At 45.7% G+C, this 281,129-nt stretch overlaps 4 protein-coding genes across 9 annotated transcripts; 2 read left to right on the forward strand and 2 right to left on the reverse strand.

The window, feature by feature from the left end:
- The first annotated feature begins 7,856 nt into the window (after window positions 1-7,856).
- On the forward strand, window positions 7,857-25,511 carry PPAT (phosphoribosyl pyrophosphate amidotransferase). The gene is made up of 11 exons (XM_073645438.1): window positions 7,857-8,222; window positions 12,437-12,503; window positions 12,927-13,133; window positions 16,997-17,109; window positions 17,794-17,936; window positions 20,109-20,181; window positions 20,609-20,763; window positions 21,505-21,632; window positions 21,711-21,932; window positions 24,386-24,506; window positions 24,912-25,511. Exons 1-11 carry the CDS (start codon window positions 8,095-8,097, stop codon window positions 25,085-25,087), a joined length of 1,533 nt encoding a protein of 510 aa, XP_073501539.1. The 5' UTR covers window positions 7,857-8,094; the 3' UTR covers window positions 25,088-25,511.
- A 26,754-nt stretch (window positions 25,512-52,265) lies between these two features.
- Window positions 52,266-66,080, reverse strand: PAICS (phosphoribosylaminoimidazole carboxylase and phosphoribosylaminoimidazolesuccinocarboxamide synthase). Its single transcript, XM_073656751.1, has 10 exons — window positions 65,954-66,080; window positions 65,714-65,745; window positions 60,755-60,952; window positions 57,524-57,702; window positions 57,229-57,408; window positions 57,032-57,145; window positions 56,865-56,948; window positions 56,485-56,665; window positions 52,641-52,799; window positions 52,266-52,564 (listed from the first exon to the last, which is right to left on the reverse strand). The coding sequence occupies exons 2-10, from the start codon at window positions 65,727-65,729 to the stop codon at window positions 52,398-52,400; spliced, it is 1,278 nt and encodes a 425-aa protein (XP_073512852.1). The 5' UTR covers window positions 65,730-65,745; window positions 65,954-66,080; the 3' UTR covers window positions 52,266-52,397.
- Window positions 66,081-114,169: 48,089 nt separating this feature from the next.
- Window positions 114,170-186,173, reverse strand: LOC141159266 (bifunctional phosphoribosylaminoimidazole carboxylase/phosphoribosylaminoimidazole succinocarboxamide synthetase-like). Of its 2 annotated transcripts, none has more exons than XM_073645445.1 (15): window positions 185,959-186,172; window positions 183,756-183,827; window positions 177,412-177,552; window positions 174,937-175,014; window positions 173,583-173,764; window positions 170,942-171,241; window positions 170,100-170,237; window positions 168,910-168,946; window positions 166,443-166,634; window positions 165,421-165,596; window positions 156,143-156,322; window positions 151,344-151,457; window positions 150,828-151,008; window positions 150,058-150,216; window positions 114,170-114,398 (listed from the first exon to the last, which is right to left on the reverse strand). In XM_073645445.1, exons 2-15 carry the CDS (start codon window positions 183,787-183,789, stop codon window positions 114,388-114,390), a joined length of 1,923 nt encoding a protein of 640 aa, XP_073501546.1. In that variant the 5' UTR covers window positions 183,790-183,827; window positions 185,959-186,172; the 3' UTR covers window positions 114,170-114,387. The 2 variants fall into 2 exon arrangements, with proteins under 2 accessions (XP_073501546.1, XP_073501545.1); XM_073645444.1 differs by lacking the exon at window positions 114,170-114,398 and adding an exon at window positions 128,221-128,523 and having other exon boundaries at window positions 185,959-186,173.
- AASDH (aminoadipate-semialdehyde dehydrogenase) lies at window positions 186,171-242,152 on the forward strand. Of its 5 annotated transcripts, none has more exons than XM_073645440.1 (15): window positions 186,171-186,290; window positions 187,617-187,864; window positions 194,544-194,664; window positions 196,617-196,903; window positions 197,529-197,721; window positions 210,888-211,129; window positions 212,434-212,540; window positions 213,863-214,035; window positions 223,494-223,686; window positions 224,362-224,480; window positions 224,558-225,284; window positions 227,602-227,765; window positions 228,360-228,485; window positions 239,713-239,844; window positions 241,024-242,152. In XM_073645440.1, exons 2-15 carry the CDS (start codon window positions 187,632-187,634, stop codon window positions 241,408-241,410), a joined length of 3,204 nt encoding a protein of 1,067 aa, XP_073501541.1. In that variant the 5' UTR covers window positions 186,171-186,290; window positions 187,617-187,631; the 3' UTR covers window positions 241,411-242,152. The 5 variants fall into 5 exon arrangements, with proteins under 5 accessions (XP_073501541.1, XP_073501540.1, XP_073501542.1 ...); XM_073645439.1 differs by lacking the exon at window positions 186,171-186,290 and adding an exon at window positions 186,305-186,543; XM_073645441.1 differs by lacking the exon at window positions 186,171-186,290 and adding an exon at window positions 186,305-186,463.
- The last annotated feature ends 38,977 nt before the right edge of the window (window positions 242,153-281,129 follow it).

Below are 281,129 nucleotides of genomic sequence, written 5' to 3' on the forward strand. Positions count from 1 at the left end.
CTAAAGCCCTGATGGGCTATTGAATCACCATTTATTTTTTTAAAGAGGAGTGCTGTCTTCATTTTTTATTCTATATTCAGTATTGGTATATGCCTGGAAGACTTGGCATCCTTGTCTTAGCTTACTACTTCCTAGTGCTGCCTTTTGTCTCTTTTTTGTAGATAGATAGATGTGATTGAGATATATTGTATAATTAGTGCAGTGCATGTGTAGTTTACTGTGCATGTATTTAGCCAAACACAAAAAAAACCCTTAAAAAAATACCTTTAATAAATCCTTTTTAAAAATTGTACTCAACTCTGGAACAGAGTTTACACACAAAAGGAGATATATATTTTGATATATTTAAATAATCCTATAAGGGGAGGGATGTATAAACACAATCCAAAATTTGCCCTAGGTTAACCCTAGTAGCAGATAATATCCTACCTAATAGCCGAGTATTTATTCACCCTAGGGGTTCAAGTGGTGTCCCCGCTAATCGGTGGGTATAACTAACCTCTCCCTATATCTCCATAGACAGACAAGTGATAAATATACAAATAGAAAAATGAATTGCCTTAATATAAAATTACAAAACGTCAGATCAAGTAGCAAGATGCCAATCACATACAATATCAGAAATGGACTCAATTATAAATGGCCCGTTTGTTTGAGGCATCAGCTAGTACTTATTGGCAATACTCCTTATGGGATCATAAAAGAGAGAATCATTTATAGTCAAATGCTAGAAAAATTCAAGGCATAAAATACTGATTAGGATATTAAAGATAAATTTAGATAAACATACATCTATTTTTTGTCATCTTATTATGGCCCCATAGGAAGTAATACTGATGAGTATCGGTGGATATCTGTAACGGGTCTGGGAGGTGGAACCTCTGAGCAACTATACAAGGGGGCAGTCCTTGTAAGGAAGCAGGTGGCTCCCAGGGAAGGCGGGCCGGTAGTCACGGCTAGTGACGGGGTCAGTCTCTGGGTAGAAGGGCAAGAGGACACGGCAGGTGACGGGGACAGTCTCTGGGTAGAGGGGCAGGAGGTCACGGCAAGTGACGGGGACAGTCTCTGGGTAGAAGGGCAGGGGGTCATGGCAAGTGACGGGGACAGTCTCTTGACAGGCGGGTGGTCACGGCAAGTGACAGCAGAGCCTCCAGGTAGGCTAGCAGGCAGGTAGCAGGTGGACGCTCCCAGGTGAGCGGGCAAGAGTCTCTGGACAGGCAGGTGGTCACGGCACGTGACGGCAGAGCCTCCAGGTAGGCTAGCTTAAAGAAAAAAATGGCGTTAGGGTCCCCTTAATTTTCTTAACCAGCTGAGGTAAAGCGGACAGCTGGGGACTGATGTTTATAGTCTGGGAAGGGGATAATAAACATATAGCTTCCCAGGCTATTATCAGCTCAGAGGTGTCTACTTAGCCTTTACTGGTTATTAACAAGGGGTGACCCTGCAAAAAAAAGGCGTGGGGTCCCCCTATTTATATTAACCAGCAAAGGCAAGGTGGACAGCTGTGGTCTGATATTAATAGACTAGAAAGAAGCCATGAATATTGACCCCCTCCCAGACGAAGAATATCAGCTCTCAGCCGCCCCAGAAATGGCACATTCATCATATGCGCCACTTCTGGCGCTTAGCCTCCGCTTTTCCCACTTACTGTGTTGCGGTGGTAAGTGGGGTAATAGTTGTGGGGTTGATATCAGCTGTTTTATGGCCGCTGACATCAAGCCCATGGGTTAGTAATGGAGAAGCATCTATAAGACACCCCCATTACAAACCCCATAGTCAAATGTAATAAAGACACAGACAGAATATAGTCGTTTAATTGAAATAAACACACTGACTCCTTTATTTGAAATAAACACTCCCCACCCTCTTTTTCCCATTTATTACCATAAATCACCATATTCCTCACCTGTCCGACGACAATCTATTTGTCCCACGAAGAAGAGCCCAACTCAACTACATCTGGATGCATAGCTGAACAGTGGCATGATGCAACCATTTAGCCATGCATCCAGGAGACACTGATCTGCGCGTGAGAGCGCAGCTTCAGTGACGCGCGCTTATGTCAGAAAGGTGACTGAAGTTCATAGCCGATAAACTCCGGTCACCTCGCTGACGTCATCACTTGCGTGAGAAATTCTCAAGCAGCGAGCAGTGACGTCAGGATAAGGTGATTGGAGTTCATCGGCTATGAACTTCAGTCACCTTGCTGACGTCAGCGCGCGACACTGAAGCTGAACCACATTATTTTAGTTTTGTTATTTTTAGTTTCCCTCTCAAAATGATTTTACTAAGTTTCTCAATTGATTTGTACAGATTATTTGCAACATTAAAGGTGGAAAAAGTTCAGAGTTAGGGAGCATGCGCGAGACAGGACCGTGGCCGACCCTTCAAAATTAAAAATATTTTAATGTAAAATCGTTATCAGTGAAGGGCATTGATGTAGTACATGGGGGCATTAGAGGAGGTAACCTTAAAAAGATGTTAGCCCAGAAAAAAACACATTGGATTTCCATTTTGGGGACTGTGGCTCCCCATGGATTAAACAAAACTGTTAGTTTCACACCATTCCTGTAGACATCCACCGCTCGTCCCTGTCATCATCGTTCCCTTCCCCTTCTATATAATTGAGATTTCCCTTTTTTTAAAATAAGTATTTTTTTATCTTTGTTTCTGTGATTGTGTTTACTAAATATTGTTTCTTTTTTGATTGGTTTCTTCCTTACTTGACAGTTACCTTGTTGTGACGACAAGAGAAATTACCATCTACTTTCAGGGACTGCGTGGGATACGAGTGTTGTGTTGAAAACTCTATGACTGCAAGTCACAATGCCTAATGCGACTCGTACAAAGGATGTATTCAGAATGTAAGATCAATAATCTTTTATTACTGGATTGTATGCTATGAGTAGGAATATGGGCTTTGTATTGCCCCAGGTTTACTTTCATTGGTATGATTCTTGCATATAATCACTATACCTGTGCAGCCCCGGTCTTTCACTGTTTGACCCCTGTCTCGCATTACTATGCCCGTGGGTCTGATGTGCGCATGCGCCCTCCCATCGTCCAGTGTCCTCCTTCTCCATGGAGTCGCAGTGGTGTGGAGGGCATGTTTACACTTATGCAACCACATTATTGTAGTTTTGTTATTTTTCCCTCAAAATGATTTTACTTAGTTTCTTAATTTATTTGTACAGATTATATGCAACATTAAAGGTGGAAAAAGTTCTGAAATGATTCTATGTTCCATTACCATCAGTGTCACCACTATTTTTCATAGTTGGATAAAGAAATAAATGACCCAGCTTCTCCCATACTTTGCATTGTTAAACACGGACATGACACGGATGGCCCACCGACTGTACACTGATGGCATCCATGTGCTGTACGTGTTTTCCACTGATCCATAGACTTATATTGTCCCTTTTCATTTGTGCTGCTGGAAAAAATCAGACATGTGAATAGCACCATAGATTATAATGGGTACCTGTTATATTTGTTAAAAAAACGAATACCATACGCAGGGCTGCCACAAGGAATTTCGGGGCCCCATACTGGCAAAATTTCCGGGCCCCCTTGAGACTCCACCCAGGCTCCACCCCAGCTCCACCTCCATCCCTCAAACATTCCACAGTCCCACTGCTCACTCTTGGAAAAACTCTACTTTCAGCACCACGTCCTCACCAATCACACATTAACAGTTCCCATCGAACACCAGATCACATACATACCAGCAGCTTTTGTATTGGCCAAAAGATTTTTTCTTATAATATACAATACTCTTTTTAGGTATATTTTTCTTTATTTTTCTTTAAGGGAATGTGTCACATACATTTTTTAAAATGACCAATAATATCACATACAAGGGACAAATACCATCACACCATGACCGACCACATATTACCACCACATAGTGACCGAATAATACCATATACAAGGAACAAATACCACCAAACCATGACAAGACTACATATTACTACCACAAAGTGACCGAATAATACCATATACAAGGAACAAATACCGCCAAACCATGACAAGACTACATATTACCACCACATAGTGACCGAATAATACCATATACAAGGAACAAATACCACCAAACCATGACAAGACTACATATTACCATCACAAAGTGATCGAATAATACCACCACAAAGTGACCGAATAATACCATATACAAGGAACAAATACTGCCACACCGTGACCAGATCATATATTACCACCACATAGTGATCGAATAATACCACATAAAAGGGACAAATACTGCCACACCATGACCAGATTACATATTACCACCACATAGTGACCAATAATACCACATACAAGTTACAAATACCGCCACACCGTGACCAGATCACATATTACCACCACATAGCGACCGAATAATACCACATACATGGAACAAATACCACCACACAATGACCAAACCACATATTACCACCACATAGTGACCGAATACTACAATACCGATCATTAATAAAAAAAACACAATACTAATATTACCATAAGTGCCATTATACACAGGAGCACTGTGCATAGTATGCAGTGTATAGTGTCAGTGTACAGGTAATACAGTGATCACCAGTGACATTATACACAGGAGCTCTGTACATAGTGTCAGTGTACAGGTAATACAGGGATCACCAGTGACATTATACACAGGAGCTCTGTACATAGTGTCAGTGTACAGGTAATACAGTGATCACCAGTGACATTATACACAGGAGCTCTGTACATAGTGTCAGTGTACAGGTAATACAGGGATCACCAGTGACATTATACACAGGAGCTCTGTACATAGTGTCAGTGTACAGGTAATACAGGGATCACCAGTGACATTATACACAGGAGCTCTGTATATAGTGTCAGTGTACAGGTAATTCAGTGATCACCAGTGACATTATACACAGGAGCTCTGTACATAGTGTCAGTGTACAGGTAATACAGTAACTCACTGGTGATATCTCTAGTTGAAGTCCTTCATCTTTGCTTTTCCTCTTCATCCACCGCAGACCGCCATCACTTTTTCCAGCCAGGACTCATCTCTGCAGAAAAAAACACAGCTTGATCAGCTTACAGAGCACATGCCCCACTTTTTCCCCATATAGGCAGAACACCGCTATAGGTATTATGCCCCTATAGACAGTACACCCCCTCCTCCATCACCAGCCTCACTCACAGCCCCGCCCCCTCCTCCATCACTGGCCGCACTCACAGCCCCGCCCCCGCCTCCATCATTGGCTGCACTCACAGCCCCGCCCCCTCCTCCATCACTGGCCGCACTCACAGCCCCGCCCCCTCCTCCATCACTGGCCGCACTCACAGCCCCGCCCCCTCCTCCATCACTGGCCGCACTCACAGCCCCGCCCCCTCCTCCATCACTGGCCGCACTCACAGCCCCGCCCCCTCCTCCATCACTGGCCGCACTCACAGCCCCGCCCCCTCCTCCATCACTGGCCGCACTCACAGCCCCGCCCCCTCCTCCATCACTGGCCGCACTCACAGCCCCGCCCCCTCCTCCATCACTGGCCGCACTCACAGTCCCGCTCCCTCCTCCATCACTGGCCGCACTCACAGCCCCGCCCCCTCCTCCATCACTGGCCGCACTCACAGCCCCGCCCCCTCCTCCATCACTGGCCGCACTCACAGCCCCGCCCCCTCCTCCATCACTGGCCGCACTCACAGCCCCGCCCCCTCCTCCATCACTGGCCGCACTCACAGCCCCGCTCCCTCCTTCATCACTGGCCGCACTCACAGCCCCGCCCCCTCCTCCATCACTGGCCGCACTCACAGCCCCGCCCCCTCCTCCATCACTGGCCGCACTCACAGCCCCGCCCCCTCCTCCATCACTGGCCGCACTCACAGTCCCGCCCCCTCCTCCATCACTGGCCGCACTCACAGCCCCGCCCCCTCCTCCATCACTGGCCGCACTCACAGCCCCGCCCCCTCCTCCATCACTGGCCGCACTCACAGTCCCGCTCCCTCCTCCATCACTGGCCGCACTCACAGCCCCGCTCCCTCCTCCATCACTGGCCGCACTCACAGTCCCGCCCCCTCCTCCATCACTGGCCGCACTCACAGCCCCGCTCCCTCCTCCATCACTGGCCGCACTCACAGCCCCGCTCCCTCCTCCATCACTGGCCGCACTCACAGCCCCGCCCCCTCCTCCATCACTGGCCGCACTCACAGCCCCGCCCCCTCCTCCATCACTGGCCGCACTCACAGCCCCGCCCCCTCCTCCATCACTGGCCGCACTCACAGCCCCGCCCCCTCCTCCATCGCTGGCCGCACTCACAGCCCCGCCCCCTCCTTCATCACTGGCCGCACTCACAGCCCCGCCCCCTCCTCCATCACTGGCCGCACTCACAGCCCCGCCCCCTCCTCCATCACTGGCCGCACTCAGCCCCGCCCCCTCCTCCATCACTGGCCGCACTCACAGTCCCGCCCCCTCCTCCATCACTGGCCGCACTCACAGCCCCGCCCCCTCCTCCATCACTGGCCGCACTCAGCCCCGCCCCCTCCTCCATCACTGGCCGCACTCACAGTCCCGCCCCCTCCTCCATCGCTGGCCGCACTCACAGCCCCGCCCCCTCCTCCATCGCTGGCCGCACTCACAGCCCCGCCCCCTCCTCCATCACTGGCCGCACTCACAGCCCCGCCCCCTCCTCCATCACTGGCCGCACTCACAGCCCCGCCCCCTCCTCCATCACTGGCCGCACTCACAGCCCCGCCCCCTCCTCTATCACTGGCCGCACTCACAGCCCCGCCCCCTCCATCACTGGCCGCACTCACAGCCCCGCCCCCTCCTCCATCACTGGCCGCACTCACAGCCCCGCCCCCTCCTCCATCGCTGGCCGCACTCACAGCCCCGCCCCCTCCTCCATCACTGGCCGCACTCACAGCCCCGCCCCCTCCTCCATCACTGGCCGCACTCACAGCCCCGCCCCCTCCTCCATCGCTGGCCGCACTCACAGCCCCGCCCCCTCCTCCATCACTGGCCGCACTCACAGCCCCGCCCCCTCCTCCATCGCTGGCCGCACTCAGCCCCGCCCCCTCCTCCATCACTGGCCGCACTCAGCCCCGCCCCCTCCTCCATCGCTGGCCGCACTCACAGCCCCGCTCCCTCCTCCATCACTGGCCGCACTCACAGTCCCGCCCCCTCCTCCATCACTGGCCGCACTCACAGTCCCGCCCCCTCCTCCATCACTGGCCGCACTCACAGCCCCGCCCCCTCCTCCATCACTGGCCGCACTCACAGCCCCGCCCCCTCCTCCATCACTGGCCGCACTCACAGCCCCGCTCCCTCCTCCATCGCTGGCCGCACTCAGCCCCGCCCCCTCCTCCATCGCTGGCCGCACTCAGCCCCGCCCCCTCCTCCATCGCTGGCCGCACTCACAGCCCCGCTCCCTCCTCCATCACTGGCCGCACTCACAGTCCCGCTCCCTCCTCCATCACTGGCCGCACTCACAGCCCCGCTCCCTCCTCCATCGCTGGCCGCACTCACAGCCCCGCCCCCTCCTCCATCACTGGCCGCACTCACAGTCCCGCTCCCTCCTCCATCGCTGGCCGCACTCAGCCCCGCCCCCTCCTCCATCGCTGGCCGCACTCAGCCCCGCCCCCTCCTCCATCACTGGCCGCACTCACAGTCCCGCCCCCTCCTCCATCGCTGGCCGCACTCACAGCCCCGCCCCCTCCTCCATCACTGGCCGCACTCACAGCCCCGCCCCCTCCTCCATCACTGGCCGCACTCACAGCCCCGCCCCCTCCTCCATCACTGGCCGCACTCACAGCCCCGCCCCCTCCTCCATCACTGGCCGCACTCACAGCCCCGCCCCCTCCTCCATCACTGGCCGCACTCACAGCCCCGCCCTTGTCCCTCCTACTCCTGATAGCCCCGCCCCTCCTCCCACATGGCCTCCGTGCACTGTACACTGCTGCCGTGAGCGCTCCCGGTGTGGCCGCGGTTCTCTGTCTCCCCCCTAGTCCCGCAGCCCCGGGGTGCAGTCCGCCGCGCTCCGTACATCTCCACCGGTCCGCCCCCCTTATCACCTCGCCCAGGAAGTGTTTGCTGCTGCGCGGACTCCACGTGTGCTCACCATGGAGCTGGAGGAGCTGGGGATCCGGGAGGAGTGCGGGGTGTTCGGCTGCCTCGCCGCCGGGGACTGGCCCACACAGCTGGACGTGCCGCATGTCATCACGCTGGGGCTAGTGGGCTTGCAGCATAGGTAATTGGGGGATGTGGGGGGCGCAGGGTGGTCGGGCGGGCGTGCGGCTCTGGAGCACGTGATGCCGGTGCTGCTTCTGCAGAGGAGCCGGTGCTGTGTGTCCGTGCCCCCCGATCACTGACTGTACCTTGTTGGAAGCGTTTTCTCCTGTTTTTGGGGAGTGTGTGTGTGTGGGGGGTGTTTATGGGGTCCTAAGGGCTCCTTGTGATTATACTGTGATAGATCCGCTTTCTGCAGTAGTTTCCACCATCAGTAATCCGGTGTATTTCCAGCTGGGTTAGCTGGACCATGGGGGGCATCAGTTGGGCGCCCCCCATTGTTAGTGATGCCTGATGGTGGGGACAAGCTCTGCCCCAATAATTGGCTTTGCATTGTCCTTTATGGGACTTTTTCTCTGCTACTTTAGTGGTGATGAAAGTGTTAACATTTGCCCTACAGATCTGTTATCATGCAAGTTATGAAATAATGGAGAGAACTTTATACAACTGTCAGCGGCTCGTCCTAAAACGTTAGGACTTTTCCGTTCTCTGCAGGACTGGTCGTGACCTTTGACCCTCACCCTTTGACAGCCAATAAAACCCCCAAATTCTGCAGGTTGCACAATGTTTCTGATGGAAAAGGCTTTCTAGTTTGACCTTCAGTTACCCATCCTGATTATTTATGACCATTGAGCAGAGCAGGAGTCCTGGCTAGAACCCCCAACGCATCCATTGCCTCTTCTTGGTCCTGTAGAGACAATGGCCCCAGGGTCGGTCAGTCCTCACTGCACAGAACTGGTCGTGGTGCCAGGAAAATTTCCGAGTCCTAACGGTGGCCAGCGCTGGCCCGGCCGTGTCTGCGGCCATACTGCGGACTGTGTGCCTTCCTCATCTGATGGTCTTATACCTGCAGGGGCCATTTGTACTTATTTTGGAGGTATCAGGTTACAGTGCTCCCTTCCAATATGTTGACCACCTACTGTGACAAACAAGGAGCTGACTGGGCCAGTCACATGGTCTCCCAGAATTAGAAGGAGCCTTGGTCAGAATTTCAGAGAAGGTATAAATGAGGGCAGAAGACAGGACCACTGGGGGGAGGGGGCTCCATCTATTTACAAACTGGTGTTTTACCCCTTTATCTGCTGGTCTGCTAAACTTTGTAAATACTTTTATAGGGCTAGGTCATGTTCACATGAAGCATTTTTGCCACTTTTTTTTTGCAGTTAAACAGTGTTTAAAATGTAGGTTTTGGTGCCGGTTACGATTTACCTACAGTAATAGTTTATTCAACAAAAAATGTGTTTGCTGCGTTTTTACACTCGCTACTTTCTATGGGTGGAAAAATGCGCGTGAGATTTCTGAAAACTCATAGCTTTTGCTGGAACTGTAAAACGCAGCTTGTTTGCATAAGAAAATGCTGCATGTGAACAAAGCCTTATTTGTCAATCTGGCGCACGAATAAATCCGTATGATCTTTGGGGCAGAGGAGGAATCCTGCAGGTAGAAAAGAACAGATCTCCACAGTGTAATGTGACCTTACTATGGAGTAATAAGTTGGCGTTTATGAAGTTAGCAGAAGTTGTGCCGTAATCTAGTACTAGTAAAACCAGAAATGTCGGCAGTAGACATCAGTGGTGGCTCAGTGGTTAGCACAGGTAGCCAGCAGCACTGTATGGAGTTTCCATGTTCTCTCTTTGTGAATACTGGCAGGTAAAATGGCTTCCCATGAATTAGCCCCTAATGTCCCTGTGTTTTAGATGGGGAAATTAGATTGTGAGCGCCGCATGCGAGGGAGACTGGTGGTAAAGAGATTGTCTTGTTATGGAAATCCTTTATTTTAGGGGAGTCCTCTGCTCGGGATCATCATTTCTTAGTCAGAAGGGTTAGTGGTTGTAAAGACCTCCTTTTGATTTATGAAAATAAGTCATAGTGAGCTTTACGGTCTAATGTATATGGTCTCAAAACGTGACAAATTTATGAAAGTGGTTGATTCTGTATGCTACATTTGTCTAGTTTAAGTTGGTTTACTTTGTGCTAAAATTTTGGTGCTTCTTTGTGCCCTGTAGCCCTTATTCACTGTGTTTTTTGTGGTTTTGTTTTTTTTGTCACCTTTTTTAATTTCTATTTTCTGTACCAAATTCCTCCAAATAGTGCTGATGGGTTAATGAATTTTGTGTAAAATCAGAGATCAGAGTTGCTTTTTTTTTTTTTACACTAAAAAGTCGCGTGATCTTGTAAAATGTGTCTAACTGCATAAAAATAAAACTAGACACATATATTATACTCCAGTCAGGTTCTAGAATACAACTGTACAAATATTTTGCAACGTTTTTGAAAAGTCACAATTAGTTGGGATAAAACATCTGAATGAGGAAAACTATACCCAGAAGGCTAAAAAAAATGAAACAAAGTAAAATAGAAAAAAGTAAGGATGTAAATGGGATGGAGTACCTAATGCTTCATTTGTATGACTAGAGCATCTTGCATTTCCCTGAAATAAAGCAATGGTCGTCAAATAGAAAGGTAACTGCATTTATCTTTGCATTCCCTACATGATCATATAAACAGTTATGGGTTGAGGTGGGATAAAACTTTCTGACAGGTTCCCTTTAAACTTACGTTCCCTGTAGACTGAATTCTGCCTCAATTGGTCAAGAGTCCTGTATACCATTGCATGTAAGCATAGGTGGCAGTGAGCAGGAGGTCTCTTTTGAAGGCTATGGAAGTTGTTTCAAGAGGTCCTGGAAATTCAGGTTTTGAAGAAAGATTTGAGGAATGGAGTCATTGGGCCCTTGGCCCTTTGAAAAATGTAGGTCCCTACCTCTTTGGTTGCCGTAGGTGACCCTTCTTTCCTTTTTGGCCCATTATTGATGCCTCTCCCTCATTGTGAGCTGGAGGACTTCTTACTATACAGTAATTGAACTGGTTCTAGATGAGCCATGGTATGTGGCTATAAATCACTGACTGCTGGGCTTGATCAATGTGAATTCCTGGTACACTGAGAGTCCATGATAAGTCGCTGGCCTTGAGGACTTCTTCAGACTTGGTGACCTGCAGCGTGTGGGCTAGGAGGGCATGTTAGGACATATTATTTTTCACTTGTTCGAGAGGTCATACCAGTTCATATTTCTTCCCCCTCCATCTGCTCCATACCTGGTAGGCTTCTATGAATACAGCAGACATTACTGCACAACTAATATTAACTAGTGTCAACATATGGCTTCTTGGGATAGGTCGCTCCTTCAATGGGATTATAGATTATACTGACTTAAATGGAAACTTTCAGCTAACTCGTCCTGCCCGAACCACAGGCAGCATGAATCAAGACACTAGTTGTGTTTTTGCAGCCTGATATGCTGCGGCATTTCAGAGAAAGCGTATTTATATGAGCTGTACTTCTCACATGGAAAGTCCCCGGCAGCTTGTCCCCGCCCTGTTACCCCATGATTGACAGGTCTCTCCCTATGTGTTTTGTATACATTTGTGTGTCAGTTCTATGGGATCAGGGTGGGGAGAAGCTGCCAGGGATCTACATCCCAGACCAGTCACCTGAGACGCGTAGTCATCGGCTGGCTTTTGCAACATGTATGTCTGCAATAATGTAGCCAGACGGATTCATGCTGCCTGTGGTTGGGGCAGCACACGTTGGCTAACAGGGTTCCCTTTAAACTCAAAAGTAAATAACAACCAGGTGAATGCTAAAATAATTTTGCTATTAACTAAAATGTATTTATTAGAATAGTAAATCTGAATTAAACCCATAAACTCATGAAAAATAATAACAAAGCTCAACAAAAGTATTAGAAAATTCACAAGCAATTTTACCTTTGGTCTAACAATGGGCCATGATGAAAAACATAAATAGGAGGGACGCTCTGCGATGATCTGCAGACGGCTATGCTGCACAATGTTCCCCATCATATTGCTCTTTATGCCCCAGCCAGGACACTTGGTAAAGCCTTGATCTGACCATTACTGGGGTTAGGTGAACACTCCCTTTACAAGCTAATATCTCTGAGCCCAAAGCTACAGCGATGCTTGCTGGTGAGACGACCTGCCATTGCTGGCTGTGTGTATCCTATGAGATGGTGAATGTAGACTGAACTTAAGAAGAATGTTACTCCTGTATAACGGGAAATACATGTGATTGCAGTATCATTGGCCTCGAGATAGATACAGATTATGTTGTAACACAAGTTGTGGATGAGGCCTAAGACCAATTTTAATTTCCACCAGGGGACAAGAAAGTGCTGGCATTGTGACTAGTGACGGAGGCGCTGTGCCGACTTATAAAGCACACAAGGTAAGATTTGCCAGATTTCATTGATCTGATATTTTTGACTTCTACTTATGATAGGCCATTAAAGGAGTCGCTTGGTCCCAATAAAATAAAGAAGCTTATACTGTCCTCCCGTGCCGGCGCCGCTCCAGTGGTGTCAGCACTCGCGGGGCTCTCGTGCAGTAGTTATGACACATGGTGCCCGGCCCCCAATCAGCGCTGGTGTCATAGTCCCCGCCTTCATTAGGACAGCGGCTGTACGAGCTGAACGTGTGCTGTCAATGTTCCTGCTTGCGGCACTTGCCAGGACATTTCCCAACCTTTGTAGGACCATTAGTCCCATTTCTCATGGTCCAGCTGATTAATAAGCCACACTTCACACTAAACTTTTGGGAATACTTGTGGGTGACTAATCCTGAGTAAAATTCTTTATTCTCCTCCCTTCAGGGCATGGGTCTTGTCAACCATGTGTTCAGTGAGGAGAGCCTGAAGAAGCTGAACATGAGCAATTTGGGGATTGGCCACACAAGATATTCTACGTCTGGAAATTCAGCTCTAGAAAACTGCCAGCCATTTGTGGTTGAGACGCTACATGGAAAGATCGCAGTAGCCCATAACGGGGAGCTAGTAAATGCTGGCCGGCTCAAGAGAAAGGTAAGATGGTAAAGGTTTAAAGAGGTTGTCCACTACTTTTACATTGATAGCCTATCCTTGGGATAGGTCATTAATGTCGGATTGGTCGGGGTCCGACACCTGGCACCCCCACCCATTAGCTGGTGTCTGCAGCCGCTGGCCGGAAGTGCTCACTTGCCGAGCTGCTCCTTCTACTTGTAGTGGCCGAGGCTTGATGCTGCATATCCGCCTCCTATTCAGATCAATAGTAGGCATTGTGCAGTACCCTGCGGCTGCCACTATAAATAGATGGAGCAGCTCAGCAAGTGAGCACTTCCGGCCAGCGGCAGCCACTGATCAGAGCTGATCGGCCTTTGCCAGGTGTCGGACCCCGGCCAATCAGACATTGATGACCTATCCTAAGGATAGGTCATAAATGTAAAAGTAGTGAACAACCTCTTTAAGGTAATGTGAGCCCCCATACATGTATAATGCTTGCACGGCACCTATAAAGTGTCTGTCAGCACAATCACAGGGTGCCAATGGGTTGCTATGGTAACCAGAGACCTGACATAGGCTTCTGTGCACAGCAGGCCTGAAGGCCAATTAAAGAGGCACTCCTCCTCCTCCCATCAAAGCTTTAATCCTCTTAATATATTGCAGTCATCATATTATATGGTACTGTGTACTTACAAGTGCTCATTTTGCCTTTCTACCCAGCTAATTCTTCTATTTTCTCTGCTCTATGTAGAAACAGGAAGTCTCTTGTCCCTGCATTTATCATTCCCCTATTCAACTCCTGACCCAGCTGCTCCCTCCTCCACCCTGCTATGGACTTTTGCAGTGACTTAGAACTCATGCAAGGAAATTTGACCTCCTGTTTCTACATAGAGCTTAGAAGGATTCAGCTAGTCAATTTTTAAATACATAATGTCATAGACCTAATGGAAAAGAGAAGAATTATCTGGGTAGAAAGGCAAAATGAGCAATTGTAAGTACACAGTGCTGTATAATATGATGGTCGCAATGTATTAAGAGGATACAAATGTTGATGGGAGGAGGAGGAGGAGTGCTCTGTGGGTCTAATATTCTGCCTGCCTGTAAAGTACTGATAGATGCAATACACTGAACTACATTAGTAGTGCATTATGCAAAGGATCACAAATTTGTGTCCCCTCTCAGGACCAGCATCTGCTGTAAAAACATTTTTGTAGGTTCATTCCCACCTCCCACTATAAAGATTAAGATGTTGTATGCTCACTAAAATGATACAAATAAAATCTTCAGCTTATGCGGAAAAAAGTCCTCTTAAAGAAAAATGGTTACATGAAAGAAACATTTAAGAAAAATGTATCTTGGAACATTAATTGTCAAAAAATAGGGATGTGGGGAGGAACAAAAAAATTAAAGTTGTCATATCTTCAGACTGCTTAATTTATCAGTGACCATTTTCATAGATTTGGCATGTCCTACCACATTTTTGTGCATAGGGCAACACGGTGGCTCAGTGGTTAGCACTGCAGGCTTGCAGCGCAGGGGTTCTGGGTTCAAATCCCACCAAGGACAACATCTGCAAGGAGTTTGTATGTTCTCCCCATGTTTGGGTATTCCAGTTTCTTTCCACACTCCAAAGACATATCGATGGGGAGAGCGACGAACATATCTGTAAAGTGATGTGCAGTTAATGGCACTATATAAGTAAGCATAGTAAATATAGTTTAGCATTTGATGCACACGTCTCTAGGCAGGTCCAAATACAATATCTGTCTCAAACGATTAGCACCAGATTCATCCTTATGTTGAATGTCCATAGAGTTATTTCCTTATCACATAATTCTTAACGATCTGCCATAAACCATGGAGAAAGTCTTGGTAGACCTTGAAAATAACGTGTCTTATCTAACAACTTCGATAAACTCCAATACAGATGTAATTAATTTCTCGGAATACACTAACGTGTAGTCTAAGTTGCTTCTGGTAAAGGACAATGCTTCAGGAAATGCTTGAGGTCTTTCTTTTAACTCTGTTTAAAGGGGTCCTCTAGGTCTCTGACAATGATCTCGGGGTAAAGAGGTGTAAGTTAGCTTATTATAGGGGCTGCGAGCATTACATACCCTTCAGTACTTGCACAGTCTTGTCAATAGTGGTGGCTTTTCCTGGTTCTGTAGCTCAGTCATTCATGGGTGCTGATCAGCAGGGGTCACAGTGCTAAGACAACTACATATCAAACATTGATGGTCTAACCTTAAAGGGGTTCTCTCTCCAGCACTGGAGATCTGCCATCCTTTTTTTTTTTTTAAGAGGTGGGTTTCTCCCTTTAGGCTGGGTCTACATGAAGACCATTGCTATGACTCAAATCGTGTTGCCAAAGATCGCTATTTTCGCTACTACACGTTAGCAGAAGGCAAGTTATGAAGTTTCATTGTGCCCTGAAAAGTTACGACAATGAACAAGTTGAAACCAGTTACATTTTTTTGTGACGTTCTTTTACTTTGCTGCTACTACATAATGCGGGTGCACAAACGACAATCTGACTGCACAACCTGTAGAAACCAAAGTGGCTGTGTAGCCCCAACCTTATCACAGCCCACTCCCCTATACGAATGATACCATTGTTTAATATGTTATGTCAACTTTGGAAACGTCATTAAGAATGATCTGATCCGTGGACACAATGTGACTTCCAGATGAGCGATTTGAGTGTGGCTGGACGAATACTTGTTACTTTTGATCAGTCCGTTAGGTCTTCCTGTACTGCAGCGTTACGGATGTGGGGGGTTGTCACTTCTGTCCGGTGGTGATATATTCTGGTGCAGAACTAATGGCTGATTAAGATTCTTCATGACGACCATGGTGATTAACCTTGGCGGCCACGTGTTTTGCATATATGAAATGAAAAATGCTTTTTCAGAAAAAAGGCATATGAGGGCATTTAGTGTGGATTCATGACCGCTCTGTAGCTGATAAAAATGCATGTGAGGCGGGCAGACCCCCATACACATATGATGGGGAGGGTGTTGAGAACTTTCCTCGTGTCTGTACGGGCTTCCTGACCTACAGGCAGTGCAAGACAAGTCACATTGACGTGTAGAACACACAACTGCAGGAGCAGACTGTACTCAGGGTGGTTTGTGGTCTGTACCTATGTAGATCTAAAACCATACTTAAAGGGGTATTCCCATCTCCAAGATCCTATCCCAATATATTGTAGGTGTAATAATAATAGCAAATATCTCCAATTAAAAATGTAATATAGTATTTTTGATTCACTATCTCTCATCTCATGTGCAGGTATCGCAGGACCTTAGGTATCCATGGTTACGACCACTAGCAACTAGCTAACTGTGACTATCAGTGGACGTAACCATGGATACCCAAGGTCCTGCGATGCCTGCACATGAGGAAAGAGATAGCAAATCAGAAAAAATACACTACATTTCTAATTGGAGATATTTGCTAATATTACTCCTACTACATATTGGGATAGGATCTTGGAGATGGGAATACCCCTTTAAGTTTGTGATCAATTAAAAATGACTTTATTCTTTTTTTTTTTTTTTTTTTCTTCCCCCATGTATATGTTTTTCAGTGGCAAGAATGATTCCCAGCAATGTGACAGCTAGTCGCTGTAAGGATGTACTTTTACTGAGCCGTAAACCTGGTGATCTGTCTGTTATCTCTGTTCTTCTGAAACACCGACGTCTATAAATGTTGTGTAGACTTGTATATAACAATCCTCTGTACTGCTGTTGGTTTTATAATTATGTTGTGCTGTGAGCCGGACCTATTGCTTTATTTCAGGGTTTCTAGTATGTAAGTAATTGTCCCCATATTCTCTTTAAAACCAAGATGAGTGCTGTGTATTACACGGATATAGCATGATGTGACTTTGTGCTTCTCCACAGTTGATGCGGCACGGCATAGGTCTGTCCACCAGCTCGGACAGTGAACTGATCACACAGCTCCTGGCCTTCACGCCGCCTATGGAAGAAGATCACTCCGCTGATTGGGTGGCACGGTAAAGTAGTGCTTTGCAGTCTGGGTCTGTAGTTCCTCATAACTACTCCTAATGGACAACATTTATATAATATATTGCGTTGTTAGAAGGAGGCATCGTTTTGGAGCGGTTGAGAATGTGAGCTTGCCTGTCTCACCTCCTGACTTGCTTAGGAGGGCTGATCCTGCTGATCGATTGCCTTTAAATACAGAATCCCAATTGCATAAAAGTAAATGTTGCACCAAAAATGTAACAATCTGAGCATATTAATATTGCTTATTATGGTACAGACTCTTGCAGAGAATGTGTGGGGGGGTAAACTGCAGCCGCGTGGGGGCAGGAATCCTCTTTGCATGTGGGAACATGGCCTAATAATGCCGAACGCAAATCTGTGTAGGAAATTCTATGTAGACATTTGGACCGCGGCTCTGGCACCTATTACTGATACTAATTCTGGATCAGCATATAAAAAGTAATGCAACGTATTTATAAAGTCTTTATGTAATAATGTGGGACATGCATACATGGTTTATTCCGATGTCTATAATTCACCCCTAGGAAGTCTCCTACATAATGTTTTTTATCCAACAGAATATGAGATATTTCCATCATGTGCTTTCCCCTGGACTGTGAAGAATGTAAGACGCATACGACATTACTGGCAACCAATGTGACCGCTCCACTAACTCTTTATTTCTCCTATAGAATAAGAAACTTGATGAATGAGACTCCGACTTCGTACTCCCTGCTCATCATGCACAATGGGGATATCTATGCTGTACGTGATCCGTACGGCAATCGTCCCCTTTGCATTGGACGGCTCATCCCTGTGACCAGTGAAGATAGAGGTACTTCTAGTGTAGCCACTGCTATCACCTGGAATCTATCCTTAGGTAGAAAAGCAATCCCTGTTAATTTGGATGAAAAATTTGAGACTTATGGCATCAAAGTGAAGTCTGTAGGAAAGAAGCGGAGGCAGTTCTGGGGGGCGAAGCAGTCATGTATGTGTGTGCGTATTACATGGCTGCCTAATCCGCTTATGTGTAGTAGACTTAGGAAGTTGAATATCAGCACCCATATTACTCCAGCAAGACAAGGTTTATAGAACCCTATAGGGAGTTTGGCTCTATAGCTCATCTTGTGCAGAAGCAGGTTTCTCGGAAACTTTTGAGATGGGACATTAGAGATTTTCCACCAAAAAAAAATTGTACAACTCCAACCCCCCCCCCATCGCGCCCCACCATACCTCAGCCCGAATAGTAAACTACCCATCTACTATCCTCGTGCCAGATGTCCAGCTACTCCCTGTTCTTCGTCCCTCTGCTTCCGGATACGGAGTCAGGTAATGTGTGCTTGGCTATTCTTTTTTGGAATCTGTCGGCATTGGGGTGTTTTTTTTGTTTTTTTTTGCGTCAGTGCCTTCAGAGACTTTCCTGCTCATCCAGAAGATCTTCTCTTTTTCTGGAGTTTCCTAGCGAGTTGGCACATATGCTGAAGAAGCATGTAGGCAGTGGCCACATTTGTGCCAAAATTTTGACAAATCGGCGCAGCCCAGGTTAAGGCCCTGTCACACTTAGCGACGCTGCAACGATCCCGACAACGATACGACCTGTCAGGGATCGTTGCTGCGTCGCTATGTGATCGCTGGTGAGATGTCAAACAGGCAGGCTCACCAACGATCAGGGGAGCAGCAACATCGTGGAAAGAATCTTTCCACGATGTCCTGCTCCTGGTTACCAGCCTGCTGAAGCAGGAGCAGGCTGGTAACCATGATAAACATCGGGTTACTAGGGGCACACGTGCTCCTAGTAACCCGCTGTTTATCATGGTTACCACTCTGCTACGGTGAGCGGGAGGTTACCGCTCACTTTAGCAGGCTCGTAACCATGATAAACAGCGGGTTACTAAGTGCGCGTGTGCCCCTAGTAACCCGATGTTTATCATGGTTACCAGCCTGATCGCTGCTCCCGCTGGTCACACACAGCGTTGTGTGCTGACCAGCGGGAGAGCAACGACCAAAAAATGGTCCAGGACACTTTGCAGCGATCAGCGACCTCACAGCAGGGGCCTGATCGCTGAAAAGTGTCACACATAGCGACATTGCTGGTGAGGTCGCTGGTGAGTCACCAAAACCGTGACACAGCAGCGATCTCGCTAGCGATCTCGCTATGTGAGACGGGGGCTTTACAGAAACTTTCTTTATTGTATTGCCTACATTTTTGCTCAGATGTATGTTTTATTTTATTTATTTTTTTTATAACCTTTTCCACAATGTATTCACAATGAGTCAGCAGAGAAGATAAGATAGTAAATCCCTAAAACAAACCCCTTCTACCAATAGCAAAGTGCATTGTGCAACTCTGACCATGAAAATATCTCCCTGTTCTGCTCATGTCATAATATACTGCAGCGTTTGAGGTACATGAACAAGTGTTTTTACATTCTTAGTTTAAATGTCGTCTCCCCCCCTCCCCTCCTCTTCCTTCTCATATTGCCAACTATAGTTCTAAAATGGTTAAAGTGGCTGTCATCATCATCACATAGGTGGGGGTCCGACACCCAGCACCTACACTGATCAGCTGTTATTTGCTCTTGCGGCTTCTGGATGGAAACCGAGAGCGCGGCTCCATTCAGTGTGTAGCACCCGCTGCCGGATACTGCTTAATGGCTGCTACCTTTTTGAATAGGATCCGTTCTGCAATATCCAGTAGGGGGTGACACACATGGAATGAAGCCGCGCTTTGCTGCTTTATTTAAGGTATTTGGGTTTGGCCAGCTCAAATAACATCTGATCAGTGAGGGTGTCGGACCGACATGTATCCTGTGGGTAAGTCATCAATCGGTCCTAGTACAAAAAAATTTCAGAATTTATCAGATGTGAGAGAAATCAGTCTTTGAAGCCATGTAAATTAGCCTGGTTGTGCTTTGAGGCGTGTGTATGTATTTGTAGTGTATTGACACATCCCCAATGAACTTCTGGACAAGTAATTCATTTTTGTAATATTTTTTGTTTTATGTAGAGAAGAACCGATCAGAGACGGAGGGATGGGTGGTGTCTTCTGAATCCTGCAGCTTTCTCTCCATTGGTGCTGAGTAAGTATTGGTGTGTATGCAGTGCTGACTGCTAACCTTGCTTTTAAAGGGGTATGTTCAACACAGACGTTTATGGCTTATCCTACAGAAATCCTATAAGCCAGTTGTAGGTTTTAAAGGAGGGACTTTCCTTGTGGGGCATTCACTGTACCGATGAGCTGCTTTCATTTCAATGGAAGTTACGAAGACCGCCACGTGTCAGCTGGATATGACTGTGAGACTAGGGGCTCGCTTTCCACTTGGGTTGGACCTGCATGTTATTGGACAGGATATGCCATAACTGCTTTATTTTGGGAATGCCCTTTTAATGCCGCACTTGCTGTAATTTCATCCTGTCTGAACTGTTTTATAACTTTACGCAAGGTCTGTTTTGTTGGTATATGTAGGCTTTTGTGATATGTATGTTTCTCTCCTTGTGCATTTGTAGATACTACCGTGAAGTCCTACCCGGGGAAATAGTGAAAATCTCTCGTGCCGGAGTACAGACTTTGGATATAGTACACAGATATCGTGAGAGAGATCCATCTGCCTTCTGTATTTTTGAGTATGTTTACTTTGCGCGGCCAGACTCCATCTTTGAAGGTATTTTTTTTTTTTTTTTTTTTGCTTTGCCCTTGGTATAAATACCCAGCAAAGTGGTTTCATGCATGATCTATTTTACCATTATTCATACTATGATGTAATCCAATCTTGTATTTAATCCACAAGTTTCTGTTCATTAAATCAAATCATTTTTGTTGAGCGTATCCTAAAAGTAATACTGAAAGGACCCAAAATGCAAAAAGACGTTTCTGATCTTTGAATTAAGGATGGTCCTCACTTAGGTGGTGGAACCTGCTAGGTGACTTCATTTCATGGTTGTCAACTCCGGCGCCTTTTCAGCAGTGTCGGGACTGGCTCTCCCGGTGATCGTGTGACATTATGTCAGACAGTCACTGTGGCCAATCACCTCTGGCTTCACTCTTCCGTCCTTTGGACAAATCAAGACATCCGGAAGAAGTGAGAGCAGCCACGCAGCTCTCAATTCCTCCGGATGTCAGTTATGTCCGTAGGAGAGGAGATTGAAGCCAACGTTGATTAGCCGCAGGGAGCTCGTGACATGACTGTTAGGCGATTCCTGGGAGAGTCGGTGCTGACAATCCTGGAATGATACTAGAAAGGGGGTGTTATTTTACAGAGTCAAAACATAGGGATTCAAAAGAGGTTGTCCGTGTAGTGGACAACCTCTTTAAAGCCAAAATAGGCAGTGGATTAAATTTGCACAGAAGTGTTTAATCTTCAGCTGCCAAGTTCTAGACCTTAATGGGTCCTTTTTCTTCAAAGGACAAATGGTGTATTCGGTCAGAAGACGATGTGGTCAACAGTTGGCTCTTGAAGCCCCAGTAGAGGCAGATTTGGTCAGCACCGTGCCAGAATCTGCAACCCCCGCAGCCCTGGGCTATGCAGAGAAGGTAAGCTCTCATTCAAAACTTCAATTATTGTCCATAAGTTTCATACTTATAGCTAATATTCTTCTTGTCCCTTTTTAGTGCGGTATTCAGTATGTGGAAGTGCTCTGCAAAAATCGTTATGTCGGTCGAACCTTTATTCAGCCCAATATGAGGTTACGGCAGCTTGGCGTGGCCAAAAAGTTTGGAGTCCTGTCTGACAACTTTATTGGCAAAAGAATAGTGCTGATTGATGACTCCATTGTGCGAGGAAACACCATTTCTCCAATTATTAAGCTGCTGAAGGATTCTGGTGCTAAGGAGGTTTGTGAGATAGCATGGCTGATTTTATACTTTCTATGAAGCTTTTCCGCTTTGTGCCACCTGTCATTTATCTCCAGTGTGTTTTTGTGCTTAGAATATGTTGTAAGATGAGCTCTCTATAGTAAAGATACTTTGTCTGCAATCTAATTGAATAGATATACTCTACACCAGGGGTCTCAAACTCAGCTGGGCATATGGGCCGCACATGGAAAAACATTTAATTTGGGGGGCCGCATTATTTGCATGACAAAGTGACATTTTTAGTGATACCATTTTATTTTCTGTACACCTTTTGAACTGGTCCTCATCTTGCAGACATGGTCTCCCCTCCGGGTCGCCCATCTTGCAGACATGGTCTCCCCTCCGGGTCGCCCATCTTGCAGACATGGTCCCCCCTCCGGGTCGCCCATCTTGCAGACATGGTCCCCCCTCCGGGTCGCCCATCTTGCAGACATGGTCTCCCCTCCGGGTCGCCCATCTTGCAGACATGGTCTCCCCTCCGGGTCGCCCTCCCCTCAATACTGCGCACAGGGTCCCCCTCCCCCAGTGCTGTATTTCACATGACAGAGAAAAAATAAAAAAATTCTCACCTGTCCTCCGTTCCCTCGGCGTCCTTTCTGCACCTGTGGACCGTAGGCACAGACCCCGTAACAATCGCGGCTCTCTCCAGCGCTGTAATGCAGTGTATTGTTGCGCAGAGACCGGCTCTGCACAGCAATACCAGTGCCAGCCGCTGGCCTATCAGAGGCCAGCAGCTGACATCTGCGCATGGCAGTGACGTCATACGCCGCTGCGCTGGGACGCTGACGTCAGCTGCTGGCCTCTGATAGGCCGGCGGCTGACACTGGTATTGCTGTGCGGAGAGCCGGTCTCTGCGCGGCAATACACTGCATTACAGCGCTGATGGCGGCTGCTGGAGAGAGCTGCGATCGTTAAGGGGTCTGTGCCTGCGGGCCGCAAGAAGGAGCCGGAGGGGCAGCATGCGGCCCATGGGCCGCGTGTTTGAGGCCCCTGCTCTACACCATGCTCTTTTTCTGGACAATTACATAAATAATATGGACTTCAGTGGGGCTTTTTAAAAAAAAAAAAAAAAAAAACACAAATTTTTATGCCTGTAATTTGCTAGACCACTGTAAATGTCTTCTGTAAGTTCAATCATATACTTGCTGATTGCCATCTTCCCAGGTTTTTCGCGTCTCTGGTCCTCTACTGAGTCGTATGACAACTATTCCAACTTAACTTCCTAATGAATGTGGAGTAATTAAAGCCACCATTTAGAATAGATTGAGTAAATTTATTCAATGAAAAAGTTATACAATACAAACATATTAAAATCCGCTAAGGGTGAAGACAAAAGTATAAATATCAGGTACACATTAGACACATAATATATAGAGGGGCAGCGTGATTAGAATAGGAGATGATAAAACCTACATCCCAAAGTAGTTCAAACATATGAATGGCATGATGTGAGTGAGAGTACATACAGTATGGATCAATGTCAAGTGAGTAGACCAAGTGTTCCATAAATGCCATGTGCCCAACAAGAGGAAGGCAGATGGCTAACTGTGTGGGAAAGTAACAAGCAATAGATCCAAAGCAAATCACTGCTTACCCATTGCTCTAGATGTGCACCTGCAACCCCCACTGACTACTCCGACTTGCCTGTTCACACTGGGGTTTGTGCGAGAGCCGATTAGACTTTACAGTGTAATCCTATGATGCCTGGTTCTGATGCTCTATAGACCGACATTGTAAAAGCCACTTCCTTCTCACATACAAACCCCAGTGATCTGTGATTACAAACTGTACCATTGGACTAGGCGACTGACATTTCATTGTTTATCCCATCTACAGTCTATGACCTGTGACGATTGATGAGCACAAGTGCTCGTTACTCGAGTTTGCCGAGGGTATCGCAGGTGCTTGATTTATATGTTAGAGTGCCTGCGGCCACATGTTTTGCTGCTGTTACAGCCACAGAACATGTAGGGATTGCCCATGTTTGTCAGGCAATTCCCGTATGTTTTGTGGCTAACAGCTGCAAAACGTGGGCGTGGGGACTCTAACATGTCAATCAAGCACCTGCAATAATCGGTGCGTACCCGAGCACCCTCGGCAAACTCGAGTAACGAGCCCTTACTCATCACTAAGTGTGATACATTGAGACTATAGAAGCCAAACAGTCCCAAGATTAAAAAAAATAATGATTTTTGACTAAAATTGAACTTTTTAAATCCAAATTTAAGTACAAAAATTCCCCAAGAGGTTTACAGATCCTCACGAAAGGGGACAGAACAATAAACAACCACCGAACAAGGGAGGTCCAACATGTAAAGTAGCAATGTCGTGCAGCTAAACTTGTATATTTGAGCCAAAGACATGTAAAAACTATGGCACCTTGTCGCTTAAGTCCTAAAATGATTGATGCGGTGTTTTCTTGCCCTCTCCAGGTCCACATAAGAGTGGCATCTCCACCAATAAGACATCCCTGTTATATGGGAATTAATATTCCCACAAAAGAAGAACTGATTGCCAACCGCCCGGAGTTCAATGACCTGGCAGGGTATATTGGTAAGCACGTTTTATACTAGCCTTAGATTGCGGTAATGTGAACAATTCTTGATGTTTAAAGGGGTTTTCTGCTGTATTTGTAAATTGTTAGCGTGACGCTATTCTTCATAGGGGGTCAAGGAGCATACGTGCCATAATTTTCTGCCTTCCCACCCTCTGTGGTTGGTCGGCACCGAGGACTGTTATAGCCACCACTGACCTGGCTGCAGGGTCTGGTGACAGATGGTCGGAACAGATTGCTTCTGGTCCAGTGCGGAGCACATAGTACTCTATACCAGTGGATGGATTATGATCGGTATATACTTTTCTTTTTTTCTCCCTTGCCATTTTACAGCAGGGTAGCTTCTTACCCCTTTTTAATTTAACCTTTATTTTAAATGCTAATTATAATGCCTTATATTTTAGGTGCGAACAGTGTGGTTTACCTGTCCGTGGACGGCCTCACATCTGCGGTGCGTGAAGGCATTAAACATTTCAAGGACCAGCAGAGCGGAATAAATGGCACAGACGCATTCCCCGCTTCTCATAGCCACTGCACGGCGTGCCTCACTGGGGAGTACCCGGTGGAGCTGGAGTGGTGACCGGTCATCTTTACTCCTCATAGCTGGACGATAGGGTTCACATGGATAAGAAAATTGGGACTGTTACCTATAGCAACCACTTAAATGTCATTTTTTTTGTAATGCAGAATACCATTTACTCTTCTCCCTGTACTGGTCATTGTGGGCCACCACCCCGTGTCTTGTATGGGCCGGCTTCTTTTATTTATTTGTAGCAGAACCGCTGCTACCAGAAGAATCTGTGCCGTTCTCAGTGCTGGAACGTGGACCCAATATTCACTGACACTTTCTAATTCTGTAAATTACCTTTTTGTTGGACTTCTGTTCTTATTGTACGGTACGTTGTCACTAAACGTATCTGATTTTTGTTTTTTTTCTATTCAGTGCGTTGTGGTCCGCTTCTTTATTCTGCTGAAGGACTGGAAATAAAGCCCTTTTTTATGTTGCTGCGGATTAATTCTAACATGAATCTGCATTTAGTGGGGAAGAAGGAAAATCCTCAGGGTTTATCCGGAACTAAAACCGGTTTGGGAAGTCTGTGCTCAAACATGTTCACATGATCTATGCATTTATATAGAGATAACCGTCCTCTTATTAGACAGCATTTCTATTGTGCATCCCATGAAGGGTATGTGCAATTAGAAAATGACCTATTATTTTAAATGAAGTTTGTGTTAAATACATTTTTTGGGGGAAATTTTTATGTTCCGATATTACAATTGATATTAAAATTGAAATCTTGCAATTATTCATACTGGCCACTGGGATTTTTTTTTAGGCTCCAACTTCCTGTTATTTAAGGGAATCCACATGTACATTTGCCACATTGAACAGACTTTGACACTATCTGTTGAAATGCAGCATTTAAGTGCAAAGGTTAGAGCCGTGACATCGACCATTGTGATGGCTGTATTGGGTTATCAGTGGCATATACAGGTGTTGCCCACCATTATAACCCTGTTTTGTGTATAAAAAAAAAAACACCCTAGTGGCCTGTGTGAAAATTCATAAATTAAATAAAAGCCAAACAAATTTGCAAAAAACATGTACCACATACATGAACCTCATTCTTAGCAATAGATTCTTTTTTTTTACATAGTCTCCCCTATAAGTTTGCTGCAGTTGAAATGTTACAGTAAACGGTCTATTCGCCTTTTTAATTTTAGAATAAATATTTCAGAATGATGAAACCTGTCATATCCCCAAATGCTATTAACCTGCAGATATAGGGTTAGTGGCATTACAAAGCTGCCTGGCTGTAGTACTGATATTGCGGCTACTGGAAGCCTTCAGTAAGGCGGACAGTATTGTAGTGCCATTAACCTGCAGATTAGTAGCGTCTTGGTATATGACCTTTTTTTCTATAAATGTCCAGGAGGCCATAGCTAATGTCGTTTCTCCTTGATCCCAAGTTTTTCTCCGTCACATAACCACATCATAGCCCGATTTACTTGTTCGTATTGACCCCCTGATCTTGTGACCAGGACTAACCACATCAGATATGCCTGTAATGCTGTTAATTCAGGTCATAAGATGTGTTCGGACCAGGAACTGCAGCCTCAATTTGGTCACGTTAATAAGCCCCTGTCCATTTTGTTGCAAGATCTGTAATGTGCTATGTATACATGACTGACCATACAGTCTCCCAATGAGGCCATAAAGAGAAAATGTAAACTGTTAAATATAAAGGTGACGGGGGGGGGGGTCCTCAATAACCATGTTTTTAAATGCCATTTAGTGCCCACGATGCAGAAATGCTGCATATTTTATCCCCTTCTCCCTGGCAGGAAAAACGCATGCGGACTTTACATGCGTTTTTCCTGCCAGGGACAAGCGGAAGTGAAGCGTTCTTCACATGCATTTCTGCATGCGGGTTGTCAAGTGCTTTTCCAAGCGATTTTAGCATCACTTGGAAAGTGCTTGACAACTTGGTCACACTATATAAATCCATGCAGCTGGCATGGATTTATAGTAGTGTGACCAAGTTAGTTAAAAAAAAAAAAAGAATAAAAATGGTAAAAAATAAAGATTATGCTTGCCTTCCGATGGCCCCCAGTATTTTCTCCGCTCCGTCTGGTCTGATGGGTCGCGGTGGTGTGAAGGACCTGTGATGACGTCATTGAGTCATGTGACAGGTCACACGACCGCCGACGTCAGTGGTCGAGTGACCTGTCACATGACTCAATGACGTCATGGTAGGTCCTCACACCACCGCAACCCATACAACAGACCGGACGCATCGCTGAGGAGACCGGGGGCCATCGGAAGGTAAGTATAATCTTTATTTTTTATTTTAAATTCTTTTTTTTTTACAGGTACTATAGTACCCAGCTCTGGAGGATGGCACATTGAACCGTATGATATCCGCATGGGCACATGTGCTCACACGGATAATATGCGGTTTAATGCAAGTCAATGGCGGCAATTTTGCTGCGTGTCCGCAAAATTAATGGACATGCTGCGTATTTTTCCACAATGATAATCCGCAGCGGAAATTTCCACAGCATGTGCACAGCACATGCGGATTATCATTGGGGACCATGGGGCACGTATTACCAAGCGTTTTTTAAGCGTTTTCGCTGCAGAAATTCCGCTGCAAAAACGTTTGAAAAACGCATAGTGGGCACGCAGCCTTAGTAAGAAATGTAGATCTGTGTTGAATACTTTGACACACTTTTACATTAATTATATCTGTTGTATTGTGCTTTCTGTTCTTGGAACAAATTTAGATAATTTGAACATCCATGAAAATAACAGAAATGTTAAAGCAAAATGTTGTAAGCAAAAAAAAATTCTCTGCTTCTTAGGGACAAATTTGTTGGGTGATTTAAAGTTGTTCTCTGTTACTGGATAATCCTGTCTCTAAGTGCCCCCTTTATAAAGTAAGGAGTGGGGTAGGGGGATGAAAAACACCTTACCTTCTGTACAGGCCTATCCTGCCAATGTCTGCACTGGTTCTCTGGGGGAGAGGTCAGCGTGGCTCTCCAGTAGCAGACAAGTCTTTTTTAGGGGTTTCTGTGCTACCAACTCTGAGAACATAAGTCCATGACTGAGGCCAAGCATGGATAAAGAAGTAGTGGGAAATCTAAAAGCATTTGGTCTCCTAGCCACTCAATCCATTTGATTATGACTCAAAAAAAATAAAATAAACACAAACTTCATGTGTGCTTCCAGCTTTTAGGGTTTGTTCAGATCAGGGACTGCTGCATAGAAATACATGCTGTCACACTCAGATCAGGAGAGCAGACGGCCAGTCCGAGGATTGTGATGCGATCCTCGCCCAAGTAACTCAGCAGTCTAGTCTGACTGAATCAGTGACTCTGGCTGGGAGGGATGGGTGGGTGGGATAATGGGCATGTGAAGGGGTAAATATTCATTTAAGTATTTACATGAATGCAAGCTAGCCAAGCGCATGCAAATGCTTAATGAATAATCACCCCTCCCGGCCAGCATCACTGATTCAGTCAGACTGCTGTTCTTGGGCGAGGATCACATCACAATGCTCGGACTGGCCATCTGCTCTCCTGATCTGAGTGTGACAGCATGTGTTTCAGTGCACCAGTCACTCTCAGACCAGGAGAGCAGACGCCAGTCAGAATTGCGATGTGATCCTCGCCCAGGTACCACAGCAGTCTGACTGCCCCCAATCATTTATGCTCTCCAGGAGGGGTGGGTGGGAATATAGGTTGTGAAAGGGTGAACATGCATTAATATCTGGTTGACTTAATGGCGCTCGACAATGAATTTGTCCGGTGCTTAGAGCAATACAAGGGGGGCAGTGTACAGTAATAAGTTACATATCCTGTAAGGGCTGCCCGAGTTCTTTTTCAGGATTTATTAGTGTACTATATGGAGCCTAATGCTGCCCATGACTGTTAATCTGTTAAATACCACTGTCAAACTCTGACAGCATGAAGAGCACTCCAGCATGTGGAGCTTGTCATTCTGAGCCCATCGGCGTGCCCATGACTATGCAGTATTACTGTATGGAGAACGTGCAAGCATCTGATCACTTGCACACGTCCCCTAAGGGGACTAATAAGTACAGTGAAAATTAGTTGTAAAACAAAAACTTCAAATGACCTCCTTTTCCTCCTGCGCCCCACTTCCCCATTAAAAATGAAGATAAAAAAAAAAGTACCCACGGGATATAATTTTTTTCACTTCTATAGTGCCAACATATTCTGCATATTTCAGCACTTTACATTTTAATATTGGCACATCCAGAAAAGTCTGATCTATCAAAATATAAAAGTTACTCAATTGATGGACATCATAAACAAAAACCAAATTCCAAATGACAAAATTTGTGAGTATTTTGGTTGCTTCAATACTGCAAAAAAATGCTGTAAAAAGCTATTATGTTACTTTTATTCACTCCATTTTGGGATAAATATATTAACCTGTCCTGCAAAAAAAAGCCCTCTCAATTCTCTGTCCACTGAATAATGAAAACACTATGGGTCTTGGAAAATGGCGACGCAATAAAACAAAAAAAAAAAACTGGGTTCGGGGCGCCATAATCCTACTGATCAGGAGAATCAAATTGTTAGGTCTCTTACCACACCTTGTTTTTTGAGATTTGTTGTTACAGCATACAATGTCAGAATTTTTGGCATTTTGTTGCAATCTCACCGCTCTTTGGAGATTTTTTTTTTTCCTGTTTTCCAGTACATTTTGCACAAATTTTGCAACTTTTCAAAGCAATTTATTCTGAAATTCTGACAAAATTGCTTTGAGGCTCCATAAAATTAAAACTTTCTGTAGAATTCTCTCCTGATTGTGAAAGTCCCTGCCCTATGAAACTAACCTGATGACATTCTTTAGTTGTCTGTGATTTTCATGGAACCAGTGCTGTGTATGGACAATTTTTGTACAAAGATACATTCTGCACAAAACCATTGATGTGTGAATAGCTTCATAGACTATAATGAGGTACATGTTGTATTTGTGAAAACCACAGAGCACATACATGAAAAACAGAAAAAGAAAAAAACCTTAGTGTTTATTTTATTTGCTGCTCAGCTCTGTTGAGGTGGTGTGACTTTCGATTTCATGCTGGTTAGCATCTGGCTTTCTGACGTTTGATAACCGGCTCCCTGCGGCCTATCTGCATGAAGTCTGCAGTCACGCCCCATCAACAGAGCAGCCCGAAAGGGCAAGAGCTGCACTGTTGACATGAGCAACAATAACCGGTAGGAGCATTCCTTGCCCGCTCTGAGTTGGCCCTGGGTAGGTCAAGCAGGCAGGTAGTTAGCAACCACCTGCATGTTAGTTCTTAGACCCTTCATGAAACATATAAAATAGTCGTGGAAAACCCCTTTAACACTTTTTGGATTGAAACATGAGGTTTTATTCTCATGATCTGAGCCACATGCAAACTTTTTATTCACCTTATGTAACCTTGACTTCTAAGACAGTCATTGTCCTATTTTATCTGGCATACAGGACTGTGAAATCAGGAACAAAAATTGCCCTATTTTCTACATTTCCGCCTAATGAGCATTATGCACGCTTTTTTTGATAGCAGTAGTTATACGTTAACTTGCAGTGTAGTTGGGTCATAAGAAATGTTTTTCCTGGATGTCCTATGGCTGCAGAAAATGGGTTAATTAGTTAGCGACCTCCTTAGGAGCAATAAAAGGAGATGAGCAGAATGCATACACCGTATTTTTGTTCCTTCTTGCCAGACCATATGTTTTATTTACCATATTTGTTTTTTTTAAAAAAGCAAGTTTGAAACAATTAGTTTGATCGCCATCATCCAACAAGGTGACTTAATGGCTGCTATAGATTTCCAAGATGCCTACCTGCATGTCTCAATTCTTCTGTCACACTGGAAGCTTCTCAAGGTGGCCATTCTGATGAATTCTCTGCAGTATCTCTTCCAAATTGCATGTTTCCCTTTTGAAATTTCAGTCGCGTCTTGTGTCTTCGCTAAAGTTTCAGTGGTCCTGAAACAGACCACAGACTCCAGGGTCTCAATGTTGTTCCCTATCTGGACGACAGGCTCTTCTATAGGAAGATCTTTGTCTGTATATTCAGATCAGCTTGAAAGTCCTCTCCAGTCACGGGTTTTGAATCAACAAAAATAAATTCCAGTTCTATCCCTGCAGTGGTTTTGTGATCAACTCTCAAGACATTATAAGAAGACAGAATTGACAAATTCCTGACATGTCATGGATCTCAAGCAATCTAGTGTCTGTAAGAACTGCTATGAGAGTTCTGGGCTCCTTGACCTAATTGCAGAAAGTCATACCAAGGGCAAGGGTCTACATCAGAACCCATCAGTCAAATATCCTTCTTCCTGGACCAAATAATGAAGATCTTGCAACAAAACACAAGCTAAAGTGGTGGCTATCATCAGTCTGTCTTCAGAATTGCAAGTCTCTGAGGTCCCCACATGCTTCAGTCCTTATAATGGATGCATCAAGCTTGGGTTTGGGTGCCCTTGTAGAGAACGTCTGGGTCCATGGGAAATGGTCTCCTCAGGAGAAATGACTTTCAGCTTGAGAGAACCGAGAGCTGGCAGACTAGTCCTTCACTTTCAACATTGCTTATCATTAAAAGACATTATAGTCCAAACCGAAAATCTAGCAGAGAATGTAACTTGCTATTTTTGTTGGAATAACTACACTACTCAAAAAAATAAAGGGAACACTTAAACAACAGAATATAACTCCAAGTAAATCAGACTTCTGTAAAATCAAACTGTCCACTTAGGAAGCAACACTGATTGACAATTTCACATGCTGTCGTGCCAATGGAATAGACAATAGATGGAAATTATTGGCAATTATCAAGACACCCTCAATAAAGGAGTGGTTCTGCAGGTGGGGACCACAGACCACATCTCAGTACCAATGCTTTCTGGCTCATGTTTTGGTCACTTTTGAATGTTGGTTGTGCTTTCATACTCGTGGTAACATGAGACGGACTCTACAACCCACAGAAGTTGCTCAGGTAGTGCAGCTCATCCAGGATGGCACATCAATGTGAGCTGTGGCAAGAAGGTTTGCTGTGTCTGTCAGCGTAGTGTCCAGAGGCTGGAGGCGCTACCAGGAGACAGGCCAGTACACAAGGAGACGTGGAGGGGGCCATAGGAGGGCAACAACCCAGCAGCAGGACCGCTACCTCCGCCTTTGTGCAAAGAGGAACATGAGTAGCACTGCCAGAGCCCTGCAAAATGACCTCCAGCAGGCCACAAATGTGCATGTGTCTGCACAAACGGTTAGAAACCGGCTCCATGAGGGTGGTATGAGGACCCGACGTCCACAGATTGGGGTTGTGCTCACAGCCCAGCACCGTGCAGGACGCTTGGCATTTGCCACAGAACACCAGGATTGGCAAAGTCGCCACTGGCGCCCTGTGCTCTTCACAGATGAAAGCAGGTTCACACTGAGCACATGTGACAGACGTGTCAGAGTCTGGAGACGCCATGGAAACCGATCTGCTGCCTGCAACATCCTTCAGCATGACCGGTTTGGCAGTGGGTCAGTAATGGTGTGGGGTGGCATTTCTTTGGAGGGCCGCACAGTCCTCCATATGCTCGCCAGAGGTAGCCTGACTGCCATTAGGTACCGAGATGAGATCCTCAGACCCCTTGTGAGACCATATGCTGGTTCGGATGGCCCTGGGTTCCTCCTAATGCAGGACAATGCCAGACCTCATGTGGCTGGAGTGTGTCTGTTAGAACCCTCCTGTTTTTTTTTTCCATCTTGTGTTTTACGGACACGTGACCATCTGCCTTTATATTCCAGCTCCGCCCTTCTGGCTATGCTGGACTTCAGTGTTTGACTGTTTCACTAGCCTGGTGCTTCGGTGCCTTTCTCTGTCAGTTCGCTTGGTCCTTCTGGGACCTCTAGTACCTTTTTTGTCAGTTTGTCTTTTTGTGTTCTGCAACAACTTCTCTGTTTAGGAGGTGTCCCATTTTTGTCCCAGTCCTTAGTTCTTTTAGGGACCCCTTCCTTAATACTACAGGTCTTCGTTCAGACTAGCCGAGGACTAAGGCGGGTCTGTTCGCTAGGAACAGGCTGCCCGCTGCATCGTAGGGATTCAGCTTAGTCTTATTGTAGGGACAGCTTTCCCCTCTCTTTCCTTAGTACATGTTGCAGATCATAACAGTGTCAGCAGTTCCTGCAAGATGAAGGCTATGGACTGGCCCGCCCGTTCCCCAGACCTGAATCTGATTGAGCACATCTGGGACATCATGTCTCGCTCCATCCACCAACGTCACGTTGCACCACAGACTGTCCAGGAGTTGGCGGATGCTTTAGTCCAGGTCTGGGAGGAGATCCCACAGGAGACCATCCGCAACCTCATCAGCAGCATGCCCAGGCGTTGTAGGGAGGTCATACAGGCACGTGGAGGCCACACACAATACTGAGCCTCATTTTGACTTGTTTTAAGGACATTACATCAAAGTTGGATCAGCCTGTAGTGTGTTTTTCCACTTTAATTTTGGGGGTGACTCCAAATCCAGGCCTCCATTGGTTAATAAATTTGATTTCCATTGATGATTTTTGTGTGATTTTGTTGTCAGCACATTCAACTTTGTACAGAACAAAGTATTCAATGAGAATATTTCATTCATTCAGATCTAGGATGTGTTATTTGAGTGTTCCCTTTATTTTTATGAGCAGTGTATATCTTGAGAACATCTAAGCAGTCTATGTACAGTCATATGAAAAAGTTTGGGCACCCCTATTAATCTTAAGCTTAATGTTTTATAAAAATTGGTGTTTTTGCAACAGCTATTTCAGTTTGATATATGTAATAACTGTTGGACACAGTAAAGTTTCTGCCTTGAAATGAGGTTTATTGTACTAACAGAAAATGTGCAATCTGCATTCAAACAAAATTTGACAGGTGCATAAGTATGGGCACCCTTATCATTTTCTTGTTTTAAATACTCCTACCTACTTTTTACTGACTTACTAAAGCACTTTTTTTGGTTTTGTAACCTCATGGAGCTTTGAACTTTATAGCCAGGTGTATGCAATCATGAGAAAAGCTACTTAAAGTGGCCACTTGCAAGTTGTTCTCCTGTTTGAATCTCCTCTGAAGAGTGGCATCATGTGCTCCTCAAAACAACTGTCAAATGATCTGAAAACAAAGATTATTCAACATAGTTGTTCAGGGGAAGCATACAAAAAGCTGTCTCAGAGATTTAACCTGTCAGTTTCCACTGTGAGGAACATAGTAAGGAAATGGAAGAACACAGGGACAGTTCTTGTTAAGGCCAGAAGTGGCAGGCCAAGAAAAACATCAGAAAGGCAGAGAAGAAGAATGGTGAGATCAGTCAAGGACAATCCTCAGACCACCTCCAGAGAGCTGCAGCATCAACTTGCTGCAGATGGTGTCACTGTGCATCGGTCAACTATACAAGGCACTTTGCACAAGGAGAAGCTGTATGGGAGAGTGATGCGAAAGAAGCCGTTTCTGCAAGCACGCCACAAACAGAGTCGGCTGAGGTATGCAAAAGCACATTTGGAGAAGCCAATTTCTTTTTGGAAGAAGGTCCTGTGGACTGATGAAATCAAGATTGAGTTATTTGGTCATACAAAAAGGCGTTATGCATGGTGGCAAAAAAACACAGCATTCCAAGAAAAACACTTGCTACCCACAGTAAAATTTGGTGGAGGTTCCATCATGCTTTGGGGCTGTGTGGTCAATGCTGGCACTGGGAATCTTGTTAAAGTTGAGGGACGCATGGATTCCACTCAGTATCAGCAGATTCTTGACAATAGTGTTCAAGAATCAGTGATAAATATGAAGTTACAAAGTGGATGGATCTTTCAGCAAGACAATGATCCAAAACACCGCTCCAAATCTACTCAGGCATTCATGCAGAGGAACAACTACAATGTTCTGGAATGGCCATCCCAGTCCCCAGACCTGAATATCATTGAACATCTGTGGGATCATTTGAAGAGGGCTGTCCATGCTCGGCGACCATCAAACTTAACTGAACTGGAATTGTTTTGTAAAGAGGAATGGTCAAAAATACCTTCATCCAGGAACTCATTAAAAGCTACAGGAAGCGACTAGAGGCTGTTATTTTTGCAAAAGGAGGATCTACTAACTATTAATGTCACTTTTCTGGTGAGGTGCCCATACTTATGCACCTGTCAAATTTTGTTTGAATGCAGATTGCACATTTTCTGTTAGTACAATGAACCTCATTTCAAGGCAGAAACATTACTGTATCCAACAGTTATTACATATATCAAACTGAAATAGCTGTTGCAAAAACACCAATTTTTATAGAACATTAAGCTTAAGATTAATAGGGGTGCCCAAACTTTTTCATATGACTGTATATCCAGGTCTGCCTCAATATCAGAGCAGACTGGTTGAAACGAAGTGTTGTACTTAAGAATGGAGTCTGAATCAAAAAATCTTTAATTTGAAGACCTCTGTATCAGGTTTGGGACCTAAAATTGATGCGATGGCGCGATTGCTATATGTGGCACGCAAACTAATAGCACGAAAATGGACAGATTCGGAACCCCCCACTAGGAGGGAATTTATTGCTCAGACACGTACGGTAATGCATTTAGAGGAAAGCATTTACAGGCGGAGGCATGGAGAGAGAACTTTTGGGAAAATATGGTCCGCATGGATGGCGGTAATATGATTGTCAATGTTCCCAGGTATGCCCGGCATAAGGAGTATTGGCGGGAGGGGGGAGGGGGGAGAGGGTTTTGACTGTATTACTACACGTTATGTGAATTGTTATATGTATATTGATAACTGTTTGCTGTAAATTTTTGAAACCTAAATAAAAATAATTGGTTTTAAAAAAAAAAATTGATGCGATGGCCACCAGGCAGAATGCGAAAATCCACAAGTACTATTCACTCCAGAACATAGATCAACCCTGGTCTTTTCTCCTTTAGTGATTCCGAAGGTGCTCAAAAAGATCAGAGAAAATTAAGCAGAAGCCATCAAAGTGAATTCATTTTGACTTTTCAGGGCATGGTATCCGCTCAAGTTGTGTCCATACAAGTGCTTCTCACTAAATTAGAATATCATTAAAAAGTTTATGTATTTCAGTTCTTCAATACAAAAAGTGAAACTCATATATTATATAGAGTCATTTATTTCTGCTAATGTTGAGGATTATGGCTTACAGCCAATGAAAACACAGAAGTCATTATCTCAGTAAATTAGAATACTTTATAACAACAGCTTGAAAAATGTTTTTAAAATCCGAAATGTTGGCCTACTGAAATGTATGTTCAGTAAATGCACTCAATACTTAGTTGGGGCTCCTTTTGCATCAATTACTGCATCAATGCTGCGTGGCATGGAGGTGATCAGCCCATGGGCGTACCCACCGTGGGGCAGGGGGGGGGGCAGCTGCCCCCCCCCCCTAGAAGCAGGGACGCACGCCGCACACCAGGGCCGGCGTCAGCACCCGGGCAAATGCCGGGGCCCTGAGCAGGCGGGGGGGGGGGGGGCCCTCACCGTCAGCGCCCGCTCCCCCCCGCTTGCTCAGGGCCCCGGCACCCGGCACAATACTTACCTCTCCCCGTGCCTCCGCAGCTGCTCCTGCATCCTCCGCGGCTGCTGCACTGTGACGTCTCAGGTCAGAGGGCGCGGTGACGTCTTTACACCGTGCTCTCTCCTGAGCAGTCACAGCGCAGAGCGGGATGAGGCCGGCGACGCTGAAGTCCGGAGCAGCGCCAGCAGGTGAGACGTGAGGTGAGTACTTGATTTTTTTTTTTTTTTTTTTTTTTTTTTTATTGTATGGAGGCATGGGGCAGTATAAGGGAGGGGGGTGAGGTGGGGGTGTGTGACATCCTGCATGGGGCATTATAAGGCGGGGGGAGTGACATCCTGCATGCGGCATTATAAGGGAGGGGGTGTGTGTGACATCCTGCATGGGGCATTATAAGGGAGGGGGTGTGTGTGTGACATCTTGCATGGGGCATTATAGGGAGGGGGGGTGACATCCTGCATGGGGCATTATAAGGGGGGTGTGTGTGACATCCTGCATGGGGCATTATAGGGAGGGGGGTGTGACATCCTGCATGGGGCATTATAAGGGAGGGGGGTTGTGTGACATCCTGCATGGGGCATTATAAGGGAGGGGGTGTGTGTGACATCCTGCATGTGGCATTATAAGGGGGGGGTGACATCATGCATGGGACATTATAAGGGAGGGGGTGTGTGTGACATCCTGCATGGGGCATTATAAGGGGGGGTGACATCCTGCATGGGGCATTATAAGGGGGGTGACATCCTGCATGGGGCATTATAAGGGGGGTGACATCCTGCATGGGGCATTATAAGGGGGGTGACATCCTGCATGGGGCATTATAAGGGAGGGGGGTTGTGTGACATCCTGCATGGAGCATTATAAGGGAGGGGGCGTGTGTGACATCCTGCATTGGGCATTTCCGGTGACTACCCCTTGAAGCTCATCAAGAGAATGCCAAGAGTGTGCAAAGCAGTCATCAAAGCAAAAGGTGGCTACTTTGAAGAACCTAGAATATAAGACATATTTTCAGTTGTTTCACACTTTTTTGTTAAGTATATAATTCCACATGTGTTAATTCATAGTTTTGATGCCTTCAGTGTGAATGTACAATTTTCATAGTCATGAAAATACAGAAAAATCTTTAAATGAGAAGGTGTGTCCAAACTTTTGGTCTGTACTGTACATATTGCTCAAAAGTTTGAATGAGATGAACAAGATTATAATGATCCTTACTTTGACCTTACATCTGAAAAAAAACAAAAAAACATTGAAACAGTAAACAAACATACACTAAAGAATAAGTAAACCGCCTCCCCACATTTCCGGAGGATCCTGTTGAAATAAAAGTCTGGTTCAACTCCATTGGGGACGAGAGTCCTGGTAAACCAACATCCGAGCCTTGTGTTGGAGTTGGAGAAATTTTTAATCAACACTTCTAAAGGAGATTTGTAATCCACAACGAGATCGATTGAGATAGTTCGAGTTAGATCATGTAGTACCTATATTCAAATCATCCAGTATTTTTAGTCCTTCTTCTGGACTCATAATCAGAGAAATTGTCCCTTGATGCATGAGCAGGATTTTGGTGGGGAATCCCCAACGGTAGGATATGTTCTTTAGTCTAAGAATTTGCATAATTTTCCTTTTGTTTAATGTCTCTTTTGAGAGATCTGTGTACACTTTGAGAGTTTGATATGGAGCTGGAAGAGTTTTTTTTTTTTTTTTTTTTTTTTTTTTTTTTTTTGAAAAAATTAATTAGATCTTTTGTTTGAAAGAAATGGATCTTTAGTATCACGTCCCTTGGTATATCAGCAGGCAGGAACTTCGGTTTTGGCAAGCGATGTGCCCGATCAACGATAAGGTCCAGTCCAGTAAGCGATGGAATTGCTTTTTCAAATATATTCTTTATGTGAGATTGTAGATCTTCGTTCTGGACAGTTTCTGGTATGCCTTGGATTTTCAAGTTTTTGCGCCGGTTACGGTCTTTTAAGTCGGCTATCTTTGCTTTCAGAGTTTGGATATCATATTTCATGTGCTTTTGGTCCTTTGAGATTATTTTTGTGTTTTTTAGCAAGGTCTGAAACTTCCGCTTCAGTACATTCTACCCTGTAAACTAAAGATTCAAATGAAGACTTTGTTTCGTTCAATTGTTGTTTAAAATCTGCATTAATTGAGCCCCTAAACACAGTTAATATGTCTTTGAAGAAGTCTTGAGTTATAGGTTGGTTAGTAGTGTGAAAACTTAATAATGGGTCAGGTGTTGGTTCCAAACCTTTATTATCTCGCCTAGGTCTCTGTTTATCCGGACTAGCGTTGGTTGAGGAATCAGGAGTCGAATCTGAGTCAAAGGTTAAAGCTGTGGTTCCTCTGCCTTGTTGTTTGCTAGACTCAGGTTCCTTGCTTTTTTGTTTAGGAATAACAACAGGAATAGGCCCAAAAGAATCCTCATACATCTCTGATTGTTGTGACTTATCTATTTTGCTAATCAGAGTCACTATTTTTGTTTCACTATTTCCATGTAATGTCAGGTTTTTCTTATAAACTAAAGGAATTTTACTAGGGGTAGTTAAGCCTGCCTGGAGCAGTTCCTTGTTGGCCAATTTATCTCTCTGTTTTTGAGAAGCCATCCTGAGATAGTATATTCTCCAAACTTTAAAATCTTAAATGTATATGTCAGACACTAATATCTGTGAGTTCAGTTGTATCTACTGTATATGAGACTAGGAAATTAAGGATGTGAATATATTTGACCCAGTTTAAAAGACTGTTGCTATTTCCTCTTAACACGCTGCAGATTCCCTGTCGCCAATAGAAATTCTGTGCTTTGTATAAGTTCTGACAAAGGTTTAGTAAATGATGCAGCTAAGTCCAGTATACGCCAATAATATCCTTTAGGATGATTAGGGCCGCCATCAGGGCATTACTGCCCTTACTACTGTATGGGGCCCGGTGACCAGAAGCAAAAAGGGGGGGCCCAGGCAGCCTGGCCGGCGGCCCGCCTGCCCGGGCCCTCCCTCTCTCTGCTTCTACTCACAGGGTCCCCGGTACGCACACAGTTCTAAGCATTACATGCGGCATGAGGTATGCCCCCCCCCTCCGCACCCAGCGGCCAGAAATGTGAACTATACCTTTAAACCGCCACCGGGTGCGGGGTGCATCATGGTCCTGATGCAGTGACGCTACCAGTCACGTGATATGCACACATGCTGCGCGCTCACTTTCATTTCGGAGCACGGCAGCGTGCATGCAACACGTGCACGGACGTCGCTGCATCTGGTGGAGTGGGGCCCAGGGACCAGGAGGTGGGACAGCCGGCGGGATCACCGGTGGCATCAGGCAGCGTTTGCAGTGACGGGGCTGCCTGCGGCTGTGCGGGGCTGTGAGGACCCTGTGTAAGGGCCCTGTGTGAGGGCCCTGTGTGAGGAGGCTGTCAGGGCCCTGTGCTGGGGCTGTGGGAGCCCTGTGAGGGGGCTGTGGGGGTGCTGTGAGGGGGCTGAGGGCCCTGTGAGCGGGCTGCAAGGTCCTGTGGACAAGGACAACCCAGAACAGTCGACGATTGCGTGTCAAGAAGGTGACAACCAGGAGGTATGAACATGAATGGCTGACAAATAGGGGAAAAGTACTTTTGAACGACACCATTGGTTTTAGCATATAGTGTACTGGAAAACGGGAAAAAAATTCCAAGTGGGGTGAAATTGCAAAAAAAGTGCAATTTTACAGTTGTATCTTTGTTTTTTTGTTTGTTTTTTTTACCACATTCACTAAATGCTAAAGCTAAGCTGCCATCATTATTCTCCAGGTCATTATGAGTTCGGAGTTAAAAAAAATAACTTATACATGTTTGGTAAGTGGTGAAAAAAAAATCCAAAGTTGGGTAAAAAAAAAACAAAGCGCCATTTTCCGAGACCCGCAGTGTCTACATTTTTTGTGATCTGGGGCCGGGTGACGGCTTATTTTTTGTGTGCCGAGCTGACGTTTTTATCGATACCATTTTGGGGTAAATACAATGTTTTGATCGACCGTTATTGCAACGTTGGGCCAACCAAAAAAATGTACTTCTAGCGTGTAGTATCTTTTTTTCGTTACGCCGTTTACCAATCTAATTAATTATTTCTTTATATTGATAGATCGGGCAATTCTGATCGCGGCGATACCAAATATGTGTATTTGGGGGATTTTATTTTATTTTGAATGGGGCGAAAGGGGGGTGACTTAAATGGGAGATTAGAAGCTGCACTTATCAGATCTAGTCTTCTACACAAAAATGATTAGCAGATTTGCTCACTTGCTGAGCGCTGTTGCAAAACCAAATGGCCAATCACAACATCTGTGAGCAGCGCTCAGAATCATCCGGTAGCTTATAAATTTTGGTTGGGAGAGGGGAGGGAATGATTGATATAGGTGTGTGTGTATATATGATTGCTAAACATCTTTATCATTACTCTATGACAGTGTAATTATTGGAAGGGGAAAGCAGTCTGCGCTCTGCCTACAGTGCAAGGACTGGGCGCCGATCTCCTGACCCACATCCTCATACACGCTGTGAGGCTGCTGAGTTCAGGTCAGGAGACCCACAGCCAGTCCATGCACTGCGATCCAAATGCAGACCAATATTCACCGATGGCTGAATGAGCCTTAACGGGGTTGTCTGATTTAAATCCACAAGCCTGCAGTCCCTCTGCGTCACTGACTGCAGACTTGTGAATCCTCGCATCGTATGCACTGTGAGGATTCGCCATAATCAGAGCTGAGAACAGCGGTCACGTAGCTGCAAACTCCTTGCCAGAATCCAACTATATGGGAGCAGACTCACTCAATACACTTGCATTGAGTGCGGCCATGCTCCTCTAGTCGGATTCTGGCTGGGAGTCTGCATTTCACATCCTTGCAGCCACGCGACCGCTGTTCCCGGCTTTGATATTGGGGAATCCTCACAGTGTGTACAAGGTGAGGATTCATAAGTCTGCAGTCAGTGACACAGAGGGACTGCAGGCTTGTGGATTTAGACCGGACAACCCCTTTATGGCTTATTCAGCAGTGATTTACTCCCTGTGATCCCAGAGCTCCACGCTGGATGCTGCAGGATCACGATTCTCAGCCACACAGCAGCGACCAGTCCTGGAGCTCCAGAGCAGTCAGTAATCACTGCTTGTAATCTGTGACAGGGCAGCCTCCTGTCATTACGGTCTGGTTATGCTGAGCTTGTGTACTATAGAGCAAATGGGTGCAATATATATTATATTACATAAGAGTAAACTTTATATACGCACATACTGTACAGCCAGTTGTGCATTATATACAGGTATGTATTGTATTTGTATATACATTATTTGTGTGCTTTTATATAGCTATATACTAATAATTTTGGTCTAGGCAACAAAATCACTTTTGCCTTGAACTGGTTTTGAAAAATTCAACCAGTGTGTAAAACATTGGGGCATTGTAGCCAGTTTCAAGCACCACTCCAGCGGAGAAGAAGGGGGGTGGATAACCACTGGAGTGGTGCTTTAAAGAAACTCTGGCAGCACAGAATGTTCAAACAAAGTCCAGGTGCTTGGCCCCACCATTATCCACCGATCATTTAAATACTCCTTCCCACCTGCTTGGTTTTGGTTTCCCTCTCGGCCCTTTTCTGGCCCTATGAAGCCAGAGCTGTCAATCAAAGAAGGAGGGTGGAGATAGGGGAAGGCAAATTTAAAATGATTGGTCCCTCCATGAAGCACCCAGTGGCAGGACTTTGTTTGAACAGTCATTCTGTGCTGACAGTCACTTTAAACCCAAGTCCCGTCATACTCACCTACCGGCATCTTCATCAATTTTCAGCACCGCTCCGGGATGGAGGTGGAGCTGGGGTGGAGGCTGGGAGGAGTCTCAAGGGGTCCCCAAATTTTAGCAGTATGGGGCCCCGAAATTCCTAGTGGCAGCCCTGAGGATGATTATATACATGCTTAATTCTATATCCGTAAAGTAAAGATGGTATAAATCCAATAGAACTTAGTTGATGGTATTAAATAGCCTCACTTACTAAGGTTTATAAACTGGTAAACCAGTAAAATCCTTTACAACTTAGTGAGACCAATTAAGAGTAAGTATCCTTTTTTAATAGAGACATTCAATCTGTGCTGCCTTGTTCAAGATGACAATGTCTCACTTCTCAACATAATAGGTTCCTCTTCAGCAGACTTAAAAGTGATATCAATATAAGTTTGAAATGAATAGGAATCAAGTCCAAAGAATAACATCCCTTGTAATGCACACTCACTTGTTAATTCACCACAATCTATTAGTAATTGTGTCAGTATAAACCTTTTATACTCCTTACCAAGCTTAATGCAGCACTATTAATGATGTTGCTGATAAGAGTTCCTTCAGTGTTCCAGTAATCCAGCCAGGTGTGAATCCCTCCAATAACCAGATGATCACTCCTGAATCAGTGATCTGTCAAACCAGCAGGAAGATGTCCACACTGTGTCTAACAGGAGTTCCTGCACTGCTCTGAGAGTCAGATGAAAGAGAATTCTCACAGGGCTCACATTCATCAATTACTCACCATTCTGTAGTGATGTGCACTGGCAACATCCAGCCCTTGATACACTCAATCCACCAGTGCAATCCACCACTGCAGTCCCCAGCAAGACAGGCAGAAGTCTCCGTGACACTGGGAAACCACACAGCAGGAAAGGGGGAAAAAAAAAACCTCTCCCTGCATAGATCCTGAACTGAAAGAAGACACTTAGGCTATGTGCCCACGATGCAGAAATGAAGCAGAAAATTTCTGCAGCGTTTCTGCATCTCCCTTGCCAGAAAAACGCATGCAGATTGTACATGCGTTTTTCCTGCAGAATACATGCGGATTCACATGCGTACCCACATGCGTTAACGCATGTGTTTCCGCATGCGGACTGACAAGCACTTTCCAGGCGATAGCATCACTTGGAAAGTGCTTGACAACTAGGTCACACTGTATAAATCCATGCAAACGGCATGGATTTATATAGTGTGACCGTAAAAATAAAAAAATAAAGCTATACTTACCTCCGATGCCCCGACGTGTGCTGCAGCGCTCGTCCTGGCTTCTTCCTGGTTGCCGGCATCTCGCGAGACAGCCTGCGATCACATGACCACTACGTCATCTCAGGTCATGGAAGATGAGCGCTGCCGGCAAGCAGAGAGAAGCCGCCGGACAGGTGAATATAAACTTTATTTATTATTTTATTCTTTTTTTTACAGGTACAATGGTACCCAGGTCTGGATGAGAGTCTTCTCTACTCCAGAACTGGGTACCATCCGCACATAGAGACGCATAAAATCCGCTTGTACAAATGTACAGACACGGATTCTATGCGTCTCAATGCAAGTCAATGGCGGCAGTTCCGCTGCGCTTCCGCAAAATTAATGAACATGCTGCGGGTTTATGAGCGCTGCAGAAACGCTGCGGAAAAATCCGCAGCATGGGCATTGACATTGCGGGATGCCATTGGGGACCATGGGGTGCGGATTACCATGCGTTTTTGATGCGTTTCCTCTGCGGAAATTCCGCAACGGAAAAGCATGAAAAATGCATCGTGGGCATGCAGCCTTAGAGGGAATCTGTCACCCCCTGGGAGATATCAGACCTCTAATATGGGCATACAGGTTATAGAAAAGTAAATCTATACTTACCTGTATGGCCCATAGTAGAGGTTTGATTGCAGAGAAATGTAGTTTTATCCACTTGGTTTTGCACAGTCTTGGCATCCGAGGACACCAAAAAACCCCCGCCTCTCTGTTTATTAATCCCTGCCTATATGCTTAATTATCATTCCCCCTACTCCCTTCCCAGCACGTCACAGGGCCCCGTGACGTGCACTTTTCTCCCTCACCTCCCGCGCAAGCAGCGACTCACATAGAGTGAGCTGTGTTTCCTCCCAACCCCATTTGTGTGTGCACTTCTATTGCGCAGGCGCCGGAGAGTCACTGTGACTTCCACTCCAGTGACCTCCCGGCGCATAACAGGAAGGTTTGGTGCGTGCGTGTGCGTATACATACAGTGGTGGCCAAAAGTATTGGCACCCCTGCAATTCTTTCAAATAATACTCAGTTTCTGCCTGAAAATGATTGCAATCACAAATTCTTTGGTATTATTCTCTTCATTTAATTTGCTTGCAAGGAAAAAACACAAAAGAGAATGAAGCAAAAATCAAATCATTGATCATTTCACACAAAACTCCAAAAAAGGGCCGGACAAAAGTATTGGCACCCTCAGCCTAATACTTGGTTGCACAACCTTTAGCCAAAATAACTGCGAACAACCGCTTCCGGTAACTATCAATGAGTTTCTTACAATGCTCTGCTGGAATTGTAGACCATTCTTCTTCCGCAAACTGCTCCAGGTCCCTGATATTTGAAGGGTGCCTTCTCCAAACTGCCATTTGAGATCTCTCCACAGGTGTTCTATGGGATTCAGGTCTGGACTCATTGCTGGCCACCTTAGAAGTCTCCAGTGCTTTCTCTAAAACCATTTTATAGTGCTTTTGGAAGTGTGTTTTGGGTCATTGTCCTGCTGGAAGACCCATGACCTCTGAGGGAGACCCAGCTTTCTCACACTGGGCCCTACATTATGCTGCAAAATTTGTTGGTAGTCTTCAGACTTCATAATGCCATGCACAAGGTCAAGCAGTCCAGTGCCAGAGGCAGCAAAGCAACCCCAAAACATCAGGGAACCTCCGCCATGTTTGACTGTAGGGACCGTGTTCTTTTCTTTGAGTGCATCTTTGTTTTTCCTGTACACTCTATGTTGATGCTTTTTCCCGAAAAGCTCTACTTTTGTCTCATCTGACCAGAGAACATTCTTCTAAAACGTTTTAGCCTTTCTCAGGTAAGTTTTGGCAAACTCTAGCCTGGCTTTTTTATGTCTCTGGGTAAGAAGTGGGGTCTTCCTGGGTATCCTACCATACAGTCCCTTTTCATTCAGACGTCGATGGATAGTACGTGTTGACACTGTTGTACCCTCGGACTACAGGGCAGCTTGAACTCGTTTGGATGTTAGTCGAGGTTCTTTATCCACAATCTTGCGTTGAAATCTCTTGTCAATTTTTCTTTTCCGTCCACATCTAGGGAGGTTAGCCACAGTGCCATGGGCTTTAAACTTCTTGATGACACTGCGCACGGAAGACACAGGAACATTCAGGTCTTTGGAGATGGACTTGTAGCCTTGAGATTGCTCATGCTTACTCACTATTTGGTTTCTCAACTCCTTAGACAGTTCTTTGGTCTTCTTTCTTTTCTCCATGCTCAATGTGGTACACACAAGGACACAGGACAGACGTTGAGTCAACTTTAATCAATGTTAACTGGCTGCAAGTGTGATTTAGTTATTGCCAACACCTGTTAGGTGCCACAGGTAAGTTACAGGTGCTGTTAATTACACGAATTAGAGAAGCATCACATGATTTTTCAAAAGGTGCCAATACTTTTGTCCACCCCCTTTTTTAGGTTTGGTGTGGAATTATATCCAATTTGGCTTTAGGACAATTCTTTTTGTGTTTTTTTTTCATTGAAGACAAATTAAATGAAGAGAATAATACCAAAGGATTTGTGATTGCAATCATTTTCAGGAAGAAACTGAGTATTATCTGACCGAATTGCAGGGGTGCCAATACTTTTGGCCACCACTGTACATACATACATACCTGGTCAAAGGTCAAAATTGTTGGTACGCCTCGTTTAATGAAAGAAAAACTCATAATGGTCACAGAAATACCTTGAATCTGACAAATGTAATAAATTAAAAATCTATGAAAATGAGCAAATGAAAGTCAGACATTGCTTTTCAACCCTGCTTCCACAGAATTTTTACAAAAATTAAACTCATGTAATAGGTCTGGACAGAAATGATGGTACCCCTGAAAATAATGTGACAAAAGGAACATGTTAAATAAAGTTGTGTCCACAATCTTGTATTCAATCAGTGGCCCTATATATAGGGCTACAGATACTCACTGTGCTGTTTGGTGACTTGATGTTCCTGTGACTACAGTAGCACATATTATTCAGAAATTTAAGATCCATGGGACTGTAGCCAACCTCCCTGGATGTGGCCGCAGGAGGAAAATTGATGACAAATCAAAGAGACAGATAATACGAATGGTAACAAAAGAGCCCAGGATAACTTCTAAAGAGATTAAAGTTGAACTTCAAGCTCAAGGAACATCAGTGTCAGATTGCACCATCCATCATTGTTTGATCCAAAGTGGACTTCATGGGAGACGACCAAGGAGAACACAATTGTTGAAAAAAAAAGTCAGACTAGAAGTTGCCAAACTACATGTTGACAAGCCACAAAGCTTCTGGGAGAATGTCCTATGGACAGATGAGACAAAAATGGAAGTTTTTGGGAAGGCACATCAGCTCTATGTTCACAGTTTGAAAAATGAAGCATATCAAGAAAAGAACACTAACCCTACTGTGAAACATGGAGGAGGCTCTGTTATGTTCTGGGGCTGCTTTGCTGCATCTGGCACAGGGTGTCTTGAATCTGTGCAGGATACAATGAGATCTCAAGACTATCAAGGGATTCTAGAGAGAAATGTGCTGCCCAGTGTCAGAAAGCTTGGTCTCAGTCGCAGGTCATGGGTCTTGCAACAGGATAATGACCAAAAACACACAGCTAAAACACCCAAGAATGGCTAAGAGGAAAACATTGGACTATTCTGAAGTGGCCTTCTATGATCCCTGACCTAAATCCTATTGAGCATCTTTGGAAAGAGCTGAAACATGCAGTCTGTAAAAGGCAACCTTCAAACACGAGACAACAGGAGCAGTTTGCTCATGAGGAGTGGGCCAAAATACCTGTCGAGAGGTGCAGAAGTCTCATTGACAGTTACAGGAATTGTTTGATTGCAGTGATTGCCTCAAAAGGTTGTTCAACAAAATATTAAGTTAAGAGTACCATAATTTCTGTCCAGACCTATTTCATCAGTTTCATTTTTTTTTTTTAATTCTGTGGAGCCAGGGTTGAAAAGCAATGTCTGACTTTCATTTGTTCATTTTCATAGATTTTTAATTTATTATTACTTTTGTCAGATTCAAGTTATTTCTGTGACCATTGTGGGTTTTTCTTTCAATAAACGAGGGGTACCAACAATTTTGAGCAAGAGAAAATGGAGACCAAAACCTTCCTGGCCCGGACGCCAAGCCTGTGCAAAGCCAAATGGATAAAACTACATTTCTTTGCAACCAGACCTCTACTATGGGCCATACAGGTATGTATAGATTTACTTTTCTATCACCTGTATGCCCATAGTAGTGGTCTGATATCCCCCAGGGGGTGACAGATTCCCTTTAAGTCCAGGGATCCTGATAATTCACAATCTTGCTGTTCAAAGGGATCTTTGGTTATGAAAACGCCACTCACTCTTCACAGTGCATGAGGCCCTGCTTCATGGTTTAGTGCAGAGAGCTGGGAAATTCCCTTCCTCCACACTTACTTCAGTGCTGCTGCACTTTTGTTTTTAGTTATGAGTAGTGTTGAGCATTCCGATACTGAAATATCACCGCTACAGGGCAGTGGGAAGAGCGAGGCTAAGTGCCAGAATTGGCACATCCTATGGATGCACCATTTCTGGGGCGGCTGACGGCTGGTGTTTCTAGCCTGGGAGGGGGCCAATATTCAAGCTGTCTGCCTAGTCTTTGCTAGCTATTAAATTAGGGGGTACCCCACATCATTTTTTGGGGGGTTCCCCCTTTTAATAGCTAGTAAAGGCTAGGTATTCAGATGGGGGCTGATATTAGTAGCCTGGGAAGCTCCGTGGGTATTACCCCCTTCCAGGCTTCAAACATCTGCCCCAGCCGTCTGCTTAACCTCCGCTAGAGACTAAAATTACGGGGAACCCCACGCCAATTTTTTTTAAATAAATCCTTTATTTTAACACTAAATGACAAGTACAGTAATCAACACTGTCACTGTACTTCATATATATGTGACTGACATGTTTCTATCTATCTAATCTATGTGTGATGCTCTATTTTTTCTGTTGTAAATTGTCGGGTACCGCTGCTGAATTGCCGGCCGGCTTTTTTAAAGAGACGGTGCATGAAAACACTTACTTTTTTTAATAAATACTTTAACACTAAATGACAAGTACAGTAAGCAACACTGTCACTGTACTTACATATGTGACTGACATGTTTCTATCTAATCTATGTGTGAGGCTCTATTCTTTCTGTTCTAAATTGTCGGGTACCGGTGTATGCCGCTGATGACTTGCTGGCTTTTCATGTTTCACTGTGAGCACTGTTCCCATCGATTTGGCAATCACTGTAATGCCACAACCACCATGGCTGTGGCATTAACGTCTCTACATTATTCTTAGTTGTTTTCCTTCATGCAGAATTAACCTACAAGAAAAGAAAGGGTTTATTTTCATTCCAATATTTGTGTCCCATTGACTTGCATTGGTTTCCGGTATCGGAATCTGCGATATCCGATATTTTTTGGGTATCGGCCCGATCCAATCCAATCTTTCCCGATATCAGAAGGTATCGCTCAACACTAGTTATGAGTCCTAGGAAAGTGGACCAGGAAGGACCCAAACATTCCAAAATCAATCCCAAGATGGTCCAGGGTAGTTCATGTGCTTCTTTGGAGATTTTGGTGCCAGTAGGTACCAAAACTCCGTCGCTTTTAAGGCTCTTCAGTGGGAGCTCAGACAAACATGTCTAGCATGTCGGAGATCTCAACCACGCCCCCATTTTTGTTAATGTTGATGATTATGGCTTACTGCCAATGAAAACATGTCATTATCTCAATAAACTAGAATAATTAACAAAAACACCTACAAAGTCTTCCTAAGTGTTTAAAAAGGTCCATTAGTCTGTTTCAGTAGGCTCCACAATCATGGGGAAGACTGCTGACTTGACAGATGTCCAGAAGGCAGTCATTGACATACTCCACAAGGTCCCAGAGTTCCAATTTTCATTTGGAAATCAAGGTCCCAGAGTCTGGAGGAAGAGTGGAGAGGCCACAATCCAAGCTGCTTGAGGTCTAGAGTGAAGTTTCCACAAATCAGTGATGGTTTGAGGAGCCATGTCATCTGCTGGTGTAGGTCCACTGTGTTTTATCAAGACCAAAGTCAGCGCAGCCCTCTACTAGGAAATTTTAGAGCTCGACATGCTTCCCTCTGCCGACAAGCTTTTTGGAGATGGAAATTTTATTCTCCAGCAGGACTTGGCACCTGTCCACACTGCCAAAAGTACCAATACCTGGTTTAAAAACAGTATCACTGCTTGATTGGCCAGCAAACTCGCCTAACCTTAACCTTGTCAAGAGGAAGAGGAGAGTCACCAGACCCAACAATGCAGACGAGCTGAAGGCTGCCATCAAAGCAACTTGGGCTTCCATAACACCTCAGCAGTGCCACAGGCTGATCGCCTCCATGCCACGCCGCATTGATGCAAAAAGAGCCCCGACCAAGTATTGAGGGCATTTACTGAACATACATTTCAGTAGGTCAACATTTTGGATTTTAAAATCATTTTTCAAGCTGTTGTTATAAAGTATTCTAATTTACTGAGATAATGACTTGTGTTTTCATTGGCTGTAAGCCATAATCAACATTAACAGAAATAAACACTTGAAATAGATCACTGTTTGTAGTGACTCTATACGAGTTTCACTTTTTGTATTGAAGAACTGAAATTAACTTTTTGATGATATTCTAATTTTGTGAGATGCACTTGTATGTGGTATTATTTGGTCCCTATGTGGTGGTGATGTGGTCTGGTCATGGTGTGACGGTATTTGTCCCTTGTATGTGGTATTATTGGTCATAAAAAAAAAGTAAAAAAAAAAATGTATGTGACAGATTCTCTTAAAGAAAAAAAATATATATATATATACCTAAAAAGAGTATTGGATATTTTAAAGAAATGTTTAATAGATTACAGTAACGTAGGGCCCAGCCAAATGTCTTCCTTGTTGTGGTGGCAAGCTTAGAATTTTTTTTGTCAAAACAAAAGCTGATGGCTATGTATGTGGTGGGAACTGTTAATGTGTCATTGGTGACAACGTGGTGCATTAATGGAGTTTTTCCATGAGTGGACAGTGGCAGATATGAGGGGTGGAGGCAGAGCTGGGTTTGTAGTCAAGTGGGCCAAAATTTTTTTTACCAGTATGGGGGCCCTGAAATTCCTGGTGTCAGCCCTGAACAGATGCAGCGACATCTGGCTGCTGCCATTACTGAGCAAGCACTGTATTGGAGCTGAACCCTCTAAGACAGCCCTGGCTGAACTTTCTTGGGTACCTGGAAGCCTTGTTCACAACAGCTAAAACTTTGTAGCTCTTGATTTAATAAATGGTTGTTTTAAGAGCAATATTACAAGCAGCCGTTTCCTTGTTTTCACAGCCCTTTAGATGGAAAGCAATGATGACTGCACGCATTTCTTTGGAGGTAACCATGGTTAACTGAAGGCTTTCAAGCACCAGCCCACTCATAATTAATCGGCATGATATGCGATAATCAGCTACCTTGCCCTCATTAACACTCGAGACAGAAATTATTTCTCTCTTCTGATATGAACTGTGAAAATGTAAAAAAAAAAAAAAAATTTTTTTATAAACTTCTAGGAAGCAGCTTTGAGTTCAAAGTGCTCACCACACATCTAGATGCATTCCCTTAGGGATCTAATTTCTAAAATTGGGTCACTTGTAGGAACATCAGGGGCTCTAAACACGACATGGCATCCGCTAATGATTCCCACAAATTTTGCATTCAGAGTCAAATTGCACTCCTTACCTTTCGAGCCATGTCATGCGCCAAAACAATAGTTTTCCTCCACATATGGGGTATCGGCGTACTCAGGAAAAATTGCATGGTCCATTTTGTCATTTCCAAATCATACCCTAACGTATTACCATCCCAAACCTAACCCTTTTTCATACTTTACTTCTCTTCAGGCTTAGATTTCTCTCCCTCTCACTTTTACAGTAGAGCCAATAATTTCCCTTCCTTTTCTCAATACTTTAATCTCCAACTCTGCACCTCAGCAGTCCCGTAGGGTTTGCAAGGGTGGTTTTAAAGTACTATAGTCCCCTTCATGTGTTTGCTTGGGAATAAGTTAAGCAAATGGCTATCATTCCTCCTCCGAGAGAAAATACAATGATTTGCTGGGATGTTCCCTCATTACCACTTGTTTAGTCTCAATTTTTCTGTATTAAAAACATTCTAAGCTTGCCAAACTAAATTACTGTAGATGACACTGTAGAAAGTAGGAGAAATCATGCAGGTAAAAATAAAATACACACTGACCCCTCCAGAAAAAAAAAAAAAAAAAAAAAAAAGTAAAAAAAAGGTTACCCCTTTCTGCACATCTTGACCTAATAGTAAATGAAGGTCTGTTGGAGATTGGCATATCGTGACAAACTCATACATTAAACGGACATGGACACCACCACTGTGCCAGTCAATTAACCAAGTCGTTAACCTTACTCTGTGCAGTAATGAACCCTAATCGTGTCATTGCAAAGACTCTCCTTCACATTTTTTTAACCATCATTGCTGGCATCTGTATGGAGATGCCATGGGGACCATTTAGTCCCAGGTTTTTCATTTACATAGGCCTGTTGGCATATCCCTTTAAGAGTTCAAGCAAATATACAAGTATTAAGAGGGAGAAGAAAAAAAAAAGAAAGAAAATACAAGTTTTTTTTTTAAAGTTTATTACAAAACCTTTATACCAATATAACCCATGTTTGGTATTCCTATAACAGTCACAACAGGTGCTCTAAATATATACCTATTGTAGGCCAGAAATGACTGAAATATTCTGACATTTAGGAGAGATTAGGTGTTATGATGAGCATAGTTACATGCTACACTGTCTCAGCTTTGCATCCGCTTGCTTGAGGGAAATCCACGTATTCAGAGTACAGGAGCGCAGCTTAGACCAAACCAGGTGGTTGTTCAGGCCAAATACCTGCGCGGCAAACTGAGCGGCCGCCTCTGGAGATAATACTGTAGAGCATCCCAACCCTGTGAGGAGACAAGAGAAGGTGTTCACTTCTCAGACATTTACAATGATATGCCATTTTCCTGAGGATTTCCTTACCACTGGGCATTCGCAGAGAAGACCAGACATCCTGAGCCCCCCAGTCAGCAGTGAGTGGTGGGCAGTTAATAACAGGATATGGTGTATTTCCAGAGAGGACCGGACCCAAACCATTGCTTCTACCAGCAACCGCGACAAAGACTGTAGGAATGCCATCTCCTAGGAGAAATACAAGATTACGCAATGTGGAAGTGTCATACCGGGACACATGACTGGGTACTTGGGCAACAGGCAACATCTAAAAAGGTGTTGTCCAGTACTTTAGATTACAAAAATCCTTAGGCGCCCCGGGGGGGGGGGGGATAATTAGCTTATGTTGCAGATAGCACCGCTCACAGGCATCACGTGACCCCCGGCTGCAGCCGGCTCTGACATCCACTGACGTCACGACAAGCCGGGGGATCTGTCTTCCGCGTTCCATGGTTACCCCGCACGTTACACTCCGCATCCACCGTGCGCTCTGCCTCTCCCTACTCATTGGGAAAGAACGCGGTGGATGCTGGGTGTGACATGGGGGGTTGTAACCCCACCCACAACCCAGCAGCCACCGCGGGGACCCCAGTGCTGAGTCACGACGTCCGTGCGGGGGTCACTTGATGCCTGTGAGCGGCCAAGGATAGCGCCGCTCACAGGCAGTATATGCAACGTAAGCTAATTACAAAAATCCTTAGGGGCCCCGAAGGGGAGAGGTGTAATCTAAAGTGCTAGACAACTTCTTTTAAGTTTTATTCATAACCGGTGTAAGATTTAGTTAACATTAGAAATGGCCAGCAGGACATTATAGGTTAAGAATTAAGACTGGTTCTGGCTGAAAGGGAATCTGTCACCCCCTGGCACTTTTCTGACCTCTAATATGAGGCATACAGGCGATTATAGATTTACAGTTTTATCACCTGTATGCCTCATATTAGAGGTCTTGTTGCTGTGAAATGTCTTTATTCATACAATTTGATGTGCTCCCATCCCAGAAGCAATCCCAACTCCTGTGTGAATTACAATGTTTCCCCACTCCCCTGCACGTCACAGTGCCCAAATCCCACACACTTCACCTTTCACACAAGGCGCACTTCTTCCTGCTGTCTATGTGCATTGTAAAGCAGGGATCTTGTGCACAGGCGAGTCACTGACTTCCCTGCTCCTGCACACAAGATCCCTGCAATACAATTAACAGAAGGCAGGAAGAAGTGAGCAGGATTTTGTCGCCGCAACTGCATGTCATAGGGCACTGACGTGGAGGGGGGGAAACATTGTAATTAAATCAGTAGGCGTGGATTTCTTCCAGGCCCCAGGCCTGCAAGCATCAGAAACTTGTATGAAAAGACAATTTCACAACAGAAAGATTCCTAATGTGAGGCATACAGGTAGGTATAGATTTACATTTCTATCACCTGTATGCCCTTATTACAAGTCAGATAAGTACCAGGGGGGTGACAGATTCCCTTTAAATAAAAAAGGTCCAGTATGCTTCTAGAGGAGCAATTGATTTAAGGGGAAAAACAAAAACAAACAAAAAAAAACATTACACAATGGAGCATGACAGACTTCCTGTTAGTTCTTGAAAAGATTCTGCAAATAGTTTATAAAGTAATCAAATTAGTTTATTTTTTTTAACTCTAAAAATAGTGGAATCTAGCCTAGCAAAATAAGAACAGATTTTTGCAAAATTCCTTTGGGCCAGGAGTCTGCCATGGATTCCCACCTCACTCCAATCTTCTCTTCACAGGGACTTTGGGCAGGACAGTCTCAAAAACATGTTATGACTTTCATTAAGCCATGTAGTTACAAGTGGAAGAGCGAAAATGAGGAGGATGGCAGCAGAGGCAGGCAAGGTGTTTTTTTTTTTTTTTTTCTTCTTCTTTAAATCCCTTACTTGCCCATTTACAGTTATATGAAAAAGTTTGGGCACTCCTATTAATCTTAAGCTTAATGTTTTATAAAAATTGGTGTTTTTGCAACAGCTATTTCAGTTTGATATATGTAATAACTGTTGGACACAGTAATGTTTCTGCCTTGAAATGAGTTTTTTTGCACTAACAGAAAATGTGCAATCTACATTCAAACAAAATTTGACAGGTGCATAAGTATGGGCACCCTTATCATTTTCTTGTTTTAAATACTCCTACCTACTTTTTACTGACTTACTAAAGCACTTTTTTTGGTTTTGTAACTTCATTGAGCTTTGAACTTCATAGCCAGGTGTATGCAATCATGAGAAAAGCTACTTAAAGTGGCCACTTGCAAGTTGTTCTCCTGTTTGAATCTCCTCTGAAGAGTGGCATCATGGGCTCCTCAAAACAACTGTCAAATGATCTGAAAACAAAGATTATTCAACATAGTTGTTCAGGGGAATGATACAAAAAGCTGTCAGAGATTTAACCTGTCAGTTTCCACTGTGAGGAACATAGTAAGGAAATGGAAGAACACAGGGACAGTTCTTGTTAAGGCCAGAAGTGGCAGGCCAAGAAAAACATCAGAAAGGCAGAGAAGAAGAATGGTGAGATCAGTCAAGGACAATCCTCAGACCACCTCCAGAGAGCTGCAGCATCAACTTGCTGCAGATGGTGTCACTGTGCATCGGTCGACTATACAACGCTCTTTGCACAAGGAGAAGCTGTATGGAAGAGTGATGCGAAAGAAGCCATTTCTGCAAGCACGCCACAAACAGTCGGCTGAGGTATGCAAAAGCACATTTGGAAAAGCCAATTTATTTTTGGAAGAAGGTCCTGTGGACTGATGAAACCAAGATTAAGCAGTTTGGTCATACAAAAAGGCGTTATGCATGGCGGCAAAAAAAACACAGCATTCCAAGAAAAACACTTGCTACCCATAGTAAAATTTGGTGGAGGTTCCATCATGCTTTGGGGCTATGTGGCCAATGCCGGCACCGGAAATCTTGTTAAAGTTGAGGGACGCATGGATTCCACTCAATATCAGCAGATTTTTGACAATAATGTTCAAGAATCAGTGACAAAGTTGAAGTTACGCAGGGGATGGATCTTTCAGCAAGACAATGATCCAAAACACCGCTCCAAATCTACTCAGGCATTCATGCAGAGGAACAATTACAATGTTCTGGAATGGCCATCCCAGTCCCCAGACCTGAATATCATTGAACATCTGTGGGATCATTTGAAGAGGGCTGTCCATGCTCGGCGACCATCAAACTTAACTGAACTGGAATTGTTTTGTAAAGAGGAATGGTCAAAAATACCTTCATCCAGGATCCAGGAAATTAAAAGCTACAGGAAGCCACTAGAGGCTGTTATTTTTGCAAAAGGAGGATCTACTAAATATTAATGTCACTTTTCTGGTGAGGTGCCCATACTTATGCACCTGACAAATTTTGTTTGAATGCAGATTGCACATTTTCTGTTAGTACAATAAACCTCATTTCAAGGCAGAAACATTACTGTGTCCAACAGTTATTACATATATCAAACTGAAATAGCTATTGCAAAAACACCAATTTTTATAAAACATTAAGCTTAAGATTAATAGGGGTGCCCAAACTTTTCATATAACTGTATATATTATGCTTTGGGGTTCAGACACCTTAGCATAATAAGAAATATAATTCTCATACAATAAATTCTAAGAAATAATTTTAGTAAAATTTGAGCTCTGGATAGGAAAAGGGGCTTTCAGGCAGTATTGGTATACATCATATGAAAGATCAGCAAAGTTTGATGAGCCTTAAATTAGTCAGCTGCTTCCAATAGCCCCAGTCAAAACTTTTTTTTTTTTTGTGTGTGAAGATAATACGCTACAATTTACTATTGTCAGTCAGACCACCACAGCAGACCTTTTCATATGAAGAGTTGGTGCAGACCACTTAAGATCTTACCTTCATACTCCGCCTTTATTCTCAGAGTTTCATCAGGTCCTTTGTGAGCAGATGTCACCCTCAGTTCACACGGGATGCCATAATTTGCACAGGATTTCTTAATCTTTTCACAGTGGACCAGGTCAGAAATTGATCCCATCAACACAACAACCCGTCCTTGGCTATCACTAGTCAGCAGCAGCTGAGGAAATAAGATAGTGAGGTTTTTTTTTTTTGGGTATATAAAAGGTGAAAAAAGGGACATAAAAATAGTTACCCCCAGGAAAAACAACTTTGTCCGCAAATCAAACACAAAGTACTAGTTCTCAATGCAAGCACTACACAGCAACACCAGCAGCAGTTTACAGGGGAGATATAAAAAAGAAAAACCACAGCATTACCTCCACTTTGTCTGCAACCCACTCAAAGTTTCTTTTGACCATCTGCATTGCCTCTGGAGTAATCTCCTTCAGATCCCGGTAAGTCTGGAGGAAACAGGAGACAAGTTAGTTATTAACTTTCCTTCTGCCAAGTCTTGACATAATGAATGTTGAGATTGGATGAATACCTGTTTATCCTTCTGCTGGGTCTTGTCACCTGAGGGCCATAGACGCCAAGAGTCGTTATCAATCACATCAGCGAGGACAATTTCTTTTTTGGTCACATCCACGCCAAACTCAATCTAAGTTTTTGAAAATTCAAACAATAAAAATGCTGGCAAAGTTATTAAAAAGCTAACCGCTATACCCAAACCAAACATGTAACCTTCATGTCCACTAAGGTGCAGTCTTGTGTGGACCATGTTTTTTCCAGAATTTCAAAGATAGCTGCTGTTGAATGGTTCATGATGTCCACCTCCGCCTGGCCAATCACAAGGCCAGCACAATTTAGTTTGGTCGCAATCAGCTGCTCTTCAGACCATTGAGGGTCATTATTGGCATCATCCTAAAATATATAAAAATTAATAATTTTGAATTATATAGGCAATGCAGAGATATTGGGTCTATGCAGTTTCTGAAAACAAAACGAAATACAAGAGGAAACCACCTCACAAACAAACCTTGAAAAACATCTCCACTTTAGGGGGATAAAATTTGTATCCTTCCGGTACCCCAGGATTTCTCTTCAGGAAGGAGCCGGTGGCTATTCTCCTGCACACCCACTCTATAGGGATCATCGCACAGTGAGTGGCAATGAAGCCAGTCGCACTGCACTTCTTCACAAAGGCCGTCTTGATACCTGAGGAAAAAAAAAAAAAAAAGTAAAAAAGATGTATATGCCTCCATCACAATATTGGTTAGATGCAAAAAAAACATTGAAGATACAAACTCCACCAGGAGATACCAGCTGCCTATGTGCCAGCTACACCCACATATCATGTAAGGTTAATGCTAGGTTTCTGACAATAGGCAAGGTTCATTTACAGTGTCCTCAGGCTTACAGTGTGTAGTGATCCCTGTAACGGCTGTTCGTCTATTAAACCACCCAGTCATACAGGCAGTGATTGGAGGACAATGCCCATGCAGAAATGGCTGACAATTCTGTATCAGCAGCTTACAATACGTGGAGAGAGAACACGTCCAAAGGCAGCTCTACATAGTGCAAATATAGCGAAGTTTGGGGTGCAGACACTAAATTCAACCAGGTGCTAGTAAGACAGGAGTGGGTTCCCAAAATACTATAGAAATATTCACTGTACACCCATGGCATGCAGAAGCGTAGAATTTATTCCAGTGGTACCCAACATTGAAAATCTATACAGTGCTTCTTGGTGGTGACATTTTGATACATATTCAGTTTAAAAAAAGATGTACATATATGTACCTACCAACACTATATGGAGTAAATGGAAACACAATACACATACATGAATGAAAAATAGAGTATACAAACAAGTTATATATAACTTGATCTCACGGAAGGATTACAAGAACTTTCAAACAAGGTTTTGAGAAAGTTGTGTTCGCACATGTCTAAGGCTGGAATCACAAGCATAGAACATCGGATGTGATATGCCAATGACACTCGGCTCATGCTCGCTACAGAGCTGGAGCAGAGTGTCAGTGCTTTGATGTTCTCGCACGAGAGAATCGCAGCACAGCTGCGGAGGAAACAGCAAAAGTAATTTCTCTATCTCCTCCATTGCTTGTATCTGCAGTAATTTTGCTTTTCCAGAGACTTTGCACTACCAGTAATGTGGAAGCCCCCTATATTTCCATTAACACTTAACAGACCTGAGTGGGGGCTTTAATTGGGAACATTTTAGATCACATTTATCCTGCGCTCTGCGCTGAGCACTTACCTTGGGGTTTTCATCTAAATCTCCGAATGTTGTGATTCAGATGAAACCCCTGAGGGATCCATTCACTATAATGAGATGAGGCAGCAGCGTTACTCTGGACTCAGTCTGGCCTCTGTTCAGTGTTGTCCTTTTCAGAGGTTCACAAAACTGTGGCTGACCACGCTTTTATCTACACCTAAAAAGATGGACACCGCCGAATCATAGGTCAGACGACATCCACAGTGCCTCCATCGGCTTCATTACAGGAAATCTTCCACGGGGGGTTGGAGGGATTCCGTCTGAATCACATATTTCAGAGATTTACACGGAAACCCCGGTGTAAGTGCTCTGCGCAGGATAAATGTGAGCCGAGCCTTACTGCGATCTTAGGGAGGCAGAATGGGAGAGAAGAGAGGAAAAAAAAAAAAAAAAAAAAAAAAAAAAAAAAAAAAAAAAAAAAAAAAAAAAAAAACACGCAGCAGGTGAAGAGTTGGTTTTATTTATTTTTTATGCCGTTCCCCATGCGGTATAAGTGATTAGGCAACTTTATTCTTCGGGTCAGTGCGATTACAGATTTATATCGGGTTTTTATGGTTGACAGCTGTCACACACTAAAAGACGCTTTTTTTTGCAAAAACTAATGTTTGCATCGCCATATTTTTCCATATTTCAGCCAGCAGAGTCATGTAAGGGCTTGTTTTTTGCGGGACGGCTTGATGTTTTTATTGGTACCATTTTCAGGCATGTGACATTTTTTGATCGCTTTCTATTGCGATTTTTGAGAGGCAGAATAAACAAAAACCAACAATTCTGGAATGGTTTGTTTTTTTTGTATACTGTTTCGCATGTGGTGAAATTGATAAGGCAGCTTTATTCTTTGGGTCAGTACGATTATAGCGATACCTCATTTATGTAATTTTTTTTACATTTTTTTGTGTTTTTACATAATTTTTTCTATAAAAGTTTTTATCTGTGCATTGCTTTATTCTGAGAGCTATAACTTTATTTTTCTGCTGACAGCTTCTTTTTTTTGCGGGACAAGATGACGTTTTCAGTGGTAAAAATTTTTATTTACATCCGTCTTTATGATCACGTTTTATTCCACTTTTTTTTTTTTTTTTTAACGCTGTTCCCTGAAGGGGTTAACTAGTGTGACATTTATAGATCGGGTCGTTGCGGACGTGGCGATAAAAAAAAAAGTGCACATATTTGGTAACATAAAAATCTGTGTTTATTAGTAGTTTTTTTTGTTTGTTTTTTTAGGTTTTTACAATTTTTTACTTAATCCTTTTATGGGACTTTCACTTTTTTCACAGGTATAATGTATTGCAATGCACTAGCATTGCAGTACATTATACCTGTGGAGAATTCTTGTGAGACCATGCTGTGAGCATTTTCTCAGAAGCTTTCCGTAGCTTGGTGACCTGGGGTAGTCATGACGACCCCAGGTCACCATGACACTGGTTGGGTCCCCGCGATGATGTCGTGGGGCTGCCTATCTGAAGGCAGAGGGAGCTCACTTCCCTCTGCCTTCTTCCTGAACGCTGCGATCGCAGCATTTAGGGGGTTAACAGCCAGGGGCGGCGCTGACACGGCTCCTGGCTGTTAGTGAAAGAGCTCAGCCACTGATCGGGCAGGAGACGCTGATATTTCAGCTTCTCCTGCGCGATCGGTCAGTCAGGTTGACTGACCGATCACAGCGATCTGGGTGCAGGGACTGCCGGCATGGGTCCCTGCACCTCTTCCCCTGCCCCTCAGCTGTCGGCACTGAATGGTCACTGCATGCTTACACGCAGTGACAGTTCAAAGTCATGACGGGGATAACCCGTCATGGTGTGTGAACTAGCATCCTGCCATGACGGGTTATCCCCGTCAGGGGGCATTAAGGGGTTAAATATGAGGGAAGGGGGGGGGAGAAATAGAGCTTATTTTGGGGGGTACATGAGGGAGGAAAAAAATAAAATAAATGCACACACACACACACCAGCATAAATCTATACGAGATCTTACCAGCTTCTTGCAGCAGTTTGAATATGCAGCTGGTGGTCTTGTTGGAGATGGACGCTTTCCCCTCCATGTGGTCCTTCCTGGCTGCATTGCCCGCTGTGATCTGGTCCTTGGACTGCATGAGGACACAGCCGGGGTGATCCAGGAGCTCATACACCTCTTTAGTTTTACCTTCATTCAGCTTCTTGCCGAGTCTCAACTCTTAATGGGAGAGAAAGTGACAGGAAATCACTTCATGTTAGTAATGGATTGTGATTATAGGCGAGATCACACTAGAGGGATCTATAGCAAGTACATACAGTTATATGAAAAAGTTTGGGCACCCCTATTAATCTTAAGCTTAATGTTTTATAAAAATTGGTGTTTTTGCAACAGCTATTTCAGTTTGATATATGTAATAACTGTTGGACACAGTAATGTTTCTGCCTTGAAATGAGGTTTATTGTACTAACAGAAAATGTGTAATCTGCATTCAAACAAAATTTGACAGGTGCATAAGTATGGGCACCTCACCAGAAAAGTGACATTAATATTTAGTAGATCCTCCTTTTGCAAAAATAACAGCCTCTAGTCGCTTCCTGTAGCTTTTAATGAGTTCCTGGATCCTGGATGAAGGTATTTTTGACCATTCCTCTTTACAAAACAATTCCAGTTCAGTTAAGTTTGATGGTCGCCGAGCATGGACAGCCCTCTTCAAATGATCCCACAGATGTTCAATGATATTCAGGTCTGGGGACTGGGATGGCCATTCCAGAACATTGTAATTGTTCCTCTGCATGAATGCCTGAGTAGATTTGGAGCAGTGTTTTGGATCATTGTCTTGCTGAAAGATCCATCCCCTGCGTATCTTCAACTTTGTCACTGATTCTTGAACATTATTGTCAAGAATCTGCTGATACTTAGTGGAATCCATGCGTCCCTCAACTTTAACAAGATTCCCGGTGCCGGCATTGGCCACACAGCCCCAAAGCATGATGGAACCTCCACCAAATTTTACTGTGGGTAGCAAGTGTTTTTCTTGGAATGCTGTGTTTTTTTGTCGCCATGCATAACGCCTTTTTGTATGACTAAACAACTCAATCTTGCTTTCATCAGTCCACACGACCTTCTTCCAAAAAGAAATTGGCTTCTCCAAATGTGCTTTTGCATACCTCAGCCGACTCTGTTTGTGGCGTGCTTGCAGAAACGGCTTCTTTTGCATCACTCTCCCATACAGCTTCTCCTTGTGCAAAGTGTGTTGTATAGTTGACCGATGCACAGTGACACCATCTGCAGCAAGTTGATGCTGCAGCTCTCTGGAGGTGGTCTGAGGATTGTCCTTGACTGATCTCACCATTCTTCTTCTCTGCCTTTCTGATGTTTTTCTTGGCCTGCCACTTCTGGCCTTAACAAGAACTGTCCCTGTGTTCTTCCATTTCCTTACTATGTTCCTCACAGTGGAAACTGACAGGTTAAATCTCTGAGGCAGCTTTTTGTATCCTTCCCCTGAACAACTATGTTGAATAATCTTTGTTTTCAGATCATTTGACAGTTGTTTGAGGAGCCCATGATGCCATTCTTCAGAGGAGATTCAAACAGGAGAACAACTTGCAAGTGGCCACTTTAAGTAGCTTTTCTCATGATTGCATACACCTGGCTATGAAGTTCAAAGCTCAATGAGGTTACAAAACCAAAAAAAGTGCTTTAGTAAGTCAGTAAAAAGTAGGTAGGAGTATTTAAAACAAGAAAAGGATAAGGGTGCCCATACTTATGCACCTGTCAAATTTTGTTTGAATGCAGATTGCACATTTTCTGTTAGTACAATAAACCTCATTTCAAGGCAGAAACATTACTGTGTCCAACAGTTATTACATATATCAAACTGAAATAGCTGTTGCAAAAACACCAATTTTTATAAAACATTAAGCTTAAGATTAATAGGGGTGCCCAAACTTTTTCATATAACTGTATATCTATCTGACAACATCTAATCGGGTCATGTGAGGAGTCCTCGATAAGTAAAGGATCGTTTAGATGAGCCAATAATTGGGAAACAAGTGTAGGAATGCTTGTGTTCACCTACTGCCCGACTAAACAGGATTGCTCGTTTGGAGAGATTGTTAAGTAGGCTTAAAAATATTTATATCATTGATATTGGGGAGCACATACACCTGTGTAATCAGGGAATGCGCGGCTGATACAGTACTGTGTGCACAGAACGATCTTAAGGCTTAGTGCCCACGATGCAGAAATGAAGCAGAAAATTTTCCTGAGCATTTCTGCATCTCCTTGGCAGAAAAAATCATGCGGTTTTTGACGCGTATTTGCATGCGTTTTTCCAATGCATTGTATAGGCAAATACGCATGCAGAAACGCACAAGAATTGGTCATGTCCGTATTTTTTCTGCGAGTAAAATCTGCGCAGAAAAAATATGGACCATGTGCACAGAACTTGCAGAATGTCATAGGAAGTCATGGGATAAGGTATGCAATGCGTTTCTGGAGCGTTTACGCGCTGCAAATACGCACCAAAAACGCATCGTGGGTACACAGCCTTATCCTGTGTAAACACACTAGTAAATGTCCGCTGATCAGCTTGTATCTAGCCAAACAGCATGGATCCGACTCATGCAAGCGAGACACTGAGGGGAACAGACTGCTGCATTTCATGGTCAGCATATGGACAGCTGGGGTCAGATGACTGCTGCATTTCATGGTCAGCATATGGACAGCTGGGGTCAGATGACTGCTGCATTTCATGGTCAGCATATGGACAGCTGGGGTCAGATGACTGCTGCATTTCATGGTCAGCATATGGACAGCTGGGGTCAGATGACTGCTGCATTTCATGGTCAGCTGGGGTCAGATGACTGCTGCATTTCATGGTCAGCATATGGACAGCTGGGGTCAGATGACTGCTGCATTTCATGGTCAGTATATGGACAGCAATAATCTGATCCCAGCCAAAGACTACATTCACACATCCGTGTGCTATCCGACACTCCCCACCCCTCCCCCTCACACAGCACACTGACCCATAGCATTTTATAGACCCATACACACATCAGATTTAAAATACAGGCCCATGAGACACAGAGCAGGTCCTATTCTTATTGGTTGTGTGCATCAGACTGTTGTAAAAGGCTATGGGAATCCGTGTAAGCCAGCCGACACACTGAAGACCTACTTTGGCCCCGAGTGATGAGAGGGAGAGCTGGAGTCAGAGGAGCATGCCTCAACAAACCCACGGTGTGCCATGAAGGACTGGCATAAGATTTGTCTTAAGGAACGTCACAGCTTGTCATGAAATACATGAGATGTGGCTTCCAGAGCCAGCTGCGACCATTTTAGCAGAGCTCAGCAAAAGTGGTGTGAAAACTCCAAAAGACAACTTCAAGCTGCACAAAAACTTTGTATTTTTTTTTTTTTTTTTAAAGCTGATTCATAGCCAAGAGTGAGGCTGTGCGCCCACGTTGCGGACCTGAAGCATATTTTTTACGCTTCTCCCTGGCGGGAAAATCGCATGCGGATATTACATGCGGTTTTCCCGCCAGGTAGAAGCGTTTGTGAGGCGTCTTTGCATGCATTTCCGCATGCGGGTTTTCAAGCACTTCTCCAAGCATCACTTGGAAAAGTGCTTGACAACTTGTTCAGAATGGTAAAAATTAAAAAAATAAACTTTATACTCACCTTCCGATGCATTCTCTGCCCCGTCCGGAGTCTTGAGCGGCTCACGCTGTTGTGTGCAGGACCTGCGGTGACGTCATTGAGTCATGTGGTGGGTCACATGACTCAATGACGTGGCAGGTCCTTCAGACAACAGCGCGACGGAGGGAAAACATCAGAAGATAAGTATAAACTTTATTTTATTCTTTTTTTTACAGGTTGTTTGGTACCCAGGTCTGGAGGAGAGTCTCCTCTCCTCCAGACCTGGGTACCATCCGCACATTGATTCCGCTGCGCTTCCGCAAAATTAATGAACATGCTGCGGATTTTTGACCGCAGCATATACGCTGCGGAAAAATCCGCAGCATGGGCATTGACATTGCGGAATGCCATTGGGGACCATGGGGTGCGGATATACATGCGTTTTTCAAGCGTTTACGCTGCGGAAATTCCGCAGCATATACGCTTGAAAAACGCTACGTGGGCACGCAGCCTCACACCACAAACAAGCACACATCTGTATGAGTGTGGGCCAGAGCTGTATATTTATACATGTGGATGATGCTTCCACTGCAGTGACCAGAACACCACGGCCCCTGTAAGAACAGCACATCAATGGACATGTCAAACTCTGGCCCGCAGGGTGGTTACAATTGGCCCAGGACACCAGAACCACCATTCCTATGTGGGGCCCCACTATACTGTACGGCGGACTATGTGGGGCCCCACTATACTGTACGGCGGACTATGTGGGGCCCCACTATACTGTACGGAGGACTATGTGGGGCCACTATACTGTACGGAGGACTATGTGGGGCCACTATACTGTACGGAGGACTATGTGGGGCCACTATTCTGTACGGAGGACTATGTGGGGCCATTATACTGTGTACTGGCTGGCCCACACCTTTGTCCAAGTTTTTCATTTTGGCTCTCTGTGTGTTTGAGTTTCACATCCCTGGTTTAGGGGCTTGGTGAATATTTATGACGCCCCCACAACACGACTGGATTTTTGCAGTGAATGTAGATGTGACTCTTGCACTGTAGATGGGGAGATCCGCAGACACCCCCGCATTGGTGCACTCATTTAAAAGACCCAAAATCTCCAGCTTTCAGTCCAGTCTGACAGAGGTCCCAAAAAGCAGCCTTTAACCTCTTGTATGCCTGTGCCCTGGCTGCTCACAGCTGACACTGCAGGATCCGGAGCCATCCCACCCGCAGGGGAGGCCAGTGCCCACTACTCCGCACCCCACGCCACATGGCCCTGGTCACATGACAAGCAGGGACCCCACGTGTACTCGCCATCCCGGCACTCACCTCCGCTGGATTCCATCTTCCTGATTTTATGCCTAAATACAAAAAGACACAATAATTACACCGGAGTCAGTAACGCGACACGGCAGCAGGGGCAGAGCAGGGCATGCTGGGGCTTGTAGTTCTTTGCGCTGTAAGGCTCGCCACGTCTCTGGACAGGCCCAGCGCTCAGGATTGCTGGCCGGGAAGCGGCGGCGGCCATGCGGGAGGAGAAGCACATGGCGGTGTGAGTGTTCCCATTACCTCGCAGAGAGGAGAAACAGCGCCAGGGACAGAGCACAGGAGAGGACAGCGCCGCTGCACACACTGACAGAGGCAGCCGGAGAACGCGCCAATAAGGACGCCTGTCCCGCCCACTTGCACCGGCCAATCACACACTGTGTCAAAACACTGATTTGCATATCACCGGAGAGTGTTCCCACTGTCACCACTAGGGGCGGAGTCATATGTTTCTGGGGAATCCATGAGGTCAGTGGAGGACGCGGGATGTGCGGCCGCAGGAATAATGAGGAGGAGGAGGAGGAGCGGTGATGATTAGCGAATAACTAGTTACTTCATTCACTGACTACAGGAATGCTAGATGTACTTGCAGCCAGAAAAGGGCAAAATGGTTAATACATACAGAGCAAAATGTCAGAGCGCCACAATATACAGCTCTGGCAAAAATTCCGAGACCACTGCAAAATGTTCATTTTCTCTGATTTTTCTCTTTATAGGTATATTTTTGAGTAAAATGTACATTATTGTTTTATTCTATTAACTACTGACAACATGTCTCCGAAATTCAAAGCTAAAAATTTTGTATTTATTTGCAGCAAATGAGAAATCGTCAAAATAATAAAAAAGAAACAGGGGACCTCAAATAATGCAAAGAAAACAAGTTCTTATTCATTTAGAAACAACAATACTCATGTTTTAACTCAGGATGAGTTCAGAAATCAATATTTGGTGGAATAACCATGATTATTAAAAATTTAACCAGTTCTTCTTTGTTTGATGGCTTGTGGCTATCCATCTTCCTCTTGATTACATTCCAGGGGTTTTCAATGGGGTTCAGGTCTGGAGATTGGGCTGGCCATGACAGGGTCTTGATGTGGTGCTCCTTCATCCACACATTGATTGACCTAGCTGTGTGGCATGGGGCATTGTCCTGCTGGAAAAAAACAGTCCTCGGAGTTGGGGAACATTGCCTGAGCAGAAGGAAGCAAGTGTTTTTCAAGGATAACCTTGTATGCGGCTTGATTCATACGTCCTTCGCAAAGATTAACCTGCCCAATTCCAGCCTTGCTGAAGCATCCCCAGATCATCACCGATCCTCCACCAAATTTCACAGTGGGTGCAAGACACTGTGGCTTGTATGCCTTCTCCAGGTCTCCGTCTAACCATTAGACGAACAGGTGTTGGGCAAAGCTGAAAATTAGACTCATCGGAGAAGATTACCTTACTCCAGTCCTCTATGGTCCAATCCTTATGGTCTTTGGCAAACTTCAGCCTGGCTCTCCTTTGCCTCTCATTGATGAAAGGCTTTTTTCTAGCTTCACATGACTTGAGGCCTCTAGGAGCCTGTTACAAACTGTTCTTGCCGTGCACTTCACCCCAGCTGCCATTTGCCAGTCCTTTTGTAGGTCACTTGATGTCATCCTGCGGTTTCTGAGTGACATTTGAATAAGATGACGGTCATCCCGGTCAGTGGAGAGTCGCTTTCGCCCTCTGCCGGTCTGTAGCTTTGTTGTCCCGGCTGCTTGACCTTGTTGTAATGGACTGCCGTCTTCGAAATTTTAAGGATGAAGGCAACATGACGCTCACTGTATCCCTCTGCTAGTAAAGCCAGAATTGAGCCCTTCTTTTCCTCACTCAAGACTTTTCTTTTCAACTCCTTTGGCATGGTTACAAGTTATTTGTTCATTCAAATTACTTTTGGGCTATTCCTAGCACTTGTTTTGCCATCCAGCTTGTGCTATTGCAAGAGGATTGTGAAGACCACAGCAGTGTTGTTTATACTTTACCTCGTTACATAAGATTTGGTTCAGGTGATCACCTAATCAGAAGCACAGTAAGTATAATGAGGTGGACGGTGGTTGGAATTCAACTGACACTGGAATGGAATGGCTGTCAGACATGTAGAGAAAACTGTGCAGTGGTCTCTTAATTTTTGCCAGAGCTGTACATGTGTATTCTCCTTACACCAAAAACCTATAACGCACAAGACATATGCCTCACTGTTCCATGTTTTCGCCACTTGTGGATAATGGTTCTCACTGTGGTTCACTGGAGTCCCAAAGCTTTATTAATGGCTTTATAACCTTTTTCAGACTGATAGATCTCAATTACTTTGTTTCTCATTTGTTTCTGAATTTCTTTGGATCGGAGTATGATGTTTAGCTTTTGAGGATCTTTTGGTCTACTTCACTTTGTCAGGCAGGTCCTATTTAAAGGGAATCTGTCACCCCCCCTGGGAGATATCAGACCTCTACTACGGGCATACAGGGTATAGAAAAGTAAATCTATACATACCTGTATGGCCCATGGTAGAGGTCTGATTGCAGAGAAAAGTGTTTTTATAAACTCCGTTGTGCACAGGCTTGGCGTCCCCCGGACACCAAGAAATCCCCACCTATCTTCTTAGTAACCCCTGAAATCCCAGCCTAACTGTTAATTATTCCCTGAAATCCCCGCCTATCTGCTTATTTACCATATTCCTCCCCCCTCCCCTGCACGTCACAGGGCCTCACACAAAGCGCGCTTTGCTTCCTCTCGGCCCCGTCTCTCCGTGCACTGCGCTGCAGGGTTCTATTGCGTAGGCGCCGGGAAGTGACAGTGACTCCCTGGCGCCTGCGCAATAGAACCCTGCGGCGCAGTGCACAGCCAGATGGGGCCGAGATGAAGCAAAGAGCGCTCTATGTGAACGGCGCTTTGCGCATGCCTGGGAAGTCAGGGAGCACAGTGCACGTCACAGGGCGCTGTGACGTGCAAGGGAGGGGGGAATATGGTAAATAAACACATAGGCGGGGATTTCAGGGAATAATAAACAGTTAGGCGGGGATTTCGTGGCGTCCGGGGGACGCCAAGCCTATGCACAACGGAGTTTATAAAAACACTTTTCTCTGCAATCAGACCTCTACTATGGGCCATACAGGTATGTATAGATTTACTTTTCTATCACCTGTATGCCCATAGTAGAGGTCTGATATTGCCCAGGGGGTGACAGATTCCCTTTAAGTGATTTCTTGATTGAGAACAGGTGTGGCAGTAATCAGGCCTGTGTGTGGTAAGGGAAATTAAACTCTGCTTCCCAAAGATGTGATAAACCACAGATAATTTATGTTTTAAGGGGGGGGGAGTGGGCAATTACTTTTTCACACAGGGCCCTGTAGGTTTGGATTTCTTTTTCCCTTAATAATAAAGACCTCCATTTAAAAACTGCATTTTGCATTTACTTGTGTTATCTTTGTCTAATATTTAAATTTGTTTTGTGATCTGAAACATTTAAGTGTGACAAACATGCACAAGAAGAAGAAATCAGGAAGGGGGCAAACACTTTTTTACACCACTGTATGATTGTACAGGTCAGTGCAATTACAGCACTTCCAAACTCCCCCTCCCCCCTGACTGACTGGGAACACTTACAGAGAGTGCTAGCGATGGGGGGCACTTAATCAGTTGAACATGATCTGCTTATATCACCTCTAATTGCCTGAGGGCCCACTCCCCCCATTGGGCCCTCCCCCCACTGTTACCCCTATTTGCATTAGGGCCCCCTCCTTCACTGTCACCCCTTTTTGCCTGAGGGCCCCCTCCTCCACTGTCACCCTTTTTTGCCTGAGGGCTCCCTTCTCCACTGTCACCCCTTTTTGCCTGAGGGCCCCCTCCTCCACTGTCACCCCTTTTTGCCTGAAGGCCCCCTCCTCCACTGTCAACCCTATTTGCCTGAGGGACCCCTCCCCCAACAGCCTGAGACACTTAATGACAGTGCTGGGTCTGGAGAACCAGTGGTTTAAACACAAATTTTACTCACACACACTCCAGTGAAAGAAACAGCAGGAAGCCTTCTTTCTCTCTGCTCCTCCATCAGCATGTCAGACTACAGACTACAGTGCTGGCAGACTACAGGCTCCTTGGCTGAGCTGTGCCAGCGAGATCACACAAACAAAACTAACCTTCATTGGCTGCACTGCAACCAACCAGTGTTAGGCTAAAGGCATGAGCACCGCTCTGCAGGGTTGTTAAACCCAGGGAAGAGCAGCTGTGACTGTGAATCCAGACACAGTGAGTAACCACAACATCTGATCCTAAGGAACAACAGCCTCCCGATCAGCCCACACAGTCAACTGTGGAAGGAAGCGCACACCATTCTGTGAGGAGCCGTGCATGCGATGACAATCAGTACAGAAGCTTTCAGGCCATGTGAAAGAGCATTGCTTGTGCTGATAACCAGTGAAGCTGGTAGTAGAATTATAGTGTGCACCGCTGTCTGAGGATCAGTGCGCGCAAACATGATACAAAAGCGAACACTTGCAGTGAACGTGTAGGAGCTGCGCTTCCACCAAGAAGCAATGCGGTGCTTGGGCAGGGCCCACCGGAGGATTCTCCGGTTATCTGGTGGGCCAGTCCGACCTAAGGGTTTGGGTATTTTGTAACAGCCATGTGCCGTTTAGGTAACAGGTCTCCACGTGATCCCATGGACAATCATTACATGTGATGTCATACTGACAAGTCACAACCTTCATGTTGCGCGACAAATGTTGTGTACACCTAGCCATGTACGGACCCTCACATGCAGCTGTGGACACCTATGTATCGTATGGCCCTGTATTAGGGATCAGTATAACATAGATCTACACAGATTGTCTAAAAATTTAGCAAAATTATGACAAGTAGATTTGCTATATTTGCTGGAGTATGGAGTCAAGCAATCGCAACAATCACAAAATGTGAAATTAAGTTCACAAGTGTCTGTGTAACGGGTCTGGGAGGCGGAACCTCAGAGCTACTATACAAGGAGGCGGTCCTTGTAAGGGAGCGGGTGGCGACCAGGGAAGACGGGCTGGAAGTCTCAGCAGGTGAACGGGACAGTCTCTGAGTGAACGGGACAGTCTCTGAGTGAACGGGACAGTCTCTGAGTGAACGGGCTGGAGGTCACGGCAAGTGACCGGGGCAGTCTCTAGGTATAGGGTTGGTACGACCTGTGGCGGCTGAAGATAGACGTGAGCTCCCAGGTGAGCAGGCGAGAGTCTCTGGATGAACGGGTGGTCACAGCAAGTGACGGCGGAGCCTCCAGGAAGACTAGCGGACAGGCGACAGATGAGCGCTCCCAGGTGAGCGGGCAGAAGTCTCTGGACAGGCGGGTGGTCACAGCACGTGACGGCAGAGCCTCCGGGTAGGCAAACAGACAGGTAGCAGAAGAGCGCTCCCAGGTGAGCGGGCAGGAGTCACTGGACAGGCAGGTGGTCACAGCACGTGACGGCGGAGCCTCCAGGTAGGCTAGCAGGCAGATAGCAGATGTGCGCTCCCAGGTGAGCGGGCAAGCTGGTCCATAGACAGACTGACAGGAGTTGGAAGGCAGACCGTCGGACCTCAGGCAGGCAGGCAGGTAGCTGATGTGAGCTCCCAGGTGAGCGGGCAGGCTGGTCCTTAGACAGACTGACAGGATTAGTAAGGCAGACCGTCGGACCTCAGACTAGCAGGCAGGTAGCAAGTAATCAGGCAGGAATCTGGCAGGTAACTGGCAACGGGACCTGAGGGCTGAAGCACAGGTGAGACACAGGTGCAAACAACATTGCTCGGGCACCTCCATTTTGGAGGAGGTGCCTTATATACGGTAAAGTCCTCCGGCCATTGGCCGGGGACTCCTTAGGACGGCGCGCGCGGCCCCTTTAAGAGGGAGGGAGGGCGCGCGCGCGCGCCCTAAGCACAGTGGCCGGGAAGGAGCGCGCGCTGCCAGCAGAGCGGGAGAGGGACGCCGGGCACGGAGCAGAGCGGTGAGGGGAACAGCGTCCCTGCCTAGCAGAGGGCAGGGACGCCGGCACTACAGTACCCCCCCCTTTAGGCCCCCCCTTTTTTAGGCCAGATAGAAATTTATCAAGGATGAGAGGGGCATGGATGTTCTCCCGGGGCTCCCACGTTCTCTCCTCAGGACCAAACCCCTTCCAATCTACCAGAAAAAAGGTCTTTCCTCTTACCCTTTTGGTGGCAAGAATGTTCTCTACCTCAAACTCGTCCTCAGCAGAAACCGGAGCAGGAGGCGTACCTGTAGACTTGGAAAAAGAGTTAAGCACCACGGGTTTGAGGAGAGATACATGGAAGGAGTTGGGGATCCGTAAGTTGGCCGGGAGTTTCAATTTATAGGCCACCGGGTTGATCTGACTGATGACCTCCAGAGGACCGATGAACCGAGGCCCTAACTTGTAAGAAGGTATCTTGAGTCGAACATATTTAGATGAGAGCCAGACTTTATCTCCTGGACGAAATTGTGGAGGATCCAGGCGTTTTTTGTCAGCGTGTCTTTTCATACGCTCGGATGACAGAAGGAGTGCGGACCGGGTACTCTCCCATATGGAGGAAAATTTGCTAACGAGAGATTCCGCAGCCGGGTTGTCCACAGAGGTGGAGACAGGAAAAGGAATCCGAGGATGCTGACCAAAGACTACAAAAAACGGGGATTTGGAGGAGGATTCGCTCTCGTGATTATTATAAGAGAACTCGGCCCATGGTAGGAGATCCACCCAGTCAGAATGGTGGGCATTAACGAAGTGCCGGAGGTAACTGGTCAGGTTCTGATTGATCCGCTCCACTTGACCATTGGACTGTGGGTGGTAAGCGGAAGAGAAGTCCAGGGTGACGTCTAGTAGTTTACAAGTGGCTCTCCAGAAACGTGAGGTGAACTGTACCCCACGATCCGACACGATGTGGAGGGGCAGGCCATGAAGACGGAAGATGTGGCGGATAAAGTCTTTAGCCAGCTCGGGTGCAGACGGAAGGCCTGGCAGGGGAATAAAGTGAGCCATCTTGGAAAAGCGGTCAGCGACCACCCAAATGACCGTACAACCGGCAGAGACGGGGAGATCAGTTATAAAGTCCATTGCTATATGCTGCCAGGGGGCAGCAGGTACAGGAAGCGGAAGGAGGCGTCCGGCTGGCAGACGTCTTGGGACTTTGTTGCGGGCGCAGGACACACAGGCAGAAACAAAGTCTATTATGTCCTTGTGCAGGGTAGGCCACCAATAGTGCCGGGCAATAAGCTGGAGGGTCTTTTTCTGACCGGCGTGGCCAGCTAGTTTAGACGAATGACCCCAGTGTAGGATCTTCTCCCGATCAGGTACTGAAACAAACGTCTTACCGGGAGGGAGACGATTTAGACTCACGGGAGCCACCTGCATTACTCTGGCGGGATCGATGATATGTTTAGGTTCTTCCTCGAGATCGGACACCAGAAAGGATCGGGTCAAGGCGTCTGCTTTGACGTTTTTGTCAGCCGGGCGAAAATGAAGAACAAAATCAAAACGAGAAAAAAACAAGGACCACCGGGCTTGGCGCGGGTTAAGTCTCTGGGCATGCTGGAGGTAAGCCAAGTTCTTGTGGTCAGTGTAAATTATTACCGGATGAAGAGCCCCCTCGAGTAGGTAACGCCACTCCTCCAAGGCCAGTTTGATGGCCAATAACTCTCGGTCTCCTATGGAATAGTTGCGCTCAGAAGAGGAGAAGAGTTTGGAGAAGAAGCCACAAGTTACCATTCTCCCGGAAGATGATTTTTGAGTAAGTACCGCTCCGGCTCCAGAGGAGGAGGCGTCAACTTCCAGGAAGAACTGCTTGTTGCCGTCCGGGCGATGCAGCACCGGGGCGGAAGAGAAGGCCTGTTTTAGGGAAAGAAAGGCCTCCTCTGCTTCGGGCGGCCACTCTTTGGGATTAGTACCCTTACGGGTGAGTGCGGAAATTGGGGCAGTCCGGGAAGAGAAGTGCGGGATGAAGAGGCGGTAATAGTTGGCGAAGCCCAGGAACCGTTGAATAGCCTTCAACCCCTCTGGTCGGGGCCATTTCTCGATGGCAGACAGTTTCTCAGGATCCATTTGTAGGCCGGTCTGAGAGATAATGTAGCCCAGAAACGGAAGCGAGGTCTGCTCAAAGAGGCACTTCTCATATTTAGCGTAGAGATGGTTCTGCCTGAGCCTGAGCAGGACCTGACGAACGTCCCTCCGGTGAGTCTGGAGATCCGGAGAGAAGACCAAGATGTCGTCCAGGTACACCACTACGCAGGAGTAGAGAAGGTCCCGGAAGATGTCATTGACCAACTCTTGAAAGACGGCAGGAGCGTTACAGAGACCAAAGGGCATTACCAGATATTCATAGTGGCCGTCCCGGGTGTTGAATGCCGTCTTCCATTCATCCCCCTGACGGATACGAACCAGGTTGTACGCCCCACGGAGGTCCAGTTTGGTGAAGATTCTAGCCCCCCTCAGACGATCAAATAACTCCGGAATGAGCGGAAGGGGGTACTTATTCTTCACCGTGATCTGGTTAAGGCCTCTATAGTCTATACAGGGACGGAGAGAGCCGTCCTTCTTTTTGACGAAAAAGAAGCCTGCTCCCGCCGGGGAGGTAGATTTACGAATGAATCCCCTGGCCAGATTTTCCTCAATATATTCGGACATCGACCGGGTCTCAGCAGCGGATAATGGATAAATACACCCACGGGGAGGAGAAGTACCAGGTAACAGGTCGATAGGACAGTCGTATGGTCTATGAGGGGGTAGTGTCTCTGCCTCCTTTTTATTAAAGACATCAGCATAAGACCAATAAGGAATCGGAAGTCCAGGTAGATTAGCTGGGGTAGGAGAAGGACGGACGGGATGAACGGGAACCAGACAGGTCTTATGGCAGCCCTGTCCCCAGCGAAGGACTTCTCCGGTCTGCCAGTCAAGAACGGGTGCATGTTTCTGGAGCCAAGGTAGGCCTAGCAAGAGGGCGTGAGAGAGTCCAGGCAGAACATGGAAGGAGATACTTTCAGAATGCAGCATTCCCACCTGCAGAGTAATGGATTCGGTGATGAGTTGGATGGGGCGTGGTAAGAGCCCCCCATCCACGGCAGCAACAGACAAGGGTACAGCCAGAGGTTTGGTGGGGATGCGGTATTTCTCTACCAGGGACTGTGAAATAAGATTCCCGGCTGCTCCAGAGTCCAGTTGGGCTAGTTCGAAATAACGGTTCTCCCCGTAGACGATTGAAACTGACAACAGCAGGGATGGAGAGGATTTATTCTTGTCTAGGTGGACCTCTCTGAGCGAACCTAGACACAGGCGTTTCCCGATCTCTCCGGGCAGGCACGGATCCGGTGCTCCTTACTGCCACAGTAGAAGCAGGTCCCCTCGGCACGACGTAAGTCCTGACGGGTCTTGACCATCTTGGTCTGGTCGACCTGCATAGGCTCAGGAGGGTGTACCTGGTTAGAGACAGAAGGAGTGACGGGTTTCTGAAAAGTAGGAGCTAGACGTGGTAACCTCCTCTCACGGGTGACCTCTCTGGCACGCTCCTGGAACCGTAGGTCAATCCGGGTGGCAAGAGTTATTAAGTCATCGAGAGTGGTAGGAATGTCCCGACCGGCAAGTTCATCTTTAATACGGCCGGACAGACCCTCCCAGAAGACGGAAACCAGAGCGTCGTTATCCCAGGCCAGCTCCGAGGCAAGGGTACGGAACCGTATGGCATATTGGCCCACGGTGAGACTTTCCTGACGGAGGCGTAGCAACGATGATGCGGATGAGGTCTTCCGTCCGGGTTCGTCGAAGACTTTCCGGAAAGCCGTGAGAAAAGCAGGCAAGTTGGACACCAGGGGGTCTCCTCTCTCCCATAGAGGATTTAGCCAGGCCAGGGCCTCCCCGGTGAGATGGGACATGATGAATGCAATTTTGGCTCGGTCGGAGTTAAACTGGTGGGACAAAAGTTCAAAGTGCAGGGTGCACCGATTTATGAAGCCCCGAGCCTGAGCGGAGTCGCCTCCGAAGCGAGGAGGTGCAGAAAGCCGGGGTCCAGGGTAGGATACCATGGTATTAGTGGGCAGCGGATTGCGAGACATGGCACTGGCGGAGGTTGCTGGTGGAGCAGTCAGAGTGTCCAGGCGAGTATTGACATTCCGCAGGTGACCCAGGATGGACTCCTGTTGGGACCTTTGACGGGACAGTTCATGACACAGGTCCGAGAGCGAGGGAGCTTGGGTGCCACCGGGTTCCATGGCCCGAGCAAACTGTAACGGGTCTGGGAGGCGGAACCTCAGAGCTACTATACAAGGAGGCGGTCCTTGTAAGGGAGCGGGTGGCGACCAGGGAAGACGGGCTGGAAGTCTCAGCAGGTGAACGGGACAGTCTCTGAGTGAACGGGACAGTCTCTGATTGAACGGGACAGTCTCTGAGTGAACGGGCTGGAGGTCACGGCAAGTGACCGGGGCAGTCTCTAGGTATAGGGTTGGTACGACCTGTGGCGGCTGAAGATAGACGTGAGCTCCCAGGTGAGCAGGCGAGAGTCTCTGGATGAACGGGTGGTCACAGCAAGTGACGGCGGAGCCTCCAGGAAGACCAGCGGACAGGCGACAGATGAGCGCTCCCAGGTGAGCGGGCAGAAGTCTCTGGACAGGCGGGTGGTCACAGCACGTGACGGCAGAGCCTCCGGGTAGGCAAACAGACAGGTAGCAGAAGAGCGCTCCCAGGTGAGCGGGCAGGAGTCACTGGACAGGCAGGTGGTCACAGCACGTGACGGCGGAGCCTCCAGGTAGGCTAGCAGGCAGATAGCAGATGTGCGCTCCCAGGTGAGCGGGCAAGCTGGTCCATAGACAGACTGACAGGAGTTGGAAGGCAGACCGTCGGACCTCAGGCAGGTAGGCAGGTAGCTGATGTGCGCTCCCAGGTGAGCGGGCAGGCTGGTCCTTAGACAGACTGACAGGATTAGTAAGGCAGACCGTCGGACCTCAGACTAGCAGGCAGGTAGCAAGTAATCAGGCAGGAATCTGGCAGGTAACTGGCAGGTAACTGGCAACGGGACCTGAGGGCTGAAGCACAGGTGAGACACAGGTGCAAACAACATTGCTCGGGCACCTCCATTTTGGAGGAGGTGCCTTATATACGGTAAAGTCCTCCGGCCATTGGCCGGGGACTCCTTAGGACGGCGCGCGCGGCCCCTTTAAGAGGGAGGGAGGGCGCGCGCGCGCGCCCTAAGCACAGTGGCCGGGAAGGAGCGCGCGCTGCCAGCAGAGCGGGAGAGGGACGCCGGGCACGGAGCAGAGCGGTGAGGGGAACAGCGTCCCTGCCTAGCAGAGGGCAGGGACGCCGGCACTACAGTCTGCATTGTTGTGGATTTGTAAAGGTTTCAACACAATTTTCTGAAAATCTGCATGTGACACAGGCAGCCGTGATTTGTGACTTTACCCCTGTAGCTGAATCAGAGCTACAAAGATCATCAATATGCCAAGAAAACAACCCCAGCTGGGTGCCATATAGAATCCATAGGTTAGGGTCTATTGTACTCTCCTGACCACCGAGCAACAAGTTAGGTAAGTGACACATATTGGGTTCACTGGACCACCAGGAACAATATAAATATGGCCAATCCGGCCAGTTTTATAAGTAATGGCTCTAGCCTCATAGTTCAAGGGTCAAATTCTATTTTCTGCTGTGTGATTTCAATCCATACAATAAATGGTTTTGGGAACTGAAGAAAAAAAATTGCAAAACTTTCTCCTATCCATTGCAGTGCGAGGCTATGTGCCCACAACGCAGAAATGAAGCAGAAAATTTCTGCAGCATTTCTGCATCTCCCTGGCAGAAAAAACGCATGTAGATTGTGCATGCGTTTTTCCTGCAGAATACATGCGAATTCACATGCGGACCCACATGCGTTAACGCATGTGTTTCCGCATGCGGACTGACAAGCACTTTCCAAGCGATAGCATCACTTGGAAAGTGCTTGACAACTAGGTCACACTGTATAAATCCATGCAAAAGGCATGGATTTATACAGTGTGACCGTAAAAATAAAAAAATAAAGCTATACTTACCCCCGATCCCCTGCCGCGTGTGCTGTCGCGCTCGTCCTGGCTTCTTCCTGGTTGCCGGGCTCTCGCGAGACAGCCTGCGGTCACATGACCGCGACGTCATCTCAGGTCATGGAAGGAGAAGCGCTGCAGGGGCCGCCGGACAGGTGAATATAAACTTTATTTATTATTTTATTCTTTTTTTTACAGGTACAATGGTACCCAGGTCTGGATGAGAGTCTTCTCTCCTCCAGAACTGGGTACCATCCGCACATAGAGACGCATAAAATCCGCTTGTACAAATGTACAGACACGCATTCTATGCGTCCTAATGCAAGTCAATGGCGGCGCTTCCGCTGCGCTTCCGCAAAATTAATGAACATGCTGCGGATTTATTTGCGCTGCAGAAACGCTGCGGAAAAATCCGCAGCATGTGCATTGACATTGTGGAATGCCATTGGGGACCATGGGGTGCGGATTACCATGCGTTTTTGATGCGTTTCCGCTGCGGAAATTCCGCAGCATAAACGCATGAAAAACGCATCGTGTGCACGCAGCCTTAAAAACACACAGCACGCAGATGCCATCCATGTCATGGGAAAAGCAGCACTGTCTGATTGCATCTGTAACATCGCATAAATATAAGGCTCATTTGACTGTGTTTGATCAGTGCCACCAATTCATGTCTATGGGTGCGCAAAAAAATTGGACAGCAAACAGATGCCATCCGTGTGCTGTCTGTTTTTCACAGACTGTTTGTTACGCCACGTTCACACGGCAATTTTTTTGGACAATAATTTATCTTAGTATTAGTAAGCCAAAACCAGGAGTTGGTGATAAATACAGAAGTGGTGACGTGTTTCTATTATACTTTTCCTCTGATTGTTCCACTCCTGGTTTTAGCTTACAAAGGCTAATGTGAAATACTGACCAAAATACTGAACGTGTGAACTTGGTCTTAGGAAAGTTGAAGAAATCTCTTTCAGTTTTTTCTTTCATCCAAGAAAAATTTATGAAATTCTGACCAACCTCTGATGGCAAAAACTGACCCTGACCAAACTCTGATGACACTGATCAAAAACAGAGTTTTCATGTATGAGAGTTATTCATGTTTTTCACAGATAGCACTCGTACCTATGATTGTTTATGGGGTTGTTCACGTGTAACATTTTTTCCTCGGACTGAATGGTTTGTGCAAAATCTCGGAGACATGTCCAATGTTGATCTGAATGTCAGATCAAGCCCACTGGTGAAACTTAGACCAATTTTCCCATACATATAAATAAATGAAGTCTGTAGAGGTCTTAGGCTGAGTTCACATTTCTGTACATTCTGTTTGTTCCATTTAGAGGAAGATAGAAAAATTGCCTGAAAGTATCCATTTGCATCAGTTTTTGCAGATGTAAGAAGAGGGACCCCATTGATTATTTCAGTTTTGGTTTTTGACAGTTTTTAGAGGAGAAGAAAAAGTTCTGCATGCACATACAGTATATAAAAGCAGGGAAGAAGGTTCCTAGGGACAAAGGACAAAGGGGGTCAAAGGACGTAGCTTCAGAACAGCAATAGTGCAGGGTGCGAATAGGGAGATACTTTTCCCCAGGTCAGTGGGGCAGTTAGGAGTAAAGTTTGGCTATATTCACACATCATGTTTTTTTTTTTCATCACAAATCTGCTGCAAAACATGATCTTCAAGGGCATTTTATTCAGGATTTCTCTTGCAGTTTTGGTGCTTTTTTGATGCATTTTTCAGTGTTTTTTTTCACTGTCCTTCTGTGTCTTTTTACGCATGTACATAAAGTTCTGTGAAAAAAAGAACCCCATTCTATTTTGGCATCAAAAATGCTGATACAAATTTTGATGCATTTTTGATGCGTTTTTTCACCACCTATTACTTTCTATGGGTGAAAAAGCGCTCAAAGAAGTGACATGCTCTATTTTCCAAAAAAACATGAAAGGCACAAAATCCTGAACAAAAAAAAAACCTTGACGTGTGAACTAAGAATTATGGAATCTCATAGACTTTGCTCGTAGCTAAACATTTGCATAAAAAACTGCAGCACAAAACGCTGAAAAAAACATGATATGTGAACATAGCTTTATATGGCAACTTCCTTGTGTGTTTCTTCCTCCTGACTAGAGCAGGTCAGGGAAAGGAAAGGGGGAAAACAATCAAATATTGTTGTTGTACTGTCTATTCCTAGTTGAGCCTATAGACTGGCCCCGAACCGTTGGCATATAGACCACATCTACACATACAAGGCCATTCAAAAAGATTGATAAGTAAAAGGGTAAAAAAAGAGAGAGAACTGTCAGCAACAGGTACCATTCGGAAGAAAAAACAACAAAAAAGACACAAGGACATGGCTGGGCAAGTTGTAGACAAGACACAGGCTTCCTTCCTGAATATCATATGCACTGGCCTAAGGCATTCTCAAGTTTTTCTGCTAGATGAGGTATCTGCACCCTCATGTTTAAGGCGTTAATAAGCATGATTGCACAGAAGATCCAGTCATCACACATATGTGGAATTTATACTGTAGCTACTCCTACTTTGATAGTGGAGCTGGAGTTTTACTTTATGTAATTGTTTGAAAGTCAAAAACAAAATGAGAGAGAGATACAGGTGCATTTCACTAAATTAGAATATCATCAAAAAGTTAATTTATTTCAGTTCTTCAATACAAAAAGTGAAACTCATATATTATATAGAGTCATTACAAACAGAGTGATCTATTTCAAGTGTTTATTTCTGTTAATGTTGATGATTATGGCTTACAGCCAATGAAAACACAGAAGTCATTATCACAGTAAATTAGAATACTTTATAACACCAGCTTGAAAAACATTTTCAGAGACATCTTTGTTCTTGAATGTTCCCTCTAGCTGTCAGGAGATCCTGACATATGACCACATGTCCAGTAAAGACCTAACTTCATGTTCGCTCCACTTTCTGTCACCACCTGTCTCTTTTACAGTCCATTGTGCACAGTCCAATGTGCATACTACTGCCGGCCAGTCTACAGTCCAATGTGCATACTACTCCATTTATCTGTTGCTAAAAAACGTATCAGACAAGAGGAGTGTCAAAACACAAGTGTGAACGTAGCCTTATGTACATGGATTCTGCGTTTTCTTTATGTTATCAGAGAAAAGTCCTGTCCTGGAGATTAAAGTTGAAAATGACCTCAAAGAGAGCAGTAAAAGAGTCAGGTGGTGACAGAAAGTGGAGCGAACATGAAGTTAGGTCTTTACTGGACATGTGGTCATATGTCAGGATCTGCGGGCCAGTCTACAGTCCAATGTGCATACTACTGCCGGCCAGTCCCAGTCCAATGTGCATACTACTGCCGGCCAGTCTACAGTCCAATGTGCATATTACTGCCGGCCAGTCTACAGTCCAATGTGCATGCTACTGCTGGCCAGTCTACAGTCTAGTGTGCATGCTACCACCGGCCAGTCTACAGTCTAGTGCTCATGCTGCTGCTAGCCAGTCTACAATCCAATGTGCATGCTGTCACCGGCCAGTCTACAGTATAGTGCTCATGCTGATACCAGCCAGTCTACAATCCAGTGTGCATGCAGTTGCCAGCCAGTCTAGAGTCTGATGATCATGCTGCCGCCAGTCAGTCTAGAATCCAGTGTGCATGCTGTCGCCAGCCAGTCCACAGTCTAGTGTACATGCTCTCGTCAGCTAGTCTACATTCTAGTGTACACGCTGCCGCCAGCCAGTCTACAGTCTAGTGTACATGCTCTTGACGCGCCCCTGGGCCTACTTGGTGTAGCGTTGCGCACGCGGGGACTACCCGGAGCCGGGCCTGTTGGGGGTAGTAGTCTCGTGGCGGTGACCCGGTCCGTGCCCAGGGAGTCAAACTGTGTGGCTGAGTATTAGCAGTAGATGTTGGACGACTACGCCACCCGTTGAATGCAGCTATGGAGCTGCCGCTGCAGGGCAGACCGCTGAGGCCGGTGGTACGATTGTGCAGCGTAGATGGTATAACCCCCAACGGGAGGGGTATGGCCTCAGGGCAGCCGACGTGGATGATGGGGGTAGCAGGAACCACTCAGAGACGATGCGGTGTAGTTCAGGGTCTTTACTGGTGATAAAGATAGACCCTCCCGGAGTACTGGCTAGCGATCGGGGTCTGGTCAGTCTTTGAGCAGATGGGATTTCCCCTGGCCAGGCGGAGTTGTAGGCCTCCCCAACTAATTGTACTCTTCTGGCTACCTTGCTAGAGGCGGGTAAAAGTAGCCCACGTCCCTGAGTGCACCGTGTGGTGCTCACCCGTATGGCCGGTGACTCGGGGCCTTCTAGTGGCTTCCGCTCCACGACGGCGGTGCTGGTCCCACGCGTGTGACCGTGCCTTCGGGTTTCTTGGCCAGAGGACCTGCAATCCCCTGCCGGTCGGTTTCTGCTGTTGGATAGGAGATAGTCCCCACAGCCTCGGACTCCGGGTCCGGTGATAACTTCTCAGTCAGGGCGAGCTCTGCAGCTGCCAGCCCCTGACTCCTTGTAGCACTGCTCCCACAGAGCTCCTGATGTTCTTTTCCTATATCTGCTTCTCTGTCTCTACTTCTTCTCTACTCACTAACCCTGCCTCAGCCCCAGGTTTATATAGGGGAAGTTCTTCCCCTCCCAGGACTGGGCAGGAGGTGTGGCATGCATAGGATTCCTGACCAAGAGACCTCCCACCTGCTCTCAGACATAACATTGCTGTTACTGTGGAAACCAGACCCCTGGGGTGCCACACTCTCGTCGGCTAGTCTACAGTCTAGTGTACATGCTGTGACCAGTCAGTCTACACTCTAGTGTGCATGCTACCGTCAGACAGTCTAGAATCCACTGTGCATGCTGCCACCGGCCAGTCTACAGTCTAGTGTACATGCTGTCGCTGACAAGTCTACAGTCTAGTGTACATGTTACCATCAGCCAGTCTACAGTCTAGTGTACGTGCTACCGTCAGCCAGTCTACAGTTTAGTGTACATGCTACCATCAGCCAGTCTACAGTCTAGTGTACATGCTGTCGCTGGCCAGTCTACAGTCTAATGTACATGCTGCTGTCTGCCAGTCTACAGTTTAGTGTACATACTGCCACCGGCCAGGCTACAGTCTACTGTACATGCTGCTGACAGTCTACATTTTAGTGTACATACTTTTTTTTACATGTAATAATGATTTTTTTTTTAATTTGGCGACCAATAAATATCATTTGGTTTTTAAAATTTGACACATACACAGACACCCATGTTTTTTAGCCTGGAGCCCTGCTTCTGATTACATCTAAAAACTATTTAGCACTAATCATTTTTTAACCATATCATGTGGTAATAAAGCCAACTGGTATAAGTCTCATGCTGTCATAGAAATTACCAATAACATCAATGACTATATTATAACACTTCTGTTCTTCATGAAGCATATCTCCCAGTATCGTTTTCTGCAATGTCTGTAAAGAATTCAACATCCCTGTGGTCTAATGTGTACACATTCAAGGCTATTACTGATTCGAGGCCAAATAGGAAAAGGAGAAAAAATAAGTATGTTCACTAATTTTTCATTTTCCTATTTCTTTGTGCTTTTTTAGAAAAATATGTGTTATCGCTCACCTCTTGAGGTGGATTCGCTAAGCCGTAGGTCTGGATAAACAACTTGGACTGGAGTCATTGGTGCAGAAAGATACTGGAGAGCTGGATAGTTTGTGCAACAGTAAAGATGGATTAGCAGGTTAACACATTGAGTAGCGTGGAATCTTGGACCTAGATTTGTTGAAGCTGGATATGCAGTCAGGTACCTTTATACAGCTGAGCCGAGTCTGTGGAGTGGCACTTTGGCACAGCAGAGGGAGATATACAGACAGACACCTTGACACAACAGACCTGAGAGTGCAGATAGCACCTTGCAATAGCAGAGCATTCAGACAGGCACCTTAATATAGTAGAATTGAATGTGTGAACAGCACCTTGGAGCAGCAGACCTGGGTATGCAGACAGGTAACTCTATATACAGTGGTGGCCAAAAGTATTGGCACCCCTGCAATTCTGTCAGATAATACTCAGTTTATTCCTGAAAATGATTGCAATCACAAATTCTTTGGTATTATTATCTTCATTTAATTGGTCTTCAGTGAAAAAACACAAAAAGAATTGTCCTAAAGCCAAATTGGATAAAATTCCACACCAAACCTAAAAAAGGGGGTGGACAAAAGTATTGGCACTGTTTGAAAAATCATGTGATGCTTCTCTAATTCGTGTAATTAACAGCACCTGTAACTTACCTGTGGCACCTAACAGGTGTTGGCAATAACTAAATCACACTTGCAGCCAGTTAACATGGATTAAAGTTGACTCAACCTCTGTCCTGTGTCCTTGTGTGTACCACATTGAGCATGGAGAAAAGAAAGAAGACCAAAGAACTGTCTGAGGACTTGAGAAAGCAAATTGTGAGGAAGCATGAGCAATCTCAAGGCTACAAGTCCATCTCCAAAGACCTGAATGTTCCTGTGTCTTCCGTGCGCAGTGTCATCAAGAAGTTTAAAGCCCATGGCACTGTGGCTAACCTCCCTAGATGTGGACGGAAAAGAAAAATTGACGAGAGATTTCAACGCAAGATTGTGCGGATGGTGGATAAAGAACCTCGACTAACATCCAAACAAGTTCAAGCTGCCCTGCAGTCCGAGGGTACAACAGTGTCAACCTGTACTATCCGTCGGCGTCTGAATGAAAAGGGACTGTATGGTAGGATACCCAGGAAGACCCCACTTCTTACCCCGAGACATAAAAAAGCCAGGCTGGAGTTTGCCAAAACTTACCTGAGAAAGCCTAAAACGTTTTGGAAGAATGTTCTCTGGTCAGATGAGACAAAAGTCGAGCTTTTTGGGAACAAGCATCAACATAGAGTGTACAGGAAAAAAAAAAGAGGCATTCAAAGAAAAGAACACGGTCCCTACAGTCAAACATGGCGGAGGTTCCCTGATGTTTTGGGGTTGCTTTGCTGCCTCTGGCACTGGACTGCTTGACCGTGTGCATGGCATTATGAAGTCTGAAGACTACCAACAAATTTTGCAGCATAATGTAGGGCCCAGTGTGAGAAAGCTGGGTCTCCCTCAGAGGTCATGGGTCTTCCAGCAGGACAATGACCCAAACACACTTCCAAAAGCACTATAAAATGGTTTGAGAGAAAGCACTGGAGACTTCTAAGGTGGCCAGCAATGAGTCCAGACCAGAATCCCATAGAACACCTGTGGAGAGATCTCAAAATGGCAGTTTGGAGAAGGCACCCTTCAAATATCAGGGACCTGGAGCAGTTTGCCAAAGAAGAATGGTCTAAAATTCCAGCAGAGCATTGAAAGAAACTCATTGAGGGTTACCGGAAGCGGTTGTTCGCAGTTATTTTGGCTAAAGGTTGTGCAACCAAGTATTAGGCTGAGGGTGCCAATACTTTTGTCTGGCCCATTTTTTGAGTTTTGTGTGAAATGATCAATGATTTGATTTTTGCTTCATTCTCTTTTGTGTTTTTTCCTTGCAAGCAAATTAAATGAAGAATTTGTGATTGCAATCATTTTCAGGAAGAAACTGAGTATTATCTGACAGAATTGCAGGGGTGCCAATACTTTTGGCCACCACTGTAGCAAAGCTGGTAATGCGAACAGTACTTTTTAACAGTAAAGGTAGATATGCCTGCAAACGATTCTAGCAAAATTCGTGCTCCAAAAGCCAAATAATGCTCCTTCCTGCACAGCCCTGACGTGTGGCCAAACAGTAGTTTCTGAGGGCATCAACGCGTTTGGTAGAAATTGTGCAATAAATTGTGGATCCACTTGCACCTATTAACCCTTCTGTAACTGACATTTTGCATCTACTAAAAAAAAATTACATTTTTACCACTAAAATGTTTTATTTCCCCTTCCCAATGTTATAAAATTCTGTAAGCCACCTTTGGTCTAAATACTCACTACACCCTTAGATGAATTCCTTAAGCAGTGAAGTTTCCAATATGGAGTCACCTGGGGGGTTTCTGATGATCTGGCACCTCAGGGGCTCAGCTAATGGAGCCTACAATCTATTCAAGTGGAATCTGCATTCTAAATGCCAAGAAGCGCTCCTTCCCATCTGAACCATGCCGTTTTCTCAAACAGTAGTGTACAACCACATATGGGTTACTTCCACATTTGGTAAAAATTGCATAACAAATTGTCTCCTATTACCCCTTATGTAAATTAAAACTTTGAGGCTGAAGTAAAATTTTAGTGGAAAACCCCTAACTTTTTTGTTTTCATGGCCCAATCTTATAAAATTCCAAGATGTAGTTTGTAGATTAAAGATGGTCACCACACTCTTAAATTAATTCCTGTTAGAACCCTCCTGTTTGTTTTTTCCATCTTGTGTTTTGCGGTCACGTGACCATCTGCCTTTATATTCCAGCTCCGCCCTTTTGGCTGTGCTGGACTTCAGTGTTTGACTGTTTCTCTAGCCAGGTTCTTCTGTGCCTTTCTCTGTCGTTTGGTCCTTCTGGGACCTCTAGTACTTTTTTGTCTGTTTGTCTTTTTGTGTTCTGCAACAACTTCTCTGTTTAGGAGGTGTCCCATTTTTGTCCCAGTCCTTAGTTCTTTTAGGGACCCCTCCCCTTATGCTATAGGTCTTCGTTCAGACTAGCCGAGGACAAAGGCGGGTCTGTTCACTAGGAACAGGCTGCCCGCTACATCATAGGGATTCAGCCTAGTTTTACTGTAGGGACAGTTTTCCCTTATCTTTCCTTAGTACATGTTGCAGATCATAACAGTAAGTCCAGCCCAAAAAAAAACTAAAAGGAAAGAAATTCGGGGATCAGTATGGTTTCCATCCAGGATTTGGCTCAACGCCTGCAGGGATTGTCTCTGGAGGTGGCCGAGCTCCAGCAACACGTGAGTAGCTGTTCTGAAGCGCATTTTGTGGAACCCAAGGTAGGACTGCCTGATGTTTTTTATGGTAAACAGCAAGATTTTTTTTCCTATAAAAATGCTTGTTTGTTATATTTTCGTTTGAGACCAAGGTCCTCTGGGAATGGATCACAGCGCATTGGTTTTATTATGTCACTTTTGCGCAAAGAACTAAAGGGGTGGGCCTTTTCTCTCCAACCTAATGATCCATGTTTAAGGTCTGTAGAAGAATTTTTTTCTGCTATGGGGCTATTATATGACGATCCTGATCGAATCTCATCTGCTGAGGCAGAACTCAGGCGTTTGAATCAGGGGTCAGGTGATGTTGAGAATTATTGCACACACTTCAGAAGATGGGCCTCAGAAGTTAAATGGAATGATCCAGCTCTGAAATGTCTATTTCTTGCTGGTCTGAGTGAAAGGGTTAAGGATTTGCTAATTGCATTCCCTGCACCTGAGACTCTGCAGGATGCCATGCAATTAGCTGTTCGCGTGGATAGGAGACTGAGATTTAGACAGAATGAGGTAAAGATTCCTGTAATGCCAGGTCCTAGTCCCCAGAAAATCTGCTCTGACGGCGGAGAACCGATGGAGGTTGGGGCAAAGTCGCTCCCCTTTCAGGAAAGAGACCGGAGGTTCGCCGAGGGATTGTGTCTTTATTGTGGTAAAGCTGACCATTTGATTAAGTATTGTGAGCGTCATTTAAGTAAAGGAAAAAAAAAGGCCAGTTACGCCCGTATAGCTTGTTTACGCTCTGCAGGAGTATTTCTTTCTGGGAGTACTACTTTGCAGGGAGATTTGATTGAATTTCAGGTATTTGTGGATTGTGGTTCAACACTTAATGTGTTTGATAAAGGGTTTTTGGAAAACCTTAAATTGAAATCCAAACCTTTGTCATCACCTATTTCTGTGATTGCAATTGATAACACTCCCTTGAAATGTATTACTCACAAGACTGCTGCATTTCCCCTCACTATCAATGGAGTTCACCAAGAAATTTTGGACTTGGTTGTTTTAGATAATTTACCCTCTCCGGTTGTTCTAGGATTGCCTTGGTTAAAACTGTACAATCCTTTATTGGACTGGTCTACTAATGTGATTAAGTCTTGGAGTCCGAAGTGCTATGATAAACGTTGTAATGGTCACATTGCGGCTGTGGAAAAAGGGGAATTACCTGTACCTATTCAAGATTTTTGGAGGGTTTTTTCGGAGGAGGAGTCACAAGTTTTACCTCCTCATAGGGATTATGATTGCGCCATTGAGTTTGTTCCAGGAGCTACTCTTCCCAAGAGTCGCTTGTTTAATCTGACGATCCCTGAAAGAAAGGCCTTGGAGGAATACATACAGACTAGCCTGGCTGCTGGTCACATTAGACCTTCTAAGTCGCCTGTGGCAGTTGGATTTTTCTTTGTTAAAAAAAAGGACGGGGGTTTACGTCCATGTCTGGATTTTCGTGAAATTAATAAGATTACCGTACGCAATTCCTACCCATTGCCATTAATTCCTGACTTGTTTAACCAGTTAGTGGGGGCCAAGATGTTTTCCAAAATTGATCTCCAGGGGGCATACAATTTGTTACGAGTGAAGGAGGGTGATGAATGGAAAACTGCTTTTAACACTCCGGTAGGTCATTTTGAGAATCTGGTGATGCCTTTTGGTCTTACCAATGCACCTGCATTTTTTCAGAACCTTATTAATGACATCCTGAGACCTTTGATTGGTAAGAATGTGGTTGTGTATTTGGATGACATTTTGATTCACTCACCAGATCTAGAGTCCCATTGGCAGAGTGTACGTGAAGTTTTGCAGTTATTGAGTGATAATTCACTCTTTGCTAAGCTGGAGAAATGTGAGTTCGCTGTGCAGAAAATTAGTTTTTTGGGCTACATTGTCTCCAGCGAGGGCTTTGAGATGGACCCTGTGAAGGTTCAGGCTGTGCAGGAATGGCCTAGGCCTATTGGTTTTAAATCTATACAGAGATTTTTGGGTTTTGCCAATTATTACAGGAAATTCATTAAGAATTTTTCTGTAACTGTTAAACCTCTAACCGATCTCACCAGGAAAGGTGCGAATATGGCCCAGTGGACTACTGAGGCCATTGAAGCGTTTGAGTATCTCAAAGAGAGGTTCAGTTCTGCCCCTATACTTATGCAGCCTGATGAGACCAAGCCTTTTTTGTTCGAGGTCGATGCTTCATCGTTGGGGGGTCGGAGCAGTTTTGTCTCAGGAGAACAAGGGTGGAGTACATCCTTGTGCCTTCTTTTCGAAAATTTTTTCGGAAAACCGAACTGAATTATGATGTTGGAAATTGGGAGTTGCTGGCTATTAAACTTTCGTTTGAACATTGGCTTCATTTTCTGGAAGGCGCTAGATTTCCTATTCAGGTTTTCACAGATCATAAGAATTTGATCTATCTGGATGCTGCCAAGCGCTTGAATGCCCGTCAAGCTAAGTTGGCACTTTTTTTTTCTCGGTTTCATTTTTCTGTTACCTATATCCCTGGTACTAAGAATGTTAAAGCCGATGCTTTATCTCGCAGCTTCTCTCCTACGGTCGGTGCCGAGGAGGAGGAGAGCATTTTACAGAAAGGAGTTGTGGTGGCGGCATTGGACTCCGTTTTGGAGAATGGGATTCTGAAAACTCAAAATGATGCTCCATCTAACACTCCCCATGGGAGGTTGTTCATGCCTAGAGCCTTTAGGAGAGATTTGTTTGTGGAGTGTCATGAGTCTCGGTTGGCAGGTCATCCAGGAATTTCGGAGACTAAGAGACTTATCAGTCGCAGTTTTTGGTGGCCTGAATGGCAGAAGGAAGTCATCAAGTGGGTGCCTCAGTGTACTGTGTGTGCTAGGTTAAAGGCTTCACATACTCCTGCTGCGGGGTTGCTTTGCCATCTGGAGGTTCCTAGTGCGTTTTGGACGCATTTCACAATGGATTTTATTACTGATCTTCCTGTGTCCGAGGGTTTTACTGTCATCTGGGTGGTCGTGGACCGTTTTAGTAAGATGTGTCATTTGGTTCCATTCATTAAGTTGCCCTGCGCCAAGACACTCGCTAAGGCATTTGTTAAGGAGATTGTCAAGCTCTATGGCGTTCCCACGGATATTGTTTCTGATAGAGGACTTCAATTTGTGGCTCGCTTTTGGTGTGCTTTTTGTGACAGGTTGGGAGTCCATTTGTCATTTTCGTCTGGTTATCATCCTGAGTCTAATGGACAGACTGAAAGAAAGAACCAGGATGTAGAACAGTTTTTGCATTGTTTTGTGACGGACAATCAAGAGGTGTGGTCTGAGTTTCTGCCTCTCGCAAAATTTGCTCTTAATAATCATACATCCTCCTCTGCTTGGTGTTCTCCTTTTTTTGTTGTACTGGGAGACATCCGTCTTTTGGTTCGTTCTCCAAATTGGGGTCGGCGTTGCCGGAGGAGGAGAATTTTTCGGGTGATTTGGAGAGAGTTTGGACTAATGTACGTTGCAACCTTCAAGAGGCTAACAAGAAGTCCAAGAAGTATTTTGACAGGAAACGTAAGGAGGTTTTGTTTACTGTGGGTGACATGGTTTGGTTGTCCTCGAAGAACCTGCGGTTGAGAATTCCCTCTAAAAAACTGGGTCCTAAGTTTGTGGGTCCATTTAAAGTGCTTCAGGTTGTTAACCCGTCTGCTGTTAGGTTGGATGTCCCTACTTCCTGGAAGATTAATCCTGTGTTTCATGTTTCCTTGTTGAAAAAGGCTGATGAATCTGATAGGGACTCCACTGTCACAGTTCCTCCTATGGTGGAAGACGGTGAATATGAAATTTCTCGTATCTTGAATTCTAGATGGCATAGAGGGAGATTACAGTATCTTGTCTCCTGGAAGGGTTTCGGTCCCGAAGACAATTCCTGGGTAAGGACGAATTATGTCTCTGCTCCTAGGCTTGTTAAAGCTTTCCACAGGAGGTCTCCGGATAGGCCTGGGCCTGGAGGATCCGGAGGATCCTCATAAAAGAGGGGATACTGTTAGAATCCACCTGTTTGTTTTTTCCATCTTGTGTTTTGCAGTCACGTGACCATCTGCCTTTATATTCCAGCTCCGCCCATATGGCTGTGCTGGACTTCAGTGTTTGACTGTTTCTCTAGCCAGGTGCTTTGGTGCCTTTCTCTGTCAGTTCGCTTGATCCTCCTGGGACTTTAGGTACCTTTTGTCAGTTTGTCTTTTGGTGTTCTGCAACAACTTCTCTGTTTAGGAGGTGTCCCATTTTTTGTACCAGTCCTTAGTTCTTTTAGGGACCCCTCCCTTAATGCTATAGGTCTTCGTTCAGACTAGCCGAGGACTAAGGCAGGTCTGTTCACTAGGAACAGGCAGCCCGCTACATAGTAGGGATTCAGCTTAGTCTTACTGTAGGGACAGCTTTCCAATATCTTTCCTTAGTACATGTTGCAGATCATAACAGTTAGCATGCCACCGGAACACAACTTTATTCGTTACCATGCCCCCGAACACACCTTTTGCCGTTAGCATGCCATCAGAGCACACCATTGGCTTTTGGCTTGCCACCGGAGCACACCTTTAACCATTAGCATGCCACCGGAGCACACCTTTAACCGTTAGCATGCCACTGAAGCACACCTTTAACCGTCACATGCCACTGAAGCACACCTTTATCCGTTAGCTTGCCACCAAAGCACACATTTAACAGATAGTGTGCCAACTGAGCACACCTTTATCCGTTAGCATGCCCCCAACACACTTTTGCCGTTAGCATGCCACCGGAGCACACCTTTAACCGTTAGCATGCCACCGAAGCACACCTTTAGCCATTAGCATGTCACTGAAGCACACCTTTAACCGTTAGCGTGCCACCAGGGCACACCTTTTGCCGTTAGCATGCCCCCGAACACACTTTTTGCCGTTAGCATGCCACCGGAGCACACCTTTGGCTGTTGGCTTGCCACCGGGGCACACCTTTAACCGTTAGCATGCCACCAAAGCACACCTTTAACCATTAGCATGCCACCGAAGTACACTTTTATCCGTTAGTATGCCACCGAAGCACACCTTTAACCGTTAGTATGCCACTGAAGCACACCTTTAACCGTTAGCATGCCCCAAACACACTTTTGCCATTAGCATGCCACCGAAGCACACCTTTATCCGTTAGTATGCCCCCGAACACACTTTTCCTATTAGCATGCCACCGGAGCACACCTTCAACCGTTAGGATGCCACCGAAGCACACCTTTAGCCGTTAGTATGCCACCGAAGCACACCTTTAACCATTAGTGTGCCACCGGAGCACACCTTTATCATTTAGCATGCCACCAGGGTACACCTTTTGCTATTAGCATGCCCCCTAACACACCTTTTGCCATTAGCATGCCACCGGAGCACAACTTTATCTGTTAGCATGCCCCCAACCACACCTTTTGTCGTTAGCATGCTACCGGAGCACACCTTTAACCGTTAGCATGCTACCGAAGAACACCTTTAACCGATAGAATGCCACCGAAGCACACCTTTATCCATTAGCATGCCACCGAAGCACACCTTTATCCATTAGCATGCCACCGAAGCACACCTTTAACCGTTAGTGTGCCACCGGAGCACACCTTTATCCGTTAGCATGCCCCCGAACACACTTTTGCCGTTGGCATGCCCCTAGTGCACACCTTTAGCTTTAGCATGCCACCGAAGCACACTTTTAACCAGTAGCGTTCCACCGGAGCACACCTTTATCACGTAGTATGCCACCAGGGCACACCATTTGCTGTTGGCTTGCCACCGGAGTACACCTTTAACCGTTAGCATGCCAATGAAGAACACCTTTGTCCGTTAGTATGCCACCGAAGCACACCTTTAACCATTACATGCCCCCGTACACACTTTTTCCATTAGCATGCCACCAAAACACACCTTTATCCATTAGCATGCCCCTGAACACACTTTTGAAGTTAGCATGCCACCGGAGCACACCTTTAGCCGTTAGCGTGCCACCGGAGCACACCTTTATGATTTAAAAAGCCACCAGGGCACACCTTTTGCCGTTAGCATGCCACTGGACCACACCTTTTGCATCTGACATGCCAGAGGAGTACACCCTTTGCCGTTGGCATACCAGTGCAGCACACCCTTTCCTTTGGCATGCCACTGGAGCACACCTTTTGCCGCTAGCATGCCACCAGATGACATTCTTTACCATTGTAGTGCCACCGAAGCAAACCTTCAACCGTTAGCATGCCACCGAAGCACACCTTTGTCCATTAGCATGCCACCGAAGCACACCTTTAACCGTTAGCATGCCACAGGAGCACATCTTTAACCGTTAGCATGCCATCAGAGCACACCTTTTGCAGCATGCCACCGGAGCACACCTTTAACCGTTAGTATGCCTCCGGAGCACACCTTTAACTGTTAGCGTGCCACCGGAGCACACCTTTGGCTCTTGGCTTGCCACCGAAGCACACCTTTAACTGTTAGCATGCCACCGGAGCACACCTTTATCCGTTAGCGTGCCATCGGAGCACACCTTTATCTTTTAGCATGCCCCTAAACACACCTTTAACTGTTAGCATGCCACCAGAGCACACCTTTATCCGTTAGTGTGTCATCGGAGCACACCTTTATCTGTTAGCATGCCCCCAAACACACGTTTAACCTTGAGCATGCCACCGAAGCCCACCTTTAACAGTTAGCATGCCACTGAAGCACACCTTTAACCGTTAGCATGCCACCGAAGCACGCCTTTAATCGTTAGCATGCCACTGATGCACACCTTTAACTGTTAGTGTGCCACCGCAGCACACCTTTATCCATTAGCATGCCACTGAACACACTTTTGCCGTTAACATGCCGCCGGAGCACACCTTTAACCGTTAGCATACCACCAGAGCACACCTTTAGCCGTTAGCATGCCATCGAAGCACACCTTTAACCGTTAGCGTGCCACCGGAGCACACCTTTATCATTTAGTATGCCACCACGGCACACCTTTTGCCGCTAGCATGCCACTGGAGCACACCTTTTGCGTCTGGCATGCCAAAGGAGTACACCCTTTGCCGTTGACATACCAGCGCAGCACACCCTTTCCTTTGGCATGCCACCAGAGCACACCTTTTGCCGCTGGCATGCCACCGTAGCATAATAATAATAATTTTTAGATAGCGCCAACATATTCCGCAGCTCTTTACATACATTATCATCGCTGTCCCCATTGGGGTTCACAATCTAAATTCCCCATCAGTATGTGTTTGGAGTGTGGGAGGAAACTGGAGTAAACCCACGCAAACACGGGGAGAACGTACAAAGTCCTTGTAGATTTTGTCCTTGGTGGGACCCAGGACCCCTGCGCTGCAATGTGGCAGTGCTAACCACTGTGCCACCGTGATGCACCGTGCTGCATAACCCTCCATTTAACATAAGGGGTGCCATATAGCTTTTCATATATTATAATGTCCCCCATATAGCTCTCATTATAGTATACCATGCCCCACATAGCCTTCCATGTAGTATAATGGGCCACACTTAGCATTCAATTAAATTAAATGGGCCCCACATAGCTTTTCATTTAATATAATGGGCCACACATAGCTTAATATATTAGACCCCATATAGCCTTCCATTTTATATATTAGGCCTCACATGGCTTTTTATTTCATATATTAGGCACAAGATAGCCTTTAATTTAATATAATGGGGCCAACATAGCACTTATATAGAAAACTTTGTGGCATCCATTTTATTAAATAAAGGGCTATGTTGGCCCCATTATATTAAATGGAAGACCATTTGGGGCCCATTTATATTCAAGGGAAAGCTATGTGTGGCCCATTATATTAAGTGCCACCGTAGTACCCCATTTGCCGTTAGCATGCCACTGAAGCACACCTTTTCCTGTTAGCATGCCCCCAAACACACCTTTTGCCGTTGGCTTGCCACTAGAGCACACCTTTAACCGTTAGCATACCACCCAAACACACCTTTTCCCGTTAGTATGCCACCAGAGCGCACCTTTTCTGTTAGCATGCTACCGAAGCACACCTTTAACAGTTAGCATGCCCCTGAACACACTTTTGCCATTAGCATGCCACCGAAGCACACCTTTATGCATTAGCATGCCCCTGAACACAGATTTGCCATTAGCATGGCACCAGAGCACACCTTTAACCATTAGCATGCTACCGAAGCACACCTTTAGCAGTCAGCGTGCCACCGGAGCACAGCTTTATCATTTAGTATGCCACCAGGGCTGTTGGCATACCAGCGCAGCACACCCTTTCCTTTGGCATGCCACCGGATCACACCTTTTGCCGCTAGCATGCCACCAGATGACACCCTTTACCATTGTAGTGCCACCGAAGCACACCTTTGTCCATTAGCATGCCACCGAAGCACACCTTTAACCGTTAGCATGCCACAGGAGCACATCTTTAACCGTTAGCATGCCATCAGAGCACAACTTTTGCCGTTAGCATGCCACCAGAGCACACCTTTGGCCGTTGGCTTGCCAACAGAGCACACCTTTAACAGCATGCCACCGGAGTACACCTTTAACCGTTAGTATGCCTCCGGAGCACACCTTTAACCGTTAGCGTGCCACCGGAGCACACCTTTGGCTCTTGCCTTGCCACCGAAGCACACCTTTAACTGTTAGCATGCCACCGGAGCACACCTTTATCCGTTAGCGTGCCATCGGAGCACACCTTTATCTTTTAGCATGCCCCTAAACACACCTTTTGCCGTTAGCATGCCACCAGAGCACACTTTAATCCGTTAGTGTGTCATCGGAGCACACCTTTATCTGTTAGCATGCCCCCAAACACACGTTTAACCTTGAGCATGCCACCGAAGCCCACCTTTAACAGTTAGCATGCCACTGAAGCCTCACCTTTAACCGTTAGCATGCCACCGAAGCACACCTTTAATCGTTAGCATGCCACTGATGCACACCTTTAACTGTTAGTGTGCCACCGCAGCACACCTTTATGCATTAGCATGCCACTGAACACACTTTTGCCGTTAACATGCCGCCGGAGCACACCTTTAACCATTAGCATACCACCAAAGCACACCTTTAGCCGTTAGCATGCCATCGAAGCACACCTTTAACTGTTAGCGTGCCACCGGAGCACACCTTTATCATTTAGCATGCCACCACGGCACACCTTTTGCCGTTAGCATGCCACTGGAGCACACCTTTTGCATCTGGCATGCCAAAGGAGTACACCCTTTGCCGTTGACATACCAGCGCAGCACACCCTTTCCTTTGGCATGCCACCAGAGCACACCTTTTGCCGCTGGCATGCCACCGTAGCATAATAATAATAATTTTTATATAGTGCCAACATATTCTGCAGCTCTTTACATACATTATCATCGCTGTCCCCATTGGGGTTCACAATCTAAATTCCCCATCAGTATGTGTTTGGAGTGTGGGAGGAAACTGGAGTAAACCCACGCAAACACAGGGAGAACATACAAAGTCCTTGTAGATGTTGTCCTTGGTGGGATTTAAACCCAAGACCCCTGCGCTGCAATGTGGCAGTGCTAACCACTGAGCCACCGTGCTGCACCGTGCTGCATAACCCTCCATTTAACATAAGGGGTGCCATATAGCTTTTCATATATTATAATGTCCCCCATATAGCTCTCATTATAGTATACCATGCCCCACATAGCCTTCCATGTAGTATAATGGGCCACACTTAGCATTCAATTAAACTAAATGGGCCCCACATAGCTTTTCATTTAATATAATGGGCCACACATAGCTTAATAAATTAGATCCCATATAGCCTTCCATTTAATATATTAGGCCTCACATGGCTTTTTATTTCATATATTAGACACAAGATAGCCTTTAATTTAATATAATGGGGCCAACATAGTACTTATATACAAAACTTTGTGGCATCCATTTTATTAAATAAAGGGCTATGTTAACCGTTAGCATACCACCCAAACACACCTTTTCCCGTTAGTATGCCAACAAAGCACACCTTTTCCCGTTAGCATGCCACCGAAGCACACCTTTAACCGTTAGCGTGCCACCGGAGCACACCTTTATCTGTTAGCATGCCCCTGAAGACACTTTTTGCCGTTAGCGTGCCACCAGAACACACCTTTTGCCGTTGGCTTGCCACCGGAGCACACCCTTAACCGTTAGCATACCACCGAAGCACACCTTTTCCCGTTAGCATGCCACCGAAACACACCTTTAACCATTAACGTGCCACTGGAGCACACTTTTATCCGTTAGCATGCCACCGGAGCACGCCTTTAACCGTTAGCGTGCCACCAGAGCACACCTTTAATTGTTAGCATGCCACCGGAGCACATCTTTAACTGTTAGCGTGCCACCGGAGCACACCTTTAACCGTTAGCATGCCCCCGAACACACCATTTGCCGTTAGCATGCCCCCGAACACACCTTTTGCCATTAGCATGCCACCAGAATACATCTTTAACCATTAGTTTGCCACTGGAGCACACCTTTAACTGTTAGCGTGCCAATTGAGGACACCTTTATCTGTTAGCATGCCACTGGGGCACATCTTTTCCCGTTAGCATCCCACCGGATCACACCATTTGCCGTTAGCGTGCCACCGGAGCACAACTTTTCCCGTTAGCATGCCATCGGAGCACACCTTTTGCTTTTAGCATGCCATCAGAGCACACCTTTTGCCATTATCATGCCACCAGATGACACCCTTTACCGTTGTAGTGCCACCAGAGCACATCCTTTGCCGTTGGCGTGCCACCGGAGCACATCGTTTGTCGTTGGCGTGCCACCGGAGCACATCTTCTGCCGTTGGCGTGCCACCGGAGCATAACCGTCCATTTAACATAATGGGCCCCATATAGGTTCCATTACATTAAATTAAAGGCTGTGTGTGGCCCATTATATTATATGGAAAGCTTTGTCGCACCCATTTTATTAAATAGAGGGCTATGTTGGTCCCATTATATTAAATGGAAGACCATGTGGGGCCTATTCAATTAAATGGAAGGCTATATGGGGCCCTTTATATTATATGGAAAGCTTTGTCGCACCCATTTTATTAAATAGAGGGCTATGTTCGTCCCATTATATTAAATGGAAGACCATGTGGGGCCTATTCAATTAAATGGAAGGCTATATGGGGCCCATTATATTCAATGGAAAGCTATGTGAGGCCAATTATATTAAGTGCCACCGTAGTACCCCATTTGTCATTAGCATGCCACTGGAGCACACCTTCAATTGTTAGCATGCCACTGGAGCACACCTTTATCCTTTCGTATGCCCCCGAACACACCTTTTGCTGTTAGCGTGCCACCGGAACACAACTTTTACTGTTAGTATGCCACCGGAACACACCTTTTGCTGTTGGCTTGCCACAGAAGCACACCTTTAACCGTTAGCATTCCACCGAAACACACCTTTAACCGTTAGCATGCCACCGGAGCACACCTTTAGCCGTTAGTATGCCACTGGGGCACACCTTTTCCCATTAGCATCCCATTGGAACACAACTTTTCCCGTTAGCTTGCCACCGGAGCACACTTTTTGCCATTGGCTTGCCACCGGAGCACACCTTTTGCCATTAGCATGCCACCGAAGCACACCTTTAACTGTTAGCATGCCACCGGAGCACATTTTTTGCCGTTAGCATGCCACTGGAGCACAACTTTTGCATCTGGCATGCCAGAGGAGCACACTTTTTGCCGCTGGCATGCCAACAGATGACACCCTTTACCATTGTAGTGTCACCAGGGCACATCCTTTGCTGTTGGCGTGCCACCAGAGCATAACCCTCCATTTAACATAATGGACCCCATATAGCTTGCATTATATTAAATTAAAGGCTATGTGTGGCCCATTAATTTAAATGGAAGGCTATGTGTGGCCCATTATATTATATGAAAAGCTTTGTGGGGCCTATTATATTATCTGGAAAGCTTTGTGGAACTCATTTTATTAAATAGAGGGCTATGTTGGTCCCATTATATTAAATGGAAGACCATGTGGGGCCCATTAAATTAAATAGAAGGCTATGTGGGGCCCATTATATTAAGTGCCGCAATTGTACCCAATTTGCCGTTAGCATGCCACCGATGCACACCTTTATCCGTTAGCATGCCACCGAAGCACACCTTTAATCGTTAGCGTGCCACCGGTGCACACCTTTAACCGTTAGCATGCCACCGAAGCACATCTTTAACCGTTAGCGTGCCACCGATGCACACCTTTATCCGTTAGCATGCCACCGAAGCACACCTTTAACCGTTAGCATGCCACCGAAGCACACCTTTAACCGTTAGCATGCCACCGGAGCAAACCTTTAGCCGTTAGCATGCCACCGAAGCACATCTTTAACCGTTAGCGTGCCACCGATGCACACCTTTATCCGTTAGCATGCCACCGAAGCACACCTTTAACCGTTAGCATGCCACCGGAGCACACCTTTAGCCGTTAGCATGCCACCGGAGCACACCTTTAACCGTTAGCGTGCCACCGGAGCACGCCTTTATCCGTTAGCATGCCACCGGGGCACACCTTTTCCCATTAGCATCCCATCGGAACACAACTTTTCCCGTTAGCATGCCACCGGAGCACACTTTTTGCCATTGACTTGCCACCGGAGCACACCTTTTGCGTTAGCATGCCACCGAAGTACACCTTTTGCAGTTATTATGCCACCGGAGCACACCTTTTGCGTCTGGCATGTCACCAGATGACACCCTTTACCATTGTAGTGTCACCAGAGCACATCCTTTGCCGTTGCGTGCCACCAGTGCATAACCCTCCATTTAACATAATGGGCCCCATATAGCTTCCAGTATATTAAATTAAAGGCTATGTGTGGCCCATTAATTTAAATGGAAGGCTATGTGCCGCCCATTATATTATATGGAAAGCTTTGTGGGGCCTATTATATTATATGGAAAGCTTTGTGGAACTCATTTTATTAAATAGAGGGCTATGTTGGCCCCATTATATTAAATGGAAGACCATGTGGGGCCCATTAAATTAAATAGAAGGCTATGTGGGGCCCATTATATTAGTGCCGCCGTTGTACCCCATTTGCCCTTAGCATGCCACAGAAGCACACCTTTTCCCGTTAGCATGCCACCAAAGCACACCTTTAATTGCTAGCGTGCCACTGGAGCACACCTATATCTGTTAGCATGCTACCGGAACACAACTTTTACCGTTAGTATGCCACCGGAGCACACCTTTTGCTGTTTGTTTGCCACCGAAGCACACCTTTAACCATTAGCATTCCATCGAAACACACCTTTAACCATTAGCATACCACAGGAGCACACCTTTATCCATTAGCATGCCACCGGGGCACACCTTTTCCCATTAGCATGCCATCAGAACACAAATTTTCCCGTTAGCATGCCACCGGAGCACACTTTTTGCCATTGGCTTGCCACCGGAGCACACCTTTTGCCGTTAGCATGCCACCGAAGCACATCTTTTACTGTTAGCATGCCACCGGAGCACATTTTTTGCCATTAGCATGCCACTGGAGCATAACTTTTGCATCTGGCATGCCAGAGGAGCACACTTTTTGCCGCTGGTATGCCACCAGATGACACCCTTTACCACTGTAGTGTCACCAGGGCACATCCTTTGCTGTTGACGTGCCACCAGAGCATAACCCTCCATTTAACATAATGGAATGCCAACGGAGCACACCTTTAACCGTTCGGGTGCCACCGGAGCATACCTTTATCCGTTAGTATGCCCCCAAACACACCTTTTCCCATTAGCATGCCCCCGAACACAACTTTTACCATTAGCATGCCACCGGAGCACAACTTTAAACGTTAGCATGCCACTGGGGCACACCTTTATCCATTAGCATGCCCCCGAACACACCTTTTGCCGTTAGCATGCCACCGAAGCACACCTTTAACTGTTAGTGTGCCACCGGAGCACACCTTTATCCGTTAGCATGCCCCCAAACACACCTTTTCCCATTAGCATGCCCCCGAACACAACTTTTACCATTAGCATGCCACCGGAGCACAACTTTAAACGTTAGCATGCCACTGGGGCACACCTTTATCCATTAGTATGCCCCCGAACACACCTTTTGCCGTTAGCATGCCACCGGAACAAAATAATGGGCCCCACATAGCTCTCCCTTTATTATGATGAGCCCCACATAGCCCTCCTTATATTTTAATGTATATACACATGTGGTCAAAATTCTTGGTACCCTTCATTTAATGAAAGAAAAAATCACAATGGTTACAGACATAACTTGAATCTGACAATAGAAATAATAAATTAAAAATCTATGAAAATGAACAAATGAAAGTCAGCCATTGCTTTTCAACCCTGCCTCCACAGAATTTTTTAAAAAAAATTAAACTTACGAAATAGGCCTGGACAGAAATGATCGTACTCTTAACTTAATATTTTGTTTAACAACCTTTTGAGGCAATCACTGCAATCAAACGATTCCTGTAACTGTCAATGAGACTTCATCACCTCTCGACAGGTATTTTGGCCCACTCCTCATGAGCAAACTGCTCCAGTTGTCTCGTGTTTGAAAGTTGCCTTTTACAGACGGCATATTTCAGCTCTTTCCAAAGATGCTCAATAGGATTTAGGTCAGGGCTCATAGAAGGCCACTTCAGAATAGTCCAATGTTTTCCTCTTAGCCATTCTTGGGTGTTTTAGCTGTGTGTTTTGGGTCATTATCCTGTTGCAAGACCCATGACCTGCGACTGAGACCAAGCTTTCTGACACTGGGCAGCACATTTCTCTCTAGAATCCCTTGATATTCTTGAGATTTCATTGTACCCTGCACAGATTTAAGCCACCCTGTGCCAGATGCAGCAAATCAGCCCCAGAACATAACAGAGTCTCCTCCATGTTTCACAGTAGGGACAGTGTTATTTTCTTGATATGCCTCATTTTTCCATCTGTGAACATAGAGCTGATGTGCCTTGCTAAAAACTTCCATTTTTGTCTCATCTGTCCATAGGACATTCTCCCAGAAGCTTTGTGGCTTGTCAACATGTAGTTTGGCAAATTCCAGTCTGGCTTTTTTATGATTTTTTTTCAACAAAGCTGTTCTCCTTGGTCGTCTCCCATGAAGTCCACTTTGGATTAAACAACGACGGATGGTGCGATCTGACACTGATGTTCCTTGAGCTTGAAGTTCATATTTAATCTCTTTAGAAGTTATCCTGGGCTTTTTTGTTACCATTCGTATTATCCGTCTCTTTGATTTGTCATCAATTTTCCTCCTGCGGCCACGTCCAGGGAGGTTGGCTACAGTCCCATGGATCTTAAATTTCTGAATAATATGTGCAACTGTAGTCACAGGAACATCAAGCTGCTTGGAGATGGTCTTATCACCTTTACCTTTAACATGCTTGTCTATAATTTTCTTTCAAATCACCTGAGACAACTCTTTCCTTTGCTTCCTCTGGTCCATGTTGCGTGTGGTACACACCATGTCACCAAACAGCACAGTGAGTATCTGTAGCCCTATATACAGGCCCACTGACTGATTACAAGTTTGTAGACACCTGTGATGCTAATTATTGGACACAACTTGATTTAACATGTCCCCTTTGTCACATTATTTTCAGGGGTACCATCATTTCTGTCCAGGCCTATTTCATGAGTTTATTTTTTTTTTTAAATCTGTGGAAGCAGGGTTGAAAAACAATGTCTGACTTTCATTTGTTCATTTTCATAGATTTTTAATTTATTATTACTTTGGTCAGATTCAAGCTATTTCTGTGACCATGTGTGTTTTTCTTTCATTAAACGAGGGGTACCAACAATTTTGACCACGTGTGTATGTACAGTACAGACCAAAAGTTTGGACACACCTTCTCATTTAAAGATTTTTCTGTATTTTCTTGACTATGAAAATTGTACATTTCACACTGAAGGCATCAAAACTATGAATTAACACATGTGGAATTATATACTTAACAAAAAAGTGAGAAACAACTGAAAATATGTCTTATATTCTAGGTTCTTCAAAGTAGCCACCTTTTGCTTTGATGACTGCTTTGCACACTCTTGGCATTCTCTTGATGAGCTTCAAGAGGTAGTCACCGGAAATGGTCTTCCAACAATCTTGAAGGAGTTCCCAGAGATGCTTAGCACTTGTTGGCCCTTTTGCCTTCACTCTGCGGTCCAGCTCACCTCACACCATCTCGATTGGGTTCAGGTCTGGTGACTGTGAAGGCCAGGTCATCTGGCATACACCCCATCACTCTCCTTCTTGGTCAAATAGCCCTTACACAGCCTGGAGGTGTGTTTGGGGTCATTGTCCTGTTGAAAAATAAATGATGGTCCAACTAAACGCAAACCGGATGGAATAGCATGCCGCTGCAAGATGCTGTGGTAGCCATGCTGGTTCAGTATGCCTTCAATTTTGAATAAATCCCCAACATTGTCACCAGCAAAGCACCCCCACACCATCACACCTCCTCCTCCATGCTTCACGGTGGGAACCAGGCATGTAGAGTCCATCAGTTCACCTTTTCTGCATCGCACAAAGACACGGTGGTTGGAACCAAAGATCTCAAATTTGGACTCATCAGACCAAAGCACAGATTTCCACTGGTCTAATGTCCATTCCTTGTGTTCTTTAGCCCAAACAAGTCTCTTCTGCTTGTTGAATGACCTTAGCAGTGGTTTCCTAGCAGCTATTTTACCATGAAGGCCTGCTGCACAAAGTCTCTTAACAGTTGTTGTAGAGATGTGTCTGCTGCTAGAACTATGTGTGGCATTGACCTAGTCTCTAATCTGAGCTGCTGTTAACCTGCGATTTCTGAGGCTGGTGACTCGGATAAACTTATCCTCAGAAGCAGAGGTGACTCTTGGTCTTCCTTTCCTGGGGAGGTCCTCATGTGAGCCACTTTCTTTGTAGCACTTGATGGTTTTTGCAACTGCACTTGGGGACACTTTCAAAGTTTGCCCAATTTTTCGGACTGACTGACCTTCATTTCTTAAAGTAATGATGGCCACTCGTTTTTCTTTACTTAGCTGCTTTTTTCTTGCCATAATACAAATTCTAACAGTCTATTCAGTAGGACTATCAGCTGTGTATCCACCTGACTTCTGCACAACATAACTGATGGTCTCAACCCCATTTATAAGGCAAGAAATCCCACTTATTAAACCTGACAGGGCACACCTGTGAAGTGAAAACCATTTCCGGTGACTACCTCTTGAAGCTCATCAAGAGAATGCCAAGAGTGTGCAAAGGTGTCATCAAAGCAAAATGTGGCTACTTTGAAGAACCTAGAATATAAGACATATTTTCAGTTGTTTCACACTCTTTTGTTAAGTATATAATTCCACATGTGTTAATTCATAGTTTTGATGCCTTCAGTGTGAATGTACAATTTTCATAGTCATGAAAATACAGAAAAATCTTTAAATGAGAAGGTGTGTCCAAACTTTTGGTCTGTACTGTATATATCTATAATATAACGCTACAAGCATCCCTCTGTCTGAAGCCTCTATAGACTGCGCAAGCGCGACACGCCTGCGCAGTCTAGCTTCAGACAGAAGAGCGCATGGAGCCGTTACAGGTAAGAGGAGTGTATAGCGCCGGGGATGGTGCTATGCGTAGACAATGAACGTATTCCGCGATCTCCGGCGCCATACTTACTTGACTGGGAGGAGCATTGCCGCGGCGCCTCTCTTCTCACCGGAGACCGGGGCAGGAGTGAAAGCGTCGGAATTGGCGCATGCGTATAGCGATATACGGCGCCATTTTACTGAAGACACATTTGCAGTGTGTCTTCAGCAAAATGGCGCTGGACAGCGCGGTATGGGCACGCGCGTACTCTGGCGTCACACTCCTCCCCTGGCCTCCGGCAGAACAGGACACAGCAGCGCTGGAGCGCAGGGAAGAAAGGTGAGTATAAGTGTTTATTTTTTTGTATGTGTGCAGCGTGAAAGGGATAAGGGGGCCACACATACCAGGATTGGGGGATGAGGGGGCCACACATATCAGGATTGGGTGGTGAGGGGGCCACACATACCAGAATTGAGGGGTGAGGGGTACCATTCATACCAGGATTGGGGGATGAGGGGGCCACATACTAGGATTGAGGGGTGAGGGGTACCATGCATACCAGGATTGGGGGGTGAGGGGACCATGCATACCAGGATTGGGGGTGAGGGGACCATGCATACCAGGATTGGGAGATGAGGGGTACCATGCATACCAGGATTGGGGGATGAAGGGTACCATGCATACCAGGATTGGGGGTTTAGGGAACCATGCATATAAGGATTGGGAGGTGAGGGGGGCCATGCATACCAGGATTGGGGATGAGGGGTGCCATGCATACCAGGATAAGGGATTAGGTACCATACATACCAGGATTGGGGGATGAGGGGTGCCATACATACCAGGATTGGGATGACGGTGCCATGTATATCAAATTTGGGATAAGGAGGCCATGCATACCAGGATGAGAGATGGGGTACCATGCATACCAGGATTGAGATGAGGGGTGCCATATATACCAGGATTGGGGATGAGGGGTGCCATGCAAACCAGGATTGGGGATGAGGGGTGCCATGCATACCAGGATTGGGGATGAGGGGTGCCATGCATACCAGGATAGGGATGAGGGGTGCCATGCATACCAGGATAGGGATGAGGGGTACCATGCATACCAGGATGAGGGATGGAGTGCCATGCATACCAGGATAGGTATGAGGGGTACCATGCATACCAGGATGAGGGGTACCAACCCTTTGCCGTTGGTGTGCCATCGAAGCACACCATTTCCTGTTGATCTGCCACCGGAGCACACCATTGGATGCTGGGGTGCCACCAGAGCACACCCTTTACTGTTGTAGTGCCACCAGAGCACACCTTTTGCCACTGGAGCACACCTTTTGCATCTGGCATGCAACCGGGGCACACCCTTTACCATTGGAGTACCATTGGACTACAACCATTTCCCGTAGGCCTACCAGAGGGGCCCAATATGTGACCTTTTTGCTTACCACCGGGGAACCCATCTTGGGCTTTTAGCATGCCACCGGGGTAGAATCTTTGGCCTTTTTGCTTACCACCCTTCTTGGGCTTTTTAACTGCCTACCAGGGTGCACTTTCTGACCATTTTGCTTACCACCATGGCACCCATCTTGGGCTTTTTACCTGCCACCAGGGTGCACTCTCTGACCATTTTGCTTACCACCGGAGCACCCATCTTGGGCTTTTTAACTGCTACCGGGGTGCACTCTCTAACCATTTTGCTTACCACCATGGCACCCATCTTGGGCTTTGTAGCTGCCACCAGGGTGCAGTCTCTGACCATTTTGCTTACCACCGGGGCACCCATCTTGGGCTTTTTAGCTGCCACCAGGGTGCACTCTCTGACCATTTTGCTTACCACCGGAGCACCCATCTTGGGCTTTTTAGATGCCACCGGAATGCACTCTTTGACCATTTTACTTACCACCGGGGCACTCATCTTGGCCTTTTTAACTGCCACCGGGGTGCACTCGCTGACCATTTTGCTTACCACGGGGGCACCCATCTTGGGCTTTTTAGCTGCCACCGCGATGCACTCTTTGGCCTTTTCACTTACCACCGGGGCACCCATCTTGGGCTTTTTAGCTGCCACCGGGATGCACTCTTTGGCCTTTTCACTTACTACCGGGGCACCCATCTTGAGCTTTTTAGCTGCCACTGGGGTGCACTCTCTGACCATTTTGCTTACCACCGGAGAACCCATCTTGGGCTTTTTAGCTTCCACTGGGGTGCACTCTTTGACCATGTTGCTTACCACCGGGGCACCCATGTTGGGCTTTTTAGCTGATACCGGGGTGCACTCTTTGGCTTTTTGGCTTACCACCGGGGAACCCATCTTGGTCTTTTTAGCTTCCACCGGGGAGCTTTCTCTGACCATTTTGCTTACCACTGAGGCACTCATCTTGGGCTTTTTAGCCTGCCACCGGGGTGCAGTCTTTGGCCTTATTGCTTACCACTGGGGCGCACTCTAACTCTGATTAGCCTGCCACCAGGGTGCACTCTTTGGCTTTTTTGCCATTGGTGTGCCACCGGAACACACGCTTTACCGTTGGTGTGCCACTGGAGCACACCTTTTTTCCGTTGGGTTGCCACTGGAGCACCCTCTTTGCCGTTAGTCTGCCACTGGAGCACAACGTTACCCGTTGGTCTGCCACCGAAGCACACCCTATGACGTTGGCGTGCCACCGGAGCACACCCTTTACCATTAGGGTGCCACCAGAGCAAAACCCTTAGCCGTTGGTCTGCCATCGGAGCACACCCTTGGCCATTTGGGTGCCACCGGAGAACACCCTTTACCGTTGGGGTGCCATTGGAGCACACAATTTATCATTGGCAAAAGTATGATGGGCCCCCACATAGAATACCATAAAGTATAATGGCCCCGACATAGCCCTCTATATAGTATAATGAGCTGCATATTGCCTTGCATGTAGAATAATTTAATTTACTGGGCTCCATATAGCCTTCCATTTAATTGAATGGGCCTCACATGGCTCTCAATTTATTATAATGAGCCCCACAAACCCCTCTTATAATAGCCTCAAATAACCCTCCATTTAATATAGAGGGCCCCACAAAGCCCTTCCATTTAATATAGAGGGCCCCACAAAACCTTCCAGATAACATAATGGGTGTAGTGCCGGCGTCCCTGCCCTCTGCTAGGCAGGGACGCTGCTCCTCTCACCGCTCTGCTCCGTGCCCGGCTTCCTTCCCCCGCTCTGCTGTCAGCGCGCGCTCCGTCCCGGCGTCCTCCTCCTGCTCTGCTCTCAGCGCGCGCTCCTTCCCGGCCCCTGTGCTTAGGGCGCGCGCGCGCGCGCTCCCCTCCTCTTAAAGGGGCCGCGCGCGCCGCCCTAAAGAGTCCCCGGCCAATGGCCGGAGGACTTCATCATATATTAGGCACCTCCTCCAAAATGGAGGTGCCCGAGCAATGTTGTTTGCACCTGTGTCTCACCTGTGCTTCAGCCCTCAGGTCCCGTTGCCAGTTACCTGCCAGTTTCCTGCTAGTTACCTGCCAGTACCTGCCAGTTACCTGCCTGATTCCTGCCTGAATACTTGTTACCTGTCTGCCAGTCTGAGGTCCGACGGTCTGCCTTACTTCTCCTGTCAGTCTGTCGAAGGACCAGCCTGCCCGCTCACCTGGGAGCGCATGTCAGCTACCTGCCTGCTTGCCTGAGGTCCGACGGTCTGCCTTACTACTCCGGTCAGTCTGTCTATGGACCAGCTTGCCCGCTCACCTGGGAGCGCTTCTCCGTTATCTGCCTGCTTGCCTGCCCGGAGGCTCCGTTGTCACGTGCTGTGACCACCAGCTATCTCAGAGACTCTTGCCCGCTCACCTGGGAGCGCATCCCCGTTACCTGCCTGCTTGCCAGCCCGGAGGTCCCGTTGTCACGTGCGGTGACCATCAGCTATTCCAGAGACTCTTGCCCGCTCACCTGGGAGCGCATCTCCGTTACCTGCCTGCTTGCCAGCCCGGAGGTCCCGTTGTCACGTGCGGTGACCATCAGCTATTCCAGAGACTCTCGCTTGCTCACCTGGGAGCACACATCTACCACCTGCCTGCTAGCCTACCCGGAGGCTCTGCCATCACAGGTCGTACCTACCCCTTACCCAGAGACTGCCCTGATCACTTGCCGTAACTCCCTGTCCGTTCACCCAGAGACTGCCACCCGCTCCCTTACAAGGGCCGCCCCCTTGTATAGTAGCTCAGAGGTTCCGCCTCCCGGACCCGTTACAGTCCGCCTCCCGGACCCGTTACAGTTTGCTCGGGCCATGGAACCCGGTGGCACCCAAGCTCCCTCGCTCTCGGACCTCGCTCTTGAACTGTCCCGTCAGAGGTCCCAACAGGAGGCCATCCTGGGTCACCTGCGGAATGTTAATACTCGCCTGAACACTCTGTCTGATCCACCAACAACCTCCGCTAGTGCCATATCTTGCAATCCGGCGGCTCCGCTGCTCACTAATACTATGGTATCCTACCCCGGACCCCGGCTTTCTGCACCTCCTCGCTTCGGAGGCGACCCCGTCCAGGCTCGGGGCTTCTTGAATCAGTGCACCCTGCATTTTGAACTTTTGTCCTACCAGTTTAACTCCGACCGGGCCAAAATTGCCTTCATCATGTCCCATCTCACCGGGGAGGCCCTGGCCTGGCTGAATCCTCTATGGGAGAGAGGAGACCCCCTGGTGTCCAACTTGCCTGCTTTTCTCACGGCTTTCCGGAAAGTCTTCGACGAACCCGGACGGAAGACCTCATCTGCATCATCGTTGCTACGCCTCCGTCAGGGGAGTCTCACCGTGGGCCAATATGCCATACGGTTCCGTACCCTTGCCTCGGAGCTGGCCTGGGATAACGACGCTCTGGTTTCCGTCTTCTGGGAGGGTCTGTCCGGCCGTATTAAAGATGAACTTGCCGGTCGGGACATTCCTACCACTCTCGATGACTTAATAACTCTTGCCACCCGAATTGACCTACGGTTTCTGGAGCGTGCCAAAGAGGTCACCCGTGAGAGAAGGATTCCACGTTTAGCTCCTACTTTCCAGAAACCCGTCATTCCCTCCATCTCTTCCCAGGTACACTCTCCTGAGCCTATGCAGGTCGACCAGACCAAGATGGTCAAAACCCGTCAGGACTCACGCCGTGCCGAGGGGAGCTGCTTCTACTGTGGCAGTAAGGAGCACCGGATCCGTGCCTGCCCGGAGAGGTCGGGAAACGCCTGTGTCTAGGTTCGCTCAGAGAGGTCCACCTAGTCAAGAATAAATCCTCTCCATCCCTGCTGTTGTCAGTTTCGATCATCTACGGGGAGAACCGTTATTTCGAACTAGCCCAACTTGACTCTGGAGCAGCCGGGAACCTTATTTCACAGTCCCTGGTTGAGAAATACCGCATCCCCACCAAACCTCTGGCTGTACCCTTGTCTGTCGCTGCCGTGGATGGGGGCCTCTTACCTCGCCCCATTCAACTCATCACCGAATCCATTACCCTGCAGGTGGGAATGCTGCATTCTGAAAGTATCTCCTTTCATGTTCTGCCTGGACTCTCTCACGCCCTCTTGCTAGGTCTGCCCTGGCTCCAGAGACATGCACCCGTGCTAGACTGGCAAACCGGAGAGGTCCTTCGCTGGGGACAAGACTGTCATAAGACCTGCCTGGTTCCCGTCCATCCCGTTCGTCCCTCTCCTACCCCAGCTAATCTACCTGGACTTCCGATTCCTTATTGGTCTTATGCAGATGTCTTTAATAAAAAGGAGGCAGAGACATTACCACCACATAGACCATACGACTGTCCCATCGATCTGCTACCCGGTACTACTCCTCCCCGTGGGCGTATCTATCCTTTATCCGCTGCTGAGACCCGGTCAATGTCCGAATATATTGAGGAGAATCTGGCCAGAGGATTCATCCGGAAATCTACCTCCCCGGCGGGAGCAGGCTTCTTTTTCGTCAAAAAGAAGGACGGCTCTCTCCGTCCCTGTATAGACTATAGAGGCCTAAACCTGATCACGGTGAAGAATAAGTACCCCCTTCCGCTCATTCCAGAATTATTTGATCGTCTGAGGGGGGCTAGGATCTTCACCAAACTGGACCTTCGTGGGGCGTACAACCTGGTTCGTATTCGTCAGGGGGATGAATGGAAGACGGCATTCAACACCCGGGACGGCCACTATGAATACCTGGTAATGCCCTTTGGTCTCTGTAACGCTCCTGCCGTCTTTCAAGAGTTGGTCAATGACATCTTCCGGGACCTTCTCTACTCCTGCGTAGTGGTGTACCTGGACGACATCTTGGTCTTCTCTCCGGATCTCCAGACTCACCGGAGGGACGTTCGTCAGGTCCTGCTCAGGCTAAGGCAGAACCATCTCTACGCTAAATTTGAGAAGTGCCTCTTTGAGCAGACCTCGCTTCCGTTTCTGGGCTACATTATCTCTCAGACCGGCCTTCAAATGGATCCTGAGAAACTGTCTGCCATCGAGAAATGGCCCCGACCGGAGGGGTTGAAGGCCATTCAGCGTTTCCTGGGCTTCGCCAACTACTACCGCCTCTTCATACCACACTTCTCTTCCCGGACGGCCCCAATTTCTGCGCTCACCCGTAAAGGTACTAATCCCAAAGAGTGGCCACCCGAAGCAGAGGAGGCCTTTCTTTCCCTTAAACAGGCCTTCTCTTCCGCCCCGGTGCTGCATCGCCCAGATGGCAACAAGCAGTTCTTCCTGGAAGTTGACGCCTCCTCCTCTGGAGCCGGAGCGGTACTTACTCAAAAATCATCTTCCGGGAGGATGGTAACTTGTGGCTTCTTCTCTAAACTCTTCTCCTCCTCTGAGCGCAACTATTCCATAGGAGACCGAGAGTTATTGGCCATCAAACTGGCATTGGAGGAGTGGCGTTACCTGCTCGAGGGGGCTCTTCACCCGGTAATAATTTACACTGACCACAAGAACTTGGCTTACCTCCAGCATGCCCAGAGACTTAACCCGCGCCAAGCCCGGTGGTCCTTGTTTTTTGCTCGTTTTGATTTTGTCCTTCATTTTCGCCCGGCTGACAAAAACGTCAAGGCGGATGCCTTGTCTCGATCCTTTCTGGTGTCTGATCTCGAGGAGGATCCGAAACATATCATCGATCCCGCCAGAGTAATGCAGGTGGCTCCCGTGAGTCTAAATCGTCTTCCTCCTGGTAAGACGTTCGTACCAGTACCTGATCGGGAGAAGATTCTACACTGGGGTCATTCGTCTAAATTAGCTGGCCACGCCGGTCAGAAAAAGACCCTCCAGCTTATTACCCGGCACTACTGGTGGCCTAACCTGCACAAGGATGTAATAGACTTTGTTTCTGCCTGTGTGTCCTGCGCCCGCAACAAAGTTCCGAGACACCTGCCGGCCGGCCGCCTCCTACCTCTGCCAGTACCTGCTGCCCCTTGGCAGCATATAGCGATGGACTTCATTACTGATCTGCCTGTCTCTGCCGGTTGTACGGTCATTTGGGTGGTCGCTGACCGCTTCTCCAAGATGGCTCACTTCATTCCACTGCCAGGTCTTCCGTCTGCACCCGAGCTGGCTAAAGACTTTATCCGCCACATCTTCCGTCTTCATGGCCTGCCCCGTCACATCGTGTCGGATCGTGGGGTACAGTTCACTTCCCGTTTCTGGAGAGCCACTTGTAAATTGCTGGACGTCACCCTGGACTTCTCCTCCGCTTACCACCCACAGTCTAATGGTCAAGTGGAGCGGATCAATCAGAACCTGACCAGTTACCTTCGGCACTTCGTTAATGCCCACCATTCTGACTGGGTGGATCTCCTGCCATGGGCCGAATTCTCGTACAACAATCACGAGAGCGAGTCTTCCTCCAAATCCCCGTTTTTTGTAGTCTACGGTCAGCATCCTCGGATCCCGTTTCCCGTCTCCACCTCGGCGGACAATCCGGCTGCGGAATCTCTTGTTAACAAATTTTCCTCCATATGGGAGAGTACCCGGTCCGCACTTCTTCTGTCATCCGAGCGTATGAAAAGACACGCTGACAAAAAACGTCTGGACCCTCCTCAATTCCGCCCTGGGGATAAAGTCTGGCTCTCGTCCAAATATGTCCGGCTCAAGATCCCTTCCTATAAGTTAGGGCCTCGGTTCATCGGCCCACTGGAGGTCATCAGTCAGATCAACCCGGTGGCCTATAAATTGAAACTCCCGGCCAACTTACGGATCCCTAACTCCTTCCATGTGTCTCTCCTCAAACCTGTGGTACTTAACTCTTTTTCCAAGTCTACAGGTATGCCTCCTGCTCCGGTTTCTGCTGAGGACGAGTTTGAGGTAGAGAACATTCTTGCCACCAAAAGGGTAAGAGGAAAGACCTTTTTCCTGGTAGATTGGAAGGGGTTTGGTCCTGAGGAGAGTACGTGGGAGCCCCGGGAGAACATCCATGCCCCTCTCATCCTAGCTAAATTTCTGTCTGGCCTAAAAATGGGGGGGCCTAAAGGGGGGGGTACTGTAGTGCCGGCGTCCCTGCCCTCTGCTAGGCAGGGACGCTGCTCCTCTCACCGCTCTGCTCCGTGCCCGGCTTCCTTCCCCCGCTCTGCTGTCAGCGCGCGCTCCGTCCCGGCGTCCTCCTCCTGCTCTGCTCTCAGCGCGCGCTCCTTCCCGGCCCCTGTGCTTAGGGCGCGCGCGCGCGCGCTCCCCTCCTCTTAAAGGGGCCGCGCGCGCCGCCCTAAAGAGTCCCCGGCCAATGGCCGGAGGACTTCATCATATATTAGGCACCTCCTCCAAAATGGAGGTGCCCGAGCAATGTTGTTTGCACCTGTGTCTCACCTGTGCTTCAGCCCTCAGGTCCCGTTGCCAGTTACCTGCCAGTTTCCTGCTAGTTACCTGCCAGTACCTGCCAGTTACCTGCCTGATTCCTGCCTGAATACTTGTTACCTGTCTGCCAGTCTGAGGTCCGACGGTCTGCCTTACTTCTCCTGTCAGTCTGTCGAAGGACCAGCCTGCCCGCTCACCTGGGAGCGCATGTCAGCTACCTGCCTGCTTGCCTGAGGTCCGACGGTCTGCCTTACTACTCCGGTCAGTCTGTCTATGGACCAGCTTGCCCGCTCACCTGGGAGCGCTTCTCCGTTATCTGCCTGCTTGCCTGCCCGGAGGCTCCGTTGTCACGTGCTGTGACCACCAGCTATCTCAGAGACTCTTGCCCGCTCACCTGGGAGCGCATCCCCGTTACCTGCCTGCTTGCCAGCCCGGAGGTCCCGTTGTCACGTGCGGTGACCATCAGCTATTCCAGAGACTCTTGCCCGCTCACCTGGGAGCGCATCTCCGTTACCTGCCTGCTTGCCAGCCCGGAGGTCCCGTTGTCACGTGCGGTGACCATCAGCTATTCCAGAGACTCTCGCTTGCTCACCTGGGAGCACACATCTACCACCTGCCTGCTAGCCTACCCGGAGGCTCTGCCATCACAGGTCGTACCTACCCCTTACCCAGAGACTGCCCTGATCACTTGCCGTAACTCCCTGTCCGTTCACCCAGAGACTGCCACCCGCTCCCTTACAAGGGCCGCCCCCTTGTATAGTAGCTCAGAGGTTCCGCCTCCCGGACCCGTTACAGTCCGCCTCCCGGACCCGTTACAATGGGCCCCAATATAGCCTTCTTTATAATGTATTGGTCCCCACAAAGCCCTCTATCTAATATAATGGGCTCCACATAGAATTTATTATAATTAAATGGGCTCACATAGCCATCCATTAAATATAATAGGCCACACATAGCTTTCCCTTTAGTATAATGAACCCCACATTGGCATCCATTTAAGATAATGGGCCCTACTTAGCTTTCCCTTTAATATAATGAACCCCACATAGCTCTCTCCATAATATAATGAACCCCACATAGCAGTCTCTTTAATATAATAGGCCCCACATAGCCATTCCTTTAATATAATGGGCCCCACATAGCCCTGCCTTTAATATATTGGGCCCCACATAGCTTTCACTTTAATATATTGGGCCCCACATAGCTTTCACTTTAATATATTGGGCCCCACATAGCTTTCCCTTTAATATAATGGGCCCCACATAGCTTTCCCTTTTATATAATGGGCCCCACATAGCTTTCCCTTTAATATAATGGGCCCCACATAGGTCTCCAGTTTATACACTGCAGTCGCTCTCTTTCTTCTCTTCTTTACCTAGTCCAGTCTTTCGTGACGACTTCCCGCCATGACCCCTCTTTGCAGAGTTTGCCGTCCAGGTTTCTGCTGCTCCGCACTTTTCAGCATATCACCGCACTCCTGAAAAACAAAAATGTTACATATATAAGCGACTTAAATAAATAATGCCCCCACCCCCCGGGACACCGAATGCAAATATGCGCCACACTGTGCCCATGAGTATATCATTCACCGCAGTGTATCCTGCTCCACTGAGAATATAAATCAGACACCAGCCTGTGCCCCCATTATAAATCTACATTCATGGGTCACTGATCCAGATGGATATAGCAGCGCTGCTGCAGGAATCCATCCTCGGCTCGCTGCCCGGCGCCTGCTGTGTGACGCAGGTGGGATGATGATGTCATTGTTGTGCCGTCTGCGTCCTTCAGCATGAGCTTAACCCCTTAAGGACAGAGCCAAATTTTCAATTCTGACCACTGTCACTTTATGAGGTAATTACTCTGGAACGCTTTAACGGATCCCACTAATTCCGAGACTGTTTTTTCATGACATATTGTACTTTATGATCGTGGTAAAATTTATTTGATATGACTTGCATTTATTTGTGAAAAAAAAAAGAAATTTTGCAAAAATTTTGCAATTTTCAAACTTTGAATTTTTATGCCCTTAAATCAGAGCGATATGTCACACAAAATAGTTAATAAATAACATTTCCCACATGTCTACTTTACATCAGCACAATTTTGTAACCAACATTTTTTTATTGTTAGGAAGTTATAAGGGTTAAAAGTTGACCAGCGATTTCTCATTTTTCCAACAAAATTTACAAAACCATTTTTTTAGGGACCACATCACAATTGAAGTGACTTTGAGGGGTCTACATGACAGAATATACCCAAAAGTGACACCATTCTAAAAAATGCAACCCTCAAGGTGCTCAAAACCACATTCAAGAAGTTTATTAACCCTTCATGTGCTTCACAGGAACTGAAGCAACGTGAAAGGAAAAAATGAACTTTTAACTTTTTTTCACCCAAATTTTACTTCAGGCCCCAAATTTTTAATTTTCTCAAGGGTAACAAGAGAAAATGGGCCACAAAATTTGTGGTGAAATTTCTCCTGAGTAAACCGATACCCCATATGTGGGGGGAAAACCACTGTTTGGGCACACGGCAGGATTCGTAAGGAAAGTAGCACCATTTGACTTTTTGAATATAAAATTTGCTTGAATAATTAGCGGACGCCATGATGCATTTGGTGAACCCCTGATGTGCCTAAACAGTGGAAACCCCCCACAAGTGACACCATTTTGGAAACTAGACCCCTCAGGGAACTTATCTAGATGTGTGGTGAGCACTTTGAACCCCCAGGTGCTTCACAGAAGTTTATAACATTGAGCCGTAAAAATAAAGTTTTCACATTTTTCCCACAAAAATGTTTTTCAGCCCCCAATTTTGTATTTTGTGTTTTCATAAGGGTAACAGGAGAAATTGCACCATAAAAATTTGTTGTGCAATTTCTCCTGAGTAAGCCGATACACCATATGTGGGGTAAAACCACTGTTTGGTCGCACAGCAGAGCTCGGAAGGGAAAGAGCACCATTTTACTTTTTGAATGTAAAATTTGCTTGAATAATTAGCGGACGCCATATTGCGTTTGGAGAGCCCCTGATGTGCCTAAACAGTGGAAACCACCCACAAGTGAAACCATTTTTGGAAACCCTCAGGGATTTTATCAAGGGGTATAGTGAACATTTTGAACCCAGAGATACGACACAGAATTTGATAACATTATGTCGTCATATTGAATAAGTTGTCACTAGTCTTGAGCGCAAGTGCTCGCTACTTGAGTTAGCATCGGGTACTCAGGTATGCAACATGTATCGCGGGTGCTCGAGTGATGTGCTCGAGTCTCAACCCCACATGTTTCACGGTTGTTAGACACCCAAAAAATACATATAGGGATCGCTCGTGTATGGCAGGCAATCCCCGCGTGTTTGTTTAGCTGTCTAACAACCGCGAAACATGCAGGGCAAGGAGTCGAGCATGTCACTTGAACACCCGCGATACTCGGTGCATAACCGAGCACCTGATGCAAACTCAAGTAGCGAGCACTTGCGCTCAACACTAGTCGCCATATAATCATTTTTTTTCTTTACTTTTGAAAAAATCCTAACCCTAACCCTAGCCCTAATCCTAACCGTAACCCTAACCCTGGGCTAACCCTAAGCCTGCGCTAACCCTATCTCTGGGCTAACCCTAAACCTGGGCTAACTGTAACCCTAACCCTGGGCTATCCCTAACCCTAACCCTGGGCTAACCCTAACCCTAATCCTGGGCTGGCCCTAACTCTAACCCTGGGCTAACCCTAACTCTAACCCTGGGCTAACCATAATTCTAACCCTGGGCTAACTCTAACCCTGGGCTAACCTTAACCCTGGGCTAACCTTAACCCTGGGCTAACCCTAACCCTGGGCTAACCCTAACCCTAACCCTGGGCTAGCCCTAACCCTGGGCTAACCCTAATCCTGGACTAACCCTAACCATAGCCCTGGGCTAACCCTAACCCTGGGCTAACCCTAACCATAGCCCTGGGCTAACCCTAACTCTGGGCTAACCCTAGCCCTGGGCTAACCCTAACCCTGGGCTAAAGCTAACCCTAACCTTGGGCTAACCCTAACCCTGGGCTAACCCGAACCCTAACACAGAGCTAACCCAAACCCTGGGCTAACCCTTACCCTAACCCTGCCCTAACCCTGGGCTAACCCTAACCCTAACCCTGGACTAACCCTAACCATAGCCCTGGGCTAACCCTAACCCTGGGATAATGCTAACCCTGAGCTAACCCTAACCCTGGGCTAACCCTTACCCTAACCCTGGGCTAACCCTAACCCTGACAAAAAATATATATTTTTTATTTATTTTATAATATTTATTTACCTAAGGGGGGTACAAGAGGGGGTTTGATTTATTTATTTTTTTATTTTGATCACTGTGATATGGTTTATCACAGTGATCAAAATGAACCAAATAGGGAAAATTCCCTATTGTTGCCAGGCAGATCTCAGCGGGCGCACTGCGCATGCGCCCGCAATTTTTTTTTTTTACCAGAAGATGCCGGAGAGCCGGGGGACCCTCAGGGGGAGATCGGAAGACGGCGGAGGCACCAGGGGGCTCGGGGGGCTTCCGTGGGCGCACTTTTTTTTTTGTGATCGCCGCTATTTGGTGACAAGCGGCGATCACGTGACAGGGGACCGGAAAAACCGGCCCTGATCATATTCTCCAGGGTACCCATGGTAGCTGAGACCCTGGAGAATTTCCAACTCTGGGGGGCGCTACAGCATTATTCCTCAGCGTCGCATTTTCACGGCGCTGAGGAATAAGGACCCTTAACTGCCACCGTGAAAATGCATTACGGCGGTCGTTAAGGGTTTAAGTGGAAAAAGGGAAAGCAGCAATTGGAAGCCGCATGGAAGAGTCAAGAGGATATTGATTTTATTATTTTATTGCTTTACTATGCACAGTGGTTCATTAATTTTCACAGTGACCCTCTATCCTGGGACTAAAAAGTGTCCGTACATTTGTCACCGCGCCTGGTGTCCTTTGTCTGACTCCCATAGTCTCCTCCGCGCAGATTGGTGTTAACATGGCCACCACAATGGCATGGGGAGCGCAGCGGTGAGTCCAAAGCATAGCTCCGCGCTCAAAAATGCCCATCAGAAAGAAGAGCTCAGACATTTATTCTCTATTAGCGCTATACTGAACAATCCTATTTAGCAAGCTTTGGCGCTACAAAAATCCATCCTGGGCTGTGCTGGGATCTCTGAACGTGGGCCCACGGGAAGATCGAGCCCCTCATGGTGGAGCAGATCATACTCACTATAATCCACCACTGAGCATAATACTACTCAGACAACACAGGGTGAGGGTAAAACAGTGAGGCAATACTTTATTGAACTACCAAACAGACAATAAACATATTGAACAGTCCCAGCAAATACCCAAGATGGTGCAAATTACAGAGTTTCACCCTTCCACTGCCTCGCTGGGATTAAATCAGCTGCCACTCTTAGGGGCTTCCAGGGCCAACTGCCCCCACCCCATTTTGGTGGGCACCCACAGAGAGATTAAAACAAGCCTAGAAAGCTGACAGTCCATTGAGGTACGTGGCCAGGAGACCTAAGAGTCCCAACCTGGCTTACCCGAACATATCCGTGGGACTAGGTGACGGTGGGTCCCAACCTGGCTACCTCACATACCTGCATGGGACCAAGTGACTGGAGGGTCCCAACCTGGTTTCCCCAAACATCTCCATGGGACCAGGTGACCGGTGGGTCCCAACCTGGTTTCCCCAAATGTATCCATGTGTTCCGTGATAGTCAATGGAGCAGATTTGTATTTCTCCAGCCAAGCCCATGGTTCCTTAAGCTGGCATCCTATAGAATCCAAATCTGTGTCCTTCTTGATGGAGCCATGGTGTTCTGCAGAGCTGTCACATAGAGTGTTCCTGGCAGTGATTTTGTAAAAAGAGTCTTTTATATAGTTCACAACTGTCCTTCTTCAAGACTTCATCCACAGGTCAAGAGAAATGGGTGGTGATACTAATTTGCATTGGTCGAGCATCCACAGTTCATCCACCAATGTTGACTTGCAAACATTGAAGGATAAACTATAAATACCCAAACAATGAAAGTCAACAAACTGCATGGACTCATACAATGGTGAGCAACATATTTAGCAAACATCCATTGTTCAAAGACCCTGTGTCGCTGTTTTGCAAAGGTAACAGTACAATAAATTGTAGGAGATGATACAAGAGATAAATAATAGCCATTCATCAATTAACAAATATCAACTCAACCTACAAGATGAGTCAACATTCAGACTCATGACAAAAGTCCATGTGTCTTGACCAACCGATTTAATTAAAAGAAACCCCCAAAAAACAACAAGAACAAAAAAAATAAACTTGATTGACATCGCAGAGACAAACAACCCAAACTGAAAAACGATCACATGATTTATCCGGCACAAAAAACAGCATCTAGAATAAAATAGTAATAATTATTGAGGAAATTCTAGTTTTTGTTAATTTTGTCTCCTACATAACAGAAAGCAATATCTATACTACACGATTAACGCTGTAAAGAAAAAATACATAAAAACAATTCCTGTTTTTTTTTGGAAAAAATAAAAATCAACTGCAGAATTGTTGTTTTTTATTAATCCCACAAACAAGAAAATGGAATAAATATGATAAAAACGTTGCCTGTACCCCAAAATATTACCAATGAAAACTACAGCTCCTCCTGGAAACAATAAGCTCTCATATCACAGTGTCACCAGAAAGATAAAAAGACATCAAAACACCGCATGCACCCAAACTGGTACCATTAAAAACTCCTGCATGCCCCGTGTGTATATATATATATATATATATATATATATATATATATATATATATATACACTCCTCTATACTACATACATGGCAGAGCTCACACTCCACAACACGCTCCGCTGCGGCTCCACAGCAGAGCAGACCTGGCTGCACACACACCTGCTCCTGTCACTCCTGTGAGAGCTCATATTGCTGCTGGCTCCGCCCCTCATATCATTGCTGGCTCCACCCCTCAGCCGCTCACAGTCCTCAGCAATATGGAGACATTCGCACTGATCAGAATCCACAGGGGCGTGGCCCTTTAACTGTAGTTGTCAAGGGTTGTCATGGAGATCTCAAGGGAAGCCAGATGGGCGGGGCCTAGAACAGGAAGTAGAAGCCATGCAGTGTGATTGGCTCCTTACCTTCTGCCAGTAGTGGAGCAGATACATGGCTCCTATAGGATGGAGGGGGTTCGGGAGGGGTCCCGACCCAAAAGATCAGGGAATAAATAATACCAGATGATTAGGATTTCTTACCCCGTTTCCTAAGACATGAACGAGGCAGGAGGACATTATTCTATATTGTAAGAAAACTGATTTCTTCTTTCCTCACAGGTTTTTCCTGACATGAAATGAGGCCACATGTATTGTGCGATAATCTGTGAATATGGGGGGATCTGCTCCTCACATCCCCATCAATCCCCCACATCTGAGCTCTCCCTTACAGGGGCTTCTGCTCTGCACGTTGATGCAGCATCCATGGAGATGACATCATGGCCGGTACAAGTTGATCTCCCCGATGGGACCCTCATGTATCTGAAGGACGAGGCGCTGCTGCTCCTCGTGCAGAGGGGGCACAATTCCTGTACACCTGATACAGGGGCTTCTGCCATCTCTGGGCTGAGAATAATGCTGGCAGTGCTCAGTCTACATGATGTGAGGATTACAAGTCTGCAGTCACAGAGAGTCACACAGATGACTGCAGACCTTCAGCTGTTATATTTAGGTCGATATTATTTGCTAACTTTGAAATTTTATGCCCTTAAAACAAATAGTCATCCCAGACAAAATAGGAAACAAACATTTAGCATATATCTACTATACCTCGGCATCGATTGTGAAATAGCAGTTTTTGTTAGAATCTTAGAAGGGTTAAAATTTTAGCAGCAATTTTTCAAAGAAATTGATAAAACTTTTATTTTTTAGGACTACTTGACTTTTGAAAGGACTTTGATGGGTCTACATGTCAAAAAGCTCCCAAATAAAATATTTTTGGGAGCCCTTCACTACCAGGCGATTTTTCAGTTTTTTCTCTTTTCATTTTCGCTTTTTCCTCCCCTTCTTCCAAAAGCCATTTTTGTACTGTTGAATGACAACATTCATTTTGACATATATTGCACTAGAAAAAGGGAAAACATTTCAAATGTGTAGAGATTGCCAAAAAAGTGCAATTCCACAACAGTTTTTTGGGGTATTTTATTTACCATATTCACTATATGACCCCTGATGAAGCTGTGGTGAAACACGTGTCGGGTCTCTAGATGGGGGAGCTGACCACATTTAGGTATTATTGTTTGTGTGAATACCATTTGCAACTCTTCCCCTTTTTTTCTTGTACAGTTATATGAAAAAGTTTGGGCACCCCTATTAATCTTAAGCTTAATGTTTTCTTAAAATTGGTGTTTTTGCAACAGCTATTTCAGTTTGATATATGTAATAACTGTTGGACACAGTAATGTTTCTGCCTTGAAATGAGGTTTATTGTACTAACAGAAAATGTGCAATCTGCATTCAAACAAAATTTGACAGGTGCATAAGTATGGGCACCCTTATCATTTTCTTGTTTTAAATACTCCTACTTTTTACTGACTTACTAAAGCACTTTTTTTGGTTTTGTAACCTCATTGAGCTTTGAACTTCATAGCCAGGTGTATGCAATCATGAGAAAAGCTACTTAAAGTGGCCACTTGCAAGTTGTTCTCCTGTTTGAATCTCCTCTGAAGAGTGGCATCATGGGCTCCTCAAAACAACTGTCAAATGATCTGAAAACAAAGATTATTCAACATAGTTGTTCAGGGGAAGGATACAAAAAGCTGTCTCAGAGATTTAACCTGTCAGTTTCCACTGTGAGGAACATAGTAAGGAAATGGAAGAACACAGGGACAGTTCTTGTTAAGGCCAGAAGTGGCAGGCCAAGAAAAACATCAGAAAGGCAGAGAAGAAGAATGGTGAGATCAGTCAAGGACAATCCTCAGACCACCTCCAGAGAGCTGCAGCATCAACTTGCTGCAGATGGTGTCACTGTGCATCGGTCAACTATACAACGCACTTTGCACAAGGAGAAGCTGTATGGGAGAGTGATGCGAAAGAAGCCGTTTCTGCAATCACGCCACAAACAGAGTCGGCTGAGGTATGCAAAAGCACATTTGGAGAAGCCAATTTCTTTTTGGAAGAAGGTCCTGTGGACTGATGAAACCAAGATTGAGTTGTTTGGTCATACAAAAAGGCGTTATGCATGGCATCAAAAAAACACAGCATTCCAAGAAAAACACTTGCTACCCACAGTAAAATTTGGTGGAGGTTCCATCATGCTTTGGGGCTGTGTGGCCAATGCTGGCACCGGGAATCTTGTTAAAGTTGAGGGACGCATGGATTCCACTCAGTATCAGCAGATTCTTGACAATAATGTTCAAGAATCAGTGATAAAGTTGAAGTTACGCAGGGTATGGCTCTTTCAGCAAGACAATGATCCAAAACACCGATCCAAATCTACTCAGGCATTCATGCAGAGGAACAATTACAATGTTCTGGAATGGCCATCCCAGTCCCCAGACCTGAATATCATTGAACATCTGTGGGATCATTTGAAGAGGGCTGTCCATGCTCGGCGACCATCAAACTTAACTGAACTGGAATTGTTTTGTAAAGAGGAATGGTCAAAAATACCTTCATCCAGGATCCAGGAACTCATTAAAAGCTACAGGAAGCGACTAGAGGCTGTTATTTTTGCAAAAGGAGGATCTACTAAATATTAATGTCACTTTTCTGGTGGGGTGCCCATACTTATGCACCTGTCAAATTTTGTTTGAATGCAGATTGCACATTTTCTGTTAGTACAATAAACCTCATTTCAAGGCAGAAACATTACTGTGTCCAACAGTTATTACATATATCAAACTGAAATAGCTGTTGCAAAAACACCAATTTTAAGAAAACATTAAGCTTAAGATTAATAGGGGTGCCCAAACTTTTTCATAGAACTGTATTTATTCTCTATTATAAATTATACATATTATTCCTCTTAAAGGGGATTCACCTGTAATTGTGATATATTACTTACAGCTGCCATACGTAAGGCCCTCTATATAGGCTTTAGCAGTCTAGGTGAACCAACATGTGTTCTCTTATGTTCTCATGGTGATTTCCTTCTGATATACCCATGTACTTACTCAATTTTCAATGTGATTAGCTCACTCACCAACATTCTTCTTCACCTGTGTCTACATTGTGTCTGTTTTTTGCTTTTACTGTATTGCATATATGATATATATATATATATATATATATATATATATATACTGTATATGTAAATCATTTTCTTTGACTAACTCAATAAAATGTATGTTTTTATTAAAACATTGTTGTACGTTGTTCCTGGTACACCCCCTTTTTCTCTCTTTGGTTACATGTTCACTATATGGCAAAACTGACCTGCCATTATGATTCTCCAGCTCAATACAAGTACGCAAGTAGCAAACATGTATATTTTTTTTATTTCGGTGTTGAAAAAAAATCTAAAATTGATAAAAAAAAAGTTTGCTTTTATCGCCATTTTCCGAGACCCTTAACTTTTTATTTTCCGTGATCTGGGGCTGGGTGAGGGCTTAGTAGTTTTTGTGCACTGAGCTGATGTTTTTATTGATACAGTTTTAGGGTAGATATGATGTTAGTGGACTTTATTGCAATGTTGCGGCAGCCAAAAAACACAATTCTGGCATTTTGATTCTTATTTTTCTCATTACGCCATTTACTGATCCGATTCAGAGATTTCTGAACACAGCAATACCAAACGTTTTTTTTTGTTTGTTTGTTTGTTTGTTGCTTCTTTTTTTTTAATGGGGAAAAAATAGGATTTTTTTTTATTTTTCATGTTTTTTTAAAAAAAAATTTTTTTTACTTTTTGCTAAATCTAAGGATTTTTGAATATACATAGCAGTGCTTATTTATATAGCACCATCGTAGTCTGTGGTGCTTTACAGACATCATCATCACTATCCCCATTGGGACTCACAAACTAGATTCCCTATCAGTATGTCTTTGGAGTGTTAGAGGAAACCCAAGCAAACACAGGGAGAACATGCAAACTCCTTGCAGATGTGTCCAGAAAATCCTACCAGGCACAACAAGTTCTACAAAGTATTAGTGTAATAGAGGAACTGCCCGGTTCAGATGTTGTGCAAATTTTCCCAAGTTGGACCAATATGTGGTCGGAAATTACTATTTGGAAACATGGCAGAGCTCAGGAGGAAGCAGCGCTATTTGACTGTTGGAGAGCAGATTTTCCTGGAATCATTATAGCCGCCATTTACAAAGCCCGAGATGCCAGAACAGCAGAATCTCTATACACCCCTTTGGGAATTCATCCCTGCGCTCAGAAGTGAAGGAGCGCTATTCTCTTTTGCGCCGCAATTTTGTCTGACAGATTACAGATGTCATGTTGCATTTGACTAACCCTCCGGGGTGCTATTATAACATCGGGAAACTAAAATAATAATTTTTTTTTTTTGGGGGGTTCCGCAGAAATGTTACTTTTGCCCCAAATTTTTCATTTTCACACAGGTAACAGGAGAAATTGCACAACAAACTTTGGGTCCATTTTCTCCCGAGTATGTCAATACTCAATTTATGGTCAAAAACTACTGTTTAGGAATACAGCAGGGCTATGAAGAAAGGAGCAATATTTGACTTTTGGAACGCTGATTTTCCTGGAGTAGTTTGCGGATGTTATTTGCAAAGCCCCTAAATGGTCAAAAAAAAGCAGGGACCCCCAACATCACAAGTGACTTGATTTTAGAAATGGCACCCCTCTGGGAATTCATCTACAGGTGTAGAGATGATACTAACTCCACAGACGTTTTCTAAAAATAAGCACAAAGTGGATGTTGCAGAGTGAAAATTGAAAATACACTGCTCAAAAAAATAAAGGGAACACTCAAATAACACATCCTAGATCTGAATGAATGAAATATTCTCATTGAATATTTTGTTCTGTACAAAGCTGAATGTGCTGACAACAAAATCACACAAAAATCATCAATGGAAATCAAATTTATTAACCAATGGAGGCCTGGATTTGGAGTTACCCCCAAAATTAAAGTGGAAAAACACATTACAGGCTGATCCAACTTTGATGTAATGTCCTTAAAACAAGTCAAAATGAGGTTCAGTATTGTGTGTGGCCTCCACGTGCCTGTATGACCTCCCTACAATGCCTGGGCATGCTCCTGATGAGGTTGCGGATGGTCTGCTATGGGATCTCCTCCCAGACCTGGACTAAAGCATCCGCCAACTCCTGGACAGTCTGTGGTGCAACGTGACGTTGGTGGAAGGAGCGAGACATGATGTCCCAGATGTGCTCAGGATTCAAGTCTGGGGAACGGGCGGGCCAGTCCATAGCTTCAATGCCTTCATCTTGCAGGAACTGCTGACACACTCCAGCCACATGACGTCTGGCATTGTCCTGTATTAGGAGGAACCCAGGGCCAACCACACCAGCATATGGTCTCACAAGGGGTCTGAGGATCTCATCTCGGTACCTAATGGCATTCAGGCTACCTCTGGCGAGCACATGGAGGGCTGTGCGGCCCTCCAAAGAAATGCCACCCCACACCATTACTGACCTACTGCCCAACCGGTCATGCTGAAGGATGTTGCAGGCTGCAGATCGCTCTCCACGGCGTCTCCAGACTCTGACACGTCTGTCACATGTGCTCAGTGTGACTCTGCTTTCGTCTGTGAAGAGCACAGGGCGCCAGTGGTGATTTTGCCAATCCTGGTGTGCTGTGGCAAATGCCAAGCGTCCTGCACGGTGTTGGGCTGTGAGCACAACCCCTATCTGTGGACGTTGGACCCTCATGGAGTCGGTTTCCAACCATTTGTGCAGGCACATGCACATTTGTGGCCTGCTGGAGGTCATTTTGCAGAGCTCTGGCAGTGCTCCTCCTGTTTCTCCTTGCACAAAGGCGGAGTTAGCGGTCCTGCTGTTGGGTTGTTGGCCCCCTCCACGTCTCCTGGGGTACTGGCCTGTCTCCTGGTAGCGCCTCGAGCCTCTGGACACTACGCTGACAGACACAGCAAACCTTCTTGCCACAGCTCGAATTGATGTGCCATCCTGGATGAGCTGCACTACCTGAGCAACTCCTGTGGGTTGTAGAGTCTGTCTCATGCTACCACGAGTGTGAAAGCACAACCAACATTCAAAAGTGACCAAAACATCAGCCAGAAAGCATTGGTACTGAGATGTGGTCTGTGGTCCCCACCTGCAGAACAACTCCTTTATTGAGGGTGTCTTGATAATTGCCAATAATTTCCATCTATTGTCTATTCCATTTGCACAACAGCATGTGAAATTGATGGTCAATCAGTGTTGCTTCCTAAGTGGACCGTTTGATTTCACAGAAGTTTGATTTATTTGGAGTTAAACAACAGAATATAAGTGTTCCCTTTATTTTTTTGAGCAGTGTATGTTAGTTTAGTGCCCACACATTGTGCTCTGCCTGTGCATCGTGAGACACACATCCCATAAATTGCCAAGTGCACACTCCCTGCTACAGTAATGCCGGACATGTGAAAGCAGACTGCAGTTTGGGCGCATTGCAAAGCTTAGAAGGGAGGAGGGCATTTAGGAGCGTAGATTTTGATACATTTTCTTTTGGTGTCCAAAGACGCCAAGTAGTTAAGAGAAGTGATTTGACCATTCGTAAAGGGGTTGTCCACTACTAGGACAACCCCTTCGTGATCAAAATAAAATAATAAAGCTTATACTCCCCTCCCGTGCTGGCGCCGTTCACGCGGTGTCAGCACTCGCGGTCCCGGAGCTGTGCTGCTGTTGTGACACGTGACCCAGGGGGCCAATCAGCGCTGGCGTCACTGTCCCCGCCTCCTGTTGAATTGAGCATGAAGAGGAAGTCCGGGATCAGCGGCAGCCCTGACTTCCTCTTCATCTTCAATTTGATTGGGCACTGGCATCACGTCACAACAGCACGGCGGTCCGGGGACCGCGAGTGCTGACACCACGGGAACGGCGCCAGCACGGGAGGCGACTATAATCTTTATTATTTTATGGGGGCCAAGCGAGGGGCATGAACAGGGGGTTGTCCAAGTAGTGGAAAACTTCTTTAAAGGCGGCTATCATTTGGAAGCAGTCACTTTTTTATATACATGTAAAAAAAAAGAAAAAAAAAGAAAAGCAGAGTTGGAGATAAATTAGCTGAAAAGACGTCAAAAATAACACATTGGTAACAACAAGGCCGGAATTTTTAGCATACCCTCAATCTGTGAAATACAGAATTCAGACCGGACCGCCAACAAAACCAGTCACTATAATGTGGCAGGCAGTTACTCTGGACTCAATCTGACTCTGTTCCAGCAGCGTATGTCTTCAAGAGGTGCTCCAAAGCGTAGTCCACTGCTCTTTTGTGCATGCCCAAAAACACAAGACATCTTCAGAAAAGAGGTCAGACAGATCCCCCTCCCTCTCACAAACATCTACAGTGGATACAAAAAAAGTCTACACACTCTTAAAATGACAGTTTTGTTGTTTTTTTTTTTTTTTTTATATACCATGAAGAATCATTTCAGTAATTTTTCCACCTTTAATGTCACCCATAATCTATACAATTCAATGGAAAAACAGAAATCTTTTCAGGTTGAAAAAAAACACAAAAATAACGTGGTTGCATAATTATACACACCTTTAAACTAATACTTTTTTGAAGTACTCTTTGAACTTATGACAATGTTCAGTCTTTTTGGGCAGGAGTCTATCAGCGTGGCACATCTAGTATTGGCAATCTTTGCCCATTCTTTCCTGAAGTAGCTCCACATCTGTCAGGTTATGAGGGCATCTCCGGTGTACAGCGCCCTCTTCACGTCCCCCACAGATTTTTAATTGGATTCAGGTCTGGGCTATTCCAGAACGGATCTTTTTCTGGAGAAGCCGTTTTCTGGCTCAGCGTCGTTTTTCTGAACTTTTTATATCCACTGTAGATGCTGTGGTTGCTTTTAACTGCTGCATCTAGAAGGTTAAAACAGCCAAGGAAGGTGTTGGCATCGGCTCTGACTTTTGCATCAGGAGCTCGGCTGTTTGTTAAGTCGAGGTCCAGACAATGATCGGGCGGGCAAAGCTCCTGAGCCCACATGATCACCATGACCTGCCTGTACGTCATAGTGCAGGGACAACTATCCCAGTATGGCATACATGTACGTTAAACATTGGGCAGGGGTTAAATCACCAACAGATCTTACATTTTCAGCATTTAAACTTCATGACACACTCCCTTTAACTATAGTAATTTTATTTATATAGCTCCAACATATTCAATTTAGTCTAACAGACTAATATACAAAAAGCACAGCATACAACTGTACGGACTGCAGATAATGACTGAGCTTTACAGTAAAAGGGCAGGCGAGATTATATGCTGCAGTCCCTCAGCTTCTTGTCCTCTTGTTTCACAGAGATCCACTTATTCAGAGTGCAGGAGCGCAGCTTGGACCACAGCTGGCAGTTACTTAGACCCAAGATATGAGCCGAAAACCGAGCTGCCGCCTTAGGAGAAAGCACCGTGCTAAATCCAAGATCTAGGGGGGTAAATAAAAGGAGGATTAAATGCAGGCAGAGAAAAGCATCACAATGTAGGAAAGAAACTTTTAATCAAAATACATGTGTGTTGTCTTTTCCTTTGGCTGGGCATCTGAGTGTTTTTCAAATAGGTTTTATGGGGGCTCCGCTGGGACTGTGGGGCCGTGTCCTTGACCTTGGATGTTTTATGAGGATGTGTTCTTGTCCCCGACTTTATTTTATTGGGTAGCACTACAGGGCCGTCCATATGGTGCTGAGATTTTTATTGGCACAGCGTCTATTATGGACTTACCTTGTGATTTCTACTGGTTCTTACTAGCTCACTCATTTTTGTGTACTATTATTCTGATTGGTAATTTGAGAGAAAGTTTGGGTCGGCACATTATTATTGTGTGGAGACTCATGTCTAGTGTTGAGCCACCCCCGTAGTGTTCGAGTTCGGTTCGGTTCGTCGAACACCCGTGTGTTCGCCGAACTGTTCGTCGAACACCTTCGAACACCGTTAAAACCAATGGCAGCCAAACAAAAACACATAGAAAACACCTTCAAAAGGTGTCCAAAAGCTGACAAACTGCTCAGAAGACACAACTAACACATGGAAAAGTGACAAGTACATATAGTCATGCGAAAAGAAAAGAGGTGGAGGAGTAAAAGGAGGGGGAGACACAGATATAGGCATGTCATGCCCTTCTAAAATCCAAAAAGTGAGAAGCCGACACGTTCAGTCCGCTCCTGCCCGTGCCACCTCCGTGTCGCCGGGTTTGTGCCAGAGCCGCGGTGAACCCTGACGGCCAGCCCCCCTCTCCCAATACTGGTGCCTGTCCGCTGGTGGGTCGAGCGAGCCCCCCTGTGGTGGAGGCAGGTCTAAGCTTTTTAATTTAAATTGTCTCTCTAATTTGAATGAATACACTTTAAATCCATTTACAAGGATCTATTGGAGGGCAAGTCTCATGCCAGCAGCGTCCACTAAAGCTGCTGCAGTTAAAAAGCTTTTATAAGGATCGAGCTCGGCTGTCCACCGCAAGGCGTCCTACCGCCAGTCCCAGCCCCTATGCCTTGGGGTGCCTCCTGATGCTCTTCACTGAGTATCCCGTGGTCCCGAAGCATTTCCTTTGAAAAAATTAAGTGTCCAAACTACAGGTGGTGTAGCTTGCTTAACAGCCGGGATAATCCGCTGACTAGCAGACACTGCTACTAGGCACAAAGTATTTCCTGGGCTAGATGCAGTTAAAAATTTGTAATTAGATACTCTCGTTGGATGCTGAGAAAGCATTCCATAGAGTCTCCTGGCACGCCATATATGATTCTCTTAAAAAGCTTGGGGTAGGGGTCTAGGGGACCCTTTTATAGCCAAAATCACGGCCCTGTATCACAATACGTCACCTAGGCTGAAGATAAATGGAACTGTAGCACCCTGAGGGCTCGGTTGCTACAGAGGTATTGCACCTCACCCAGAGGTGTGATATCTCACTCTCAGGTAAGGATGGAGTGTGGATCAGGACCCGACACCTGCATGCATTACACCACATTGCCGTGGGGGCAGGGCGACCAATATGCCTCTGAGATGGGCACGACAGTCCCTGTCCCTGGCTGGAGTGGGGGGAGGGAACACTGAGGAAGGGGAACCCTGTAGTGCAGGAGCAGGGAGGAAGCAGTTCCTGGGTGCATTAAGAAAGGAGCATAAAAGGTGGGCACCATCTTAGTTCAGTGCAGAGATGTCTGAGCAGAAGTGGCAGGGAGCAGGGGCTCTGCATGAGCTCTGCTCCGGAGGCGGGCCTAGTAACAGAGGCCCAGGCCTGGAAGAGGGAGAAGGAAGGAAGAGGAGCGGAGAAGGCTCCAGGAACGAGGAATGAAGGGATCCCAGGGGTGCGGACGGGCGAGTCGCCACCGCACGCCCGAATCCACCTGCGTGGAGGGGTCAGGCCAAAGGGGGAGACCGGTCCCCAAAACTAGTGGAGGCAGGAAACGACCCTCAGCTAGAAACCGGAGGCTGTGACATTTTATGTGGCGCAGCCCCTCGCTACACCCGCTAGGAAGGCACCACATAGGGTCAGGGAAACTGGCGCCAAGTTTACCAAGAGGAGGCCCGAGGCAGCCGGACAGAAGGGTTGGTAAGAAAGGCCAGACAAAGGACACACAAAGGGGGTCCTGTGAAGCGCTCCAAAGTTATCTGGGAGTTGTCTGAGCCCCTCACCTGGTGAGCACAGTACGACGTGGGCAGCCGTTACCTGCAGACGTGGTCTGGATAATAAGAACTGTGAGTAAAGGCCCTGGACTGCATCACTGACTCCGTGTCGTTACTGCTGCTGCCCTGCACCATCACCCCCATCCTCCGCATACACTGCCCTGAGGCTATACTCCTCCCGTGGGGAGTTATGCTATGCTCTGCTGCACCCACAACACCAGCCTCAGCGGTCTGCCCTGCAGCGGCGGTTCACTCTGACCGCAATCCACGGGTGGCGTAGTCGGACATTTAAACATCAAAACCACATAAATAGTTCCGCCACTGGTTTGACCACCCTGAGCCACGGAACCGGGTCGCCGCCACGAAGACTACAACCACCAGCATCCACCAAAAAGGGTCCGGCTCCGGGTGTCCCAAGGCCCAGGGGGTGCATCAGAACATTTTCATCACCTTTCACAATCACCAATGGGACAAGGCAGGGATGTCCTCTGTCCCCTCTCTTATACATCCTAGTGACGGAGCACCTGCTCTCATCAATTCGCCATAACCCCAATATTAGGTGGATTGAGGTGGGAGGCACCGAGTACAAGTGCTCTCTATTTGCTGATGATGTCCTAGTATATATCACTCAATCACATATATCCATCCATGCTGTTATGGCTGAAATAGATCACTTTGTTACATGGTCAAATTTTAAAGTGAATGCAGCGAAGTCTGAGGCCCTCGATGTCTCCCTCCCCAAATCCATATAGGATTCCATCCAGTCCAACTTTCCCTTTGCCTGGCCCTCACAGGGTATCAAATACTTAGGAATTCCTATTCATAGAGACCTCTCCCATCTATGTTATCTTAATTTTGGGCCCTTTATTGAACAACTCCATACAGACCACGGTTGACAAGTTAGAACTGTAAGATTCACTACGTGAACCACTGGTGGTTTTGTGGAAAAGCACATGTACACTGTGTTCCAAATTATTATGCAAAAAGTGTTTAGGAGTGATAAGGGAAGAATTTGTTTGTTTGTCAGTTAAACTCATTGATGGTGATGTGTGTCAGGGCTCTTTATATCACTGTAAGCAATTGCAGACACCTGTGCTAATTAGTTTGGCAGGTGTGTCCAATGAAAGGCAAGACTACTTAAGAAGGCTGTCTCACATTATTAAGCAGCCTACATTTTCTGCCAAAATGGGAAAGAAAAAGGATGTGTCGGCTGCTGAGAAGCAACAAATTGTGGAGTGTTTAGGTCAAGGCATGACTACAATCAACATTGTGCGATGATCAGGATGAAGTGTCTTGGCAATCAAGAAGTATGTAGCTGATTCACAGTACACACGTGTGCATGCTGATAAGGGCAAATTGAGGACTCTTTCCTACAGGCAATTACGTCAGGTTAAAAGAGCAGCGGCAAAAAAGCCTTGTCATAGCAGCAGACAAGTTTTTGAAGCTGCTGGTGCCTCCAACGTCCCCCGAACAACAAGATGCAGGGTCCTTCAGAGGTTTGCAGCTGTGCATACGCCATCCTGTCGACCGCCTCTATCCACTTCACACAAGCAGAAACGGCTCCAGTGAGCCAAACATTACATGAAGACTGATTTCAAAACTGTTTTGTTCACGGATGAGTGCCGTGCAGCGCTCGATGGTCCAGATGGATGGAGTGGAGGATGGCTGGTTGATGGACACCCCACGCAAACACGGCTACAGCGCTAACAAGGAGGAGGTGGAGTAATGTTTTGGGCTGGAATCATGGGGAGAGAGATTGTCGGCCCCTTTAGGATCCCTGAAGGCGCTAAAGATGAACTCCATAATGTATGTGGATTTTCTCAAACAGCACTTCCTGCCATGGTTCAAGAAGAAGAACCGTGTATTTCACAGCAAGATCATTTTTTTGCATGATAATGCACCATCTCATGCTGCACATAAAACATCTGCATCTCTGGCTGATATGGGCATAAAAGGGGACAAACTTAATGGTGTGACCCCCATGCTCCCCTGACCTCTACCCCATTCAGAACCTTTGGAGCATCATTAAAAGGAGTGTCTATGATGGCGGGAGGCAGTTCACATCTAAGCAACAGCTCTGGGAGGGTATTCTGTCCTCATGCAAAACAATTGAAGCAGAAACCATCCAAAACCTGACAAATTCAATGGACGAGAGAGTTCAGAAGCTCCTTTCGAACAAGGGGTCCTATGTGAAAATGTAACATCACCTAGAATAAACTTTTGAGTTGAAAACTGTTTGATTTCAGTTTCTAATAACCTGCTAATGCTTATAATTTCAAAAATGACCATTTTTTTGGTCTTTATTAAAATGAAAAGGTTGATCGAAAAGTTTGGGGGATCTAAGAGTGTGGCAACCCAGTAGTCATGATTACTTTGAATTCTGACAATCTGAGGGTCATGTTGCAGGTAGTGCAGCAAGAAGGCACTTATGTGTCTTGCGCATCTGGGAGCCCCAAAATTATTTTCCGGGCTAGATGCAGCTAAAAATTATTATTAATTTTAAATCTGGTGGAGCTTAGTATAGATGGCCTAATAGGATCAGTGCTGCACACTGCTACAAAGCCCAAATTATTTTCCAGCCAAGGTACAGATAAACATGATTAGTAATTTGAAAGCTTAAAACGGTTGGTAGGGTGATTTTAACCAATCATCAAGCTTTTACTCTCCCCAGGATGACACAGGGGTAGAATAGTCGTTTCGGATCCATGATTTGTTCATCTTTATGAACGCAAGTCTGTCTACATTATCAGTGGAGAGCCGAATGCGCTTATCTGTCAGCACACCACCAGCAGCGCTGAACACACGTTCAGACAGAACGCTGGCTGCGGGGCATGACAAGATCTCCAAGGCGTAAGTGGCTAGCTCCGGCCATTTATCCAGATTGGAAGCCCAAAAAGAGCAAGGGTCCAGTGACACAGTCGTGGCTTCAATGTTTACTTGGAGATACTCCTGTACCATCGTCTCTAGGCGTTGACTATGTGTCAGACTTCTTGTCTCCTGTGGCCTTGCAAAGGATGGGCTAAAAAAGTGGTGAAATGATTCCGCAAAATTGATGTTACCAGCAGATACTGTGGTTCTGTTACGGTTTGAGTGCTGAACACTTGACGGTCCCACGGTTGGCAAGTTGGAACTGTGAGATTCACTACGTGCACCACTGGTGTTTTGTGGAAAAGCACATGTAAGATTCTGCAACAGTCTCTGCTGATACTCCTGCATGCGTGCATCCCTTTCTATGGCAGGAATAATTTCTGCAAATTTACTTTTGTACCGGGGATCTAACAGTGTGGCAACCCAGTAGTCAGGATTATTTCTAATTCTCACAATTCGAGGGTCATGTTGCAGGTAGTGCAGCAAGAAGGCACTCATGTGTGTTGCGCATCCAGGAGCACCAAGTCCCTGTTGTGTTGGTGGCGAGGTAACAATCATGCTTCCTTCCTCTGTCCTATCCCCCCAACCTCGCACAACAGAAATGTGATCAAGGTCTCCCTCATCTGATGAGTCTTCCATCAGTTCGTCCTCCATTTCTTCCTGGGCTCCTGCACCTTCCTCACTAGTTTGGCTGCTACCATGCGCCCTGGTAAAACCATCTCCCCCACCCTCACATGCCTGCCGCCTTGGTGCTGCCGACCGTCTGGACCTTGCAGATGTTAGCCCTTCCGCATACAACTCCTCCTCCTCTACTTCCTCCACCTCCTCTTGTGCCACCACCTGACTCCGAATTCTGTTTAACATGTGCTCCAGCATGTAAATCACCGGAATAGTCATGCTGATAATGGCATAGTCAGCACTAAACATCTTCGTCGCCATTTCAAAACTGTGCAGAAGGGTGCATAGGTCCCTGATCTGAGACCACTCCTCCAGCGTGATTTGCCCCACCTCTGGATCTCGTTGGCCCAGGCTATACGTCAGAACGTATTGCACCAGGGCTTGTCGGTGCTGCCACAGTCGCTGCAACATGTGCAGAGTTGAATTCCACCGGGTAGGCACATCGCATTTTAGCCGGTGAAGTGGCAGGCCCAACGACTTCTGTAGAGATGTAAGTCGCTGAGCTGCGGGATGCGAACGGCGGAAGTGAGCACACAGCGACCGTGCCCTCTGCAGAAGGCCATCTAGTCTGGGATAGTGGGCTAAAAATTGCTGGACAACCAGGTTCAACACGTGAGCCATACAAGGCACGTGTGTGACATTGCCCCGGCGAAGGGCCGCACCCAGGTTTGCAGCATTGTCGCACACGGCCTTCCCTGGTTTCAGGTCCAGTGGAGACAACCATTCATGAAATTGGTTCTCCAGAGCTGACCACAACTCCTCAGCTGTGTGACTCACATTTCCCAGACATTTCAAAGTAAAAACCGCCTGATGACGTTGAGCCCTACTGCCAGCATAGTAAGGAGGTGTGCAGGATCCCTTCTGCGCAGTTAGAAAGCTTGTGGCATGACCAGACAGGCTTTGGGTGCAGGTGGAAGACCGAGAGGAGGTTGAGGAGGCAGAAGCAGTGGAGGAACTTTGACATAAAGAGGATTGACGCACAACTCGTGGGGACGGCAAGACTTGGACAGCAGCCCCTTGTCCTGCTGTCACCATAGTTACCCAGTGCCCAGTCAGCGACATGTAACGCCCCTGTCCATGCCTATTCGTCCAAGTGTCTGTGGTGAAATGCACCCTGTCACACACAGAGTTTCTCAAAGAAGCGGTGATGTTGTGTGCGACATGCTGGTGGAGCGCAGGCACACCTTTCTTTGAGAAGTAGTGCCAACTGGGCATCTGGTACTGGGGCACTGCGACGGACATAAGGTCTCGAAAATCCTCTGTGTCCACCAGGCGGAAAGGCAGCATTTCTGTAGCCAAGAGCTTGCAGATGGTGAAATTCAACCTCAGCTTTCTCATGGCTAGGAGGAAATGGTCTTTTACTTGTCCACATCTGAGGGACCGAGGGCTGGCTATTGTGCTTAGACAGGGTTGATAAGGGTGTCCCCGGCAAACTGCCGGTCTGTGAGGAAGATGCAGGCGGACATGTTAGGTTGCCTTGATCCAAAGGTGGTGCTATCGATGTCGGACAGCGCTCAACACCAGCTGGTGTTACCACCTCCAAAGAAAATGATGACCTGCCAATCACGCTGGCTGTTGCGGGTAAAGAGGTGGCAGGCCTGCGCCCCAAAACAGGTGTGACTGCTGTCCCCCCAGTCACAGAGGATGAAGAGGCCGCGGATGCACAAGATATGGCAGACGGTGGTTGGCCCGGCCGGCTAGGCCGCATTGTAGCACACTGAGCTTCCCACTGCAACTTATGCTTCATGTCCATGTGCCGGTTCATGCATGAAGTACTCAAACTATGTATTTTTTGGCCTCTACTTAGCTTTTGCTGACAAATGTTACAGATAACACGAGTTGGGTCATCTTTATCGATCTGAAAAAATGCCCAGGCTATGCAAGGCTTAGCACCCATGCGACCTGAAGAGCCACCACGACTTGTGGTGAGAGGCAGAGTTGTGTTTGAGGATGCAGTTGTTGACGTGCTTCCAGTACTACGTCTCTGTCCAGGAAGGCGCAACCTGACCTCGTCGTCACTAGCATCTTCCTCCACCTCCTCTGCTGACCTCATCTCTTGGCTGACTGTGGGTTGACAGTAAGTGGGATCTCCAACCTCATCATCATCACCCTGTGCGTTATCACACCCGTCGTCCTCAGAGCCAACCTGTTCCTGCCCTGACAAAAAACTAAAGTTGTCGCTCCAATCAGGTATTTGAGTCTCATCATCGTCTTCCTCATTGTCTCCACCAACAGGAGTTACAGTTTGGGAATGAGGGTCTACATTATGGTCAGAACCTTCTGCGTCTGGTCCTGGATCCGACTCATAAAGATTCTGGGCATCAGTGCAGATCATTTCCTCGTCTGGATTCACAGAAGCGCTGGAGTCGACCTCTGATTCCCAGGCTATAGTATGAGTAAACAGCTCTGCAGACTCAACCATCTGTTCTACCTCATACTCAGACGGGCAGCTGGAGATTTGGGAGCTGTGAGGAAGCAAGTGCGATTGGGGTGACACCTTTGAGGACTGGAGTATTTGTGATGTTGAAGTTGATGTGGAGGAGAGCCCACTTAAAGGAGCACTTGATATCCGTTGAAGCACCTGCTGTTTTTGTGCCTCATCTGGAATTTGTAGCGATTGGCGTGGCCGTAAGAAAGGGATCTTATCACATTGTCCGCTAAAAGAAGTAGACATTTTAGTTTGGCTGGAAGATGGTCTTTCTTCTGCAGATGTTACTGTTGCTTTAACACCTACCCCACGGACACAACCTTTTTTCCCCTTCCCAACACGCCTATTCCCCTTTCCACCAGCAGCAGGCCTTTTTCCACTCATTTTGGTGGTTAACTAATTCACAACTCTGGAGTTGTTTGCACAAAAAAACAATGGATGGTAACCGAGCAGAGCTGAGTGGCCAAACTGTGGTATTAGGCCAAAACTATTGGCTGGGGTAGATGCAGAAAAAAATTATATTCAATTTGCAACCTGATGGAGGTCTGTATAGATGGACTAATAGAACAAGTCCCACACACAGCTAGAAGCCCAAATATTTTTTCAGAGGTAGAGGCAGATAAAAATTATTTTTAACCACTTCGCGCCAGAGCCTGTTTTTGCCTTCGTGACCAGGCCAATTTTTTCAATTCTGACCACTGTCACTTTATGAGGTAATTACTCTGGAACGCTTCAACGGATCCCCCTGATTCTGAGATTGTTTTTTTGTGACATATTGTGCTTCATGATAGTGGTAAAATTTCTTCGATATCACTTGCGTTTATTTGTGAAAAAATTGGAAATTTGGCGAAAATTTTGAAAATTTTGCAATTTTCAAACTTTGAATTTTCATGCCCTTTAATCAGAGAGATATATCACACAAAATAGTTAATGAATAACATTTCCCACATGTCTACTTCACATCAGCACAATTTTGGAACCAAAATTTTTTTCTGTTAGGAAGCTATAAGGGTTAAAAGTTGACCAGCGATTTCTCATTTTTACAACAAAATTTACAAAACCATTTTTTTAGGGACCACATCTTATTTGAAGTCACTTTGAGGGGCCTTTATGACAGAAAATACCCAAAAGTGATACCATTCTAAAAACTGCACCCCTCAAGGTGCTCAAAACCACATTCAAGAAGTTTATTAACCCTTCAGGTGCTTCACAGGAATTTTTGGAAGAAAACAATGAACATTTAACTTTTTTTCACAAAACTGCTACTTTAGCCTCAAATTTTTAATTTTCACAAGGGCAGCCAGAAAAAAATGGACCCCAAAATGTGTTGTGCAATTTCTCCTGAGCACGCTGATACCCCATATGTGGTGCAAAGCCACTGTTTGGGCGCACGGCCTGGCTCGGAAGGTAAGGAGCGCCATTTGACTTTTGGAATGGAAATTTGACTGGAATCGATAGCGGACGCCATGTTGCATTTGGAGAGCCCCTGGGGTGCCTAAACAGAGGAAACCCCCAACAAGTCACCCCATTTTGGAAACTAGACCCCTCAAGGAACTTATCTAGATGTGTGGTGAGCACCTTGAACCCCCAGGGGCTTCACACAATTTTATAATGTTGAAGGGTGAAAATAAAAAAACACATTTTTAAACACAAAACTGCTACTTTAGCCTCAAATTTTTAATTTTCACAAGGGCAGCCAGAAAAAATGGACCCCAAAATGTGTTGTGCAATTTCTCCTGAGCACGCTGATACCCCATATGTGGTGCAAAGCCACTGTTTGGGCGCACGGCATGGCTCGGAAGGTAAGGAGCGCCATTTGACTTTTGGAATGGAAATTTGACTGGAATGGATAGCGGACGCCATGTTGCATTTGGAGAGCCCCTGAGGTGCCTAAACAGAGGAAACCCACAACAAGTGACCGAATTTTACAATCTACTCCTCTGTATAAATTAATCTAGTGGTGGGAAAATAAGTAGGTAAATGGTCACTAAACCCATAGATGAATTCCCACAGAGGTGTCATTTCCATAATGGGGTCACTTCAGGGGGGATTATGCTGTTCTGGCACTTTTCAGAGTACCAGAGCTAAAGAATCCCCCCTGAAGTGACCCCATTTTGGAAATGACACCCCTCTGGGAATTCATCTATGGGTTTAGTGACCATTTTAACTCAATGGATGATTTCCAGAAACAAGCACGCAATGGAAGGTTTAGATTCTGGAGAACCCCCCCTGGAAATTAAGTGAGCTCTACTCGAATATGTCATTCACTAAATTAACCAAATGTTTGAATGACAAATTGGGATACATTTTTACAGTTTAAAAACATGGTTCTGTGTGGTAGATTTTAAAGCAGTCAGTGACGCATAAGGCTGGCAATGATGGGCATTGTGGGCAATAGTAGCGGGTATCACGCCTCATTCCTCTCTTAGTACATACACGACATCTTTTCTGGGGGTTCCTTCTCATTTCCGTTGCTGGAATAAGTGCAATAAAATGTCGCTCAGTGAGTCTTTTCACATCCTCAGATTCTAATGGATGAGCGGGGCTAACACTTTGAAAGACAAGATTTTCAATTACCTTTTCTTGATAATCAAGAAAAGGATCTGAATTTCCTGCTTTTTTGTACAACACAAAAGAATTGTATGTGGCCACCTGAAACAAATAAATAACCAACTTTTTATACCAGGTATAGGACTTTCTTGATACCTGGTATGGCTGTAGAACCTGGTCTGCAAGGTCCACACCCCCCATGTGTTTGTTGTAGTCAATGACTGACACAGGTTTTTGCTTCGGAGTGGTGGATCCTAGTTCTACAGTGGCCCTTGTGGCATCTGTGTGGATCGAGCTGAGGACAAAAATATCCCTCTTATCCCTATATTTCAGGGCAAGCAGCTCTCCGTTGCGTACAGCCCCTGACTGCCCCTTTTGGAACTTTTGGTTGACCAATGGTTGTGGAAACCCCGGACGGTTTTTACGGATGGTCCCACAAGCCCCGATGTTGTGTTCAACCAGACTTTTAAATAGGGGTATGCTGGTGTAATAATTGTCCACATATAGATTGTAGCCTTTTTGAAAAAATGGACTTATCAGCTCCCAAACAATTTTTGCAGATGTCCCCAGATAAGTGGGGCATCCTGGTGGGTTTAGTTGGCTATCTTTCCCCTCATATATGTGAAAAGCGGATGTGTATCCAGTTGAACTTTCGCACATTTTATAGATCTTTATTCCAAACCTTGCCCTTTTAGATGGGATAAATTGCTTGAGGTGCAGTCTTCCTTTGAATTTTACAAGGGACTCATCTATAGAAATATTTTGTGTTGGGGTGTAGAGGCTTAAGAATTTTTCTGACAAATTTTCAATGATGGGTCTAATTTTATATAACCTGTCATGTTCTGGGGCATTTCTGGGCAGGCATTGACTATTGTCGTTAAAATGCCAAAACCGCATGAGCATTTCATAACGGGTCCTAGGCAGAATGACTGAAAACATAGGGGTGGCTTGAACAGGGTGGTTGGACCAGTAGGATCGAATGCTCGGTTTTTTAACAAGCCCCATGGCAAATGTAAGTCCTAAAAATTTTTTTATTTCCGGGACATTAGTTGGTGTCCATAAATTTGCCCTAGCATAGTAAGATCGGGGATTCTGGCTTATGAATTGGGACGCGTATAAATTTGTTTGCACGACAATATGCTCTAGCAAGCTGTCTGTAAAAAAACAAATTAAAAAAATGAATTGGTCCAAAATCTTCCACCTCCACATTTATACCAGGAATGGCGTTGAAATCAGGGCTGAATGGAGCAGCCGAATCCGAAGCCTCCCATCTGGGAAATGCTAGATCATGTGGCAACGCCCCTTGTACACTGGCGTGCGCCAATTCACTAGTAGCAGGGACAGCGCTTGTACTGGGCAGTGTTCCCTGATTTGGAGATGTTTCTCCAGTAGCGCTATTTGCCCCTATTGCTGTACTGGTCCTTGGGCTTGAGGATGGAACAGAATCACTGCTCATTTCTGAGCTCTCAGTGTCGCCGCTACTAAAGCCCTCAAAATCCATATCTCCATCTGAGATTGCACTGTCATCACTATCAGAACACAGCAGGGCATACACCTCCTCTGCGGTATAAGTCTGACGGGCCATTTTATTTTTAGATTTTTTGACTGGACTGAACGGACCGGACTGATCTGACAGGACTGACTGGACTGAACGGACCGGACTGATCTGACAGGACTGACTGGACTGAACGGACCGGACTGATCTGACAGGACTGACTGGACTGAACGGACCGGACTGATCTGACAGGACTGACTGGACTGAACGGACTGAACGGACCGGACTGATCTGACAGGACTGACTGGACTGAACGGACTGAACGGACTGAACGGACCGAACTGATCTGACAGGACTGACTGGACTGAACGGACTGAACGGACCGAACTGATCTGACAGGACTGACTGGACTGAACGGACTGAACGGACCGAACTGATCTGACAGGACTGACTGGACTGAACGGACTGAACGGACCGAACTGATCTGACAGGACTGACTGGACTGAACGGACTGAACGGACCGAACTGATCTGACAGGACTGACTGGACTGAACGGACTGAACGGACCGAACTGATCTGACAGGACTGACTGGACTGAACGGACTGAACGGACCGAACTGATCTGACAGGACTGACTGGACTGAACGGACTGAACGGACCGAACTGATCTGACAGGACCGAACTGATCTGACAGGACCGGACTGATCTGACAGGACCGACTGATCTGACCGGACCGACTGATCTGACCGGACCGACTGATCTGACCGGACCGACTGATCTGACCGGACCGACTGATCTGACCGGACCGACTGATCTGACCGGACCGACTGATCTGACCGGACCGACTGATCTGACAGGACCGACTGATCTGACAGGACCGACTGATCTGACAGGACCGACTGATCTGACAGGACCGACTGATCTGACAGGACCGACTGATCTGACAGGACCGACTGATCTGACAGGACCGACTGATCTGACAGGACCGACTGATCTGACAGGACCGACTGATCTGACAGGACCGACTGATCTGACAGGACCGACTGATCTGACAGGACCGACTGATCTGACAGGACCGACTGATCTGACAGGACCGACTGATCTGACAGGACCGACTGATCTGACAGGACCGACTGATCTGACAGGACCGACTGATCTGACAGGACCGACTGATCTGACAGGACCGACTGATCTGACAGGACCGACTGATCTGACAGGACCGACTGATCTGACAGGACCGACTGATCTGACAGGACCGACTGATCTGACAGGACCGACTGATCTGACAGGACCGACTGATCTGACAGGACCGACTGATCTGACAGGACCGACTGATCTGACAGGACCGACTGATCTGACAGGACCGACTGATCTGACAGGACCGACTGATCTGACAGGACCGACTGATCTGACAGGACCGACTGATCTGACAGGACCGACTGATCTGACAGGACCGACTGATCTGACAGGACCGACTGATCTGACAGGACCGACTGATCTGACAGGACCGACTGATCTGACAGGACCGACTGATCTGACAGGACCGACTGATCTGACAGGACCGACTGATCTGACAGGACCGACTGATCTGACAGGACCGACTGATCTGACAGGACCGACTGATCTGACAGGACCGACTGATCTGACAGGACCGACTGATCTGACAGGACCGACTGATCTGACAGGACCGACTGATCTGACAGGACCGACTGATCTGACAGGACCGACTGATCTGACAGGACCGACTGATCTGACAGGACCGACTGATCTGACAGGACCGACTGATCTGACAGGACCGACTGATCTGACAGGACCGACTGATCTGACAGGACCGACTGGACTGAACGGACTGAACGGACCGAACTGATCTGACAGGACTGACTGGACTGAACGGACTGAACGGACCGAACTGATCTGACAGGACTGACTGGACTGAACGGACTGAACGGACCGAACTGATCTGACAGGACTGACTGGACTGAACGGACCGAACTGATCTGACAGGACTGACTGGACTGAACGGACTGAACGGACCGAACTGATCTGACAGGACTGACTGGACTGAACGGACTGAACGGACCGAACTGATCTGACAGGACTGACTGGACTGAACGGACCGAACTGATCTGACCGGACCGAACTGATCTGACAGGACCGACTGATCTGACAGGACCGACTGATCTGACAGGACCGACTGATCTGACAGGACCGACTGATCTGACAGGACCGACTGATCTGACAGGACCGACTGATCTGACAGGACCGACTGATCTGACAGGACCGACTGGACTGAACGGACCGACTGGACTGAACGGACTGACCGGACCGAACTGATCTGACAGGACCGAACTGATCTGACAGGACCGAACTGATCTGACCGGACCGAACTGATCTGACCGGACCGAACTGATCTGACCGGACCGAACTGATCTGACCGGACCGAACTGATCTGACCGGACCGAACTGATCTGACCGGACCGAACTGATCTGACCGGACCGAACTGATCTGACCGGACCGAACTGATCTGACCGGACCGAACTGATCTGACCGGACCGAACTGATCTGACCGGACCGAACTGATCTGACCGGACCGACTGATCTGACAGGACCGACTGATCTGACAGGACCGACTGATCTGACAGGACCGACTGATCTGACAGGACCGACTGATCTGACAGGACCGACTGATCTGACAGGACCGACTGATCTGACAGGACCGACTGATCTGACAGGACCGACTGATCTGACAGGACCGACTGATCTGACAGGACCGACTGATCTGACAGGACCGACTGATCTGACAGGACCGACTGATCTGACAGGACCGACTGACCTGACAGGACCGACTGACCTGACAGGACCGACTGACCTGACAGGACCGACTGACCTGACAGGACCGACTGATCTGACAGGACCGACTGACCTGACAGGACCGACTGACCGACTGATCTGACAGGACCGACTGACCGATAGATCTGACAGGACCGACTGACCGATAGATCTGACAGGACCGACTGACTGATAGATCTGACAGGACCGACTGACTGATAGATCTGACAGGACCGACTGACTGATAGATCTGACAGGACCGACTGACTGATAGATCTGACAGGACCGACTGACTGATAGATCTGACAGGACCGACTGACTGATAGATCTGACAGGACCGACTGACTGATAGATCTGACAGGACCGACTGACTGATAGATCTGACAGGACCGACTGACTGATAGATCTGACAGGACCGACTGACTGATAGATCTGACAGGACCGACTGACTGATAGATCTGACAGGACCGACTGACTGATAGATCTGACAGGACCGACTGACTGATAGATCTGACAGGACCGACTGACTGATAGATCTGACAGGACCGACTGACTGATAGATCTGACAGGACCGACTGACTGATAGATCTGACAGGACTGATCTGACAGGACTGACTGATCTGACAGACTCACTAACCCTAACTCTTACTTTCTTTTTTATTTTATTTTTTTTACTTTCACAGTGGCAAGGCTGACACAGCTCTTGTCACACTGTTTCTCCTCTGCTCTCTCACTGAGATCGGAGGAGAAACAGTGTATTTATCAGGCAGATCGCCCGGGAAAGTTTGTTGCTAAAACAAACTTCCCTGGTGATCTCTCTGATTGGCTGGTGTGACGCTGACATCATCGAGACCTGAGCCAATCAGGTCTCAATGATGTCAGAGGTCACAGCACCGGGATCCCCGCCGCTCCTGAGGTATGTGGGGGGTCCCGATCGCCGACCACCAGCTGTTACTATCTTTTAAATGCCGCGATCGCTATGGATCGCGGCATCTAGAAGATAGGAACAGGTTAACATCATGGGGACCTGATCCATTCAGGTCCCCATGATGCCACATGTCAGAGCTATCGCTCTGAACCGGTACCGCAGCGCTAGCAGGACCCTGGGGGTCCTGAGCGCTGCGGGACCACCCACCGTTTTTAAACGTCGGGGCTGCACAGAGCCCGGGCAGCGCCGACGTTTATGTACAGTGGGCGGTCCTGAACCGGTTAATTTGCAACCTGATGGAGGTCAGTATAGATGGACTAATAGAACAAGTCCCACACACTGCTAGAAGGCCAAATATTTTTTCAGAGCTAGATGCAGACAAAAATTATATTCAGTTTGCAACCTGATGGAGGTCAGTATAGATGGACTAATAGAACAAGTCCCACACACTGCTAGAAGCCCAAATATTTTTTCAGAGCTAGATGCAGAAAAAAATTATATTCAATTTGCAACCTGATGGAGGTCTGTATAGATGGACTAATAGAATGATGCTATGCCCAAAAGATTTTACTTCACTAGGTGCAGTAAAAAAATTGGTATTCTATACACAGGTGGTATATCTTGCAGCACAGATAGGCTACTCCACTGACTAACACACTCTGCAATAGGCCAAAAAGGATTAGCTTTGCTAGATTCAGCCAAATGCTGTGAAAAAAACTTGCACAGCACTGGCACAGACCTGCCTGGCAAAAACTGATAGGAACTGATGTAACCTAGCCCTGAAAAGGACTGCAATTACAATTAGTCTTTACTCCCACAACCTATCTATTTAAGAGCACAGACCTGCCTGATAAAAGTCGTAGGAAATGCTGTAACCTAGTCCTTAAAAGGACTGCAATCACAACTATTCCCTACTCCCAAGCTATCTGTAGATTTGTGCGAAAATTGGCTTGAAATTAACAAGGTATAGCGCACACAGCAACAGCGGTGCCGTCTAACACGCAGCTGCAGCAGTGAGAAAATGGTGGCGACGGGGAAAATGGCTTGGTCTTATAGGGCAAGGACATGTGACATACACTGCCAATGACACATGCCCTTGCTTGTGTGAAAAAAAGCACTTCGCTCCGTGTGTGCGCTGCTGATAGGCTGACAGATTGCACCTCCCCACTGTAAATGCGGGAAAGAGAAAAAAAAATGGAGATCTTCATTGTTCCTGCAGAGATCCATCCCCTGCCCCTCCCCCCACCCCGCTGTACACTCAAACTGCGTATTAACATTAATTTTCATCATTACTGAGAAAAAATCCAGTTATGATTTTGGTGCATGAACAGTTATCGAACATAACCTCGAACAGCCGAATTTTTCTGAAATCGTTCGTGTTCGCCGAACGGCTCGAACACCGCCCAAAACAGCTCGAATTTGAGATTGGCGAACAGTTCGAGTCGAACAACGCTCATCTCTACTCATGTCTTGATGGCGCCCTCAGTTACATTATTTAATTGTTTTTGTTTTTAAATGTGTTATGTTCACTCTTCTATTCAAATATGATCCAATATATAGTTTTGTATTTTTTTATATTTTTCAGCTACCTTATTTGTAGGATTAGGATGCCTAATGCCTTATTTCACACCATCTTACCCCAACTATTCTGTTGCCTTTCAACACTTTCTAGGTTTCCACAAATTACAGTTGATTTCTAAGTCTCCCAGGGGTATGACGCCTTGTGATTAGCTGTATAACGATTTACACAAGTTTAACTCGATCTCCACCCACCTAGTAGACTGACAGTTGCTCAATGTCCCTTCTCTGCCGCTGCGGAGATCTCACACTGCTCAGTACAAGCTACAGTTGTCAGTCAGGCTGGGTAGATGAAACTTCGACTCATGAACTATTTCACTCTTACAGGAAATGTGTTGCGATTTTTATTTCCTTGTTAATTATTGGTTATATAATAATTTATTTTTAAAAACAAAATTACATTTGTTGTTAATTTTTTTCTGCAGCTGCTGGGAGCTGCCATTAGTATTTGCAGGAGTCTGCTTTTGAGCAAATACGGCAGGAGAAGTCCATATGAGACTGAAGTCAGTGTCTGACTACATCTACTACACTGTGGCTGCCCCAGTTGTGAATTGGGTATACCCCCTGGGCTGTTCTGTTCACAACTTTACGTGAAGCCAAGCACCATTTTTTTGTAGCGGAGAGTTGTGCGCTGAGCTATAATTTCCTCATCACTGCTTATGTAGTGTTCAGTGGTGAGCGGTGACAGAAGGTCTGGGCAGCAGCGGCGAGAAGATCACCAGGGTATCAGCGGTGACAGGAGGCAGCCTGATATTGTACTACTACTACCAGGCTACCAAGCTGTTCTCTGGAAGAAGTTACAGAGCAGGAAGAGCAGGGCTCCGGCGGCGACTTCTTCCAGTTGAGGACAACAGGTCGGTAGCCTGGTATTAGTAGGACAACGTCAGGTTGCCTGACCTGTTCTCACTGCTTCAGTCAACACAGTATTCAGAGCACAATAGTGCAATCATCACGCCTCTGTACTCTGAATATTGACTCTTGACAAAGCTCTGCTATGTCAACATAAAGCCCCATTCAGATGTCCATGATGTAGGGACATCTGAATGAGGCTTTACTATGGTATATGTAATACAGTAAAGTGCAGGCACAATCATACAGTTCGCTGTCCCATGTATGTAATCCTAACATGTGTGCTACAGTCCACTGAGCTATGTATCTAATCTCGCGTGATACAGTCCACATATCTAATCCGATCACGTGGATACAGTCTGATGAGCCATGAATACAATCCTATTATGTGTGATACAGTGAACAGCGCAGCACCAACTAACAGAATCATCACTGCCAGTCATCCTCAGTGACATTATCTACATCTCAGTATCACATTGCAGTCACAAAAACGGTTTCTGCACTGTGTTCCTAAACTTTATGTTTCCTTATCCTTTTGCAAATATTCAGAAGAGGAGGGGAGGAGACATCACGCAGATCCCGCCCACATTTACTGCAGCTGTAATGCGAGCTAGCACTACACTAGGTTTTCTTGTCAAATTTCAGCAGCGGCTCCCCCTAATGTTTAAAAGATAAAGATATCAAAACCTTTTTTAAAAAAAATGGTCATATTTGATACCGTTAAAAAAATATTTAATAAAAATTAACACATTAATAGTTTACTTTTTTTTTTTTCAATTGTTGAAAAACCTACTTGGACAACCCCTTCCGTATCCCTATATTTTCTCCCAGTAAAATAATAACACATACTCACCTCTGGTGCTGGCGTTGTTCCTGCGGTGTCACCACTGGCTCGCCTGGGGTTCGCATGACATGGTTACGTCACGTGATCCTTGCGGTCAGTTAGCGCTGTCTTCACGCTCCCCTCATCGGACAAAAAAAAAAAGACATCCAGAGGACATGAGAGATGTGAATTTCGTCCGTAGGAGGGGACAGTGAAGCCAGTCCTGATTGGCCGCAGATATCACATGACATATCCAGGAAAGCCAAAGCTAACACTGCTGGAATGGCATCGTCACCGGAGGCGAGTAGAAGTGTTATTATTTTACTGGCAGAAAACATAGGGAATCAGAAGGGGTTGTTACAGCAGTGGACAACCCCTTTAAGCTGGACTAATGAAATGAACGTCTCAATATCAGGGTTTTAAAACTATTCCAACATGGATTTTCAAAGTAATTACATCAGTCATATTTAAAGAATAGAGAAAAATAAAAATCGATTTAAAAAGGGAATAGGTCAACTCAAACTGACAGTATGAACTAAGCACATAGTCTTACAGGGGATATCGTCCTCACACAACACTACAGATGCAATATTTATATGGGCTATATACCTTATATGGCTATGTGCTTAGTTTGTACTGACTGATTCCCTATAATAATGTATGCAGTTTGTACTGTGAAATCCTGTGACAGATCCACTTTCAGATGGAGATCTTAAAGAAGCACTCCTCCTCCCGTCAAAAAGTTTATCCTATTAATATATAGCAATCATATTATGTAGCAAGGCGTACTAACAATAGCTAATTTTCCATTCTACCCAGTTAATTCCTCTGTTTTCCATTAGGTGTATGACATCACGTGATTAAAAACAGAGCTTAGAAGGATTCAGCTAGTCAATGTACAAACAGGAGGTCAAATTTCCCTGCATGAGTCATAAGTCACTGCAAAAGTCCTTAACAGTGGAGGGGGGGGGGGGTACAGAGCAGCAACGTCAGGCGTTGAAGAGGGAAATGATAAATGCAGGGACAAGAGACTTACGATTTCTAAATAGAGTAGAGGAAATAGAAGAATTAACTGGGTAGAAAGGCAAAATTACCAATTGTAAGTACACAGTGCTATATTGATTGCAATATATTAGGATAAATACTTAACTGAAAGTCCAGTGTGCAGGCACAATTAAAATAGATTCACACAGTTTCGACTGCTGATACTGTTCTAGACCAATGGCAAATCCTAGACAAAGTCTGTTAAATGCAGAACTGCCACAGATTTTGCATAAAATGACATGCTGCAGATAGAACCGTGTGCATTGCAGGTCAATTTCAGGCATAGATGTTTCCTGCAGTATGTGGACAAGAATTGGTAAAATCTCATTTACTTTGCTGCTGATTTTCCACCCACAAATCTGCATGGAAAATCTGCAGCATTTCTTCCCTACAAGAACAGTCCCTTATATTGCCCTTTCATGATCTAACGGTACTTTTGGCTTCATAACACCATGAATTAAATGGGTGGTCTGACATACAACGTAATTTTCCTCCTAAATCCCAATCTATTTAGTGCCATAATAGAAACTATTTTCTAATCTATTTGAATCAAAGATCTTTCCCACACTAACTGCTTCCCCCCCCCCCCCCATTTCCTTTTTGATGTGGTTTCGTTTGAGTATTCCAGCATGCACTGGGATTTTCAAACAAAGCGTCATCAGACGGCAGAGGCTGCGCTCAGTGCCACAGCCCCTGCCCCCTCACTGAAGTGAAGAGTTATCAGTGACGCTCGTTTCAGGGACTGGGCTAGTCCCAGTGAGATGTGCACATCATACAGTGCACAATAACAGCGCACTCTCTGTTGCCTGCTCAGAGCAGCAGTAACGATTCGACAACAGAGCGCCCCCGCAAGTGACGTCATTGGTCTTTGCACACCAGGTATTGTAACAAGGCGCTCGGTTGCAGACTCATTACTGTTGATCTGAGCCGGCAACAGAGAGTGCGCTGTCATTGTGCACATGGCACAGAGCATATCGTGCAGTGACCATAGCCTCTGTCACCTGATAACGCTTGGATTCTCAAATGAAGCACCATCAAAAAGTGGTTAAAAAAAAAAAAAAAAAAAAAGAAAAAAGAGAAGCGGTTGGACAATGTAGTTAGGGAAGGATAGGGAATTTTTAATTCAAGATTAGAAAATAGATTAGATTATGGCACTAAAAAGATTGGGATTTAGGAGGCAAGTTACTTTGCACTTCGGAACACCGCTTTAAGACTCTGACTTCAGTATTTTCTGTTGCTATAATATTTTTTGAATCAAGGTGACGTGAGACACATACTCTCTGGAACATTAAGGGCAGAACAGACATCCTGAGCGCTCCAATCTGCAGTGACCGCGGGGCAATGAATCACAGGATAGGCCGTGTTTGCAGAAAGTAGAGATGCCAACCCATTGCTTCTTCCAGTTACAGCAATAAATACTGTAGGAGTGCCATCTCCTGGGGAAAAGATACCAGCATCAGCCACACAATTTTTTCTACGTTTTGTAACACGTTAAAAAAAAACAAAAAAAAAAAAAAAACTAAATAATCACTGATTAAAGGAACCCCAATATAGTAACAACCAGATATACCCCAAAAAGAAGTTAAAGTGCTAAGAATGGATCACAGAAGAAGAATGCACAGATAAAGAGCTAATAGACAAAAAAGGAATGACAAGTTCATAATGAAAAAACACAAAACCAAAAAAAACATGAAATAAAGTGATCCAATATTAGTTATATTGTTAATCTCATCCTGAAATACCAAAGATTTTCTAATAGTCTGGAAAAGTAAAAGACGAGTTAATATTAGCCTGGTCTGGTTATTATAGAGGATGACCATCCCTAAACTGCAGCTTCCCGAGGACAATGACATGTGGGACTCATCCGCTTGACTGGTCATTATTATCAATTCATGGATTTTATTTTTAGGCAGTTTTACCCTTTGTTATTATGGAATGAATTTAACAATATATTAACTCATACTGGGTATGACATTAGTATTATCGTTATTGTATTTATTTCGTTTTCACAAGCTGAGGATGCTTGGGACATACAGAAGTAATGTACCTTCATACTGTGACTTTATATCCAGGGTCTCCATAGGTCCGGTGTATGCGGAGGACACCCGTAGCTCACATGGGATACTGTACTTTGCACACGATGTCTTTATTTTTTCACAAAGCACGAAGTATGAGACGGATTCCATCAGGACAACGACTCTGCCTTGGCCTCTAGGACTCAACCAATTCTGAAGAATAAAAGGACATATAATAATAATAGAAGGCCAAAAATAAATCACAATTTTCATTTCAGATTGATGCTGCAAACATTAGAAGGTCATCTCATCTGTATGTTATCATTGTATCCAGCTGCAATGGCGGAGAAGCTTGAAATTCTTTCCATCCCAGGTTCAAGTAGGATTTCACTTCTGGAACAGACTTACAAACCTGTAAAAGCTCATTTACCTAAAGTGCTGATTATATACAAAATATTATAGCAGTGGGGTCCTCAGGATTCCTACAAAGATGTTCATAGTACATCCCCTTTCTACTCCATGAACATTATTGATAAATGGGCTCTTACTTGCTCGTCTTGCTGTTGACTTAGATCTTCTAATTGACTCTGGTGCCAGCAATTGTAGTCAATGATATCTGCGAGAACGATTTCTTTACTGTCAATGTCTACACCAAACTGAACCTGAGCATGGAAACATGGAACAGAGATTTAAAAACAAGAAACAACTTTACAAAATGACAACAGTAGAATGTACGAAACATGTTAGACAAACCTTTAGGACACACATGTCAAACTCTGGCCCGTGGGCCAAATCTGGCCCGCAGGGTGATTATATTTGACCCGTGACACCAAAACCACTACCCCTATCCCCTATGTAGGGCCATTATTCTGTATGGAGAACTATGTGGGGCCCATTATTCCGTATGGAGGACTATGTGAGGCCCATTATTCTGTATGGAGGACTATGTGAGAAATAAGTATTTGATCCCCTACAAACCATTGAGTTCTGGCTCCTACTGACCAGTTAGACGCTCCTAATCAACTCGTTACCTGCATTAAAGACAGCTGTCTTACATAGTCACCTGTATAAAAGACTCCTGTCCACAAACTCAATTAATCAATCAGTCAGACTCGAAACTCTACAACATGAGCAAGACCAAAGACTTGCACAAAGCTGGAATGGGCTACAAAATCATAAGTAAGACGCTGGGTGAGAAGGAGACAACTGTTGGTGCAATAGTAAGAAAATGGAAGAAATACAAAATGACTGTCGATCGACATTAATCTGGGGCACCAACGAAAATCTCACCTCATGGGGTATCCTTGATCAAGAGGAAGGTGAGAGATCAGCCTAAAACTACACGGGGGGACCTTATTAATGATCTCAAGGCAGCTGGGACCACAGTCACCAATAAAACCATTGGTAACACATTACGCCTTAAAGGTTTAAAATCCTGCAGTGACCGGAAGGTCCCCCTGCTCAAGAAGGTACATGTGCAGGCCCGTCTGAAGTTTGCAATGAACAACTGGATGATTCTGTGAGTTATTGGGAGAAGGTGCTGTGGTCAGATGAGACAAAAATTGAGCTCTTTGGCATTAACTCTTCTTGGAGGTAGAAGGATGAGTACAACCCTAAGAACATCGTCCCAACCGTGAAGCATGGTGGGGGAAATATTATACTTTGGGGTTGCTTTTCTGCAAAGGGGACATTACGACTGCACCGTACTGAAGGGAAGATGGATGGGGTCATGTATCGCGAGATTTTGGCCAACAATCTCCTTCCCTCAGTAAGAGCATTGAAGATGGGTCGTGGCTGGGTCTTCCAGCAAGACAATGACCCAAAACATACAGCCAAGGCAACAAAGGAGTGGCTCAAAAAGAAGCACAGTAAGGTCATGGAGTGGCCTAGCCAGAGGAGTGGACCAAAATTCCTCCTGACATCTGCGGAACCCTCATCAACTACAGAAAAAGTCTGACTGCTGTGCTTGCCAACAAGGGTTTTGCCACCAAGTGTTGTGTTGTTTGCCAGAGGGATCAAATACTTATTTCTCACTGCAAAATGCAAAAAAATGCATCTAATTTATACAATGTGATTTTTTTGGGGATATTCTATCTCTCAATGTTAAAATTAACCTACCTTTAAAATTATAGACTGTTCATGTCTTTGTCAGTTGGCAAACTTACAAAAACAGCAAGGGATCAAATAATTATTTCCTTCACTGTATGTGGGGCCCATTATTCTGTATGGAGGACTATGCGAGTCCCATTATTCTGTACACCGGTTGACCCACGACTTTGTCCAAGTTTTTTATTTTGGCCCTCTGTGTTTGCGTTTGACATCCCTGCTTTAGGAGTCTGTCAGCAGGATTTTATCACAAAAACTATTTATATGCGCTTTTAGCTCTTTCAAAGACAAGTTCAGCAATACTTTTACATGGCCAATCCGTTTCTCCATTACGGAGAAATCAGTTTGAATTGATATGCAAATGAGGCTGAAGAAGTATGGTAGATCTGAAGCCTTTGTCACTCCAGCTCTATTTCCTACCCAGCACCGCCTCCTCCTGCCTGACTGACAGCTCATTTGCCTGAAGTTACACATCATAGAAGCTAAAAGTCAAGCAGGAGGCGGCGGCGTTGGGCAGGGAATAGAGCTGGAGTGACAGAGGCTTCAGATTTACATAACATAGCCCTTCAGTCTCATTTGTATAACAATGCACAAGTATTGCATGACTTGCCTTTGAAAGAGCTACATGAATGTACACATAGTTTGGGGGGTGTTGAATCTGTCATATATGAAACCACTTGCACTCATTTCCCGTGTACCTCAAGAACATCCAAAACTCTTATTGACACTTCTTCATTCCCATCTTGATTTCTGTAATCCTTTACTTTTCCCCCTCCAGTCTATCCTGAACGCAACAACCACTGTCATTTGTGTCCAGCTGCTACACTGACGTCTTCATCGGACTTTATACTGATGACCCATCCACTGAATCATACAATATAAACCTCTCTCTCACCCACAAAGTTCTCCATAACGTTGCACCAAACATCTCATCCCCCAACTATCTATCACTAACTTTCCTCTCCATTCTGCTAGCAATGAATAACTAACTATCTTCCATAGCCTGAACCTCCCACTCCCATCTTAAAGAAGCTGCACCAGTTCTCTGAAATGCACTACTCCAAATAATCAGTGCAACTCCCAACATCCAGAGGCTTAGGGGGGGGGGGGGGGGTCTCAAATTTTTTATTTTTTTTTAGAAAAGGCCATCACTTTCATTGATCTAACTTTTCTCAATTTTCACTTTATTCCTCAGACCCTGAGCCCTTCACCTTCATTCCAACCCGATACATATCGTGCCTGCACAACTACTGGCAAATGATTGCTTCATAAATGTATTACCCCATTAAATAAAAGATGGTTAGTCCTTTGTACAAAATATGAATTTTGCCTAATTTTACCCCTATGTCCTCACGGATTGTAAGCTCTTGTGACCAGGGCCATCACTTCTATTTTTTGAACTGTACATTAGTCTTTTTTTTTTTTTTTTTAATGTCTGACATTTTTGTACATGTACTCTCTGTATTGTAGACTGCAGCGGAATATGTAGATAGTATATAAATAAATATATACAGTACAGACCAAAAGTTTGGGCACACCTCCTCATTTAAAGATTTTTCTGTATTTTCATGACTATGAAAATTGTACATTCACACTGAAGGCATCAAAACTATGAATTAACACATGTGGAATTATATACTTAACAAAAAAGTGTGAAACAACTGAAAATATGTCTTATATTCTAGGTTCTTCAAAGTAGCCACCTTTTGCTTTGAGGACTGCTTTGCACACTCTTGGCATTCTCTTGATGAGCTTCAAGAGGTAGTCACCGGAAATGGTTTTCACTTCACAGGTGTGCCCTGTCAGGTTTAATAAGTGGGATTTCTTGCCTTATAAATGGGGTTGGGACCATCAGTTGTGTTGTGCAGAAGTCTGGTGGATACACAGCTGATAGTCCTACTGAATAGACTGTTAGAATTTGTATTATGGCAAGAAAAAAGCAGCTAAGTAAAGAAAAACGAGTGGCCATCATTACTTTAAGAAATGAAGGTCAGTCAGTGCGAAAAATTGGGCAAACTTTGAAAGTGTCCCTAAGTGCAGTTGCAAAAACCATCAAGTGCTACAAAGAAACTGGCTCACATGAGGACCGCCCCAGGAAAGGAAGACCAAGAGTCACCTCTGCTTCTGAGGATAAGTTTATCCGAGTCACCAGCCTCAGAAATCGTAGGTTAACAGCAGCTCAGATTAGAAACCAGGTCAATACCACACAGAGTTCTAGCAGCAGACACATCTCTACAACAACTGTTAAGAGGAGACTTTGTGCAGCAGGCCTTCATGGTAAAATAGCTGCTAGGAAACCACTGCTAAGGACAGGCAACAAGCAGAAGAGACTTGTTTGGGCTAAAGAACACAAGTAATGGACGTTAGACCAGTGGAAATCTGTGCTTTGGTCTGATGAGTCCAAATTTGAGATCTTTGGTTCCAACCACCGTGTCTTTGTGCGACGCAGAAAATGTGAACGGATGGACTCTACATGCCTGGTTCCCACCGTGAAGCATGGAGGAGGAGGTGTGATGGTGTGGGGGTGCTTTGCTGGTGACACTGTTGGGGATTTATTCAAAATTGAAGGCATACTGAACCAGCATGGCTACCACAGCATCTTGCAGCGGCATGCTATTCCATCCGGTTTGTGTTTAGTTGGACCATCATTTATTTTTCAACAGGACAATGACCCCAAACACACCTCCAGGCTGTGTAAGGGCTATTTGACCAAGAAGGAGAGTGATGGGGTGCTACGCCAGATGACCTGGCCTCCACAGTCACCAGACCTGAACCCAATCGAGATGGTTTGGGGTGAACTGGACCGCAGAGTGAAGGCAAAAGGGCCAACAAGTGCTAAGCATCTCTGGGAACTCCTTCAAGATTGTTGGAAGACCATTTCCGGTGACTACCTCTTGAAGCTCATCAAGAGAATGCCAAGAGTGTGCAAAGCAGTCATCAAAGCAAAAGGTGGCTACTTTGAAGAACCTAGAATATAAGACATATTTTCAGTTGTTTCACACTTTTTTGTTAAGTATATAATTCCACATGTGTTAATTCATAGTTTTGATGCCTTCAGTGTGAATGTACAATTTTCATAGTCATGAAAATACAGAAAAATCTTTAAATGACGATGTGTGTCCAAACTTTTGGTCTGTACTGTACTTCAGAATAATAGAAATATTAATATGTATACACTGGCAGCCGTCATCCATTCCTGTCTAATAATAGAAGAATCATTCGTATTTAATGTGGTACACACCTTCATATTTACAAGAATGAAGTCTGCAGCCAAACATGCTTTTTCCAAAATTTCAAACATGGCAACCATACTGTGATTTAGGATGTCAATTTCAGACTGACCAATTGTGTGTCCTGCACAATTCACCTCTGAGGCCAACAATTCCTCGTTTGAACAAATAACATCTTCACGGACATCATCCTGTAAGAAAGTGTAGACAAAAGTATAATACCAAATAGTAGGATTCTTGTAAATGATCTATGTAATTTAGCATTCTGGCGTACAAAGATTTGAAAAGCCGCAAAATGTTGGCGCAACTCAGAGTTGTGCCAAAATGTTGCGATTTTTGGCATTTTCACAAGTTTTTCCCAGCTCTGCCAAACTGGGTGGAGCTGGGGTGTGACACAATAGCTTGTCCAATTCATGACAAGGTGTGGCTTTCCCAGTGTCAGAGACTGGAGTAAGAATTCTGTCTGACTACAAACATGTCCCCTCATCAAGATCAGCGAGAAAATGGCTGGTCTTGATGAATCGGGGCTGGTGACTAAAGGCCAAAATAATCTGTCAGCTAGTCCTTAGTGGAGCTGGAGTTGGTACAATATGAATAGAAAGATATGGCTACTATTCTCCAGTAACAGCACCACATCTGTCATTGGGTCGTGTCTAGTACTGCAACTCATTGAAGTGAATGGGGATAAAGTGTAATATCACTAAAAGTTCGTTCACGCGAACCAACCGCCTATCAGCAACTTGCTTGCTGGTCGGCAGTCGTTTAATAGCCTACTTACACAGGCAGGACTCTCTGATGATGTGCACTGAACGAGCTGTAACCGATTGTTCTGTGCACATAGGCTGCCATTGTTCTCAGCAGCACCTGTTAAGTCCTGTTTAGATAGGACAATGCGCTGTCGAAAACGATGATCTTGTGCAGCACAAATTCACCCAATGAACGGTCATTTTGCATCATTGGGTGACTGGCAGCCTTCTCAGACCACAAGATTATCGTGGACCTTATCTGTGGACAGGTGTGTACAATTATCTAATCGACAGACCCAATAATGATTCCTTCAACTGAAGTACAACATCTGACAATGCTCTTGATTAGGCCAATAATGCCTTCAGCTGAGAAAGTAACATTTACTCTAAAGGTCCCTGTACACTGACTAAAGTAGGTCATACCCGCTGATATCGATGGCTTCGGACAACAATCTCGTGTGTATGAGGGCGCAATTGATTGTCGAAGGAGAGGTCGATTGGGTATATCAAATTAGACCGTGGATCGTTTTGTTCTCCTGGAGATAAGCAGTCAGACATGTCTGGCTTTCACTGAGTACACAGGAGCGCTCGGCCGAAAGAGCTCTGCTGTGTATGGGAGAGTTGGCAGAGATGGCTGTCGGCCAAAGCTTTGTTCAGCCAACAATCATGTAAAGTGCAAAAAAAGCTTCACAAATTGCAGCCATGTTGCGATCGTTTGATCACGATAAAACTGCAACGTTCTTTGCCGCAAATAAAAAAAACACCAAAATCTAAAAACAATGCAATGTGTGAACGCAGCCTAATGATTACCCTAGTTTCTGAACTAATGAACTATCCTGATGACTGAGGAAGGACCATGTCCCAAAACCGTTGCATCAAGATAGCGTGCTGTGTTACATGTTGAAAATTCTTCCTGCTACCTCCGTCTCCATATTTCTCCGATGTATCATGTTCAGAAGGGATGAGGCTCTTCTATAGGACTCAGTCATTGTTGCCTAATCGGGGTGAGTATTTTGTTTTCTGCGCTTTACAGTATTTTTTTTTATTGGAACATGGCTATAAAAAGATATGCTTTTCCACATGTGCAATTTGCTGTTTTTTATGCAATCCTGGCACACTATACACTGTGTGCAGAATTATTAGGCAAGTTGTATTTTAGAGGATTATTTTTATTATTGATCAACAACTATGTTCTCAATCAACCCAAAAGACTCATAAATATCCAAGCTTAATATTTTTGGAAGCTGGAGTGTTTTTTTTTTTTAGATTTGGCTATCTTAGGAGGATATCTGTTTGTGCAGGTAACTATTAATGTGCAGAAGTATTAGGCAACTTAATTTACTTAATTGGTAGTTGGCTCTCAAGCCTATGCAGCTTGGAGTAAGACAACATGTATAAAAAGTATCATGTGATCAAAATACTCATTTGCCTAATAATTCTGCACACAGTGTATATACAGCTCTGGTAAAAATTAAGAGACCAGTAAACAGTTTTCTATTGGAAAGCATGGAAAGACTGGTGGAAAGCATGCCAAGACGCATGAAAGAGGTGATTAACAATCATGGTTAGTCCACCAAATATTGATTTCTGAACTGTTCCTAAGTTAAAACATGAGTAATTGTAACGGGTCTGGGAGGCGGAACCTCTGAGCTACTATACAAGGGGGCGGTCCTTGTAAGGGAGCGGGTGGCGACCAGGGAAGACGGGCAGGCAGTCACAGCAGGTGACCGGGACAGTCTCTGGATGAACGGGCAGGAGGTCACGGCCAGTGACCGGGGCAGTCTCTGGATGAACGGGCAGGAGGTCACGGCCAGTGACCGGGGCAGTCTCTGGATGAACGGGCAGGAAGTCACGGCAAGTGACCGGGGCAGTCTCTGGATGAACGGGCAGGAGGTCACAGCAAGTGACCGGGGCAGTCTCTGGATGAACGGGCAGGAGGTCACGGCAAGTGACCGGGGCAGTCTCTGGGTAAAGGGTTGGTACGACCTGTGGCGGCTGATGGTAGACGTGAGCTCCCAGGTGAGCAGGCGAGAGTCTCTGGATAAACGGGTGGTCACAGCATGTGACGGCGGAGCCTCCAGGAAGACCAACAGACAGGCGGCAGATGAGCGCTCCCAGGTGAGCGGGCAGGAGTCACTGGACAGGCGGGTGGTCACAGCACGTGACGGCAGAGCCTCCAGGTAGGCTAGCAGACAGGCAGCAGATGAGCGCTCCCAGGTGAGCGGGCAGGAGTCACTGGACAGGCAGGTGGTCACTGCACGTGACGGCAGAGCCTCCAGGTAGGCTAGCAGGCAGGTAGCAGATGTGCGCTCCCAGGTGAGCGGGCAAGCTGGTCCTTAGACAGACTGACAGGAGTTGTAAGGCAGACCGTCGGACCTCAGGCTAGCAGGCAGGTAGCAGAATATCAGGCAGAAATAAGACAGCAAGCTGGCAGGAATCTGGCAGGTATCTGGCAACGGGACCTGAGGGCTGAAGCAGAGTAGTGAACAGTGCAACAACATTGCTCGGGCACCTCCATTTTGGAGGAGGTGCCTTATATATGGTGAAGTCCTCCGGCCATTGGCCGGGGACTCCTTAGGACGGCGCGCGCGGCCCCTTTAAGAGGGAGGGAGAGCGCGCGCGCGTCCTAAGCACAGTGGCCGGGAAGGAGCGCGCGCTGGCAGCAGAGCGGGAGGAGGACGCCGGGCACGGAGCAGAGAGGTGAGGGGAACAGCGTCCCTGCCTAGCAGAGGGCAGGGACGCCGGCGCTACAGTACCCCCCCCTTTAGGCCCCCCCCTTTTTTAGGCCAGACAGAAATTTAGCTAGGATGAGAGGGGCATGGATGTTCTCCCGGGGCTCCCACGTTCTCTCCTCAGGACCAAACCCCTTCCAATCCACTAGAAAAAAGGTCTTTCCTCTTACCCTTTTGGTGGCAAGAATGTTCTCTACCTCAAACTCGTCCTCAGCAGAAACCGGAGCAGGAGGCGTACCTGTAGACTTGGAAAAAGAGTTAAGAACCACAGGTTTGAGGAGAGATACATGGAAGGAGTTAGGGATCCGTAAGTTGGCCGGGAGTTTCAATTTATAGGCCACCGGGTTGATCTGACTGATGACCTCCAGAGGACCGATGAACCGAGGCCCTAACTTGTAAGAAGGTATCTTGAGTCGGACATATTTAGATGAGAGCCAGACTTTATCTCCAGGACGAAATTGTGGAGGATCCAGGCGTTTTTTGTCAGCGTGTCTTTTCATCCGTTCGGACGACTGAAGGAGTGCGGATCGGGTACTCTCCCAAATGGAGGAAAATTTGCTAACGAGAGATTCCGCAGCCGGGTTGTCCACAGAGGTGGAGACAGGAAAAGGAATCCGAGGATGCTGACCGAAGACTACAAAAAACGGGGATTTGGAGGAGGATTCGCTCTCGTGATTGTTATAAGAGAACTCGGCCCATGGTAGAAGATCCACCCAGTCTGAATGATGGGCATTAACGAAGTGCCGGAGGTAACTGGTCAGGTTCTGATTGATCCGCTCCACTTGACCATTGGACTGTGGGTGGTAAGCGGAAGAGAAGTCCAGGGTGACGTCTAGCAGTTTACAAGAGGCTCTCCAGAAGCGTGAGGTGAACTGTACCCCACGATCCGACACGATGTGGAGGGGCAGGCCATGAAGACGAAAGATGTGACGAATAAAGTCTTTAGCTAGCTCGGGTGCAGACGGGAGGCCTGGCAGGGGAACGAAATGAGCCATCTTGGAGAAGCGGTCAGCGACCACCCAAATGACCGTACAACCGGCAGAGACTGGGAGGTCAGTTATAAAGTCCATTGCTATATGCTGCCAGGGGGCAGCAGGTACAGAAAGCGGAAGGAGGCGACCGGCTGGCAGATGTCTCGGAACCTTGTTGCGGGCGCAGGACACACAGGCAGAAACAAAGTCTATTACGTCCTTGTGCAGGGTAGGCCACCAGTAGTGCCGGGTAATAAGCTGGAGGGTCTTTTTCTGACCGGCGTGGCCAGCCAGTTTAGGCGAGTGACCCCAGTGAAGGATCTTCTCCCGATCAGGTACTGATACGAACGTCTTTCCGGGAGGGAGACGATTTAGACTCACGGGAGCCACCTGCATTACTCTGGCGGGATCGATGATGTGTTTCGGATCTTCCTCGAGATCAGACACCAGAAAGGATCGAGACAAGGCGTCCGCCTTGACGTTTTTGTCAGCCGGGCGAAAATGAAGAACAAAATCAAAGCGAGCAAAAAACAAGGACCACCGGGCTTGGCGCAGGTTAAGTCTCTGGGCATGCTGGAGGTAAGCCAAGTTCTTGTGGTCAGTGTAAATTATTACCGGGTGAAGAGCCCCCTCGAGCAGGTAACGCCACTCCTCCAATGCCAGTTTGATGGCCAATAACTCTCGGTCTCCTATGGAATAATTGCGCTCTGAGGAGGAGAAGAGTTTAGAGAAGAAGCCGCAAGTTACCATCCTCCCGGAAGATGATTTTTGAGTAAGTACCGCTCCGGCTCCAGAGGAGGAGGCGTCAACTTCCAGGAAGAACTGCTTGTTGCCGTCCGGGCGATGCAGCACCGGGGCGGAAGAGAAGGCCTGTTTTAAGGAAAGAAAGGCCTCCTCTGCATCGGGCGGCCACTCTTTGGGATTAGTACCCTTACGGGTGAGCGCGGAAATTGGGGCAGTCCGGGAAGAGAAGTGGGGTATGAAGAGGCGGTAGTAGTTGGCGAAGCCCAGGAACCGCTAAATGGCCTTCAACCCCTCCGGTCGAGGCCATTTCTCGATGGCAGACAGTTTCTCTGGATCCATTCGTAGGCCGGTCTGAGAAATAATGTAGCCCAAAAACGGAAGCGAGGTCTGCTCAAAGAGGCACTTCTCGTATTTAGCGAAGAGGTGATTCTGCCTGAGTCTGAGCAGGACCTGACGAACGTCCCTCCGGTGAGTCTGGAGATCCGGAGAGAAGACCAAGATGTCGTCCAGGTACACCACTACGCAGGAGTAGAGAAGGTCCCGGAAGATGTCATTGACCAACTCTTGAAAGACGGCAGGAGCGTTACAGAGACCAAAGGGCATTACCAGATATTCATAGTGGCCGTCCCGGGTGTTGAATGCCGTCTTCCATTCATCCCCCTGACGGATACGAACCAGGTTGTACGCCCCACGGAGGTCCAGTTTGGTGAAGATTCTAGCCCCCCTCAGACGATCAAATAACTCCGGAATGAGCGGAAGGGGGTACTTATTCTTCACCGTGATCTGGTTAAGGCCTCTATAGTTATACAGGGACGGAGAGAGCCGTCCTTCTTTTTGACGAAAAAGAAGCCTGCTCCCGCCGGGGAGGTAGATTTCCGGATGAATCCCCTGGCCAGATTCTCCTCAATATATTCGGACATCGACCGGGTCTCAGCAGCGGATAATGGATAAATACGCCCACGGGGAGGAGTAGTACCGGGTAACAGGTCGATAGGGCAGTCGTATGGTCTATGAGGGGGTAGTGTCTCTGCCTCCTTTTTATTAAAGACATCAGCATAAGACCAATAAGGAAGCGGAAGTCCAGGTAGATTAGCTGGGGTAGGAGAAGGACGGACGGGATGGACGGGAACCAGACAGGTCTTATGGCAGTCCTGTCCCCAGCGAAGGACTTCTCCGGTCTGCCAGTCAAGCACGGGTGCATGTCTCTGGAGCCAAGGTAAACCTAGCAAGAGGGCGTGAGAGAGTCCAGGCAGAACATGAAAGGAGATACTCTCAGAATGCAGCATTCCCACCTGCAGAGTAATGGATTCGGTGATGAGTTGGATGGGGCGTGGTAAGAGACCCCCATCCACGGCAGCAACAGACAAGGGTACAGCCAGAGGTTTGGTGGGGATGCGGTATTTCTCTACCAGGGACTGTGAAATAAGATTCCCGGCTGCTCCAGAGTCAAGTTGGGCTAGTTCGAAATAACGGTTCTCCCCGCAGACAATTGTGACTGACAGCAGCAGAGATGGAGAGGATTTATTCTTGTCTAGGTCGACCTCTCTGAGCGAACCTAGACACAGGCGTTTCCCGACCTCTCTGGGCAGGCACGGATCCGGTGCTCCTTACTGCCACAGTAGAAGCAGTACGGCACGGCGTAAGTCCTGACGGGTTTTGACCATCTTGGTCTGGTCGACCTGCATAGGCTCAGGAGAGTGTACCTGGGGAGAGACGGGTTTCTGAAAAGTAGGAGCTAGACGTGGAAACCTCTCACGGATGACCTCTTTGGCACGCTCCTGGAACCGTAGGTCAATCCGGGTGGCAAGAGTTATTAGGTCATCGAGAGTGGTAGGAATGTCCCGACCGGCAAGTTCATCTTTAATACGACCGGACAGACCCTCCCAGAAGACGGATACCAGAGCGTCGTTATCCCAGGCCAGCTCCGAGGCAAGGGTACGGAACCGTATGGCATATTGGCCCACGGTGAGACTTCCCTGACGGAGGCGTAGCAGTGATGATGCGGATGAGGTCTTCCGTCCGGGTTCGTCGAAGACTTTCCGGAAAGCCGTGAGAAAGGCAGGCAAGTCGGACACCAGGGGGTCTCCTCTCTCCCATAGAGGATTTAGCCAGGCCAGGGCCTCCCCGGTGAGATGGGACATGATGAAGGCAATTTTGGCCCGGTCGGAGTTAAACTGGAGTTCAAAGTGCAGGGTGCACTGATTTATGAAGCCCCGAGCCTGGGCGGAGTCGCCTCCGAAGCGAGGAGGTGCAGAAAGCCGGGGTCCGGGGTAGGATACCATGGTATTAGTGGACAGCGGAGTTGCCGGATTGCGAGTCCTGGCACTGGCGGAGGTTGCTGGCGGAGCAGTCAGAGTGTCCAGGCGAGAATTGACATTCCGCAGGTGACCCAGGATGGACTCCTGTTGGGACCTCTGACGGGACAGTTCATGACACAGGTCCGAGAGCGAGGGAGCTTGGGTGCCACCGGGTTCCATGGCCCGAGCAAACTGTAACGGGTCTGGGAGGCGGAACCTCTGAGCTACTATACAAGGGGGCGGTCCTTGTAAGGGAGCGGGTGGCGACCAGGGAAGACGGGCAGGAGGTCACGGCAAGTGACCGGGGCAGTCTCTGGATGAACGGGCAGGAGGTCACGGCAAGTGACCGGGGCAGTCTCTGGATGAACGGGCAGGAGGTCACGGCAAGTGACCGGGGCAGTCTCTGGATGAACGGGCAGGAAGTCACGGCAAGTGACCGGGGCAGTCTCTGGATGAACGGGCAGGAAGTCACGGCAAGTGACCGGGGCAGTCTCTGGATGAACGGGCAGGAGGTCACGGCAAGTGACCGGGGCAGTCTCTGGGTAAAGGGTTGGTACGACCTGTGGCGGCTGATGGTAGACGTGAGCTCCCAGGTGAGAGTCTCTGGATAAACGGGTGGTCACAGCATGTGACGGCGGAGCCTCCAGGAAGACCAACAGACAGGCGGCAGATGAGCGCTCCCAGGTGAGCGGGCAGAAGTCACTGGTCAGGCGGGTGGTCACAGCACGTGACGGCAGAGCCTCCAGGTAGGCTAGCAGACAGGCAGCAGATGAGCGCTCCCAGGTGAGCGGGCAGGAGTCACTGGACAGGCAGGTGGTCACTGCACGTGACGGCGGAGCCTCCAGGTAGGCTAGCAGGCAGGTAGCAGATGTGCGCTCCCAGGTGAGCGGGCAAGCTGGTCCATAGACAGACTGACAGGAGTTGGAAGGCAGACCGTCGGACCTCAGGCAAGCAGGCAGGTAGCTGATGTGCGCTCCCAGGTGAGCGGGCAAGCTGGTCCATAGACAGACTGACAGGAGTTGTAAGGCAGACCGTCGGACCTCAGGCTAGCAGGCAGGTAGCAGAATATCAGGCAGGAATAAGACAGCAAGCTGGCAGGAATCTGGCAGGTAACTGGCAACGGGACCTGAGGGCTGAAGCAGAGTAGTGAACAGTGCAACAACATTGCTCGGGCACCTCCATTTTGGAGGAGGTGCCTTATATATGGTGAAGTCCTCCGGCCATTGGCCGGGGACTCCTTAGGACGGCGCGCGCGGCCCCTTTAAGAGGGAGGGAGAGCGCGCGCGCGCCCTAAGCACAGTGGCCGGGAAGGAGCGCGCGCTGCCAGCAGAGCGGGAGGAGGACGCCGGGCACGGAGCAGAGAGGTGAGGGGAACAGCGTCCCTGCCTAGCAGAGGGCAGGGACGCCGGCGCTACAGTAATTAGAGGTCTGAAAGCACTGTTTCTTTTTTAGCATTTTAACGCTTTATCATTTGCTGCAAATAAATACAAAATTTTTAGCTTTGAATTTCGGAGACATGTTGTCAGTAGTTTATAGAATAAAACAATGTACATTTTACTCAAAAATATACCTATAAAGAGAAAAATCCGAGAAACTGAAAATTTTGCAGTGGTCTCTTAATTTTTGCCACAGCTGTGTGTGTGTGTGTGTGTGTGTGTGTGTGTGTGTGTGTGTGTGTGTGTGTGTGTGTGTGTGTGTGTGTGTGTGTGTGTGTGTGTGTGTGGTATAGACATACATACATATATACACACATACATATATATATCTATCTTATATTCTGAACTGTATCTAAGGGTTACCTTATAAAATATCTCTACCCTGGGAGGGTAAAGCCTGCGTCCGTCAGTGTCAGGATGTCTATTGAGGTACATGCCCGTGGCTATTCTCCAGCAGCCCCATGTAAGGGGGATCAGTTCACAACCGCAGGTGACATAGGTGTTCTCATTGAACTTCCTCACAAGTGCGGTCTTGATACCTGAGAAATGTTTAAAACTAATTATTTGATCTCTAATCAGTCGCCATTTCTCGAATTCTGTGCTGACACGTACTATACAGATAAGCTATGACGAGTGACCTGTGTGCTCGGGGCTGTCATCTACATATGATTACAGGTAAATCAGTTATAAATATCAAAAGACTGACCGTCACTTCCAAACAGAAAGACAAATGTGAACATGTGCAATCTAAGGGAGCCACTCTATATGTAACTAACAAATGAAAGCAGCACTCTGACGCTATAGTATGCAATCATTGAATATATGAAATTGGAGTTGCATTACTGCTGGAGAAAAGAAGTTAAAAAATGAAGGTACTTTGCGCATAAATTGGCCAATTCATATATGCACAACAGCCGGCCACAAGGCGTACCTCATTGTTGGGATCCTGACTTAACACGATACCTCTCTCGGGATAAAAGCCTATGATTTTTAGAGTGCAGCTTTAAGTTGTTAGTTACATATAGAGTGGCTCTCTTAGCTTGCACCTGTTCACAACTGTCTTTCTACCTGCTCATGTAATTGTAGGCTTTTAGGCCTGGAAAAGGTATTATGTTAGGTCAGGGTCCCAATAACGGGATATGCCTTGTCGCTGGCTATTGGGCAAACATGAATTGGCCAATTTATGCGCCAAGTACCTTCATTTAACTTTTTTCACCAGCAGTAATGCAGTTCCAATTTCATATACTATGTTAGCATACTATACCGTTACGGGGTCCAGCTTTTAATTTTTCAGTTCTCCGTATAAAGCTATGCGCTCAGTATATGGCTATAAATGTACAAATCTCCTCCACATGCAGTTGTGAGTCTAGGATAAGACGTCCTACCTGCTTCTCTCAGCATCTTAAAGATAAAGTTGCTGGTCATGTTGGAGCATTTCCCATCTGTCCTGTACATTGTGGCGGAGGTCCCTGTAGATATTCTCTCTGTGGGCTCAATCAGTGAATTTCCAGGATGATGAGGGACTGTACGTGTCTCTTTAGTTATCTCGTGGTATGGTTCTTCAGCAAATCTCAAGCCTTCCATTATAAATAAATGGCACGATGGAAAAAGGTCATAATTATACACCAAGCCGGCTGTTAAAAGAAAGCTCTTCCATGGCTGTAAGTCATGTACTAGACAGTTGCAGCATTAAATATTGGGGTGATGGTGGATCATGAGATAAAAAAGGAGCCAGATTACTCTTTTGGGGGCCAAGTAGAGTTATGGAGAGATGTCAAAAGAAAAAAAGACAAAAACACAAATGTCTGTGGCTATTTCAATGCAAATATTCCTGCAGAGCCATATATACAGTGCCTACAAGTAGTATTCAACCCCCTGCAGATTTAGCTGGTTTGATAAGATGCAAATAAGTTAGAGCCTTCAAACTGCAAACGAGAGTAGGTTTTATGAACAGAAGCATAAATCTTACAAACCAAAAAGTTATGTTGCTCAGTTGAATTTTATTAAATTTTAAACATAAAAGTGTGGGTCAATTATTATACAACCCCTATGTTTAATATTTTGTGGAATAACCCTTGTTTGCAATTACAGCTAATAATCGTCTTTTATAAGACCTGATCAGGCCGGCACAGGTCTGTGGAGTTATCTTGGCCCACTCCTCCATGCAGATCTTCTCCAAGTTATCTAGGTTCTTTGGGTGTCTCATGTGGACTTTATTCTTGAGCTCCTTCCACAAGTTTTCAATTGGGTTAAGGTCAGGAGACTGACTAGGCCACTCCAACACCTTGACTTTTTCCCTCTTGAACCAGGCCTTGGTTTTCTTGGCTGTGTGCTTTGGGTCGTTGTCTTGTTGGAAGATGAAATTACGACCCATCTTAAGATCCTTGATGGAGGAGCGGAGGTTCTTGGCCAAAATCTCCAGGTAGGCCATGCTATCCATCTTCCCATGGATGCGGACCAGATGGCCAGGCCCCTTGGCTGAGAAACAGCCCCACAGCATGATGCTGCCACCACCATGCTTGACTGTAGGGATGGTATTCTTGGGGTCGTATGCAGTGCCATCCAATCTCCAAACGTCACGTGTGTGGTTGGCACCAAAGATCTCGATCTTAGTCTCATCAGACCATAGAACCTTGAACCAGTCTGTCTCAGAGTCCTCCAAGTGATCATGAGCAAACTGTAGACGAGCCTTGACATGACGCTTTGAAAGTAAAGGTACCTTACGGGCTCGTCTGGAACGGAGATCATTGCGGTGGAGTACATTACTTATGGTATTGACTGAAACCAATGTCCCCACTGCCATGAGATCTTCCCGGAGCTCCTTCCTTGTTGTCCTTGGGTTAGCCTTGACTCTTCGGACAAGCCTGGCCTCGGCACGGGAGGACACTTTCAAAGGCTGTCCAGGCCGTGGAAGGCTAACAGTAGTTCCATAAGCCTTCCACTTACGGATGATGCTCCCAACAGTGGAGACAGGTAGGCCCAACTCCTTGGAAAGGGTTTTGTACCCCTTACCAGCCTTGTGACCCTCCACGATCTTGTCTCTGATGGCCTTGGAATGCTCCTTTGTCTTTCCCATGTTGACCATGTCTGAGTGCTGTTCACAAGTTTGGGGAGGGTCTTAAATAGTCAGAAAAGGCTGGCAAAAGAGATCTTTAATCCACACATGTGAAGCTCATTATTCTTGGTGCCTGAACTACTTCTTAATACTTTAGGGGGACCAAACAGAATTCTTGTGGTTTGAGGGGTTGAATAATAAATGACACTCTGAATTAACTTTTAACGTTTAAAAAAAAAACAAAAAAAAACAAACAAAATTTGCTGCAGTGCATTTCCCACTTCCAGGCTGATCTACAGTACAAATGTCACAATGCCAAGTTAATTCCGCATGTGTCAACCAGCTAAATCTGCAGGGGGTTGAATACTACTTGTAGACACTGTATATGATCTCGTCAAAGTTGGAAATTAAAGCGGTTCTCAATCACTACAATATTGATGGCCTGTCCTTAGGACAGGCTATCAACATTAGATTGGCAGTGCAGAAATAACCACAGAAGTAAAAAAACTCCTGGAGAAAACCCAAGTACTGCTAGAGCAGAATGGTGGGGTGCATGCTCGGCCTCCACGGCGGGATCCCCAGTAATAAAAATCTATTAAAATGCACTTATTTATAGAAATGATAATTATTTTTATTTCTATAGCGCCAACATATTCAGCAGCTTTTTATATTTTAGAGGGGACTTGTACAGACAATAAAGACATTACAGAAATATTTGGAAACAGAAATATTTGGGAGTCACACATTATGAAGACACAGACACACCAGTAGAAATGTATAGGTGATATGACACAAACCTGTTGATAATGTAGTTTCATCAGAGACGTCTTCAGCCTAAAGTTAATTAAAGTGAAAGAAAACATTGGTGAGACGTCGGCACTATGTAATAACCAAAGTATGGTTTAGTAGGACCTCGGTGACACAAAGAAGGAAAAGGACCACGTCTCCTTCAAAATGCGTCGGTTTGTGGCCGCACTGAGGTCCCATAGCTTTAGGCAGTGACGTCACACTTCACACGCCCCCCCGCTCGTCCTGCAGCCCAGCAGCAGCTCCTCCGGCCGGAGCACACCGCCGTCTCAACATCTCCCGACAGGCACAGGCGAGGGGCATACACGGTAGGACGCACCCGCAACAGACTTGCCTCGAACAGGACCTTGCTTCATGCACAACTCCGAGTTAAGAGCTGTACGACTGATACCCAGTAAGTACCTGCAAGTACCCTACTTACATCAGTCACTGAACCAAACGTTTCTATACCTACTTAGAAAGGCCGTATTGAAGCATTCTCCCTGCGGCTAACCAGGGGACATCCTCTGGCAATTGATCCCATGAATTTCATTATTTTGGGCACACGTTACTTTTTAACTGCTGGTGGAGATATTTATGGCCACTTGGTTGAATTACACCAACCTACATTGGTAGATGTGCACACAATACACCTGTGCCCCATCTTGTTTTACCAGCTCATGGTTACTGTAATCATAGGTGTTCTATCTACATATATGATCTAATATCATTACCTCTGCTTCCAGCCATCTACAGTCACCTTGGACTTTACTGTGTATAATTGTCTTTGTTAGCGCGGTAGTGAATACGGAGATCACTTCTTATTCACTTTGCTGACAGGCTAGCACACAGAGCCTGTCTCAATACCAGCAATTAGTGAGCATCAGTGTGTTATTTTCATTCTTTGGATCTTGGCAGCCGCATTACCGGCCAGAGTGCGGCTCTCGAACTGTGGTAAGGACTTATGGATTACTGATTACAACACTTGATCTAACCAAAGCAACGCCTATTCCCCATGTCAGAGGTGTTCTCTACCTTAAAAAATGATGTAACAGCCATGATAGTAAAATAATGGAAATGTGATGGAGGCTTCAAGTGAGAAAACAGAAACCTATAGATTATATTGTACAGATTAGGAAACCGCGATACCCATCAACATCTCAAGTTCTGCATCCATTGTAACTTATGTAAGAGCTCTTACCTTTGCATGTGCGACCAGCGTGTGTGGCGTTCTGATGTACAACGAGCTGTGTGTGGCCAGCCCTATTATTGCTATGCCACTCCACTTAAAGGTAGCAGATACATTCGGTTTAGTCAGTTTCCGATTCCCCTTTAAACACTGTGAAGATAATGACACAATGCATTGTAACATGAGGTCCATAAAGGCCCCGTCACACTAAGCGAGATCGCTAGCGAGATCGCTGCGGAGTCACAAGTTTTGTGACGCAACAGCGGCCTCAGCAGCGATCTCGCTACGTTTGACACTTAGCAGCGACCAGGCCCCTGCTGTGAGATCGCTGGTCGTGTCGGAATGGTCTGGACCTTTTCTTTGATCGTTGAGGTCCCGCTGGGTAGCATGCATCGGTGTGTTTGACACCTTACCAACGACCTCGTTGACGACTCAGACACAGAAACACATAGGTGTGCATCGTTATACAGATCGTTACGGGTCACCGCATCGTTGCTGCGTCATTGGGAAGATCTGACTGTTTGACATCTCACCAGCGACCACATAACGACGCAGCAGCGATCCCCGACAGGTCGTATCGTTGTTGGGATTGCTGTAGCGTCGCTTAGTGTGACGGGGCCTTAATATGTATAGCCTTACAAATCTACACCGACTGCAAACTGGTGCCCAAATTATTGCCTTCAGGGTTGTCAAGGTTAATAAGAGCAGCAGGAAGAAACTAAGAAGAGACTTAGAATGATAAAATGCAAATCATTAATATACTGATTGGATTCCATAGACCCCTAAGGTCTGGATTCTCTTCCAAAAATTGTAAAATAATTGAGAATGCAATAGAATAATATAACGCACACTACCTGCAGAAAATTAAATGAAAACTCCTCTTCCGAACATGAGAAATGCTGACAGAAAAGAGTAATCACTGCAGACCGGAAATTCTCAAAGTTCCAGGACGGCTGTATGAAGATCTTCCTCACCAGGCCCAGCTTGAACAGTTGGTCTCTCTCCTTCCCTCGAGGAACTCTGTACGTCCCGTTATACTCGGGGTATTCAGCAGGCAAACAGATGATAACTTTACAGACCTTCCGATGCTTTCCTGGGGTAAGATGGCCACGTTTGCTTAAGCTATTGAACAAGCCATCTCCAGGAAACCTTGTCTGTAGGTAAAACAAACATGTCCACATTATTGCTAAAGCAGTGTCAATACTGATATGATCCCTCTGAACTGTCCACCACCGGAGATACTGCATTGCCAGAAGGAGGACAGAAGCAGACGTCTGTGGCTCATATCCCAGACAGAGACCATGCTGGGGGTGGGACGGGTCTGTGACAAGGTGGCCGGTGCAGGTCCTGAGAGTGTAGCAATTTCTCCAGAGCTGCACTGATTGCCTTGTCACAGACCCATCCCTGCACCGGCAGGTGTTTGTTGCTGTCCACATTACGACACTAAAGGACATCAAGTGGAGAAGAGCAAAGCTCGGCACATAAAATTATATGACAGTAGACCATTCCCTCCTACTAAAGACTCTCATCTCGGCATCACAGACTTGGTCCTATCTTGGATCTACTCTAACCTAACAGAACAGACATTCAGTGTCTCCCACTCACACACCACCTGTTGGCGTCCCCCAAGGCTCAGTCCTAGGACACGTGCTCTTCTCCATCTACACCTTCGGCTTGGGACAGCTCATGGTCTCATGGCTTTCAGTATCACCTCTATGCTGATGACACACAGATCTACCTCTCTGGGCCGGATATCACCTCCTTACTAACCAGAATCCCACAATGTCTGTCTACCCATTTCATCCTTCTTCTCTGCTAGATTCCTAAAACTTAATATGGATAAAACTGAATTCATCATCTTTGCACAATCTCACTCAATCCCCCCCAACTGACCTATCTATCAAAGTCAATAGCTGTCCACTCTTACCAGTACCGCAATCTCGCTGCCTTGGGGTAACCCTGGACTCTGATCTCTCCTTCAAACCTCATATCCAAGCCCTTTACACTTCCTGCCGAATCCAGCTCAAATATATTTCCTGGATCCGCACATTCCTCAACCACGAATCTGCAAAAACACTAGTGCATGCCCTCATCATCTCCCGCCGCGACTACTGCAACCTCCTGCTCTGTGGCCTCCCTTTTAACACTTTCGCACCCCTGCAATCTATCCTAAACTCTGGTATCCGACTAATCCACCTGTCCCCCTGCTATTCCCCGGCCTCTCCGCTGTCAATCCCTTCACTGGTTCCCCATTGCCCAGAGACTCCAGTTCAAAACCCTAACCATGGCATATAAAGCCATCCACAACCTGTCGCCTCCATACATCTCTGACCTAGTCTCCCGGTCCTTACCTGCACGCAACCTCCGGTCCTCACAAGATCTCCTCTTCCCACAATCGCATACAAGATTTCTCTCGTGTATCCCCCTTACTCTGAAACTCTCCACCCCAACATATCAGACTCTCGCCTACCGTGGAAACCGTCGAAAGGAACCTGAAGACCTACCTCTTCCGACAAGACTACAAACTGCAGTAACCCTCGCTGCACCATATAGCCGCACGGCCAGCTCTTCCCTCACCTACTGTATCCTCACCCATCCCTTTTAGATTGTGAGCCCTCGCAGGCAGGGTCCTCACTCCTCCTGTACCAGTCGCTGACTCATTTTTGCTCAAATTATTGTACTTGTTGTTTGCTATGTATACCCCTTTTAAACATGTAAAGCACCATGAAATTAATGGCGCTATAATAATAAATAATAATAATAATAAGCCAATAAAGACAGAGTGAGGGTGTGGTGACACCTGGAAAGTTTGTGCATTTCTAGTAAAGTTGGTGCCACTGTGCTGTGATTATCACAGGCAGCGCACAATAGAGAAGGGAGGACAAGTAAAGAGCTTCTGGGAACTCAAGAGTTGCAGAAAAATTTTTGTGGCATTTCAAAGCTTTTTATCCCAGTTTTCTGGTGTAAAAACTTTAATGAACTGGGCCGAAAGTTTCCCAGTCTAAATTGATGGTCACATGCTGGACAGTTCAGTAACACCCACTTCAGTCAAAGCAGTGATCAAGAAGAAAGGGAGAACGGACAAAGAAAGCACATACTAAGCTCATCTATGCCTAGAACTATGTGCGGAAAAGCTTTGAAACGTTGCAACATTTTTGCACAAAAATTTTGCGACTTGGCATTTTCACGCCACTTTAAATCAGCTCAACCAAAATAGGCAGAGCGGGTGACTAGAGTAGCATTTCTGGCGCAGTGCACAGAGGTGCACAAAAACTTACCAGAGGCGCCAAATTCATTAAATGGAGTGAGCCTCTTAATGAATATGGCGCAGTCTACTCTGTCAACTTTGGCATAGTGCTAGCGTTTTGCACGCCAGTCTTGATGAATCGGCTCCTGTATGCATTATCAAGTTATGTAGATAGAGGAGTTTTCCAACAAAATGTTACATTCTGAAATAGTCCCTTTAATGTACTAAGCACACAATGGGAGATGCACCTGAGGGTTATATCTGCGTGGTTCTGACTGGTCCTTCATATAGTTCCCATGCTGGTCAATAAAGTTCTGCGCCCCTGGGATCTCAGCTCCCTCCTCAGGAGCTCCGTTTTCCAATGAGAGTTCAAGAGGGACAGAAGAGGTTATGTGATCAGAAACTTCTTGCTTTAATGGAATGTGTTTGTCTATAAAAACAAGATAATATTGTGACGACCCATTCACTGACTGTATATAATATAGGCAACGATGCTCAGAGAATGAAAGAATCACCCCGAGATTCTCCTCTTCTGCAGCAAGCAGAGGTCACGCAGGCTAGATTATTTACTAGTCACTTTCTTTTTAAACATTTTTTGGAATAATAAAATGACACCGAAAGAAAAAGTATTAGCCTTAGCAAGTCTCCTGCTGGTTCCAAGTCAAACTAACGCCACTGGGGGCACCATTATTATTATATGATGAAACATGTCTTCTACTAAATGTGGAGAATAGGACATACAATGACCACGCCAGCATTAGTCTGTAGTTTCAGTGTAGTAAGCACAATATCCCTCCACTAAAGCTGGAGAGCCAAAAGGCTGCTACACTTTAAATCGATGTTCTGAAATATCATATTAAGATGCAACAAAAATATTTGGCAGCTGGGGTCCCAACACCGGAACTACCACTGATTGAGAAAATGAGGGTCCAGTGTCCCTAATTGCTTTTTATACCCAGCAGCAAAGGGAAAGTTATGTAATATGCAATAAATGTCCATTTTGGAAATACCCTTTTAAAAATACGATGGGTGCAGTGCTGACCAAAAGCTAATTCCTGGGCAATGGGACATTACAGGAATGGTAGAGAACAAGATAAACCACAGAAACAGTCATAAATGATTCGCAGAGCCATTTGGTAACACAACAATCAGGGCTGTGGAGTCGGAATAAAATGGACTGACTCCAACTTCTAACATATATAATAAATTGGGTACAGTAGTTCAATGCAGTTTGTGTGGAATAATTTTTTCAGAAGAATTTGGGAAAGTTATGAAATGTCCTATAAATGTCTGTCCTATTCCTGATATAAGGGTCTAGACTTTTAGCTGAGATGAATCTGTGCTACAGTAAATTTATCACTTAAACATGAGCCATGTATGAGGGAGTCGGAGGTTTGGCTTACTGACTCCACAGCCCTTACAACAATTGTTTGACCAAGTGATGCTGATATATCTCACAAGACCTGCGATGATCATCAAGCCAACGTTCATTCTAGTGGGACATCCTGTCAATAGGTCATGAATGACTTGTGGAGTTAGTCTTGGTCTTGATGAGATGATCCATAATCCTAGAGGCAATACGATATCTCAGCAGTGCCTCACCTTTCAGACTCCACTTCCTATTGTTTTGAAGAGCAAGAACTTGGGCTTCTTTGCCGTCCACAATGTTCTCATCAGCTTCTAAATAAATTAAGAAATATAAATGTTGATTCCTGTGTTTAAAAGGGGTTGTCCGCTACTTTATATTCTACTTCCCCCATGTATCCCCCCGGGGCCCCTAAGACTTCTTGTATTTACCTTCTGTTGCACATCACTGGCCGCTCACAGGCATCACGTGACCCCCGGCTGCAGCCAGCACTCACATCCGCTGATGTCACGACAAGTGCTGGCAGCAGCCGGGGGTCACAATCTTCTTGGTTCCAGGTGGATGCCAGGCAGTGGGCACGTCACACCCGGCATCCACCACGCGCTCTGCCTCTCCCCATTCATTGGGAAAGCATGTGGTGGATGCTAGGTGTGACGTGGGGGGTAACCCCGCCCATAACCCGGCAGCCACCGCGGGGACCCCAGCGCTGAGTCACGGCTCACTTGTATTTACAATAAGTCTTAGGGGCCCCCGGGGGTGGGGGGGGGGGGTGGGGGGTGGAGAAATAAATTAGTGGACAACTTCTTTAACAGTGAACCTGAAATTCATCACAGACTGGAAAAATGGAGTAAATATTACATAGGTTACTGGTCTAATGCACCACAAGCTCCAATATGGCATATGAATGAGATGACTGTACGAGTGCTAGTCACCAAGAGGTTACAGGGCTGTCCTAACCACAGACACTATGACATATCACTTGTATACATCTGTGATGTAACCATTTACACAGAGGTCATTGAAAGTGATCACGTCCACTACATCCTAGGGATTCACAGAGTCCCTCCCACAGTTCAGACTGTCCAATATTAGGTATTTTCCTATGGGCCATGTTACTGGTAACTAAATAACTGTTTAACAGTATATTAAAAATAAAAATCTGAGCCTTTTATAACCTCCGTGAACCCACGGTGGCTCAGTGGTTAGCAGTGCAGCCTTGCAGCGCTGGGGTCCTGGTTTCAAATCCCACCAAGGGCAACATCTGCAAGGAGTGTGTAGGTTTCCTCCACGTTCTCCAGTTTCCTCCCACACTCCCAAGACATACTGATAGGGAATGTTATTATTACCCACTGGATTGATATAGTCCTATTAGAAGCTGTATGTCGTACAATGTATGAAGAGGGTGGCATATAGGGGCTGGACTATGACTGTAATGATTACATGTAGGCAGTTGAGGAAAGAAGCAGAAGTGACAACATTGCAAACATTTTATTACAAATGTACAGGCTACAATGCCTGAAACACTTATGGAAAAAATAATAATCCTGGACTGCCACTTAAAAGCTATGAACATATTTAACATACCGTATTATTCGGACTATAAGACACACCACAAATTTATGGTGGAATATAGAAAAATTTTTTTTTATGAGATGGGGGTCCGTCTTATAGTCTTAATAGGTACAGTATCTTACCTGGGGGCGGTGGAGCGAGGGTTACAGAAGGCAGGGTCCTTCAGGAATCCGGTGCTCCAGCAGCGGGGAGTTGCGGTGGAGCAGGATTGCAGGGCCCTCCGTTCCCTCCCTCAGGAACCTGGCGGCTGCAGTAGAAGAGATGGCTGGGGCCAGGTGCCTGGCTGGGGGCCTGGCTGAGGCCCGGTGCCTGGCTGGGTTCTGGGGCCTGGCTGAGGGCCGGTGTTTGTCCTGCCTGGTGACCGGGACCAGTGGTGGTGGTGGTGGCAGCAGCAAAGGAGGAGGGGAGATGCTGCAGGTGTCTGGCTGGGGGCCGGCACGGGTTGAACTGGATGTGGGCAGTGTCTAGCTGAGGGACGGGGCGCGGTGAGTGGTGCAGGTTTCTGGTGTGCGCGGCCATCTTCCTGAAGCTGTGATCTACAGGAAAATGGCCGCCCAAGCTACAAGTCAGCCCATGCGTTGGCTCAGGCGGCCATTTTCCAGTGGATCACAGCTTCAGGAAGATGGCCGCGCACACCGGAAACCTGCGCCGCTCACCGGCCCCGGCCCGCAGCCAGACACTCGCAGCATCTCACCTCCTCCTCCTTTGCTGCCACTGCCACCACCGCAGAGTTCTTGAAGGAAGGAGGCCCCGCGATACCACTCCACGACCACTGCAGGTACGCAACGTTCGGATCATAAGACACACACCCCAATCTTACAATCTTTGTAAAACCCGCAGTAAAGAAAGCCGTCAGAACTGACCAGGAGCTTGGACGGATTTTAAAAATTTTTGCAAAAGAACTTATCTAGATAAAAGGACTTTCAGACACTCTGCAGCAATAAAATAGTAAAAAAAAAAAAAAAAACACATGTAAGGAAGACCACTTAGAAAGTTGCTTAAATTTGCATTTTTGAAACAAACAGTAGAAAGGTGTAAATTGTCTGTACCTACATAAATCATTGATATTGCATACATTACTGTGGTGGGAAACTCTACCATAAATTGAGTAAGTGGTTACACTGGTTCATAGATCATACCTTCCAGCTGACGGGATATCTGCTCATCTTTCCATATGTGGAGCAGTGAACTGCTGCCGTTATCGGCTTCTCTGGTGCTGGCTACTGACACTATTCTGAACTCCGTGTCCACCCCGCTCTCCAGCTTAGAGCCATCGTCTACTGTAGAAATCAGAAATAAAGAAACAAAATTCGGTCAGTATGCTTCTATACTTTAAAAATATATTATTTATATTAAAAAGGGAAACCAAGCTTTCAAGTAACTTTCAGAATAAGTGGTTGTGTGTGTAGATGAGGAATAATACCAAGTGGAGTCTGATGCCCCAAAACTGAAACTGAACTACTTAAACCTTTATATAGGGGGATGTAGCCCATACAGAATTCATACATGTACTGTAGATTTTAGAGAAAACTGTAATTAGTCTTACCGATAATTGTATTTCCAGGAGTCCATCCTGACAGCACCATGGAGGACGTCCTTCTTATCCTTCCAGGGACAGGAAACACAGAGATGTTAAAAGCCCTCCCCTCCCTCCACCCCTTAGTGTATTTCTAAGTACCACACCAGGATGGATGCAACAAAATTTATTAAAGACTCTATATACCAATGTTACCTCACATTGTACATAAACAAGTAAGGGAGGGAAACTAACTGTGTTGTCAGGATGGACTCCTAGAAATACAATCATCGGTAAGACTAATTACCGTTTTCCAGGACGTCCCCCTGACAGCACCAAGGAGCATACCAAAGCATTGAGTTAGGGTTGGACTACCGCATGGAGAGCCTGTCTACCAAATGCTGTTCTCTGACCTGCTAACACACTTTATAATGTTTAGAGAATGTACTTAAGCTTGACGATGTTGCGGCAGTACATATCTGCTCCACCCAGGCCCCCCACCTTCTCAGCCCATGAAGTGGCCATTGATCTGGTTAAATGGGCTCTCAACCCTTCCGGAGGGACCTTCCCTTGTGCTGTATAGGTCAGACCTATCGTTGACCTAATCCATCTAACAATACTCTTATTTGCCCCCCCCCCCCCCCCCCCACACACACACACACACACACACACTTCCCATATTGGATAAACAGGTTGTCATCCGGTCTCCAATTCTGGGTGGCTTCTAAACAAGAGATGACTGTCTGACATCCAGGGAATGAAAAAAAAAAAAATGTCTCACTCTAATTTTTAGGATTTTGACAGAAGGATGGTAGAACCACTTCCTGAATTAGATCTCGGGTAGATACGACTTTGGGCAGAAAGACTGATTAAACCTAAGAACTACCCTATCCTCGTAAATCTGTAGGTACGGATCTCTCGTGGATAACGCCTGCAATTCTCCCACCCATTTAGCTATTGTAATTGCTACTAGAAAAAGCGGTTTTAAAAGGGAGCCTGCCGATGCTAAACTTCTTGGCTGGTTCGTATGGGTGTTTGCATAGAGCATTTAGAACGAGGCTGAGGTCCCAAGGTGGAATAGATTTCTTTACCCAGGGTTTTAATCTCTGAACTGCCCTGGAAGATCTAGATATCCAGGAATTAGCTGCCAATTAAGGGACCAAGAATGCGCTTAGGGCCAAAACGTGGACTCTCGGCGTTCTTGGCCTTAATCCTTTGTTAAACCCTGCTTGTAAGAAATCTAAGATTTTTGCAATATTGGGGTTAGAAATATCAATCGCTACATCTCCATATTCCGAACAGAACCTCTTCCAGATCTTCTTAGATATGGCTGAGGAGACCAGATTATGACTGGTCTGTAAGGCAGTTATCACTTGATCAGAAAGCCCCCGGGACCTCAGGATCTGCCTCTCAAGATCCGTGCTCAAAGATGTAATTTGTCCACATTTTGGCAAAACTGGACCATGATGAAGAAGGTCCCCTCGCAAAGGAAGCAGTCTCTCTGTCAAGAGAGGAAACCAACTCCTCTCCGGCCAAAAAAAGAACTAAATATTATTCTTGCCTGATCCCACTGCACTTTTCTTAACACCCTTGGAATCAAGGGTAGCGGTGGAAATGCATATAAACAGGCACTTGCGGGGTACCCCAACGACGGGTCAGACTAAGAAAAAAAAAAACCTGTATACTTGGATCCCATTCTGTGGGACTGATCTTCTGCTTGCTTAGGAAGTCTGCCACCTGATTTTTTGGGCCCCCTTTAGGTGGACAGCAGATATTGATAAGACTGTCATTTCCACCCAAAGAAACATTTCTGTAGCGAGACCCTGAAGTAGAGAATGTCTTGGCCTTCATTGGTGACATAGAAAACCCACTGCCATTGTGTTGCCCGACAGGACCTTCACATGTTTATTTTTTATTAGTTGACGGTTGTGGAGGAGGGCTTCCCATACAGCTAGAAGTTTCCGGTAATTCGAGGATCTTGCGCAAATTTCTGGTGACCAGATCCCCTGGAAAAACCTCCCTTCTACGTGGGTGCACCAACCCAACTGACTTGTGTCAGTGGTAATTACTACAGACGGGGAAGGGATCCAAGTTACCCCCAACTGGAGATTTTGGAAGAGTCCACCATACCAGGGACATCCCTTTGTCTAGGGATATCTGACGCCTGACAGAACCGCTTTTTGTAGTTCTCTGGCGTGAAACTGACTCCACCTGACACATGGAATGCAAGCCGTATCAATCCAAGGATCCTCATTGCACTTCTGATAGAGCAACAACTCCTTGAGAACTGATCTCTCTCGTTTCTTAAGGATTTCTGTTTCACTACGGGCAGAAATTAGGTTCTTAGGAGAGAGTCTAAGGTAACCCCCAAAAAGACCTTTCTTGGCCCAGGATATAGATCCAATTTGTCCCAATTTATTAGCCAACTTAGCCTCTGAAGAGTAGAAGCAGAAACCTTTATGTGATCTAGAAGCTCCTAACGAGAACCCGCCAACAGAAGGAAATAGTCAAGGTAAGGAACCACGATAATCCCTGTTTGTCTTAAGTGGGCCACAATTTCCGCTACCAGTTTTGTAAAAACCCTCGGGGCTGAGGCTAGACCGAAGGGAAGACGACAAAACTGGAAATTATGAATTTGCTCCCCTGATCTTATGGCAAATCGGAGATCTCTTTCATAATCCTGAAGAAATGGGAACATGGAACATCTTTTCAGCTTCCCCGTACTTTTTATTTAGGGGGGGGAGGAAACCTTATGACCATAAGTACTGCAAAGTTCAATCCCCCTCACGAGGGTGTTACTAACTACCCCAACTCATGTGTACCACAGGCAGCTCTGATGGGGGTCTCCGTTTTGCAAGAATCCTCCATCTTAGACACAGTCTCCAGCTCAGTGGGACAAAGCAGATACAGGTACTTTCTTATCTACTACCTGTCTGGCGTTTCTCTGCTTCATGCGTTCCATCTTGGAACACACGCATACCTTTAAATTTTTCAAAAGAACGCGCGGCCAGAAGTAGTCACCGGAATTGCGTCCTGCAACTGGATCCAGGTCTTCGGCGTGCAGGAGGGTTGCGCCGGAGCCGAGAGCCCTCGCCAGAGGGAAGCGGCTCAGAAGCCAGGAGCAGCGCTACACTGGCTGAGGAATCCCCCTATGGGAGGTGTTGGCCAAGGACCTCGACAGGGGGGGGGGTGTCTGAAGTTTGGCCGCCCGATCCCCCCCGAGTCAGCTATATTTTTGAGGCGCCAGTCATGCTTGAAGGAGCTAGACAAGAGGCCAAACACAGAGTTACATGCCAGAGAGTAATCCAACTGAACTCAGGATAAACCCCCACCTTGAGTAGTACATCTCAATTGTCAGACTAGCCCCACCTGGAGGAGCTAATTAATGAAGTGCAGCTAGAGGGCAGACTTCACAGAGACAATGAACTGTATTAACACCCCGTGTCCTCGAATGGATGGAGTAACTAGGCTGCAGCACTTATTTATTCAAACAAAAATGAGAAAACACAATCAGCATAAGTCAAACTCTGAAGCCCAATCAGGAGGTCCTGTGCAGCCATGAAATGCGACAAACTGGAGTCAAATCATGAGATGTAGCCCAGACATGAGGTCTAACTTTAACTTAGAGGTCTGATGCCTAGCTGCATATCTGAAATCAAACTTCAGAATATGAGGCTCTAGGCTCAGCTTCGGCATAAGGCTAGCATCAGCCCAGAGGCCTAGCCCTTCCAAACGACATTACACCGTGCACTTACCTGCGCTGGCTCCACACCCGTTAGAGGAACAGGGGGAGCTGGAAAGTCGAGAGCTCACCATGGAGGGAAGCGGCGTCACATCAGGAATGCTGCATTACTGCACCTGAAGCATAGGCTGGTTCAAATTTCGCACCCTGCCTCGTGCGCACTCCCCTGACGTCACCGGAAGTGCGCGCACATTGGGCCAGAACCTGTGAGGAGGCAGGCGCCGGAGCCGAAAGCCCTCACTGGAAAAAAGCGGCTCCCAAGACAGGAGCAGGGGGGTGTCAGCCGTGGACCTCTTGACAGGGAGAAGGAGAAGCTGAGCCGCCCGATCCCCTGCACTCCTCTTCTTCTTCTCTGTTCCTATCCTCACAGTGACAGGAAAAACACTGAGGGAGGGGAGAGCTTTTAACCTCTGTGTTTCCTGTCCCTGAAAGGATAAGAAGGACGTCCTCTAGTCTACAGTGCTGTCAGGGGGACGTCCTGGAAAAACAGGTTTATTACATAAGTAAATGAGAGTGCTACATTGCACCAATACGACCCCCCAAATAAAATACTCCTCTCCTCATGGTGATTGGCAGCATTCACTTTAGAGCACTGCTTGCTACAACGACCAAGCTGTGCACATACTGACACTGGGGGGCCGGCACCTGCATACACAGCGACAGCTCTCATCCCTCTCCTGTGTATACAGCCATTCACTACACACAGGATTACAAAGCAGGGAAGGTCGATGCTGACAGGACAGGGATGAGAACGTGCACACACTGCTCCCTGTATGCGTACGCTTGCCCGCAGCATATCAGTGTGCGTGCGCTTTAAATCTCCTTTTCCTGTGTATAGCAGCTGCTCACAGGATTATACAAAAGCGTGCAGCCACTATACACAAGAGAGGGAGATGTGCGCGAGCATACACTGGCATTGTGCGCGTTCTCATCCCTGTCCTGTCAGCATTGGCTGCCGCTGCTTTGTAATCCAGTGTGTAGTGAACAGCCGCTATAGACAGGGGAGAAGAGAACGCTGTCCCTACCAAAGCCCCCATATTTGCACATCTAATAAAACGGTTTTGTTTTTTTATTTAAAACAAATTTACTCAAATCTGCAATACAACTAGGATTTTTAAAAAGGTCCCAAGTCCCCTCTATGAAGGTCTAAATACTTCAATTTCAGTTTTGGGGATTACAGACTCCCTTCAATTCCCGATAAATTCTGAGCTGGTGAACGGAGACTAGCCGCTATGATGCCTCCCATGCACAGTACAGCACAGAGGCATTCCTGATATTCATTCAAAAGCATAGAGTACATTATACAGCAACATGATCAGTGTGGATGTGAATCCAGCTCTAGGGGGGTGAGATTAAAAAAACATAATGGAAAGCGCAGTATCATCTTCGTGTGTCTCCCTCTGCCTGTTTCCTCACTCTGTTCCTCACTTCCTCCCTCCATAGTGTATAAGAGATGTATCCTGACACCACAGTCAGGTGACAGTCTGTCTTGTCTGAGCAAAACAGGTGTTTTTTTTTTTACGTTTTTTTGGGAACATTTTTTATTGAACGGTAAACAAGTCGCATACATTTCAGATTCTCTTACATGAAATATACAGCATCCTTATTGCTGTAAAATATATTAAATAAGGTGCAGGACACAATACATAAACCTGAGGGCCATAGTAGAACATTAAAGCTAGCATAGAATAATAGGATAATTAAAGGCGTGGTGTATATTTGGGAATCTTAACTACATAAAACACAAAGGAACAACCAGCCACACATAACCATCAGACACCCCAGCCTCCAACCCTCACAGCCCCATGACCTGACCGTTCACTAGAAGTCTCCCCAAATACAAGCTGGGAATAATGAGAACATTATCCAGGCAGCGGCACTTAATACCAAATAAAGTGCTGACCTTTTATTGAAGCATGGATTTGCTAAGCCGGTCAGATGAAAACCCAGTCGGCCAGCGACAAGGGTTGTCAGTACTGTATTGTCAGCCACCGTGACCAGAGCTTCTGATCCTGGCTATTAGTGCAGGAGTTTTGGTCATCAGAGGTTGTGCCCATGCAATCAGCAATGACATACAGGCCTGCTTTCTGCATGAATTGCTTCTCACTAACCCACGTGTACGGGGAAGGGATAGAAGGGCTTTTGCTAGCTTTACTTGACGCATTGCACTGTGGTATATGTTAGCGCTATATGAAGACGATTACTGTCGCTCTGCATTCGCTCACCTGCATCCATCGGCTCCTCCTTTATGTTCTGCATGGTTAGAAATATTATACAGTCATCTCTCGGAGTGTAATCTACGGAAGGAAATTCAGATGATCTCAAAACAGACAATTCATTAATACACAAGACCTGGATTAAAGGAGCACATATAACTACAACTAGAATGTTGCTTGGGTCAGGGTACGATGGGAGTTGTAGTCCCACCACAGCCAGAGACAGAAATATTGGCAATTATTTATAAAGTATAGCATACAACCCACCACACTGTGCTTCTATATATAGGGACCATTCCCCAGCACTGCAGCTCAGCGCTTATTCACTTCAATAGGAGCTGAGCTGCATTACCTGGGAACGGCCACTACACAGTGTATGGTGCTGTGCTGTTCGGCTGCATTCGCTGGTTACATCCAGCCGCTGCCGGAGATGATAACAGCTGACTGTGGGGTGGTTACGTGTCGACCTCCCACCAGTCTGATACTGATGAGCTGTGCTAAAGAAAGGTCATCAATATAGTAAGCCTGGAAAGCCCCTTTAAACGGGTTATTTATTTCTATATCATTCTAATAAATTATAAGGTGGCAATAATTAAAGTTTTCCACAAAAAAAATCTGATAGTACTTACCTTCCCCAGGTCCAGTGCTGGCTCTTTGCTGCTGCTCCAGTCTCTGTGTCTTGGCTGCAGCAGTGACATCAAGACTAAAGCACACAACACTGATGTAGCCAATCACTGAGATCAGAGGCTCTGCTGATGTAGAGGGAAGTAGCCGCTGAGGTCAGGGATTGGCTGCAGTGGTGCTGTGTGATGTGAATGTGACGTCACTGCTGCAGCCAAAACAGTGAGACTGGAGCAGCAGTAGAGGAAATAACCTCCCCGGGTCCAGTTTGAGTCCTAGCAGAGTTTATTGTTTCACAAGTATGCAAACAACTGAGCACAAGTTTTTTGAAAGTGAAAAATCCCTTTAAGGATAAACATTACAATAGGAAATATATACACAGAGTGATAATATTAGCCCCTTAAGGTCAATTTTCATTCTTTTCTCCTGTTTTTCAAAGAGCCATAATTTTTTAAATTTGTCAACGTGTGAGGAATTCTTTATTGCGGGACAAGAAAGACATACGGTAATTCATTTTACCATATAGTGATTGGGAAAATGTCTAAAAATTTTTTTTCTAAAATAGGGTTAAAAGTGTTAATTGTGTGATAAAAATGAGGTGAGAATGATTCTCCAGGTTAGTACGAATACAGCAATACCAAACATCAGTTATTTTTTTAACATTGTAGTGGTTTAAAAAAAAAAATAAATAAAAAAAAATAATTATATATATATATATATATATATATATATATATATATACATACATACACATACACACACACACTGCCTTACTTAACCCTCTCCACTCCACAGCTGCCTCTTCTCCCTGTTAAAATGGCTGCGACACCATGACTACAGTATGTGACCAGTCACTGGACTCAGCCACCTTGCGGTACAGGACCACACAGCTCAGTAATTGGCTGCAGTAGTGACACCATGACTACAGTATTTGACCACTCAAATCATATAAGAAGCGTACTCAAGAACCATAATGTATAACATTTAACAATATGTTATTAAATACAAAAAGTAAATAAAATACACAAATCACAATAAAAGTAACAGTGGGAAACCACAAGACAGATAGATAGAATAGTGTATTCAATAAATGCTACAATTTCTACATAGCCAGGAACATTGATCACATAGAAACCTAATTTCAAACACTATGAAAGTGACCTGCAGAACAATCAGCTAACCCTAGCACATGGATACAGACCAAGTAATCAAAAGAGCATATACAATACCTATTTGTGAGTAGTGGTGCCTGCCCCTACACACGTTTCGGCGTAAGCCTTCATCTGGGGGCTTTATTAACAAGTATTTGACCACTACAGTATGTGACCACTGCAGCCAATCACTGGGCTCTGCCACCTTGCGGTACACTACCGCAGAGCCCAGTGATTGGCTGCAGCGGTCACATGCTGTAGTCATGGGGTCAATGCTGTATCCATTTTGACAAAGACCCAGGGGCAATGCAGCTGATTTGGGGTATATTTACACAGAGCGAGCCCATAGAAAAAGAAAAGTTAAACACAGACAACCCCTTTAAGTGTCCTGGAGCAGCTCCGCCCACAATACACAGTGCATGCTTTGTGCCATCTCTCACCTGTCAGTGGCTGCAGCCCCCGGTCACCAGTCTTTAGCTCTCCTGAAGGAGGCCGCTGTCACTGCTCTTTGTAGTGTCCCCACATTCATACATATCTCCCCGACACTAATTTATCCAGTTACAACGGAAACTAAGTTGTAGAATCCTCCTTGGGTACCACTTCCGGGTCATGTGGACAATAGCGTTGTCTATCTTACTTCCTGTTCTCGTGCGTTCCATAGAGCGGAAGGCACAGCTACGCATGCGCAGAATCACCTGCATGTGTTTACCAGGGAACTGCGCAAGTGTCAGCCGGAAAACTGCTGATGTGAGGAGTCCACAGCCGCGCTCTGGTAACGTCATATACAGTGTGCAGTGCTTCCTGCAGGACAGCAGTATATGCAGTGACTGTCACGTCACCTGTGCAGACAATGCAATGTCTGGCTCCAGGATGAGACATTGCACCTTCACTGACACGTTGTAGCAGTACTCCAGAGCTGCTGTTGCAGATGTGTTCAGCTCCCAGGTGATTGGCTGCACTGGTGTGATTGTAGCAGCAGCTCAGCTGTGATGCACATCACACGCAGGCTCCACTGCCTCTGCGAGGTATAAAGTTGTGGATTATTGCGTCATTAGCAGTTTTGCTGACATTCTGCGTATTTTGGCATATTTATACAAGTCTCGCCTCTTTTCTTAAAAGAAAAGGCGCTGCTCCTCACTGCTCCCCCCTCCCATCTGGGACAATACATCACACAGCAGTGTTCAGCTCCCCCTGTGAGTAACAGGGGGGGTAGGCCTGGACCCCTCACCTCAGACAGCAGTAAAGTAGACATTCAGGGGGCTGACTGCTGCTACTAAAAGCCAGGAGCAGACCAAGCTTCCTCTACTCAGCCTGGTTGTTACCGCGAGGAGCTGCACCTCTCTGTGATGTAACGTCCCAGATGGGAGAGGGAACAGTGAGGAGCAGTTGCTGTCACACGAATTACTAGTGTTCTAAAGGTATTAGAACTGCACTGGACAGGACATTACAACTTTTTATTTTAATCTCTTCTGAGTACCCCTTTAAGACAATCGGTACGTATGTAGAGATTCAAACAGTGCCTCTTGTTTGCGACCATAAGTGACGTTTCGACTCGCTGATTCTTTTTTAAAGTGTCGCAGCCCTGCAAGTAAAGGAGCGATACCTCATTTTTGTTTGTTTTGTGGTATTCTTTGATGTTTTTTGTACCAAATTTCTCAAATTGGCGCACTTGGTTCATGAATTTTCCCAAAATCAAAATACTCTTTATTTTTAAAGATCAAAAAGTTGCAAGTTTCACTGAAGTGTTATAAAATTTGCATTAAATTTCACTGCATTGAAGAACTGAATTACATTTGCGCAGAATCTTACAACTTTTCAAAAAGTCAAAATTCTTGAGACATCTGGAAACCCTTAATCCTGTCCACATATAACACATGAAAAAACAGGCAAAGGCATATAAAATAGATTTTAAAAAAGGCGCAAATTAAAAGAATAAGGCACAAATGAAAAACATCAAAAGCTAGACAAGAAGAAGGCACAAATGCGGTAATGGATTCCTTCATTCCCCCTTGTATCTATTATAGCAGCCTCACAGGAGAATGTAGTGTCCTATAACGACCAGTCACTAATATTTGTCTTCCCTCTTATGTTGCTCTAGGTCGCTGACCTCCAGATGGCGGATACACTGCATGACCTGGTAGCGCAGGCTGCAGCCTCATATACAGACAGGAGGGCAGTATGTTTTCAGCCATATCACAAGACCCCGGTTTACTACACATACCTCGACGTGCTGCAGAGGGCTGAAGAGCTGACATTTTTCTTAAAATCCCATACAAGTGATCTGGAAAATAAAACTATTGGCCTGTTCTGCCATCAAGGAATCTATTTGCCATCTTGGATCCTGGGGTAAGCTATGATTACACATTTAGGCGACGTTCAAACTATCAGTATTTGGTCAGTATTTTCCATCAGCATTTGTAAGCCAAAATCAGGAGTGGAACAATCAGAGGAAAAGTATAATAGAAACACGTCACTACTTCTGTATTTATCACCCACTCCTGTTTTTGGCTTCCAAATACTGATGTAAAATACTGAACTTGTGAATATGGCCTTAAGTAAAGTATCACTCCAGCAATTTTTTTTTCCTCACCATTCATTAGCTATCAGTAATGTATGTTCAGTGCATTAAATTACCTACCGGTCGCTGTCCTCTGCCGTCTCCAGCGCTGCTCCGGTCCCCTGTGACAAGCCGGCTCACAACAGCGTTTCTGTTTGAACTGGAAGTCACTCCTCAGTATTAGGCCTCGTCCAGACATTCATGTTTTGTGATTTTCACAGGTAGAACACATACCCAGTAATGTCTATTTATTTATTTATTTTACTCACTTATATAGCGCCATTAATTCCACAGCGCTTTACAGACATTATGAGCACTGTCCCCATTGGGGCTCACAATCTAGATTCCCTATCAGTATGTCTTTGGAATTTGGGAAGAAACCGGAGGAAACCCACGCATACACGGGGAGAACATAAAAACTCCTTGCAGATGTTGTCCTTGGTGGGATTTGAACCTGGGACCCCAGTGCTGCAAGGTTGCAGTGCTAACCACTGAGCCACCGTGCTGTCTATGGGGCTGTTCACATGTCTGTGGGTCTTTTTTTCACAGACTGTGTATCTATACAGAAATCACAGAGACGTACACACGTGGTCACAATTGTTGGTACCCCTCGTTTAACCCCTTTAAAGCCCAAGACGTACTAATACGTATCTGCGCCCTGGGCTTTAAGAGCCTGATACGTATTAGTGCGTCTTGGCGATCGCGCCCGCACACAAGCTGTACGGGCGCGATCGCCGCCGGGTGTCAGCTGATTGTTACAGCTAACACCCGGTGCTATGTGCTGGGAGCAGTTCCGCACCGCTCCTGACACTAACCCCCGCAATGCTGCAATCGAAGTTGATCACAGCATTGTGGTGGCAAGGGGAGGTGATTGGGATACTCACCTCTCCTGCCGGCGTCCAGCGATGTCTGCCGCGGCTTCCCGGATGTTGCCATGACGACCCGATGTCGTCATGACAACATCCGGGTCACCAGACAGCAGGAGGATATTTTGGTCATGCGCAGTGCATGACCAAAGTATCTTCTGCATCTGCAGCGCTGACAGCCTGCATAGCACAGGGATGGTGCTCCATCCCTATGCTATACCGGCGATCAGAATAAAAATAGTGAAAGTCCCATAGTGGGATAAAGAATAAAAGTAAAAAAAAGTGTTTAAAAATGAAAAAAAAAATTGTAAAAATATAAATAAATAAAAATAAAACAATAATCCACCAAAAATAAAATATAATGTACCCATCAATAAATATTATTATGAAAAAAACAATAAAAGTACACATATTTGGTATCGCCGTGTCCTTAACGACCTAGTTAACCTTTTTAGTGAACACGGTAAAAAAAGCAAAAAACAATGCTTTATCATTATAATCATACCGCCAAACAAAAAATGGAATAAAAAAGACGAATGTAAATAAAAATGGTACCGCTGAAAGCGTCATCTTGTCCCACAAAAAACAAGCCGCCATACAGCTCCATCAGCCGAAAAGTAAAAAAGTTATAGCTCTCAGAATAAAGCAATGCAAAAAAAATGTTTTCGTATAAAATAGTTTTTGTGTAAAAGCGGCAAAACATAGAAAAACGAGATAAATGTGGTACCGCTGTAAACGTACTGACCCGAAGAATAAAGCTGCCTTATCAATTTTACCACACGCGGAGTAGAATAAAAAAATGTAAAATAACAATTCCTGAATTGTTGGTTTTTGTTTATTCTTCCTCACAAAAATTGGAATAGAAAGCGATCAAAAAATGTCACGTGCCTGAAAATGGCACCAATAAAAACGTCAACTCATCCCGCAAAAAACAAGCCGTCACATGACTGTCAGCCAAAATATGGAAAAATTATAGCTCTCAAAATATGGCAATGCAAAAACTAGATTTTACAAAAAAAAATGCGTCTCTTAGTGTGTGACAGCTGTCAATCATAAAAACCCGATATGATTCTGGTATCGCTGTAATCGCACCGACCCAAAGAATAAAGTTGTCTAATCACTTATAACACACGAGGAACGGCGTGAAAAATAAACTCTAGGGTTAGGGCTAGGGTTAGGTTTGGGCTAGGATTAGGGTTGGAATTTTTTTCAAAAGTAAAAGAAAAAAAAGACGATATGGCGACTAGTGTTGAGCGCAACTGCTCGCTACTTGGGTTTGCATCGGGTGCTCGGGTATGCTCGCGGGTTATCAAGTGACATGCTCGAGTCTCCGCCCCATATGCTTCGTCGCCGAAAAAACCTTGTGGGGATTGCCTGCCATGCACGAGCGATCCCTGCATGTTTTTTTTTGGGTGTCTAATAACCGTGAAACATGTGGGCGGGGACTTGAGCATGTCACTCGAGCACCTGCGATACATGGTGCATATCTGAGTACCCGATGCAAACGTAGCGAGCACCTGCGCTCAAAACTAATGACAACTTATTCAATATGATGACCTAATGTCATCAAATTCTGTGTCATACCTCTGGGTTCAAAATGTTCACTATACCCCTTGATAAAATCCTTGACGGGTGTAGTTTCCAAAATGGGGTCAGTTGTGGGGGGTTTCCACTATTTAGGCACATCAGGGGCTCACCAAACGCGACATGGCGTCCGCTCTCGATTCCAGCCAATTTTGCATTCAAAAAGTCACACAGTGCTCCTTCCCTTCTGAGCTCTGCTGTGCGCCCAAACACTGTATTTTCCCCACATATGGGGTATTGGCGTACTCAGGAGAAATTGCACAAAAGTTTTTGGGGTCCATTTTCTCCTCTTACCCTTGTGAAAATAAAAAAATTGGGGAAAAAGTTTGATTTTTTTTTAAAAAGTACTTGAGGGCTGAAGGTGCTCACCACACATCTAGATAAGTTCCCTGAGGGGTATAGTTTCCAAAATGGTGTCACTTGTGGGGGGTTTCCACTGTAAAGGCACATCAGGGGCACATCCGCTAATTATTCAAGCCAATTTTACATTCAAAAAGTCAAATGGTGCTCCTTCCCTTCTGAACCCTTCCGTATGCCCAAGCAGTGGTTTTCCCCCACATATGGGGTATCTGCTTACTCAGGAGAAATTGCAAAACAAACCGCATGGTGCAATTTCTCCTGTTACTCTTATGAAAATGCAAAATTGGGGGCTGAAAAACATTTTTGTGGGGAAAAATGTGAAAATTTTATTTTTACGGCTCAGTGTTATAAATTTCTGTGAAGCACCTGGGGGTTCAAGGTGCTCACCACACATCTAGATAAGTTCCCTGAGGGGTCTAGTTTCCAAAATGGTGTCACTTGTGGGGGGTTTCCACTGTTTAGGCACATCAGGGGCTCTCCAAGCGCGACATGGCATCCGCTAATTATTCAAGCAAATTTTACAATCAAAAGGTCAAATGGCGCTCCTTCCCTTCCGAACCCTGCCGTGCGCCCAAACAGTGTTTTTTCCCCACATATGGGGTATCTGCGTGCCCAGGGGAAATTGCACAACAAATTTTGGGGTCCATTTTTTCCTGTTACCCCTGCGGAAATAAAAAAAAATTGGGTCTAAAGTAATATTTTTGTGAAAAAAGTTAAATGTTCATTTTTTTTCTTCCACATTCCAAAAATTCCTGTGAAGCACCTGAAGGGTTAATAAAGTTCTTGAACGTGGTTTTGAGCACCTTGAGGAGTGCAGTTTTTAGAATGGTGTCACTTTTGAGTATTTTCTGTCATAAAGACCCCTCAAAGTGACTTCAAATGTGATGTGGTCCCTAAAAAAAATGGTTTTGTAAATTTTGTTGGAAAAATTAGAAATCGCTGGTCAACTTTTAACCCTTATAGCTCCCTAATAAAAAAAAAAAACATTTTGGTTCCAAAATTGTGCTGATGTAATGTAGACATGTGGGAAATGTTATTTATTAACTATTTTGTGTGACATGTCTCTCTGATTTAAGGGCATAAAAATTAAAATTGTGAAAATTGCAAAATTTTTGCCAAATTTCCGTTTTTTTGTTTTTTTTTTACAAATGTGATATCGAAGAAATTTTACCACAATCATGAAGTACAATATGTCATGAAAAAAGAATCTCAGAGTAAGCGGGATCCGTTGAAGTGTTCGAGTTATTACCTCATAATGTGGCAGTGGTCAGAATTGTAAAAATTGGCCTGGTCATTAACGTGCAAACCACCTTGGGTTGTAAAGGGGTTAATGAAAGAAATAACTTGAATCTGACAAATGTAATAATAAATTAAAAATCTATGAAAATTAACAAATGAAAGCCAGACATTACTTTTCAACCCTGACTCCACAGAATTTTAAAAAAAATTAAACTCATGTAATAGGCCTGGGCAGAAATGATGGTACCCCTGAAAATAATGTGACAAAAGGGACATGTTACATCAAGTTGTGTCCACTAATTAGCATCACAGGTGTCTACAATCTTGTAATCAGTCAGTGGGCCTGTATATAGGGCTACAGATACTCTCTGTGCTGTTTGGTGACATGGTGTGTACCACACTCAACATGGACCAGAGCAAGCAAAGGAAAGAGTTGCCTCAGGAGATTAGAAAGAAAATTATAGACAAGCATGTTAAAGGTAAAGGTTATAAGACCATCTCCAAGCAGCTTGATGTTCCTGTGACTACAGTAGCACATATTATTCAGAAATTTAAGATCCATGGGACTGTAGCCAACCTCCCTGGATGTGGCTGCAGGAGGAAAATTGATGACAAATCAAAGAGACGGATAATACGAATGATAACAAAAGAGCCCAGGATAACTTCTAAAGAGATTAAAGGTGAACTTCAAGCTCAAGGAACATCAGTGTCAGATCGCACCATCCGTTGTTGTTTGGTCCAAAGTGGACTTCATGGGAGACGACCAAGGAGAACACCATTGTTGAAAAAAAAAAATCATAAAAAGGCCAGACTGGAATTTGCCAAACTACATGTTGACAAGTCACAAAGCTTCTGGGAGAATGTCCTATGGACAGATGAAACAAAAATGGAAGTTTTTGGCAAGGCACATCAGCTCTATGTTCAGAGATGGAAAAATGAAGCATATCAAGAAAACAACACTGTCCCTACTGTGAAACATGGGGGAGGCTCTGTTATGTTCTGGGGCTGCTTTGCTGCATCTGGCACAGGGTACAATGAAATCTCAAGACTATCAAGGTATTCTAGAGAGAAATGTGCTGCCCAGTGTCAGAAAGCTTGGTCTCAGTCGCAGGTCATGGGTCTTGCAACAGGATAATGACCCAAAACACACAGCTAAAAACACCCAAGAATGGCTAAGAGGAAAACATTGGACTATTCTGAAGTGACTTTCTATGAGCCCTGACCTAAATCCTATTGAGCATCTTTGGAAAGAGCTGAAACATGCCGTCTGGAAAAGGCAACCTTCAAACACGAGACAACTGGAGCAGTTTGCTCATGAGGAGTGGGCCAAAATACCTGTCGAGAGGTGCAGAAGTCTCTTTGACAGTTACAGGAATCGTTTGATTGCAGTGATTGCCTCAAAAGGTTGTTCAACAAAATATTAAGTTAAGAAGAACCATCATTTCTGTCCAGGCCTATTTCATGAGTTTAATTTTTTTTTTAATTCTGTGGAAGCAGGGTTGAAAAGCAATGACTGACTTTCATTTGTTCATTTTCTTAGATTTTTAATTTATTATTACTTTTGTCAGATTCAAGTTATTTCTGTGACCATTGTGGGTTTTTCTTTCATTAAACGAGGGGCATCAACAATTTTGACCACATGTCTATCTGTTTTTTTTACTGGCAGCACACATAAGCATGGCTGTGGAGTTGGTGTCCATTTTGGTGGAGTTGGAGTCGGTATAAAATGGACCGAATCCAACTCCTAAAATATATAATAAATTGGGTACAGTAGTTCAATGCAGTTTGTGGGGAATATTTTTTCTTAAGAATTTGGGAAAGTTATGAAATGTCCTATAAATGTCTGTCCTATTCCTGATCTAAGGGTTTAGACTTTTAGCTGAGATGAATCTGTGCTACAATAACTTAAACATGAGCCATGTATGAGGGAGTCGGAGGTTTGGCTTACCGACTCCACAGCCCTGCACATAAGTGCCAATGCAAGAATATGGGTCCATGATTAGCATTACAAAGGAGGATAAGAGAAGCTTTTTAATTTATTTTTTAATTTATACATTTGTGAAAATCACTGATAGTAAAAACTGACCAAACACAGATGACATTTTGAGCGTGATAAAACGTGAATGTCTACATGAGGGCTAAGTCTGAGACTCAGAGCTAGTCTCCGGTAGACTTACATTAAGGAAGGAGCTAACGTTCCGTGGCTTGAACCAGCAAGAAAGATATTCGGTCACTTGATGGAGAACATGACTGCTGCAGCGCTGGGAACAGCAGAAGACAGCGATCAGTAAGTATTGTAATGCATGCACCGTACACACGTTACTGAGAGTTAATGGATAATACAAATACCCTCTGGAATGTGAATTTAACTTCCAAATGTACAGAAAAATGAATGCTCCCAATGTCTTATTCTGTGCAGGATCCTGAGAGTGCCGGCTGCGTATTCTCCACTAGATCCCGGTGCACCGTCGTCCTTCACATCTTCATTGATTCAGAGGTGTAAGATACGGTATATCCTTGTGGAGGAAGACAAAGTTGAGGTGAGAAAGATAAATGAGAAACTTTGCCAATACCGTGCCATCCTTATATTCAATGAAATCATGTGCTGCACAGCTGATTACAAACTTCTGCTCCATGTTCCTATGGGAGATCTACCCAAAAATCAAATAGAAACCAGACCACTTTGTGTAAACTAAACATGTAAAACAAGTTTTTGCTACGCTGAGACTGCAATACTGAGATATTCTGATAGCAGCACTAGAGTGCACAAAACTGTTTTTTTTTTCATTGATCCAATATTAGGGAAAAAAAAAGTGGTGCGAAAAAAACGTTCCTTATTTTGTTCCAGAAAGAGCCCCTCTCATGTCAGTGGCAGGTCCCATGCAGATTTTTGTACTTCCGATTCAGTCTGGACAGGGATGTGACTGCTGCAGCCCATGATTGGCTGTAGCAGTCACAGAAAATACACAGGTGGTCTCTGTACATCCTGTTCTGGATGGCAGAGATGTGACCTCTGCAGGCAATCAGTGATTGGCTTCAGCGGTCACATACCTGTCTTACCCAAACATGAAGTAAGATGAGTGGCAGAAGACCTGACCAATCGAGATAAGTAGTGCAGTTCAACCCCTTTAAAGCCGAGGAGCTGCTATACCAGACACAGCACATAGACTAGGGAGGGGACTTTTTTTATTAAGAGTATTCGCAATTCTCTTAATTTCCCCAATGTTGGGAGTCCGAACAGTGGCACGAACACTAATCCCAAGAACCAGGGGTATGAAGAGCCGCGTGTGAATAAGCATCGATTATGCTCACTGCTGCTCCATTCAGTCTTATAGGTGTGCAAAAAATAGCCCAGCGCTGTGCCATTCTGCCGGGCAAGCAATTGAAAAATCTTTTTCCCTTTTGGACACTGTATGAATGGCGTCTACATGGAATGACTAATCTTTTCGCTTTCGAGCCTGAAGCTAGACTGGCAGAGCAGAGAAGGCGAGGATCAGCCTGGCTTCAGTCACACAACACTGCTGGACATTGCAGCCCGTGTAATCAACAATAAACGCAGCAAAAATGTGCACGCTAGAAAGAAAAAGCAGTTGTTATAAGTGACCAAGTGTGAGTTTGACCTTATGGACACTCATTTGTAGTCTGCCACGTGGCATCTACAAGGTGTCCATAAAATGCATTTATTGCCTGGCGGCAGGCAGCGCAGGTTAAGGCTGGAGTCACATGCGGTTTTTGTTACACTATTTATTTTGAGCTAAATACAGGACCAAAAATGCAGAAGAATGCATCAAAAACCGCAATGAAAGCAACACGGTCCCTGCAGCAGCCAGTGCTCGTCCAGACCAGATAGGAAGTGCGGAAACCTGTATGAGACTTGCCATTCACTTAACTTGTGGCTCTTTTTTGTACAAAATACAGAACTTTTTTTTCATATTTTAAACTCATTTTTATATATATTTTTTATTTTTACTGAGAAAGTATTGGAAGGAAGAATGCATCAAAAATTGCAGTTAAAGGGGTATTCCCATCTTCTAGATAATAATAGCAAATACCTCAATTTAGAAATGTATTATGGTGCTTCTGAGTTGCTATGTCGCTTACCCTATGTGCAGGGCATTGCAGTAGGTTGGGTATCCATGGTTATCCGCAGGTCCCCATACACATTAGATGGTTGCTGATCAGGCAGAAATCTATGGGTTGGCTGACTCTTATCTAATGTGTGTCGAGCTGTTAGGGAAGCCCTGTATGACATGCGTCTTGGAGAATCTGTAGTAAGGTATTGTCTCCAAACTACACAGCCGATCAGCACATCTGGTAATCCGCGGCTGTGCATGTGCCCAGACTGTGATCCTTGGACCTTGTAGTGTCATTTATTAGCACCTACTACTATAACATTTTACTACCACTAAATCCCTCTGCTTCCTCTTGCTATGTCTCATGCAGGGTGCTCTGTAAGTATGTCGGCTATTGCTTGTGATCTCTCCTGTCCTAGGTGTTCAAGCTGTCACCCGGCTGGATCATAAAGGATTCCTCCACGGTGCGCCATCTTCACGTCACTCTTTTTGAGGCTGTTAAAAGAGTTGACACAGAAGGCAGAAATGAAGCTGAGCGCGTTTCTGGTGGCGGAGACTGTATTGGGAGCTCCCAGAATGAGGAGCATGTTGACATTCGGGACAGAAAATGCCTAGCTTATGTTCTCCACACTTCTGGGACAACAGGCACCCCAAAAATAGTCAGCGTTCCACATTGCTGCATCGTGCCCAATATTCTTCATCTGAGGTAAGACAGCTTTAGGGAGAACTTTTGATTTAGTAATGATTATCGCTGAGGTGGAGGAACTGTTTAGCAATACGACTGTCCACCAGGAGTGACCCCACCAGGTCGTCGCTATTTTGTGGAACCTCCGGGTGACTTTCTGTACTGCTGGTAGTGCTTATTACTGACGTGCCGGGAATAGGTGGCGAGAGGTGAGTTCTCAATCATTTTCTCTTTTTTGGGGACAAAGATGTAATATTTGCAAAGTTCAGTCACGGATTTCAGGTATATATTCCCTCTTTTGGTATATTTTCTCGTGCTCCACGAACAAATGGTGATGGATGGATTGTCAGCCGTGTATGACGGGCTCATTGGAAAGGAACATTTAATCTTCTCGTCGTGATGTACTCGGATGAGATTTAATACATCTGAAGCCAAATATCTGGGGGCGAGTTTCTTAGCAACTAGATTGTCTCTTCTTGGCAGCATGTTAGCAGCAGAATATAAACCTCCGGCTGTGGGTTCTCTCATTGCTTTATTTGGCCGTGGGTTCTCTCATTGCTTTATTCGGCCTCATCTCTTTTTTACCAAATTTTCAATGATCTAGACATTGCACAAGTGTTCTGACTGATGTTGATGTATTTTTCAGATCCATCCTTAACGTCTCTCCAGATGATATTGTGTTACTGTCGTCACCTCTGACCTTTGACCCTTCTGTCATTGAGATATTCGTGGCCCTATCTGCTGGGGCCTGTTTGCTCATTGTGCCAGACCCCCTTAAAATGATGCCTCAGAGTTTGTGCGAGCTGCTGTTTCACCAGCACAAAGTGACTGTGCTGCAGGTAGGTGCAAAATCCTGAGTAAATCCATTTATAATGTTTGGAAAATCTTTTTAAGGGGTTGTCCACTAGTCAGGCAACCTCTTCTCAATCACCATATTCCCCCATGTAAAATAATAACAGCACCGCTCCGGTGTTGGTGCCGTTCCAGCGACGTCAGTGCCTTTTCTTCCAGGACATAACGTCACATAAGTCATGCAGTCAATCTGCAGTTGCTTCGTTCTCACTTATTTTGGACAAAACTGACACCCAGAAGACATGAGCGCTGCGACTGTTCTGTGACCTACACCGGATGTCAGTTACATCTGAGTAAAGTGACTGCTGACTGGCTGCAGGGGTCTCATGACGTTCTGAGCTCCGGGAGAGCAGGCGCCGACACTGCGGGAACGGCGTCCGCATCAAAGGGGAGTATACCCGTTATCATTTTACATGAAGGAAATATAATGATTAAGAAGATGACTGAGTAGTGGAAAACCTTTTCAACACATCCTCTTTTACATGTATCAAATGTCATTCTTTTATGATCCTTGATGTCTGATCTCTAGCATGAAAACGAAAAGGCGACTAGTTTGTTTTGTTCGTTTTTTTTTTTATCTGTACGGAACATTTTAAGCACAGCACCAGCCAAAAATGGAGTAATATCTGTCTTCAGTCATTCAGTCCAGATCTCATTTCTGTGACCACCTTAAGAATCCCATTAAAATCCAGCGGCGACTGTAACGGGTCTGGGAGGCGGAACCTCTGAGCTACTATACAAGGGGCCGGTCCTTGTAAGGGAGCGGGTGGCGACCAGGCAGGCAGTCACAGCAGGTGACCGGGACAGTCTCTAGAAGAATGGGCAGGAGGTCACGGCAAGTGACCGGGGCAGTCTCTGGATGAACGGGCAGATGGTCACGGCAAGTGACCAGGGCAGTCTCTGGGTGAACGGGCAGATGGTCACGGCAAGTGACCGGGGCAGTCTCTGGGTCAATGGGCAGATGGTCACGGCAAGTGACCGGGGCAGTCTCTGGGTAAAGGGTTGGTACGACCTGTGGCGGCTGATGGTAGACGTGAGCTCCCAGGTGAGCAGGCGAGAGTCTCTGGATAAACGGGTGGTCACAGCATGTGACGGCGGAGCCTCCAGGAAGACCAACAGACAGGCGGCAGATGAGCGCTCCCAGGTGAGCGGGCAGAAGTCTCTGGACAGGCGGGTGGTCACAGCACGTGACGGCAGAGCCTCCAGGTAGGCTAGCAGACAGGCAGCAGATGAGCGCTCCCAGGTGAACGGGCAGGAGTCACTGGACAGGCAGGTGGTCACAGCACGTGACGGTAGAGCCTCCAGGTAGGCTAGCAGGCAGGTAGCAGATGTGCGCTCCCAGGTGAGCGGGCAAGCTGGTCCATAGACAGACTGACAGGAGTAGTAAGGCAGACCGTCGGACCTCAGGCTAGCAGGCAGGTAGCAGGATATCAGGCAGGAATTAGACAGCAGACTGGCAGGAATCTGGCAGGTATCTGGCAGGTAACTGGCAACGGGACCTGAGGGCTGAAGCAGAGTAGTGAACAGTGCTACAACATTGCTCGGGCACCTCCATTTTGGAGGAGGTGCCTTTTATATGGGAGGTCCTCCGGCAATTGGCCGGGGACTCCTTAGGACGGCGCGCGCGGTCCCTTTAAGAGAGGGGGAGCGCGCACGCGCCCTAAGCACACTGCCGGGGAAGGAGCGCGTGCCGGAAGCAGCGGGGAGAGCAGCGCTTTAGGACGCCGCGCCAGGAGCGGGGAGGTGAGAGGGACGGCGTCTCTGCCTAGAACGGAGCAGAGACGCCGATGCTACAGTACCCCCCCCTTTAGGCCCCCTCTTTTTTTGGTCAGAAAGAAATTTCTCAAGGAGAAGCGGGGCGTTGATGTTCTCCCTGGGTTCCCAAGTTCTCTCCTCAGGACCAAACCCCTTCCAATCTACCAGAAAAAAGGTTTTTCCTCTTACCCTCTTGGAGGCCAGAATACTCTCTACCTCAAAGATGTCATCAGCGGAAACCGGAGCAGGAGGGGCACCTGGATTTTTGGAAAAAAAGTTAAAGACAACGGGTTTGAGGAGAGATACGTGGAAGGAGTTGGGGATCCGTAGGGTGGCCGGGAGTTTTAATTTGTAGGCCACAGGGTTAATTTGCCTGAGGACTTCGAAGGGGCCGATGAATCGAGGACCCAACTTGTAGGAGGGTACTTTGAGCCGCACATGTTTGGATGAGAGCCAAACCTTGTCTCCCGGACGGAATTGGGGCGGATCCAGACGTCTCTTATCAGCATATCTCTTCATCCGCTCAGAGGAGAGAAGAAGAGCAGACCTGGTGCTCTCCCAAATAGTAGAAAATTCGCTGACAAGAGACTCCGCAGCAGGGTTGTCCACAGAAACGGAGACAGGAAGTGGAATCCGGGGATGTTGGCCACCGACTATAAAGAACGGGGATTTGGAAGAGGACTCGCTCTCATGGTTGTTATAAGAGAACTCGGCCCATGGTAGGAGATCCACCCAGTCCGAGTGGTGAGCATCAACGAAGTGCCGGAGGTAGCTGGACAAGATCTGATTGATCCGCTCCACTTGACCATTGGACTGAGGGTGGTAAGCGGAGGAGAAATCCAGGGTAATGTCCAGCAGCTTACATGTGGCTCTCCAGAAGCGAGAGGTGAACTGAACCCCACGATCCGACACGATGTGGAGGGGCAGACCATGGAGACGGAAGATGTGGCGGATAAAGTCTTTAGCCAGCTTGGGTGCAGACGGAAGACCAGGCAGGGGAATGAAGTGGGCCATCTTAGAAAAACGGTCAGCGACAACCCAAATGACAGTGCAACCGGCAGAAACTGGAAGGTCGGTGATAAAGTCCATAGCGATGTGTTGCCAAGGAGCAGCAGGTACGGGAAGGGGCAGGAGATGGCCGGCAGGTAGATGTCGGGGAACTTTGTTACGGGCACAGGATGAACAGGCCGCGACGAAGTCTACCACGTCCTTACGCAGGGTAGGCCACCAGTAATGCCGGGTAATAAGTTGGAAGGTCTTCTTTTGGCCAGCATGGCCAGCTAGTTTAGAAGAATGTCCCCAGCGAAGAACCCTCTCCCGATCAGGCACAGCTACGAACGTCTTACCGGGTGGAAGACGAGTCAGATCCAAGGGGGCCACATTCATCACCTTGGAGGAGTCGATGATGTGCGTAGGTTCCTCCTCTTGATCGGAGGACAGGAAGGACCGGGACAAGGCATCAGCTTTGACGTTCTTGTCCGCCGGACGGAAATGAAGAATGAAGTCGAAGCGGGCGAAAAACAACGACCACCGGGCCTGGCGAGGATTGAGTCTCTGGGCATTTTGGAGATATGCCAGGTTTTTGTGATCCGTGTAGATAATTACCGGGTAGAGAGCCCCTTCAAGCAGATAGCGCCACTCTCCCAGTGCCAATTTGATGGCTAGCAATTCCCGGTCTCCAATGGAGTAGTTGCGCTCCGACGAGGAGAAGATTTTGGAGAAGAAGCCGCACGTTACCATTCTCCCAGTAGAAGACTTCTGGGTGAGCACCGCTCCGGCTCCGGAAGAGGAGGCATCAACCTCCAGGTAGAATTGTTTATTACAGTCCGGACGGTGCAGGACGGGAGCAGAGGCGAAGGCTTTCTTTAGGGAAAGGAAGGCCTCCTCGGCTTCAGGCGACCATGTTCTGGGGTTAGCCCCCTTACGGGTAAGTGCAGATATGGGAGCAGTCCAAGACGAGAAGTGTGGGATGAAAAGACGATAATAATTAGCGAAGCCCAGGAATCGCTGTATCGCCTTCAAACCTTCAGGACGAGGCCATTTTAGAACGGAAGAGAGCTTCTCGGGATCCATTTGCAGACCTGTTTGGGAGATGACATAGCCCAAGAACGGAAGGGAGGTCTGATCGAAGAGGCACTTCTCGTATTTGGCGTAAAGGTGGTTCTGCCGAAGCCTAAGCAGGACCTGACGAACATCCCTCCGGTGTGTGGGGAGATCCGGAGAGAAGACCAAGATATCGTCCAGGTATACCACTACGCAGGAGTACAGGAGGTCACGGAAGATGTCGTTGACTAGTTCCTGAAAGACCGCGGGAGCATTACAGAGACCGAAGGGCATCACAAGGTACTCGTAGTGACCGTCCCGGGTATTGAATGCCGTCTTCCACTCGTCTCCTTGACGGATACGGACCAGATTATACGCTCCTCGTAGATCCAGCTTGGAGAAGATCCTGGCGCCCTTGAGACGGTCAAACAATTCGGAGATGAGTGGCAGGGGATATTTGTTTTTTACCGTGATGAGATTGAGTCCTCTGTAGTCAATACAGGGACGTAGCGAGCCGTCTTTCTTTTTGACAAAGAAGAATCCGGCTCCAGCCGGGGAGGTAGATTTTCGGATAAATCCCCTAGCCAGGTTCTCTTCAATGTACACAGACATGGCTTGGGTCTCAGCTGCAGACAACGGGTAGATACGCCCACGGGGAGGAGTGGTGCCAGGTACCAGGTCGATCGGGCAATCGTATGGCCTATGGGGTGGCAACGTCTCAGCTTCCTTCTTACCGAAGACGTCCGCATAGGGCCAGTAGGGAGCCGGGAGACCAGGTAAGTTAGCTGGAGTAGGCTGAGGGTGAATTGGACGGACCGGGACCAGGCAGGTCATATGGCAGTCAGGACCCCATCGGAGTACTTCACCGGACCGCCAGTTCAATACGGGTTCATGTGTCTGGAGCCAAGGTAGACCTAGCAACAGGGAGTGAGAAAGTCCGGACAGCACATGGAATGAGATCTCCTCAGAGTGCAGCATTCCCACCTGCAGGGTTATGGGTTCGGTGACGAGCAGGATGGTCTCCGAGAGAAGTCTTCCATCCACGGAGGCGACTGACAATGGTTCAGCCAGGGACTTGGTGGGAATATGGTATCTCTCTACCAGAGACTGGGAGATGAGGTTTCCAGCAGCTCCAGAATCCAGATGGGCGAGTTCAAAGAGACGGTTTTCTCCCCAAGCAATAGAGACCGGTAAGGTCAGAGACGGAGAGGGCTTACTTTTGTCTAGGACGACCTCTCCGAGTGGTCCTAGACACTGGCGTTTCCCGGCTTTTCCGGGCAGGAACGGATGAAGTGCTTCATACTGCCACAATAGAAACAGCCTCCCTCGGCTCGGCGAGATTCTTGGCGAGAACCGACCATCTTGGTCTGGTCGACCTGCATAGGCTCAGGAGAGTGTAGCTGAGGAGAGACGGAGGGAGTGACGGGTTTCTGAAAAGTAGGAGCTAGACGTGGAAACCTCCTCTCACGGGTGACCTCTTTGGCACGCTCCTGGAACTGCAGGTCAATCCGGGTGGCAAGAGTTATTAGGTCATCGAGAGTGGTAGGAATATCCCGACCGGCAAGTTCATCTTTTATATGGCCGGACAGACCCTCCCAGAAGATGGAAACCAGAGCGTCATTATCCCAGGCCAGCTCCGAGGCAAGGGTACGGAACCGTATGGCATATTGGCCCACGGTGAGACTTCCCTGACGGAGGCGTAGCAGAGATGATGCGAATGAGGTCTTCCGTCCGGGTTCGTCGAAGACTTTCCGGAAAGCCGTGAGAAAGGCAGGCAAGTCGGACACCAGGGGGTCTCCTCTCTCCCATAGAGGATTTAGCCAGGCCAGGGCTTCTCCGGTGAGATGGGACATGATGAAGGCAATTTTGGCCCTGTCGGAGTTAAACTGGTGAGACAGGAGTTCAAAGTGCAGGGTGCACTGATTTATGAAGCCCCGAGCCTGGGCGGCGTCGCCTCCGAAACGAGGAGGTGCAGAAAGCCGGGGTCCGGGGTAGGATACCATGTTATTAGTGGGCAGTGGAGCTGCCGGATTGCGAGTCATGGCACTGGCGGTGGTTGCAGGCAGAGCAGTCAGTGTCCAGGCGAGAATTGACATTCCGCAGGTGACCCAGGATGGACTCCTGTTGGGACCTCTGACGGGACAGTTCATGACACAGGTCCGAGAGCGAGGGAGCTTGGGGGCCACCGGGTTCCATGGCCCGAGCAAACTGTAACGGGTCTGGGAGGCGGAACCTCTGAGCTACTATACAAGGGGCCGGTCCTTGTAAGGGAGCGGGTGGCGACCAGGCAGGCAGTCACAGCAGGTGACCGGGACAGTCTCTAGAAGAACGAGCAGGAGGTCACGGCAAGTGACCGGGGCAGTCTCTGGATGAACGGGCAGATGGTCACGGCAAGTGACCGGGGCAGTCTCTGGGTAAAGGGTTGGTACGACCTGTGGCGGCTGATGGTAGACGTGAGCTCCCAGGTGAGCAGGCGAGAGTCTCTGGATAAATGGGTGGTCACAGCATGTGACGGCGGAGCCTCCAGGAAGACCAACAGACAGGCGGCAGATGAGCGCTCCCAGGTGAGCGGGCAGAAGTCTCTGGACAGGCGGGTGGTCACAGCACGTGACTGCAGAGCCTCCAGGTAGGCTAGCAGACAGGCAGCAGATGAGCGCTCCCAGGTGAACGGGCAGGAGTCACTGGACAGGCAGGTGGTCACAGCACGTGACGGTAGAGCCTCCAGGTAGGCTAGCAGGCAGGTAGCAGAAGTGCGCTCCCAGGTGAGCGGGCAAGCTGGTCCATAGACAGACTGACAGGAGTAGTAAGGCAGACCGTCGGACCTCAGGCTAGCAGGCAGGTAGCAGGATATCAGGCAGGAATTAGACAGCAGACTGGCAGGAATCTGGCAGGTATCTGGCAGGTAACTGGCAACGGGACCTGAGGGCTGAAGCAGAGTAGTGAACAGTGCTACAACATTGCTCGGGCACCTCCATTTTGGAGGAGGTGCCTTTTATATGGTAGGTCCTCCGGCAATTGGCCGGGGACTCCTTAGGACGGCGCGCGCGGTCCCTTTAAGAGAGGGGGAGCGCGCGCGCCCCAAGCACACTGCCGGGGAAGGAGCGCGTGCCGGAAGCAGCGGGGAGAGCAGCGCTGGAGGACGCCGCGCCAGGAGCGGGGAGGTGAGAGGGACGGCGTCTCTGCCTAGAACGGAGCAGAGACGCCGATGCTACAGTGACTCTATGCTGGCCTTGCAAATTGGAAGCTATTGGCTAAATGCTTGTTTTATCGGTTGACCATGACAGCACCACGAGAGAGGGGATTCGCCCAAAAAGGACAGGAAACCTACAGGCTTAGAAGGGCGGCACCTCTCTCTCGCCTCAGTTTGGTTTCCTGTCCTTGATGGGGGAACCTTAGACAGGCTTACCTGTTGAAGATGGCCGGATACGACTGAGTGGCACCCCTGCCTGGGGTCAGCAGCTCCAGCTCTGCACGTCAGTGAGAGAGCAGCTGTGGAACTGCGCCCCTGCCTGGGGTCAGCGGCTCCAGCTCTGCACATCAATGGGAGCACCTGTGGCGCTGTGCCCCTACCTGGGGTCGGCAGCTCCAGCTTCCATCGGCGCACTATTGGAGGTGAGCGCGGCGCCCCTGCCTGGGGTTGGCCGTCCCAGCATTGCTCAAGCACCGGCGCCGGATGGTGAGCAGGAGCGGCACCCTGCATGGGGTTGTGGCTTCAGCGCCGCATGATACACCATTTTTCCAGGGTGGCCACGCACTTCTGGACTCTGTATGTAGCTGGGTGCGCGTCATGATTACTCCGCTGTGTGCCCTGGTGGTCACTTGACCGGACCAGGAAGTTCCGGTCTCATGTTTTCAAACGCCGAGGGAGCGCTGTAATTACCCCTACGGCCAGAAGGTGGCGTGCAGTTGCAGCAGCAGCAAATTCAGTACCCGCCACCTTCACCATCTCAGCGGCCGCTTGGGGAGCCCCAGGAGACACGACGCCCTCGAGTTACTGGTAACACCCGGACATCAGGAAGGCGAGGATCTGCGACCAGGTCCAGCCATCGTAGCTCCAGCAGGATGGACGAATCTGCAGCCTCCAGGGACGATCTCCCAGCTGAGAAAGGTCCTTCCTCCAAACCGGTACCAATCCTTTAAGCCGTCTGGGTAAGTGATCTTCAAGAAAGGTCATGTAGTAATAAAGTGTTCCTTCTTCTTATCTATTCTTAATAGGGGAAGAAGTGTACTTCCAATTCCAAACACAAGGAATGTGCCTTATGTAAGGCCATATTGGCAGACTCATATCCCAAAAGGCTATGCCAATCCTGTATTAACCAACCATTGGCAGACGAGACCCCTAGTTTCGCCTCAGGATTAAAACCCTTAGTCAAAGCAGAGATCAGAAAAGTACTCTCTAAAAAAGTTAAGAGAAAGGATGATACGGATTGTGTGGTCTCCCCAACCTCTGACGTCTCCCTCTCGTCGGCCTATGAGGTGGACTCTGATGATTCATCTTCTTCATCCTCGAGCAATGGTGCAGGACAACATTGTTTTCCGCTAAATGAAATTGATGGTCTAGTTAAAGCGATCCGTTCAACTATGGGCATTACGTCTACCAGGCCAGAAAAATCGGTCAAGGATGTTATGTTCAGGGGTCTGGGAAAAAGGAAAAGAAGGTGTTTTCCGGTTAATGATAAACTTCAGGATCTGATACATAGGGAGTGGGAAAGACCGGAGAGAAAGGGCTCTCTTCCCCCTTCTTTTAAGAGGAAATACCCCTTTGAGGATTCAGCCTCTTCCTCCTCGGAGAAAGCCCCAAAACTAGATGTAGCGATAACAAATGCATCTAGAAAGTCATCTCTCCCCTTTGATGATATGGGAGCTCTTAAGGACCCTTTGCACAGAAAAGCTGATACCTTTCTCAAAGGGACATGGGAAACAACTGCTGGGGCTTTAAAGCCGGCGGTCGCAGCAACCTGTACGGTCAGATCCTTGATGATATTGCTGGAACAGCTTGAGTCCCATCTAAAGAATAAGACATCCAGAAAAGAGATATTGTCCAATGTCCCACTCATGCAGGGGGCAGCAGCTTTCCTAGCGGACGCCTCTGCGGGCTCGGTTAGGTTGGCAGTAAGGTCAGCTGCCATGTCCAACGCAGCCCGTAGAGCCTTGTGGCTTAAGTGTTGGCCGGGAGACATCCAGGCCAGAACGAGACTGTGCTCTATACCATGTGAGGGGGAACATCTCTTTGGACCAGGTCTGGATAATGAAATCTTGGATAAAGCAAGCGACACGAAAAAAGGATTCTCTAGCTTATCCATGCCTGTTTATAATCGTTCATGTTGTAAAAAAAGATTTGTACGTAAGAGACCGAAGAGAGATCAGGATAAATGGGAAGACCGCAGGCCAAAAGGTAGAGGGCTTCTGTCTGGTTCTTCTTCTCGGGGGGCCCCGGAAGCAGAGTCAGTGACTCGTAGCCCAGGTAGGGGGGAGGCTGTTGGGCTTCTTGCCTGCCTGGACAAAAATTTCGGCCGGTAATTGGATCCTTGATCTGATAGGTTTAGGTCTGAGGTTCGAGTTCCAGGCGATTCCTCGTGGGAGATTCACCTTGACCCCGGTCCGTTCCTCAGTGTCAGAGCACCTGGCCCTACGAAAGGAGGTGCTGGACTTAGTTCATAAGGCATTCCTGGTGAAAGTTACGTCATCCGAAAGGGGGTTGGGGTTCTACTCGCCTCTCTTTCTGGTCTCTAAGCCGGACGGCTCCTTCAGATGTATCATTAACTTAAAAGCTCTTAATAATTCCCACCTTTAAGATGGAGTCTGTTAATGCAACAATAAAATTGCTATTTTCAGGCTGTTAATGGTAGTATTAGATTTAAAAGATGCCTATTACCATGAACCTATCCATGAGGCGTACCAGACATACCTTAGGGTGGCCTTGGTCATGGATGGGGAAATCAAGCATTTGCAGTATAGGACCCTGTCGTTTGGTATGGCCATAGCCCCCCGGGTATTTACTAAAATTATAGCGGAGGTCATGGCTCATGTCAGGGAACGTGATATTTTGATTATCCCTTATATGGATGATTTCTTGGTGGTTGGAAATTCTGCCTTCTAATGTAATAAACACCTAAAAGAGGTGATCAACATCTTAGAGAGTCTGGGCTGGGTGCTAAATTTTGAAAAATCCAGGTTAGTACCCTCAAAAGTTCAGCAGTTTTTAGGAATTATTCTTGATTCAGATTCTCAAGAATGTTACCTCCCGGAAGCCAAAAAATGCAAGATAAGGAATCAGGTGAAGAATGCCGTAACAAATCCGGTCATGTCCCTTAGAGCAGCAATGTCCTTGTTGGGTATCCTAACATCATGTTTCTCAGGGGTTCTGTGGGCACAATACCAATCCAGGGTTCTACAGTGGGATGTGCTATATAATGACGTTTTGCTTAAGGGACACCTGGAAGGAAAGATGTCCTTGGTTCCTGGGTACTTAGAACCACTAGAACAGTTACCACCGATGCGAGTCCCAGTGGGTGGCGTGCCCATCTGGGGGATATGGTAGCCCAGGGGACCTCGTCAAATAATGAAAAGGGTCTCTCCTCCAATGCAAAAGAACTGCTGGCGGTAAACAAGGCGGTTAATAATTTCTTAGTTTTCCTCCAAGGTCAGAATGTAAAGATCCTTTCGGATAATTGAGTTGCGGTGGCATACGTGAACCACCAGGGGGGTACACGGTCAAGATCGCGGATGAGAGTGACGGATCATCTCTTTCAGATCACGGAAAGTCATCTCCTTTCCTTAATGGTCCTCCATTTAAGGGGAAAAGAAAATACAAGAGCAGACTACTTATGCTGCTATCCTCTGAGGCAGGGAGAATGGGAACTTAAACAAGACGTTTTCTCCCAAATAGTCCGAAGATGGGGGCCTCCGGTGGTAGACCTGTTTGCCACAAGACTAAATCGGAAGACAAGGCTCTTCTGTTCCCTAAATCCCAGAGAAAATCCCCTGGCAGTGGACGCTCTCCTGATACCTTGGGATTTCAGCCTGGCCTATGCCTTTCCCCCGTTGACTCTTCTTCCCATGGTCATAAAAAAGATCAAGGAGGACAAGGCGAGGGTTCTACTGGTCGCACCCTTTTGGCCCAGGAGACTCTGGTTCTCATGCCTGAGGAGCATGTCCATCTCCGATCTTTGGATCCTGCCCGAGGTTCTGGATCTCCTCTTCCATGGTCCAATAGTCCATCCTCAAGCTGGCCTCCACTTGACTGTATGGAACTTGGAAGGTCACTGTTAAGTTAGAAAGGGTTAGAAAGGTCTAGTAGCTACCCTATTGCATAGCAAAAAACCTGTTACAACTCGAATCTATGGCAGAACTTGGAAGAAGTTTTTCTCTTTTTCTAGATCTAGAGTTGATGAGGGGGCGCCAATAGGTTTTGGAGTTTTTACAAAAGGGTCTTGAACTAGGGTAATCCACCAGCACCTTTAAAAGTTCAGGTTTCTGCCTTAGGCGCCCTATATAGCTGTGATCTGGCGGGCAACTATTGGGTTTCTCGGTTCATTAAGGCAGCTTTTAGATCTAGACCCATCGTCAAAAGCAACTTGGTTCCCTGAGATCTAAATTTGTTTCTAAAGGCCTTGACTAGCTCGCCTTTTGAGCCAATAGAATCAACAACCCTTAAATCCCTTTCCCTTAAAACAGCGCTGCTAATAGCTTTTAACCTCGGCTAGGAGGATTAGTGACATTTAGGCCCTGTCTCGACCTTGCCATTTTCTCAAATTTTGGATGATAGAGTAATTTTTAAACCTGATCCTGCCTACCTCCCTAAGGTAGCTACTTGTTTCCACAGACTTCAGGAAGTTGTTCTACCCTCCTCCTGTCCTAATCCAAGTAACCAGAAAGAAGCAGAGTTACATACATCAGACGTGAGGAGATGTGTAGTTAGGTACCTCTCGGTTACCAAAGACTTTAGAAATGATAGCTCATTGTTTATATCCTACCAAGGGGTTAGGAAAGGGGTTAAAGTCACAAAGTCCACCATAGCTACATGGATTAGGGAGACTATTTCTCTAGCTTATACATCTAGTGGCGAGGAAGTGCCAGAAGGGTTGAAGGCTCACTTCCCCCGGGCTGTGGCAACCTGGGCGGAGAAGACAGGTGTCTCGATAGAAGACATATGTAAGGCTGCTACCTGGTCCTCTCCCTCTACATTCTATAGGCACTATAGACTGGATATGGGTGTTTCAACTGACCTCCCCTTGGGAGAAGAGTGCTGCAGGCTGTGGTCCCTCCCTACACTACTTCATCTCTGTAATTCTCTCGTGGTGCTGTCATGGTCGACCGATAAAGTTAGTTACCGGTAATGGGATTTTTCGGAGACCATGACATCACCCTTATATTCTCTCCCTTCACGTTTGTGGGAGCACTCCCTGTTTATTAATTGTAATTTCACACTTAATAGGTGTATGGTATAGTAATTTTGTGATTGTTTTCTATGTTTATTAACCTGGCGGTCCTCTCAATGCTCTGTAATCCAAACTAAGGCAGGAGAGAGGTACCGCCCTTTTAAGCCTGTAGGTTTCCTGTCCTTGGTGGGCGGATTTCCTCTCTCGTGGTGTTATCATGGTCTCCAAAAAATCTCTGAAAATGCTGATTTGGATACGTACATTTCTTCCAATAGACAGAGAGTGATAAGCTGCTGTCAGTCTCCTCTGCCCATTATTCAGCAATGGATCCAGTCCTCAGCATCAGACTAATCATTGGTGTTCTTGGAATTAATTTATGAAAGCTAGTGGAACTTGGTTGTTGATTAAAATAATCATCATTTTACATTTTTCTATTTCCAAGTTAAAAAAATTAAATAAAAGGTTTAAGCCCCCCCACCGTCCCCTCAAGGCAGTGAGAAATTCTGAATGCGAGACCTGTTGTAAGGACACCCTACAGACGTATGTGCGAACACCCTACACCCATATTTACAGATACAGCAATCTTACCTTAGAAGTTTACATGGTATAGTGACAGTTTTAAGAATTTTTTATTTGTGCTCTGGCAGTACCATATGATTTCAATTGAAGACTGCGCTCATTAAGAAGTTATAAGTTCTGTATTCCTCCATATAATATATATATGGTCTTTTTCCATCTTCCCAAAGACCTTACAGGTCGAAACGTTGCCGCTGTCATTATATGGAGGAATAAAGAACTTTATATATGAAATTTCCTAAGGAGCGCGGTCTTCAGTCAGTTCTGTGGATTTTACGTCGAGTGCATCCCTCATTTATATTTTGATTATGATGCTCCCTTATTCCTAATGTGTGCTTCACGTACTTATTTGTAGTACCACATGGTTTGTTTTTCTTTCTTTCTTTTTTTATATTTAGGTAACACCCACGTTTTTGAGAAGATTCGGTTCTCATGTAGTTCGTTCCTCTGTGCTGTCCAGGGAAACGTCCCTCAGAATTTTGGCTCTTGGAGGAGAACAGTTTCCACCAATCAGTGTTTTAAAAAGTTGGAGACATCCAGAGAACAAGACTCGTATCTTCAGCCTTTATGGCGTCACCGAAGTATCAAGTTGGGCAACTTATTATGAAGTCCCAGAGACCACGCTAAACTCAACACCAGGGTACAGTACACTCCTCTAATAAATGTGAGGCTTCCTGTACTTTGCGTATGAATGTTTAGGTAATTTCAGAACAGCTGGCTGAGTATACTGCATTTGTGCAGGTCACTTGTCTGGAATGAGTAGGATCTGCTGTTAGATGGTGATTGATACGGACCAGACTTATGTATTTCAGTTCTATTATACACGACTTATAGGAGGTCAGTGATACCTCCTGCATCATCCCAACATCATCCGCTATAAATATGCACCCTGAGATGATAATTCAACCTTACACAATCTTGTGCATTTTCCTCTGCCAAACCCATTGTCATGGATTTACCGCGACAGAGTGGGGCCAGAAGACAGCGGTGTCTGATTTCACATACTCCTGCACTGATTAGAAGCACTTTACCATCATATTAAACAGTGCATGTTTCCTCTAGTAGTGCAGGGGTTAGTATGTTCAGTTGAGAGCTTCTGAGCTTTCTTGCTTTCATGATCTCAGCTCTTCATTGTTGGCCACTCCCCTCTCCTCTATCTATCTATTTATGTACATACATACATTTGGCAATCAGGGATTTCCAGTGTTAGTTTCATGCTTCCTGGTTCTGGAGTAGGAGGTGTTGGTTGTTCGAGGAGGCGTTTGGAGTGTTGCTCTAAAAACTGTTGCTTGTTGATTTGTCTGTGTGCACATCCTCATCCTCTCCTATTTGTTTTTTTCTTCCTTTTACTCCCCGGTGTTTCACTCTGTTGTTTGTAAGTACATATTTGTATGACTGGTATTTTCATTTATCCCTGTACGTCTTCCCTTGTTAGTCTGGTTTGTGTATTCTTATATACTACTACTCCCCACTTCCCTGGATGGGGAAAGGGGACAGATAAGGGCTGATCTAGGAGCTCAGCAAGGCACATGGCCCGGCGTCTTCACCATCAGAAGTAATCCGGGGAGCAAGGATAGCAAAGGTGCCCCTAGCTTTAGGGATAGAGAAGGAGCCCCTAGCCCCCGGATATCCTACCACAGAGTTGTGACACCCATTGTATTTCACCAGGCATCCTATGTGCAATATTCCTAAAGAAAGTCAACATGGAATGGCTGAGAATGTAATGTGGCCATTAGTCATTTTTATTTTCACCTGCAATGGAAATCCAGTGGGTACGATCGGTGCCCAGAACATACATCGTAAGCAGATGGCAATGAAATTCTAGCCACAGGCACAGGATGCTTTTAACTTCTCACTTTCTGATCTCTCATCATAGGGAATGAGATACCAGTATTAGTTACAGTCGATTCTAACTTTTCTACATTTCATGTATTCCTTTTTAAGGTTCATCGATTCGGTGCCACTGGGCAATCCCCTGCACAGGACCATGATAGAAGTCCGGAACCATGATGGTGTTAGGGTGGATGAAGGAGAAGGACAGGTTTTTCTGGGTAATATATTAGTCTTTGTATTTATAGGCTGTCTTTTAATTTGTTTAACATCTGTCTACCTGTAAAGTTATAGAAATCATAGGAAAGTGACCAAAAGAAACTTCTTTCTAATGTTCTTGTTACAGAAACAGATCTACAATGTTCAACTGTGGTGTTCTGTCTGTTGTGTAGTCCCAGGACTACTGTACTTATGACTGGTCTTTATAGGGAACATGTCACAGGATTCATGCTGCCCACAGGCAGTACCAATCCATAGCCTGGCTGCACAATTGGCGCCCGGTAAGTTTCCTTTCAAAATGCTGCAGCGGTTCAGAGAAAAAAAATAAAGGTACCTTTCCAGTTGATTGACAGGTCTCCTCCTATGTACAAATATGTGAGAGACCTGTCAATCCATTAGATCGGCATGGGGTCTTTAAGCAATGTTTTCTCTGAAGAGAAAGACCTACCTTCAATCGTTCAGCTAGTCTACGATTGGTGCTGCCAGTGGTTTAGGCAGCGGTGAATCGACTGATAGGGTCCACTTAATGGGGACATGCCACTAATCATCTGTTAACAGGTTAACTGGTCCCATGGCCACTGGAAGTAAATGGTGTACAGAGCAAGATATCACAGCACTTTCTAGTGGCCGTTCTTGGGTACTGCAGCTCAGTTCCTGTTCACTTCAATAGGTATTATCATATCCTATCATAGTCCTGAACAACCCCTTTAATCTGGGGATTTTAAAGGGGCTAGTCAACTCCAGAAAAACCGGATTTGCAAATATAAACTAAAGAAACTACTGAACTACTTTTCAAAATGTCATTAATGTTCTGCTTTTTTCCATGGTCTGAGCTCGTAGGTTCTTGTGTGAGCTGTAACATGTTGGCTCAGGTAGCAGGAAGCTTCCTACAGCTCATTGTGTGTTGTAACATGTATGAAAAGGCTGTCTGTCTTAGTTCGTTATCTAAGCCAGCCCCCTTCTCCATCATGTAGAGGCTAATGAACTCCACAACAGCCGAGCCCTTCATATATGTTACAGACACAGAGAACGGGAGGAAATCCCCCGCCACCTGAGGCTGTGATAGGATTTCATAGAACAATCTCCAAACTTTGAAGTCTGAAGTTTCCAAGATCTGCAAAGGACGTTTATTTTTTGTTTTTTTGGCCAAAACATTTAATTTTGATAGTCTTCATCCCCCCCGCCACAATCCTTTTTCCCAATTGAAAAATCATCTCTTGCATCTTCTTTTCCAGTGTGTAAGATAACGCAGTGAGGATGCCCATTAGATATATACATGGTCTGTATTGCGCTAATGCTGGATTTTGCCACTGCCCACTTTTAGGAGGGAGACGGCGAGTTTGCTTTTTGGATGATGAGATGATGCTGCCGTATGGAACAATGAGAGCAACCGGGGACTGGGTAAAATTACAAGACGGGGATATGTTTTACTTGGGACGTAAAGATAACCAGATTAAACGTCACGGCAAGAGATTAAACACGGAGTATGTACAGCGGGTAAGTAAACGGTACAGATGGAATTTTTCCTTTCAGTCTGCTCACTGAGCATTTCTAATAACTTTTTTTATGGGTTTAATGGAGGAAAAAAACACAATTTTCTCGTTCGTCTCATTGGGGGACACAGAACAATGGGATTGTCTGCTGCCACCTGGAGGCTGACACTATTCTTGCAATTTTAATAAAATTGGCTCCTCCCCAGCAGACTATACCTTGCCTGCTGGAGTCAGGCTTCCTCAGTTTTCTCTAGTGTCGGTTGGAGACAAGGTCTGTTTCAGACCTGTCGTAGGTTAGGCGCTAACAATTTTTCCTTTTGTTTTTCAGATGGATGTCGCTCAGAGCAGAGTTCTAAGGGTTAAGGATTCTCCTTGTGGGTAACAGAGTGTAATTGTGCACTCTATTTCACCACGTAGCGACGGAGAGTACAGGCTGTAATCGTTCAGTCAGTATCCTCTCGTGCTCGTGTGGCCTGACCAACGTACCGTGACACAGTCGGTAGTCAGGTACAGAGGTTGAGGTCCAGAAGCCATCTAGCTCTTGCCCGTCACCCCACATAACATCGTGTGCATAGAGCAGAAGACAGGGAGTCGGGTCTTCAGGACAGGTGCGTATAACCCTATCAAGAGGTCCCCCCCACCTCCCTCTCATCCCTTTGGAGTACCTGTTTTGAGGAACCCTGAGGACTTTGGAGGTGCTTTTTAGCCTATCAGAAAGGGGGTGGTGCTGACCCGTTGGATCTCTTTGTGGCCAGGTTTGGTCTGTGCTTTGCTGTCTGGGGTGCTTGTGGGCAGGTCTCGCAGTTGCCGGTGTTTTGAGGGGCGGCAAGCCGCTCCTTCTCTTCTGACAGGGAGTCTGGTCGCTGGAGGGTCAGGTTTGTGGGCCTCTTTGCAGGCCACAACACTTGAATGCCCGGCGAGCGCTGGCAAATTGGCAGCAGAGATGTTCCCGGCCAAGTGGCGGGCTTGTTTCTCCGAGCCTATCAAAGCAGCTGGTTTGCTGGCCAACCAGCTGCCGGGTCCCTGCCCCTCTGCCTCCGCCCTTTCCTCTTCCTGTTGGCGGCACGGCATAGTTTAAATGGTGCGAGGATCAGCAGTACATCGACGTCTTCCTGTCTGCTGATTGCGACGTCTCACCAGGGGAACAGACACCTGCAGCAGATCTGGTAGACTGTCAGCCACTGGGAGCTGAGATTAGAGTTACTACTTTCCATTTCTAGTGGCACTTTTTTGGATTTAGATTGCGTAGGTGGGTAAATGCCTATATTCAGAATCCTTAGATGCAGCCGTGGCTATCCGTCACATGTTGTGGCTCATGGTATGGAGGGTAGACCTGGCTTCAATAAATCTCTTACAGGATTGCTGTTTCAGGGATCTTGTCTGTTTGGAACCAGACTCGATGAGATCAGTTCTGATGTAACTGGCGGCTAAAGCACCCTGCTTTCGCAATCCAGGGCTTGTCGTCATTTTAGGAGACATGGGGCCCTGCAGTTCTATCCTTTTCGTTAGTATCCAGGGCCGGATGAATCGGGTCGTCGGATCAGACCCAGGGTCTCTCAGGCGTCCAGAAGAGATACTTTTCGATCAACTCCTGCCAGTTGCCCTCCTGGTTCTGGACCTCAGAGAAGGGTAAATGCTTGACGGGTGGCCCCCACTCTGGGATTTCTCCCTGGTGGGTTGCCATCTCTCCCTCTTTCAGGAGGCATGGCTTGGCTACGTTAGCGATCTTTAGGTCAGAGAAGTCATCTCTTCTGGCTACAAAAAAGTAGAATTCACCTCCCTGCCTCAAGATCTTTTGTTGCTGTCCTCCCAGTACTCCCAGTATGAAAGCCGGTTTTGACCAGGCGATGGCTTCTCTGCTCCAGGTAGGAGTAATTACAACAGTTCTCTTTCCAGAGCATTTCAGGGAGTTTTATTTAAACCTGTTCGTCATCCCCAAGTCGTCTCTCATCTCAGTATCTCAGTATGACCCATTCTAGATTTAAGGTGCTTGAATAGGTGGCTTAGGCTCAGTCGCTTCAAGATGGAGTCTCTCTGGTCAGTGATCACGTCCATGGAGACTGGGAGTTACTTTCTTCTTTAGACATTTAGGACACTTATCTCCATGTACTGATATTTCCAGTCCATCAGCATTTTCTTTGCTTTGCAGTGAACCAAGATCATTTTCAGTTCAGGACTCTCCCTTTCGTGCTGGCCTCAGCACCCAGAGTATTTACAAAGATTCTGGCCCCAACTATGGCGCTGCTTCGGACCAGAGGGAGAGTTGTATTCCCCTATCTGGAAGATATTCTAGTCAAAGTGCCATCCTTTGCTCAGAACCTAGAGAGCCTGCAGATTGTTCTTCAGGCCCTGAAACGATTTGGATGGGTTGTCAACAGGACAAGTCCTTTTTGGTTCTGAAACAGCAACTACTTTTTCTGGGAATGGTGTTCGACACTGTTCCAGCGTTTTCCTTCCAGAGGGGAAGAGAGTTGCACTGCAGTCCTTCATCAGAACCTTGAAGCGTCCAGACAGACATTCCCTCTGGTTTTGCATGAGAATCTTGGGAAAGATGGTGACAACGTTCGAGGCAGTTTTGCTTGCTCAATTTCTGTCGAGACCTCCTACAAAGCACACTGCTGGCCTCTTGGGACAGGTCGATACAGTCTCTGGATTAGCCCATTCGCCTCCCCTTCCACTGTTGCCAGTCTCTTGGTTGGTGGTTGAGTTCTCCCCTGTTGACTCAAGGTCACTGCTTTTGGCCCCATTCAGTGGCAGGTTCTTACCACAGATGCCAGCCTTACAGGTTGGGGAACAGTGTTTCGTCACCTGACGGTTCAGTGGGGTCTGGAGCAGCCAGGAGAGACTTCTCCCAATAAGCGTGCTGGAACTTAGAGCTGTCTGTCTGGCTCTTCTGCATTGGCAGCACTTAGTCCGTGGGTTGCCGATCAGGGTTCAATCAGACAATGCCACAGCTGTGGCCTATATCAATTGTCAGGGAGGCACACAAAGCCCATTTGTAATGGCAGAGGTCGCAAGAATTCTAGAATGGGCAGAGTTGTCATATAATTGGGGTGGATAACTGGGAGGCAGACTTTTTAAGTTGTGGACAGATGACGACAGAAGAGTGGGCTCTTCATCCGGAGGTGTTCAGGCAGGTTTGTCAGCAGTGGGGTACACCAGATGTCGATCTGCTCGCATCAGGCTAAACCACAAGGTACTGAAGTTTGTGGCATAATACTGAGACACTCAGGCGGACGCAGTCGACGCCATGGCAATCTCTTGGTCCGTTTTCTCTGCCTTACCTTTTCCGACCTCTACTGTTTCTACCCAGACTTCTCAAGAAGATCAGGGCAGAAGGGGTTCCAGTTATTCTCATTGCTCCGGAGGGCCTGGAATTTGGATGTCATCAATTTCCTGGTAGATTTTCCATGGACACTCCCGAAGCACCTGGATCTTCTGTCAGAGGGTCCTTTCTTCCACCAGAATTTACAGTCGCTCAATTTGACGGCATGGCTGTTGAAGTCACGATTTTGAGCGCGTCTGGTCTGTCTGAATCAGTCATCCGGACTACGATTAGAGCTCAGTAGCCATCCTCGTTGCGAGCCTTAAAGGGCTTATTTTCGTTGGTGCGTAAAGTCTACTAGTACTTCACCAGAAGGTACTATTTATTTAGGCCTTCCGATTCCTTGTTTATCATACCAGATGGCCCTCTTAGGGGTCAGGCCGCTTCCAAGGCAACCATTGCCCTCTGTATCAAGATGGCTTTTATCCAGGCCTATAAGGCCAATGTCAGAGTGGCCCCGTTCAGGATTAGGACGCACTATATGCGGGCGGTTTGTCATCAGGCATTGGCTTACAGCTCTGTAAAGCAGCTACTTGGGCATCGGTGCATACATTTTTTAAGTTTTACAAGGCCAAACTTTTGCCTCAGCAGATTCGAGTCTTGGTAGGAAGATTGGGTGGTAACAGTATGATATTTAATTATTTTCCCACCCTAGGGACAGCTTTAGGCTGTCCCATGGTTCTTTGTCCCCGAATGAAACGAACAAGAAAAGTAGATTTTGGGGCACTCACCATAAAATCTGTTTCTTGTAGTCTCCATTGAGGGACACAGCACCCTCCCTTGGTTACCCGGTTGGGCGTCCCATTACGTTTCCTTCTTGCCTTGATTCTTTTTTTCCTTTTTTCTTTCTTTTGCTTTTTCTCCTTCTACTCCTTTCTCACAAAATTGAGGAAGCCTGACTCCAGAAGGCGAGGTATAGTCTGCTGGGGAGGAGCTAATTTTATTTAAATTACAATAATAGTGTCAGCCTCCAGGTGGCAGCAGCCTATCCCATGGTTCTGTGTCCCCCAGTGAAGGCAATGAGAACAGATATTACAGTGAGTACCCCAAAATTAAGTTTTTTTAACGCCATTTGCAGTTCACTTTAAATAATCCATTCACTATATTTGTACGGGTTGTTACAATTACAAGGATACCAAATATGTCCATGTTTGCTGTTTTGTAATTTATTTATTTTTTTAAATGCGGTCATGTGCTGACTAGATCCACTTTTCTCAACAGAACGTTGCAAGAAGCTGAAACTGTTCGCAGTGTGATTGCAAGTGTGCAAATCACATACTTGTGGTCCCTTGATCCCCCTGTTCATGCTAGGAATACAGTGTGCACATAGAGTGACTGCAGAAATTTTGTCTATAGACTGAAAAAAAAAAACTTTTATAATTGTGATTAGTAATTGATTATTATTATTATTAGATTTATTTTTTTAAAAGGAAAAAATGTCTGCTTTTTATTTTAACCCAATATACAGGTATATAGGGATGTACATATACAACTCTGTATATTAGTACGTTATGCCTATAATGAAGAAGAAGAAGAAGACGACTATGATTTAGAAGTGTAGGCAGAGAAAATCCTCTAGGTAGCTGTGCAGCCTACAATGCTAGCGGTTCTGAGTTTAATCACACTTTAGATAAGTTATTATCTAGGTATGAAAGCTGAGCAACCTGTCGTTCGGCTGGGCCTAGCCTTCCCAACAGGCCCCTGTTTGGCTGAATCAGCTACACATGTATGTTCAGCCTTGATATTATCTTTAATTAGTAAATATAAAATAGTAAAAAATTAACTAAAAAAACCCTCCCAAGTCTGAGATGGTTTAGTGAATCTTGCACTGAGTAGGGGGTTGTACCAGACGACCCTGGAGGTCCCTTCTAACTCTAACATTCTATGGTCTATGATTTAATTTATATTGGTATTGACAAATGTAGAATTTTTTTTAAACTAAACAACAAGAAAGATCTCCCCATTCAGAAAGTTGACTCCTCATATTGAGCACAATAAAAGCCATTGAGTTTGTATAGTTAGGTTTTGAGTTACACTTTTCTGGATCAGAATGTCGTTGTCATTGTAAGAAAGTCTACATCTGTACAGTTACCTGGTAATGGTTAAAGCACCACTCCAGCTTTTTTTATTACAGCGCTGGAGTGGTGCCTCTAATTTAAGTTCCCCAACCCTTTTCTTATAGTTAGCAGCAGCCAGGGCCGGCTCCAGGTTTTTCTGGGCCCCGGGCAAAAGAGTCTCAGTGGCCCCTTTAACACATACCACGATTCATGATGCACAGATACCGCAGAGAAATATATATATAGTACAATGCAAAGATTTCACTTCTTACATTACATGAGCGATATCTATTGTAAATTCCACAAAAGCTCAGAAACAAGTAAATCGCTCCATACAGAATACTGGCCCCCATAAAATGCTCCATACGGAATACTGGCCCCCATATAAGGCCCCATACGAAATACTGGCCCCCCATATAAGGCCCCATACGGAATACTGGCCCCCATATAAGGCTCCATACGGAATACTGGCCCCCATATAAGGCCCCATACGAAATACTGGCCCCCATATAAGGCCCCATACGGAATACTGGCCCCCCATATAAGGCCCCATACGGAATACTGGCCCCCATATAAGGCTCCATACGGAATACTGGCCCCCATATAAGGCTCCATACGGAATACTGGCCCCCATATAAGGCTCCAAACGGAATACTGGCCCCCATATAAGGCTCCAAACGGAATACTGGCCCCCATATAAGGCTCCATACAGGATACTGGCCCCCATATAACGCTCCATACAGGATACTGGCCCCCATATAACGCTCCATACAGAATACTGGCCCCCATATAACGCTCCATACAGAATACTTTACCCCCATATAACGCTCCATACAGAATACTGGCCCCCATATAACGCTCCATACAGAATACTGGCCCCCATATAACGCTCCATACAGAATACTGGCCCCCATATAAGGCCCCATACGGAATACTGGCCCCCATATAAGGCCCCATACGGAATACTGGCCCCCATATAAGGCCCCATATGGAATACTGGCCCCCATACGGAATACTGGCCCCCATATAAGGCTCCATATGGAATACTGGCCCCCATATAAGGCTCCATACGGAATACTGGCCTCCATATAAGGCTCCATACGGAATACTGGTCCCCATATAAGGCTCCATACGGAATACTGGCCCCCATATAAGGCTCCAAACGGAATACTGGCCCCCATATAAGGCTCCATACAGAATACTGGCCCCCATATAACTCTCCATACAGGATACTGGCCCCCATTTAACGCTCCATACAGAATACTGGCCCCCATATAACACTCCATACTGAATACTGGCCCCCATATAGCGCTCCATACAGAATACTGGCCCCCATATAAGGCCCCATACGGAATACTGGCCCCCATATAAGGCCCCATACTTAATGCTGGCCCCCATACGGAATACTGGACCCCATATAAGGCTCCATACGGAATGCTGGCCTCCATATAAGGCTCCATACAGAATACTGGCCCCCATATAAGGCTCCATACAGAATACTGGCCTCCATATAACGCTCCATACAGGATACTGGTCCCCTTATAAAGCTCCATACAGGATACTGGCCCCCATATAACGCACCATACAGGATACTGGTCCCCTTATAAAACTCCATACAGGATACTGGCCCCCATATAACGCTCCATACAGGATACTAGTCCGCATATAATGCTCCATGCAGGATGTCACCCCCCCTCTTTATAATGCCCCATGCAGGATGTCACCCCCTTTCTTTATAATGCCCCATGCAGGATGTCACCCCCCTCTCTTTATAATGCCCCATGCAGGATGTCACCCCCTCTCTTTATAATGCCCCATGCAGGATGTCACCCCCCTCTCTTTATAATGCCCCATGCAGGATGTCACCCCCCCCCATATTATGCCCCATGCAGGATGTCACCTCTCCCCCCATATTATGCTCCATGCCTGCATACATTAAAAAAAAAAAAAAATCAAATACTCACCTCCCTCCTCCTCACCTGCTGCAGCTGCTCGAGTCCGGACTCTTCAGCGTCACTGGCGTCTTCCTGCTCTGCGCTCACTGTGACGGCTCAGGGGAGCGCGCGGTGGAAAGACGTCACCGCACCCTCTGACCTGGGACGTCACAGGGAGCGCAGAGCAGGAAGATGGCGGATCTGCGGAGGCACGGGAAGAGGTAATTATCTGTCTGCCTGGGCCCTGAGCAAGCGGGGGAGAAGGGCGGGCGCTGACACCGCTCTCCTCTGCCCATAGCCCAGCGGGGTGCGCGACCGCCAGTGGGCCCCCCTGCCTGCTCAGGGCCCCGGCACTTGCCCGGGTGCGCCGGGTGCTAACGCTGGCCCTGGCAGCAGCTGTCTTCAGCTCTTCCCAGCACCGCTTCTGTCCCGTGCTGTCATCTTGTGATGGTGACTTCTGACTGACCAGAAGTCAGCGGTAACGGTCACACGCTCTCAATATAAGTCTATGAGGGCTTCGTTCTGTCTCCCATAGACTTACATTGAGTAGTAACTTCTAGTTCGTCCAGCAAACACTAGAGTGATCCAACAGATCACAATCTGGAGACCGAACGGAGTGGCGCAGATAAAAGATGAAGACGCTGACTTGTAAGTAGAAGACTGGGGACCGGGAAGTTAAATTAGTTGCACCACTTCAGCCCTGCAATGAAAAAAATGCTGGAGTGGTGCTTTACTAACACTTTCCTGTGGTAAACGTAACAATTGTTCTCCACTTTGTGTTGGAAATGAGCTGTACAGCTCTGTTCACATATGTATTAAGGTGCATTCACATATCCGTGTTAATGACTGTGCTGCCCGATTTATTTATTTTAAATCAGCCCACAGAACCACTCGGTACATCTATTCTGATCCTCAACAACCATTCAGAATAGGACATGCTCTGAGTTTAACAAATGTCATTCACTGATCCTTTATTTTCACAGATGTGTAAATGGATCTGAGAAACTCTATGGGTTCTGTTGTTGTCTGATTTTAAAAAAAACGCTCGGACATGTCACTGCTCCCTTGGAGCCTCTATGCTCGTCTCATATTCCAGCATCTGTAATAGAAATGCCCACTGTGTTCCAGTAAAAGGCCAGACATCAAGCTTGATGGACCCTATTACAGCCATAGGGGCTGCTTGACCATCACTAGTATTGGGCTTGCACGGGGTTTGTTGCCATTTTATCAGAAAAAAACACAGATGTGTTCAGAGTCTTAAGCCCCCGTCTCACATAGCGAGATCGCTGCTGTGTCACGGTTTTGGTGACTCACCAGCGACCTCACCAGCGATGTCGCTATGTGTGACACTTTGCAACGATCAGGCCCCAGCTGTGAGGTCGCTGATCGCTGCAAAGTGTCCTGGACCATTTTTTGGTCGTTGGCCTCCCGCTGGCCAGCACACATCACTGTGTGTGACCAGCGGGACCAACGATCTGGCTGGTATCCATGGTAAACATCGGGTTACTAGGGGCACGCGCGCACTTAGTAACCCGATGTTTATCATGGATACGACTCTGCTAAGGTGAACGGTAGCCTCCCGCGCACCGTAGCAGAGTGGTATCCATGGTAAACAGCGGGTTACTAGGGGCACACGCGCACTTAGTAACCCGATGTTTACCATAGTTACCAGCCTGCTCCTGCTTGCAGCAGGCTGGTAACGGGAGCAGGACATCGTGGAACGATTCTTTCCACGATATCGCTGCTCCCCTCATCGCTGGTGAGCCTGCCTGTTTGACAGCTCACCAGCGATGTTTTAGCGATGCAGCAACGATCCCTGACAGGTCGTATCGTTGTCGGGATCGCTGCTGCATCGCTTAGTGTGACGGGGCCTCTTATGTGGAGGATTCCCCCCCATTACAGATCTTCCCTCACTCCAAAAAGAAATGAGAAGAGATGCGCACGTATAAGATGAAGAATTGTTTGCAGCTTCACGATCTCTCTTTCTATCTCACTTTATGTTGTCGAGGTCATTGTCAGTGGGTTTTTTGCATTAATTTTATTATTTCCAAAGTTAAAGTTGTCCCTTGAGATTCCATGTAATGGTTGGCTATACCATTAGTTGTATGGAAATGGAGAAGTAACTTTGCTGTTACTCCTCTTTCAGGTGGTGGAAACGCTTGAACCTGTTGAATCGTGTGCAGTGATCTGGTTTAATGCCAAACAATTAGTCTTATTCGTTGTGCTAAAGAGACCCTTAGAAAAGAAATCCTTATGGAGACATTTACAGGCCCATCTTCTGAGTTATGCATTGCCTGACAACGTGGTTCTCGTGGACTCTTTGCCTCATACAAAGCATGGTAAGACATGGTACTGGTCATTACTTCCCTTATTGAGCAGTGTACTGCAGCGAGAGACAGTAGAGACTTGTCAGATCCCATTCATTTTTGTGGAATCTGATGATAATCCAGTGGCTCATACATAATGGTTGTTAATGTTTGCACAAAAATATTGCAACCTTGCAAATTTTCCATTTTTGCACCATCCTAGCTTATTTCCAGAAAAGTAAGCGAGGCTTCCAGAAGCAGTCTTGGCCCACCGCAGCCTAAAAGATTGACTAAAATTTGTTCCAAAGCTTGGCATGAGTTCTAGTAATCTCTGTGAAACGTGCCAGTCTCTAAATTTTCTCTATCTCTAAATTGAAGCTTTGGGTTCCCTGTAATATGTGGAAAAACATGGTAGCATGTAGCCACCACGGGCTGAATAAAGTTTAACACGGTGCCTACTTCTTTCTCATGGCTGTCCATGTATAGCCGGATCCTGCAGAGAAGGAAAGGCTTTGTTAATGGAGGTTCCCCTATATGAACTCTGAGTGCCCTAATCGGGTGTTTAAAAATAGGTTTTCTAAACCAGATAACCCCTCTTTATTTTAGAGGCAGGCACTTGTGTTACTTTTATTGCAGTAATAGTTTAGGATCTGTGTTATGTCATACGGTGAAATACAGCACATCTAAGGGGTTTTTTTTTCTTTCAAGGTAAAATAAACTTTTCTAGATTAAAACTAATTTACATCGATTACTTACGGGAAAAGACAGAATCTTGGTTGCCGCATATAAAGGATGATTTGTGGCATCGCTTGCAGGACCTATGGAAGGTATGTCTTGTATTTTATACATACAGCATGTCTTCTCCTAGTTCTGCGGTAACTATTATCTCTCCTTTCCAAATCAGTCCATGCTGGGCCTTCCTGAAGGCTGTCCTGACATTTCTGAAGACTCCTTATTTCTGCTGAGCGGTGGTGATTCTTTAAAGGCAATCCGGTTCCATGAAGAAGTGGAGAATTTGGTTGGTGGATCTGTGCCGGGACTTTTAGAAGTTGTCCTCAGTGATACTTTCCTGGACATTCACAGATTCCTTCTTAAATGTACTCCTCCGGTCATGGAGAAATTACTGGATCACAGTAGTGTATTAGACATAGGAAGCCGTGGACATCACACTGTAGATGTGAGCAAGAAACACCCAACAAAGCGGAGATCTGAAGCTCCGAGATTACAGATGGATACTGCTTCTTTTGTATCATTGAGCCGAGGCAACAGGCTGTTCATGAATGATTGCTCTAGACTAGCCGATCAGCAGTGTAAATTAACACATGGGTTAAGTCAAGATCTGCCATGGAATTTGCAAGGGTCTAAACGGACAAAGCCAACTCCATCTTCTGAGCAGCTAATGACCCTTCAGGAAAGATGGGCATCAGACACGGGTAAATGTGTAGACGCATCACCTCTCCTTGTTCTATCATCTGACAAAGACTCGGCAAGGACTGTGTACATTGGATCCCATTCACATAGAGTGCAAGCTCTTCATCTGGACACTGGGGCAATTGTGTGGGAGAGAATCCTTGGAGATCGTATTGAATCTTCGGCTGCTGTGTCTAAATGTGGAAATTTTATCCTTCTAGGTAAGAATAGGTTGAAACTTGCCATTAGGATTAGACAACGCCCACAGGGTACTTATTATATCCACAGCTCTGGATTTGAATGTCTGTAGTGTATAAAGCCATTTATTTAATTGTATATAGCTTAAAGGGCAGCTCAGCTGCACCTTCAGAGAACTTTTCATGTGTCAGAAGTCTTGATTGGTGGAGGTCTGGGTGCTGAGACCCCACTGATCACTAAAGCTAAGAGGCAGAAGCACTCACCCGAGTACTGCTCTCATCCGACACAGAAGATGGGCTAATAGAGGAAGATATATGAAACCGTCTATAACAAAAGTTTGTTGCCCATGATGACCAATAAGGGCACAGTTTTTTTTTGTATTCTGCAACATATAGTACCAATATCCGCACAGTAAAGGTTACATGGTGGTCATTTGGCTTTAGATATTGGATTGGCTTTTAAAGGAGTTCGGAGATGAGGACCCACTTTTGTATCCATTGATAGGGCATATAGACTCGAGTGGTCTTAATGTGATGGCTCTTTTTATTGTATCTGTTTCTAAGAAAGTTATGGAGCAACCAGAATGGGAACCATTAGACAATTTCGTAGGGGTTGTAGTCCAGCTCCCCCAGGCGATACACCTGCACATATGTTCCATTATCCAGAAAGGTCTCCTTTTTCCATTTGAGATTCTAGGAAAGATGGGTGACATTTAGTAAAATCCACATTGATTGTCCTCCTTTTTTAATGGGAAATAGACTAAGGGTATGTTCACATCTTTTTTCGCCACACATTCGTGCCTTCATTGTGGGCTCTGTCTGAACTCCAAAAATCAGGACTCTGATGTGCCCCCAATGAAACCATAGAATTTAAAGTTGCATGTTTTTTTTTTGTCCATGTCCATCTCATACATTAATGACTTTCACTCATGGCATATCTGACGGATAATAGATGCTTCACCATGCGGACCTTCTGTCTTTAGGACGTGCCGCCATTGAGGGCTGCTGTCAGGTGGTCAGGTTCCCATTGATTTGAAGCATGTAACGGGGCCACATACTCAAGACGGAATTAAAGGCTGATGCTAGTATGTCAATGTATGAGATGGGAAAATCTCAGCCCAATCCAACCCTTCCGCTGAACTGTTTACATGGTCCTGTTGCTTTCTGAAAATGTATTTCTTCCACACATTCACTGATCAAAACTGTTGCTCCCTGACTGCAAAAATCACGGTTTTAATTTATATGTAAATGATCCTTCAGTGCTCTGGGAGTATTAAAGCACTTCCCAAGCCACTGCCTCCCTGTCTTCTATTCCCCACCTTACTCTGCTGACTTACAGCTCAGATAACTCTCTAGTCAAGCCAGTGAGCTGTCAGTCAGCAGAGGAAGGTGGGGAATAGAGCCAAGGAGCACAGGCTTAGGAGGTGCTTTGATACTCCCAGAGCACTTAAGCCTCATTTGCATTTGAATTAAAACAACAATAGCTTTTTTTTTTTTTAGTTGATCCACTTAAAAAAAAAAAAAATAGTCACAATAAATATCTAAAACATTTGGCGTTCTTATGCTCAGTGTTTTGAGTGTTGTTTTCCAATACAGGTTTTCAGAAACAAAGAAACTCCTGGTGGGAAAAAATGAAAGTGCATATAATTTCTTTGAAGCGGATCCTGATGGAATCTTTCCAAAATTTAGGCACTGTCCAATCAGAAGGCTGCAAAGAAAAAAAACACTTAATTTACAAAAACCTTGGCCAATTCATTAAAGCAACTCCATGAGAAATCGCTTTGAAAATCTGCAAAATTTATGGACAACTTGAAGTAGTGGAAAAATTTTGCGAGTCTTGGCTTTTTCACACCAGTTGCTCCCAGCGGAGCTGGAATTGGATGAGGATGTGACTCCACAGCTTATCTAATTCATGACGGGTCCCTTACAGGAGTGAGATTTCTTTCGTGGTGAACGGAGGTGCATACTTCTTGATGAATCAAGAGAGTCTGACAAGTGGCGTGTGCCTCCATGCGCCAATTTAGAAGTCTTACTCCAGTCAGGGACCGGAGTAAGAATTCTGTCATAATGTACACTACAGCTCATCATGAATTAGACAAGCTGCCTCTTAATGAATCAGGAGCGCCTGACTCTGACCAACTACTGCCGCTCTGGATGAGTAGAGGACTCTGTCTGCACATAGACTAATATTCAAGTAGGTAAAGCTGTGACTATAGAGGAAATAATAATAATTCTGATTAGACCGCACCTAAGATGTACAGTCTTTTATTGATAATACTACATGTTTTTAAGGAAAAGGTGAAATGTTGGTTATTAGTAAGTAGCTGTGGTCTCTTTGCAGGCTGCTATGATGGCCATGTCTATGTGCTGAGGAGGAGTACTGGGGACACGCACTGGATCTTCACCACCGGCAATGCTGTGAAGAGCTCTCCTGCCGTGGATCCTATGTCCGGGCTGACATTTATTGGGTCACATGATCAGTACTTATATGCCCTGGACATTGAGGTAGGGATTGATGAATATTTCTTCTAACATTGTTTTATTTGAGTTTACTTATTTTGATGGACACAAGAGCTGTCTTTTAAGGGATCTGTAGATTTACTGATTTTGAGTCTATTTTTAAGCATATGTTTTATTCAATGGTTAGCCCTGTTGCTTTGCAGCACGGTAGCTCAGTGGTTAGCCCTGATACTTTGCAGCACGGTGGCTCAGTGGTTAGCACTGTTGCTTTGCAGCACGGTGGCTCAGTGGTTAGCCCTGATACTTTGCAGCATGGTGGCTCAGTGGTTAGCACTGTTGCTTTGCAGCACGGTGGCTCAGTGGTTAGCACCGTTGCTTTTCAGCACGGTGGCTCAGTGGTTAGCCCTGATACTTTGCAGCACGGTGGCTCAGTGGTTAGCACTGTTGCTTTGCAGCACGGTGGCTCAGTGGTTAGCACTGTTGCTTTTCAGCACGGTGGCTCAGTGCTTAGCACTGTTGCTTTGACGATCTGAATTGTCAATCTTCTGGAGCAAGCAGGAGGCAGAGGAGCGGTGCGATCTTGAAGATCAATGATGAGAAAACTCCTTTAAGTCATGACCGTGAGTTATTTTGTTGCAGGTAAAGCAGCGTGTCTGGAAAGCTCATTGTGAGGGGGGAGCTGTGTTTTCTTCTCCTTGTATAAGCACCAAGCCACATCACTTATACGTAGCGACACTCGGAGGACGACTGCTGGCATTTAACCCGGTGAGTACATGATTGTAGTGAGCATTTCTTTGTGGCTTCCTGGTGAGTGTGAGTGCTCAAATCGCCTAACCTGGAATGTTGTATTTAATTTTGTTCAAACACAGTTATAAAAATAATCCTACTAGTGGCCAACTAGAGTATGAGCGCCCAGATATAGGCATCCTCCAGGCTGCAGGTTAGGCCCTGTTCACATCTTTGTCAGGCTCTGTTCCAAGTCTCTGCTTCCATCATATTTCAGTGGACAGATGGGCCCCATATACAAGTGCTTCTCACAAAATTAGAATATCATCACAAAGTTAATTTATTTCAGTTCTTCAATCCAAAAAGTGAAACTCATATATTATATAGAGTCATTGCAAACAGAGTGATCTATTTTAAGTGTTTATTTCTGTTAATGTTGATGATTATGGCTTACAGCCAATGAAAACACAACAGTCATTATCTCAGTAAATTAGAATACTTTATAACAGCTTGAAAAATGTTTTTAAAATCCGAAATGTTGTCCTACTGAAATGTATGTTCAGTAAATGCCCTCATGGAGGCGATCAGCCTGTGGCACTGCTGAGGTGTTATGGAAGCCCAGGTTGCTTTGATAGCAGCCTTCAGCTCGTCTGCATTGTTGGGTCTGGTGTCTCTCATCTTCCGCTTGACAATGCTCCATAGATTCTCTATGGGGTTAAGGTCAGGCGAGTTTGCTGGCCAATCAAGCACAGTGATACGGTTGTTTGTAAACCAGGTATTGGTACTTTTGGCCGTGTGGACAGGTGCCAAGTCCTGCTGGAGAATGAAATTTCCATCTCCGAAAAGCTTGTCGGCAGAGGGAAGCATGAAGTGCTGTAAAATTTCCTGGTAGACGGCTGCGCTGACTTTGGTCTTGATAAAACACAGTGGATCTACAGCAGCAGATGACATGGCTCCCCAAACCATCACTGATTGTGGAAACTTCACACTAGACCTCAAGCAGCTTGGATTGTGGCCTCTCCACTCTTCCTCCAGACTCTGGGACCTTGATTTCCAAATGAAAATTGGAACTCTGGGACCTTGTGGCGTGTCAATGACTGCCTTCTGGAAATGTGTCAAGTCAGCAGTCTTCCCCATGATTGTGGAGCCTACTGAAACAGACTAAGGGATCTTTTTAAACGCTTAGGAATCCTTTGCAGGTGTTTTTTGTTAATTATTTTAATTTACTGAGATAATGACTTTTGTGTTTTCATTGGCTGTAAGCCATAATCATCAACATTAACAGAAATAAACACGTGAAATACATCACTCTGTTTGTAATGATTAATAAATGAGTTTTACTTTTTGTATTGAAGAACTGAAATAAATTAACTTTTTGATGATCTTCTAATTTAGTGAGATGCACCTGTACATTGCTATTCTTCTCGTGAAAACCAACAGAGACCTTAACAGACCCCATTGTGAGTCAAGTAACGGATTTGGCACTACTTTGCAGGCTGCCAAATCACTTCTAACGTCATTGTGTGCACATTTGTATTTTTACAATCTGCTTCTAAAATCAACTTTGGTAATTGTCTTGTTTCATAATATTCTTCTACCAGGTGTACAATGGTACTACTATATTCTACTAGGTGTACGCAGCCCCTGTGCAAACTATTGTGCATCTGATGCAGCCGGAGTCCTATGGTTATAGACGGCAATCAAACCCTGTATAAGGTCTGATACTGTAGTCATGTAATCCTCTGATCCTTTTTTCTATCCTCCCCTGGAGCATTGCAGAGGGTCACACAGCATGTTTCATCATTCTCCGCTGCATCTTCTCCCACAAGTCACAGCTTGTACTCTCATGTCATGGGAAAGAGGGACACAGATGAACTACAAGAGAGCGGGAGAGCATGGTTTTCGTGGACCCCTACTGACCTCTGTATTTTCAGCTTCAGAAGCAGGTCATCAAAGGAATGGCTCAGTGGTCAGCACTGTTGTTTTGTAGGGGGTCCTGGGTTCACCAAGGACAACATCTGCAAGGAGTTTGTATGTTCTCCCCGTGTTTGCGTGGGTTTCCTCCGGGTTCTCCGATTTCCTCCCACACTCCGAAGACATACTGATAGGGAAATTAGATTGTGAGCCCCAATGGGGAGAGTGATGATAATGTCTGTAATGCTCTGTGCTAGTAATAGCGCTACATAAGTGAGTAAAATAAAGCACTTAAGAAACTTGCCAATAACATAGTACAACTTGAACCTGTCAAGTGCACTGAGAAATATAGGTCTTCCCATAACAAATTTGTACATATGCATTCAGGTGGATGTAATACTGTCAAATTTTTAATATGAACATAATTTTTATTTCTTTTGCACTTAAATGATTAGGGACTGTTGAGATATTTTGCACTTATACTGAATGTGGGTGACACATGCAAACCAACATACTTCTCAAAAAAATAAAGGGAACACTCAAATAACACATCCTAGATCTTAATGAATGAAATATTCTCATTGAATAGTTTTTTCTGTACAAAGTTGAATGTGCTGACAACAAGATCACACAAAAATCGTCAATGGAAATCAAATTTATTAACCAATGCAGGCCTGGATTTGGAGTCACCCCCAAAATTAAAGTGGAAAAACACACTACAGGCTGATCCAACTTTGATGTAATGTCCTTAAAACAAGTCAAAATGAGGCTCAGTATTGTGTGTGGCCTCCACGTGCCTGTATGACCTCCCTACAACGCCTGGGCATGCTCCTGATGAGGTTGCGGATGGTCTCCTGTGGGATCTCCTCCCAGACCTGGACTAAAGCATCCGCCAACTCCTGGACAGTCTGTGGTGCAGCGTGACGTTGGTGGATGGAGCGAGACATGATGTCCCAGATGTGCTCAATCTTCATAGAATCATAGAATGGTAAAGTTGGAAGGGACCTCCTGGGTCATCTGGTCCAACCCCCTGCTCAAAGCAGGATTCACTAGATCATCTCAGACAGATGTCTGTCCAGCCTCTGTTTGAAGACGTCCATTGAAGGGGAACTCACCACCTCTCGTGGCAGCCTGTTCCACTCATTAATCACCCTAACTGTCAAAAAGTTTTTTCTAATATCTAATCTGTGTCTCCTCCCATTTAGTTTCATCCCATTGCTTCTAGTCTTTCCTTGTGCAAATGAGAATAAAGATGATCCTTCTACAATGTGACAGCCCTTGACATATTTGTAGACAGCTATTAAGTCTCCTCTCAGTCTTCTTTTTTGCAAGCTAAACATTCCCAAATCCTGCAACCGTTCCTCATAGGACATGGTTTGCAGACCAGTCACCATTCTGGTCGCTCTTCTCTGAACTTGCTCCAGTTTGTCTATGTCTTTTTTAAAATGTGGTGCCCAAAACTGTACACAGTATTCCAGATGAGGTCTGACCAAAGAGGAGTAAAGACCGATAATGACTTCACGTGATCTAGACTGTATGCTTCTGTTAATACATCCCAGAATTGTATTTGCCTTTTTTGCTGCTGCATCACACTGTTGACTCATGTTCAGTCTATGATCTATTAGTATACCTAAGTCTTTTTCACATGTACTGTTGCTTAGCTCTATTCCTCCCATTTTGTATATGCTTTTTTCATTTTTATTGCCCAGATGTAGTACTTTGCATTTTTCCCTGTTAAAAACCATTCTGTTGGTTGCTGCCCACTGCTCCAGTTTATTTAGGTCTTTTTGAATCCTCTCTCTCTCTTCTCTAGTATTAGCTATCCCTCCTAGCTTTGTGTCATCAGCAAATTTAATCAGTTTACCCTCAATTCCTTCATCTAAATCATTGATAAAGATGTTGAACAATACAGGTCCCAGGACGGAGCCCTGTGGTACCCCACTTGAGACATTCATCCAGCTGGATGTGAAGCCATTTACAACCACCCTTTGAGTCCGATCACTAAGCCAGTTATGAATCCACCTAACAGTTGCCTGGTCCATTGCATACTTGGTCATTTTTTCAATAAGGATGGTGTGAGATACTTTGTCAAATGCTTTGCTGAAGTCAAGATATACTATATCTACAGCATTTCCCTGATCCACCCAGTCAGTGATTCTGTCATAGAAGGAAATTAAGTTAGTCTGACATGACTTGTTAGTTACAAACCCATGCTGACTCTGGTTAATCACTTCACTCTTATCCATGTACTTACATACATGTTGTTTAATAATTTGTTCAAAGATCTTTCCTGGTATAGAAGTCAGACTCACCGGCCTATAGTTCCCTGGGTCCACCTTCTTCCCCTTTTTGAAGATAGGAACAACATTTGCTCTTCTCCAGTCTTCTGGGACTTCTCCTGTTCTCCAAGAATTTTCAAAGATTATGGAGAGTGGTTCTAAAATTTCTTCTACGATCTTCAGTACTCTGGGGTGTAATTCATCTGGACCTGGAGACTTGAACTCATTTATGTTAGCTAAATATTCCCTCACAATCTTTCTGTTTACAGATAACTTGGATTCCTCTATTCCTTTAAAAGTCTTATTCAGGTCTGGGGAACGGGCGGGCCAGTCCATAGCTTCAATGACTTCATCTTGCAGGAACTGCTGACACACTCCAGCCACATGAGGTCTGGCATTGTCCTGCATTAGGAGGAACCCAGGGCCAACTGCGCCAGCATATGGTCTCACAAGGGGTCTGAGGATCTCATCTTGGTACCTAATGGCAGTCAGGCTACCTCTGGCGAGCACATGGAGGGCTGTGCGGCCCTCCAAAGAAATGGCACCCCACACCATTACTGATCCACTGCCAAACCGGTCATGCTGAAGGATGTTGCAGGCAGCAGATCGCTCTCTACGGCGTCTCCAGACTCTGTCACGTCTGTCACATGTGCTCAGTGTGAACCTGCTTTCATCTGTGAAGAGCACAGGGCGTCAGTGGCGACTTTGCCAATCTTGGTGTTCTGTGGCAAATGCCAAGCGTCCTGCACGGTGTTGGCCTGTGAGCACAACCCCCATCTGTGGACGTCAGGCCCTCATACCACCCTCATGGAGTCTGTTTCTAACCGTTTGTGCAGACACATGCACATTTGTGGCCTGCTGGAGGTCATTTTGCAGGGCTCTGGCAGTGCTCCCCCTGTTCCTCCTTGCACAAATGTAGAGGTAGCGGTCCAGCTGCTGGATTGTTGCCCTCCTACGGCCCCCTCCACGTCTCCTGGTGTAATGGCCTGTCTCCTGGTAGCGCCTCCAGCCTCTGGACACTATGATGACAGACACAGCAAACCTTCTTGCCACAGCTCGCATTGATGTGTCATCCTGGATGAGCTGCACTACCTGAGCAACTTCTGTGGGCTGTAGAGTCCGTCTCATGCTACCACGAGTGTGAAAGCACAACCAACATTCAAAAGTGACCAAAACATCAGCCAGAAAGCATTGGTACTGAGATGTGGTCTGTGGTCCCCACCTGCAGAACCACTCCTTTATTGAGGGTGTCTTGATAATTGCCAATAATTTCCATCTATTGTCTATTCCATTTGCACAACAGCATGTGAAATTGATTGTCAATCAGTGTTGCTTCCTAAGTGGACAGTTCGATCTCACAGAAGTTTGATTTACTTGGGAGTTATATTCTGTTGTTTAAGTGTTCCCTTTATTTTTTTGAGCAGTGTATATAAAGCTGCGTGCGTCATCCACAGGTTATTACAGACCCAACTGAGGCCCAGATGATGCTTGGCTCACAAGAAAACTGTTCCAAAAATATTCACAATGATGTTAGCTCAGTAATACACTCGCATATTGTGCGTGGGTGTGTATGTATTTGCAGTCATGGCCAAAAGTGTTGGCACCCTTGAAATTGTTCCAGAAAATGAAGTATTTCTCCCAGAAAATTATTGCAATTACACATTTTGTTATACACATGTTTATTTCCTGTGTGTGTACTGGAACAACACAGTAAAAACAGAGAATAAAGGGCAAATTGGACTTCATTTGACACACAACCCCAAAAATGGGCCGGACAAAATTGTTGGCACCTTTCCAAAATTGTGGGTAAACAACATTGTTTTAAGCATGTGATACTAGTTCAAACTCACCTGTGGCAAGTAACAGGTGTGGGCAATATGAAAATCAACCCTGAAGCCAGATAAAAAGGGAGAAGTTTACTCAATCTTTGCATTTTGTCTGTGCGTGCCACACTAAGTATGGAGAACAGAAAGAGAAGAGAACTGTCTGAGGACTTGAGAACCAACATTTTTGAACAATATCAACAATCTCAAGGTTACAAGTCCATTTTCAGAGATCTTGATGTTCCCTTTGTCCATGGTGTGCAACATAATCAAGAAGTTTTACAACCCATGGCACTGTAGCTAATCTCCATGGACTTGGACGTCAGAAAAAATTTGATGAAAGGTTGCAACACAGGATAGTCCAGGTAGTGGAAATGCAGTCCCAATCAAGTTCCAAAGAAATTCAAGCTGTCCTTCAAGCTCAGGGTGCATCAGAGTCAGCGTGAACTATCTGTTGACATTTGAATGAAGTGAAACACTATGGCAGGAGACCCAAGGAGGACCCCACTGCTGACAGAGACATAAGAAAGCTAGACTGTAGTTTGCCAAAATATACGTGAGCAAGACAAAATACTCCTGTTAAAGCATCTTGTGGACAGAAGAGACCAAGATAGAGCTTTTTGGTAAATCACATCATTCTACTGTTTACCAAAAACTGAATAAGGCCTAAAAAGAAAAGAACTTTGAACCTCCAGCATATTTGACAGTAGGTACCAAGATGTTCTGGGATTGTTTTGCTGCCTCTGCCACTCGGTGCCTTGACTGTGTGCAAGGCATCATAAAATCTGAAGATAACCAAAGGATTTTGGGTCGCAATGTAGTGCATCATGAGAAAAGAAGATTATGTGCCAATACTGAAGCAACATCTCAAGACATCAGCCAGGAAGTTAAAGCTTGGGCGGAAATGGGTATTCCAAATGGACAATGACCTGAAGCATACTGCCAAAATGGTAATAAAGTGGCTTAATGATAACAAAGTCAATGTTTTGGAGTGGCCATCACAAAGCCCTGATCTCAATCCTATTGAAAATTTATGGGCAAAGCTGAAAAGGCAGGTGCAAGTTAGGCGACCTACAAACCTGGATCAGTTACACCAGTTTTGTCAGGAGGAATGGGCCCAAATTCTGACCAACTATTGTGAGAAGCTTGTAGAAGGATATCCCAAACGTTTGACCCAAGTCATTCAGTTTAAGGGCAATGGTACCAAATACTAATGAAATGTATGTAAACTTTTGACTTTGCAGTAAGTAATAAAAATGCCTTAAAACTCTCTCTCTCTCTCTCCCCCTCTCATTATTCTGGCATTTGGCAAATATTAAAAATTATAGTAATCCTAATCGACCTAAAACGGGAAAGATTTATTCTAATTTCATGTCAGATATTGAGTGCGTACGTTAATTATTTGGTTGCAGAAATTTCTGCAGCATTTCTGCATCTCTTGGCAGCAAAAACGTTGCGGGAAAGAAAATAAATGCTTGTTTTGACACGTTTTTGCATGCAATTAATGCTTTTTGGAGCTAAATAAAGATATTTGCAAAAAGAAAAGTGGGACATCGCTTTAACCCTTGGATTACCTTCGGACCTGTGGTGAGTATATTAGGTTAATTTACTGTAAATGATTAAAGAATGTGTCCGTTTTATTTTCTGTGTGTGTTTATTTAACTCTTTACTTAGTAATGAGGGTATCTGGCTGACATCTCTTTATTACTAAACATAGGGCTTGGTGTCGGAGACAGCTGCTGACACCAACCTCTAATCCCATTCACATATGAAGTGCCATTTCTGGGGCAGCTGAGGGCTGGTCTTTATAGCCCAGGAAGGGGCCATTAAGCAAACATGTTCACTGGCTATTACTGGTTAGCCTTTAGGGTACGTTCCCATGATCAGTAACCATCAACTCTTTGGATGCAGCGTATTTTCGCTGCGTCCAAAACGCTGCGTTCTAATGCCTCACTTGCTTTGTCAGTACATGCGGATCCGCCGCATGTAATAACATTTCAATCTGTCAAAATCTGCAGCGGAGACCAGAAATTCATATGCTGTTGCTCGTAAACCCACACCACGGGTGAGTTTACACAGCATCAAAAACCAACACAGTGGGCATGGGATTTCTTATAAATCCCATCCACTGTGCTTGTAGTGTAAAACGCAGCAGCGTCCAAAATGCTGCTATTCCTGATCGTGGGCACATACCCTTACTGGCTAGATTACAGGGGACCTCAGAAAAAAATTGACGCAGGGTCCCCCTATAAAATCTAATCAGCAAAGGCTAAACAGACAGCTGAGGACAGATATTAATAGCCAGGGAAAGAGCCATGGATTCTGGTCCCCTCCAAGGCTAATAACATCAGCCCTCAGCCGCCCCAGAAATGGCGCATCGATGCGCCAAATCTCGCGCTTAGCCTCGGCTCTTCCCACTTACCCTGGTGCAGTGGCAAGTGGGGTAATAGGGTTGGGGTTTATGTCAGCCTTGTATTGGCAGCTGACATGAAACCCAGGTTAATAATGGAGAGGCGTCTAAGACGCACCCATTACTAACCCCATAGTAAAAGTTTTTAAACAAAGACACATCAAGGATAAAATCCTTTATTTGAATGTAGTCGCTTTATGTGAGTGTAATCGCTCCTGTGTCAGTGTATAGCGCTGAGCTGCCGTGAGGGAGATCACAGGAGTTCATCAACTGATGAAGCCCGGTGACCTCACTTACGGCATCGTCGCTGCATGAGAATATCTCACACAGCGGCGGTGCCGTATGTGAGATCACCGTAGCTCATCAGCTGATTAACTCATGTGATCTCTCTCACAGCAGCTCAGGGCTATACACTGCGGGAGCGATTTTTCTCCTGTTAGTGTGTAGCTGGTTGCCGGATAGAACAGTCACATCTGGCGATGTGACTGTTCTAAAAATGATCTGATCGCCGTGGGACACTGTGGATTACAGCGGAGAGGTAAGGGATATGTTTTTTTATTTTTTTTACAGGGGTCAATGGCTTCAGGGATTTGGTGTTGGGTGAGTATAATGTGATTTTTATTTCAATATTTATTTCAACTTTTTTTTTTCCTTTACTGTGAGAACAGGTGTCAGCTGTGAAGAGAATACTCCTCCCCTCAGCAACGCCTGATCTAGCTTTTATCAGTGACAGCAGACATAAGCGGATGGGAGGAGTTGTCTCTCCTCAGTCAACGCCTGTGTCCCACGATCAACTCTTTGTGCGTTTTTGCCGTGTTTTTGACCCATTGACTTCAATTGAGTCAGTCAAATATGCAACACAAATCCGCAATAAATGCACAAACCTTTTTTATACGTTCGTTTTTGCTGCAGATTTGACTGACTCAATTGAAGTCCAATGGGTGAAAAACACGGCAAAACCGCGCAAAGAATTGACATGCTGCAGATTTAAACGCACAACAAATCCTGGGAGGCTTAAAACTCAGTGTGAACTGCTGCAAATGTGATGATGTGCAAGACCATTTCAGGTCACCGGTCGTGCACCATGGAAATATCAAAGACTCATTGTCACTTCCACACAGAAAAACAGGTGTGAACAGGTGCAAGGAGAGCCACTTCCATATGTAAGTAACAAATTAAAGCTGAACTCTCTGACGCTAAAATATGCAAACATGGAATATACAAAATTGGAATTAAATTGCTGCTCTAGAAAAAAAAGGTATAATGAAGATACTTAGCGCGTTAATTGGCCAATTCATGTGTGACCAAGAGCCATCGATAAAGTGACCTTTGCTCGGAACCTAACCTAATGTGATACTTCTCCTGGGCTGTGATTAAAACTGCCATAGACTGATGGGTGGAGTGCTCAGTCAGAAAGCAGGTACTACAAATATCAAAAGACTGTCACTGCCAAACAGAAAAACAGATATGAGCAAGTTCATGCGAAGAGAGCAAAGAAGGTCACCTTGTCGATGGCTGTTGGGCACATATGAATTGGCCAATTTATGCCCTAAGTATCTTCATTTTACCTTTTTTTTTTTCTAGAGCAGCAATGCAATTCCAATTTCATTTATTCCATGTTTGCATACTATAGCGTCAGTGCATACACCAGTGGTTCTCAACTCCAGTCCTCAAGACCCACCAACAGATCATGTTTTCAGGATTTCCTTAGTATTGCACAGGTAATAATAATTCCATCACCTGTGCAATGCTAAGGAAATCCTGAAAACATGATCTGTTGGTGGGTCTTGAGGACTGGAGTTGAGAACCACTGGCATACACCATGGAAAGGCTGAGTCGAGCAACAAGACAAAGGTGGTTATACTGGACCAGCAAGGTCTCTCCCAGGCAAAGATCTTGAAGCAGCCTGAGGTTTCAAAATGTGCTGTTCTTGCTCTCTTGATTAAGCACCAAGAAATGGACATCAGTGAGAATTGTGGACACGTTGTTCTGCCAAAGAAACTTTTTTTGGCAGATGAAAGACACACCATGCTTATTACCCTTTGAAATTGCAAGATGTCCAGCAGTGCCATAAAGTCAGAACTACCAATAACCAGTGGGAATCGGCTACACCCATCTACTGTTCAGAGAGATCTGGCCAGAAGTGGTCTTCATGGAAGAATTGCTCATGGAAACGAAGCTCAATTATGCATGAAATCATAACAAGTCTGTGTGGTATTGCATAAAGAGACAGGAAGATTTGCACAAGCCTACATCAACAGAATATCTGTGGTTAGTTCTCCATGATGTTTTTAACAATATCCCTGCTGTGTTCCTTCAAAATCTGTGTGTAAGTATACCTGGAAGAATTGATGCTGTTTTGAAGGGTGGTTTCACGAAATATTTATTTAATTTAGATTTCTCTCTTGTTTATTCACTTTGCATTTTACTAATTGATTAAAAACTGTTAACGCTTCAATTTATTTAAATCATTTTTTCCCACACCTCCCTAAAACTTTTGCACATTACTGTATATATCACAGTACAGCTGATGCTTGGCAAACTGCAATGCAAAAAAACATATATTGAGAATCAAAAGGTTTATACTGTAATTTACTAAGAAACATGTTATCGAAAGGGACCATATAAATGTAAACCCTCATAAACATGAAAGGTGTGAGAAGTTAGAGCCCCCAGGAATATGCACATTATATTTTAGTTGTGGTTGACATAGTTCCATATTTCTTTGCAATGTATTTACTATACAGATTACATAAATGAGTCACAATTTGGTTAAAGAGTATAGACTGTGAATAATATTAGTATTTCTCCATGCTCTGAGTTACTTTGTATTGTTATAGGTCAAAGGAACAACTATATGGAAAACTGACATAGGAAAACCCTTGTTTTCGTCACCAGTATGTAACCAGAATCAGGTTTTCGTTGGCTGCGTGGATGCAAATTTCTACTGCTTCAATCACATGGGTGAAAAGGTGAGTAACGCAGAAATAAGTGATAAAGGAGAAAATATGGATTCAAAGAATGCTAATGAGAGCCGATACGGCAACAATGAACATATGGGATATGAATCATCAGATATTTATTATCTCTGTAGGCAAAATAAGAATTCATCAAGCGTTAACTGCCCCCTCCCCCCTCAAAAAAAATCCCTTTATTGTAAAAAGGCAATGTCCAGAATTTTCATTAAAAAAAATAAAAAATTGAGGGTCCTCGTTAGTGACACCTTTCAATGACTAACTGGAAAGGTCAATCTGTTGGCTAACACAAAGCAAAGGCATTTTTTCCAGTAACAGAATTTTCATAATATGCAATGTCTGTGCACCCCATGATATTTTAAAGGGTTTTTTTACCATGGGTAACCACTTTGCTACAAAATCTCCCATCTCTGGAAAAGAGCCGGATTCATCCAGTCAGAAATGTCGATAAATGGACATCCATGTAATAAGTTGATAACGTAAGTGACTCTGTTCTGTCTCCTAGAGTAGCGGGCAGAGTGGGATGCCTCTATGGCAGCCATAACCATCCAATAAGGCAATTTTACAGGGATTCACAAGACAGACCCTTTAATTATTTATCTATTGTGGTTTTTAACTTGCAAAAAAGATGTTGGTGAATTCAAGAAAGTGAGTACCAGTTTTACTTGTGCTATTCACGCCTCTAGAATAGGTTTCCTGAGGTGTCCATGTTAGTAAAGAAGCATAGACTCCACTTTAGCCAAAATACCAACATACCTACTTTATATTCAAGGCAAGCGAGGCTCCACTTGTCTTGATTGGCTAGAAGGCTGTATTTAGTAGATCTAGGGTCCTATTAGAGTCTTTGGACAGATAATCTGTATGCTCTTCTGAAGAGATGGTGTGAATCAATTTACAGGTCCTGGTCCATTACGTCAGTAATCTGCCGACCTGTCATCACACCACCTATGTGTCATGTCACAACAATGACTTTACGCCAGGCCAGTAAATCCTAAGAGAAGCTAGAGATGAGGTAGGAGGCAGCTCTCAGGGCTTCCGTCCAGCGGCTACAGATTACTAACATGGCCACTGGACCAGGACCTGCGAATCGATTTGCACCATCTCTATAGAGGAAGAAATTAAATGAAAAGTAATTTGTAAGAAAATGCTAACTTAGTACTATGTTCTTCTTTTCAGCTCTGGCAGTTCTCTACCGAAGGGCCTATATTCTCCTCTCCTTGTATTTCCACGCTCTCCGAGCACATCACATTTGGTTCACATGATGACTACATCTATTCCTGTAGTACTGAGGCTAAATTATTATGGAGATACAAAACCAGCTCCCGAGTATATTCCACTCCATTTACATTTCCCAACCCACACTCTGGAAACACTGAGCTGCTGGCTGTCGCTTCTACTGATGGGAATTTGTGGATTTTAGATGCTCACTCTGGACTTCTCGTCAGTCAGTATGCACTGGCAGGAGAGATATTTTCTTCCCCGGTGGTGTATGGCCACCAGCTAGTTGTTGGATGCAGAAACAATTATGTTTACTGTTTTGATCTGATCAGAAATGCAAAATGATTTGTATTTAGGTTGGGGCTGCATATGGATCGCCTGTGAACCTTTGGATAATTCCCTTTGTGAAAGAAAGTTGCAAACATCCTTCACAAGACATGGTATGATTTTTCGCAATGATCGTAAGAATAATTGCAACATAGAAGATGTAGAGCCCTTGACACACATGATCCAGGGAGTAGGACTGGTGTGACATTCCCTTGTGAAGGCCTCTTCATGGTGTTGCCAATGTGGTCTCGAGACCAATCTCTGACTGTCATTGCATTCAAGAAAAATGCGGAACTCCTCGTGGAAGAGGATAGATCTTTCCAGCCTCCATTACCGACTTCCTTTGTTCAATGATTGCCCTCACAACACTGCTCTAAAAGGCTATGAAGAGTCCTTCATGATGGAATGTACAGGAGCTGGACCCCTCTAGTTTTCATTCCAGGTAATAACAGCTCAGCATTACATTGATTTGGTCATGGAACCAGTGGTATGACTATTTCTCCATAGTCTCCCAGGACTCATGTTGCTCATGCTACTTTGAGCAGCCTGCGTGGACTAAACTTGCTACCATAGCCTGCAGTATCTCCGGACTTGTCTTCCATTGAGCAAAACTGGGACGTCATTGGTCGGCAATTGCAAAAGACGATGCCAACAGTAGATCTTGATAATTTGCATATTCATGTGCGTTGAGCGTGGAAAACTATTCCTCAGACAACAATTAATAACCTCATTGACAGCATCCAAAGCGTGTAAGTGTAATTCTGCACATAGCAGTCATACTCTGCTGAATAAATAGAGATGTTTTTAAATTTTAGTTACCATTTTTTCATTATTTGCATATCATTAACATGTCTATTCATCCAGTGATTTCCATAATTCCATGACTTTTCCTTCTGGGTATTACACTCCTCAACATTGAAATTGCATTTATCACCTATCCTTTAAGTGGTGCTGTTGCTCTAAGTCAGTGGTGTAACTGGTGGTCCCGGTGCAAAATATGGACCTGGGTCCCCCCCCCCTCCCTTGCATGTTGGTCAGATGTACAGTTGTGCTCAAAAGTTTACATACCCCGGCAGAATTTTTCCTTTCTTGGCCTTGTTTCAGAGAATATGAATGATAACAAAAAAACTTTTTCTCCACTTATGGTTATTGGTTGGGTAAAGCCATTTATTGTCAAACTACTGTGTTTTCTCTTTTTAAATCTTAATGACAACCACAAACCTCCAAATGACCCTGATTAAAAGTTCACATACCCCAATTCTTAATACCGTGTATTGCCCCCTCTAACATCAATGACAGCTTGAAGTATTTTGTGGTAGTTGTGGATGAGGTTCGTTATTTTCTCAGATGGTAAAGCTGCCCATTCTTCTTGGCAAAAAGCCTCCAGTTCCTGTAAATTCCTAGGCTGTCTAGCATGAACTGCACGCTTGAGATGTCTCCAGAGTGGCTCAATGATATTGAGGTCAGGAGACGGAGATGGCCACTCCAGAACCTTCACTTTGTTCTGCTGTAGCCAATGACAGTTCGACTTGGCCTTGTGTTTTGGATCGTTGTCATGTTGGAACGTCCAAGTACGTCCCATGCGCAGCTTCGAGCTGATGAGTGCAAATTTGCCTCCAGTATTTGCTGATAACGTGCTGCATTCATCTTTCCTTCAACTTTTACTAAGTTTCCTGTACCTTTGTAGCTTACACATCCCCAAAACATCAGCGATCCACCTCTATGCTTTACTTTAGGAATGGTGTTCCTTTCATCATAGGCCTTGTTGACTTCTCTCCAAATGTAACTTAATGGTTGTGGCCAAAAAGTTCAATTTTGGTCTCATCACTGCAAATTACCTTGTTCCAGAAGTTTTGAGGCTTGTCTCTGTGCTGTTTGGCATATTGTAGGCGAGATACTTTGTGGCATTTGCGCAGTAATGGCTTTTTTTCTGGCGACTCGACCATGCAGCACATTTTTCTTCAAGTGCCTCCTTATTGTGCATCTTGAAACAGCCACACCGCTAGATTTCAGAGAGTCTTGAATTTCAGCTGATGTTATTTGTGGGTTTTTCTTTGCATCCTGAACAATTTTCCTGGCAGTTGTGGCCGAATTTTTTGTTGGTCTACCTGACCGTGGTTTGGTTTTTACAGAGCCCCTGATTTTCCATTTGTTAATCACAGTTTGAATGCTGCTGACTGCCATTATCAATTCCTTGGATAATTTTTGTATCCCTTTCCTGTGTTATACAGTTCAACTATCTTTTCCCGTAGATCCGTTGACAATTCTTTTGCTTTTCCCATGACTTACAATCTAGAAAAGTCAGTGGCTGGATAAAAGATGCAAGAGTCTGTCTGGATCCCAGAAACTCAGCTTTTATGCACACACACTGATTACAAGCAAACAGGTCACAGGTGAGGATGTTACCTTTAGTAGCCATTCAAACCCATTTGTGTCAAATTCTGTGCATGTTATCAGGCCAAAATCACCAGGGTATGTGAACGTTTGATCAGGTTCATTTGTATGTTTTTGGTTGTCATTAAGATTTAAAAAGAGAATATTTGACAATAAATGGCTTCACCCAACCAATAACCATGAGTGGAGAAAAAGTATTTTTGTTATCATTCATATTCTCTGAAACAAGGACAAGAAAGGAAAAATTCTGCCAGGGAAGGTAAACTTTTGAGCACAATTGTATGGGCACTTGTAGCATTCTAAATCCTACAAAGACATAAGTATTCTTCCCCCCTCACCTTCATTATGTAGTGACATACCCCATCCTTGGCCCATTCCTGGCATATATATCCTCAATCCTGGACCCCTTCCTGGTATATATGTCCCCCATTCTGACCCTCTTTATGGTATGTACAGTACATACCGAAAGTTTGGACACACCTCATTTAAAGATTTTTCTGTATTTTCATGACTATGAAAATTGTACATTCACACTGAAGGCATCAAAACTATGAATTAACACATGTGGAATTATATACTTAACAAAAAAGTGTGAAACAACTGAAAATATGTCTTATATTCTAGGTTCTTCAAAGTAGCCACCTTTTGCTTTGATGACTGCTTTGTACACTTTTGGCATTCTCTTGATGAGCTTCAAGAGGTAGTCACCGGAAATGGTCTTCCAACAATCTTGAAGGAGTTCCCAGAGATGCTTAGCACTTGTTGGCCCTTTTGCCTTCACTCTGCGGTCCAGCTCACCCCAAACCATCTCGATTGGGTTCAGGCCTGGTGACTGTGGAGGCCAGGTCATCTGGCGTAGCACCCCATCACTCTCCTTCTTGGTCAAATAGCCCTTACACAGCCTGGAGGTGTGTTTGGGGTCATTGTCCTGTTGAAAAATAAATGATGGTCCAACTAAATGCAAACCGGATGGAATAGCATGCCGCTGCAAGATGCTGTGGTAGCCATGCTGGTTCAGTATGTCTTCAATTTTGAATAAATCCCCAACAGTGTCACCAGCAAAGCACCCCCACAGCATCACACCTCCTCCTCCATGCTTCACGGTGGGAACCAGGCATGTAGAGTCCATCCGTTCACCTTTTCTGCGTCGCATAAAGACACGGTGGTTGGAACCAAAGATCTCAAATTTGGACTCATCAGACCAAAGCACAGATTTCCACTGGTCTAATGTCCATTCCTTGTGTTCTTTAGCCTAAACAAGTCTTTTCTGCTTGTTGCCTGTCCTTAGCAGTGGTTTCCTAGCAGCTATTTTACCATGAAGGCCTGCTGCACAAAGTCTCCTCTTAACAGTTGTTGTAGAGATGTGTCTGCTGCTAGAACTCTGTGTGGCATTGACCTGGTCTCTAATCTGAGCTGCTGTTAACCTGCGATTTCTGAGGCTGGTGACTCGGATAAACTTATCCTCAGAAGCAGAGGTGACTCTAGGTCTGCCTTTCCTGGGGCGGTCCTCATGTGAGCCAGTTTCTTTGTAGCTCTTGATGGTTTTTGCAACTGCACTTGGGGACACTTTCAAAAATTGCCCAATTTTTCGGACTGACTGACCTTCATTTCTTAAAGTAATGATGGCCACTCGCTTTTCTTTACTTGGCTCCTTTTTTCTTGCCATAATACAAATTCTAACAGTCTATTCAGTAGAACTATCAGCTGTGTATCCACCTGACTTCTGCACAACACAACTGATGGTCCCAACCCATTTATAAGGCAAGAAATCCCACTTATTAAACCTGACAGGGCACACCTGTGAATTGAAAACCATTTCCGGTGACTACCTCTTGAAGCTCATCAAGAGAATGCCAAGAGTGTGCAAAGCAGTTATCAAAGCAAAAGGTGGCTACTTTGAAGAACCTAGAATATAAGACATATTTTCAGTTGTTTCACACTTTTTTGTTAACTATATAATTCCACATGTGTTAATTCATAGTTTTGATGCCTTCAGTGTGAATGTACAATTTTCATAGTCATGAAAATACAGAAAAATCTTTAAATGAGAAGGTGTGTCCAAACATTTGGTCTGTACTGTATGTCCCTCATCCTGGGTCCCATCTTGGTATATATGTCGCCCCTCCCTCATATATATGTCCCTCTAATTGGCCGGTGGCATGTACTGCAGAGCAGGGAGCCAGAGGGTTCCTGCGCTGCCATATACTTCAGCTGTATAGGCGTCTCTGGGCACCCATACAGCTGAGTAGGTGTTGGCGGGCCCCCCTCCCGCAGGGTTCCGTCGCACCCTCTGCGACTGCAATTGTTACACCCCTGCTTGAAGTCCTAGTGTTAGAAAGTGTAGCATGCTGGTGGCAATGAACAAATAGCGGTCAGTAAGAGGTGTGCCTGTCCTCAGATCTTATTTAGGCTTTTTTGGTTGGCTTCTGCACAAGTACAAGTGAAGGCTTAAAATCTATATTTACCTTTAGGCCTCATTCACACGTCAGTATTTTTGCATCAGTGTTTGTATGCCAAGGCCAGGAGTGGATCTTACCGAGAAAAACAACTATAATTGAAAGCTTCACCCCTATTCTGTGTTTTGGAGACACTCCTGGTTTTGGCATACAAACACTGATGAAATATTAATCAAAAATACTGATGTGTGAATGAGGCCTTACACAGTTGTTTTTTTTAATTCTTTTTTTCTTCCTAAATGCAAAGTTAAGCAGTTTTCCAAATATTTTAATTAAGACTATTTCTACCACTTTGCTGTTAGTGTCTGTAAGTAATTTAAACATAGAGCAAGAAAGCAAAGACGTTCACCAATAATAAAATGCATCTTTTTATTCCATACACGTTATAAGAGCACTTACAAGAAAACACTTGGAAAGCCTGTCACCAGGTCAGAAGTGGCAAGTTATTGCTCTTATTTTATTCTTGCTGTTCCTCTGAGTAATCTTTGTTTTGATGGTGGTGGTGGTGTTTGTTTCTTAAGTCCACCATACAGTTCCCGAGATATTGGCCTTCTGGTTTACTATTTTTATGGTCTTTTATAAAAGAGTGGTGCTCACAAGGTAATAATACAGGACAGATTAAAGACGCACCCCGCTCCCAGAGAATCCGGAGAGCCATGCCCATTCGTAAAGACCAAAAAATTAGCACAAATAAAACAACCTTTTAACTGGCTCAATATTTTGTTACCCAATGGTAACTAGGAATGCGGACCTTGCTCTCGATATAATAAAAATGGGTGCAATAACACAAAGTCAATTTATTTATAATTTATTTATTTATGTAAGACTTGCTTCCTAGTCTGTGTTCTGTCAGTGCCAATTTTATTACACGAGAAGAACCATTAGGTGTCTTTTTGAAAGAAACAAACAAACCCTTCCATTCAGTTGGTACTGGCACATGTGCCATAATAAAGCATATGTGATGGATCTCGCGGTGTCATGAGATTTGCAGGTTTAGCAAGTCCATCTCCTGCCTTAAGGTGGGGGACAGATAAACCTACAAAAAAAGCTAAATGGATCATCTGAACAAGGGCTCTGGGTCCAATCAGTTTTATCGACCAAAATAACTTGTGTTTTCTTGTAAATGCTTATTCACTTTACTAACTTGTAAACATATACCGTAGCCAGTAACGCTCCTAGCATGCTACCTCCCTGGCCTTCTCTCTTTTAAAATTTGTATCAAATTAAGAAGATACATTTTATTATTGGTGAGTTCCTTCGCTTTCCTGATTTGCTGCTACTGCATGTGACGCGCCCCCTGGGCCAGTGCTGTAGGGGATACCCGGAGCCGGATCTCGATGGGGGTAGTAGTCCTTGTGGCGGTGACCCGGTCCGTGCCCAGGGTGTCAAACTAAGTGGCAGTCTATGGCAACAGATGTTAACTTGATTGTCGACTACGCCACCCGTTGAGTGCGGCTTTGAAGCCGCCGCTGCAAAGCAGTCCGCTGAGGCCGGTGGTGTATGTGCAGCAGTGATGATATAACCCCCAACGGGAGGGGTATGGCCTCAGGGCAGCAGGTGTGGATGATGGGGGTTGTTGTGGTGTAGAAAGGAGACTCTGAGACGGGAGGTGCAGTTCAGGGTTTTTACTTACTGATGTTCTTTTGGTCACTCTGGCCTTGAGTGACCACCCAAGCCGTGCTGCATCCACCAGGTCCTGGACTCGGCCAACCCCCAGGCAATTCTGGAGCGTGGTCCTGAGCTCCTTTCTGACTTTCCCTTTCTATTGGCCGTTCCCACCAGGGATCCACTTATGTCCGGCTCCCTCTGGTCTCTTGGTGGTCAAGCCTCCTCTGGGCTCCCTGACCCTATGCTCGGTGTGCCTTTCTAGTGGATTTGGTGAGGGTCGTGGCAGATCCTGACCACGACCTCCGGTTCCTGGCTAAGGTGTGCTTTGGCCTCTGCCAGCTTGGGTTCCGGTACCCTGGTCCGCCAACCCTTCACCCTTCTGTCTGTATTCTGGGGTCTTGGGGTTCTTTCTTCTTTCCTCTCTGGGTCCTTCTGACTCCTCTCTCTCTCTCTCTCAGCAGGCCTTGCTCTGGAGCTGGGCCCAGCCGGAGCCACCGCTCCCTGTCAGCCCTTCTGGCTGAGCTTCTCTGCTCTGCTCAGACTCTCTCAAAAGACCCTGTCTCTAGATGGTGCCAACCTTATATACTCCCTCTATGTGTGAGCTCAGGTGACCAGCACCCAATGAGCTCCTAGCCTTACCCAGACTGCTCCCCCTATCTGCCCCTACACTACTGGGATGTTCCACCCCCCCTCCCACTCCAGCCAGGGACAGACGCAGTCGTACCTGCACATAAACTGGTGGGAGTACCGTCGTTCTGTCCCCCGGAAATGGGATGTATGTAGTGCATGCAGCTAACTGAGCTCAGTACCACACTCCATCCTTACCCGGGAGTGGAATACCACACCTCTGGCTTGAGGTGTAATACCCCTGTAGCAGCCGAGTCCTCAGGGTGCTACATTCCCTCCTGGTAAATCACAGCACGTCCTCGGGCTGTAAAAGAATAAAAACATCCACAAACATACAATATTTTTCCATAAAACATAAACATAGAAAACATATAAACACTATCAGCAGCATAATAAATATTCTTGTTCCTCCGGCCACGGGACAACTTGTGACCGGGTAAAGTGCAACAGTCTCTTCTTGAAAAACAGTTTCCTATAAAACCAGTAGGGGGCTCCTTAGAAAGCGCAACTATATACAAAGGAAAATGGCCGCTCTCAGTCCTCGGCCAGATATTAGGAAAGGATGACCGCTCTCAGTCCTCGGTCAGTGGGAATAAGGGATATACGGGTAACAGTTTACACTTGTCTCAACGGGGAACATATTTTAAACGGCAGCAGTTCTTGTACCCCGACGGGTAACTATTTTACAGTTTCACTATACCGTACTCTAATGACGGCGTCCTCCTGCTCCTTCTCGCAAGTAGGCTTCAGACCCGTCCGGGTCCTCTTGCTCCTCCTCACACCGCAGCTCCTCCTCCGTCAGCCGGTGTACATGGAGGGCGTAGGGTCCTTTGGCACACTTGTGCCGGGTGAATGTGACCTCATCCCCTACGTATAGGTCACGACCTCTGTGTCCCTCCGGTAGGTGGGACTCGACGTCTCTTCTGGTCACGAAGACGTCGCCGGGGGTGTGGTGATCTCTTATGAAGCCCCACCCGTGCTGCATTTGGAATTTAATCACAGTCCCGGTGGCACGGGGACCATGAGCTGCACGGGGGTTCCTCCGGGTCCGGCTCTTCTGCTCTGCGCTCTGTATCTGCAGCCGCTGCTCACGGACCCGCTTCTCTCTCCGTTCCCGGTCGAAGACCTCTAATTGCTGCCGGCAGCACTCCGCACGCTCAGCTGCGGCCGCCCGAGTTTCTTGGGTGAACCCCATGAGATCTCCTCCAGTGGGGTCCCACTCAAACTGTGTCTCCTCCAACGAGAGCGGGGTCCTCTTGACGGGCTTCGGAGCCGGAATCAGGGGCTCGCACAGGGGCCTTTCCTTTTGGGGCTCAAGTTGGTAATACTCCGGTGGCCATATAAAGGGCTGCCCATCCGGGCAAGTGTGCTGGGCAAACAAGTCTTCACCCAGGTGCGGCACTCTAGATGTTGAGGGCGCGGTGGTGGAAGCGGCGCCCGGATTGACCAGGCCTTGCGACCAGGCCTGGGGCACCCTAAAAGTCAAGGGCACCGTAAGAACGGCGGCTGTAGGGGATACCCGGAGCCGGATCTCGATGGGGGTAGTAGTCCTTGTGGCGGTGACCCGGTCCGTGCCCAGGGTGTCAAACTAAGTGGCAGTCTATGGCAACAGATGTTAACTTGATTGTCGACTACGCCACCCGTTGAGTGCGGCTTTGAAGCTGGTGGGAGTACCGTCGTTCTGTCCCCCGGAAATGGGATGTATGTAGTGCATGCAGCTAACTGAGCTCAGTACCACACTCCATCCTTACCCGGGAGTGGAATACCACACCTCTGGCTTGAGGTGTAATACCCCTGTAGCAGCCGAGTCCTCAGGGTGCTACACATGAATGAGAACCACTGTCTAGTTTTTCAGCGCTATAGCACTCATACTTCTCCACTACATTCCAGTACACCCGCAGGTATATGCTAAGCCTGATCCTTTTTTCAGTGAAGTATCTGTAAATCCCTTATATAGCTGAGTGCTTTGCAACAATGTTACAAATCCATCAGAGCACCGACTCAGCTCTGATGGCTCTCTCTACTCTTCCACCTCCGTTCTCTCAGTGTTAGCGATGGCAACACGAAGAGGGTTGTACACAGATCTTGAGAGGGGAGAAAAATATCTACATTCTCAGAAAGGGCAGAGTAAGCAGGCTATAAAAAAAAGGAAATCTGTGCAGAATAGAAGCTAAAAATATCTGAAACTTGGATCATGCTGTATATCAGAAGGTCAGAAAATGAATGAAAACATGAGGATTGTGGACTGAAGCTTAGTGGTTACCTTTAGCTTAAAAACAATTGCACCAACATGTATGTAAAAAATTTATTTATTTTTCTCCTTCCCACATGACGGCACCACGGAGAGAGGGGATCCGCCCTTCAAGGACAGGAAACCTACAGATAAAAAGGGCGGCACCTCTCTCTCGCATCAGTTGGTTTCCTGTCCTTGATGGGGACCTACAGGAGAAGGAAGAAAAGGAAAAGAAAAGAAGAACAATACGGACTTTACCAGGCCCGGCCAGACCGGTTCAGGCAGCGGGGGTTCCCTGCCTCGGCTGGTGCGGTCCTGTAGAGCCAACACTGGGGTCAGTTGGCCTCTAGGGTGGCAGGGAGACGCAGTGTAGGAGAAGATTGGAACCGTCGCGTTCTCCAGTGGTGTCGGGGCCCAGGTTGGTGAGTATACCGGGGCTTCCGGGGCCCAGGTTGGTGAGTATACCGGGGCTTCCGGGGCCCAGGTCGGGTGCATGCCTGGGCTTCTGGGGACCATTGCGGAGCACCCTGATGTCTGAGAAGTCGGCGTGTCAAGGCGCGCGCGTCCGCTGGACGCCTGCCCTCTGGGAGCAGCGTGCTTGAATGCGTGCGCGGGAACCGGGGGACGGTTTGCCCAGCAGAAGGAAGCGGTGGGGGGGGGGCGGGATGGACACCCTGGGGTGTACATTCCCCATGCTGGAGGTGCACAGCCGGCCAGGTGGGGGGGGTGGAGCCCTATAGGGGTTAAATTGCCAGGAATGCACAAGGGAAGTGCTTCCTGGCACACTCTGGCACCCTTCAGCTATGAGCGAGCAGGAGCTACAGGAGGTGCAGTCCCTGCACCCCCACTCACCATCACCTCCGCAACATGGGAAGTGCACGAAAGGACCCCCCAGCGACCCTTCACGCCAACACAGCGGTGGAAGCGGGCGGTCTGGCAGGTCTTCGCAACGCGGCAAGGACTCCAGTGTGGCGTCAACCTCAAGGAAAGATCCAGCTACTGGAACGGGTTCCTCTTCAAATCCGGTATTCCCTCTTACAGCGGGTCGGTAAGTGATCTTCGTGAAAGCTCACTTGTAACTCGGCACACCTCCTCTCCTTTCTTCTCTCTTCAGGGAAGGAAGAGTACGGGCAAGTCCAAACACAGGACCTGCGCACTTTGCGCAGAGGATCTGCCCACCACATGGCAAAAAAGACTATGCATTGAACAAACAATTTGTGAGGAGACCCCTAAGTTCGCCTCAGAGCTCAGATCCCTGATTAAATCCCAGGTCGAGGTAAACAAAACGTCAAGGGATAGCATACTAGGCTCCATCCCAGTAATGAAGGGCGCAGCAGCCTTTTTGGCTGACGCATCAGCCGATTCCGTCAGAGTGGCAGCCAGGGCTGCGAGCTTCTCTAACGCAGCTAGGGGGGCCCTCTGGCTTAAATGCTGGCCAGGTGACCTCCAAACCAAATATAGACTGTGTTCCATTCCTTGCGAGGGGGAATTCCTATTCGGATCTACTTTGGATGATATACTTGACAAAGCTGGGGATAACAAGAAACACTTCCTGGTCCTCTCCGGTACTTCGTACAGGAAGTCCTTTCGGAGCAGGAAATTTATGCGCAGTAAACCCCCCAAAGGTCAGGATAGGTGGGAGGATAGGAAGAAAAAGGCCAAAGGGTTTATGTTTAACAGGCCCCCCAGCGATGACAGGAAGCCCGCCCAATGAGAGTAAGCCCCAGGTGGGGGGGAGACTTCTTCTTTTCCTCCCAGCCTGGGAAAAAATATCGAACAGCCCTTGGATTTTAGACCTGATAAAAACAGGACTAAAATTCCAGTTCCACTCCATTCCCCGTCCGAACTTCGTCAAAACCCCCATGAGGTCATCAGGGGTAGAACAGCTAGCACTAGAACAGGAAATTCTAGGCCTAATAGAGAAAGCAGTCCTTCAGGAAGTCCCTGCACAGGAGGAAGGTGAAGGATTCTACTCCCCTCTGTTCCTCAGGAAAAAAACAGAATTTCTAAAAGTGCAAACCTTCAAGATGGAGTCAATAAAATCGTCAGTGAAATTATTGTTCCCAGACTGTTTTATGGCTGTCCTGAATCTCAAGGACGCCTATTATCACGTCCCCATACACAGACTACCAGAAATTCCTGAGAGTAGCAATATCGCTAAAAGGAGTAGTAAAACACTACCAGTATACGGCCCCCCTTCGGTCTAGCAATAGCCCTAAGGGTTTTCACAAAAATAGTGGCAGAGGCAATGGCCCATCTGAGGGAGCAAAACATCCTCATCACCCCGTACCTGGACGATCTGCTAATAGGCAACTCGTTCAACCATTGCAAGGACCATCTAGCAAGGGTCATGGGTTCCTTAACGAGTTTAGGCTGGCTTCTGAACCTAAAAAAGTCCAGGTTGGAGCCGGATCAAGTGCAAGAATATCTAGGTATCCTATTAGATTCAAGGAATCAGGAATGCCGTCTCCCGGCAGGGAAAATCCAGAACATGATAGCCCGGATATCTCATGTGAAAGTCCATCCCTCTATGATGCTGCGGGGAGCAATGTCCCTTCTAGGTTCTATGACTGCTTATCCCGGGGGTCCGTTGGGGTCAGTTGCACACCAGGGACTTGCAATGGGAAATCTTGGGGGCAGAAAAGTCACTAAAAGGGCGCTTAGAAGGTCGGCTAATTTTGTCATCAAAAACCTTGCTTTCCCTAACATGGTGGACGGAGGTGGACAATTTAACCAGAGGCGTTCCATGGACAATCTCAGCGTCGCAGGTCCTAACTACACATGCAAGCCCCAGGGGGTGGGGGGCTCACCTAAACGAACAAATAGCTCAGGGGGGTCTGGTCAGAAGATTTGGAAGGGGTATCTTCCAACATGAAAGAACTTCTGGCAGTAAAATTCGCTGTCTCAAAATTCCTAAACACCCTACGGGGACACCATGTAAGGGTTTTTTCAGACAACAGGGTAGTAGTGGCATATTTAAATTGCCAGGGGAAGACCCGGTCCCCATTCTCTACTACAGGTGTCAAAATCCATCCTCCAGGTAGCAGAGAACCATTCGGAGTCCCTGTCTGCACTCCACATAAAAGGAACAGAAAATATCACAGCAGACTTCCTGAGCAGGACTCAGCTGAGACAGGGCGAATGGGAGCTGAATCAGTTGGTGTTCAACCGACTCACGGAATTTTGGGGGAACCCTTCCATAGACCTATTCGCCAACTGGCAGAACAAAAAAGTGGACATATTCTGCTCAATCAACCCCAAGGGGAACCAAGCGGCATTAGATGCCTTCTCAATCCCATGGAACCACCAGCTAGTCTATGCCTTTCCTCCGATCGCTCTGATTCCGGCGGTTCTGAGGAAAGTCAGGGAAGACAAGGCAAACATAATTCTGATAGCCCCCTTCTGGCCGAAGATGTCCTGGTTTTTCTGGCTGAGGATAATGTCCACCTCCGACCCTGGGTTCTTCCGGAGATTCCGGATCTCCTTTTCCAGGGACCGGTCCTCCAACCTCAGGTAGCAAATCTACACTTGACAGCCTGGATTTTGAGAGGGCGCTATTAAGGGATAGAGGTTTCTCCCCAAATTTAATCTCCACTCTACTACAGAGTAGGAAACCCGTAACCACCAGACTTTACGGTAAAACCTGGGAAAAATGTCTCTCATTTGCGGGGTCGAAGGTACTAGGGGAGGCCCGTATTGCTTCCATCGTAGATTTCCTGCAAAAGGGGTTGGAGCGGGGTCTGGCCACAAGAACTCTAAAGATTCAGGTGGCAGCACTAGGAGCCCTATACAACTGCGACCTGGCCAGAAATATGTGGATTTCTAGGTTCATCAAGGCATCACACAGGTCTAGGCCCATCCCCTCCCGTAATACTCCTCCTTGGGACTTAAATTTAGTTCTTTCAGCCCTAACCAAACATCCCTTTGAACCTTTAGCGGATGCATCTCTAAAAGTCCTATCTCTTAAGACTTCTCTCTTAGTAGCCCTCACATCGGCACGTAGAGTTACCAGTCTTATCAGCAGGGCACCCCTTTACGCAAATTTTAGAGGACAGGGTGACACTTAGGACTGACCCAGCATACCTTCCTAAGGTGGGATCACACTTCCATAGATCGCAGGAGGTCATCCTCCCTTCCTTTTGCTCGAATCCCAAAAACGGGGGAAGAAAACCTTCACACCTTAGATGTCAGAAGGTGCATTATCCAGTACTTAGAGGCCACAAAGGAGTATAGGAAGGACAGGTCTCTCTTTGTGTGCTTCCCGGGTCCTCGGAAGGCACAGAAAGCTTCCAAGGGCACACTGGCAAGGTGGATAAGGGACACGATCTCCCTGGCATACTCATCTAGCGGGAAGAACGCCCTGGAGGATTTAAAGGCTCACTCGACTAGGGCAGTGGCCGCCTCCTGGGCGGAGAAAGCTGGTGCTTCAATTGAACAGATATGTAGAGCTGCAACCTGGTCTTCCCCTTCTACATTCTTTAAGCACTACCGGCTGGATCTAACCTCTTCTTCGGACCTTACATTTGGTAGAAGGGTTCTGGAAGCGGTGGTCCCTCCCTAAACGACACTTCTCTGCAATTCTCTCCGTGGTGCCATCATGGGGGAAGGAGAAAGATGTAGTTACTTACTGGTAACAGGATTTCTCAGAGCCCATGATGGCACCCGTACATTCCCTCCCTTCACACATGGGTGTGCACATTTAATTATTACCTATATTTAATCACAAGGTGTTTCTGGTAGACTTCTTAAGAATGTTAAAATTTGTGTTACTAACCTGGGGGTCCTCTCTGTGCTCTGTAAACAACTGATGCGGGAGAGAGGTGCCGCCCTTTTTATCTGTAGGTTTCCTGTCCTTGACGGGCGGATCCCCTCTCTCCGTGGTGCCATCATGGGCTCTGGGAAATCCCGTTACCGGTAAGTAACTACGTCTTTTTACATCAAAAGTGTCCATATAGTTTAACTTCACTTCATACCCATAAGGAACCAAGCTGAGATATGAGGTGGGAACCAGGGCTGTGGAGTCAGTAAGCCAAACCTCCAACTTCTCAATTTCCATGACACCGACCACGACTCCGACTCCCTTATACATGGCTCATGTTTAAGTGATAAATTTACTGTAGTAAAATGGAAACATCAGTTTTTTAATCATTATTGTGATACAATAATCAAGCTATTTAGATAGAACATAAAATATATGTTTATTGGAATACAACTTTAGAACAAAAAAACCTTTTGCATATTGACAATTTATTATACACTTTGCAGTAAGTGGGAAAAAAAACAGTTTTCAACAAAAACTTACTGAATAACATTTGTGCCGTCTATGAATTTGTTCTGCGAAATGGTATCGCCTCCATCAGATCCTCCTCCATAGTACCCCATATACTATAATAGCCTATACTCACCTCCAGCGCTGTTCCAGCGATGACCATACTGGCTCTGACAATACAGCCAATCAGTGGCCGCTTCACTCTCCCTTCCTTTGAACAAAACTAACATCAGGAGAAAGTCAGAAAGCAGCAGCTATCACTTCTTCCGGATGACAGTTTTGTCCGAAGGAAGTGAGAGCGAAGCAGCTGCTGATTGACTACAGGGTTCACGTGGCAGAACAATGTCACACAAGCCCCGGGAGACCAGGTGCACACATGGCTGGAACAGCATCGGAAGTGAGTACAGGCTGTTATACCTTTATATGGGGGAACATGGTGATTAAGAAGTGGTTGTCCAAGTAGTAGACAAACCCTTTATTTAAAGCTTTTCTATCAAAATATTAGCAAAGGTTGGGAAAACCTGTTTTTGATGGTTTGATCCTGCCAATTCTCTTTTGTTTGAAAATGACCAATGTAATTCCATTATGTCATAGGCAGGATCAGTATTCTATTAAGAGACCCCATTCATCGGGTTCTCTCAATCCATTTTTATTGAGCCCTGTTAAAGTGTCATATTGGGTTCCATTGAAGTATTCAGAATTTAGTTTCAGGTGAATAAAACAACCAGAGATATAGTTACCTAGGTCCATCAAGTTCAACACTTCTCCACTAATTATTCATTTTTTGTCACAAAATTATCTATAACCCACAATGTTATGTATACTGAGGAAATCATCCAGCTCTTTTTTTAAAAGCTGATATAGTATCTTCCATTACTACCTCTTGTGATAGGGTATTCCACAGTCTGACTGTAAAGAACCCTTTCCTATTTAGCTGCCGAAATTGTCTTTCTTCCACCCGTAATGAGTGCCCTTTGTATGGTCTTTGGAAGGAATAAATCTAAATCATATGCCAGTGTTTTTTTATTGACCACACATATAACTGGAATCTCCTCTGAGTCATCTTTTTTCTAAGCTAAACAAGCCCAACTTTTCCAACCTCTCATCATGAGAGGCCTCCATCCCTTGTAATAATCTAGTTGCCCACCTTTGAACTGACTCTAACTTCTTAATATCATTTTTAAAATGTGGAGCCCAAAACTGGATCCCATATTCTAGATATAGCCTTACAAGTGATTTATAGAGGGGTGGCAGTACGTTGGGATCACAGGATTTTCTCTCTTTTTATACACCCTAAAATCTTGTTTGCCTTTGCAGCTGATGCTTGACATTGAGCACTGCTGCTCAGCTTACTTGTAGCCAGAATACCCAAGTCTTTTTCCTGTTCTGTAGTCCCAAGTATACTTCCATTTACATTACATTTATCAACATTAAATCTCATTTGCCATGTGTTGCCTATACAGAGATCTTATTCAGATCGTTTTGTAATATTGTACTGTCGAGGTCCGTTTTTAATATCCTAGATAGTTTGGTTCGTCAGCAAAGACTGACACTTTACTCTTAATCCCATCCCCAAAGTCATTAAAAAGAGATTAAAAAGAATCGGTCCTAGCACAGATCCCTGCGGTCCCCACAGCTATGTCCCATTTAGAGAAGGTACCATTTATAACGACCCTTTGTTTCCTATCATTTAGCCAATTCCTTACCCATCTGCATATAGTTCCTCCAAGTCCCTTCTTCTGGAGCTTCAGTATAAGGCTGTTTATGTGCTACAGTATCAAATGACTTTGAAAAGTCCAGATAAATCACATCAGCCGCATTACCAACATCCAGATTTGCACTTACCTCCTCATAGAAACCCAGCATGTTGGTTAGACACAACTTATCTTTCATGAATCCATGCTGGTTGGTTATATTATCTGCAATATATTTCTGCAGCTCATCTCTTATAATGCCCTCAGAAACTTTGCACACCACTGATGTCAGACTTACTGGACGGTAGTTACCTGGATCCATCTTCTTACCCTTCTTAAATATCGGTACCACGTCAGCCATCCTCCACTCCTGTGGCACCTACCTGATTACAAGAGAGTCTAAGAAGATGAGATACAGTGGTCTGTCAATTACTGAGCTCAATATCCATGGATGAATGTCATCTGGCCCTGGGGATTTGTCAATGTTTTATTTGCTCAGACACAGGCGTACTTCTTATGTTAAACTAGTTATATCAGGTGGTGAACTTTGATTTCTGCCTTGCTGAATGATCCCTTGAGCAGTCAGTTCATTAGTGAACATGGATGAAAAGTGCCTGTTTAATATCTCAGGCTTTTCTTTGTCCTTTACAATTATCTTATCATCTTTTAAGGGACCGATACCATCAGTTTTTTTCTTTTTGGCATTGATGTATTTATTAATTTTTTTTAGATTTATTTTAATGTCGCTGGTGATTTGTTTCTCTGTAGATAACTTTGCTAGCTTGATTTCTTTTTTACATTTCTTATTGATATCTTTATACTCCTGAAATGCGATTTCTGTGTTCTTGCCTTTCAAGATTTTGAATGCCTTTTGTTTGTCTTTTTAAACTTTGTACGGTCTTATTTATCTATAATGGTTTCTTTATATTCCTGGCCATTTTATTACCAGAGGGTATAAGTTTTCTACAGGATTCTAGTAGTATATCCATTCTTAACCCCTTTACAACCCATGACGTATTAATACGCGTCTGTGCCCTGGGACTTAAGAGCCTGACCCGTATTAGTACGTCATGGCGATCGCGCGCGCACACAGGCTGTGCGGGCGCGATCGCCGCCGGGTGTCAGCTGATTGTCACAGCTGACACCCGGTACTATGTGCAGGAAGCGGTCCCGCACCGCTCCCGGCACATTAACCCCCGCAATGCTGCGAACAAAGTCGATCACCTCCCCTTGCCACAGCAATGCTGCGATCGCAATACTCACCTCCTCTTCCGGCCTCCAGCGCTGTCTGCCGCGGCTTCCCGGGTGTTGCCATGACGACCCGATGTCGTCATGACAACATCCGGGTCACCAGACAGCAGGAAGATTGTTTGCTCATGCGCAGTGCATGAGAAAACAATCGTCTCACTGTGCAGCACTGACTGCCTGCATAGCACAGGGATGGTGCTCCATCCCTATGCTATGCAGGCGATCAGAATAAAAAAAAGTGAAAGTCCCAGAGTGGGACAAAGTAAAAAGGTGTAAAAACTCTCAAAGTGAAAAAAAATAAAAAATTGTAAAAATATATTAAAAAAATAAATAAATAATCCACCAAAAATAAAAATATAATGTACCCATCAATAAATATTATGAAAAAAAACAATAAAAGTACACATATTTGGTATTGCCGCGTCCGGAACGACCCGACCTATAAAACTGTCCCACTAGTTAACCCCTTCAGTGAACACGGTAAAAAAATAAAATAAAAAAACGAAGCAATAAACAATGCTTTATCATCATACCGCCAAAAAAAATGGAATAACACGCGATCAAAAAGACGAATATAAATAAAAATGGTACCGCTGAAAACGTCATCTTGTCCCGCAAAAAAACAAGCCGCCTCTAGGACTTATAGACCTCGATTTAACGGCTGTAGAAGTACTCCTATCACTCCCAACCAACAATTACAGACCTAAAAGACATGGGCTTGCACCATTAATGATAGGAGCAGCAAAACACATGATCACTCTAAAATGGAAACAACACCACCACCCGACCTTGGAGGACTGGCTGGCAAAAATTACAGATATACACAGATTGGAGGAACTCTCCAGTTGGGAGACCCATTCCCACGAACGTTTTCTCAAAACATGGCAGCCATGGACTGAGAAATATGGGATAAAGTGAATGTCAGATGCCGCGGTGATGGAGTTCTCTCCCATTCTCCTCCTCCAGACGCTGTGTCCCTGATATGGGGCAGGTGGATGGGAAGAGATACTCCACTACATGCTCACTACGGGAGCCTGGCCACGACAATTCCCAAGAATTTAAAAAAAACAAAAACAAAAAAAATAAATAAAACTGGTAGCCAAAATGCTAGACAGATTCAATTACAACAACCAGACTTAATATTATCGAAATAATTACTTTATCATCGAAAGACACCTGTTTTATTTATTTTATTTGACCTTATTTTACTTTACTTCATCTTATTTGACGTTGTCCCTCCTTATTTGATCTGTATCGATATCTATGGTTATTTACTATCTTCCAATTGTTGTTACTAGTATTATTGTATATATGAAACTGACAACGAATCATTTCAAGGACAATACGTTTTTTTAAGATACCTCACCAACCAGGTTGGGTCTATATATTAAGAATATTTTCTCTGTTTGTTTTTGGAAAATTTAAATAAAGAATTGAAAAAAAAAAAAAAAAAAAAACAAGCCGCCATACAGCTCCATCATCCGAAAAATCAAAAAGATGCTCTCAGAATAAAGAGATGCAAAAAAATAATTTTTTCTCTAAAATGGCTTTTATTGTGAAAAAGCGCCAAAACATAGAAAAACGATATAAATGTGGTACCGCTGTAAACGTACTGACCCCAAGAATAAAGCTACCTTATCAATTTTACCACACGCGGAGTAGAATAAAAAAATTAAAAAAAAAAACAATTCCTGAATTGTTGGTTTTTGTTTATTTTGCCTCCCAAAAGATGGAATAGAAAGCGATCAAAAAATGTCACGTGCCTGAAAATGGCACCAATAAAAACGTCAACTTGTCCCGCAAAAAAGAAGCCATCACTTGACTCTGTCGGCCAAAATATGGAAAAATTATAGCTCTCAAAATATGGCGATGCAAAAACTAGATTTTACAAAATATGTGTCTTTTAGTGTGTGACAGCTGTCGGTCATAAAAACCCGATATCATTCTGGTATCTCTGTAGTCGAACCGACCCGAAGAATAAGGTCGTCTAATCACTTATACCGCATGAGGAACGTCGTAAAAAATAAACGCTAGGGCTGGGGTTGGGGTTAGGGTTGTGCTAATGTTAGGGTTGGGGTCAGGGTTGGGTTAGGGTTGGGGTTAGGGTTGTTTTGTTTTTTTTATAAAAAAAAAAAAAAAAAATGACGATATGGCAACTAGTGTTGAACGCAACTGCTCGCTACTTGAGTTTGCATCGGGTGCTCGGGTATGCATTGAGTATCGCGGGTGCTCGAGTCTCCGCCCCATATGCTTCGCGGCCAAAAAAACCTCGCGGGGATTGCCTGCCATGCTCGAGCGATCCCCGCATATTTTTTTGGGGTGTCTAATAACCGTGAAACATGCAGGCGGGTACTCGAGCATTTTACTTGAGCACCCGTCATACATGGTGCATACCTGAGTACCCGATGCAAACTCAAGTAGCGAGCACTTGCACTCAAGACTAATGACAACTTATTCAATATGATGACCTAATGTCATCAAATTCTGTGTCGTACCTCTGGGTTCAAAATGTTCACTATACCCCTTGATAAAATCCTTGAGGGGTGTAGTTTCCAAAATGGGGTCACTTGTGGGGGGTTTCAACTATTTAGGCACATCAGGGGCTCTTCAAACGCGACATGGCGTCCACTCTCGATTCCAGCCAATTTTGCGTTCAAAAAGTCACACAGTGCTCCTTCCCTTCTGAACTCTGCCGTGCGCTCAAACACTGTATTTTCCCCACATATGGGGTATTGGCGTACTCAGGAGAAATTGCACAAAAGTTTTTGGGGTCCATTTTCTCCTCTTACCCTTGTGAAAATAAAAAAATTGGGGCTAAAACATCATTGTTGTGGAAAAAGTTAGATTTTTTTATTTTCACTGCTCCATGTTATAAACTTCTGTAAAGGACTTGGGGGTTCAGGGTGCTCACCACACATATAGATAAGTTCCCTGAGGGGTCTAGTTTCCAAAATGGTGTCACTTGTGGGGGATTTCCACTGTTTAGGCACATCAGGGGCACATCCGCTAATTATTCAAGCAAATTTTACAATCAAAAAGTCAAATGGCGCTCCTTCCCTTCCGAACCTTGCCACGTGCCCAAACAGTGGTTTTCCCCCACATACGGGGTATCTGCTTACTCAGGAGAAATTGAACAACAAACTCCTGTTACCCTTATGAAAATGCAAAAGTGGGGGCTGAAAAACATTTTTGTGGGAAAAATGTGAAAAATTTATTTTTACGGCTCAATGTTATAAACTTCTGTGAAGCACTTGGGGGTTCAAGGTGCTCACCACACCTCTAGATAAGTTCCCTGAGGGGTCTAGCTTCCAAAATAGTGTCACTTGTGGGGGGTTTCCACTGTTTAGGCACATCAGGGGCTCCCCAAATGCAACATGGCGTCCGCTAATTATTCAAGCAAATTTTACATTTTACATTCAAAAAGTCAAATGGCGCTCCTTCCCTTCCGAACCCTGCCGAGTGCCCAAACGGTGGTTTTCCCCCATATATGGGGTATCTGCTTACTCAGGAGAAATTGCACAACAAATTTTGGGGTCCATTTTTTCCTGTTACCCCTGCGAAAATAAAAACATTTTTGTGAAAAAAGTTAAATGCTAATTTTTTTCTTCCACATTCCAAAAATTCCTGTGAAGCACCTGAAGGGTTAATAAAGTTCTTGAATGTGGTTTTGAGCACCTTGAGGGGTGCAGTTTTTAGAATGGTGTCACTTTTGGGTATTTTCTGTCATAAAGACCCCTCAAAGTGACTTTAAATATGATGTGGTCCCTAAAAAAATGGTTTTGTAAATTTTGTTGGAAAAATGAGAAATCACTGGTCAACTTTTAACCTTTATAGCTCCCCATTAAAAAAAAATTTTGGTTCCAAAATTGTGCTGATGTAAAGTAGACATGTGGGAAATGTTATTTATTAACTATTTTATGTAACATATCTCTCTGATTTAAGGGCATAAAAATTCAAATTTTGAAAATTGCTAAATTTTCGCCAAATTTCCGTTTTTTTCACAAATAAACGCAAGTGATATCGAAGAAATTTTACCACAATCATGAAGTACAATATGTCACGAAAAAACAATCTCAGAATCAGGGGGATCTGTTAAAGCATTCCTGAGTAATTACCTCATAAAATGACAGTGGTCAGAATTGTAAAAATTGGCCTGGTCATTAACGTGCAAACCACCTTGGGTTGTAAAGGGGTTAAACATGCCCCATTTGTGTTCGGTATCCCCAGTTACCATAACATGCTCCAAGTGTACATGATTAAGCTCTTCCCTTAATTTGTTCAAATCCACTTTTCTAAAGTTCCAGGTTTTTGCATTTCCCCTTTCAAAATGTTTTATTGAATATTACAATGAAACTTACCATATTATTGTTGCTGCTGCCCAAATGCTCCTGAACGTGTATATCTGAAATTGTATCTGGTCTATTTGACAGAACCAAATTCAGCAGATTATCACCCCTGGTTGGTTCATCTACCAACTGAGAGAGGTAATTGTCTTGAATTGTAGAATAAGAACTTGCAGGTTTTAGCATATCCAGAAGATTCTATGTTCCATTGAATGTCTGGATAGTTAATATCCCCCATAATAAGGATTCCATTATTATTTTGAATGGTATCGATATTTCGGAAGCACTGAGTCACTTGCTCGAATATTATTTTAGTCTAGGGGTTAAAGCCAAAGTAGTACCAAGTCGAGTCTGAAGGTTACTACATCTTTGGTGTAAGGAGCATTGAATGTAGGTCCAGCCAACCTATAGAAATCCAAAGTTAGGTCAGCTCACCCACTTGATTGTCCGAAGCCTTCAGACGTAAGAAGGTTTCCAGCTCCAGGTAAAAAAAAATCCAAATTTTATTAGAAAACTTTTTTTAAAAGAGTAATAACATGACCACAGACACAAACCTGTCCCAGAATATAATTAGACGTAGACGTGTTTTGAACTGCTGTTCTTATTCATTGCCAGCCAACCTATATCCAATACACTGGCATGTAAAAGTTTGGGCAAGTTGAAGATGAAATGATCTCTAAAAGGCCTAAAGTTAAAGATGACACATTTCCTGGGTGATGCAAATTTCCCAGCTTTACAAAAACCCAGCCTCCTCTAACCTTGTGCCAAAAAACAGCAGCCATGGATTCTTCTAAGCAGCTGCCTAGCACTCTGAAAATGGCAGAGGCCCACAAAGCAGGAGAAGGCTATAAGAAGATAGCAAAGCGTTTTCAAGTTGCCCTTTTCTCAATTTGAAATTTAATTAAGAAATGTCAGATAACAGGAACAGGAGGAGGTCTGGAAGACCAAGCTAACTTTCAGTGAGAACTGGTCGTAGGATTGCTAGAGAGGCAAATCAGAACCGCTGCTTGACTGCAAAGACCTTCAGAAATATTTAGCAGACTCTGGAGTTGTGGTTAGTGTTGAGCATTCCGATACTGAAATATCGGGTATCGGCCGATATTCGCGGTATCGGAATTCCGATACTTAATTCCGATACTTAATTCCGATACTTTTACAATATCGAATACCGAAATCGGAAGTTCCCATAATGCCTGCGCTCTGCAGTGTCTCTGAAGGATGACAAGCTGGATGGCAGCGCTCAGCTGCGATCCAGCCTGTCATCAGAATGCCATCCCAGCGTGGGAGAATTCTCCTGATTGTTTAAAAGCCGGCGCGCGGTAAAATGCCGCCGGCTTTTAAACAATCACACAGCCCCATACTGCTTCCCCGCAGCCTCCCACCCCGATCCTCCGCTCCCCCCGCCGCCTCCCATCCCGATCGTAAGTTAGGACCGGGCGGGGAGCGCAGCACCAAGGAGCGGGGAGCGAAGGACCCGGGCGGGGAAGCCGGCAGTGAAAAGACTTCACCGCCGGCTTTCCCGTTCTGTGCTGCGCTTTCCCGCCGGTTATTTCAAATGAACAGCTGAGGTATCAGGTGATGCCGATCAGCTGTTCATTTGAAGTAGCCGCTGTGCCCTCGGAGGGTTCATGTGAGTTCATGCTTGACTGCATTGCATGAACTCACATGAACTTTCCCACGGTCGCACAGGTCAGCCACACCTCCCAGACCGGTCATGATTGGTGTGTGTGTGGGTGTGCGCGGTGTGTGGGGTGTCTGTGCGGTGTCTGCGGGTGTGTGCGGTGTCTGTGCGATGTCTGCGGGTGTGTGCGTGCAGGCAGACATAGGCCGATGTGACACTACTACTTCCATCGGCCTATGTCTGTCCCCCGTCCACTCGTGTCAGCAGGATCAGCTCGATGGGAGCAGTAGTTCCCATCAGCCTGATCCTGCTATTTAAATTGCCCTACTGTGTCCCCAATAAATTTTAAATACATGTCATTGGTGGCCAGTGGTTGCCTACAATAAATTAGTTCATACATTACCTGTCCCTGCCGATCGCCACCTAAAATAAAGTAAAAAATAAAAAACTACACCTATACTCACCTAGACACCTAATTCCCCGAAGCCATCGATCTCCTGTAATAAAATATAAAATAATAAACCACAACCTTATCCTTACCCCTCCGTAGTAGTCCACGAGTGTCCCACGATGATCTCCAGTTCAGAGCGGCCACATAGAATGTGACCGCTCTGAACCGCTGCCGCCGCTAGAATGATGGGGCCGTAAAGCAGCCCCGTCATTGCATAAGCGGGTTCGCCGGAGTTCAGGCAGCGCTGCTCCGGTCAGCTCCTTTACGGCCCTGCTGTATCGTGAGAAATTCCCACGGTACAGCAGTGCCGTAAAGGAGGTCTCCGGAGCTGCGCTGCCTGAATGCACTCCGGTGACCTCAGTCAGTGGCTCCCGCTGCCGGGAGCGGACGTGTTCCCGACAGTGTGAGCTTACAGCAGCCATGCACAGCTGTCACCATCTCCAGATGTGACAGCTGTGCATGGGAGATCAGCGCAGGAACGTGGACAGGTAACTATTTTTTTTTAGTAAACTAAGAATTAAATAAAATGGTGTGTTTTATTTCAAATAAATTATTTTTTTCTGGGTGTAGTGTGTGTTTTATTTTTAACACATTGTAGGTTAGTAATGGGGGTGTCTTATAGACGCCCATCATTACTAACCTGGGCTTCATGGCAGCTGGTGCTGACATGAATCCCAGCCCCATTACCCCCTGCCACCGCACCAGGGCAGCGTGGAAGAGCGAGGCTAAGTGCCAGAATTGGCGCATCCTATGGATGCGCCATTTCTGGGGCGGCTGACGGCTGGTGTTTCTAGCCTGGGAGGGGGGCCAATATTCATGGCACCCTTCCTGGGCTATTAATATCAGCCCCCAGCTGTCTGCCTAGCCTTTGCTAGCTATTAAAATAGGGGGGACCCCACGTCATTTTTTGGGGGGGTCCCCCATTTTAATAGCTAGTAAAGGCTAGGTATTCAGCTGGGGGCTGATAGTAGTCTGGGAAGCTCCGTGGGTATTACCCCCTTCCCAGGCTTCAAACATCTGCCCCAGCCGTCTGCTTAACCTCCGCTAGAGACTAAAATTATGGGGCATCCCACGCCAATTTTTTTTTTAAATAAATCCTTTATTTTAACACTAAATGACATTTGAGGAGTTAATAAAGATGCAGTCCCTAAATTATTATTTATTTTTTAATTAATTTTTCCCAAAAATTTTGACGTGGGCTTTGCCATATTTTTGTATGCCAGCCAGGTACAGCATCCAGCTTCTATGAACGCGCCATTTTCTGGGGTGGCTGCGGACTGCAATTTGCAGTGGGGGGGAGGCCCAGAAAGCTTGGGTCTCCCTGCGCTGCAGATTCCATCCCCCAGCTGCCTAGTTGTACCTGGCTGGACACAAAAATAGGGAGAAGCCCCACGTATTTTTTTTTTAAATTATTTCATGAAATATTTTTTTTAAAAAAGGGCTTCCCGATATTTTTGTGTCCGGCCAGGTACAAATAGGCAGCTCGTGGTTGGGGGCAGCCCATTCCTGCCTGCTGTACCTGGCTGGACACAAATATAGTGCGAAGCCCCACGTCAATTTTTTTAAAATTATTTCAGGAAATTCATGAAATAATTAAAAAAAAATTGACGTGAGGCTTCGCACTATATTTGTGTCCAGCCAGGTACAGCAGGCAGGAACGGACTGCCCCCAACCACCAGCTGCCTATTTGTACCTGGCCGGACACAACAATATAGGGAAGCCCTTTTTTTCTTAATTATTTCATGAATTTCATGAAATAATTAAAAAAAAAAATACGTGGAGCTTCGCCCTATTTTTGTGTCCAGCCAGGTACAACTAGGCAGCTGGGGGCTGGAATCTGCAGCGCAGGGAGGCCCAAGCTTTCTGGGCCCCACCCGCTGCAAATTGCAGTCCGCAGCCACCACGGAAAATGGCGCGTTCATAGAAGCGCCATCTTCTGGCGCTGTACCCAACTCATCCAGGGCCCTGGTGCGGTGGCTCACTGGGTAATAAAGGGGTTAAGGCCAGCTTGGCATTATCAGCTGGCCCTAAGCCCGAAATTCATGGGGTCACGCCAATATTAGACATGACCACCATGAATTTCTAGTAAAGTATTTAAAAAAAACACAACACCCAGAATAAAGTCCTTTAATTGAAATAAAGACACAATTCTTTATTGTTCTAAATTAAACCATACTTACCATCACGCCCATTCCAGCAGAAGCCAACGATCTCCTGCAATAAAAGAAAAATAATAAACCAACCTCATCCTTACCTTTCCATGGTTCCCACGGCAGCTTCAGCTCTGCTACATCGAGATGACAGGCTGGACCGCAGCAGAACGCTGCCATCCAGCCTGTCATCCCGCAGACACTGAGAAGCGCAGGCATGCTTGCGCTCCTCAGTGTCTCTCTGTGACGTCATCCAGATGAGCCGAGTTCATGTCCAATGAACTCAGCTCACCTCATGCACGTCACTGACAGCGTGGGAAAATTCTCACGCTGAAGCGCTGAGTGCAGGAGAATTTTCCCACACTGTCAGTGACGTGCATGAGGTGAGGTCATGTCCAATGAACTCGGCTCACCTCATGCACGTCACTGACAGCGTGGGAAAATTCTCCTGCACTCAGCGCTTCAGCGTGAGAATTCTCCCACGCTGTCAGTGACGTGCATGCGGTGAGCTGAGTTCATTGGACATGACCTCACCTCATGCACGTCACTGACAGCGTGGGAAAATTCTCACGCTGAAGCGCTGAGTGCAGGAGAATTCTCCCACGCTGTCAGTGACGTGCATGAGGTGAGCTGAGTTCATTGTCGGCTCATCTGGATGCCGTCACAGAGAGACACTGAGGAGCGCAAGCATGCCTGCACTTCTCAGTGTCTGCGGGATGACAGGCTGGATGGCAGCGTTCTGCTGCGGTCCAGCCTGTCATCTCGATTTAGCAGAGCTGGAGCCATCGTGGGAACCATGGAAAGGTAAGGATGAGGTTGCTTTATTATTTTTCTTTTATTGCAGGAGATCATTGGCTTCAGCTGGAATGGGCGTGACGGTAAGTATGGTTTAATTTAGAACAATAAAGAATTGTGTGTTTATTTCAATTAAAGGACTTTATTCTGGGTGTTTGTGTTTTTTTTTTTTAACTTTGACTATGGGGTTAGTAATGGGGGTGTCTTATAGACGCCTCTCCATTACTAACCTGGGCTTGATGTCAGCTGATATTATAAGCTGACATCAACCCCAACCCTATTACCCCACTGCCACCGCTACAGGGCAGTGGGAAGAGCGAGGCTAAGTGCCAGAATTGGCGCATCCTATGGATGCGCCATTTCTGGGGCAGCTGACGGCTGGTGTTTCTAGCCTGGAAGGGGCCAATATTCATGGCACCCTTCCTGGGCTATTAATATCAGCCCCCAGCTGTCTGCCTAGCCTTTGCTAGCTATTAAATTAGGGGGGACCCCACGTCATTTTTTGGGGAGGTCCCCCATTTTAATAGCTAGTAAAGGCTAAGTATTCCGCTGGGGGCTGATATTAGCAGCCTGGGAAGCTCCGTGGGTATTACCCCCTTCCCAGGCTTCAAACATCTGCCCCAGCCGTCTGCTTAACCTCCGCTAGAGACTAAAATTAAGGGGAACCCCACGCCAATTTTTTTTTAAATAAATCCTTTATTTTAACACTAAATGACAAGTACAGTAAGCAACACTGTCACTGTACTTCATATATATGTGACTGACATGTTTCTATCTATCTAATCTATGTGTGAAGCTCTATTCTGTCTGTTATAAATTGTCGGGTACCGCTGCTGAATTGCCGGCCGGCTTTTTTAAAGAGACGGTGCATGAAAACACTAATATTTTTTTTAATAAATCCTTTGCACTAAATGACAAGTACATTAAGCAACACTGTCACTGTACTTCATATATATGTGACTGACATGTTTCTATCTATCTAATCTATGTGTGAAGCTCTATTCTTTCTGTTGTAAATTGTCGGGTACCGGTGTATGCGCTGATGAATTGCCGGCTTTTCGCATAATACAGTCTACATTATTCTTAGTTGTTTTACTTCATGTAGAATTAACCTACAAGGAAAGAAAGGGTTTATTTTCATTCCGATATTTCTGTCCCATTGACTTGCATTGGTTTCCGGTATCGGAATCGGCGATATCCGATACTTTTTGAGTATCGGTCCGATCCAATCCGATACGATATTTCCTGATATCGGAAGGTATCGCTCAACACTAGTTGTGGTACATTGTTCTACTGTTCAGAAACACCTGCACAAACATGGCTTTCATGGAAGACTCATCAGAAGCCTGTCCATGCTTTCTCACCATATAATTCAGTGTCCGAAGTATGCAAAAGAACATATAAACAAACCTGATGCATTTTGGAAACAAGTCAAAATAGAACTCTTTGGCCACAATGATCAAAGCTATGTGTGGAGAAAAAAGGGCACAGAATTTCAGGAAAATAACATCTCGCCAACCATTAAGCATGGGTGTGGATAAATCATGCTTTGGGGTTGTGTTGCAGCCAATGGCACGGGGAACATTTCACGGGTGGAGGGAAGAATGGAATCAATGAAATTTCAACAAATTCTTGATGCAAACATAACACCATCTGTAAAAACGCTGAAGTTGAAAAGAGGATGGTTTCTACAAATGGATAATGATCCTAAACACACGTCAAATCCACACTAGACTACTTCAAAAGGCGCAATGTTTTACAATGGCCCTCACAGTCCCTTAATCTGAACATCATTGAAAATCTGTGGCTAGACCTCAGAATAGCAGTGCATGCAAGACGACCTAGAAATCTCACAGAACTGGTAGAAGTTTCCAAGGAAGAATGGATGAAAATTCCTCAAACAAGAATTGAAAGACTCTTGTCTGGCTACAAAAAGCGTTTACAAGCTGTGATATGTTCAAAAGAGGGTGCTAATAGGTACTAATCATGCAGGGTGCCCAAACTTTTGCATCAGGCCATTTTCCTTTTTGTAGTTTTAAAATGTAAAATTCTATTGAACGCAGGTAAATCCACATGTGTTCACTGAACTGTGCGGATTTACCGCATTCAATACATTCTAGTGGTCAAATTTCTGTTGCGGAGACTAGCGACTCCACAAGAGAATTTGACATGCTGTGGTCCTGAAAGATGCACCGGATGTCAGTGTCCATGGGTGATCCAAAGCCTCCGATGCACACATAGTGGACATGGGATTTCTAGAAATCCCATCCACTTTGTTGTTACATCTGGATGCTGGTTTCTCTGCATAAACACGCAGCTTCAAATCTGCAGCGGTTCCTGATCGTGGGAATGTACCCGAACTCACCCACAGAATGTCAATTTCTGTAGTGTACATGCTAGTCTCTGCTGCAGATTTTGACCGATTGAAATGTCATTATATGCGGTGGATCCGCAAGTATTGACAACAAAAGTGTGCAATTAGAACACCGCATTTTGGACGCAGCAAAAATACGCTGCATCCAAAGCACTGCTTGGTTACTGATCGTGGGGACGTAGCGGCTAATGGAACAGCTGTGAGCTGCTATTAATAGCCAGGGAATATGTTTGCCTAATCACACCTTCCCAGGCTAAAAATAGCAGCTCTCAGCTGCCCCAGAAATGACTTGACGTGAAATGCTAATGCGATTGGGTGTATGGGATTAGCTGACACCTAGCCCTTTTGTTTGGTAATTACAAGGTGTAAATCAGACCCTTTCATTACTAAAAGCTAATTAAAGAGTTAAATAAACACATACACACAGAGTAAACACTTTGTTTGAAATACAACAGACATATTCTTTAATCATTTAAATTAACCGATATACTCACCCCAGGTCTGATGATAATCCAAGGGTTGAAGCAATGTCCCACATTTCTTTTTTCAAATATCTTTCTTTAGCTCCAAAAAGCATTCATTGATGTCCAAAAACACATAAAAAACGCATTAAACGCATCAAAAAAACGAGTCAAAATAGCGCCAAAATGTGCATTTTTTCCACAGCGTTTTTCCTGCGAAGAGATACAGAAACACTGCAGAAATTTCTGCATTCAAATCCTGAATGTGCGCACATAGCCTGATAAGATTATCTCAGCACAGGAACATTTTATTAAAACATCCATTGTGAAAGTTATTATTGTTTCTAGATCTATTGATTTAAAATGAACTTTTGTTCGTGGGAAAACCCCCAATAACAGTAATTTTGCCCAGGGCTGCCCAAACATGCCACTGTATGTACTGTATGACCAGTTAGCTGTGCAGTATCTAGCAGAGCATAATAATATTACAATTGTTACATTGTATAATTGAATTTACAAAAATTACTTCTGCTTAAAAAATACAAAGAAACGTGAAAAGTTCATACTTTTTATTGTAATTTTTTGCAGGTTTTTTTATGGACCTCTTCATAACAGTCAGACAAAACTGAAATAGAAATTACACATAAGAATTATATATATATATATATATATATATATATATATATATATATATATATATATATCTTGCTTGTACTTTTTCCAAAACTCCTTTTGCACAAAGTTTAGTTAAACTTAATCCTGAATTCCAAAGTATTCATAAGAGGATGACACAGACTATGTATTTTTTATTGTTTTGTAATAATTTAGTCCAAACTAATAATTTATAATAAGAAACAATGGTGCTTAAAAAATAAAAAAGTACAATAAACAAAACCTTCACAACTGAACATGGTAATAGATTTATACGCAACTGTAATATTAACCCAAAAAGAGAATCGTCCACAGCAAATGAGCAGTGTTCTTGTATATTACACGTGAAGTCTGTCAGCCTTGTTTTCTACAGCCTGTGCTATATGTATGCAAGCTTGAGGATACTTTACAGAATTTGGATGTAGTACGCAAATACAATCTGCATATTTTCAAAGCCGAATCAATATCCCCAATTTCCAAATATAACGTTTGGAAATTGGGGAAATCATTGAGGCCGATTTGCCATCCCAGATTCTAGAAAAGCTGAATGTTCAGGACTTTAGGAGAAGCAATGATAAACTTATATGACAAGACCCCACCGGATTGAATGTGAAAAGACTTAACAGCAAAGAACAACGATAGCCTTCTTTTTACTGGTGTTTTTTGTTTTAATGATTTTATTTGACTTTTAAGGGAAAATTATCTCCACCTTTTTGGAACTAGACATTGAAGACTTGCTTAAATGTGAACATTTAGAAGTGCACCTATCTTTAGATAATCCAAGTTCATGTAAAATGGCAGAAGTATGACTGACTCTCCCACAGCACAGCGCTCCTTCAGATTAGGAGTGGCATTACAGTCTAGAATTATTTATTTTATTTTTTATTTTTGCATATTTAGTTTATAGAAATATGGCTACGCAATTAGAACACCAGCAATTATAATTACCATATGACCATAATATATGTAAACCAACACAAGATTCTGCTTACAAATTTTATTGTGTATTGCCTGATGGATGTGGTGCATAGTAAACAAATGGCTTCAAGTCAATATATTATCTGCTGCTATAATGCTTTTTATACAGGATAATTAGTTTAAATGTAGTATATAAAGTATAATACTGTATTTTTCCCCCAATAATACCAGTTTTCAATTTCTGCCAAGTGCTTATCTTCTTAGTAGTACCAAACATTTGCCACATGCTGTACTTTAGATTTGAACTTTGTCGCTTCTAATCACATGGAAGTTTAGATCCTAAAGAAATTGATACACGTGTACAGGTTATATATGTGACCAGACGATCATGTAAATTATTTAGAGCAATGATCTGGATATTGGCAGATCACACCGGGCTACAATGGCGTTTCCCAAACAAATATCCTAGGAATTACTGTGCATTGCAGTGTTATAAGCCTGTCAGCATTAGGAAGGTGTCCGGCCGTCATATCAAAAGTGTGGCACCCGGGAAAAAATGAAATTTATATCTCCTGGGAGCCACTGGCTTTCACTCATACAGGCATACTGATGCACTGCAAAGCCGGGTGTGAGACAAAGTGGTGGGGCATGATCGGTGACTGTAGCCGCACCAGCACACCTATATGAATAAAAGGCCGCAGCTGCACACCCAACCACTGACTGACAGCCGGCTCTGCATTGATGCACTGCTGAGCTGGCTTGCAGTCAGTGCCGGGGCGTGGGTACAGCCGCCACTCACTATACTGAATGGAGACTGAAGCTACACCTCTATGACTGAAAGCTGGAGACTCCCGGGAGGAAAAAAGTTAATTTCCTCCCAGTAGCCGGCCTTTCAGTACGGTGGCCACATGGCATTAGAACGCTATTATCTGCAGGTTAATAGTGTTTGGGGACATAAGTTCCCTTTAATAGCAGTATCTGACCTGACAGGTTCCCTTTAAGCGTCCATGGACATTTTCTTCTAGATTTTCCTGCTTTTGTGATATGTTCTTCTACAGTAAGAAAGTAATACATCTTCATCAATTACACTGACACTAAGCAATGCACATGCTGCTTAGGTTTCAAGACAGTAGGAAAAAAAGTTATATCTAACTGGATTGAGGGTTTAGTTATGTAAAACATGACTACCATACTCATTATTGTTTTATTGCTTTTAAAGAAAATATTCTGATTTAAGATGTACAGTGTAATGATGATCATTATTATCCTGCAGGATTGGTGCTCGTCCGTTTCCCACAGTAGTAATCACAATATATTCAGCCCCAACGATCCATATATTTTATGTCTGTTTGGTGGTGTTATAAATCATTCATCGACACAAAGAAATAAAGGATGAAGATTAGTGATGAACGCAAGCGCTCATTACTAGAGTTTGCCTAGGGTGCCCGGGTATGCACAGAGTATACAGTGACATGTTCGGGTACCTGAGGCCGCATGTTTCACGGCTGTTAAACAGCCACAAAATGTGTGGGGATTGTCTGCGTATGGCACGCAATCCCCCATGTTTTTCTTTGGGTGTCTAACAGCCGCGAAACATGTGGGGCGGGGACTCGAGCATGTCACTCGAGCACCCGCGATACTTGGTGCATACTCGAGCACCCTAGGCAAACTCAAGTAATGAGCACTTGCGCTCAAGACTAATGAGGATTAAACTTCAGGATCGTTGGTTCGGGATATATCGTGGTTACTAATGATTGCTACTGTGACATTTGAAATTCAGACTGTGAAACCTTTTTACTAAAACAAGTTATGCTTAAAGGAGTTTTACTTGTCTCTTATATTGATGCTGCTTCCTTAGGATAGACCTTCAATATTTGATCAGTGAGGGTCATGACTTAGTGTACATCCAGCAATCCGATAATTAAAGAGGCCCCAACAATCTAGTGAGGTCTTGAAACATTCTGGACATTTTGTAGTGGATCCACAACAATCGGATAGTTATTACCTATTCTGTAGAGAGGTGACATGAATTTCATGAGAAAACCCTTTAGGCTGATCATACACATAAGGTGATGTCAGTGGGACCAGCCAACCATCTAAGATCAATTGGGGGGTCTACCAAATTTTTAGATATAGGAAGTGGATTGTACTATTGGATTTCAGCATGCCTGATCCTTTTGTTTCTGATAAGCCAATGTCAGATGTGTCTGGCAGCAGCTTATTCCCTTCTCCCTATTCACACACTCAGCGTCTCCCAAGGTGCATGTGTATGGGGGACGTTGGGGGAATAGCGGCCAATAACTGGACAGACATCTAAAGTGTATGGCCAGCATTTCTCATCTATTTGTACTGTGGTATTGTCAACGTATGTTATTAGCATGTAAAAGAATATAAAAGAACAACTATGATAGAGTCTTTACAGAATGTTTTGTGCATTGTGTGTTTTTTTTTTTTTTCTTGTTGGTAAGTTATATTCTTCAGTTCTTCACCTCCTGCTGCTGGATACGGTCAGTCATTAGTCACATCACACCTATGTAATGGCTACAGAGACATAGTCCTGTAAAGGGTCCTGGATTCTTTATCAAACGTAATACTCTTGAGCCATCTAAGGCTAAGTTCCCACAATGAGTATTTGGTAAGTTTTTGACATTGCCGTTTTTTTGCAGCACTTCTGTACCTTTTAGTTAAATTAGGTTACTTGAGTTGCTAGTGAATTTTTCCCATGCGTTTTTATTGAGCCGTTTTTTTTTCAGCTGCGGTTTTTGTCTCCTTTTGGTATGTCGTGTTAAATAAAATTCCTTTGTTTTGGAAACTTCCTGTTACTTTGTTTTCATAAAATATTGATAGTGATGTGCAGATTACATGCGTTTTACTGTGTGTCCATTGCAGATAAACACTAATATTGAGCATGCATTTTTTGCCTGTGGATTCATTGAAATCTATGGGGAACATCCGCAAATAAAATGCATATTTACCGCAAGAGAACTTGACATGTTGCGGATTTAAAAAATGCACCGCAAGTCAGTTTACACAGCGTAAAAGAAAGAAAAAACAGCACAGTGGATGTGAGATTTCCATGAATCCCATATACTTTGCTGGAATTTTAGTAAACTGTGTTTTTTGCACAGCGTAAAATACACAATTGGTAAAACACACAAAATACTCATCGTTGGAATTTTAACCCTTCTCCCTTGTGCTCCCTATGTGAATCCTGAAACATAAGTCACCTGTCAGAGACAGGAGGCAGCCATCTGGAAAGAGGGAGAGAGGCAGGAGAGCTGTAAGGTCAGTCCCCGCCCACTGCACTTGCAACTCATTAGCATACAATTTCAACTATGGATTTTTCTAAAACAGGTTTCTGCAAGCAAGGTACGGATTTACTCAGCATTAAATCACCTTTACATGTATGCTATTAGCTTGGGGTATAAACCCCCTTCTCCTATGTGCTCACTATGTGAATCCTGAAACATGAGTCACCTGTCAGAGACTGGAGGGAGGCAGCCATCTGGGAATAGGGAGAGACGTAGGAGAGCTGCAAGTGAAATGTAATCTGTCAGTCAGAGATAGGAGGCAGCGAGCTGAGAATAGGGAGAGAGGCATGAGAGCTGCAAGTGCAATGTGACCCTGTCAGTCAGAGACAGGAGGCAGCGAGCTGAGAATAGGGAGAGAGGCATGAGAGCTGCAAGTGCAATGTGACCTGTCAGTCAGAGACAGGAGGCTGCGATCTGAGAATAGGGTGAGTGGCATGAGAGCTGCAAGTGCAATGTGACCTGTCAGTCAGTGACAGGAGGCAGCGATCTGAGAATAGGGAGAGAGGCATGAGAGCTGCAAGTGCAATGTGACCTGTCAGTCAGAGACAGGAGGCTGCGATCTGAGAATAGGGAGAGAGGAATGAGAGCTGCAAGTGCAATGTGACCTGTCAGTCAGAGACAGGAGGCTGCGATCTGAGAATAGGGAGAGAGGCATGAGAGCTGCAAGTGCAATGTGACCTGTCAGTCAGAGACAGGAGGCAGCGATCTGAGAATAGGGAGAGAGGCATGAGAGCTGCAAGTGCAATGTGACCTGTCAGTCAGAGAAAGGAGGCAGCCATCTGAGAATAGGGAGAGAGGCATGAGAGCTGCAAGTGCAATGTGACCTGTCAGTCAGAGACAGGAGGCTGCGATCTGAGAATAGGGAGAGAGGAATGAGAGCTGCAAGTGCAATGTGACCTGTCAGTCAGAGACAGGAGGCTGCGATCTGAGAATAGGGAGAGAGGCAAGAGAGCTGCAAGTGCAATGTGACCTGTCAGTCAGAGACAGGAGGCAGCGATCTGAGAATAGGGAGAGAGGCATGAGAGCTGCAAGTGCAATGTGAACTGTCAGTCAGAGAGAGGAGGCAGCGATCTGAGAATAGGGAGAGAGGCATGAGAGCTGCAAGTGCAATGTGACCTGTCAGTCAGAGACAGGAGGCAGCCATCTGAGAATAGGGAGATAGGCATGAGAGCTGCAAGTGCAATGTGACCTGTCAGTCAGAGACAGGAGGCAGCGATCTGAGAATAGGGAGAGAGGCATGAGAGCTGCAAGTGCAATGTGACCTGTCAGTCAGAGGGAGGCGGCAGGCAGTGGGCAAGGAATTCGAAGAGGGGCAGGAGAGCTGTAAGGTCAGTCCCCGCCCACTGCACTTGCAACTCATTAGCATACAATTTCAACTATGGATTTTTCAGATTTCTGCAAGCAAGGTAAGGATTTACTCAGCATTTAAACAGCTTTACATACATGCTATTAACTTGGGGTATTAACTCCTATTGACAGGTTGTCTGTCTTTAAGCTTAATGCAATGCTGTGCCTGATTATTGTTAGCATGGGGATGAATAAAAGAAATATGACGGTCAGTTTTACAACAAAACCAGGGGGATGTGTTGGTTTTATTCTCCAGAACCATCTGCACCCTTGTCCATGGGCTATGCCGGGTATTCAAGTGAATGTGTCCTAGCTGTAATGTCACTTATAGGCTAAGGAAAACAGTTGCATTATTTCTGAAAGGAATGGAGTATACTCTTTTTTTTTTTTTTTTTTTTTTCACAGGGGCCCAAGAATTAAGGGGGCCACTTATACCGTCAAAGCAGTTGGAATTGTGCATTATGATGAGATATTGAGCTGTACAGGGCCCATATTTTGTTCTTGCACAGGGACCTTTTCCGCCAGTGTCAGCCACATCTTATTCCCAAACGTACTGTTGCACATATACTAGCACTAAATGATGCAGAAAGAAGGGGAGAAAAAATGGATGATTCCTGGGATGCACAATATTATTATTATCCTCCTTGGGATATTCACCTGGCAACGAAGTGTCCAAGCAGAAAAAGCATGGGATGGTTATGGTGTTACTGGGTTATTCTATCTTCACAGTCATATAGAGGATGTATTTAGTGACTTAAGGTCTCTGTAGTAGAACCACTTGTGATTTCTGCAGTTATTATTGTCATTAATAATAGAGACAACCCCCATTTATTCTCCATAAATATTTAGTTACACAGAAAATGTGAAATTAATAGCTAAGAACAGTGAAGGACAATCTGATATGAAATTGCAATTATTTTTTTTTTCCACTCCAGTATTTGTATGATAATGCACTAAACACAATTTACCGTACAAAAAAGAAGAGTAGTGTTTAACGCCTGTGTTATAGAAGTGCAGTGGCTAGTGATGAGCGAGTATGTTCGGTTAATCCTTTCGTCGAGTACCGAGTATCTTCAGCGTGCTCAGTGATATGTTTGAATCACTCCCATGTGCATGATTTGCAACTGTTTGACAGCTTTAATACATGTGAGGAATGCCTGTTTCTTAAGCATTCCTCACATGTATTAAAGCTGTCAAACAGTCGCAAATCATGCACACTGGAGTGATTCAAACATATATCACCGAGCACGCTGAAGATACTCGGTACTCGCTCGAGAATACTCGCCGAAAGGGTTAACCGAACATACTCGCTAATCACTAGCAGTGACCTCTTTAGGATGAAGTGTATGTGATTTTGATGATTCTTGTGGCAGAAAATGAGGTTTAAAGCAGAAAACCCCTTTAAGTGTATCTTTGCTAAACTCTGGTGTTTTCAAGTTGGGTCTGTGCCATTTAAAAGAAAATCCATCCAGCTGGTACAAAATGGCTTGTTAATGATGAAGACTGGGGGAGAATGTTCAGACTGGTTCAAGCTGACAGTATCTGGGATATCCATGCACCTCTACATCTCTGAACGTGGAGCATCAAACCACCTTTTGTCTACAGGCCAGGCTAGTGGTGGGGAAATGGTGTGTGGTGGTTCACATTAAGCCCCTTAGGCTATGACTATTACGTGACTCACAGGCACAGGGTGACAAATGTTGAGCCGTCAGTTGCAGCTTGTGACCGTGAATGTGGTTGTGCAGAATTCCCGCAGGACTGATTTTCTGCCAACAGTTGGGCAGCAACAGCATACTGGTCACAACTAGACAGCATTCACTATCATTAAAGAAGCCCTCCCATGAAGATTGTTTTACTAAACTTGTGTATATGTGGATGTAGTGCAGTGTGAGTGTGTTAATATACTCACCTACTCCGGTGTCCAGCGCCGTTCTGCTCCTCTTCTCAGTGATGTCACGCTCTTCAGTTTCTCCGGGTCATGCTGCGCTCTGTGTGACCCGGAAGTGGATTTTACAATGTAAGTGTATGGAGCATCAGAACCAGGCTCTTACATTGTAAGAGAGACTTCAGTCTCATGCGTAGAGAGAGCCAGATAGTCTTAAGTGCAGTGACGTCACTGAGAAGAGGAGCAGAGTTAGTGATGGTTGGCGAGTATATGAATACACTCACACTACGCTACATACACATACACGCACATTTATTAAAAGAATCTTTATTGGGAGGGCTTATTTAATGGCAAAGTAGTAGCAGGTCAAGATGTTATGTCTCATGCCGCGATGCTTTGTAGCCTCAGTAGTTTAGTGTTGCCTACCATGTGTGCCCTAGATCAGGGTTCCCCAACTCCAGTCCTCAAGGCCCACCAACAGGTCATGTTTTCAGGATTTCCTTAGTATTTCCCAGGTGATAATTACATCACCTGCATAGGCAATAATTCCATCACCTGTGCAATACTAAGGAAATCCTGAAAACATGACCTGTTGGTGGGCCTTGAGGACTGGAGTTGGGGAACCCTGCCCTAGATGACCGCAATCATTTAATGGCTGCTTCCAACATAGTAACCTGATTATGAGTTGAGGCAACTCCACTGACCTGTACAATAACAATATCTCAATCCAACAAGGTTCCCTTAGGATCTTGTTTAAGGAACTTATGCAGCATTTCCACCCAACAAATCTACAAGGAAAGCTTCCAGCACTTTGCCATGGAGAAAACTATCTGTTTTGAAGGCAAATGAAGATATATCACATAAAGTTGTCCATAAATATTAATAAAAGTCAATTAATAATGTCTGTAAAATCACCTACAACATTGTGTTTTGCAAGATAAAATATTTTAACTTTTCACAGGAAAACCTCTTTATAACTTCATTTATGCCCTCACCACTGGGGCCTGCAACCAACTTTTTATCCACGTTACAATGAAGCGGCAGTGCGCATGCTCGACCGCTGGTCCATTCCCTATAGGGCGATTGGGCACTACACTTCGCATTTTCCATCAGCACCATAGACAATGATTATGGTTGGGGCTTCCGACCAGACGTGCCATTTAGTACCCAGGCTAAAAATGCCCCATCGTGCTTCAAAAAAAATAAATCTCCGATTTGCCAATCAGCAAGTAATCACCTTTCTGCAGATAGGTGATAACTTTTCTTCACTGGACAACCCATTTAACAGATTTTTAAAAGACCAAGACTCTGATTTATCAACAAAATTTTACCAGAATTCTGATATAAAAGGTCACCACATTTTTTGTGCAATACAGAATTGCACTAAAAAACTTTACACTTGGCATTTTCACGCCAGTTTCACTTGGCTAAGCCTGACTGGAGTAAGATTTGTGGCACAGCGTACGCCATTCGTCAGACGTTCCCGATCCATTAAAAGGCGCACACCCCATAATGAATCAGGAGCGTATGACTCCAGCATGCCCCTCATCAAGACTGGTGTGAAAATCGGCGGGCTTGATGAATCGGGCCACAAGTGTAGAATCTACCTAGAGGTGACTATGTGAACTGCATACACCAAGGAGCACTATGCATGAAGAAGAAGGTCAGTATCAAGTGGTATAATCTTTAAATTCCTTCATATGTGATAATGTAGAGATATTACTACAGTAGATGGCTAGGAGAAGATTATGAGACTAACCAAAAACAAGGATTGAAAACAAATCTAAGGGAAAATATTGGGACACACCTTTGCATAAATTTAGGCCTCTAGAAAAATGGAAATCTTATGATACATGTGAGTATTAGCATATTCCTTATGGAGATGTTTTATTGATATCATT

This window comes from Phyllobates terribilis, unplaced genomic scaffold, assembly GCF_046119375.1.
Source record: "Phyllobates terribilis strain yellow unplaced genomic scaffold, ASM4611937v1 Scaffold_1__5_contigs__length_1240528914, whole genome shotgun sequence".
In the NCBI taxonomy this organism is placed as follows: Eukaryota; Metazoa; Chordata; class Amphibia; order Anura; family Dendrobatidae; genus Phyllobates; species Phyllobates terribilis.

What these genes read in the sequence shown, in the direction of transcription:
- LOC141159266 (XM_073645444.1), bottom strand. Translation starts at nt 183,789, where the DNA reads ATGCAGAACATAAAGGAGGAGCCGATGGATGCAG. An exon ending in GATATCCCGTCAGCTGGAAG is followed by an intron (nt 175,015 to 177,411) that starts GTATGATCTATG and finishes TAATTTATTTAG; the next exon opens with AAGCTGATGAGAACATTGTG. An exon ending in CACGCAGATATAACCCTCAG is followed by an intron (nt 171,242 to 173,582) that starts GTGCATCTCCCA and finishes TTTTACCTACAG; the next exon opens with ACAAGGTTTCCTGGAGATGG.
- PAICS (XM_073656751.1), bottom strand. An exon ending in CAAACTGCTGCAAGAAGCTG is followed by an intron (nt 57,703 to 60,754) that starts GTAAGATCTCGT and finishes TTTTTTCCTCAG; the next exon opens with GTATCAAGACGGCCTTTGTG. An exon ending in GCACCTTAGTGGACATGAAG is followed by an intron (nt 57,146 to 57,228) that starts GTTACATGTTTG and finishes TCAAAAACTTAG; the next exon opens with ATTGAGTTTGGCGTGGATGT.
- PPAT (XM_073645438.1), top strand. Translation starts at nt 8,095, where the DNA reads ATGGAGCTGGAGGAGCTGGGGATCCGGGAGGAGTGCGGGGTGTTCGGC. An exon ending in TCCGCTGATTGGGTGGCACG is followed by an intron (nt 17,110 to 17,793) that starts GTAAAGTAGTGC and finishes TTTCTCCTATAG; the next exon opens with AATAAGAAACTTGATGAATG. An exon ending in TTTCTCTCCATTGGTGCTGA is followed by an intron (nt 20,182 to 20,608) that starts GTAAGTATTGGT and finishes GTGCATTTGTAG; the next exon opens with ATACTACCGTGAAGTCCTAC.
- AASDH (XM_073645439.1), top strand. Translation starts at nt 186,508, where the DNA reads ATGCACATCACACGCAGGCTCCACTGCCTCTGCGAG. An exon ending in ACACGGAGTATGTACAGCGG is followed by an intron (nt 214,036 to 223,493) that starts GTAAGTAAACGG and finishes CTCCTCTTTCAG; the next exon opens with GTGGTGGAAACGCTTGAACC. An exon ending in TGGAAATTTTATCCTTCTAG is followed by an intron (nt 225,285 to 227,601) that starts GTAAGAATAGGT and finishes GTCTCTTTGCAG; the next exon opens with GCTGCTATGATGGCCATGTC.